Genomic DNA, 288,358 nt, shown 5'->3' with positions numbered 1-288,358 from the left:
TAAATATGAGGTAAGAACGCATTTATTGGGATCGACACCCCAAGCAAACATGCTGCTATTTCTTTTTCGTAATTTGGTATCTAAAAAAATTGGGGGAACCTCTCGCTTGTTCTTACATAATGTGCGAACTAACGTTATACGGTGGTTGTGTACCAAGTCATTACCCAAAGATACAGATGTAAAGTAATTGTCCATAGTAACATTTCTTCCAGTAGCACTACAATATCTTAAAAGTCTTGTTATAACACTATGGGCATCGTTCTTTAGCTGATATGGACCAGTTGGTTGTTTACCTGCTTATTAATTTTATGTGTATAAAACATTCGAGAATCTACAACAGCGTAGATTTTTATGCCATATTTCGCAGGTTTATTTGCAATATACTGGCGGAACCTGCATCTCCCTCTGAAATCCTTAAGCATCACATCCACTGTTATGTAACTACCCACCGAGTAATGCTGTAAACACTTTCCAACAAAGTTATCCAAAACTTATCGCACAGGCGCAAAATAATCTACTTGAAATCTTTTTACTCTAGATTCAATATCATCAAACCTAATAGCTTCTACCAAAGAGTGAAAACGGCGTTTTGACATAGTAGCAGCAAAGTATTCTGGGGCCATTCCGTCCGTGCTTCAAAGTTCTGAAGTATTTAAATGTTGAGCTCTTTTTACACCAGCAAGATATAAAAGCCTGACAAATTCAATCATTTTGTCAAAATCTTAATGTTTTGCGTTTCTGGTAAGTCTAATGTTTTGAAGTTTCTCGTTGGTACAATCTGTAATAATATATTAAATGATTTTATGCGAGAAAAAAAGTTTTCAACAATCCAATATTGTTTTGGCTTCTTTTGCAACACATTTTACACCTGGTATCTATGTAACAATATTTTGAGGGCTGGTTTTTCCAACTTTGTTTTGATTTTGGTGCACTAACAATTTAGTACTATCTTTACCAGTATAACAGGGACCACTTCTTTTAGATCTTTCTAAATTTGATTGTGTAGAGGCAGGGCCGTATACATTCTCGTTATCGATTTTATCACTTGAGAAAGCGGCCTCTAAAACATCTGTGTTCGATTGATCAACTTCATCTTGTTGCATATCATCTTCTATAGCCTCCCAAAGGGCTAGTAACCGTTGCTGTTCCCTCTCGTACGCCATCACAAACAACAACAAAGTCCAAATTTAGTATGAATTTTTGTTGATTTCAATCTAAATTAAACATGGGAGTGACTAGACAAAATATTGAGTGGGGCATAGCTGGCCGGAGATAAATATACGATGCGCGAAAGAAAAGTAATACAAAAAAAATTAAAAATGTTAGATAAATTCTAACAGCGGTACTGATCGCGAGTTAAAATTCAGGGCAACAGATTTTTGATTACACAACTCAGAATATATGCTATTGATTATGTACTTTAGAAAGGAACTACAACGTTAAAGGGATTTTATTGTTTCATATAGTCAATGGACCCCAAGTATGTAAAAACCGCGAAGCGCTACCATTTAAAGTGGTACATTTTTAAGAGATGAATTTTTCAAATCTTCCAATTGTCGTGATGTTCATGGCCGGATAACCTTGTTAGAAGAACTTATTCTCAGAAACTTGGTTTCCCATTTGGGAGTTTATTTTAGCAGGACTTTTAACTGGAAAACCAACATTCAAGACACCCTAGACAGAGTAAGAAAGAGGTAGGTTTTAACTCCTTTCAGCGCTGTCTGGTAAAATGGGCAGACGTCATCTAACACATTATTACACAACTACAAAGCATACAAGGCATGCGTCTACGCATCACTTAACAGCCGCCAAATTATCACCATCATGGCCACTGAAAGGAAAATCCTTAGATTCTATCTAAGGATTCATGCATGCAATCGCCGAGGATAAATACTCACCAGGGTTCCTAAAAGAAAAGTTCCATTTCCTTCAGCTAAACTTCTATATAACACTAGACACAATTTCCTGATAAGTATTTTAATATTTTAGAATCATTTCCCATCAAATATTGAAGCTACCAACTGCAAGCCAAAATCGCTGATTAAGATCCGTAACCAGTATGGCTGGTAACCCCTTGAAGTATCTCCTTCGACTTGTTTGTCCTTCTTCACCAACATTTCTTCTTGTGCGCTTCATCATATCGTCCATATCACACAGGCCACCTTCTGAACCCCAGTTTTAACCAATCCACCTCTACATCTTTACAAGCATTCGTCATCACGTTTACCACACCCCCCTCCTCCACAAAAAAGTAGTACCCCTCATTGAAGAGGCAAGGGCCTAACCTTCTACTACGGACGTGGTGCCCGCATGACCCCCGACTAAATTAAAATTACGCGCAATTTTTTATTTTTGTTGTTATAAGTTTGTGACCTTACAACCTTACAACTCGCAAGTTACAGTGACGTCGATCGCTTTACTTATTGGTAAGTTTTTCAGTACTGTTTATATATATATATATATATATATATATATATATATATAAAAATTTACGAAAATGGCAGGTTCATCCAAAACAGTACATTACGGTGATAAAAACTATGAAGAAACTCTGTTAGCATGGCATGACGAAGTAGAAAGTGAGGTTAACGATATAGAAGAGTCAGGTGGCTCTTTAAATGACATTGAAACTAAGCATGATACAGATTCGGTAGTAGAAGATGGTAGAAGAAGTAGGAGTATTAAGATAGTGAGGGAGCTAGTGGTGACTTGTCTTTTATAATGAAACCAAAGGGGGCGTAGATGCCCTTAAAAAAAATGTGCAAATTATAGTTCAAGTAGACGTACTAGGCGTTGGCCTATGGCGGTATTTTATTCCATCATCTACATCGCAGGAGTTAATTCATATATATTACACCAAAGCTATCCAGAAGCAAATAACATACTACGGACAGTATTTGTGAAGCTACTCGCCAAAGAACTCATTTAATGACATTTGAATAGAAGAATTATCAATCAAAGACTTCCAAGAGAATTGAGAATGAACATCAGTAGAATACGGAACAAACCGATGATTGATGAAAACGTGCATCCCGATATGAACCAAAAACGAAAAAGATGTGGGCTCTGTCCACGAAAAAATGATAAAAAGACTAAGAATTCATGTGATGTTTGTAAGATATCAATGTGTGATAACTGTAGAGCTAATATTTGTAAAGAACGTACAAAGTAAGTTTTTATCTGAATTCCAACTTTGCTAAAGTTTGAGTGTTGTAGTTTTTTATATGGGGGGTTTATTTTGTTTTTTCATATACCGTATATTTGGTCTTTAATTTTCCATAACTATTTTATAAACATTTTAAGCAATAAAAAATTACAACATTTTTAGTAAACCGTTTCATTATTTAGGATATTTTGGCATGTAATTTGTAATATGTTTAATAACTAACAATTTGGCAAAATATTATAAAAAAAATGCATACACTAATGTAAAATATATTAAACATATTTTGTCATATTTTTAAAAAATGTTGGCAATACCAAATAAAATTTATATGGGGTCTACATGTCACCACATCCGTAGTTATGTTCCAGAAAGAACACGTCAGTGGTAGAAGGTAAACAAGGTAAAAACATTGGATCGAGAGGTGAATTTGTCCTATTACTAGGATAGATTTAGGTAAAATCTATGCACTTTTAGTACATATATATTTACATAAAAATTATTAAAAATAAAATTTTCTATCTAAATCTCACCTTTTAAAGTAAAAAATAATTTTTTTGGACAAAAATAATTCAAAAAAACCAAGCAAAAAGAAAACACGAAAATACGCGATTTTTCCTTTTTGCCGCATCACTTTCTTCCATGAAGGTATAGGTGTAGATCATGCTATACAGAAAAAAATTGTTTTCTTCTTTTTTAAAATGACATTTTATCTACATTATCCGAGATACGATTTTTCAAAGTTTGTCACTCACACCATTTTTGGGTAGTTTTTCTTATTTTTTCGCCAACATTGTTATATAACTTTTTTCTACGCGGTTTTAGGTATATACAGTGGTATACTATCAAAAAAAAAAATAAATAATTACCTTTAAAATGAATTACAGTAAAAGGCTCTAGACAATATTTTAAGCAAGATGTGGTTCTTTAAAGTTTTCTACTTTTAACGATTTTTGCTATTTACGACAATATGCAAAAACTGCGTACGAAAGCTGCACTTTTCATCTTTATATACTTGATACATCTTTATGCTTGATTTAAAAGCTATCGATTTTTTTTTTATTTTAATTTATTTTTACTGTCAATACAAATCGCCGGTCGCTTCAAGCGTTGTTTCTGAGAGTTCATTCTATATAAAAAGTGCTAATAAACATTTTTGTTCAAAATTATCTCAGCTACATGTCTGATTTAAAATAATTTTTTCTACGGCGTACGGATTCTTGGTAAATCGATGTTTTCCGTTTCTCTCCACCTACGAAGGTGAATTTTAAGGGGAAGTCCGGGGTTAGAAACTAAAAAAAAATTGCATCATTTTTGTTAATATATTTATGTCAAAAAAAATTATTCTTGACTTTAAAAGATGACATTTTAATAGAAAATTTAATTTTAAACAATTTTCTGTAGATTTATATGTACAAAAAGTGCATAAAATTTACCCAAATTTACCCTAATGTCTAGGGACAAATTTACCCCTTTAAACCTCTCAACACTAGTAGCACTCGCGGTTTTTTAAAATTTGCGGGTCTATTCACGATATGAACAATAAAACTCTTCTAAAGTTGTAGTTCCTTTTGGCCTATTTTTTTGAACATAATCAATGGCCTAATAACAATGTGTGACTTTTAAACTTCTTAATTGCATTAGGCACTAATAAATTAGTAAATTTGAGAGACCTACTTTGAAAAGGATAGATGAGTTATATATAGTCATAAAAGTCGGAAATATAGTAATAAAATTATAAAGTATAAAAGTATATTGAATAAGCTTTAATTTAAACTTTTATAAGTTGAATTTCGATTAACTCTTATTGCATAATTAGTGAGTCAAAGCGTTAAAGAAAAATAAAAAAAATATTAAACAAATTTTAGGCGGAAATTATCCTTACAAACAAAATATTATATAATTAGGTTTTGAAAGTTTTGATGTAGTTTGCATATCTAATTTTCTCCTTTGTAGATACTGCACTTGACTTGAATAATAATGATATGTATGCAAGGAATCTATTTTCGTAAGATAATTAATTTTCTAGTCATAATGAATATCTGTAATGAAATTATTTACAATTCCGCGAATGTCTTTATACCTTACATTTAAGTTGTGCTGTTGGTTTCTTTTGACTGTATACTTAATCCATTAGTTGTACATTTAAGTTGTTTAAATAAAAATTATTATGGAACTACGTAGAACTATTGACATAATAGTTTTACCGTTTGCTGTTTTTTTTTTGTGTAACTATTTGTCAAAAATATATATTGGGGTATTGTTTATGGTAGTCCTTGGTAAAATATAGAAATATTAGAACATATATAAAGTTTAAAAATTCCTTTACAAAAGGTATATTTACAAAGGAATTTCACTTTCGGCACCATCAGCAACCCATTCTTGAGCATTTGCCGCACTTATGTGAGAATCATTGGGTCCCCTTAACCTATTAAAAATCTGGACTAAAGACGCGTTTTCACGGAACTGCATTAGTCTGTTCTAATGTGTCTAATATGTTCTAATGTGTCTAAATTCTGAAAGTAATTATCGTTTACATGTATCATCAAGACTGAATTAGTCTGTTCACTTACAAATGGCGTTGAGTGAAGTTGAGAAATAGAAGATTAAAAAAAAGTGATGTTGGTGGGTAAGGCCGTGGATAAATCGACGCTACCAAAATAGGGGCGTCAACGTGGTTGTTAAAGGAATGGTCTACAAGAGATCAACTCATGTTAAAAAACATCTAAGAATGTCTGATGTGCAATTTGAACAGCTACTTGCCAAAGTCATACCGTTAATTCAAGAGCAAAGCACAACCATGAGAGTATCTCTTCATCCGAGGCTTAAATTGCAAATTGTACTAATATATCTTGCAGCTGGAGATTGCTTTTCAACACTCAAAGATTTGTATCGTGTACTTAAATGCTTCATTTCCTATTTTTTGCCGTTCACTAGTCACTGCCGATGAATCACAGCAATAAATGCATGTTTACATGGTTCACTTTGGATGATTCATCCGCGATGCATTCTCTAAAGTGAACAAAAGTAGAGCTAGGTTTAACTTCGTTCAATATTCATTTTGGATGATCATTTTCAATGATTAATAGTTTACACGATTCATTTACAACATCATCTTCTGGTTAATTATTATCAGTGAGAATTTTAGGGTGCAAAATCTTTTATGATTTGTTAATTAGATATGCCTTAATATCGGCCCAGCAATTAGCCAAAAGAAAAACAGTGTCCTCTAAAGATATTGATTTTAATGTATCGATGAGGTTATCAGAACATAATGCAAGACAGTTAACCAAAACTGATTTGCGGTAATTTAACTTCACATGTTGTATAATGTTCTGATCCATTAGTTGTGTACAGGCCGTGGTGTTAGCTAGCAGAAACATTGCAAAAATGTTGCCGTCTGCAGAGATAAGTTTGTCTGCTGATAGATACCCAGAAAAATAATCTAACAATAAAAGTGCCCAAAGAGGCAAATTAAGAAACAAAAGATGGCAACGGACCACGGGAACAGATTTCATTTTAAACCACTCAAGAAACAAGTCTTTCGCACTCCAAGCATTTATTTGTGCACGATAACAAACAGGAAGACTTCTTAATTTAAATGTCCGTGGGTTTTTTTATTTTCCGACAAGTAATTGAAGTTTATGGGTTCCAGTTGCATTTGCACAAGGCATGAATGTCACTCTCATCTTTATCATTTTTCTTCCGGAAGTCGACTTCTCATTGGCAGACGATAAAGTATGATCGGGCAATTATCGCCAGTACAAACTAGAGTCGTCAGCATTGTACACTTGTTCCGCTGTTAATTTCTATTTTTTAATAATTTTCTCTAATTCTAGTTGGAATGGTACGATAGCGGATTAATCATTGGATAGTTTTTAACCAGGCATTTTTAAACGTCTTATTCCGTGGCGTTTTTTAAATTTATCCAACCATCCCCGGCTTGCATTAAACTCGATATTGGAGTTTGTAATCTGGCGCTGAAAAACACGAGCTTTCTTACAAATCATATCACCACTTACAGAAACACCAAGACCACGTTCTGTGTGCTTACCAAACTTTAAGATTTTGTCTTTGTTTTTATTTATGTCGCTTACAGTTGACCTGCCTATACCAAACCTCCTAGCAATGATAGTGTAGCTGGCATATTTATCTAACATTTCTACAACCCTTAATTTATCTTTCATTGTTAATGTTGAATGTTTACGTGGCGGCACCATGATGTTAGTGAGCGTTCTAAATTGACACTACACTAACACAACAAGGCGATAAACAGAAGACTGATGTAATAATTTAGGATGGAAGCTAAGGGATGCTTAGCACTGTCTCCACTGAAATAACCCCTGTGTTTAACGGAGATTTAGCTGTCCGAGCGAATTTGAGGCATACTGGTCCACTAGTTCGAATGGGTCGCGATTTCGCCCTCGCGGATTTACAAGAGGGTAGGAAGACAAACAGGATAGGGGCTGAAGGGTACTCTGATGCAGGCCCTGTAAAGAGTCAGAGGCTATGGGCTTGAGTTAGAAGCCAGGAAGATGTACAAAGTAAAAATGTGTTCCCTTCTTGTCTCTATCTAACGGTAAAATAAAACAAGCCACTTTCAACTTACTGTATAATTAACAAATCGTAATTTTACAACTACTACACAAAACGTACAATGAGCTATTAGTGGTTATTATTGTTTGCGAAGAGAGACGAGAAGAGATTTTACTAAGGGAATTTAAAAAACGGACAACCTACTATTAATTGTTCCCAAAATGGTTAGTAAACATTGTTGTTACCTTACCGTACTTAGGCCCTAGCTAATGAATACGCCTTGTAGTCCAACTGGAACTCTGGAATAGTCTGGATGAATGCTGGAATTCACTGTACGTTATGGCGGTACTTCTACTTCTAGTAAACTTCTTAGTCAGCTCAATTCTTATCACTTGTTTAACAATTCGTACCTTGTACTATTTTCCAACAAGGTCTAAAGTGTCGTAATTTTTTTAAACATTCAGGCTTGTATTAAACTGGGTCAATTGTTTTGTTTTTAATTTGAAATGTATACGTTAAACTGTGTCGAATTTATTCTTTATTAATTTGGAATATATAATAATTACTTAATTAATTATTACTCTTTTCTAGGCTAACTTATTTTTTCCTTCTTTATTCCCTTGCTATGTTTACATTACACTGATGACAGGTTGGCTTACGGCAGCCGCCGCACCTACACACACGCACGAACCCTACTGTCCGGCCGGTTTACAGCGATCACTGAACAAGAAGGAGTCCGGATTAACGGGGTTCTAATATATGTATATATATATATATATATATATATATATATATATATATATATATATATATATATATATATATTTATATAATAATAAACTTAATATGTTTAACGGTAAGAACTTTACTCTACAATTCAACATATTGGTAATACATTTTTGCGTATGATATAATTATGGTTAACTGATATTTTCTTTTTTTCTTTAGCCCTGAAGAAGTGAATAAACATTTACGAAAACGTTAGGCCGTACTATTGATAGACATGGAGGTATATATATATATACATATATAAATTCTTTATATAATTATATAAAGTTATATTAATATTATTATTCGTTAATATTTTTGCTGTTTTAAATACCATTTTTATTTCATTTTACGAAACATATAGGTCTAACCAAACTTAGCATTGACAATGTCAAATCATAATTTCACGTTCTACTACAGCATTGTGACTACGCTGCTTATGACCAGTATAAATAAGTAATTTCGCAGTCTTCTTGAATTACAATTTTTTCCGATGACCATATATACCTGTATTATAAGAGGCATTTAATTTTAATATACAACATTAAATAAATTTCGCAAAGTTACACTACATCTTAAATTTCATAGTTATTTTATATTTTTAATTGGAAAATACATCCAGCTCGGCACAGCTTTATCAGTAACTTAAAACCACTAATTAGTAATTAATATTCTCAGCACAAATTACTGAATATTTCATTCTATTAGGCAAATTTAACTACGTTTAACTAAGTTGCAGAACTATGGCGTCCCTTGTTCGAGGCTTAATAATTAATATTGATGATAGTATGTAAGACCAGATAACGATAAAAAATGTCATCCAGCAGATTATCGGTAGCGGTAAACTACGGTTAGTAACTATTATATCATGAGTTACATAAGGATTATGTCATAAAATAGTTTTAATTCACAAAATACATTTCATTTATTATTATTTGTTCATTGAATTAATATAGGTAATATACTATTTTTTTTAATAAGCCACATTTTTACATTAAAATTATGTTTATTGGCGTTTTGCTTTCCACTTCAGAAATCCTTCTCAAAAAAAAATTTACCTCATCCTTACCCGTGCTTACATTATGTAAAATAACTTTTGTAAGTACTCTTGTTATTTTTAGTAATATTGTTAAATCCAAGATTACCGTAAGTACACAGTGTAATTTTTTTTATAATTCAGTAAAAAATGCAAGCACAGCAATTAACAAGTGATCACTTTTTTTTTAATGGCATAGACATTAGTCATTCAGCCAGTTGCAATTGATTTTCCAATCAGACAAATACACAACTCTATCCCTAATCGAAAACTAACGGATAATTAATAGAAGAATATACGACAAGGAAACTTACAGGGTCACTTGCTTCTCGTCTAGGGGCCCATCAAGACATTCTTAGTAGACAAACAAAACTGGACCACGGATAAGGTGTTATAACATTTAGGGTAAACAAAGGATACAAATCTAAATTTCCACACGATCATGAAAAATTCCATTCTCGCGTACAAATTCTATAGAACTGTGCATGTGTCTGACAAGAAATCTATAATGATATTATATACTTGTTGTGAGCCTGTAGCCAGTAGCGACTGGATATTGAATGGTGCATACATATTAAATTCAATTAATTTTTTGTAGAGAGAGTTTGAATGCTTTTGAAACTTAGGACATTCAAAAAAGATGTGATCAAGATCACCTAGTTTTCCGCAATGTTTGCAATTATCATCTTCAATCACATTTATTTTATATAAATGACTTGGATAACAAGCATGTCCAAAGCGTAGTCTATTTATGGTAGTTATATATTTACGTGAAGATTTAAAATTTTTAAACCAAGTAGTTTGTGAAATAACTGGTTGTAAAGTGGTGTATCTTGTTGGGTTTGTAAAGCAGTAAAGATTCCATTGATCTTTCCATGTCGATAGCTGATTTTTTTTTAAATCGTAATGGCATCTGATAAACATAAAGAATATGACCATAAAGTGCCTGATATTATACTGGTTTTAGCTAAGTAATCTACATATTCATTATCTTTGAGTCCAATATGTGCCTTAACCCAAATAAAATTTATATTAAAGCCAGAGTCTGCTAAGTGCTTTAATTGATCCTTTATTAAAAAAATATAAGGGTTACTAAATGTTTTGGACAAACAAGTATTTTTTATGTTCTGTAAAACTTAAAGACAATCTGAAAGAATTAACGATTTTTTAATATAAGAGTTATTAACATATTTTAAAGCTTCGAGTATGGCCAATGATTCAGCCGAGAAAATTGAGAACTCATTGGAAAGTTTGTACTTAAATTCAAAACCTCCTGAGGGTAGAAAATAGGCACAGCCAGTCCCTTCTATTGATTTAGATGCGTCCGTGTATATAACTGTGGCATCACTATAACAGTTCAAAACAGATCTCAGAATATTGTTACTCAATTTGATGTTGTCACTATATGTGGGTATTATATCTTCAGTTTTATGGAAGAAAGCAAAGAAGTCTAAATTTTTGTCCACTTTGGCCAAATTCTTTGAAAAAATAGAATTGTTCTGTAAAGCAGTGCACAAAGGTGGAGATGGCTTTTTAATCCAATATTTGTGAGTTAGGTCTGATTCGTTAACTTGACATATACTGGAAAATAATTTGGGATTTGTTGAGTGGGCTTTGAGTACCCATTTTTCGCTTAATAAATTTCTTCTAATTTCAAGAAGAAGTTCATAAGCTTCAACATGTAGTGGTTCTATAGGGGTAGATCTCATAGCACCTTAACAGACCCTTAAGGCAGAATTTTAAAAAATGTCAATTTTTCTTAGAAGATTTCTAGACGCGGAACCATAAAGAGTAGAACCATAATCTATAATGGATCGTATATAAGCTCTGTAAAACAATAAGGATGTTTCAACATCGCAACCCCACCACACTTAAGTTGTCATTCTAAGAAAATTAATACCTTTGTTGCATCTATCCAGCATATATTGTATGTGTTGTTTCCAAGTCAATTTTTTATCCAGTATAAGGCCCAGGTATTTGACATGGTTTTTAAATGTAAAAGATTGATTATCAAGAAGTATATTTTGATTTGGAGAAAGGTTGTGTCTTGTAAAGACAGATACTGCTGATTTGGCAATTGATAAATTTAAGCCGTTCTCTTAGTACCATGGGAAAAGAGAACTCCATACTCTGCTTAGGTTTTGCATACCGTTTTCATATATTTCTTACTTTCTGTATAGACACAAAAGTCATCTGCATATTGTATTATTTTAAATGGAATGTTGTTTATTTGCATATTATGTATGTCAGATATGTACATATTAAATAAAATTGGCGATAATACCGAACCTTGTGGTATGCCGTGATAGTTGTGTCGAGGTCCTATTAGTTTGTTATTATGGTCTCTGACGTAGATTATCCTGTCTGTATAGAAACCGATAATTGAGTTCACGAAAGAAATTGGTAAATGAAAGAAATTTACCATTTTGAATTTCAAGGTTGACAAACAAACTGATTCATATGCTCCTTCAATATCCAAGAATAGGGCTGTTACATAGTTATTCCTAGTTAAGTTATTCTGTATATCTACAACAAGTGTTGTTAAAGCGTCTAAAGTTCCCAAACCTCTTTTGTAGCCAAACTAGTTTACTGGTTTTAAATTCTCTTTTTGTATCCACCAATCCAATCTAAATTTTATAAGTCTTTCTAGGGTTTTGAATACGCAAGAAAGTAAGGATATTGGTCTATATGAACTCACGATATTTGAATCCTTTCCGGGTTTAAGGATAGGAACGACTAAGATATTTTTGAAGGAATCGATAACTTTGTTATTTTGGATGATATCATTGAAGATATGTAAAAGATGGTTTTTTGCAACCTCTGGTAGGTTGATTAAAATGGGGTATTTTACATGATCGATTCCAGGAGAAGCATCAAGAGAATAAAGCATCATTGAAGGGTTTTGTACTATTATGTGATTTTCGGTTCATTTTGTTAGCTTGCTACCGTATTTCTTTAGAAGAAGTATTTTTGCTTAAATTAGAACACCATTTGATCCAACTAGCTTTGGCTTTTTGTTTCAGCTGCTTTTTAGTATGAGCAACATTTTTCTGACATTTTAGATAATTATCAATGCTTGGTGAACGTTTATAAACTGCTAATGCTTCTTTTCTGTTATTAATTATCATATCACATTCTGGGTCCCACCATGGCGGAGAGGATCGATTTTTGAATTTAAAAATTTTGTATTGAGGAATAGATTTAATAGCAGCATCATTAATGCAATCTATTAGAAAGTTATAATTTTCATAAGTATTAAGGGAGCTACTTTTATTGGAAAACATGTTTTCAATTAAGGATGTATACAAGGACCAATTTGCTTTTTTGACATTCCATTTGCTTTTTGGATAAATTGTTTCCTGCGATGTGTTGGTTATTGAAAAATTCATAGCTAAAGCAAAATGATTGGAGCCTAAGGTGTCAGATAAAACTGACCAGGTGATTTTACTAGCTATATTAGCTGTGCAGAGCGAAATGTCAATCATCGATTTTTGCGTACCATATCTCGGAAGATAGGTAAGCTCTCCATTATTCAAAATTACAAGATCTAGATCCTCGACACTACTAAAAATTTTGGATTGGAGCTTGATTGGAGCCTAAGGTGTCAGATAAAACTGACCAGGTGATTTTACTAGCTATATTAGCTGTGCAGAGTGAAATGTCAATCATCGATTTTTGCGTACCATATCTCGGAAGATAGATAGGCTCTCCATTATTCAAAATTACAAGATCTAGATCCTCGACACTACTAAAAATTTGGTGATCAACTGCGTCATTTTGTAATGAGCCCCATAGTGAGTTATGAGCATTCATATCTCCTCCAATTATAAAAGGTGATTTGACTTGTAAGAAGATATTTATCCAATTCTTTTTTGGAAATACGAATTTTAGGTGGTCTATATATAGATAGAAAACTTAATTCTGTTGTATTAATTTTTACGATAGCACCGCAGACTAAAATTTCATCGTTAAAATTGTTTCTAATATTTATTTGACATAATGGTATGGTTGTTTTAATTAATATTGCAACACCTGCGTACCCGTCGTACCTATCTTGGCGAATTACATTATAACCTTTAAATATATAATTCTGATCTGGTTTGAACCAAGTTTCGCTTAATAGAGCAATGTAAATATTTTCAGTTATTAAAAAATGAAGTAAATTATTTTTATTCGAAACAACGGATCGAGGGTTCCATTGCAAAATTTTTAATGATTCAAGTTCTGTGAAGATGTTATTTATTGATAATATCCTCCAAAATCGTTTTTATTCCATGGTAAATACTATCTTGACTTATTGTTTTTATATCATCTACAGTTTGAATATTTGTGATTAAATTAAAAATGTAATTGGAAATAAGTGTTTGTAAAACTGTCTGATCTGGTTTATTTTGACAATTAGGGATGTTTAAATTAGCAGGAAGGGGTTTAGTGGGGTCAAAATTAAAAGGAAACATAGGTGCATTATGTGGGGACTGTGGGGTAGGAGAGATTAATTTTCGTTTTTTCGCTATACTATAGTGACTTGAGGAGGGTTGTGATGTATTATTTGATGATATGTTTTGATTTCTACGCGTGACTACTTGTGTGGCAGCAGAAGGGGTTGAATTTTTTGTGAATGGTGGCAGGGGAGGAAAACTATTTCCGATACTTTCTAGTGTGGAATATCTATTCTGAGTGAACAATCCCGAGAAGGATGATTCACAGTAAGTTTTTGCCTCGATGAAAGAAGTTTTTTGCTCAATCATTACGTTTTTGATCTTCTTCTGCAGTTCATATTTTGGACATTTCTTGGAAATGGATACATGATCCTTACTATAGCAATGGATGCACTGAATATCATTATCCTGGCACGCATGATCTTCATTTTTGGTTTTCCCGCATTTTATGCAATGTGTCTGTGTACTGCGACACTGCGTGGAGATATGTCCAAATCTCAAACAATTATAACACTGAGTGACCTTGCCAATATAGGTTTCCACAGGAAAAAATACACTATTTATTGCAATGTAGCTAGGTAAAATATTTCCCTCAAAGGTGACTATTACAGTCCTTTTCGGTACATAGTTAGTTTTTCCTTCCGTGTCAACCCGTCTAAAAGTTCGTTTAAAACCTAATATGGGGGAGGGAGATTCACTGTTATCTAACAAATAATTTTCATCGTATTGGGTATCAACATCTCTGATTAGACCTTTAATTTCTAGTAGATGATTAGGAATATAAGCTACCAAATTTTCATTTTTTAACTTTAAATTTTTAACCAAATTATTTGCATCAGAAATAGACCTGAACAGAACTTTAATTCTGTTTTTTTTTCAATGCCTTTAATTTCAATAATATTAGGAATATTCAACTTTTTATGCAAAATATGCGCGACAGTTAAGGAATGCAAACGGCCTATATTTTCATTGTTTGTTTTTTCTATATAAACATAAACATTATTAAAATTGTACTTATCTGATTTGACGTTGAAAAATTTTATCGCTACTGCTTTTTGTGTTATTTCTGGTTCTGGCAATGTTGTAGTACGGTCACTCGTTTTATTCGCAGTTTTTGCTGTCGAATCATCAAAATTCTTGATTAAACTGGATTCATTAACATGCATTTCATTATTATCACTAACACATGAAAAGTTTAAATCACCTATTGGCGTCTCTGGGGAAATCGCGTCCCCCATGGGGGGGTCGCTTATAGACTTATTTATTACACTGAATTAATGTCAAACTTTAAACCTGTACTAATTTAAAATCGAGTTAATTAGTGGCAAAAGACACTGGGCGCTTATTATTGTCGACCTATCGCTTCGGAAGTTCGAATAATACTGCAAGTGATCACTTAAGATACCTAGATATACATTTTCTTCTTTATCCGTATTTTCAGAGTCACTAGCATCATTCAATTCAATACTAAATTTATTTCCAACGTGAATATGAAAGTGCCCAATCTTCTTATCGTACTCTTCAACTTTGATCATTTTGGCGATTCTTTTCTGCTAGTTTTTCTTGGTAATATTAAATACTTCTTTCCTAATTATCTCAATTACCTTCTTATTAAATTTAGAAAATCAATTTATAGTACAATTCAATAACCTATGCAGGAGACGTAAACATTAGCAGGTATAGGTCTCTAACAGGGCTGCATTTAGGATTATCTTTTCGTTTTGCCAAAAGTATTATCTTGTAAAATACGAAATTTATATTTTAATTTTTCAAAAATATGAGACAAAGAACCCGTTTATTTTTAGTTACTATCCTACAATAGGAATCATTTGTACAGGGCGAAAAATAACAAGAAATTATTTTTGTATCTCAAAAACGTCCAACAAATTTTATATACAGGGTGTTTCCAAAAAATAGTTTTATTTATAATTTTTGTTGTAGTTTGTACGATTCCAAAAAGTGTAAATAATGCAGTACGAGTCTACATGAGGTTCTACTCAGGACCAACAACCTCATGTAGAGTTGTACGTTGCCATGTTATCAAATCCACTGGTAACTTTAAGATCTACATAAGATCGAATAATGTAATCCAAATTTAAACTAATAACATTTAACAGGTTTTTACCCAAATATTTAGTGGCTCAAAACATGTACACCTAGTAAGTAATAACCACATTTTGTATTAACTTTGGTCAAAATTAAAATTTTACGTTCTCTTTAATTAAAGTGGTTATATACTTTTGAGAAACACTGATGATGGAATACATATTCTGAAAACGTTTCGTGATATACCCCGATTGGGTATTTTCATATATACCTTTTATAAAGGATTTTAAATAAATTTATTTTTTTTTAATTAATATAGTTCCAAACACATCTAATGGCAAACACGCATAATGGCAAGCAAACCGCGGACCTTACGGTGATGACAAATTTGGCCGAGATGAGCGCTTTAAACGTGACGTATATCCCCTCCCGTCAGCTGCACAGAACGAATAACGTTAGGACGCGTTGTCAAGCGCTACTATACTGTTTGACTCCAGCATTCGGAAAGAGTTCCTTACTTTCTCCGCAATGTACAATAATTAGCCGGGATTCTTTATTTGCGGACATTTTTGATGTTACGTAGGATTAAACCATCTGCCCATCCTTTTTTAACTGCATTGTGGGTATCATACCAAGTTTCTTCTAAATAGTAAATTCACCTTCCTTCTTTTCTATATTTTGTAATTTCTAGGTTTATATTACATGGGTTGACTATTCTTTGGCTTGATGTTTACTTATTCTTTCAAATTTAAAGCCCATTTTCTTTTCAAAGTTTTAGAGATTTTTATTACCTCAGTTGATGTTGCGACCGGTTGTTTCCAATGCCCTTTTTATTATTTTTATTGTAGTTATTTTATTGTTTATGACGCAGTCTTATATTGTGGTTTTTAATAGTTTTATAAGTGAAGCATTTATTGGTCTTAAACATTTGTATTCATATCCGTTTTTGTGAGAATAGGGTTTTCTTTTTAACTATTTTGTATACAGTTAACATTGCAATTTTTGTTAAATCAAAAGTTGATTGTAGCAACAGATTTTCATCGTAGCCAAATTTCTTATGTAGATTTTTATACAAATTTTTATACATTTGAATGTGCTTTATTAGTAATTTTCTTAAGAATAAAATTCACACCGGCATTGGTGCTGGTACTTTCTACAAAATCAGTATTGTTATTGTATGCAATATTTTCAACCACACTGTCCCGCGGAAGCCACATCACTATTGACAATGATTAAATTTCAAGAAACAACAGCCTATAGTCCACTAAACAAACTGCTTCATAGTTTTCAACTACTAACGTAGTGCCCACATGACCCCCGACTAAGTTTAAATTACGTGCAGTTTTTTGTATTTTTGTTGATATAGGTTTGTGACTCCACCTACCTTTAAGTTACAGTGACGTCGATCGTTTTACTTATTGATTATTTCTTTAGCAGTGTAGTATTAAGTTTATAACTATTTAAAGTTTAAAAGGGTACATTTTGGGCACCACGTCAGTGTTTGTGAAAGTTCTACGAATGTAGCAGGTCCGTCCAAAACAGTACATCACGGTGATAAAACTATAAAGAAACTCTGTTAGCCCGGTCTGATGAGTTAGAAAGTGAGGTTAGCAATATGGAAGAATCAGGTGGCCCTTTAAATGATATTAAAAGTGAGCATGACACATATTCAGTATAAGAAGATGATAGTGAGGGAGCTAATGGTGACTTGCCTGACAAATCCGATTCTGAAATTGGTAAAGAAGTTAAAAATGAGAGGAATTATTATGGCAAAAATAAAGTGGTTTTTGTTGGACATATACTTAGCTAGTTCACAAGAGGAATTATTGAAGAAGTAACTTTTTGTACATTTTTGTAGCCGCTTCCTTTAGTGCTACGTACGCCTCTCGTGCTGCGTTTTCCGTTCTCCCAACAATATTGATATTATCAGCATGTCATCAAGTGCCACCAATCACGCACTTCGATGTTCATCGCCCTTCCTTCTGGAACGTATAATTAAATTTAATTGGTTGAGAAATGAAAAGGTTTCATATAAAAGTTAATTTATCTTTAAATATGGGACATTTTCGGATCTCAAGTCAGTAGTGATAGTAGTGTCTAACACATGGTTTTACCCGTGTAGGGTAGCTCCCTAGAGCACTTTGCTCGAAGGGCTCCGAATCTTTCTAAGACTCTGAAGCTGAGTTTTTTCTTCTTAGAAAGAATGTGTTTTATTTTAACCACCTAATAAAACCACAATGGCATTGTCTCTTCAAGATAATGCCACAATAAGAGCGTACCGGCCAACTACGCAATATTCCACCATACTGCGCAATAGTTGGACAAATTAATAAACATGGAAATTTGCACCAAGTTGCAATCAGTTTTTCATACGTTTATTAATTACACCGGAGACGACATGGCGCCCAACCTTCAACGAACTCTACCACGACTCCGAGATGTCAGAGTTTTCATGCTCCGCGATGGAAAATCGCAAAAAGTTCCAACACGATGCCTGCATCAAAACCACTCAAGAAAACAGCGGGGAGAAGCATCGGATGTTAGTATACCAAACTAACGTCCGATATCCACCTTCTGCAGCCCTGAAACCGTCGATGTGCCATATCTCCGACGAGCCAGCCTACTTGATGCTAAGTACCTGATGCAATGGATGTCTCCGCAGTAGCCAGTCACTGCCTGCCCTACCATTATGTGGTCCAGAGCACCACGGAGGCCCAGGAAAACTCGCCTACGACACACCGGCGACATGCAGATGGGAAATGTACAGCTAGAGAGGACGAAGCCGCCGTAGAACGAGAGCACGTCGTCGAGGATGGACCTGCAGATGCCATCAACAACACCGACCACCGCCTGTGAGTGTTTTTGTGCAGTGCAAGTGCGCGCTACGCGAGTGTACGCGAGTGTAGTGTGTGTTAGAGGACTTGTAAGTAATTTGACAATATAGACATATTCATTTTGATATATTTCATGTTATATTTGATATATTTTATGCATTTTTTTTTCTTTTCTATATGTGATTTGTAAAAAAAATTGTTTTCTTAAGTTTTTTTATAAAATCATCTTTTTTTACCAGCCTCAGAGTCTCCAAAGCAGGGGGGATGTCATCAAGTGCCACCAATCACGCACTTCGATGTTCATTGCCCTTCCTTCTGGAACGTAAAATTAAATTTAATTGGTTGAGAAATGAAAAGGTTTCATATAAATTTTAATTTATCTTTAAATATGGGACATTTTCGGATATCAAGTCAGTAGTGATAGTAGTGTCTAACACATGGTTTTACCCGTGTAGGGTAGCTCCCTAGAGCACTTTGCTCGAAGGGCTCCGAATCTTTTTAAGACTCTGAAGCTGAGGTTTTTTCTTCTTAGAAAGAATGTGTTTTATTTCAACCACCTAGTAAAACCACAATGGCATTGTCTCTTCAAGATAATGCCACAATAAGAGCGTACCGGCCAACCACGCAATATTCCACCATACTGCGCAATAGTTGGACAAATTAATAAACATGGAAACTTGCACCAAGTTACAATCAGTTTTTCATACGTTTATTAATTACACCGGAGACGACTAGCATAATTAATAAACGTATGAAATAGAGTTAGCATCTTGGTGCAAGTTTCCATGTTTATTAATTTTTCTAACTATTGCGCAATATGTTGCAATATTGCGTAGTTAGCCGGTACGCTCTTATTGTGGCATTGTCTTGAAAAAGACAATGCCTTTATGGTTTATTTACTTGGTGGAAATAAAACACAGGTTTTCTAAGAAGAAAAAAACTCAGCTTCAGAGTCTTAGAAAATTCGCAGAGCCCTTCGAGCAAAGTGCTCTAGGGAGCTGCCCTAGACGAGTAAAACCATACTATACACTACTATACTATACTGACCTGAGATCCGAAAATGTCCCATATTTAAAGACAAATTAACTTTTATATGAAACTTTTTTATTTCTCAACCAATTAAATTTAATTATAAGTTCCAGAAGGAAGGGCGATGAACATCGAGGTGCGTGATTGGTGGCACCTGATGACAAGCATATTCTAGGATTTGCACAGATTTGTTATATAATGAACCAGTAGTTGCGATTTATGACGTACGTATTACTTGTTCCAGAGCTAGATTAAATAGTATACAGGAGAGTGGGTCTCCCTAACGTAGCCCGTTATTTGTTTTAAAAAGTTCAGAGAGTTCCCCCTGGATTCGTACACTGCATTCAACTTTTTGAAGGGTTAGTTTGGTTAGACTTACCAACTGATTTGGTACTCCTAGGTCTAACATTGCTCTAAACAATTCTCGTCTATTTACAGAGTCGTAAGCTGCCTTGTAGTCTATAAATATGTGGTACGTATCTACACCATATTCCAGTGTTTTCTCTAGAATTTGTCTCAGGGTTGAGATCTGATGAATTGTTCACTTACCACCTCCGAAACCAGCCTGGTATTGTCCTATTCTTCGTTCTGCATATGGTGCCATACGATGGCATAGTATATTGGAGAATATTTTATACGCTGCATTTAGAAGCGTAATTCCTCGATGGTTAGAGCATTCAAAGATATCTCCTTTTTGTGTATGCTGCAAAGTATTCCAATATTCCAATCACTGGGAAGGGACTTCTGTATCCATATTTCTTTTATAAGCTGCTGTGGCACTATTATGATATCGTGGCCACCTTTTTTATATAATTCCGCTGGGAGATCTATTCCGGGTGATTTGTTTCTGGCTAGTTTGTTTACAGCGTCTTTAACTTCCAGGATCTGGAAGTTAAAGTTAATATTAAGTATCTGGAAATATTCCGTCCATCGGTTTAGTACATCTGTTCTTGTTGTTAATAGATCGCCATTCAAACTTCTACATAAATTTGTGTTTGCCTTGAATTCTTTTATGTTGATGTTAACTTTATTATAGAATGTTCTGAATTATTTCTCTCTGTTGAGGTTTTCTATATATTGAAGTTCCTTTTTTAGGTGGTTTCGTTTCTTCATTCTGTGTATTTTCTTTTCTTTTTTTCTCTTTGTCTGGTAATTCTCTATACTTGTTCTAGTTCGGCGGGTAAGCATTTTTGCATAGGCTTAATTTTTTTTCTGTGTTGCGTCTTTGCATTCATCGTCAAATCAGTGATTTTTTCGGGTACAAGTTTCTGTTTTTATTTCATCTTGTGCTGCTGACTCAATATCTTCCTTTATCCTGTTCCAGTAGGAGTCTATATCTCTCTGGTCTTCTTCGCTTAGACTTTGATTCCTTAACCTATTGGTAATATTTTCCCAGTACTGTTTTGCAACAGTTGCATCTCTCAGCTTCTGTACATTCCATTTCTTTCTATCTATTTTTTTTTCTTTGTTGGAATTTGAAATTTTAGCCCTTAGTGTTGAGATCACTAAACAATGGTCTGAGTCTATGTTTGCGCCTCTATAACTTCTGCAGTTTGTTATGTCCGTTCCGTGTCCTGAATCTATTAAGATGTGATCAATCTGACTAGTTGTACTTAGTCCAGGTTACCTTGTGTATATTCTTGTGTTCAAAATAGGTGCTAGCGACGGTCATGTTCAGTGCTTCTGCTAAGTTTATCATGAGCTAGTGGTGACTTGCCTGACAAATCCGATTCTGAAAGTGGTAAAGAAGTTAAAAATGGGAGGAATTGTTATGGCAAAAATAAAGTGGTTTGTGTTGGACAAATACCTAGCTAGTTCACAAGAGGAATTCTTGAAGAAGTGACTTAATAATCTTCTATTGCTGGCAGCTGATTTACCCCCATAAAAATTAAAATAGAAAAAAAGTCTGTTATTTGGGAAGTGTTTCATTTCAGTGATTATGAGGTTCATAATTTTTAAGTATCAGTCAAATCGGAGAGATTAGGGTCGACAGGAATAATACACGACATTTATATCTTCATACTCTTCTTATATAAAAGTAGGTAATTGATATTTCATTTAAATTTTACATAGTGGAATCTTATACTGAAAAAAAAAATTACTCAACTGACAATGTTGCCTAAAAGTTACATGATTTTTTTTCAAAAAAATAATATAATTACTTACCGTATACAGCAAAAAATAGCACATAATTACACTAAAACATCCTTTCTTTGTATACGAAATAAAAAGCTAACCTTAGAAGTCTCCTAACAAACGTTTGGAAATAAAAATTATGACACACCCACTTACACGTAGACCTCTACTAGTATCCTATGTAATCAAATCATTTTTTTCAAATATCTCTATTAACTAACAAGGCTTGTTGCTTACATTTATCATTCTCACATATCAGCTATATAAAGTAAAAACTGACTTAGTTACTTATAAAGACGATATTGCCTGAGAGCAACAAAACCAGATACCGGGTTAATTAATTAATTAGAGGCGCCTGTATTACTCTAACATTTAATAGAGTATTCTAAAATATGTATAATTTTTTAGGAATGGAGTATATAATACTTCTCTAATAAATGGTTTTTCTGTTCAAAGTTTTATCATGAAAGGTAATAAAAAAGTTTTCAAATCGCTCAACTTTTTATTCTCATTTGATTTTGATTATAAATAAATGTATTTCAATAACTTAGTTTTTATATTAGTTTGAAAAGTTTTTATATAGGTATCTCCGTTTTACGACTACATAATTGTAGACATGAAAAATGTACATGAGACAAAAATTGTATTAAAAAACTATATATTAAATTTTGGCAAAGTTTTGTGCCTAGAATTATGACCAAGTATTTTGAAAAAGTTTGATCGAGTATTTTGCATTGATCGTAAATTAATTAAGTTAAATGAAAGTACATTGTTTTATTACGAGTAAAAATGATACTTTTTGTGGCGAGGCTGTTAGTCCAGGAAACGAAGATTTTCACCTGGCAAAATTTTGGCAAAATTGATTTACTTGAAAATTTAAGAATAAGTAGTGGATAGTCAAATTATCAAAATCTTCATGATGCTGAAAGGCGCTTTTACCATGGGAGTATTGGTTTCCTAATCTCGGAGTTTAAAATTTTTTATTACATTTTGTTGGCAAAAATTAATTCTAACCAAAAAATGGTTATTAGATTTTTTTAATGAAATTAATAGTTTTCGATTTATTCTCTATCGAAAGTGTTAGTTTTGTATCTAAAAAATTAATGTTTTGGATTAGTTTTCTGCTAATAACTCAAAATTTATTCGTTTTACGAAAAAAAGTATACTTAACAAAAATGTACCTATTGAATAAATAAACAAAATCATTTGTTTAAACTTGTTCAGTTTTCTTTAGTTATGTATTATTAATACCTACAGTTTAGAAGAGTTACACTTACTTAAAATAATCAGTTTTAAAATAATTTAGTTTAAAGCCAATAACTAATTATTGTAGTTTGACAAAAAATGTATTTTTCTTCAAAATAGAAAGATTTGCATTAAAGTTGCGAAAAATTTTTTGTGCGGCAAAAATTGGATAAAATATTGACAATAATTAAAACTTGCACTCACATGCACAAACTTTCTTTACCAACCCTTTCAAAGTCACCCGTTTTTAAAGCAGAGGGTTAAAAAAGGATATAATATTAATAGTCCTGTAACTCTTGTAAAAACCTACAAAATTCTTTTTTACAGAACTTTTTAGGTGAAAAATGAAAAAGTTATGGTTAAAAAACCAATAAACTTATAGTTAGAGTATCAGACAATCATCTGAACAAAAGTACAGTATTGCCCAAAATAAACAGTACTGAAACTGAAACATAGATGTCTCTGTGCGCGCTGTCATATTCAAATTAACTAGTATAGACCTATCAAGTAATCCTTAAACAATTAATTATTAAGGCCTAATTGTTAAAAATGGTGTTAAGTACAGAGTAGAAAGTGTTTCTTGTGGAGCATTATTTTGGCTCATACGGAATCGGCCGACGTAATAGTGCAAGTCTGCAATACGTGTGTGATCAATTCACACAACGGTTTAATAAACGTTCTGCAAATAATGCTGTAATTTTGAAGGTTGTTGAAAAGTTAAGAAATACGGGTAATGTATTGTGTTAACGAAAAGGAAACTCAGGGCGTCCCAGGATAGTTAACAACAACGATAAGCATGAACGTGTTTTTAAGCGAATCTTGGAAAATCCGAAAGCCAGCCAGACAAGAATAGCGTTGCATCTTGGCTTAAAACGAACTTCCTTGCAAAGAATCCTGGAGGAGCTGGGTGCATTTTCGTATGTGATTCAGGTACATCAGGGATTATCACAGTAGAGTGGAATATTGTGCCAGAACTCTTGCATTACAGTATAAAAATCCTGAATTTTTGAAAAATGTATGGTTTTTAGACGAAGCACATTTTTATTTGTCAGGCCATGTAAATCGTCGCACAAATCGGTTTCTGGCCTTTGCCAAACCAGATGAAGTTCAAGAAGTTCCTTTACATAGCGCAAAAGTGAGTGTCTGGTGTGCAGTTTCGGAACACGGAATCATTGGTCCATACTTTATCGAAGAAAATGGTAGGCAAGTCACACTTAATCAACAGAGGTACATACAAATTTTACCACGCTTTATCCCTACGTCAGTTTTGTCGTGTACGTAATTTGGCATTTCGAGACCAATTTTTCCAGCAGGATGGAACAACTTGCCATACTGCTGTCACAGTTCGTCAATTTCTTCAGGGACATTTTCCAAACAAATTCATTTCACGATTTACTGAGGTCCCCTATCCTGCAAATTCTCCAAACTTAACATCTCCAGACGCATACATTTGGGTCATGAATAAAACTGCCGTTTTTAAACGGGCATCACAAACCATAAATGAGTTAAAGGATGCCGTTAAAGCCTTCTTCGCGGACTTGAGACAACCTTTATTTCATAACATTACGAGAAATCTGGAATATCGCTATGAAGTCTGTGTTGAGAGAGGAGTAGCTCTAACAATAAAATAATTACAAGTTCAGTACTGTTTATTTTGGGCTATACTTTATTTAATATTTATTGACTATTTAATTTATTTTAATCAAATTTCACTCTGTTAGCTTTGTTATAAATTTTGGCAGTAAGGGGTAGTTTTTACCCTTAAAAAATAAAAATTGCACCCGTCGGCACAACATAGATTTTGAAAATGAGGGTAAGTTAAACTTAATCCCAAGTTTTTATGCAAATTGCTTTTTTCTGAAAAATTTGCTAGGTTTTGTCTTATTTTAAATTTTTTTTCCTAGAGTATGTACGTTTGACGGACAAATGTAGCGAATCCGAGGCACAGAAAGTCATCTTTACTCCAAATAGAACATACTATTTTTTTCTAACGTCGAAAATATTTTTTGTTACTATGGTTACTTCTATTGCTAGTCACTTTTACAAATAGGAAAGATCACCGATTTTTTTGTTTTGCGAACGTTTGTGTTTATTGGCATCCAAAAGTATTATGTCTGATTCCAAAGATATCACGGCTTCGTGTATTTTCCTAGATATTTTATTTACTGCAAAAACTGTAACCGAAGGATTGTTGCTTAGCAAGTCTACTGCGTTTTACTAAGCTTTTGAGCTTTTGACTTAGGCTTTTGTGCCAAGGCGTAAAAGTAGGTACTTCACTTATATGTCTAGGCGTAGAGTAACATTTTTATATTGTAAATCACGACACAAAAATTAATACTTTCGTGACGTTTAAAAAAAATTCTTTTTCGGTCTACATTTTTGGCACTGCAACATAATAAATATTTATAATTTTTTAATTATACAAATATATACTTTACCTAATATAATAATACTTTACAAAATGTTTACTTAAAGTTGGGAATTTCTAAATATGTCTATCAGCTTAAACCTTTAATGTGTAAACTAGTGATTTGACCAGTCAACATGCGACAGGGGATCTAGTTAATTGCCAACTACAGTTACTCCACTTAATTGTGTCTGTCTTCCTCGTATTTCAGGCTAGGACGACAACAGAATAATATTTTATTCTGTTGGACAATTTTCATAAAAAATAAGTCACTTTTGGAGAATCGCTGAAACTTTTGCATAAAGTCGTCTTATAAAATCGATCTACGTATGAAACCAGCGTAATTCTAGTTTGGTAATTTATTTGTTGGGATATCTCGAGTTTTGTAATATATTTTTTATTTATCACTAAATTCGCAGCCATTAGGATCAACAAAATTTTCAAAAGAATTAAAAATTTAATTTTTAAAATAATTAACTTTTTGCATAAAACGGCTGGTCTCTCAACTCTAAATAAATATTGTCCTATCTGACAAATATTTATCTCGAGGATAGACATTTATTCATAAAATAAAATGTACTCATCTTTTCACGTCAAGTTATGTTGCGATTACTTTTCTGTAAGGTAAATGTAAAATTTCGGAACACACCAATATTTAATTAATTGTTAAAGAAATCACACTATTTTAATATCTCTTCTGGTTGTACAATTTGTGGTGGCTGGAATAAATTAAATAATGTAAAGAAAAATTTAATAACGAATAAAAAAGTGATACATGTATATTAATTATTCTTCTGAGGTTTCTCCATAACAATAAAATATTATATAAGGTTAGCTGAAACATCTTCAACTTCAAGTTTAATAATGTCTTTATCAAAATGTCATTTTCAAAATTGTCTTCATTTTGATAACTAGCTAGGTTATACTCGTAGATTTATGCTATAGATTATAACATTTAAATCTTTTTAACCTTACCACCTAGAATACAGAATTATTAAGACGTTATTAACCTTATTAAGAAAACAGAAATATTTATTCCTAACTGGTATGTATCTACAAAAACATATCCAAGAAGTATTATGAAATTGTCAGAATTTAACCCTCCATCACTCGCACCTCAAAAAATTACACCATCACTCACATGTTAGATTTTATCTAACATATAGGTATAGGTCAAATAAATCAGTCATTAGTACATATTGGTTAAGTTTATTGGCTATTAATTCACAAAAAATGATAAACTTACATTTAAATGCAAAGATTTATTACCCTAGAAAAAAACAAATAAGGGGATTTATTCCAAAAAAAATTTTCGCATTACGCATAAAATTAGATTTCTTCCTCTTCCATTTATTTCTCTTCCAGGCAGTGGTGGCAAGTACAATTTGTTAAACCAGTGTGCTCTTTACATATCGGCAATTTACAGTTAGTACAATAATGTTAAGTAAACCTGTTCTTCCTTACAGGGCAAAAAAAACATCCTCGTTTTATAGTTGGAGTTGTCCCTTGAAAACCTGATGGCTTTTCTCCGGTATATTTCAGATCCTAAGTCTCAACTGAAAAGGCACATTTGGGATATTGGAACGTCGTTGAAGATGGGACATTAAAAGTTGCTTGCCAAGCTCCGCAATGTAGCTTCTTCGAGATGGTACAATATTAGTGTTATTGTTGTAAATTATTTGGCTGTTTATAGTTGAAATATTTAGTAGGCTGTAAAAAACAGTAAACGGCCAGCGAAACCATCGCTGTGTAGCGTTGAAAGTAGTAGTACATTCTTATTTTTTTTTGGCACATATGATACAAGTACACACTTGTTTCCATCGTCACCATATGCAAACATACTACTACATAAAGGTCTTGCTTTTACGTTTGTCAACTCAGGGGGAATTTGTTGTTTGTTTTTACGCAAAGTACCTATCGTTATCAAGCAATGATCGTTCAATAAAAATTGGCTGAGGGTACAGAGGAAAAATAATTATCCGTAGTTACATTTCGACCGGTTTCACTTATGGATCGTATAAGTCTTTTTACTTCACTAGGTGTATCGAAGGGTAGTTGATATGGTCGTTCTGGTTGTTTGCATGGGTAAATTTCGAGATTTTGTGTGAAAAATGTTCTAGCATCCACCAAGGTATAAATCTTGATTCCGTATTTCGCTGGCTTATTAGCTATATATTGCCTAAATTTGCATCGAGCACGGAACGGTTCCAACATTTCATCTATGGCCACATAGAATCCAGGAGTGTATGCAAATAAACAGTTGTGACAAACATTTAATACATTTCTCTAATGGGTGCAAGATTATCAACTGCTAAATTTTTTGGCTCTTAGTGGCGTCGTCAAATCTTACAGCTTAAATTGTTTGGTGAAATCTTTTTTTGGACATAGTAGCTGCAAAAATATCTGGAGCTGTGCCATTTAATATCCAAAGTTCATCAGCATTTACATGTTGCGCTCTCTTTACCCCAGCAAGGAATCAAAGACATGGTTGAATTGCCTCGTAGACAACAGCAGGACAATCTCTAGGGCGAGTATAAAACACCCTCATCATATCCAGTTTTTAATTAGTATATTTTACAATACTATTGATCATAGTACCAAGAGAAACAATTTTCAGCATTCTAATATGGTTTTGGCGCCTTTTGCTTTTGCTTTTACCCCAGGTAAGTTCGTAACAATATTACAAGCTTTGGTCTTACCTTTGGGAATGTGTTTCTTATGTTTCAACCATGGTATTTTATCTTTGCCATAAAATCTTGGATAACCATCATCTTGGCCGTTTTCTTCCATGGCATCTTCAGGATCACTGGGTAGATCTTGTGTGGACTGCTCAGAATCTGTATTGTGGATACTGTGTTCAGAACGAACATCCCTTAAGTCCTTATCAGAATCTAGTGGTTCCACATCACTGTCTATCTCTTCATACCATTTTTGTAACTGATTTTCCATTTTCTTATCCATATTTACCTGCAATTAATAAAATAGCGCTTATAATAACGGATGTTCAACAATCTATAGGTATTTCACTAAAAATCTTACCTTTTATGATAATATTATAACTTTTTTTAAGTGATCTCTAAAAATCAGCACACGCCAACACTCGCATAGTTAGATTTTTTCTAACGCTCCGACGAACGCGATCGCTCGCATGTTAGATTGGAACTAACAACTGCTGTCGGCTATAAGATAATAGGTACTCCCACCATTATTTAACATAGTCTTATACGATTCTTCATAGGAGTATTCCTGGTTGCAGAACCCAAAAGAAGCAATATTTCGAAAATTATGGCGAAATATTTAAAAAAGTTAGATTTTTTTCTAACGGTCCGAGTGATGGAGGGTTAAAATTAATATTCCGTATATTATATAGAAGATTTTTTGAAAGATTTGTAAATGTCCTACTAAACTCTGGATAATTTGTATACTTACCTTGAGTCTTTTTTATATATAATTGAATGTATTTTATAAATATTAAAAGATTCTGACAACCTAGGTATTATATGCATATTTTTCATTTTGGAATCCTATACTGCTATTATTTAATTAATAGCACCAGTACCTTGATCTATCAGAAAAAAATAATCCATTTTTTTAATTATCATGATTATGAAAACATTTAATGCCTAAACAAAGTAAAGATAAAGATGTATAAACCTACTTGTATACTCATTTATTAACAACTATTTACAATATTTTCTTAGAATACCTATAGATCACTGTCGGTTTACTTAATCTAACTTTTTAAAAAATCTTTATCATTACAAAAGTTAAAATATTCGATTCTGCTTTAAATATTATATTCTCGTACTAAATTTATAAACATCATACTGATCATACTCTCCGATTTCATTAAATCTTCTAATACGGTATTCCTGTCTCTCACCCACAATAAACAACAATATTTTTGTTATATTTTTTATTTCGCTATAACGTACAACATAACGAACTACAATAAACACAATTTATTCTCCAAATAACTTTTTATTCAGTACTTTATTTGGTAAACAAATATTTTACATTGTATATGTCAAATAATTTTAATTTATTTTATGTGTCAGTTGCTAGTTCAGGTTTTTTTCCTGAGTTTCGCTAGGCGTTTAAATCTAAACTAACAAAGCTTTTAATTATTGTGTTCATTAAATCTTATTATAAAATTACTGCAACCAATATTTTTGGTAATTTTGCAAAATTATTTGTATTATTAATTATATTAAAACGTCAGATGTTGGTAGCTCAAATTTATTTCCTAGGTGGCTTAGTTACCTTCCTTTACAAACGGTGTGACTTGTCGTCTTAGCCGTTAATATAGACAGTTTTATGGAATATTAAAAGCGACAAACATAAATTCCTGTTACAGGTAGATTATATTTATTTTTCCGTCGACCGTCCATTTATGATCAATTTTAACACCCTTAAAATCATTGATTAATGACCCCTATTAATGAATGATTTTCTATTAATGAACGATTTTATTATAGGTAACACAACATACTCGTACATTGCTTGCATAAATTAATTAAACGCTCTGTGATTGGCAGTGACCTGTGGTGTAAGCAACCAAACATATACCTGTTTATATTCCCACTAAAAAATTAATTTAAAATGAAGTAGCCGCTGTTAGTACTATCTGTCATTAGTGTCATTGTATGTCATTATTTACTTTATTGTTAAAAATTCTGTGTATTTGAAAAATCAAAGGATGGATATTGACGAAGAGTTTAATTTAACTCAACCAGAATTTCTTCTTCTATCACAGAATTTACAGAGGTCCAAGAAGACTTAAATATAAATTTGTCAAAAGGCTATACAGCAGATAATCATTTATCAATATCTTCCTTTAATTTCAGTTATTGCACCATTTCGAATATTAATGTTTACTATAATAAAACTACCACTAAGGACACTTTGAATAAAGTCAATGAAAGCTGAAAAAATTGTTGTTTATCGTTAAGTAAATAAATACTTAAACTAAGATATCTTTATTTCTGAAAAGTACGGTCGACGGAAAAGTGTTGTAACGAACTCGTGAATTAAAATGGCGATTAACAATCTCGAGCATTAACGCGCTCGCTTTGCTCACGCGTTAAAATATCTCAATTGTTAATCGCCCTTATTAATACACTTGTTGGTTAAATAACTATCAATACACAATTTTCAAAATATATTTCTCTACGGAAAACTAAATGTGTTAAAAAATTTTATGCTAATGCTGGTTCGCTAAATTGATATACTTAATTTTAATTTCATCTGTAATTCAAGTTGGTTCCCACGTTAACCAAAAAAATCAACATAAAAATAAACAGAATCATGCAGTTAGGAATAGTCATAGTTACGAACTGTCAATGTTATGAAATGTAGCCATTATGAATTGACGGCCTTACAAATTGTCCGTTATCATTTTTGATTACGAAATAGTTGGAAGAAATCGCATCTTCCATTACATTTTTCTCGAACCTTATATATGTATATATATATATATATATATATATATATATATATATATATATATATATATATATATATATATATATATATATATCTATATCTATAATATCTATAATCTCTAATTGGAAAATAAAAAGCTTCAAGAAGTGGTGATGAAGTATTTTCCATCGTTTATATTAATTTTTCCTGTACTTTTAATTTTTCGTTAAAAATATATTTCTTATACTAATTGTAAGTGTCTTATATCCATAATAATCTTAAAGGTGAACATAAATAGTGTTTTTTGTCTAGCAGAGTCTAGTTTGCATCATATACATTCTGATTAGTATATATTATACTACTGTCAGACTAACTATTACACTAACTACAACTCACCTGAAATAAGGGAGCCATGTACCATTTTCAGTAAATACCTTTTGTTAATAAAGAGATATGGCGAAAGGTAGAGTAACAGAGAGATCCAGGGGCGCAAAGAGAAATACGGACAAGTACAAAATGGTCTTTCAAAGCGGGAATCCGTTTTCATACCAGTTTTAATGAACGCTATTCATCATCGCGTTGACGTACTCATCCTTCTATTGTTGTTGTTACTATTATTTAGATGATATCCCCGATAAAATGAAAATAGACCGGAAACTGAATGTGGGTGTATTAGGCGGTAATATTGCTCCGGAAGAATAATTATCTAGATGTTAAAATTAAAAATAGATTTAGTCCACCACTAACGAGCGTAATATTGGAAGTATCATATTCGAGTAAAACAAACAATATAGTAACATAAATTTATGTTTACCGTTGAAAAGCGAAAATTAAAAATGTAAATGTTGGTCGTTTTAATTTATAATTATTTAATTCCAACTGCATCAACTACTAATGGTTATTAGTAAAGATCGGATAAAATGCAAAAGAAATTTTTAAAAAATGCCAATTTTAATGCACATATTTTTGTAAAAAAAATACAAGATTATGCTTAAAATATGCAAATCATGTTTAAAATATGCAGATAGCATAAATTATTTGTTTTAATATTTAAACCATATATAGAATATTTAAAGACTAAAACTACTTTTTGAGGATTTAAAATTCTATTTATTTACGAGTATTATAAAGAATCAATTACTACAATACAAAAGGATATTGAAACTTAAAAATTTAAAAAATGCTTATATAATTTTACTATACTGTGCTCAATTACTCAAACAGTAGAAAAGAACAAAGGTTTAAAGAAAATGATGAGAAAACTCACAAAAAGTAAAAAAGAAATATACAGGCTGAGAAATAAAGACGGAAAGACCACAACAGATAAACAAAACATTCTGAAAATAACCAGAGAGTTTTATAAAGACCTTTATACCAGCCAAAGACAACAAGACAATTTCCCGACACGAGTAAAGACTCTCATAAATCAGGGATCGGAAATACTTTTACCCATTACTGTGTCAAAAGTAAGAGCAGCTTTAAAGGAAATGAAGAACCATCGATCGCCTGGTGATGATGGACCCCTTATTGAGGTAATAAAAGCAGGAGGAGAAATTCTATTAAAATCAGTAAGCGAACTGTTTATTAAATGCTTACATGCGGGTACAATTCCAAAAGACTGGAACAATGCAGTGATTGTCTTGTTACATAAAAAAGGCGATATTACTAAATTAGAAAATTATAGTCACATGAAAAACTTAACAAAGAGACTAACACCTAAACTTGATTTCTGTCAGCCCAAGGAGCAGGCAGGCTTCAGGGCAATATATGGCACAAATGACCATTTGCATATCATAAAGATCTTAATAGAAAAGTGCATCTAGTACAACATACCACTGATTCTTGCATTTTTCTTCTTCTTAACTTCTTCTTAACTAGTCATAACAAGTGAAGTAATACTGACAGATGACGTTACAGCGCCACTGTGACAGATAATTTTAAATAGGATCTTATGGCAAGGGATAACTCGTTTGAAAGGAACTAAAAATACTTTTACGTCAACGTCAAATTTTTTGACAATTAACCACAGGTGAACGTTAGAATATTTACTAATTAAATACGAAACTACTATTACTTTAATATACCTATTCAATCATACTAATTTTGTTTAAATTTAAGATATTTTTGATAAATAAATTAAATAAATACTAAAATTTGGCATTTAATTAATAAAAATTTTAACGTCCGCCTTTGGTTATTTGTCAAAAAAGTTGACGTTTGTCAATTCTCTAGTTGTTTTTAGTTTGCAAAAGTGTTTATAACTCAATACTTAGTTTCTGTTTCTGCTTAGTTTAGACAATTCAAGTTTAGTTAAGTTGTTTTTAGTTAGTTTTTCTTATTTAATATTTAGTTTAATTATTGTTTAACGGGACGTTTAAATTTTTACAAAGGCAGAATTGTACGTATTGTAGCCGACAAAGTAGCAGCTGTGTTATTAATTGGTGAATGTGGAAATAATTTTCATAATAATGTGGAATGCGGCGGAACGTCTTTTTAATAAGAGGTACCCCGATCGGCCTACATCAAGAGCTTATTTGAGGAAGCTTCTTCGGAAGTTTAAACAAACAGGTAGTGTTCAAGATGTCAAACGATCAAGTCGACCAACAATTAGTGATGATAAAAAAATTGACATAATTTCAGCAATGGTAGTGAACCCTACTTTTCTACAGCCCAAGTTGCATCTATCTATGGAATCAGTCAAAAGACAGTACACCGAGTGTTCATACAAATTAAAAATTGTTCACCAACTTTCAGATGATGAACCCGACCGAAGACTAGAATTATGTGAAAATATGTCCTATAAAATTAAACCAACAGCCCGATTACATAAAAACAATTTGTTTTAGTCACGGAAGTGCTTTTTCTCTCAACGGAAATGTTAACACACACAATGTGAGGTATTGGAGTGACACAAATTCTTACGTTTTTCGGGAAACACATACTCAATCTCCAAAAAAAAAAATTAATGTTGGGCAAGTATTTTAGGAAACCACATAGTTGGGTCTCCATTACTCAATACTAACTTAACCGATGAAGTGTATCCGGAGATGTTACAAAATGCAATTGAACCGTTAATACTTGAAATTCTGGAGGAATTCAGCAACTTGGAAATAACGTTTCAACAAGATGGTGCTCCTGCACACCATTATGGTGTAATAAGACCTTACCTAGTAGTTCTAAAAAATACTAGTAGACAACAAAAAATTTAATTCCTCTCCTAAAAAGTAATGTAGTGCCTATAAGCGCCATTTTTTTAAGTTTTATGTCTGTTTTGTCCTGTTAATTGTGTTCTGTTTGTCCCTAATTGTGTTTTAGTGTTATAATTTTAACAATTGACATTACAATTCTCTGCCTAACAGAAATTAAATGCTTTTATTCAAAAATTGATAATTACAAGTCAAAATAAATTGCACACCCACAAAATAGTACAAGTACTTTCATTCATTTTCATATAACTGTCCTCTTTCTGTATAAAATTTTCAATAATTTTCTCTTTTCTTTTTCTTTCAACAAACAATAACATATACCTTACTCCTATATCATCTGTACACATCCCTCCCCTCAAGAAACTTCCTCCTAAATTGTCAGACAGTTAAAACATTGACCGAAGATCACCCATTATTAGCAATACGGGATAGTTTGAAGTATGTATCACCAATCACTACATAAAAACTCTTGTACAGGCATGTAAGTAGTATTTTGTTTATTTCTAATTTATTACAATTCAACAGATTTTTTCTCTTACCAATTTGTGGCTTGTTACTTTGTGTGTAATAGGTTTATACACCAGACTATGTAACACGCTTTTTTATCGAGAAAAATAAGGTTATAATATACAAAAACTATTAAATTCTTAATTCTTACGTTCCTAAAACGGGACGCCATCTAGAGTGTAAAATGAAAATCATAACTAGAAACGAAAGTTAAAATCATAACTAAAAAAAAATTCAATGTTTGCAACTATAGACCTATTTCCTTACTACCGGTCCAATTCAAAATTATTGAGAGACTTATAAAATTCCGACTTATGTCCTTTTTTGAAGAAAACAACATTTCATCACAAAGTCAGTTCGGCTTTTTATCTAATAAATGTACCAGCGGTGCTATGTGTTTTGTACTACATGAAGTCTATCAAGCACTAAACAAGAATATTTATACTCCCACTGTTTTTTGTGACTATGTCAAGCATTTGGTTGTGTGAATCAAGACATTCTAATAAAAAACTAAATTTCTATAGAATTCGAGGTATTTCTTTGAACTGCTTCCAATCTTACTTGAGGAACAGAAAATAACTAGTTAAAGCAAATGATACCGAGTCTAGCTACAAAAACATTATATGTGGAGTACCTGAAGGTTTAATACTGGGTCCTCTACTTTTCCTTATCTTTATAAATGACATCGATGGAAAATTTTCTTTTTGCTGATGATACCATTATTACCTGGAGGTACTCTAACACTTCAACTTTTAATGCAAGTATAACTTCTGATCTACCTTATATAAAAATCTGGTCTGACTCAAATTTACTCTCTTTAAACGTGGATAAAATACTAGCATTATCCTGTAAATGAGCTGTTCACCCCTTGCTTCTTACTAACAACCAGATCAGTATCGTTGATTCTGTAAAATTTCTTGGTATTTTTATAGACAGCAACCTTAAATGGTCCCTTTATATTTATTTGTTAAGTAAGAGACTAGCCTCAGCTTTCTATACAATAAGATCTGTTTCGAAGGGAATCAATTTAGCATCTTTCAAAATAACATATTTTTCTTTGTTTAACTCTCATCTTAGATATGGCCTTCCTTTTTGGGGTTCTAGTAAAGCTGTCCAATCTGATGTTATTTTATGTTGCTGCCCAGTCTGATGTTATACAAAAAAGAGCAATACGGTATCTTTTTGGCTTCATTAGAATAACACATTGCCGAAGCTACTTCAAAAATCACGGAATTTTAACTCTTCTCTCTTTATATATCTAGAAACTGTTTTCTTAATTCGTAAACACCTACATGTTTTTCCAGTAAGACTTGATGTGTATTTGCCGATTCCGTCTACTGAGTTAGTAAAGAAATCTATATTATATTCGGCAAAAAAATTATACAACCATCTTCCTTTGCAACTTTAATCTACAACTTCTTTCCCTAAGTTCCGTAAATTGACAAAATCCTATCTATCTAAAAGACCATATTATTCAGTGGAAGAGTTTATTAACGAATAACTAAGAACTTACAGTACGTTTAGGTATAAACAACTAAAGTATTATATTTGGGTATCACATGCAGCAGCTTAAACTTATTCGTAAACTAGTTCGTAAGGTTTTGTTATGCAATTTGCAATTTAGTTAAATTTTGCAATGGATTGTATATTTTATTATCTTTTATTTTGTGATATTGACGATTTATGTAATTTTGCTTTGTCCATAATTCTCAGTGACAATAAAGCACATTTCTAATTTTTGTACCTGCAATAGAAAATGATTAATGAGTTTTTCCTTGATTCCGAAAAATACATCTTTTTTGAGTTGTATTATAACATACTATTTTATTATTAGTGTGATATATAAAGCAAAAGAAGCTAAAAGTATGTAAATTTTTTCTTAACGCCCTAAATATAAAGTGGTCTAATAAACCGGAAGTAAAACAAAAAGGTTGCTGAAATTGACTTTAAATTTATAAATTTAGCTACCTAAATAACTTAAGAGTACACTTTGAGCATTATGGTTCTAAACTTTTAGCGGATTCTACTTGGCATTCCACAAACACACAAGTTTCCAGACTCATCACTAATTCATACGAGAGAGCTCTCTAGAACGCTCTAAGAATAAAAGCATCTACTGTACTAGTCACTTCAACGCCTCCACAAAAATTCATTAAATGTCTACGATGCATTTTCTGTGAAACACAAATACAGTCGACATATTTTACTTTCTAAGTGGTTTATGAGATGTGATAAAATTTAAAAGAATCTGCATTGTTTTTAGTTTACAAAGGTTATATTTTACAAATTTAAATGAACATTATTATAGAATTTAAAAATAAATTCCACATAATCGTTGCACGGTTAAAGAATATTAATTAAATATAGGATTGAAGGTATCCTTACTTGCCTGAAGTACATTATTTTACAAAATATATCAATACAAATTACAGTTTTAAAAAATTTGCAATGCACTTATTTAGACATAAACCAGGCTTTTTTTAATTGCAACTAAGTAATTTGGAACTGGAATTTTATAATTGTGATGACATAAAATTGGTCAATCGTTTAAGGCTTATTGACGTAGACTAGTGACTTCACATATATAACTACAGAAAATAGTCTAGCGGTGTCAAATCGTACTTGGAGGCCAATACACAAGTCCGAAACGTGAAACTATGCGGAAACCAAACGTTTCAATAAATTAATTTTGATATGAGCTATGTGGCATGGTGCGCCCTCTTGTTAAAACCACATTTCCTGCACATCATGGTTGTTCAATTATTGAGATATAAGAAAGTCAGTAATTATGGTCCTATAAAGATCACCATTGACTGTGACGTTCTGGCCAACATTATTTTCGAAGAAGTACGGACCAATGATTTCACCAGCCGATAAAGCACACCAAACAGTCAGTTTTTTCAATTAGGCCTTAATTTTCACCCTTCTATTACTAACCCCTATTTTTTAATAGTCACATTAGTGACACAGAGTTGTGATCTATTTTTCATATTTCTAAGAGTTAAGCGTGGTCCATCCCAAACAATTTTTTTAATTTTTATTTTTGGAAAATTTTTATTTTAATTTTTTATATTGTACTTTAAAACAATACATACAACCCTTAATTTTTACCCCTTTTTCACCAACCGCTATTTTTTAATATCAAAATTAGTGTGACAATGTTATGTGCCACAAAGTTAATTGTCACACTCCTTCGAAACGGCTTGACCGATTTTTATGAAATTTTATATGTATATTCAATTGAATATAGTAGTACTCTGTATTACCTTCCAGGAAAGTGGATTTTATTTAAATCAGTTGACAAATTAGAAATCAGAATAAAGTAGTCAATTATTCTCTAGAGTTTTTGAATTTATTGGAATTGCCTGGATTCTCATCTGACAGTTTAAAATTAAAAGTATCAGTTGTCATTATGCTGCTTAACATTAATCATTATTCTGAAGCTATTTTCTTGTGGCATATTAAAGTAATCACTATTTAAATGAAAATCAGCCACAATTAAAGGTTAAAGTAAGTTTATTGACGTTTCAATTTCCACTTTGGAAATCGTTCTCAAAATAAAACGTCAATAAACTTACTTTGCGCACTTGATGCGCATCGTCTTGCTCATCTCGACTTGGAAATTGTGTCTAAATATTTGCACAATTTTTAAATCAGGATCAGTTTAGTATGGCCTTACCTAGAGCATTGTATGCTCTAGGGGTTAACTGTCGGGGCTCTGCCCTATACTACACTTTTCTAGACTCTGTAGCTGGTTTTGCTACTTTAAACTATTGTTTATATTTCTACAACTTCTACATTTTATTTTCATGTAAGGAATTTTGTATCAAGTCTTTATCAAGTCGTTATCAAGGCTTGATAGAATTCAACAGTATCCGAAGATAAATTTGATAAGTGTTTTATACATGAAGCCACTAAGCAGAGCGTAGAGCGGAGTAGACAATTTAAGAGGTCTACTCTATCTAAGACGACAGAAGTTTGTGGAATTAACTTAGAGTTGGATTAAAGAATTGGTATCTGACATCTGACGGAGAGGTGAGCGCTTTTTCAATATGAAGAAGTTCACTTTGCAGATGCTGTGGTTCACAAGTTCTCTTCGCCCTCTCCGCCAGAGTTTTGATGATACATTGTTTTTGGCCTGGATGATGATTTGAGTTTCTGTTTAGGTATCTGTCCGTGTGTGTAGATTTTCGATACACTTTATGTCCTAAGTAACCTTCCTTTTAATTTACTAATACATCTAGGAACGCTAGTTGTTGATCTTTCTCCGTTTCCATCGTAAATTGAATATTTGGATGTAGTGTGTGTGTGGCTTGTATGCTGACTCCATCGCCCTCTTCTCCGGATGCTCCATGACTTCTAATGGTTAACCAGAGAAGAAATACATAAAGCGATTAACAACGTTTTTAAAAGAGAGGACGAAGAAACAGTATGTATAGGCAAAGCGTTCTTGCCCTATATAACTGGGGTAACAGACATAATTGGGTGAATACTTAAAAAAGCCAATGTAAAGACCATTTTCATGCCTACAAATAAAATGACGGACTGTTTAAGATCGGTAAAGGACAAACGCGACCCCTTAGCAACGGCCGGAGTATATCGAATACCATGCACATGTGGAATGGTATATGTGGAAACCACGAAAAGATACACAAACACAAGGATAAACGAACATAAAATCCATTGTCGTTTAGAACATATTGACAAATCTGCCGTTGCCGAACACGCTTTGGGAAGCGGAGAACATCGGATATTCTTTGAAGAAACTCAGATGCTTAATAAAACATCACAGTACTACCCACGGTTATATCGGGAAGCGGTGGAAATATATAAGCATCCAAATAATTTTAATCGGATAGAAGGAGGACTAAAAATTAACAAAACATGGATACTAATATGAAAATCCACAAACATCATTTCCGCAAAACACGGAAAAAGAATAGCTACGAACGACGACACGTCCCTTCGAGCCGAAACCAGTGGAGGTGAGGCAGAAAATATAAATATGGCCTCCGTAGTACGTCGCAGCGTCAGTTTCAGCTTACAAGCGAAGCAGTAACATCTCCAGAAGATGTCAACCCCTGTGTTGGCGAAACGTCGAGAACTAATCTCAGAAGACAACGGCCTAACAGCCCGAACAAACAGCTCAATAAAATCAGTTTTCTTTTAGTTTCAAAGATGGTATAAATAAAAATACATAAGAGCAGATATTTTTACGGAGAAGAGAGATCAACGAAATCACTTCAAGTTAAACCTGTTTAAATATATTTCTGATTCACTAGTCTGTCATTCTTCAGCTGTACTGTGAGTTTGTTCTACTAATATTATTTTATATCCATTATTACGTAACATTGTTATTTTTGCTTAATTTTTAAAGATAGATCCAAATATTTTTAATATTGGATCATTGAACATTTTTAATGAATACTACTTACTTTGAGTATCCAAATATCTTAAATATTTATTAAAATATTATACAACCAATTAAATGGCTTTGTCGTAAATATATAAAAGAAAAAAAGGAAGACTTATTCCTAACTGATTTTATTGTACCTTATACTACTGCTTTGGGTTCTACAATTTCCAGGACATCGTAAGGTTCCCGCTGAGGTAACTTATACCGATGCAAGGAAAGTGGTACCAAGTAAGTTTATCTACTGTCACTTTTAATATGTCAGGACAATGTTGGACAATATTTGGTTCTTCTTCTTTAGGTACCATCTCCGCTACGGAGGTTGGCAATCATCATAGCTATTTTAATTTTTGAGGCAGTAGCTCTAAAAAGTTGTTTTAAGCTGCATCCAAACCATTCTCTCAGGTTCTGGGAACTTCTGGGAATTAGAAGAAGTAAATCAGGACACAAGTTTCTCAGTGGAAGAACAAGAATGTGAAGAACTGTATCGACAGACTGTAAAAAGGAATGAAAAAGGAAGATACGAAGTGAAAATTCCGTTTAGGGAAGACGTCGCAAAGTTAGGAGAATCTAAACAGCAAGCATTCGCCAGATTGATGCAACTAGAAAGGAAGTTTGCAAAAGACAAACAGTTAGAAGCGAATTACAGACAATTCATGGAAGATTATGAAAACCAAAAGTCATATAGTAATAGCAGAAAACCAGGGAGATGGGTACTACTTACCTTATCATCCAGTAAGAAAAGAGGACAGTACTACAACGAAAATAAGAGCCATGTTTGATGCATCAAGCAAAAGCTCATCGGCGGTAAGCCTGAATGATATTATGCACACAGGGTCGAAATTACAACAAGATTTGACAAATATACTATTACGATGGAGATCCAATAAGATAGCATACTCAGCGGATCTGGAAAAAATGTTTAGACAAATCAGAATGGCAGAAGAAGACCAAAAATATCAAAAAATTTTGTGGAGAAAGAACACAAAGTACCCCATACAAGAGTATAACTTAACGACGGTGACATACGGCACGGCCGCAGCACCCTTTTTAGCGTTAAGAACAATACAACAATTACAAGAAGACGAAGGAGCGAGGTTCCCGTTGGCATCGAAAATTGTAAAAGAAAACATGTATGTAGACGATATACTAGGAGGAGCTGAGACAGTGCAGGAAGCAGAAACAGCCCAAAAGGAATTAATACAACTGTTCAGAAAAGGAGGTTTTATTCTTAGAAAATGGTTGAGCAACGAAGAAAAAATAATGGAGAACGTACCGGAGGATATGAGGAACGTAGACTCCAAGGCATTCAAACAAGAAGAAGTACGGAAAACGTTAGGAATACACTGGTCCCCTAAAGAGGATATAATCACATTTAAAATAGGGATAACGACGGCAAAGAAAATAACGAAAAGACACGTACTGTCAGAAGTAGCAAAACTATACGACCCACTGGGATGGATAGCACCTGTAGTAATTCAGGCGAAAATGTTCATACAGGAATTATGGGAGCAAAAGAACAGTTGGGATAAAGAATTAACTAGCAACCAACAAAGCAGGTGGAATACATACCAGGCGCAATTAGTAAATCTGGAGAAAATAACATTGCCCAGGTGGAACAACTTAAGCAAGATAAACAGAGTAGAACTACATAGATTTGCAGATGCGTCTATGAAAGGATATGGAGCGGTAATCTACTCAAGGGTATTAGGCCCAGAAATCAAAACGAATCTAATGATAGCAAAATCGAAAGTCGCACCATTGAAAGGGAAAACGACGTTACCGAGGCTCGAGCTGTGTGCCGCGGTACTACTAGCAAATTTAATGAAGAAAACCCTACAAGCATTGAACAGGGAAAACATTAAGGTATATGCATGGTCGGACTCAACGATAACCCTGGCTTGGATAAGGGGATCATCAAAAAGGTGGAAAATGTTCGTCGTCAACAGAGTAGAGGAAATAAGAGGCGTTATAGGACCGAAAAATTGGCATAAGGTAGATACAAAGGAAAATCCAGCAGACATCCTCTCACGTGAAAGTACCGCATCAGAATTATTAGAAGCAGAGCTATGGTGGAAGGGACCAACTTGGCTGACTAGTAACAAAACTTTAACCAGGAATCAGAAGAAATACCAGAGACAAATGAGGAGGAAGTCAAAACGAAAATAACGGTGCACACGACAACGATAAAGGAGGACATATGCGAGAGATTCTCAAATTTAGAAAGAATGAGAAGAGTACTTTCATACTGTAGGAGATTTGCAGACAAATGCAGAAAAAAGAAGGACAATGGACAAAGTCAGCTTACAGTCCAAGAATTAGAGGAAACGCTATTAAAGGTGATAAAGCACACACAGCACGCACGCAAGTGGAGGATGCGAAGTCGAGATCCGTCAACGCATCACAATGGCCAGATCGGCAACAGCCAAAGTCACAAAAATTTGAAAGAACACTGACATCACAAAAAAGTTCACAATTGTTCGAGCATTGATATTTTCTATCGCCACCTATGCTTCAGAAACTTGTACAATAAAAATAGCGGATTCAAAGCGTATAATAGCATTTGAAATGTGGGTCTACCGTAGAACGTTGCGCATACCATGGACCGCCCATCGTACTAACAACTCAATTCTAGCAGAACTTAACATAAAAACTAGACTCATCACAACGATCAACCAAAATATACTGAGATATTTTGGACATATAACTAGCATGAGAGAAGGCATGGAGCGAATGATAGTTGAAGGTAACGTAGCGGATAAAAGATATTGAGGAAAATCTCCAGTACGATGGTCGTACCAAATAAAGGACATGACTGGTTACTCATTTTTCGAAGCAAAAACAACACGCACAGAAGAAAGATAATTAAACAGAAATGGTCAAACAAATTACATGACGTCATTACATCCTTATGAATGAGAAAGGATAGAGGATGAGGAGGCTGTTAAAGGTAGTTTCCTTCTTCCATTTTTTCATTTCATAGCTTCTTCTCACCCTTACGTCTGTATCCAGCTCCTCTCTATCTTTTATACTAATAATTGATTGTTCGTTGCTTGATACGACTTCTCTTGTGATTTTATGTATCTTTTTGTGTTGGAAATGTATATACATGATCATCATAACTAATTATATATAAAGTTTATAAATAAAATAAAAATATTAGTACGGAAATCACAGCTGTCTTAATTTATACCAAAATAAATTTAAAATTAAATATTATACTATTTTTAATAATAATTTACTTCAAAAATTTTGCTGTGTTAACTGTCAGAATCTTACACGGCAAACATAAAAAAGTTAAAATATAATAAAAATGTAAATTACCTTCTTTACCATTTTCATATGATCGTATTCAATGTTTGTTGTTTTTAAAGAACTGCTCTAATGTAACTACTAAAAATACATTTTTGTTTATTTTGAAAATGCATGGGTATATACAAGCATACAAAATACATATTTACGTTTCATGGGAAAACAAAGGTCGCGATTCCTATTTTAAATTTTACATTAGATATTTACTGTCAGAAAGAGTGGCTGTGAGGTGTTTTCCTTAATTTAATAGAGGAGTATCACAATAACATTATGCAAATATTTGTCACTAGCTTGGTAGCTTGGATAAATAAATGTATTACAAAATAAATAAAAACCAGTGTAGTTATTATATTAAATAAATGAAAATGAAAAACTATCACTGAATTATATTCTAAGAAAAGGTTTTTTTAATGGTAAATAAAACTTCTTTTTCCCCACTTTTTTCTTATTCATTATTCTCTAGCCTGAGCAAATTAATTTTATTTTTAGTCATTAAATTCCATTATAAATTTTACATTATGCCAAACTCGAACTTTACATTAACTCGAAAAAATTTTTTGTAGAGAACAAATGTTCCAAACGCAGTAGGATAAATAAGAATGAAAAATAAATAAAGTTTAAAAAATAATAAAAGAAGTGCAAAACTAGGGAATGGAAGAGACCAAACGAAATACAATAATATGATACGCATAAGTTGGTAAAATGATCTATAGACAACATTTATTCAATAAGTATTGTTAAAAATTTTAATGATAGTTAATCAATAACAGGTTGTAATCTGTGTAATTTGTCATTGGCTGCATCAATGTGATTGTTAATAAAATGTAAATTAGAGCGAATTTTTTCAAATGACTTTTGACTTATAATATTTTGGACTATTGCTTATCCAATAGTATTATTCCAATACATTCTTATATTAGGTATTGAAACTACAAAAGTAATTATACAAATGCCCAAATATTTTTTCAAGTTATTTTTAGTAATTTTAAAAGGTTTAGCTGGATTTTTCTGAACGCTGTATCTACTACATTCTTCAACGATTTTTTGTATGAGATCGTCATCGAAGAAATATTTAAAAAATTGGTATGGTGTCTGTACATCTAAAACTACATCTGGTAAAGTCGTATTCTCTGTAAATGTTGATGGTATCTGACCAATTTTTTTTTCTCCATAGCAACTCCTTACATTTTACTACTTCAGATTTAGAAACACCATTGGTAAAAGTCTTATTGTTGGATTTAGTGGCAATTTCTTCCACTTCATGTCCACTGTCATCTGAGTTATCCATGTTACTATATTCACTTGATTGATTATGTTCGACACCAGCCACGTTCGATGCCACGCTGATTTAAATATTTATCCCGCAGATCCGCAGAAATAGGTACAGGTATATTTATAGACTGTCCAGTTTCATTCTCGTCGTCGTAAAATCGTATAATTCATCTTCACTGCCACTGGGTATGTTTACTAATAAATCAAGTAAACCATCGTTGTCTAATTCACCAACCGAATTGTTTTATGTTCATGTAATGTCTATGTAATGAAATTATCATTTTTGCCAACGCATCATATAATATTCCAACTTTTATTTTTTATGTGCAATTAGGTATATATCCGAAAGCGCAGTGAGTCAAATATGAATCGATTGTTAATTGGTTCTAATTACAAAAAAAGTAAATATGTTCTTCAATTCTTGTATCAACCAACACTATTTTATTAAATTTACAAATAGCTCAGTAATTTATTTGTACTCACCCTGGTAAAAATTAACAAGTTATTAGCAAAATAAAACACCACTTTACACATAAATATACCACATAAATAAAATAAACCACACATAATAACTAAGATTAGTGTGCCGTCCATGATATTCTAGGTCTGTTTGCCAGGTTAGTACATAATGGAATGAAGTCGTCTTCTAAGCTTAACATTTATTACAAGGTACCGTGGAACATATATCGCTGCGCATTGTAGGCTGATCAATTATAAATTGATAGGCTTATAAATTATTAACAACATCAGATACGCCGATAACACCGCAATAATGGCAGAGAGTCTAGAAGATCTTCAAACCCTGTTGAATGCTGTAAACAACGAATGCACTGAAAAGGGCTTAACAATCAACGCAAAAAAAAAACAAAATGGATGGTGGTCGGAAAAATTAATATCGAAGACTTAGTGCTAAGATTAGATAACAAAATCCTGGAAAGGGTGAAACACTTTAGATATCTGGTTAGCTGGATTGACTGCAGGGTTGAAAGTGACGAGGAAATTTCGACTAGAATAGAACTCGCACGGAAAAACTTTATTAACTGGCGTTCTGTATTATGCAGTAGAAATCTGTCGTTGACCACACGTCTAAGAGTATTGAAGTGCTACATCTGGTCCACTTTGTTCTATGGATGTGAAACCTGGACAACAAAAATAAAAAATCTCAACAAATTAGAAGCGTTTGAGTTATGTTGTTACCGTCGCATGCTCAGAATCCCGTGGACAGCACACATATCTAACGAACGCGTGCTAGAGACCGTGCACAAAGAGCGAGAATTGATCAACATCATCAAAATGAGAAAGGTCCAATACTTCGGTCATATAATGAGAGGACCTAAATATCGCTTACTCCGGTTAATCATTCAGGGAAAAATCGAAGGAAAACGTTGGGTCGGAAGAACACAACTGTCCTGGCTGCGTAACATTAGACAATGGACAGGTCGAACGGTCGAGGAACTGTTTCATCTAGCTGCCGAACAAGAATCATTTCATCAACTTGTCAATATGACGATAGCCAACGCTTGAATACAAGCACGGCACACAAAGAAGAAGATTTTAGGCTTACATGTGCTATCAGTTTGGCCGATGAAGTTTTTGAGCCGTCGCCACATTTATGTTTGTATACACCAGCGTGTAAATGATTTTTCTTTTGGATCTTGTTTTTCTTAATATATTCACCTAAGTTTTTTGTTCTGCAGGCTAGTGTTGTTTATTTTAATGTATTTGACTATTTTTGTTGATATTTTGCCTGTGTAATCAAGCACAAGGTACTTGGTTTGTTTTCTGGTGGTAAAAATACGAATTTAAGGCGTTTCGTGTGTAGTTCTTGATTTAAAATTTTATTTATTCTTTGTTCGTTGTATCCATTGTTGTGTCTATCTCGAAGTTATTTTTTTATATAGGAATTTCTATTAATCTATGTAACATGTTTTGGTAGGCTGCCAATTTAAGTTGCGTAGAATAGAAATTGTGTATAGTCGTGTTAATAGGGGTAGGTTTATGAAATATGGAGAACTTATGTTTGTTTTTAAGCCAAAAGAAAAAGCACTTACACAGTGGAGTGTATACAAACTTAAATGTGGCGATGTGTCAAAAATGGATCACTTGAGAAAGGCACTCTGTCGAAACAGCTGTAGTGATAATAGATTATAATAAATTTTGTGGTTTTAAAAACAAAATTTTTTGGGGTTTTATTATTAGAATGAGAAATAAGGGTATCAAGGAAGAATAATGTGTCGAAATGAGGTCATATAATTATGATTTAGTAGGAAGTACACTGTGGTACTATATTATCTAGATTTACTTTGAATTCTTCTTCAGGTTCCTTCTCCTATCGGACGTTGGAAATCATCATCGCTATTTTAATTTTATTGGCCGCGCTTCTGAATAATTCTAATGAGCTGCAACCGAACCACTCTCTCAAATTTCTTAGCCAGGATATTTTGCGTCGTCCTGAGTTTCTCTTCCCTTGTATCTTCCCTTGCATAATTAATCTAAGTAATACGTACGCCTCTCATTATATGACCCAGATATTGAATCTTTCTAATTTTAATAGTTTTTATGAGTTAACATTCTTTCTTCATTCTTTGTAACACCTCTATATTAGTTACTTTTTCAGTCCACAATATTCTGTGGATTGTCCTGTAGCACCACATCTCAAAGGAGTTTAATTTTTTAATTTCAGACTGTTTTATTGTCCACGCTTCCATGCCGTATAGTAAAGTAGAAAAAACGTAACCACGTAGCATTCTTGTGCGGATCTCTAGATTAAAGTTACGGTTGCAAAGTAAGATCTTCAATTGTATGAACGTGTTTCTTGCCATCTCTATTCTAGATCCAATTTCTTTTGTTTGATCTGCATCTTCGGATAGCCACGTTCCTAAATACTTATATGTTGTTACTCTTTCGGTCGTTGTATTATTGATGATTAGGTTATCTACATTTTGTGGTTTTTTTGAGAATATCATTGATTTTGTATACATGTTGTATTATGTACTGTAGATCTTCCATGTCACTTGCAAATATGACCGTATCGTCCGCATATCTAATATTATTAATGCTATTTCCGTTGACCAAAATACCTTCCACAATATCCAATAAAGCTTCTTGAAATATCACTTCACAGTAGACGTTGAATAAGAGTGGTGAAAGTATGCACCCTTGTCGAACTTCTCTAAGTATACTTACTTCCTAAGTCAGTTCTCCTTCGACCCTTATTCTTGTTTTCTGATTTTGATACAGATTCGATATAATTTTTGTAGATCTCTACTATCTATGTTTTCGGTCTTAAGAATACTTAGAAACTTTTTATGTTGAACTCTGTCAAAAGCTTTTTTAAAGTGTATGAAGCAAGCATATATGTCCTGATTCATATCCAGACATCGTTGTGTCAGAACATTGACTCCGAATAATGCTTCGCTAGTTCCTAGACCCTTTCTAAAACCCATCTGTGAATCACTTATTTCTTGTTCTAATTTTATGTGTATTCTGTTATGTATGATTTTAAGGAAGGCTTTCAATGTGTGGCTCATTAATGCAATTGTCCGATAGTCATTGCAATCTTTAGCATTTGTGAATTTTGAAATCGTTACAAAAGTTGAGGGAAGCCATTCTTTGGGTACTTTAATTTAAAAGGACTTATTATAAATACCGTTAACAAAAGACATATTAACCCTAAGTTAGGCGCGTGCTTATTACTGACTCGATTAGGCGCGTGGACTACAATTTATTAATGAATTTTAATTGGTTGATTTATCTCAATTTAAGTAAAAAAATTTAAAAATGAATAGCTTTATATTGGAATTGGACGATAATATGAAAATAATATAAAATAAACACTGAAAACTTCTAAAAAAATTTAAATAATATATTTTAATTCATTTATGCGTACAATTTTGCACCAATGTACACAAATTGCATACTAACCTTTTGTTCTGTATTAAAAAAATATATATAAGAACACTTAATAATACAACATGCATTACATAGTAATCCTAGGATAAAACAAAAACATAAAGATTAACTTTAAGTTGAAATTTTTAATGCAAAATAACCTAAATTTGCTGCATACTCTCTACACAGATCTCCCTCAAATGTTCTTTGCAGGCATATTTTTAGGTATATTTTTCACATTATTTTTGCGTTGAACTATCGCGTTTTCGATCACAAAATATACAACGTCTTACTGTATTACGACTTGTCTGAGGGAGCGGTGTTGCCACATCTGTAATGATTAACAGAACACGGGAGCGCCGACGAAGTTCCGAAGGGACTTGGGGAATCTTAGATCTAAATTCAATTAGAGGTCTAATTAATTCTCATGCCAGTTCTTCTATAAAATCCGACCTTGCAACCTTTTTGTTGAAATGGTTAGATTTATAAATACATAAAGAATTTATTGCTGCTATATTCAAAAGGTCATAAAAATCACCATTGGATATCGACGAGTGTTTCTCGACACATTATATTTTTCACACAATTGGTCTAATTGGTCAACAGCAAATTAGGTCTTATTATTATACCTTGTAATTATTTTAGGTTTTTTAGCGTCTCCTGTTTCATGATCGATTTCATCGTCATGGTGCATGCTTGAAATTAGGACCACAGATTTGTTTTTTTTTTTGGCAATATGATACCAGTGCGCAATCTTCTTTATATACAAAAATGGAAGAGTTTATTATGTTGTTTTTATTTGGCAAAAATTCTTTTGCCAAATCTTGTTTTTTTTTTCTTGTACCGATATAAGTTAGCTTTTCATCACTAAATAATTTTTTAACCAATTTCACACTATTGAACCAGTTATCGCCTGTTATATTGCGGTTAGTATTTGCTACTGGTTCTGCTACTCTAAGAACAAGGTCTTCTCCTGAATTTTAATATTTATATGGCCCTTCAGGCTGAGTACCTACATAGGTTTCCAGATTAAATGTATAACCAGTTTTAACATCCACCAAAGCAAAAACTTTGACTCCATATCGACCCGGTTTGCTTGGTATATATTGTTTGAATGCGCAACGTCCGCGAAACGCCAATAGTTGCTAATCCACAGTCAAATATTCACTTGCTATAAAATATCTTTGAAAATTGACTAAAAATTGTTCAAAAAATCTCCTTAATAAGAGCCAGTTAATAAATATCTCTGTCTTCTCTGTCTCTTCTTTGAACTCTGTCTCTAAAGTCATCGAAACGTAGGCGTAAACACCTCAAAAGAAATCTAAAATATTTTTTACTCATGGCCAAATAATATCTACACCACTTCCTTTTGAGTTGTCCCAAAGTTTGTGTAAGTTTTTTCAAGAAGATCTTAATACACCGATTATATAAAGAATCCCAATAAATACCCTTATCTCTCTTTCGTCTGTGTTTCTTGCATCTCGCTCTCGTTCAAATCAATCTCTGATATTTTGAATATAAATATTAGTACAAGTAGTAATCGATTGTATAATGGACTTATCAAGTAGAAGATAAAAACACTCAATAACTGATTTTGCATTTTTAGTAAGTCCCTTTGAACAAGGTAAATGGGTTACTACGTTATGAGCTCTTGTTCTGACGTTAACATTAGGTGTTTCTTTTCTCCATTTCATTTTTTTGTCCTTTCCCACAATTTTATTTATTATTTGTTTAATGTCACTCTCATCATCTGTGATGTCACTATACTCTTGTTCCGATACAGAATCATGATCGCTTCCATTTATATTTTCTTCTTCAGGATTGTACGTTTCATCTTCACTATCCACTGCCTCATTATCTTCACTTTCGAGTTCGTCATATCACTGCACCCAAACAGATGGATCCGTGGATACTTCAACACGCTTCCTCTGTTCTTGGGACATTATAATACTTAAATTTTCTGCAAAAGATAGATTCGAATAGAAAATCAAAAATTATAACTTGAAATAAAAAATACATACAATTTAGTAGAGGTACTCCTTGAAAATTTTAAAACCAAAATTGCTTTTCCTGTTTTTCAATATTACTTTTCCTATTTTTCTGTAAAAAAACAAATTTTATGGTAATAGAGAAATCACCTGAATATAAAAAATACTTACGGGATTAGGCGAACGGGCTACAATTTTAGCCCAGACGTAAAAATTCACTAATATCTTTGAAACGCACGTGCGTATCTAATAAACTCTCAGCAAGTATTGATTATCGATGGCTAACAGGCAGCTGTACAACAATTTAAAATGCGCTGGGCTACGTATGTAGCCCACGCGTCTAATGTAGGGTTAACAATTAATTTCATATCATCAATAATATGCTTTATACAGAGCCATAATTTACAAAACTTTTAAAAATATGTGGTTTGTCGTTTTCTATATTAGGTACGTACAATATCCACTTTTATTTGGAAGTAGATTCTACGGATGTTCAGTAATTACTTCAGAAAATTTGGAGGCTGGCTGTCGAACATTTGTGTTGACCAATAACATGGTTGTTTTTTTTTGCAATGTCGTTTTTCCTCTTGATTAGGCCTTTGCCTTATTTTTGACCCATATTAAGGCTATTGTCGTATTTGTAATGTTGACTTTTTCGCCATTTTTTAAATCATTTTTCTTGGTGGTCTCCTGTCTGTTAGTCTTAAAACTCTTGCTATTCGGGTTAGTCTCGCACTATCCATAATGTGCTGATTTCATTATTGTCTTGTGTTCTCCATACAATATCCTATATTTTACGGACATATCCTTATTGGTTATTTGATATTCTGTCTTAATGTTTTTCTTACAATTATTCTTAAGGCTTTAACTTCTGACGATCTAAGTATTTTTTTGTCGTGCTATATCTACTCTTATTGAGACATATATAACGTTATGTCTCCTGTTATTGGTACTTTGATTTAAAATGATTATGGTATCCATTTTAGTTCTTTTATACTACATATACTCGTATATTTTTAATGACCAAATACAGAAATTCATTAATTGTATAAGGTAGGATTTTTTAGCGTAGTTATATTGTTTTTAAAATAATAATTATATAAGTTTTAAATATTTATAGGCTTTATTTTAAATTGGTCTTAAGAATCAAACTCAAATATGATTAGACGAATGAAACCATAGGAAAAAGAATATTTGGTGGTCCCTTATTCGACGATAATCAAATACCCAAAAAAATTTTTATATTGAAATGCAGTGAAATGCGCATAAAAATTAGATTTTCCAGACAATAAGTTTTGCATAAATAATGGATATATTGACGTATTTCTTCTTATTTGTCCGTTTACAGAAGATACATAAAATATGTTGTCGAAAAACCTCTACACCTAAAGATTTATTATATGTTCCCCTCTGCTATATATCAAGTGATATATAGATATGTAAATAACAAAATGAACCAGATTTGGAAAAGCGTAAAATATATCTCTCCGACATATGGATCAAAATCGATAACCAGCCAGCTATTACTTTTTGTTAGCGTTGATGACGCGTAGTCGAATATAAAGCATTAGATGGTGTAATCGAGATAAAAAGCAGAATAAACTTTAACAAGAAAAAACATTCTTAAACATAGAAAAAAATTAATAATGAAATTGATTTTATTATTAAATTATTGTCTGGGTTCGTCAATCGATTGTAAACAAAACGCTTGATTATTCCTTAAACGTGTCAGCTATAAGCCATTTTTAATAAGCATTTATAAACATTACATAATACACTTTATATTTATGTCTGCACTATTTTTCCAGTTTTCGATGGAATGTAGTGATATTTGGTAAGGTTTTTTCGCAAACCGTACTCTTTTCAAATCCTGTACTCTGAAAGTATTCATTTGTATAATTTTATACTTATTTGTATTTATAAAACAGTTTTTTAGATTATTTTGTTTCAATTTTATTATTTAAAAATTTAAAATTATTTTGACAGTGATTTGAATTTCACGCGCGCATACTACTTGCCGTTTCCGACACGTCGGAGGCACAGAATAGGAAACAGTTGTTACCTATTCTGTGTCAGAGGACAGGGCAAACACCAGACACGAGTCAACATCCAAAGTGACAACATTTTTTAAAGGGAATACTTCTGGAACTAATGAAAAAAAATTGGCAGTTATGTAGGGTACTTTCGCTTTTCACACAATAATTCATAATCAAAGTTTTCGCAGCATGGACTGCACTACTAGATTATTAAAAAAAATTTGTGACGAAAAATTTTCTTGTGCGTGAACAAAATGTGAGTCTATCGTAACCAACGTATTTAATAAATATTGTAAGAAAATGCTATCAGAAGATCTGGATTCTGTATCATATATATATATATATATATATATATATATATATATATATATATATATATATATATATATATATATATATATATATATATATATATATATAAACTAAGGTACACTCGAAGAGTGGTGGGTTTTTCGGTCAAAGTGGAGAAATAAAAGACAAAGAAGGTGGCTACTTCATCTATTTATTGAAGACGTTTCGCTTTCTGCTCAGAAAGCATCATCAGTTCATCTAAAAAGAACAATATGAAACCAAACATCCATAGAGAAGTTACAACAAAAGTGTGTTACCTTACAAAGACATGTAGTAGTCAATGATGTTAAAAATATGAAAAAACTTACGAAACTGGACATTCAGAGTTAACGTTGTATAAAATAATTAATTGAAACTAGGTATAGTTTGCAATTTAACAAAATTAGCACAGCAAAAGAACATGTGATAAAAATACATGTATTAAAAAGTTATTATAAAAACTTAAGTAAAAAACATTAAGGTTTATTTTAAAGTGTAAAGAACTAACAAGATCATACGAATGCACTTCCAACAAATTTATTTAATAAATTAGATTTTAATTTTAACTTTAGGTAACATTATAAGTTATTTAGAATAATAGTAATAAGATAAAATGAAGTTACCAGTCTTTAGCTTACTGAGACTCGCCGATAAATGAATTTACAAGTTTAACACCCACGAAAACACGTGAAAATAGGTGGCCTTGAGGTCAGAGTGACATAAACAGCAAGGCAACCTACCAACTTCTATATATAAGGCGGTATATTCAAAATTTGTGATAAATTTGGTTGACAACTTGTCGTTAAAAAACCAAACAATGAAAGGAAAAGGTGGTTAAAATCACCACTCACCCCAACAGTGATTGATCTGTCAACAAAGAACAAAGCATGCGAAGTCAATCCAAAATATCATATATTAATATTATGACGTCACTAGTTAGCCAGCTAACAGGTGAAGATTAATACAACTTCCACAGTCCAAAGGTTCAAACATTTAGGACCGTAATGAGAAAGATTCTATGAATCAATTTCAGTTTAATTTTATCAAACAAGTTTATTAAAAAGAACAATTACTTAATTATGTAAAAGTGATATTGACAAATATTAATAAAATATAAGTTGATAAAACTAAGTTAAGGAAGGAATAATTTATTTTAATTTGTTTTTATTTAAATTTATTATATGAAAATATAATAACAAAACCCCAATGTGGGACAAAATTTAAGTAAACAACATATCAAGCCTAATTCTGTAAAATTAATGCATGATAAATTTGACTCAAATTACTAATGTCGGTTCTCTTATTAAGGGTATTAGGATGTTTTAATATTGAACACATTTCTAAAAACTGTCTTTTTACGAGATTGCGTTCAGTGCCAAGAATTTTAACTTCATTAAAGTTTACTTCGTGCTTAGTGTTGATAGCATGTTGGGCAAGAGCACAAGTATGCTTAGATAAATTAATATCACTGCGGTGAGTCGTGAGACGCCCTCTCAGTGATCTCCCTGTCTGACCGATGTAACATGAGTCACACTCAGCACACGGTATATGATATATTACATTAACTTGTTCCAGAAGGGACAGAGGTGTTTTAGTTTTAGAAAACAAATTCCTGACAGTCTTAGCATTCTTAATAGCAATTTTAACCGGTACGTTGTTATGTTTGTACAGTTTAACGAGTTTCTCAGTAACTTGAGGAAAATAAGGTAAAGATGAGTAATGGGTAGTTTAGTCATTTAAAGAAGAACCATAACTTTGAGTATAAAGGTATTTATTAATAAGGGAGGATGGATAGGAATTCTCAATCAGAATATTTTTAAGTAATTGAAAGGATTTCCTTCGATTAATCGGATGTATCAGTCTATTTAGCCTGCAGCTTAAAGCTTTAATAAGGTTTAATTTATATTTAACATCATTGACTGCATCATTGACTGCATTATGTTTAACATCATTGACTGCTACATGTCTTTGTAAGGTAACACACTTTTGTTGTAACTTCTCTATGGATGTTTGGTTTCATATTGTTCTTTTTAGATGAACTGATGATGCTTTCTGAGCAGAAAGCGAAACGTCTTCAATAAATAGATGAAGTAGCCACCTTCTTTGTCTTTTATTTCTCCACTTTGACCGAAAAACCCACCACTCTTCGAGTGTACCTTAGTTTATTTTGGATTGACGGTCGTACTCCTTTTCTCGATATATATATATATATATATATATATATATATATATATATATATATATATATATATATATATATCTATTTTATCAGAGGCATTGAATCACAATGAAATACCTATATAACTATATCCAATTTAGTAAGGTATTTCGATATTAAGGACGGTACTCAAATAAAGATTTTAAATTTGGAATCAATCGAAGAGGAAACATCAGACGTTTTGTCTAGTCACTTATTTCGAGTTATAACAGACAACAATTTAAATAAGAAAATGTTGGCGCTCTCGGCTTTTAACACAAATACTAATTTTTGAGGACAAACGCGTAAAGGTGTCAATAATGTGTACACAAAATTACAAGATCTTCTGAAACGAAATATTTTGGGAATTGGTTGTAATACTTACATTATATCAAATGCCATCAATGCAGAATCAAGTTCAATTTCAATAGATGTGGAAGTAATTATTACAAATACATATTTATATTTCAATCGGTTTACAGTACGGGTAGCAAGTTTGAAAGAATTTTGTGAAGAGGCTGGTGTTCAATATAAAAAACTGCTTGGTTATTCAAAGGTCAGATGGCTTGCTTTAACTCCAGCATTAGAACGCGTTTTGCAGTTATATGATCCACTACGTATATATTTTTAAGCCTTGATAAATGTCCTACAATTTTGAAAAAATTCTTTCAAAACGATATGTGAGAACCTATACTTTATTTTATTTAGTCAGGCGTCGTTGTTTCATGTTTGCTAAGCTTCTGCTGGTGCTACTGCAGTTCTTGCAGGAACCTAGTATTTAAAAGCTGATCCTGGGTGAGCATGGTCTATGGGTACAGCAGGAGGTGCATGACCCAATCGACTGAAACATCTACACCCCATAATCTTAAAATAGCCAAATCATCATGATGGACTTGTCTAAATCTACTGCTCATAGTGATATCTCTCTCCCCTATTGTGTCTAATGCTTGATGATTGTTTGATTTACAGAGATCCTCCATAAATTTCATGAACCCACGCTCCTTGTCTGTCCACTGAGCTCTCATACGAGTCACAAGGTCGTTTGCTGTAATAAGTTTGGTTCCAATAGGTAGGTTTCTAGCTCTGTGTGGCCAAGCTATTCGCATTGTTCTTTGCCTTGCTATCTCCGCATCAGAATTAACAGCAGCTGCCGCAGGTTCACCAGCTGGGATCTCTGGAGCATTGGGCACCTCAAATAGCATGCCATCTGTCACAATGAAAGTCTTATCCTCTTAATAAGATCTGCCAACCGCTGCTTAAGAGAAAGCTTGATCAACAGCTTTTAATGATTGACTATTTATGATATGAGCTATCCTAATGAGTTCATCTTTAGTTTTGGTAGCCCTGGACAAGGGATCACCACGGTAATCGATAGTTTTCTGGGGTCACCTCCTTGCAAAGTCAATAGAACTCCCAAATATCCTAAGTCTGCGTAATCTGCCATTATCACTGGGGGAGTGATTGTGCAGCAGAATCTGCCCCGCTTGAGATGCCCAGTTAACTCTAGATATTAATTTTCTGAATTGACCTTCTGGCAAGAGTTTCATTAATAAGGATAGAGGGAAGAATGTTAATTTACAGCAAACCTTGGCAAAAGCAACAAATTACTCTATAAATTGAAGGAGATAAAATTTCAGCAGCAGAAGTTTATATTATATTAAACGATTCCCTACTGCAATTTAAATCAAGATTTAATGATGAATTTCTACCACTAATTCTAAAGAATATACTGACCAAATCATGAATGTGTTGCTTGTGTGAGTCCATTTTAGAAAAGAGGTAAAAGAAATAAATTAGACTTACTCACAATCAATTTAATTTTACTACCCAAGACGACCGGTTTCGCTTTCTAAAATTTGCAAAGCATCATCATATCAGTGGTAATTTACTTTGTACCATTATATTAAACTCACAGACTCTCTAAGTTCCGTACAGTCAATCCAATATGTCTACCCAACTAATCCTTTAGTCATCAAGATAAAAGAGGAAATCCACACCGCTCAACTGAATGGAAAAAACATTATGTTATTCTGGATACCATCCCATATTGGAATTCCAGGAAATGAGGAGGCAGACAATGCTGCAAAAGAAGCTGCAAGTAGTGATAGTGCGGAGTGTACTAAAACATTTACGAGTGCGGACGTAAAAGCGGCGGTTTAATATAAAGTGCGATATATGTAGGATATAAGTTAAAAAATCGATTAAACCCTGGCTCACATTACCAACAAGTCGAAAAGACCAGGTAATATTAACGCGACTCCGACTGGGTCATGTGCGATTAACTAATAGCTACGTGTTCTCCAACAAACAAGAACCAAGATGTGACAACTGTGATAATAAATTAACAATTAAACATAATGTATTAGAGAAATGTCCAGCATTAACGCCAAAGCGCATGTTGTACAATATACCAAACAAACTTAGCGATATTTTAGGTCTACAGTACAATATTTCAAACATAAAAAGTTTCCTAACCCCAATTAACGTATTAAATGATATCTAAACTAACATTATAAATGTAATACAAATAATTGTTCGCTATCATTGTTTCGCTAATAGCCAATTTGGCTGATGCGATTTTGTTAATAAAAAAAATACCATATCAAGGATACGTCATTTATGTTTTTAAATAACGTACATATAAAATCAGAGTTTGGTGTTTATTGAGAGTAAACTAAATATATGACCAAATACTTAACATGTCGGGATATAATTATGAGGTTTTTTCCTGTTTTTTTTTCTCATGATTTACTATGGAATCACTAACAGGTGAATTTTACTGTCCTAATTGCAAGTGGTTGTCTATTTAAAAACGAATCACATGCTATGATTTTTCTGATGGATATTCTCAAGTTAAAGTTGATTTTATGTATTCAAATTAACTATCTTACAGTAAAGTCGTCCTGGAAACGCAACTTTACGCAACAAGTCTACTTTAAAATGTATAATATATATATATATATATATATATATCTGAATTTTTTAATATGAATGAGTCAGATAAAATTAGTCTATAAGAAGAATTTTTTATCAAGTAACAAAAAACAAAATTTGTAATGTTTTGTATTTTAAGAATGATTTCCGAAGTGAAAATCGAAACGTCACAAAAACTTGTAGCGTATTTCCAATAAAAACAGTAATTGCATTAACAGCCATAAGAAAATAAGCATAATGTTATTTCCTATACCCAATTTTAAATTTGTAAAGACATTTTTAAATTTGGATAAATCTTCGTCGTGAGTTAATGTTTTATCTCATTTGTATCTGTCTATTGGGCTGCAAATAAATACGCATTGTTCGTAACGCGTTGTGTGTAAATAAAATGTGCCCCAAATAATTAAATAAACGCTAACAGCAACGCAAATGCTCGCATGGCTATAACGACAAGAGATCAAGGCCAGCCAAGAATCCTGCAGACCAAAAACTGTGGGTCAAGGATGACAGTGGATATAATCTATTTCGTTCTTCTGGCTGGCAGCCACATTTATTAAAAGCAGATGTTTATAAACTTTAATTTCTAATTTATTTACATTATGTGTAGCCATGATTTTAACTTGATTTGGCATTAAGAAAACTATAATTTTAATTGGTTATTTTAAAAAAAGGTGACATTATAATATATACGTATATCCTCTGTTGCAAGATATAAAAGCAAAATGCTTTTAAATGGAAAATATTAACACGCTGCACCAATTAATAGTGGCAAAGAAATGGTACCCTTTGGTGAATGTATTTGAAGTTTTTAGATCTAAATACATTAAACGGTAACAGTTTATTTTGAACTCTTTTTTAAGTTTGGTTGTGAAGTATTCTTGAGAAAAATGTTCAGCCACTTTAACGATTTTTTTAATGAAGGTAGAATAATTTTTTAAGATATTAAGAAATTATTAAACTACATCATATTAAAAGCTTTTTTCCGGTAAGCCGAATCTTAGGAGTTCCTCATTTGGTATTGCCATGTTAATATTAAATTTTCAAAGATATTGGCGTTACACAACCATTGTTATGGATAGTTATTAGCGTTGAATATATTATAATTGTCGACTGACATTACTAGTGGTGATACCCCGGTATATTCTCAATTTTGAAATTACCGCCTTAATTATTGGAGTCAAATGTCATGTCACTTTTTGATTTCTTGTAAGTAAAAAAGTTCGTTTAATAACTTTTAAACAACTTCACTCTTTTTGGACTCTCTTCTTGGCCAGCCTTAGGAGTGGCAACTACATTGCATTGACGGTAACCTTTTTTACTTTAATTCTTAAAACAATATGGACGTAATATGTAACTTCCCTGATTACAAATTTGGTCTTATTTTTAATATTAACTAGCATTGTTGTTGCATTTAAGTTTAATATATGGCCTGTGTTTATGACATGTTGTACTAGTGATAACGCCCTCGTGTAATAGTCATTGATAACAAAATGACAAAACAACAAAATCAAACTGAGCTGAAACTTGTTACATAACAAAAACCAAACTAAATGTAATAGCTAATATGGAGGTACTAACACTATGCACAAATAATACTTATTTTTAACTTTATACTGATTCTTATAAGCAAAACTTTAGATTAGCCGTGGATTCATCCTTATCTCTATTATTAGTAGATATATTCATAGAGGATTTTGAACATAACATTTCACGCAAACTAGACAAATAACCCACAATATGGTGGAGATACGTAGATTAAGTGTTCTCCATTTGGCCTTATGGAGCCTATGGACTTATGGACCAGCAGTATTGAATAAATTTCTGATGGACATCAACAATAAAGAAGAATTTATAAAATTTACCGTATAAAAAAAACAATAATTCACTTCTTTTTCTGGAAGTGTTAGTCATAAAAGAGGATAGAGGATATGCAGCCAAAGTTTTTAAAAAACCAACCTACACCAACAGATATGTAAACTACCACTCAACCTGATCAATGAAAAAAATTTTCAAGAAGAGAATAACCTGCTAACAAAGGTTCGAACAAAAAATGACTATTGTTATTGTTATTTATAAACAAGGAATTCTAACAGATAGAAAAAAGGATACAACAAAACACAACAGACAATTCAGAAACATTTACCCAGAAGAACACAAGCATGACAACAATACCATACGTAAAGGGCTTATTAGAAAATTTAAAAGTATAGGAAACAAGTACATCATAACAACATTTAACACAACCAGTACACTCAGATCTATCCTGTCCAAAACCAAACCTAACATTACACAAGAAAAATCAAAGAACTGCATCTATAAAATACCCTGTAAATGCAACAAATTCTATGTGGAAGAAACTGCAAGACCAGTAAGTTTGGGGATCAACACACATATTTTGACAGATCACATATATGCTCACATGTTTGGAACAATGAACATAGAGTACAATGGAAAGATGCAACAATAGTCATAAAAAAACAAACATGAAAAAGAGCAAAATCAAAAAAGCAGCCCTCATCCTACTCAATGAAGAAAACTATCTAGTAAACCCATCAGTAAAATGTAGCAGGCTTTGGTTATCAATACTAAAAGAAGAAGCCACCAACACGAATATACCAATAAAAGTGGAATAAGAAACCCTGCATGCAAATCATTCTCTATTTTACACAGTACATTTGCAACACACAACACACGTTCACTCTACATGAACTCTCTACACATAATATACAAACGTTTGCAGCACATAGACATACAAAACAATACCGAACTATTCAAATATACAGAATTTGTAATTTTCATGGAGCAAAACTTTCCCAATTACACTTTTTCAGCCCAATATATAAATAAACAAATAAAAAATTATAAAAAATTATAAAAAGTTTTAAAAAATTAAATGAAAATAAAATAAAAGATTATACAAAATAATAAAAAATTACAAATAAATTAAATAATTAAATGAAATAACATAAAATGAAATAAAATAATACAAAATAAAATGAAATAAAATGAAATAAAATGAAATAAAATGAAATAAAATGAAATAAAATAAAATAAAATGAAATAAAATGAAATAAAATGAAATTTAATGAAATAAAATGAAATAAAATGAAATAAAATGAAATAAAATGAAATAAAATGAAATATAATGAAATATAATGAAATAAAATGAAATAAAATGAAATAAAATGATATAAAATGAAATAAAATGAAATAAAATGAAATAAAATGAAATAAAATGAAATAAAATGAAATAAAATGAAATAAAATGAAATAAAATGAAATAAAATGAAATAAAATGAAATAAAATACAATAAAATGAAATAATATGAAATAAAATGAAATAAAATGAAATAAAATGAAATAAAATGAAATAAAATGAAATAAAATGAAATAATATGAAATAAAATGAAATAAAATGAAACAAAATAAAATAAAATAAATGAAATAAAATGAAATAAAATGAAACAAAATAAAATAAAATAAATGAAATAAAATGAAATAAAATAAAATAAAGAGAAATAAAATGAAATAAAATTAGCTAAAATTAGATGAAATTAAATAATATTAAATAAAACTAAATAGAATTATTTAAAATAAACAAAAATATATTTTAAAAATTTTATAGTCGATTATAAATAAGTATTTATAAATGGAAAATTCTAAATAAAAATTAATTGCCGAATTTATTTGCCGTTTTTACATATAACATTTATTAAATAAAAGGCAAATATCAAGTACAGTTTTTTAATCAATCTTACCCAAGTACTTTCGCTCTTAAGGCATCTTCAGGGGCATCTGAAATAAGCCAAGAAACGTTTTTTCAACTAGAGGAAAATTAATGAACTTCAAAAAAAATCGAAGTTGATGGTTGATAAAAAATTTTTTTAATATAACGTTTTAGATTTACTTCATCAAAATAAGTATATCCAAGAATTTGGTAAATGTCATAAACATTAAATAATACATTTACACAACACGAAACAAAGGACAAACATTTTAACAATTTTATGAATTTAAAGAAGCTACGTAGTAGGTGAAAGCAGGAGAGAGAATGGCTCCTAGTCTTAACGGAAATGTTAAAGTGACATCTGAAATATGACAACTTGGATGGGCAGTGACAATCATGGTGATTTGATTTGCACATTTTAAAATTCTATGAAACTGAACATTGACCAAAGATCCAACTAACACTACTATAGGAAGTCAACTGATGAAATATGAAATTATATAGATTACTTTATGTAAATTACATAATCTAGATCTTACACTCAAACCTGTCAGTAATAATTTAGGTGTTAGTTTGGGGGCAACTTAAGTGGACATAGAGTGTAAATGTAAGAAATAGACTAAACAATCTATTAGATAGTGGGTGGTTGACCACAATAAAAAGCTCTACGATCACAATAAAAAGGTCTACCAAGCACTACCAATACTGTAGAAAAAAAGAAATGGAACTATGAGAATAAAAAAAGTGTATAGATGGGGTGTAATAGGTACCAATAGTTCAGTTAAACCCACAGTCAATGGGAGAACCATAAAATTGACCAACTGACCAACAGTGGGAGATGTTGAAATATACAACTGTGGAGATGGTACATCTAAATTACGAAGAGATATGGAGAGTGCAATTAACGCCAACTATAGATCAATTGATCATAAACAAGCTTGTTTCGTTAGTTATTTATAAATTTTTTCGAAGTTAATCAATTTTCCTTCAGTTGAAAAAACGTTTCTTGGTCGATTTCAGATGCCCCTGAAGCTTCTCTAGGAGCGAAAGTACTTGGGTAAGATTTAATAAAAAACTGTGTTCGATATCTGCCTTTTATTTGATCAATGTTCATTTAATCTTCAATTTAATCTTTAATCGATAAAGATTAAATTGAAGATTTATGGTTGCTGATTTTTATCGATAGATAATTAATACATAGTTGATAATTATATTAAAAATGCTTAGAATATTTAGCATTTTTTACCTTTAAAGTTTCACATTTTTATATAAAAATAAATAAGTCACAATTTTCTCGTTTAAACATATATAATAAAAAGGTTGTATATATCTTTTTATTTTCTTCTCTAATTAAAAACATGTTTAATTACTTAATGTTGGACGTTGTCTTTTCATCCGTCCATTTCATCCATCCATTTTACATGACAATTTTATAGAAATAAACTATATTTCCTTGTTTAATCCAGATACTGAAAAGTACGAGAACAAAGAATTGCTTTTAAGCATCATGCTTGTATATCAATAAAAATAAAGTCCAAAATAATAGTTTATTTTAAATAATCTCCAATAATAATTCTATCTAATATTTATCGACAATTCCTTTTTTTTTGTCAAACATAAACTATTGGTGTTTATATACCTTAATTCCAAAATTGTAGCAATTTATCAAACCCGATGTAGACACCGACTAGAACTTTTTTAAGCTCTCATAAATCTTCGAGTATGACGTCATTAATCACCGCTACGAAACAGTTTTCGCGTTTTTGGAACGGATTAACAGGTTCCCTTGGATAGTTTCCCAGATGGCCAACAATTTTTAAAGTAATACAGCTATTATATTTTTATATATAAAGATACCTTCCTTTAGAATAAAAAGTAAAATGTTAATTAAAAACTTTAGTTGAGTTGATAATTATTATTTTACAAAAAAACACAACTAAATGCTTTTGGAATAAATAATATATTTTTGTAATATTTTTTTACCATACTCTTCATAAAAAAATTGCAAAAGTATTTATTTATACAAGTTTTTCAAATCAGAAGAAATAAAGGGTGATTTTTTAGAGGTATAGAACTTAGAAAATTAAATAAAATAAAGATGATTCTTTTAAATTGACATGAAATTGACTTTATTTAAAAGATATTTTATTATATATATATATATATATATATATATAATATATAATATATATATATATATATATATATATATATTTATATATATTTATATATATTTATATATATTTATATATCTTTAAGGAATATGAACCCAGTGAACATTGGGCAAAACGTCTTCAATAAATAGATAAACTAGCACAACTCATGTCTTTTTATCTCCAAATTGACCGAAAATATCCCTTTCACTTACGAGTGCACATTTATATATATATATATATATATATATATATATATATATATATATATATATATATATATATATATATATAATTTGGAGTTTGGGTTTAGCAGCCAAAGCGAACACACGTGCAGACAACGACATCGACGAAAATAAATTCGCATATCGGACCTTTTCACGGTGTCGGAAGTCAAATAATAAATACAAGTGATTAAAGTAAAATATAGATAATAAGTGTTTATAAAAAAGAACTTTCGATTCGTCTACATTGAAAAAAAAACGTAATTTAATTAAAATAGTGAAAGTAGCATTGATAAATAAATTAGGTTTCGGCAAAGAGTGACAAAAAGATAAGAAATATTTATCGGTTGGTTTTTAAGATCATTACCCAGATAATTAAGTAAACAATACAACAGGATATCGTAAGTAAGCAGAATTTTAGTTTTAATAGTAATAATATAGCTTTGATACAAACAATATAAACATATAGTCAGGGCCGGATTCTGAGTTTTAGGAATAAAAGTGTTGGAGTATTGGACGCAGCCAGCGCGGGTGTGGGCGGAAATTTGAATTGAGTAGAGTTTTCGCACAACTGCACCCGTGACGCAGTGACTAATAACTAGACTTCGGCAAATATGCAAATAAAAATGTAGAAAATATGCGCATAAATATGCACGTGTTTACCCGAAAATATGCAAATATTTTACAAAATATGCATACAAATAAATAAAAAAATCGTAAAATAGTAACAATTTTATTTAAAAAAAAAGTGTACATAACTAAATATTTCCTACTATTCATTAAGATTTACATTTATTTTAAGTAACTACATCATTTTTAAGTATGGATAAACTTATTTAGAATTATGGTAACAATAAATGACCAAGTGGTGTTCAAAATTTTCTAACAAAAACTTGTGGCTTCTGTCTGAGTACATATATTTATATATGGAAAAACTTCGTTCAACATCAACTGATGTAACGGGAGCATTTTTCAAACTAACCAAAACATTTGGTTCTAAATTAATTGTTTCCGAAATATTTCCAGCTAGAACACTGACTACTTCAGAAAGAATATGGTAACCTCCACATTTGTTCTGGCTAATTGGCTTAGTTCCAGTGCCATAAAACAAAACACACACACACACACACACACACATGGTAACCTTTATTTTTTTCCATAGTAGCTTCAAATTTTTTTAAAATATCTTTTCCAATATTACCTCTAACGTTCCGACAACATGACGCAAATTCTTTTATTAATGCTGTACTTTCGAACGATGACAGTTTTGGTGATTCTAACTGAGTAATTGTTTTTTGAACAAAACTAAAATTTGATTTTATAAATGAAAGTTCTTGTTGAAGCAAGTTACTCTGAAAAGTTTGTTTAGAATCCAAAAGAGATTGGGAACTTTTATCTGTTAACGTATCAATTATGTTCTTTATTTTAACAAAATGATCTGCATAAAAATTAGCTGCTTCTAACCATGTTCCCCATCGCGTTAAAATAAGTTGTGGTGGAAGAGGAATGTTAGGTAGCATTTCTTTATAAAGTTGAATTCTTATAGGAGATTTAAGAAATACTTTTTTGACACTGGATATCATGGTATTTACAAGAGGAAACTTTTTTCGTATTTCCTCTGCAACTCTGTTTAATCCATGCGCTACACAAGTAACATGTATTAAATCTGGGAAAAATATTTTTAAATTTTGTCCTGCTTTCACCATATAAGGAGCAGCATCCGATAAAATAAGCAGTAATTTATTAGAAGGAATAGTTGTCGGAAGAAAAAAAGTTGCTAATGTTTCTTGTATAAAACGCGAAATTGTTAAAGCATTTGTTTTCTCAAGTTGCTGTCATGAAATAAGATGAGATTTTGGTAAGGTATTTTCTTTAAGAACACCAATCAATAATTGAGCAATATACTTTCCTGAGGAATCAGTGGTTTCGTCTACAGATATGTAAAAATAATTATCTGCAATTTCTTCCTTAATTTTAATTAACACCGACGAGTATAGCCCGTTCACATTATTTCTTCTTAGAGACCGATCACTTGGAACATTAAGTTTGCAATATTTTTTAGAAACGAACTAAAATTTACATTTGCTAATTTTGAAAGCGGTATGTTTGCAGACACTAATGCGCGACACAAGTCTTCATTAAAAGTTTCTTGCTCATCTAATTTTTTTGAAGTAGATTGGAAACATTTAGCCATTGAAGTTTGATGTTTTCCTCCTATTTTTCCTTTTTTTGCAATGTGTGAAGCAGTTCTCACATGTTGGTCTATCTGAAATTTCTTCTCACATGCTGTCTATAAATAAAAATAAAAACCTTTATTTTAACCCAATCTTTAAAATATAAAAATATACAAGGTGTTTTTGGTTAATTGGTTAATCAAATAACTGGTTTGGAAAAAAAACACTCGCTAAGTGTTTTAAATGCAGTATTAATCCACAAATTAGTTTTTGTTACTAACCATTAGTACATCATATAACTTATTTTAAAATTCAACAAAAGTTTTTTTTTTGTTAATTCAATTACAATAAAAATAATTGTGTTTTAGAATAGCTGACTTCATAAAAAAAAGTAAAGGTGAAAAATTTTTCTAAATACACACCATTGTATTGTACCATGGACAATTTTTTCTCACTAAAGGAAGCTATTTTTCATTTAAAAACAACCTACGAGTACTAAATTTCAATTAAATACGTTTATTGGTTTTAAAGTTATTGTTGTTATTAACTAAAAGAATTTAATTTTTTTTAATTTTAACACCCTGTATCTCAAAAAGTAAATAAGTTTGACCCCTCATTAACTATATCGTATTGTTCAATTTTTCGAGAAGTATCTACAGTCAAACGTTGTAAGTGTCATTTGGAAACACCCTGTATGTATGAAATATTAGATATTTAATAGAAAATATTAGATACTTACAATTTTGCCACAGACTGAACAGTAGATTTTTCCCATATCCATAGACAGCTCTTTATAAGGTTTAATCCAAGTTGAAGCACTGGTTGTTTTAGGCATTATAAAATCACAATCTTCCTTTTTGTTACGCACAACGAGTGTTTACGCTTTGAATATCAAAACAAAAATGATTTACAAATCTGAGCATCGAATTAGAAATGTTTAGGTACCTAATTCAATAAACTGGGAGATTTTGGAAAATCCCTAAATTAGGAACAAAACTATTAGCCGTTTACCTGCTGTTAAGATACAATAAATTGTAGATAGATTTGGGGATTAGATCATAAAATGCAAATGAGCGAACCCTTAGCGATTATCCAATAACTGAATGCCTCAGTGACCGAGACTTTCTAAGAATGTTGAGGGCTACTTAAATTGATCTTCTTTGAAATTGTAAATGTTTTGTACCTGTAGAGATTACGTACTTAGATCATTTCTTGATTAAAATGACTACAAAATTTTATACAAGAATTGAAATAAATTGGTATGTTTAAAAATTTTCAAATACAGTATAAAAATCTGAACTTTTATGCACTTTATGCAAACTTTTATACAAATATGCCAAAATATGAAATATTTGCATAAAATATGCACAATATGCAAAATATGCAATATGCATATTTGCCGAAGTCTACTAATAACCCTAGCACAGAAAATTACTATAAATAAAGAACAATGAATTCAGATGAGGAGTTAACTGATGAAGGAAAAAGGAGGAGAGAAGATGATGAATATTACTCCAGGAGATCAAAAAAAACACCGAGAACCCCACAAAAAAGAGAAGAAGAAAACACAAGTGGAATCGACCAAATGATGAAAATGATGAAAGAATTAGCAATGGATGTAAAAAACATAAAAAAAGAACAATATAGATCACGAGACGAAATTACGCAACTAAAGAGGGAAATTACAGAACTAAAAGATCAACAAAGCGACTACAAAAATGAAATAAGAAAGATGCGAGAAACAAACGAAAAAGCTATTAAACAAATAGGCCAATTAGAGAAAGAAATTACCGCAGCAAACGAAAAAATAGAGAAACTGGAGAGAGAAAAAAAGAGGAAAAATGTAGTAATACAAGGACTAAACATTGACACAAATGATCAAAAACTATTGCGAGAGGCCGTAGAGAACTTTCTAGAAAAAGAACTACAAGTGTCAGTAGATGTAAATGGAGCGAGAAAAATAGGAGAAAATACTACCTTAGTAGAACTTAACAGCGTGAAGAACAAAATTGAAGTAATGAAAAATAAAAATAAACTAAAAAACAAAACAAACGAGCGAATCTACATAAATGATGATATGTCAAAGGAGGAAAGAATTATCCAGAAAGAAATTAGAAGTAAGGCTATGGCAGGGAGATATAATGGAAAAAATGTAAAAATAGGATTCCAGAAGCTAATCATAGATGGAGAAATATGGACATGGAATAACAGCCAACGACAATTAGTAAAAGATAAAAATGTAAAACCAAAAAACTAACAGCAAAATTTAAACAGGCTAAAATAACGAAGACGACTTGGCAAGATAAAGGTACAAGAGATGAACAAAATGTAGAGATCATTACTGGAAACATAGTAATAAACGAATGCATATTAGTAGGGACATGGAATGTAAGAGGAACGTACGAGGAAGGAAAACTAAAACACATAATCGACGAATGCAAAAACTACAAGTTCGAAATAGTAGCACTACAAGAAACAAAACAATTAGGGCAAAACTCAATGGAAATAAACGACTATTTATTTTTCAATAGCGGGGGAGAAAATAGATTGTTAGGCACAGGCTTTGTGGTAAATAAAAAGCTGAAAGATCTAATCGTTGACTTCAAACCAATTTCAGAGAGAATATGTGTATTAAGAATAAGAGGAAAATACCAAAAAATAACATTTATAAATATACATGCACCAACTGAAGACAAAAGTAAAAAAATAAAAGAAGACTTTTATAATCAAATAGATACAGTATTCGAAAATATCCCCAAATACGATGTAAAAATAGTGCTAGGTGATAGTAATGCAAAAATAGGAAAAGAAGAAATATATGTACCCACCATAGGAAAATACAGCTTGCATGAAACAACGAACGAAAATGGTCACTTCCTAATTGATTTCGCGAAAGAAAGAAATATGCATTATGAGCACATACTTCCAACACAAAAGAATACACCAAGGAACGTGGAGATCACCGGATGGGAAAACCATAAACCAAATTGATCATGTGCTTGTCGAAAAAGATATGCAAAAATGTATAAAGAACATAAGAACATACAGAGGTCCAGATGCAGATTCAGATCACTTTATAGTTGGAATACAAATGAAACAACTTATTCCAGTGCTTAGAAACCAGCGGAAGAAAAAGTATAAAGCAACTAAACCTGTGAGACTACTGACAGAAGAGGAACAAAATAAATATGAAAGAATAGTCAGTAGAGGATTAGATAATATTGCAGAAAGTGGGGATATTGAACAAACATGGATGCAAATAAAAGTATGTATGTCCAAAGCAGCTCAGGCCAGTTATAGAAATATAAAACACGAATACAAAGAATGGTTCGACGATGAATGTAAAATGGAACTAGATGAACGAAATAAATTAAGAACGAAAATGATGCAAGAAAAAACAACAGAGATAGAGAGAAAATACAATAAACAAAGGAAAAGAGCCAAAAGAATAATAAGATCTAAGAAAAGAAAATACAATGAAGATAAATTAAAATGTATAGAACAGAGCTATAAAAATAGAGAAATTAGAAACTTATATCAAGGGGTGAAAAATGAGAAAAAGGGGTACCAAGGAAAACCTGTAAACTACAAAAACAAAAATAGAAGAAATTTAGTAAGTGACAAAGAAATATTGAGCAGATGGAAAGAATACTTTGAAGAACTTTTAAATGAAATTCCCACAACAGAATATGAAGAGGAAGAAGAAGTGTATGAAAATGTCGATCAAGAACGAATAGAGGAAAAACCACCTAACGAAAAAGAAATAAAAGAAATAATAGAGAAACTAAAGAATAATAAGAGCCCAGGAAGAGATGAAGTAACAGCTGAAATGTTTAAATATGGAGGAGCAGTACTAATTAAGCATTTGGAAAAGTTGCTAAAAGACATATGGGAACAAGAAAAATTACCGAAGGAATGGACCGAAGCGACACTGTGCCCTTTTCACAAAAAAGGCGACAAAAGTTTATGCCTACTTGCAGTATATATAAAAGACAAGCTATCTCAAAATATAGATAATGACATAGGGGAATATCAATGTGGATTCAGAAGAGGGCGCAGCACAGTGGATCAAATTTTCCTACTGCGCGAAATACAAGCAGAAAGCCACGAATATGTGAAAGATACAATGGCCCTATTCATCGACTTTAAACAAGCGTTCGATAGGATAAAGCGCAAAGAAATATACAAAGCACTACGTGAAATGGGAATTAGTGAAAAACTGATAAGAATGGTAAAAATGACACTCCAAAAAACAGAGAATAGGGTTAAAATAAATGGCGAAGAAACAGATAAGTTTGAGGTTAGTGAGGGGGTGCGACAAGGAGACCCACTGTCATCGCTGTTGTTCAGTATCGTCCTCGAAGTTACCATCAGAGAAGCTGGAATCAACAGGTCAGGACTTATATATCAAAGAAAACACCAATGCTTAGTATTCGCTGACGACATTGTACTGATAGCCAGAAGTAAGCAAGAATTAAAAGAAATAATAAAAAGATTAGAAATGAAAGCGAGAAAGAAAGGGATGTACATAAATGAAGAAAAGACCAAATATATGGAATAGACAGAAAGAGATTACCTACAAGAACAATATCTGACAGTAATAACAGATGAAAAAACATATAAATTCGAAGAAGTAGAAATATTCCAGTATTTAGGAGCGACATTCACGAGAAGACCAAATGTGAAGGAAGAAATCCAAGCGAGAATTATGGCCGGTAACCGTTGTATTTTTGCACTAAACAATTTATTAAGAAGCAAAAACATATCTAGAAGGGCTAAGATAAGAATATATAAGACAGTAATAAGACCTATTGTATTATATGCCAGTGAAACATGGACAATGAACAAATCCGAGCAAGTCTTGCTGCAAGTATGGGAAAGAAAAGTCCTCAGGAAAATATTTGGAGGTAAATTATGGAATGGTATATGGATAAAAAGACCAAATATGGAATTAGAGGAGATGTATGGAGAGCCGAATATCGTAGGGATCATAAAGTCACAAAGACTGAGATGGTTGCGACACATCCAAAGGATGGAAAACACGAGACTGCCAAAAAGAATGCTAATGGGAGGAATAGGAGGGAAAAGGAAGAAAGGCAGACCGAAAACCAGGTGGAAGAAGGATGTTGAAAAAGACATAGAAAAACTTAAAATACCAAACTGGAAAAATAAAGCAACAAACAGAAAAGAATGGAAAAGAATAGTAACCCAAGCCATGGGCCTTCTAGGCCTGGAGAGCTAAATTATATATATATATATATATATATATATATATATATATATATATATATATATATATATATATATATATATATATATATATATATATATATATATATATATATGTTTGTTTTGAGGTTTCCGCGGGAGCTATATGTGCTGTCACTATTTTTCCGGGTTTGACTCCGCGTTGTAAAATGCTGGTTTTCTTGAAAACCATTGTTTTGGCGACGTTTCGGCAAGGTCTCACTTGCCATTCTCAAGCCTGGTGGAACTACTTCTCGTCGTTACTCGATTAGTACTGGTCTAGTAGACCAGTACTAATCGATGTAATAATAATAAATATGGAATAGCTAATCAGCACTTCTTATGCCTGTCCATTCCCGAATATTTTGAAATCATGATTGTTGTTTTCTTCCAATTCCCGCCGGTCTTTGATTTTATCCATAAGTAGCAGCTGTAGGAAGTGGTAATTTTCTTCTCTCTGTACGTGCCCCAGATACGCTTATTTTCTGCACTCTATTGTGGTCAATAATGTTCTCTTAGTATTAGCCCTTTTAAGAAAATATGTGTTATATACATGTTGTATCCATGAGATGCAAAGCATTGTTCCGTCTAGCCTCATCTCGGATGTCACAAGACGACTAATACTTTTTCTTTATCTAAGTTGAAATGAAAGATTATCATCACATAAAAATGATATTTTTATGTGAATATTTTGTTGAATGTGGCTCTCGCCATTTCAATTCTACTTTAAATCTCAGAGTCTGACTATAGGTCTTGCGTAAAAATGCTTTCTACGTATTTAAATCTTTCAACATTTTCTATTTATGCTCCGTTTTCTTGCAGCGTGATGTTATTTTATCTTACTGGACTAAATATCATAAACTTACCTAGACTTAGACTTAGACCTACATTTATGTTCATCTTAAATCTTTCTCCTTGTGTACTAATACTATTTAAAAGCTCTTGATGCCCCTCAATAGTGTCAGATAATATGACCGTATCTGATTTTATAAATTTAATTATATAATAATTGTTATCTACAGTACAATAATTAAAATACAAATAAGCATGCCAGGAGAACTGCCGTCCTCATAGAAATAGTTACTTCTCCTACTCCGTTTATGTATCTTTCTGACACTTCTGCTTCACAGCTTTACACAATTTAAAATTTTGACATTGGTACGGCTTTTACCGCACGAGTTCAAATAATACTGCTTTTTATCGATATTTGTACAAAACTAACAATTGAAAGTTAAGCAAAATATTCAAGCTATTTCTTAATTAGTTTATTTTCGTTTGTAAGTAATTTTTCATTTTCATCGCTTACAAACTTCGGTGTCCTTAGATACGAATTTTTTTGTTTTCTCACCACTCTGTAAAATATGTTTTATTATTTTTATGCTATTGGAGGAGTCGTAAAATTCCTTTTATTATAATGCTTTATATTAATGCGTCTTCGATCGTCAAGTAAACTAAGAATAGAGATAAATTTACCCATTTACAACTCATTCTTGTGATAGGGATTTTTTCATTAAACGGTTTAAACTAGTTCAATCATCTCGAGTGTCACGCATAGACTACAGCACTAATGACTTCTTCATGTGTAGTGTTTTAGCCAATCCATCTTATTTCCTAAATGGTTGTCACATGATATTACAGTTCTTCTAGTTTTTGTATCGCTCTCGTGGCAAGTTGATATTAAGTAACCACTTTCGATATCCCTTACAGTAGATTCTTTGTCTGTGGCTTTTGTTGCTTGTTTGGATAACAATTCTTGTGGTAACGATCTCGTTGTTTGTTTGTTTATCACCCGTTAGGCGCACGTTATACTTCGTGAATGTGAGGATAGGGACTAAGTAGATACTACGTATCACTACTCTTTTAAACTTATGGAGTAAGCAGTTCAAGATTCTGCAGCATTGTGATTCTTTCATACTGACATTAGAGTTTCAACGCGGTTTCCTTTTCTTTTAAATAGAACGGACAAGTATTCTCTTCTGTCCATACGTCTCGAATGTTTATTGAGCCTATGGTGTCCAGTTATCAGCTCCACCATTATTTCTGGACAGTTTATCATGAAAATTTTATTTATGCATATCCTGGAACCGAGGCTAGTGTCAATTTATTCTGACTTGGGATCATTTTACACAAGTTTTGAATCAATCTGCATAGAACTATTTGCTATATATATTTTGGACTATTGAAGTAGATCATGATTTATTCTCCATTTGCTGACATATTAGTTTTATAGCACACTTTTTTATGTGGGAAACTTTTGCCTGAGCGTGTTTCTAAGCATAACCAGATTTTCGTCCTTGGTCTTGTGCTATATATGCCACCCCTGTACCTTCATGAGTTTTGGAGCTGGCTATATACCAACGTAAGTTTGCAGTTACTGGCAAACCCGTTTTCTAATCTTCTCACTTTGGTACTATATTGCGGTACCTTTGATAAACATTTCGATCTACAGGTATACTCAGAATGTGCATGAAACGGTAGCCTTTGTGTGCCACCAAGCAGCAGAATAATTTCTCTCACCTGTTGCGTCCTAGTCCACCTACGACTATAGCGCAATGTCATGCCACCGTAAGTTATTATGGCAGTCGCAGTCGTCTAAATCTGCCAAAGGCCATTGTAGCCTTCTATGTGACATATTTAATTTGTGTATTTCACGTCATGTTCTGGTTAAATAGTACACCTAAGTAATTGGGCTGACTTACAAATAGAGTCTCCACTCCCTTGAGCACCGGTCGTTCTCCTTGTAGTACCCTTTTTTCGGTAAAAATAAAAACTGCTGTTTTTTGGGGGTTAGTCATTAGTCCTGTAGCTTTACACCGGTTATCCACCTCTTTTATAGCAATTTGCGTTTGTGGAAAGAAGACGAATATCTTGATTAAAAAACCTAAGAGAATGTTATGGTAGTGCAGATGTTTCGAAAGTTAGAGTGATCATGATGAATTATTGTATACAGATAACGACATTGTTTTGTTGACCATAGGAATTAGGATTTGCAATCCCATCTCTCGAGTATATTTATGATAATGCTTTAAAACTAATTTTTTGGTTATTTTTTAAACTTAATAGCCATACAATTTAATAAGTAAGTAAATACGTAATATGCTTTATTGTCACTGAAAATTGTACAAACTTTACGGACAATGTTTATAACAATAAGACAAAAAAAAATCAGAATAAGAATCGTTTGGACTTTTAAATAAAAAAAAACAATAAAATTCTTCCAAACTTAAACACAAAAAATACTACCTAATTAAGAACCTACAAACTTTGTAAAACATACCTAACAAAAAATAAAAATTAGGAAAGCAGATTAATGAATTAAGGGCTCAAATATACCACCTCCTTGTGCCAAACAGTAACCAAATCTGTCATACAGATTTCTCCTCATATTTTGGAGTAGGGCTGGTGTAATGCTTGCAGAGAAATGAAGTATTTTTGCCCTTAATTCGACTAGGTTTATGGCCCTTTCAAACTGATGCCAATAAATGTTTCCTTTGAGAAAACCCCAAAAAAAAAAGAAATCGTTAGGCGCTAAGTCATAGGGTCTAGCGGGCCATTTAATTGTACCACGTGTACTCAGTCGATCAGTGATTGAGGAAGTCAATAGTTGCTCTAGAGTTGTGAGCCGAACACCAATCCTGTTGGAAATAAACCCCCTGAAAATGAACAGGAAGAAGTCGAACTGCCGGAATGATCTCATTCTGTAAAAGTTGTAAATATTTGGACCTGTTTAGGTTTCCATCGATAAAAAATGGACCGACAATATGGTCGCCTAACATCCCAATCCAAACATTAAACTTTTGCGGATGCTGCGTTCGCACTGCAACACTGAGGTGCTTATTTTTCTGATAATAATGCCTTGCAATGGATGGATTGTGTTTTTATGTAATGAAAATGAAGATTCGTCAGAAAATAAAATATTTTTTTAAAAGTGAACATTTTCATTCTGTTTATCTAGTATAAATTAATATTTATTCTCTTTAAAAACTCGCTGGACAGTTCGAGCATTCACGTTAATTTCCCTAGCAATTTGTACACTATTGCTGGGTTCACTAGCTTCCACAAAAGCACAAATATATCAATATCCTTGTTTTGACGCTCCTCATCGATAGGTCTAACACGTGGTTAATTACCTTTATGACACTTTTTACAACTGTTTACACATTCGGAAGTTTTGTGGTATTTTTAACTGTTGTAACACTTAGTGAGGTTCTATTTTCGAAGGCAACAATAAATAAATCAATTACTTCGCGTATCGAATGACTCTGAAAGTACTATGTTACAAGTTGCACTTTTTCTTGGAATTTATACAACGTAATAGGCATTTTATGAATTATTTGTTTATTCTTTCAGAACTTCGTTTGAAATTTTTAATGTCAATGTGACAATTAAGACAATTCGTACCTACTGTGAAATGAATATAGAGGTGAAAACTTGTAACATGTCACAGCGATTGCCATTGTGTTGTATGATCAATAAAACAATGTCGTGATATATATATATATATATATATATATATATATATATATATATATATATATATATATATATATATATATATATATATATATATATATTGCTGTCTCTCCCAATGCTGAGATATTTGGTTTTTCCTGTTTGGTATTTGAGAAATATTATCTTTTTGGTATTGTTACGCTAACTGTCTTGTCATATATTTCATATCTTACTTATGGGGTAAATAATGTACGTAGATGACCATGCTGTGGGAATAATCATAAACTCTCTTACAAGTAATATCATATATCCATCACAAAAAATCGTGAAATTTTATTACATTACTGGCAAGTAGCTCTCCTATATATGTTACAAAAATGTATAAGAGGATTTAAACTTGTTTCAGACTACCATATTTTCTTTAAAAATGTGTTTTATATAAATCAGATGAACAGGTATACAGATAATTTGGTTTGTGGGAGTCAAAAATTCGTTACAAGAAAGGCAAATCCAAGGCTTGCTTTAGTTATGGTTTTTTTATGGCTTGTTAAAAAGACACACAGGCTCTCGTAAACATAGAAAATGAATTATCAATAAGCATCAAATTAATTAAAGACTTAATGGTTGTTGTTGTTGTATATCGCCACTACTTTCCAAAATATACGTGGAACAATCAATAAAAAGGTAGAAAAAGAAATACGATCGAATGGACATCCGTCGAAACAACCCTAAAACCCCGTGTACATTTTGTAGTTGAACATAAGAATATGAAGCATGTGGATACTGGGAAGAAAATACAGTGTTTTTGTAGTTTATATGAAAAAAAAACATTTTTAGGGAAAAAATACATTTTGTCTACGACTGAGGCAAACTTTAAAACTATCAAAGGAGATGTGATAGACTCGTAAGAATTTTCGTATATCAATTAACTGAAAATAACTAAAGACAGTTACAGCAGTGTTCAGAATGACCAATTCGTATATAAACTAACTTAACCCGTTTCGAACATAAGCAGAATATTTGTGTAAACACTTTTACCCTAAATCAATTTATAAATAAATGTAGGTACCTAATGTATTAAATAATAATTATTACATAAATTAAATTAAAGGTTATTGATTTAATTAATTTAAATAAGCAAACAAATCCTGTTTTATTTGATTATGTTTAATATTTATTAATTAACAAATAATATGTAATTACAAAATAGTTGCAAACGTTATGTAGGCATTTATTAATTTACAATAATATTTTCCATATACTTTTTGTGACAAATAGAAAATTAATAACAAAAATCAATAATATTTTGGTTTATTTATTATAGTTATATATTAGTAATGTAATTAATAAATTTTGTTAATATTAAACAATTGCTCATTAACTTCAGCTACTCATTTTGTTATGCGATTCGTTAAAAGAATACAGGTTACTGTCACGAGTACCACCTCTGGAATACAGTCACGTATCTTTTTAGGTCATAAAACATATCAATGTGAACTGGCTATATGGGCTATTTGCCTAGAGCAATGGTGGTGAACCTATGACATGCGTTTAAATGCTTACACGCATGCTTAGTTTTGCATTTTTAGAGATAAACATTTTCATAATTCAAATATGTGTCTCTTATAAGGGTCACAGTTGGTTATTAAGAATAATATTTTTACTTACGTTAATAATAATTAACAAGAAAATATGCAAGGACTTTTTTTTAATTGCCGTATTGCCAGATTCAAGTAATAGCCTAAGAAGGTATCCATCGAATTCTGGCAGGCCAAGGTTGGGGAAATCTTTTTCAGACATCTAACGTTAGCGAGCAAAACACCCCAGGGTAGCGCCGGATTAACTGTGTTCTGGCTAAAACCTTAACCACCGTTCCAGAGTAGTGATCTTGCCATTCAATTAAGAAGTAAAATCCTTATATTAACCGTTACTTTAAAAGAAGAGTAACTATATTATATTGTAACGAATATATTTTGCCTACCATAGGGTAAGATTATGGGGGTATAAAATTGGGGACAGAAATTATGGGGGCGAAGATAGGGCAAGCAAAATAAACGCTACTATGCGAACGGCACTCAGAGGGTTGCTGGAGAGCTGGGGTCGTGGATAAGTAAAAAATATCAAGGGGTTTGGATTGGGGCAACTACAGAAAAATGAAATAAAGGGTCATGAATCTCTTGGAACAAATAAAAACAAAACAAAACAGGGAATACCTCTAGTAATTTATAAAGAGCGCCACTTCAAGGTGCCTAATTATAACCATTACAACCGCTAGTTGTAACTAGGGAAATAATTATCAGAAATGCAAAACATATCTTTTTCTTATTAAACTCAAAAAAGGGTTAGATAAAAAAATAAACAAATGTTAAGAAACAAAATTTAACATTTATTTTTGTGTCACCACAAACAGGTACAAAAATAAGACAATACACAAATATAATAACAATAGCTGCAAAATACAAAAACACAAAAAAACTTACATTTGTCATCTGTTTACAAATTCCAGAAGTTGTGTATACTACAAAAACTTACAAAAGTTACATGTAAATTATCCTTTCTTTTAAAGAAAACAAAACAAATCAATATCAAAAATGCTAAAACGGGCTGTCATAAATTAAATTTAAAACAAAACTGAACAAATACAATGACAGCTAAAAACAAACCATAAAATTTACTACTTTAAATATTACTATTTTTAAATTTTAACGAAAGCAATTATTGTTAAAAAAAAGTCTGTCTTTACTTTAAAATTTAAACACAAATAAGAGTTACCTGGATTTCACAAAAAATACACTTTAAATTCCTGAGGCCAGAAATTGGAGTTGGAGACTCTGGACACGAACAAACGAACAAAAGGAACTGGATCTTACACTGTGAATTGGATCGACCATTTGAGGCCGAAGCCGGCACTGGACACAAAACTTATTACTCTGCCTTTTAAAAATCGGGAACAGGTAAAATTAGACGGCATACACATTATTAACTGCTACTAAAAATTGTTTTACATAACGTAAAACGAAGATTTCCCTGAAAAGGGACAAAAACAGGAAACTGCAAATTCGAATTCGACGAGAATTTGGACATAACGCTGGAAACCATAATCACTCTTGACTTGACCGCAGCTCCAGCGAGAGTGGCGAAATTATCTTTAAAAATTGATCGCCTAAGTTGGAATAAACAAAGCACTTAGGGTATAAACAAAACACAACGGAAATTAAGACGTAGATTATTAATTTGAAAACGCAATATCGGGCGATTTGAACAAAAAAATATCGAAGAATTTGCGCCTGTGACATAAACAAACAATAAATGAAAAAGACAGAAAAGATTTGATTTCACGTTCAAAGCGTCTATGTATCTATTGATACGTATTTCGACTTAATAAGTCTCATCAGAATAGTTATTCATAGCCGTTCTTAACGTGAAAAATAATCTTCTTTTTCTTATTAGAAGCAACAATAACATGGCTTCGTTATGGACGCAATAGCGACATCTGATAGAAAAATCGGTAAGATAGTTTCGAAACAAATTCAGATTTCTGCTTTAATCTGGACCCTAAAAATTGCAAGGAATGACCAGACGATGATAAAGATGTTAAAATATAAAATATAAAAGATATAAATGATTTATTATCGACGGCGGCGACGTAAAAAGAACAAAAGATTATTTGGGTTTTAAATTGAAAGATACGAACTAAGAAACATTGAAAAAAATTCTTCGTTATTATAAAGCATTTAGAAGGGGATTTCAATTTAACACATATACGAGGAGATTTCAAGAAATTTACAAATGCTACAATATTAAGGAAAAACTATAACCATACCTATTACCGTAAATCAGAAAAAAAATTATTAAAGAATTGCCTATTACCAAAAGAAATAAAAAGAACATAAATATTTCTGCGAGGCCATGAACTTGAAACAATTTTTGTTTTCCTACAACGTTGGGTGTCACTTATAACAATATATATTTGCTTATAGGGAGTTGAAAGGGGGAACTGAACAATTACTGAGCTAGAAATAGGATAAGAAAATAGATTAAAACGTTTGCTAACGGCTACTCGAGTTTTGTTTGAAGAGCTAGGTCGTGGATAAATGTTTCTTTATTTGAGAGAATGGAAAAACTAACTACAAAAAACGAAATAAAAAAAAATACTTACAGAGATTTCCTGGGCAACAATATACAAGAAGATTCCTAAACTATTTAAAATGCACGCTGTTTAAAAAAATCATCTTGCTGCTAGAAAGAAAGGCTTTTCTTTCCTTGGAATTGATACAAAAAAAAACACACTGACCCACACAATTTTCAAATGATCTGGATTTGACCCATATGAGATGGAAACTAAACAAGTGTTGGGAAGTACTTGAAGAATAACATTGAATTGTACTTCAGGTTATCCTGGCGATAACAATATGTATTCTTTAAAACTCTTCAAATCTTGTCAAATCTCTTCGCACGGAATACAACATTTAACAAACCGGTGATGCCAAATAGCATTTTGAGAATAAATTGACCTCCTTCTCACTCACGGAATTAAACAAAAATTTTGTCGGTTTTTTGGAACTATCCCTTTTCTCGGTTCTCCCTGTCTAGTTTCTAACTGTCAGCCGATCGAAACTCTTTTTACTCACGCTTTTGATTCGATAATGGACTTTAAGGGCTTTCAAAATTTTGTGGGAATTTATTTAATTAAAACGCAACTAGGCTCTACGTAGTTATTATTTTCTTAGATGTCTCGAATAAACCCCTGGGCGAACAAAACTTCAGATTATTATTATGTATCACCAAGGGGCGTATTAAATAAATTTTTATACGTTAAATATTCGATAGGTATAAGGAAATTTTTATGCTACAAACTAATTTTGGTACTTATCGGTTCAGATCCTGGTTCAATTTCCTTCTTTGTCCTCATGCTCCTTCTTCTACATCGCCCCAGAAATCAAACAGTGTAATTCTCTCCATTCTTTCTCTCCTATTATTACGTTTACCATGTTTCTTGCATCCAGCCTGAAACCCATTTGCCTCTCGAAGTCTCTCCTCCCGTTTGCCCATCTCTGGCAGTTACAAGCGGAAGCGTCCGGTACCCCACAAACAGTACAGTGTGCCGAGGCAGATTTGCCTATTCTATTTGTTCAGTTGTCAAAACTACCATGTCTGGTCAAAAACTGCGTCAGAAAGTAGTATAGTTTGCTGAAATTACATTTCCACCACATGGCCTCAGATCGGAAGTAAGCTCCTTCGTCCACCTTAACTTTTCGCTGTTATTCGCCCATCCTCTTTGCCACTCCTCTATCGTTCTCTCTCTCATTCTCATCTATGTTTCCATCTATCCTCATCGCAAACACACTCGCTCGCTCTTTGTACAACAAAACGATTGGTTTCGCAGCTCCAACGACATACAGATCTTCATTTAAAACTGTCCTATATGCGCCAGATACCCTGAAAAGCGTTTGCCTTTGCGAAGTCTTCATCAGCTTGGCGTATTTCGCAGTGTTCAGTGCGCTGCACCACATGGGGGCACCGTAGGTTACCACCGAGTGGAAAACATTAAGCACCCTTCTTTTGGTGCTACCTGGGACTCCAATGTTTGGTATCAGTCGTATTAATGCGTTCAGAGACTGCTTTACGTCAGTTTTTCTGTCGCACTGGGGGGACGTGACTGTGTTGTAAAGTTTATTCGTTTACCAAATTCCCATCAGTAAACATAAGCACGTGTTGATATTCGCCGTCTCATTCGTCAAGAGGCTATAAAATATAATTTATTACCGTAAGCGAGGCAGATTCTCATGTTACAGATCCCAACTTGCCATCGTTTTAAATTCTAATTGTATCGTGTTGATTTTTAAGTTAATATATTGTGTTATATTTATGTTATAGTTATTGTTAAGTTATTTACTGGTCGTGTTATTTTTTAGAGTTTAGTTTAATTGTGATATAATGATTAAATTTCAAGAAATTCTTACACTAACAGTTTCAAAAGTAAATATTTTTAAAAATCATATGATACATAGGTCGTACATCAGTAGGACCCTGTTTGGCTTACACGTGGTTCTATTGACGAGTGGGAATTTGTAGAATGAATAGGGTTTAGTACTCAGTCTATTTGTATTATATGTCTATGGTTTTTGAACAAAATTATTTCATAAACTTTTTTGAGAACGATTTCCAAAGTGGAAATCGAGACGTCAAATGTTTTAGGTAAAATGTAATTATATATAAAAATGTTTGCCTGATTCGCCCCGACAAGAAATAAACGATTTTTTTTCTGCATGTTGTCACGAGGAGCATCACATTAAAATTTTCATATAAAGTACTTGACAAGTGTTTGTGTAAAAATGACCCCAGTATCAATTATGGTTGGCTGCAAATGTATAATAAAGCTAAGCTTCGATATCCCGGCAACCAAAAAAACCGAATACATTGTTTTTTGTTCTTTTTAGTACTTTAAGTTTTTAAAGTTCTAAATGTACAAATTTTGAAAATATTATGTGTAAAAGTTATTTTATTTACTTATAAGCCCAAAAATTGCTTATAACTTTAAAAAATTTACTAGGCTCTCCTAGTTAACCAATTTTAATAATTTTACAAAATGCGTTTGAAAACTTGAGCCTTTCTTTATATGTTTCGCCCATTTAGAGTGCCTATTTAGGTCCTGCATAATTTTGAAAATTTTCTTTTTTTGCTTACCCTTTATTGCAAAATTATTATGCAAAATCTATTAAACCGATTCTAATTAAATTTAGCCTACGTTTCAGTCACATCATGTTGTTCTTCTAGGCGTCATATAAATGCTGTATGCTATATTAAAAAAAATTTAAAGGAAAAACACCATTTTTGCACTTTTCTTCCAATTACTGCTATTTTTTAAACAATAAACATTATTTAATTTATAGCTAGGCAAATATTATGTAAAATTATGTAAAATGTAAAATTAAAAAACTAAACTTTGACCATCTACAATTTTTTTTGTAAGAGCAATATCTCTCTAGGTATAGGCAAAAATTAGGTCGAACAAAGTGAAATTTTTGATTTTTTGTTGTTAAATAAAAAATTAAGCACAAAGTTTGTGAGTGGCGCATATCGTGATTATTGATGAAAGGTACATTTTGAATTGATTTCAGCAACAAAATAGACTCCTATGGAAATATACAATTCAAACCAAATTACGCCTGGACTAAGCATGGTCTCAAAGGTAGTTCAAACAAAAGTCTGCGTGATTTTGCAATACTCAAATACTCCAACAAAATTTATTCCAAGCAAATACTTTGTAATTTAAATTGTACCAAAAATATGTCTAGCCAATGCTATTTTTATATTAAATGAAACGCTACATTTTTTAATTTTATGGAACTAAAACTGTATCCCAAAAATTTCCAGGAAAATTTTAAATTAATCCTCGTACAAGGTCATTGACTACCTTAGCGTGCGAATTCTCTACAAGAAAAATATATCTCGCAATTTCTATTTTTAGCCGGCGTATTTAAACAAAAAAAGGGTCTTTTAATTTAGAGCACCGCAAACGTTAGTTGTGGTCTCTAATTACCGTCCAGATTACCGGTCTGATTACCGGTAAAACCGGCCGAGATTGTTTCCGACAGTTTGGCTATTTTAAGGAAACTCACTGCGCAATTACGGCAATCTTGTTGCCTTTACCACGCCTTTTGCGATAGCGAACGACGTAATAATAAATATCAACATGTTAAATGAGGTCTTTTCTCTATAATTTCACTTCATAAAAAGAATAAGCTACGTTTGTTAATTAAACTTGAGTTTAGATTTTGTATAGAATGTTAAGATTTTATTTTTATAAGGTGCAATTTGCAACTTAATAAAAATTTTAACCATTATTTATTTTTTTTTTGAGCGTATATGTATATATATAATATATATATATATATATATATATATATATATATATATATATATATATAAAGTAGAAAATTATAACAGTTATTTCAGGTAACTCTACTTCGTCAGCCGTTCGAGCTAATTCCGATTCAAAACCAAAAAGTTCATCTAATGTCCCCAAAATCTTACCACTTTCAGTGGTTAGAGCACAAAGTTGCCACCTGCTTTGGTGGTGAAATGGTAGACAATTAAATAAGTTGTTTTCTGTCCTCTGGGCTGTCGAAGTGTGAAAAGTTTGTCTAATTTGTTCTCCAATACCATAATATATGGTTTTTATTTCATCAGAGCAATAGCAAGCTTTTGGTAAAAGCTACGTATATATTTTTTTTAATACATTGAAGAGATGTATAAATCGACAGATGAACTGGTCCTAATGCAATTTTTTTAGCTTCAACTTATCAGTCTTCAGTTTTTAATTAATGTGACTTGAACCTTCTTCTCGTGGAAAATATATAGAAGAAAAAATAATGTTTAAGCAAAATCAATTTTTATACGAGAAGTTAGAGAACAAATGCGGAATTATTTATAATTTCATTAATTTTTCTGTTTTAATGCTTCCTCTCTATATCCGTCTACATATAAGTAACATCTAATTTGTCTAATAAGAATAGTCTTTCGGGAAAAATTTCTTTGGTGGGAAACGATGCTTTTGTTTGTCAGTTCCTTATTTAAGAAATTAAATATGAAAATGAATGTAACTTACGATTTTGGAACAGGCCTTGCAAAATACTTTGTCTTCACTTAGCTTTAACTTAAGAAAACACTTCATTCAAGATCTTTTTTGCATGGTAGACATATTTAAATTTATGATGGATTCAACACAAAATGTATTATATTATCTTATCACTACAGATGTTTCGACAGAGTGCCTTTCTGAAGTGATCTATTGTTAGTTTATTGTCTCGGTGAGCTTTGCTTTTGGTTGGATTTTCTCTTTGTTTGTGATTTGTTGTCCTTTTTAGATTTTTGATCTCTTCAGGACGTGGTTTGTTTTTTTGTTGGGTTGGCTTTTGTCGCTGCATTACGTCAACTGGTGGTTCGCTTCGTTGGATGTGTCCGGCGGATGAAGATCCTGTGCAATCAGAGGTGAAAAGGTTGTTGAGCTAAAACGGTCCTTTTCAGAATTTTAATTAGTGAAAAATATGGTTATAAATTGACTGAATTTAATAAGTATATAATTTAATTTAATTAATAATTATATAATTGTGAATGGCGTAAGGGCAGTTGTGGCTCTATCCTTTGCAATAGACAGGTATCATTGTTCAATGGGATCGGGAAACCACAAACAACCGATCCCTCCCTATATAGCAAGCTCGAAGTGAGTATTTACTGATTATTACGGCGACAAAAGAGAGTAGTTTCCTCCAGGGTGTCAATGTATTCATCAGGGAGTTCATTGCTGGCAAGAGCCAGTAATTTAGTGGATAGGAAAGGGAGTTTGAGTTTTATTTCGTCTTTTGAATACATTGCCGATGGATGAGCAGGTATTTTTAAAATATCTTGGGCTCTGAAATTTTGGCCACGGATGGTTTTGATTGTGTAACTCCTGCTCGGAGAGGAGAGCCTCTCATTGATGGACTGGATGTTTGACAGTTAATGAATGAGGGCGGAGGGGTAGTCACGTCGTTTTTTATTTACTCTACGCAGGATTCCCCGATCAAATCCCAGCAGTTTCTGTGTGAGGTGGCGGTTGATCAAAATATAGAGATTCAATCTATACTCAATCACCAACCTGATAAATGTTTTGTGAGTATGTATGAGTGTACGTAGGTGTGTCCGTCCGAACTTACCATAGAGGGCATTGAGTAGACCGACTCCGCTCCTAACCTTGTTACAGGCTAGATCGGTCCTCCAGTTTAGTTTCTGAATAAACACCACACTGAGGTACTAGAGTAAGGTTGTTTCTTTCAGCTATATTGTATAAAGTGAATCTACTGAGACGGGGGTATCTAAAGAGAATTATCTGAGTTTTATTAGGGTTAGGTGTTACTCTTGAGCAAACCTAAGTAGCGCATTTATATCTCGTGCTGTTGTTACGAGGCCGGTATCGTCTGCGTAGAGCAAAGTGAGGGTATTAGTGTAACGTGGGTTTGGAAAGTCGCTATTGTATATAGTGTATAGTATAGGTACCAACACTGAACCTTGTGGAACTTCTGCTGTAGGAGTAAAAGAATCTGAGAAATGACCTTGCATTTTTATCTTTAAAGGCTTTTTGAACATCGAGGAAAATGCCTAGAGAGAGTTTGCCGTCGTTTGGACTTGCCAATGCCGTTGGAGTGGAGTGACCTTCTCTAAAGCCGAATTGAAATGTTGGGATGATGTTGTGTTCTGTGGTAAAGTCAACGAGTCTCTCCTTAAGAATCCTCTCGAAGACCTGAGCCAAGACATTTAGTAGAGAAATATATAAGCCTATAAGAGTGCAGATCGGTCCGGGGTTTGCCCTTTTTTAGGAGCGTAATTGTATTGGCTTCTTTCCATGAAGATGGAAAGTAGCAGAGTCTAAGAGTGGCATTGTACAATGTTCGTCAAGTAGAGTGTGACGCTTGGTGGGATATTTTTCACGCAGTTCCTGTTAATTTTTTCAGGTCCCGGTAAATTTGATTTATCGTTTGACAAAAATGTTCGAAGGTTTGTTGATCCACAGATGCCATGACAGGATGATCATATGGCTCCTGTGGATTATAGTGGGTGTCGAATCATCTTGTTATGTCTCTCTCAATCATTGCACAGACCTAGTGGTCAAATCTAGGGTTATCGGGGGTGATTAGGGTGTTTTGTAAATGTATTTTGAAGAAGTTGGCCTTCTATTGATCTGAATTAATAATTTGTTTGTTCACCATATGGCGAGAAGCGTTGTTGGTTTTCTGTTTAGTTCAAATTTAAGTTTGGACCAGAACGCGCCGCCGTTACGATAAGACCAGAGGTAGCTGCTTGTCATTGATTGGCTTGCAGGTTATTAACCTGTAGTTTGATCACCGCAGACAGGCGGTTGTATTTTGTTTTGACTAGGGGGTTGCGGGTACGTTGAAACATACGGAGAATTTATCTCTTTTATTTGATTTTATTGATGATGTATTGAGGTAGAGGTGGTTTACTAGGATTTATGACCCTATAAGGGACTGATATGTCAATCGTTTGATTTATCATCTATTATTAATATGTGTTTACACTTTATAGTATTTAACTAAATAGGTTGAAGAGTGGAGAACTGTTTATCTCAAGTTGGTCATTCAGAATTATGTCTGTATTTTTTAATTTATTAATTTCCATGGATTTTAATAAATATAGCTTAAGGCCTTTATTTTGAATGTGAATAATTTGAAATTCGTTATTAGAAGAATGATTATGGTGTAGAAGGTGGAGTGCGTACGTATAATCTGTTTTCTTATTATTGAAAGCCCTTTTATATTTTGCTTTACCTTTGTTAAAAGTTCTATCAGTTTGACCGATGTAAGTTTTTGGGCAGTCGCCACATTTTAGTTTGTATACATTCCATTGTGAAAGTGCTTTTTCTTTTGGCTCTTGTTGTTCTTAATATATTTGCCAAAGCCAACAAAATATCAAAAATAATGAATAAAAAATAAAAATCAAACTGTAGTGGTAATAAATTATAAACAAATTTTTGGAAGTTTTGAAAACAAAGTTTTTAGTGTTTTATTTTTATATTTCATTTTAATATATACCAAACACTTCAAAACCACTAAACACTATACAACGTTTACTTTAAATAAATGTTCGCCGGAGACTGACAAAATCATTAGACCCTTAAAAGCAGATACCTACGACTTGTTAAGCTAATAAAAAGGGAAAAGTCCAGATAGATAATGACGATAGATAACGAGCACGTTCATATCGAAGTTATAAAATTTTAACTAAGAAAGAAAAATTTTAAACTTTTATATAAATTAATTTTAAAATATACAAAAAAAACATGTTTAGCTTAAATATGCAATGTTGTTTAAAATGAACAAAAATATGCAATACACGCATCTATAGTGTAGGTAAAATTTTATGGTCGATATGGACCTTACGTGAGATGGAGTGAATAACACCTGTTTAAAAAGAGAGGTATATTAGGTCCGCCCTTTAAATATCGCCGAAATACATGAGTGGAAACAATAAAAAAGGGGAAATTCAACGTTGCCAAACTTACTGGTTTTATTTAACCTGTTGTCTTTTTAGCATTTGAACAATGTTCTAAGATAATAAAATTTGGGCGAAATGGATTTAAATGGCAGCTTACTGTTTTTTATTGGGAATATGCCACAATTTTACTTTACAATAAGTGTTATTTAACATTTTGATTTCCACTTCGGAAATCGTTTTATATAAATAAAATTTATTAATGTTTCGTATTTTAAGTACGATTTCCGAACTAAAAATCTAAACATCAAAATAAGCTTATTTTAAAGTCACATTGTGCCTTATTTACAATAAAAATAATAAACTGCATTATAACGCCAACAATAAAAAAGTTTCATACAAAATTATTTGGCAACGTCGCGTTGCAGCAGCAATACCATTTCAGCAACAGCTGAACCGGTATTCGACAGGCGATAACTAAGAAACTAGAGGTGGGACGTTGACATTTTTATCGTTAACGAAACTGAATCGTTTTTCGTAAACAAGTAACTAGTTTATTATTTCCATTAGTTTCAAATAAGCGAGTACATAAACAAACATGGATATTATCGTTTATGTGTATATTTATTGAAGTGAAAGAAACTAATGAAGGATATATTTATTATAACTTGAAAAATAAACTAAACAATACAAATAGTAAATCGTACATTTACATTACACGTTATTATTAAATCGTAAATCGTCGAAATTGACATTTAAAAACATAAGTTTTTCTACTTTACTTCTTGTTAACCGTGTTCTTCTTTTATTTAAAAGTAAATCAAATTTTGAACATGTGTTCACATTTACAATATTCTATGAATATAGTGGTTAAGTTAGGATATACATGGCGATGGTTCTTCCACCATTGTAATGGACTCTCGATGCAGGTGTACGTTGAGATGAGTCATGTATAATTAATTGATCAAAAATACTTTAGTCATCTTTATCGGTTACTTTTTCTTGTACTGGTTGATTTTCAATAGTACAATCTTCTTGTTCTTTAATTATAGAAGTAACCAGCTTCTTAACTCTTTCTTTTATTTTTTTAGCTTCATTTTTATCAGAAAATCCCTGCACTTCAAATCGTGAATCCATAAATGTACATAATGACAATGTGCCACTCTGTTCTATCCCTCTAAATCTTTTTGTTAAACCCGATATTAGTAATTGTACTACGTCGGAAACTATGGATGTAAGGTTACCGTTTGCTAAAATTTTATTGCAAGATTCTTGCGGGCAGCGTACCATAACAATCACTGAACTACCCTTCAAGTATTTTTGGCCACTCATTGTACTTGTTATTTCTTTAAAATGCCATAAAATTTGGGAAAGTTGAGAAAAAATCTGGTCTAGGTCTAAAGTCTGACTTAACTAATACCAATGTGAAACAGATTGCCTCTTCTAACTTGGTCATTCTTTTTACCATGTAATAGGTGAAGTTGTACCTAGTTTCCACGTCTTGGATTGGCCGTTTGGAAACTTTGTTATGTTGTAATTGATATTTAAAAGCCTTTCTGAAGATAAAGTACGTTTTTTGAAATGTGTTTTTTGCCCAATTGTCGAAAAAAGACTTTTTATTTTATCTATTTGTACACGACAGCATTTAAATGTGTCCTCCACCAATAAATTTAACGTATGAGCAAAACAATTTAAATGTTTTCATTCCAAAATATATTTAATTGCCTTGACCATATTTGAGGCATTATTAGTTACTGCAAAATGTACTTTTCGTTTTAGACCCCACTGATTAATAATTTCACTAATTTCAAAAGCGATGTTTTCTGAATTCTGAATAATGGCAGCAGCCTAATAAAACCGTGTTAAATTCTAAATTTTCAGTTAAATATTGTCCTGTTAATACGATGTAACTCTCAGTTACTCCAGATGTCCAGAGGTCAGTAGTAATACAGATATTTTCTGCTTCTTTAACAACTTGTGTTCTAATAATTTGCTCAGTTTTGATATAACATTCCTAAAGGAATGAACCTGACAAAGTTTTTCTTGTTGGCGGTTTATATCCAGGAATCCACCCTGCAAACTTTTTAAAAGCTTGTTCTTCAACTATGGAAAACGGATGAAACGAGTCTTTGCATAGGTTTAGTAAATCTATATCTATTTGTTTCTTTTGTTCTAAACTAATATTTTTATTAATGGAAGTATCCATCACCTTCGAAAATGCAGATCAATCGTAAATCGAAACTCATTCATTAATCAGAATACCTAGTTATTTTATTTTCAACGATAACCGATAGCCCGACTATCCACTGTCCCGAAAGAGTTATTTTTAGTTTTGTAGTAGTCTCTCAGATCAACTAATTGTCCTCGTCGACGTAAAGTGTTCGTTGCTCCTCTGTTTACGTCTACACCAAACGTAGTTTTTTTGAATCAACCATCTACTAGTTAGCTTACCAATGAGAAACCGTAGATTAGTAAATGACAAATAATGATTTAAAATGCAGGGGTTTTCTAATAAAAATGAAGGTAAAAAAAATAAAAGAAAGAGTTAGGAAGCTGGTTACTTCTATAAAAAAAGAAAAAGAAGATTGTACTATTGAAAATCAACCAGTACAAAAAAAACTGATAAAGATGACTTAAGTCAATGGTGCATTTTTGATGAATTGGACATGACTCATCTAAACATACACTTGTATCGAAAGATATAAAAGAAGTCGACATGTATTTGTCTGATGATATATTACCCACAAAAAAATTCGAACGGAGATTGGAACTGTCCATTAAAGTGGTAGAAAAACCATCGCCATGTGTATCCTAACTTAACCACTATATTCATAAAATATTGTAGTATTGTAACAAAATCTGTTCCTTGTGAACACATGTTTAAAATCTGGTTTAATTTTAAATAAAAGAAGAACACGGTTAACAAGAAAAGTGAAAAAAATATTATTTTAAATGTCAATTTAGACGATTCGAGATTTAATAATGTGTAATGTAAATGTAAGTACTATTTGTATATTTAAAATGTCAACGACCCACCTCTACTTTCTTATATAAGGATCGGAACCAGAGATATGTAAAATATCTCTGATCGGAACTAATCGTCTCACTAATGGGCAATGGGCGTCAATAAGAAATATGGAGGGGAGAAATATGATTGTTATCTTTGTCTATTTGCTGAAAATATGATTTTATATCTGTGTTAGATATCCTGTTAAATTCCGCTCTCTAATCATAAGACAAAATGCATACAAATTTTACTAAAGAAGAAACTGTTTACGAAAATAAAAACAAAGAACTAAAGAACTAAAAAAAAAAGTTATCTTAGTGTAACCTTAGCAAAAAAACATCCTTCTACATAAAAAATATACTAACAATTTTTCACCAATAATTTAATATTCTACTCTTGAAATTAAGCGATTAGTTAACCTCGTGTTTATCGTTTGGTTCTAGTTTTTTTTTGTGTTAACAAATCAACAAAACTTTTTAGACGGAAGAATACAATCTCGTTACTAATCCTAAACGACTTTTCTAAAAATACTCACGCAAAAAACCACTCGATAAAAATCTTAGTCTGGAAAATAAAATCGACCTATTTCGTTATAAAGTTACTCCTCTTATTACTGTGATGCCTATCTGCCAACTTTCCCGGAATACTGCTTTTATCGGAGTCAGCTTTCAAGTTTGGAAAGAAGATCGTTCACTTTTGGTTTTGTTTTATCGCATGCAGGAGTTTAAATAACAGCATTATATCTCTAAAACGTGAAACTTGCGAAACTGATTTCGGGTAAGTTTTAAACGAATAAATTCATTATTATTATTAGTTATTAGTTCACATGACGGCGAAAGCTGATAACGAGAAGATTATTATATCAGACAATGGGTCGCAGATATATTAATTTTATTAAAGTTATGAAGAGAAATTTATTATCAATGCTGTTTTCTTAAGTTATTTATCATATCTCATCGATTAAAGTAACAATTTGGTGAATAAGATTATTGAATTATTTTATACATTTACTATATTTGTACAAGGAATTTCAATGATAAACGACGTCGTCAATGTAAATTTAAATGTTTAAAGCTGAAAGATGTGGTTTTTCTATTTACAATAGAATAGAATAGATACAAAAATTCATCTATTTACAACAATACGTAAAGGCTTACTACAAATTAACACAAAATTGACTGTCATTTCAGTCGTTGTCGGCTTCATTTGTTAAAATAACAGATCATAAATTACTACCGCCAATTTAACTCACTGTCAATTTTTTTACTAACTAAAAAACATACAACAAAAAACGATCTCAAATTTCAAATAGATTGACCAAAAAGTTTATAAATTATTTGATTTATTCATACCAGAGAGGATATATTTAAACAACTGTGCTTTTCCAAACAGTCACTCTAGGGGTATTTTATAAATCGTAATCGATTCTTTAAGGACTAATTTATTAGGTTTATTAAAAAGACCTTAACATTTTATTAAATTTGTTATTAAAAAACAGTTTAAAAAAGGCTGATTTATTAGGTTCTAAATAAATTTGCATATCACACACATTTTTTATGTTTATTTTGTATGTTGTAAGTAGGCTTAATGAAAAGCTGGTAAAAAGCACACTTCCAAAAAAAAACAGAATCTTCTATGAGCAATAACAAGAAACAAGTTGAAATATTGCAGCGGACAATTCTTCCCCCCACTTTTCAGTGGCGATTTTTTACCAGTAAAGTCCACTTACCAGTGGCGAGTACCATCATTTTACCGGGTTATAACTTTTTAATTTTTCACTGTGCATACCATAATATATCACTTGGATCATAAAATTTAGAGTTTCTTTTACAATTTGTTTAAATGTTATTAAATAATGGAAATGTGGTTTAAAATCAAAAGGTTTAAAAGTGGTCTAAGTGGTTTAAAATCGTAAAATCAAAAGTAACCTGTCCATTTAGATATAAAATAACACATAATCAAACAAATTGTCAACCCCAACAAGAAGAAACTTTGGAAAAAAGAAGTTATAATTTGGATAGTTTGACCCAAGAGAGTACAAGAATACTATAACTAATGAATATAACTGAAACATCAACAGTAGAGGAGGTATATAAAAACGTAGTCGTTTGCGTTAAAGAAGCTGCAGAAGAAGCACTCGGCTCTAACACTCAAAGACAAAGTGAAAAACTATGGTGGAACAAAGAAATCGAAGCACTCGTAGAACAGAAAAAGCAAGCGTATATCAGATGGCTGAGCAGTAAACAACAAAAATATAGAGATGAATACCTGGAACTCAAAAGAATAACAAAGAAGAACAACAGTAAAAGCAAAAAGAGAAATGTGACATAAGAAGTGCCAGGAAATTAATACCTACCTGGGAAGCAGAAAATGTACAGAAACATGGAAGTTCCTCAGTAAAATAAGAACTAACGAAAGGAAGAGCACAAACATTCAATTAATATCCACACAAAAATGGAAAAAGTATTATGGGGAACGACTGACAGAAAATAGAGACGAATACTTAACTCAATCACCAACAGAGGTTAATATTGAAGGAGAAGATATAACAATACAAGTGACAGAAATTAGAAAAGCTAGAACTGAAAAACGGTAGGTCTTCAGGACCAGGGGATATCTCAGCCGAACTAATAAAATGTATACCCACGAGTGAAAAATTGCTTATATTTCGTCGATGCATAAGAAAGGAGATAAACTTAAATGTGAAAACTATAGAGGTATATCAGTCACTAGTACATTTAGCCGTTTGTATGGACGAATAATTAGAGACCGCATTGAGAAGGAATACAAAGACCAAGAGGAAGAAGAACAATCCGGTTTTCGAACAGGAAGAAGCTGTACTGATAATATATTCTGCCTCAAACCTTCTGCCTTTTCGGCCTTTTCAAATAGAAAAAAAATTAAGCACAAATCAAGAAACCCACCTCATGTTTATTGACTTGCAGAAGGCGTACTATACAGTTCCTGTAAACAAACTCTGGAACGTGTTACGACAGACGAATATTAGTGTCACCTTAATAAAAGCCTTAAGAAATTTGTATGAAGGGTCAACATCACAAATAAAAAATGGAAACAGACTATCGCAAAGCTTCGTGGTTAATAAAGGTCTACGTCAAATATATGTTGCAAAAGCATTAAAAGAGTGAAAACGAAAATATAGAGGCATGGGCGTAGACCTTGGAGACATTTGCCTGTATACATTGCAGTTTGCTGATGACCAGGTTGTTATAGCAAACGATAAAGATAATCTGGAATACGTGGCAAGGAAATTACAAGAAGAATATAGAAATTGGGGACTAGAAATTATTACAGAAAAAACAAAATACCTACCAATAGGTACCGAACTATCGAACATCACATTAGAAAATAACAAAATCATCATGCCCTCCGACCATTACACATACCTAGGAATCGTTTTTGACACAACGGGGAAAGATGTTGAAGAAATAAAGAGAAGAATAACATAATCCAGAAAAACAATAGGTTGTCTAAACAGCGTACTGTGGAGTCATGAAATAGGACAAAGAAGAAAACACAATATCTACGAATCTCTTATTAAAAGCAGTATATTGTACGGAGCGGAAACTTGGCGAATAACCGAAAACAACAGAAGAAAACTGGAGGCAGTAGAAATGGACGCTTTTAGAAGATCAGTAGGAGTGTCACGCAGAGAGAGAATACGTAATGATGAGATAAGACAGTGAATGGGGGTTGACGGACTATAACAACAGACATAGAAAGAAAACAGCTGATAATATAGTACGGACACGTCCAGAGGATGGATAACTCAAGACTCCCAAAAATAATTATGCAATGGATACCACCAAACCGCAGAAAGAGAGGAAGACCCAAGAAATCTTGGAGAGAGGGAGTAACGAAGGGAGTAATTTTAAAACCGATTAATATATATATATATATATATACGTATATATATATATATATATATATATATATATATATATATAAATGTGGTTTAAAAAAAATGGTATGTGATTTTCTATTGGTCATAGAAAGTTCTGTTTTTTTTAAGTTTGTTTTTTTACCAGCTTTTCATTGAGCTCACATCGAAGTATATGACATAAAAAATGTTAATAATATTGATTCCTAAGTTATTTATAGTTATCGTATGGAAAAAGGATATTGGCTTTGCCTGTTTCTGATAAAATTTGGCATCACTATTGGTCATAAGAACCTGTACTGTAAAGTCAAGGTGGGACAGACTATAGAAACGAATTGATCGAGAGTAGGGAATCGATGTCAAGGATCGCTATTCTATGACGCTACCCGTGACTACCCGCTTTCTTGTGGCGCTAGTTCCGTGACGATCGCCTAGCAGTTTACAGAAAAAAAATAATATAACGCGAGTATAAAGGCTTCGCATCAGAAAACAAGTTAAATCACTATTATTAGAGTTTGTTCTTGTAAATGCATATGTACATTAATCTTCGTGAAGAAGATTTTAAAAATTAATAGTCTCTAAAAGATTTTTGTTTCAGCTTTATCCGCAAAATATAAAAGAGAGCTACACAAAACACAACATTGCTTTTGGATTAAACAAAATATTATTCGGTGTAAATTAAAAAATAGTGTTGTGTTTTATGCTATATTATGGAACTAACTTATTCGCCTCCACGGCCTTCAGATCGAAAGCTATACAGTATAAAAAGATAAAATTACGTAAGATAAATTTGATATTCAATTCAATTCTTCTCGACCTACTTTAAGACATATTTATCATTTGATCAATATTTTTATTTTTAAGCTTTAATTGATCATTAAAAATATTCGTTCGGTTTGAAAAATTCAGGCGCAAAAGGTCATTTGCATTATTTGAGAACCATTTGGAAAACACATTAATTCAAAATGAGTTGTTATAAAGCTGACGAAAAATCGAACTGAGATTTGGGTTTGTATGACGATAGTAGAAAATAATATAATATTCTAAAGACATTATTTTATAATACTCTCTCTAATACATCAATTCTAAATTAGTTAAAATTTAGGCAAATAACAGTTATTTATGTAACAAGGGTATTAAATAGATCAGATAGGCCTCTGGCCCGAAGCCTACCAACTGAAGCTGAGTATAAATATTGTTGTGTTTCATTTTATCAATCAAAGACAGCAGAAAAATTTTATTTTGTTATAGAACGCGGGCACATAAATTTGCAACGCCCTGTACATCGATTTGTAAATATTTGTTATAAGTTGGTTTTAAGCAGTGGGTTTATCCATAATAAGTTTTACCCTAAAGGACTGAAAAACATTAGTATATACTTAAATATGAATAGACAATTTGTTTCCCGGTATTTATAGATATTATATTTTAAAAGCCTTTGGTTTTGTTTCTCGGAAAAGGCCAAAGCCACCAGGTAGTTATTGTATTTAGAAAGTACCTATATGATAAAACCCATATCATTTTCAAAGAATGTTGTTTAGAAGCGATGCTTGGGTCTTTCTGATGTAAAATAAGAAGAGGGATATAGGAATTTTCTGATTGGTTAGCGATTTTGGAATGGGGATGAAAGAGAGTGAATGTTTTCAAAGTTTGCAGTAGAAAAGATTATTATGTGATGGTGATAAGAAGCGGTAGGAGTTTTGTGTAGTCAGTTAAGAAGCAAGTGCCAGTGGTGTTAATTGTTAGAAGTGGGTGGCTGAAAGGTGGAACTAGAGATAGGTCAAAGTTGAGAAGTCGAATACTTCCTTGATTCTATAAAGTCCAAGTGAGTAAGTCACAAGAACTATAACTATTAAAAATATTTGCGACACCAAGTAAAAAAAATACTTGGGTCTCAGGAGATTGTTAGTATATGAAAGAGAGGAGAGAATTTTGGAGTTTGTTGAACGAGTACTGGTAAAAGAGGCCTGCTCGTGTTTTGGAGAAAGAGTTGCTGGTATGTTGATCGGTTGATACTTAGAACGACGAAGGCTTTGATTGGTAGTCTACCAAATCAACAAGGGGGAGCTGTTTTGGTCGAAAAGAAACATCGTCGTGTGTGAGTTAAAAGGTCAGTCAATAATTTTGGGGCAAATTTTTTTTATATGTTTTAAATAAAAGACTCTTTACCATCAGAAGATCAAAAATTATCGCTATTTTAAAATACCAAATTTTATTATAAAAGTTTTTTTGTAAGAAAAATTAATTAGAGTTCTCTGATTTACATTGCAAATATCATATAGTTTTTTTAACGTGAAAGGGTAATTAATAATATTGCTTAATAAATTTAAAAAGTTTCCTTTTAAAATATTCTGAATTTTATTTTTGTTTGTACATAAACATATGAACAAAGATTCCAATATTTCTAAATTTTTATAGAAAGTGTAATTATTTTACGAATATCCAAATTTCTTGTTTATGTTGTTTTATCAATGTTATAAAAAACAAACCGATAAATATTTGATAAATTAAAATTATTTTATTTGCTACAATTTTCATTGGGACAGTTAAGCCCATGGAATTTATTTGATAAAGTTTCATATTATTTCTTTTGACAATAAAAGATATTTGTATTTGTTTATTTATGTTATTTCTATTTATTTCCTTTTCCTAATTTACTCAGATAAGGAACAACTAAGAGATATTGGAAGCCACGAAAAGAGATAAGTATAACCTAAGCTGATTTATTTTTTTTTTTGTATAATAAAATGGCACCCTGAGATTATTTTTTTTATGTATGATTTGCGACACTTAGATAATTAATTAAATAATTAATTAAAGTAATTAAATAAATAAAAAGTAAAAGTAAGAAAAATCAGATCATAGTAATATATATATTTTTTTATATAAAATCTTCAGATATTTATCAGACTTCAAGCAAAGAATTTTGTCCTTTAATATTTTGAGTGTTGGAATAATTCTAGTTTAAATTTTATATCGTATTTCGCCAAAATATGATATCTAGTAATAGCATTATATTATATGTATATTTATAACGGTCTGCTATAAATATGTTCCCTTAATGTCTAAAATAAACATTTTACTATATAGCTACATTTTTATTGGGGTGTAAAAGTTCAGGTCAATATTTCCCATTCAATGTGCCGATGACGCGTCGATAACACTTTTCTATTTTTAGCCACTTGATAAAGAAAGTGGAACATAATACTGTAGACTGAAGTTGAATATCAAAGTAGAATTAAATTTTTTGTTTTCTTATAGGGGTCGGTATACGGTTAAAATAGTTTGCAAAGCGGTGTACATTTTTAAAACAAGAATACCTACTTAATACAATTTACTACTTTTATTTGGAATAAATCACAATTTTACTTTAAAATAAGTAAATAAGTTTAAAAAACATTAACAATTTTACCACATGACGCTTTTACAACCAAAAATGCATCTTTGCACAGATTCAGTCAATTTAACTAAAGCACTTTTCTTCTTCTTTAGGTGCCGTCTTCTTAGCGAAGGTTGGCGATGACCTCTGCAGTCTTCCCTATTATGGGCTTTTCTTATTAAACTTTGAAAGTCTAATCCTGTTCAATCTTTGATGTTGCGCAGCCAGGTCATTTGTCGTCTACCCGGGCCGCGTCTGCCTTCTATTTTACCTTCTATAATAAGCTGAAGGAAGTTATACCTTAGTTATACCTTAAAAGTTAAGCACTTTTACATAAGTAAATAAAAACTCACCAGAAATATTTGCAAGAATACGATAACCAATGAGGTTAAGAGTGGCAACTTGTGTCACTTTTAGGGAGAAAATTTTTAATATTTTTTGTAGCTGTGCTCCTATTTAAAATTATATTAGTGGTATAGTCCTACAAGAGATCTAAGAGAAATATTATCGATAAGTGTCTACCGCAAGGCAGGAAAATGATATACATTATGAAGATAATTATTTTAAAAATCAATTACTTAAAACTTTAAAATCATTTTCCATCAGAAAATAATATTATTGCCACAGTTTGGCGGAAGAAATGGGTCATACAGTATTAAAACTTCCTCCTTACTATTGCATATTCAATCCGATTGAACACATATGGCATGAGTTAAAAGCATCTGTAAGGAGAAGTAATAATTCGCCAACCTTTTATTTCTTTAAAATAATTGAGTCTATTACCCGTATGCTGGCCAATGAAGAATATAAATTTTCGAATGGAATGTCAAAAAATTCGCAAAAACTCTTAAAACGCATCAAATTTTATTTGCATATCTTTCAGGATGATATGCATATTAAGTTTCAGGATTATAAATAAAGCGTTAGTTCTCGGAAAAGGAAGCTTTGCGAGCATACGTTTATATAGCAAACCGTAATTATTTTTTATGTAAAATCAGTTCGTATTTACTAAAATTATTATATTCTACGAAGACGTATTATTCAAAATAGTAAAAACCGATAATTTTAACCTCTGTACCTTAAAAACAATTGATTTCGGGGTCTTGGTGCAATAATAACTTTTGATCAGCAGGATTAAAGTTCTGACAGTCTGAAAGTTTTAGACAATTTAACTGAAACCACTTTTACATAACAAAACTGCCGAGGTACTTTCTTCTGGTAATATTTTCCTTGTTTGTTCTTTACCTTTCTCGTTGCCGAATCCAATTCCTTAATACATTCTAACTGGCTTACACAGTTTTAATTTCTAGGTTTTTCCATCTATTATAATTTTCCTAAACCCGATCGTAACCTTTTTCTTTTCGCGTACTTCTTAAGCTATTCTTCTTAAATGTCTTTGTGTTACCTGTTCTTGTTCGGTTAAAACGTTATTTATTAAGATTCTTTCATTCGGTATATCTTTAAATTTATGTCTACTTTCCATAATCAGTTTTTTGTCATCCATATTTTCAAGTTCTATTAAATACGTATTTTTCTCTAGTATCATTGCGTAATTCACTTTTACTTGTATATGTAAATGTTTATTGAAAAAAGTTCTCATTGTTTCACTTAATGTGTTAGTGTCGCATGTATCGAATTTTAAATCCTGCACTATGACTATACTCTATTATATACTACTTATATTTAAGAATAATTTATAATTATTCGAAGTAAAGATGTACAAAAATAAATAGTCACACCAAATAATTCGTAAAAGGTCTAAAGAGAAAACTAACTACTATAAGTATAGAAAAGACAGTCAAAATTTGATTTCACATAGTGCCTCTACAATTCGCTTTTATGTATTTTGTCTTAGCAGGATTCATCAGAGCGACTGGGTAGAAGCTTTGAAAATTTTAGAAAGCACAGAGATAGACAAAAATCTGCATTTTGGTTTAGAACACCTAGAAATCTTCAGGTTTCTACCTTTTGTTTTATTCTCAGATGGCGCCTTCTTCGTCTATATGATGTTATTTTATTATTACTTCCTTTGACGGAAAATATTGGATTTCACGTTTAGTGCTTCTATAAAGTCGCTCTGATGAGTCTTTGGATAAAACACATATAAGCGAATTGTAGAGGCATTATACGTGAAATCAAATCATAACTGTTTTTCTCTACCTTTCCTTACTCGTATTTTGAGTATAAGAAACCAGTTCACAGAAGGTTCTTGTCTAGATCAATTGATATGTCATAAAATACAATTTATCGCTTGATTGCTTTGACAATTAAAGAAGACATAGATTGAGGTAAAAATGTGAATTTTGGTTTCGAACACCTAGAAATTTTGGAATTTTCACTTTTCGTTTTACTACAGTACGTTAAATTTGGATAAGATATTACACACTACATACAGCGTTAACGACAACATTTCCTTTCCGATCTACTTAATTGAAATTATCCGATCCCATCCGACACCTAGACAGAAAAAGAGAAAACCAAAACCATTTAGTAAAACATAACGATGCGTGGGATATACACCTCCGTCCGTCGATTTTTGTTTTCATACGTATGCCCGGTTAATTTCTTATAACATAAACATGATAAAAATACACTGAGCTTTATAAAGCGGTGCATTTGTATTGGTTTTTAATATTGTGAACAATTTTTTATGGTTATATTAAAAACAAAAGCACATTTCTTTAAAAAGATAAAATAAAAAATACACTCTTATTGAAAATAATAATAATAAAATAAGAAAAAATTCTTTATGCATTACAGAAATGATTCAAATATTTGATCTTCTATGGCTGAACAGTATCACAATCTGTCATAAAACTTCTGCGGACAGGCGAACAAGTTTCTGCTGTAACAGTATTGGAGACTTTTCTTATTCGGTTTTTTAATCCATCCAAATTTTGGGCTCGTTCCCTAGGATGATTGTAGACGATGCTTTTTAAATGTCATCAAAAAAGAAGCCATAGGTGTAAGATCTGAAGATCGCGTAGGAGACTTAATATCGCCTGTTCTACTGATAAATCGATTCGGGAAAGTATTGTAAGTATATTCGTATAAGATTCGGATAAGTACTTATAACATTATAAACGTCACATCTCTATTAATTCATATTTAAATAATTATTTCATTTTAATTTCTTTATTAATTTATTAATTTCTTTATCTTCAGTTTAATTTTTACTATTTTTTATTTAAAAAGTAGTTTTCGCCCTCTGTTTTTCTTTTCTTCCTCTGTCTTTATTTTCTCTCTCTTTCTATCCCGTAGAATAAATATTCGCCCTCTCTCTTTTTGTCCAGCTGACTATTCTGTTCACAAACAAGCTAGTTTCATGATATCTATAGCAATATTATATGACATCTGTGCTAACTTCATTTAGGCTCCCACTTTCTGTCAAAACAACTTTTCTAAGGTGGTGGGATTATGTTTTGCCTCTTTTTGAAATTTATAAAAGAAGGCAAAAATTACTATAAGACTCTTTTTATGGTCTACAAATTCTCTTGGGGTAAGTACTTTCATTGTGATATTTATTCTATAATTCTGACCGCATTTCCAATCTTTGTAACTTTACTTTCTTTTGAAAGCACATTTTTTTTCTGATATATGCATTAGGACTCTTTAACAGAATTTAACTTAAGTAGTAATAATCATATGTCATTTTATCCTTGCCATACGCTATTTGTTTAATTGTAATTTTGTAAGATGACAAGGAAGTTAAACTTTTCTTTTTGATGTGTCTCAAATGCAAGCCGTTCATTTTATTTTAGTTTGTTGGCATATCGACAACCTTATTGGCTTTATTGGCTTTATTGGACTTAAAAATATTGACAACTTTATTGGATTTAACAACCTAATCAGGACATTCAACTACATGTGACTGCAGCTCTCCAGAAACCACAACTTTTAGTTGGAGGACCTAGAACAGCTAGAACACACAAGCAGCCCATCGAAGCAATTAGAAGCACTTATTAACTGTTAAGCTTTGGCAGGGTTAATTATTGTTTTTTTTATTCTTTTTAATAATTATGTTTGGTTAAAATTTGTCTTATTTGCTATCAACTAAGAACTCAGGTTCAATCCCTAGTTTAAGACAAGACGGACTCACCCTTGAGATACTGAGCTAGGCAAGGTATAGACGATAAGCTCTTATGGTTGATTGAGGTAATATTTTTAGAATAGTACTTCAATTCTCTTTGGTAGTCTTATCGTTACATACTTTCTAATTCTTCGAGCGTTGTGAACTGAACAGCTGTCTTAATGAAACCAAACATTCTTCAAATTTACATCAAGAAGATTAAGAATATCGAAAAGAACATGATTTTGTAACAAATCGAGGTATATTCATTAAAGTTGCCCTCAATAAAAAATGGACCTATTATGTGGTCTTCTAAAATGCCAGTGCAGACGTTAACTTTTTGAGGACGATGAATTCGGTAACCAACACTTCTGTGCTGATTTTCCAGCGCCCAATACCTAGTAATGGAAGGATTGTGTCTTTCTACTAACAAAACAGAAGACTTATCAGTGACTAAAATGTTTTTAATAACATTTGGTTCATCATTAGCCTTCGTTATTAGAGTTTCACAAAACTCCATTCTTCGAAAGTAGTCGTCTGGATAAAGGTGCTGCCTTTTCGAATATTTAAAATTCTTGTAACCGTGCTTTTTCCATACTTCCGTTACAGTAACATTGCTAACATCTAACTCTAGCAACGCTTCTACTTACACGTGGTGAATCTATCTTTATTGTTGCACAAATTTGTGTATCCTGGTATTCTCTTTCCTCAAATTTTTCTAGTGATACTGCTTGATCGTGACATTTTCTGCAATGTTTGAGGCAATAATAACTCTAAAATTTTTAACAATATTATAAATTGACTGCACGCAAGAAATTGGTCTACTTTTAAAAAATACAGAAAACAAATCTACACACTGTTGTCCAGACTTACCACCTTAAAACCATTTTTATTATTTAAGCCTTTTCTAAAGCCGTATAAACAGATATGTTGTTTACAAAAATAAATTAAAAATCTAGGCTGTTATTTCTTTAAACAACCACATTATAATGACAGATACCTTGAAAATTCTGTTAAAAATTATCCACGCCAAAATTCACACTAAACTGGAGCTGGATATACACAATATGGCTTCCGCAATGGTATGGGTACCAGAGAGGCACTATTCTCCTTCAACGTGCTGACGCAGAGATGTTTGGATGTTAATTGTCCTCTTTACGTCTCTTTTATAGACTACAATAAAGCGTTTGATAAAGTAAAACATGACCGACTCATGGAAATTTAAAAAAAAAATAAAAACCTAGATGAAAGAGATTTAAGGCTAATAACAAACCTTTATTAAAATCAGCGAACAATAGTAAGAATTGAAAAAGAGACATCTGAAGAAATGGAAATTAAGAGAGGAGTCAGGCAAGGCTGCATACCTCTATTATTTAACGCTTATTCTGAAGAGGTAATTCGAGAAACTCTGAAAGATGAAACAGTCGGCATAGGAGTAAATGGAGTCTTAGTTAACAACAGTTACAGTTACAAGAGTAAAAAAGTACACTCACCTAGGAACACTTATAACAGAAAATAATGACTACACTGCAGAAATCAAAGTCAGAATCGAAAAAGCACGTTCTAATTTTATGAAAATGAAAAAGGTCCTATGTGGCAAAGATTTAACATTAGCTCTTAAAGTACGCCTAACAAAATGTTACGTATACAGTGTACTATACTATGTAGTGGAATCATGGACGTTAAATCTAGACACAATGAGACGACTTAACGCCTTTGAAATGTGGACCTATAGAAGAATTATGAGGGTTTCCTGGGTAGATAGAGTTACGAACAATGAAGTACTGAGAAGAATAGGTAAAGAGAAGGAAGTTGAACTTACAATTAAAGAAAGAAAGCTACAGTATCTCGGACATGTGATGCGGGGCGAGAAGTATGGCATCCTGCGACTCATAATGCAAGGAAAGATAGATGGCAGAAGAAGCATCGGAAGAAGACGAATTTCATGGCTCAAGAACCTGAGAGAATGGTTTGGATGCAGCTCAAAACAACTATTTAGAGCTACTGATTCAAAAATTAAAATAGCTATAATGATTGCCAACCTCCGTAGCGGAGATGGCACCTGAAGAAGAAGAAGAATTATAATGACAAATTCTTGGCGACGCGACGGGTCAACAGGGATTCGCGGAAAGTCGACGGCGTACAGTGTTACCATTTATAGGCTGTATTTCTAATTTAAAACTTAACGTACTGTATAAGTATCTTTCACAAATTATATTTTTGATTAAAAAATGGTTATTATTATAGTATAATAAAAAATACAAATTAGGTTTTAATTTATTAAAATAACATAAATATATATACATTTAAATATTTTTAAGTCATTCAAATATACCATTTCCAACATTTATAAGAATCGAAGTTATTGAAATGTTATGAATTATTCAAAGCCGTTTTTGTATCAGACAGAAGGTTATGAATCTCTAAAATTTCCAGACGGTAAACCCTTTACGAAGATTGATATTTTTTCTTAATATCAATTGAAGTTTTTTGCCGCTTTAGTTTATTTAAAAAAAATTGATTTTTGCATATTTTTTTTGAGTAGCACTAGAGATATATATGCAAACGTGTTATTTTTGCCTTCTGCTAGTTATTCTTCTTATATTTTGTATATGGCCATTACTTGTATTAAGTAAAGTTGCCTTCATCTATCGTCCGTCGGCAAATTAACACTAATACCAACTTTACTCCAGAATTTTATCCTTAAAAGTAGAAAAATGTTTGATTTCTCTTGCTTAATATTTATCGTCTAATAATTTTAACTGTACTAATATGCAAGTGTTTACTTTAGGTTTTAAAACGACTAATTTACAATAAGTAATGCCATTGTTAAAATACTTATTTTTTAAATGATATAAATTTTTCGTTTAGAGCAATCGAAATTGCGGTTCTTACAATTTATTTCATAGAAGTACCATTGTCCGGTTGGGTTGACGCTAACGTGGCGCTGCCAACGAGACGACATTAGCGCTCATATAACAGCGTCTTTAGTTGACATCTTTGCAACGAGGCTGTTTAATAGATTTGCATTGCTCCAATTTTGAGTTGTGTTGAAATGATGTTGTTTGGAGCTGGTCGTTATAATTTTGTCTCTCTGTGTATACAGAAAATGTTTAGACCATGAGAAAAATCACCTACAGTTTTTCGTCCATGAGTGCAAAAGAACCCAAGTAGTGTAAGAGAAAGGATAATAGTCAACAATCATTTAAGAGATATAAAAAACAATGACACTGAGACTTGAACTGTAGAAATTGACTGTAGAAGGATTGGACTGATGGTTTAGTTAGGTGCCAGCTGAAAAGAGTACCTCCGAATAAAGGTTCTCGAATCATTTTTATCTACTGTGGATCTCCAAATGGTTATGACTCAGTTAAATCAATCATATACCGTAGCGGTACGTGTGTCGTAAGTAGCCTAATATAGTGATTTGAGAATAGTTGGACGGTCCAGCGGATGTAACTAATATTACTTTACAGAATCTTGAAATTAGTAAAAAAGCGGCATAAGGGACCGATATCGCGCCCGCCGGAATGTTAAATAATTATATATTGGCCTCCATATTTCTCCACACTCTCTACGGAGTAGTATTCAACATAATGATGTTCTGTACCTACTTTTTAAAGATCTCCACTGTCGGAGTTCGACAGGGTTACATACTGTCTCCAGCACTATTTAATATATACTGTAAAAATATTTTAAGAGAAGCGTTGGACGAGTCAAAAGGTGGTAATACATTAAGTGGCCAAATTATAAAAAAAATAGTAGATATGCAAACCATTCGGTATTGCTGCTAGATAGTGAAAAGGGGCTCCAAGGGATGATGGATAATTTTTAAGAGACACTATAAAAATACGGCCTAAAACTAAATTGTAAGAAGACAACAATAATGATCATTAGGTGGAACAACAATGTAATCGGTCAAATTACAATAAACGTTACAACGTTAGAAAGAGTGAAGAAAAGATTGAGGATAACTGGGATCATACCTACGAATAAAAACTCGTATTGAAAAAGTCAGAAACTTTTTCAAAAACATTAGGAAAATTCTCGGTGACTTATCTTTAAGTTTTAATATACGCGTAAGAATTCTTAAATAATAATACTTTAATGTCCTCCTCTACGAAGTAGAAAGCTGGAGTCTTACATAAGATGTCATAAAATGGTTAGAATCATTTTGAAATGTGGTGGTACTGACGTATGTTAAAGATATAATAAAGATAAAGATAAATATATATACCACACAACTAATATAACCATTCTCCAGGAAAACAAAGAAATTATTACAATACGATTGTAATATTATATTAATATAACTTTAATTCATAAATATTTAAGTTGCTTATTATTTTCATAACATGTTCTACTAACAATAATAATAACAGAAAAGTAAAATTTTGCAAATTAAAAAAATCAATAATTTTTGTTAATTAGAACCGAAGATATGGCGAATTTTGTAAATTTTAATTATTGAATTAATTTTCAAAATAGTAAAATCACTTCGCTCTTAAACACTTTACCTTTTGTGCATCATGGCATCATGGACGGTTTATATTTAAAGGACTTGTTTTTTTTGTCTACAGTTATACTCTTAATCGTACTTATAATAAGTAAATTAAAAAAAGGCTAACTTGGGATTTAATGGACGTAGAACGTCCATTTTTTTAAATTTTTGTAATAATCAAGAGAAACTTCTTAAAATTTTTAAAGCTCAATACTTGTAATATTTTCCTTATTTTCACGGGATCACGGGAAATTAAAGTTTTTTGTGTAATTTTGAAAAAGTTATTATTGATTTTTAAAAAATTGCCTTTTTAAACTATATCTGAAATAATAAATCAAGAAATTCACAAAAATAACTCTTTTTTCAAACATTAGAAAAGTATTAATTTTTGTGGCGTGATTGACAATATAAAAATGTTACTTTTACACTTAGATATATAAGTCTCTGGTAAAAGTCAAAAGCTCAGAAGCTTCGTATACCGCAGTGGACTTGTAGACAACAATCATTCGGTAACAGTCTTTGCAGTAAACAAAACATCTGGAGGAATACGCGATGCCGTGAAATCTTCGAAACCAGAAATATTACTATTTTGTACTTTTGGGCGACAGTAAGCACAATCGTTCACAAAACATAAAGAGTAGCGTAAAAATCGGTAATTTTTCTTATTTGCCAAAATGACAATACACAAAATCAACCACAGTAACATAAAAATTATTTGCGACGTTTGAAAAAAAGAATAGTAGGTTGTTCTTGGAGTAAAAATGACTTTTTGTGCCTCGGGTTAATGTCAAACGTCCAGCCTGGCCAGAAAAAGTATCATCTTTACTCCTAATAAAACAATATACTATTACACTCTCATTTTAAAATATTTTCCATGCTTTTTCAGTAAAATTGTGTCACATTTTCATATAATTTACCGGTCTTCACCTTTAGTATATAAAATGCATACATATAGTATTTTTCATATAAAAATGCGTGCACGTCACAATTTATATAAAGTGACGTCACTTATATTTAAAATTTCCGGAACGTCAACCTTAGAGTTCAAATTTTCGTAACACAGCTAATAATACGAAACCCATAGGGAACTGCTCGATCTTTCATAGGCTTCAACATGGTATAATAATCATAAAAATGTAATCATCATTATACTGGGAATTTTAGAATTATATTGATTAAATAACCAAAAATATTTGTTATTTTTATTAATATAAATTTTATGAAATAACTCTTTAAGTCTAATATTCCACAAAATAATAATTTTAATTAAATAATATTAGACAATTGTACGCAACTGATATGGGAATACTTCAAATTTTTTTACAGTTCAGCTTGTGGTAAAATTGTTTAAAGTGTTGCCGCTTTTTTAGAGTAAGAATTTTGTTTGTTTTGATTTCTTACACAATTTGATTATAATATATTATATATTAATAAATTGTATTTATAAATACATATTAAATTTAGATTAATAGCTTTAAAAACTAATTATTGTTGTGTATTGTGATTGTGCTATGCCAAAACAACTAAATAGTCTGTAGAAAGCTAATAAGCTTTCATATAACATAGATTATTTTGAACACGAAATAATGGCAGGACGTTTTTATTATTAATGCTCTAAAAGTGGTAAGTTTCAAATTTAGAATATTTAATTTTGTATTAAAATATTTTTTTATGTATTTTAGTGTGTTGCAGTATTCTAAGTGTATTTACTGTTAATATAATAGTTTGACAAATAGTTGACATTTTAAAAATCCCTCACTTACTAACTATTCTGATGTTTTGGCAACGCTGTGGGGTTCTGACGTCGTAAATCTTGAATGACATGCACGCATTTTTATATGAAAAATACTATACATTATAACCCTGTGATGTATTACTGATAAATAATAGCTGTTTACACTGTTATTACTTCGTTTAGCATATTTTAAACGAAATTATGGATTTAAGTACTTAAGTATGGGGGCATTAATATGGGCGTATTATATATAAGGGCATATTAAGTACTAAAATTTTAAATAAAAAACTCTGTTTAATATACATTTTGTTTACGCCTTAACAGGTTATTTGAATTAAAAAAGTATGTCTATAAAAAATTTTTGTATAAATATAGAAATCAAAAGATACATTACATTACTTTTTAATAAAGATCAAATAGAGAAGCTTATCCTTATTTAAAATTTTTTTTGTTGCAGGTAAGGAGACTTAAAAACATTATCTACCCTTCAGTAAGTAGCCGTGTTTCTAACCTGATAAGAACATTTTAGAAAATCAGTAGTCTAAAAAAGTTTTCCGTCTACAGTAAAGAATTCACATAGTAAATCATTACAGGATTATTTTAATTTACATACAATATTAATTTATATACACAGTGTGTCACGATCAGCTTACACTACCTATATATTGGAAACTACTTACACGATATTTATGAAAATTGGTTTATGGGGATTTCAAGTCAGAACGAAATTTAAAAAAATATTTTGACAGACATGTCACTTCCGATTTTACTGGAAGTGAACAGCAACTTTGTTATTTTAAATGGATCACCCTGTATATAAAAACTAACTAACAAAATGTATTAATTAAATAAGAAGTAAAAAATTAAAATAATACCTGTCACTAAATGATTCGATTGTTAACGACTGTCAAAATTTAATAAAAGTCATAAATGTCATCCGATTAATAAAACATTAAACCATCCGTTTAAATTTTAATTAATTAAATTATTACTTGGTCTAAATTTGACAGGTTTGTCATAAGTAAACAAATATAAAATATAAGTAAATAATAAAATTACTTTACTTAATTTAAAATATATTAATTAAACTTTAAAAATACAGAAAACATAGTATGAAGCTTCCCGCTAATCCACAGTACCGCCTACTGTTCCACCTTTTTCAATATAATAATAATACTAATAATAATTTATTCATCCTGAAAGATCATTTACATGATATAGGATAAGTCGAATGAAAAATATAAATACTTATAAAACATCACAAATTTCAGAAATAAAAGATAAAAAGTACATAAGTAGGATTAATTATTTACATCACCCAGATATTCACTTACACTGTAGAAACAATTTTGTAATAGAAAAGATTTTAATTTACCTCGAAATTTATTTAAATTCGTTTCAGATTTAATACTGTTGGGAAGATGATTGAAAAGTCGTATACCCATATAATACTGGGATTTTTCAAATCGTGCTGTATTATGTTTTGGTACTCTGATGAAGATATTTTGCCTAGTTGAGTTAGTACTGGTGATAATCAGAGTTTAAATGAAAAGTAGTTATATTGGCTTTTTATATAGTATACAATTAAAAATATATATAGAAGGTACTGTTAAAATGTTGTATTTTTTAAAATATTGTCGTTATGAATGCCTATATGGTAAATTAAAAATTAACCGAATTATCATTTTCTGAGAGACAAACACTCTTGCAGCATTCACAGCACTACCCCAAAGATTTATATTGAAGGCGAAGTGAGAATAAACATTCAATAATTGTTCCATTTTAAGAAAACTTTTTAATTACAATATTGCGTAATAACTACTATTTATTTTTTTGCAAACATGATTAATTTGAGATTCCCAGCTTATGTTACTATCAAGATACAAACCTAAAAGTTTGGTGGAAGTTTTAGAATGAACTAGGCTCTCATTTACTTTTATAGAAAACTGGTAACTTAAATTTGATCTATAGTAGAATTGCATGCTTATGGCTTTTTTAGCATTAACAATTAAAGCATTTTTTTACACCACTCTGTAAAATCTTCTGATATAACATTCAGTTGAACAGTTAATTCCTCGACACTTAAAGCAGATGTAACACAAGTTGTGTCATCTGCACACATAAATATGTTATTTGAACTGACAGATCTGGGCATATCATTAATATAGCATAGGAATATTTATGGCCCCAATATTGAACCCTGAGGAACCCCAATATCAATATTACCATAATCTAATCGTGAGTAACTAAGTTTAACGAGGATCTTCCTTGAAGGTAAATAAGATGACAGCCATAATGAGAACTGACCCCTAAAACCAAGATTTTTTAACTTCTCCATAGCAACTCTTACGTTTATGGTATCAAATGCTTTTGAGAGATCAAAGAAAAGTGCCCCCACAAAATCTCCCCGATCCAGTGCGATGTAAATGAAACTAAGCAATTCAGTGGTAGCAATCTCTGTTGATCTTCCAGGTAGAAATCTGTGTTGATTGGAACATAGTATATTGTATTTACTAAGGAAACTATACATTCTTTTGTATAGGTACACATTTTTCATAAATTTTGCTCAAAATAGTAGGGACTGTAACTGGCCTGTAATTATCTAAAACTGAATTATCTCCACTCTTGAATATTGGAGTTACAACTCCTACCTTCAAGCTATGTGGAAAAACACCCTGTTCTACTGATAAATTTATTAAGTTTGCAGGGGGTTGCGCTATATATTCACTAATACACTTTATTAGTTTAGTTGCTATGCAATCAATACCTACTGAGGTAACATTTTTCAAGGAGCCAATAACCTCTCTAACATCATACTCATCTACAGGAAAAAAATAAAAGGATTTATCTACATGTTGTGTGGTATAATGATCAAAATTGGTATTTTTAAAAATATTTATGATTTTATTTTTAGGACAAGTCTCATATTTATTAGTAATAATTTTATCAGCAAGTTGGATTTTATCACAATTATTATGTTTTACCGTCTTACCTATTTTTTTATTAACCGTACGCCATATAAACTTCTGCTTTTGCTGTATAGTATTCTTACATTCTAAACTATTTTGAAAGAAAATTTCGTCGATTAGTTTGACATATTGCTTCTTTTTTTCTTTATATTTTAAATGAATGTCTATATTTTTAAAATTATTTGATAGCCAAAAAAGATTTCTCAAATCATTTCCCTCGTGTATTATATCACTTGTTACCCAACCTTGTTGTGTGAAAAATCTGTTTTGTAAATTTAATAAATTCGATTGAGAAATATTTCTAAATGTTACGTTTTGACTTATTATTGTACTTTTTTTGGTGTAGCCTCTAATAACAAAAACTCCAAACCAAAATGATCTCCCAAAATAAAGTCTTTGGTATTTTCTGCATATTGATGTGACTAGTTTATAAGAAAATAATCTAATTTAGTTTTAAAAGTTTTTTAATTTTTATCTGTAAATATTCGTGAATGTTCTTTATTTTGACACTTTAAATTAAAACTTTGTATAAAATCAGTAAGTAAAACTTTTTCCTTGGAGTCTTTAAGATAATCTATATTAAAATCGCCGCATAAAATAGTGGTTTTAAAATGTTTAAAACAATAATTTAGACACGTGTAAAAGTTTTTTTACAAATATCTCAATATCGCCAGAAGGGGCTCTGTAAATATTAATAATACAACACATACTATCTCTTACGCTAAAAGTAACACAACAACATTCAAAATGTATTTCTTCCGCCATATTATTTAAAAAGTTTTACTAAGAAAAAACACCCGGTATAATGACTTTTATGATGTTCCTGTTCAATATTTTTACTATTATTGCCCTGAAGTCTCATTTTTTAACAACGACTACTTAATATTTTTGTGATTCTCTCCGATAGTTTGGTTTTCTTGCAGACTTTACATTTAAGAATATCTTGTTTTCTTTTTAAAAAATAGGAAGTGAATTTGTTTACTTTTATTTGTGATAAGATAACTTTTATTATTTTGAAACAAGATGTTAACAATCGCTATTTATCTAATGCTGTTGCTAATTACAGATTATCATCTCCAGCTTCATTTCTAGTTCCAATACCTAGTCCTAGTCATCTCCTCTAAAGGAATATTACTCAGTACGTCTTTTAATTGTTTTATTATACGTTCTTACAACTTCTAACGTTATATTTTATATCTCGATCAGTAATTATATCATTTTTGCTTTTAGTATTACTTCTTTCTACATACCACAATTTATATCCTTTACCTGGTTATTTCGCTCTTTGTTCTTTTCACCCAGTCCCTTGAAGGGAAACAATTTGTAATCTCCTTCATTTTAGCGTATTTGTTAACTCCACACTCTTACCTGTAATACTTTCTACTACGGCATATTTCACTTCACTAGCAGCAATTGTAACATTTTTGTTCCAAATGTTACTTTTCCCTACATATTACAGTGTGTATATTTTACCCAGTTCTTTCGCCCTCTGCCCTTCTTACCTCGTCTTTTGAACGCAAACAATTTGGACTCTGCTTCTTTTCAGCACATTTACTATCTCCGCATTCTCATCTACAAGACTTTCTACTACGGTATTTTTTATTTCACTTCCTATTTCACTAGCAATTATACCATTATTGTTCTCAGAGTTACTTTTCCCTACATATCTCAATTTGTATCGTTTACTCAGTTCTTTCGCCCTTTGACCTTTCCACCTCGTCTTTTAAACGCAAGTGATTTGGACTTGGAATTTTAAGTGCATCTACCAACTCCATACCTACTCTTACCTGTGAGACTTCCGAGATTCCAAAATATCTTTTAATTTTAATACCAATCTAATTTTTCTGTAAGAAATTTTGGTGCGTTTGAAACTAACATCCAACGTAATTCAAAATTGCTCAAGAGATATTGGTATTATAAATCTAGTATTCTTCGTATTTAAAATATAATTAATTGTGTTGTTTTCCATCCCAACAAGAATATTCATTCGTTTTTCTGGAGCACCAAAACGCCGTCTGTTAAATGATGCATTAAATATGTAATATCGTTCTGCTCCAGTTTTTACATAAAATGGCAACTTTCAGCAAAGAAAAAGGGTAATGTGATCTTATGGACGAAAATTTATAAATGCTTATTATTAGACACAAAAATTTATGAGTAAAATCCTTAAATAATTATATATAAATAAATATGGAAGTGTAGTTTTAGACATATATAATTAGTATTTTTCGGAAATCGTGTGTTTGGTAATATATTGTAAAACTCAGGACACCGTAACGATATTTGCAATAACGTTGATTTTTTTAAGAGGTTTCTTTTACAGTGCAATATGATCAGAAACATCAATGAACAGTTGTGGTGTGTCGTCTTAAATTAATAAATCTTAAATCTATAGTTACATTGAATAATGTTTTTACAGGGTCTTTTTAACTTACAGAAACTATTTACACAAGCACTCTTGTACACTAAGCCGCACTATACTCTGCTTTTGAACTAATCACTATTTACCCTCTTCAGTCTTCTTACTAACTCTGTATGATCCAGGAGTATGAGATACTTGATATTCATATGTTAATTCAGTCTTTCCTTATAATTGTTGACACAATTCCTTATCTATTTAACAGTCTTCATCTTTAAGTCTCGGTAAATGTAGTTGTTATTATCGTACCAAGTGGTATCGATTTCTTTAAAATATTGTTTTTGCTGGTACAACCAAGAGCTGTGCACCATATGACTATACCGGTCTGGATATTTGTTTATAGATCAAAAGTTTATAATCTATGGAGAGCTTTGAGTTTTTTCCAAGCAACCAGTACAGTTTTTTCTATTTCAGTTCAAGTTCCTCTCATTTTTTCTTTATACAGACCTTCTAACAAAGCCTCGAATCAAGATGCATATCCAGGTATTTTGCAGTATTTGTAACAGGTATATGGGTGCCATTTATTTCAATTGCGACATATTGCTTTTTCTTATTAGTGAAATTCACATGCATTGATTTGATTTCATTTGATTTTATCCTCCATTTTTTGGTATAATCATCGATCTGGTTAAAAGAAGATTGTAGATTTCTTGCAGCTTCTTCACGACTATTTATCATTGCCAAAACAGCTTTGTCATCTGTAAATGTTGCTATTGTTCCCTTTTCGAGTTAAGGGATATTGGTAGTATATAACAAATAGAGAACTGGGCCGAGCCGAGTTCCCTGCGGTACTCTTGCCTTAATTTCCTTTAACTCTATGTAGATATTCTCCTACTTTATTCTGAAGTGTCTTTCAGTTAAGTACGACTCTAATAATTGTGAATACTGCCTCAATAGTGCTCTATTAAATTTATGGATAAGCCCTTTATGTCATACCTTATCGCAGGTTTGGGCCACATTCGAAAAGATAGCTGAACAGATTTGTTCTTCCTCTAGCGCCTTTTCAATAATGTTGGTGATTCTATGTACCTAATTTATCGTTGAATGTTGAATGACGAATATATTGTATGTGGGCGGAAGAAATGTTAAGTCGAAAAGTAAATTTTTTTTTAAATATTGTATTTCTGACTAATAGACATTTTACCGCAATAGGTTCATAAACAGGTATAATTATCATTATTGCTCCGATGAAAATCTTTACTTATTTCGAGTTACGTCCCAGAACAGGTGGTCGTTATATATTTGGAGAGCCATTGTTGGATTATATGTTAATGGAGTTTACTTTTTCATATGGTTACTGGCAATGAATATCATAGGTTTTTAACAGACAAGTTGACTGGCTTGTTAGAGGATGGTTACTTGCGAATTATACGAAACATATGGTTTTAACATGACGGATCACCACTGCATCGTTTAATAAATGTTAAACGTGTGCTAAATAATAACTAAAGCCACAGTTAAATCGGATACAGTAAAGCAGACTACTTTTTAGGGTATCAAAAATATAATATGTGACGACGAGCCCATACATAACCCACGATAATATAAAAAATCGTGTACAATATGTATTTGACAGTGTTGGACTTTAAAATAGTATAAGGCGTTTAGTACCTACTCCTTTATCAACCCTATACGACTGTGTGTTAAACATATTGGCCAACTGTTTCAAAACTTTTATTAACATAGTTAGTATGCATTTATTAACATAGCTTATCGATTAGGTAAATATTATATTGTAACATAATAAGTTATTACATTTAAAAAAAATTAATAGCATATAATTTTTGTTTGTCATATTTCAGTAGAAACACAAAACTTATTCATAAAAAATCTGACTTCGTCAATCATAACCTCCATCAATTAAGTAATATGTCTACAATTAACCAATGCACACTTTTTCATCTCAAACTTCCAATTTAGATTCAAAGCTAAACACTCCACTCACAATGCAGTGCAATGTTTCATATCATAATCCATAAACGAATTTCAAAGCCATATGCCATAAGCATTTTTATAGACGTCCAGAAGTCCTTTGATAAAGTTTGTCTTGCACGCTTGATTAAAAAACTCCATATTGGTCGCCAAGGGACCCTAAGACACTCGTCTGTATTCGATATAGCACAAAACCAATTTAACAAAATTGTAAGGTGGTGTAATAAAGGGAGATTTTACACTCACCTCCTCTAATTCAGATTATCTTATTCAGATCTGTACATTGTTTTTTTTTTAGCAATATTCGTATTTACGATTTCGAGAGGAACTGAAGACAAAATCTAAAGAAAAGAAGAATGTCTTTACAATACAAAACACAACAAAATCGACAGGTATACAACCACTATAAACGAATTAAAAATGAAACAAATATTTTAGACAAATAAAACAGGAACACTGGCACAGTTTCTCAAAACAGCTGGAACACGACTTCAACGGAACATAAAAAAAATATGAAGTGGACAGAATATCGAACGAACTTCTTATGTATGGAGGACTACTACTAAAACTAATCCAAAACATAATAGAATAAAACAGAATTCCTCAACAATGGAAATCAAGCATCCTAGTACCTCTCTTCAAAAAGGGAGACAAATCGGATCCAAAAAATTACAGCGGAATTAATTTATTAAACACAACACTAAAATTAACAACCAAAGTGATAACAAATAAACTGACTGAAAATATAGCACTAGCAGAAGAACAATATATGGTTTTAGGTCGGAAAGATCAATCATCGACGTTATATTTATAATGAGGCAAGTACAAGAGCAATCGTTAGAATACAACAAAATTGACATACCTATGTATCTATGTTTCGTGGACCTTAAGAAGACATTTGATCAGGTCAAATTAGAGGACGTTATCCACTTTCTGTATGAAAGAGAGATATCTTTAGGAATAATCAAAACGATGAAAAATATCTACCAAAACAACACAATGAAAGTTAAAGTAGGATCCGGCCCTGAATGTCAGGCATGAAAGTCGACTTAATTTTAAGCTCCACAACTTTTATAGTTTTTAATAGAAAAAGTATAAATTTAAATAATTAAAAGTGATATATCAAAGAAGTTTACAGTGATTTGTTAAGTGCCGTAAGAATTTCTTTCCAGTTAATCATAGTTTGATTAGAAATATCACTTTTAAGCATCAATAACATATTCTCATCAATAATTATTGTAGTTACAAATTAACCAAAAAACTAGTTGTACTCTTATCATTATTCAGCTAATTTGGTAATTACCAGCCGATCAACTAGTTTTAAAATAAACAGAGTCGGACTTTATTTGATTTAATCTATATATAAAATAAAGTCCTGTTAAAATCGCATATAGAGGATTCATCATGTCCGTAACATCAGATGGAAGTTCCAATGTAATTAACTCTGTACCACAACATACCAACACAGTTAAATCCTACTCAAAAGTTCTAAGCCAACATACATATCCTAGTCCTGAACAAGCGATTGTTTTCTCTTCAAAGGATGGATTACGCCTACAGGACTACCTCATACCACTAGGAGCACTTACACAGCCCAAAAACATCTTATTTTCTTCAAGGCTGTCCAATAATCGAGTATGCATGTATCTAGCGAGCAAAGAAATTGTAGATAACTTTATGCAGGTATATGATGGTATAATACTAATAAATGATGAACCAGTTCAAGCTAGAAAATATATTACTCCAGCGGATAGGTTAGTTCTATCGAATGTATGCCCCTCAATTTCCCATGATATTCTCATTCACGAATTAGAAAACCTAGGTCTCAAGCCAATGTCATCAATGACCTTTCTTCGTATTAGCTCTACCTTACCGGAATTCAATCATATTTACAGTTTTAGAAGACAAATTTTTATCAACCCTGTTATAAATCCTTTACCAGAATCTTTTTTGATTAATTACGATAACAAATCTTATCGAATTTTCTTATCGCAAGATAATCAGTTATGCTTTAACTGCAAACAGCAAGGACATAATGCTAATAATTGTAAAAATCACACAAACTCTCAACAAACACCCAAACCTCAAACTATTTCAACATCGTTAAATACTCCTTCACAAATGGACACCATACAAAAACTTCCCAATCAGCAATCTATTTCCTTAACAAACAGTACAAATCCTGAACATGTCGAACCAAAAGCATCCTTAGTTACCAATACCATTACATCTCCAGAAAATAACAGCGCTATATCACTAGATATTACTCAACAGACAAGCCGTAAGCGTGACGTAGATGAAATTCTATCACCTTCACCAACATATACACCAGCTCTGTCAGAAAAAGATAAACAAACAGAAATAAATTTTAGGAAACCTACACAAAAACCCAACAAAAAACCCAAGAAAAGTTCTGATACTGACCTAAAAACAATAATAAATGAACATTCACCACCATATATCCTTAATCACGACCAATTTATAGATCTGTTAGAAAACGCACCAGGTTCTCCAAATATTATCACCACTATAACTAATTATACACATGATTTTACTGGATTACTAGGAATGATTAGTAACTTATATGCCCACATAACAGATAGATCTCTTAAAATCAAATGTACCAAACTTAGAAAAAAAATCACAAAACACCTAAATGACGAACTTTCTTCTACCGACAACGAAAATGACATTTTACTTGAAACAGACCCAGAGTCTTAATAAAATTAAAACTTTTTTATAACTAGAAAGTAAAAATGGCGTCGTTTAATTCAATTATTCAGTGGAATATAAACGGATACTATAATAACTTACCGATGTTAAAAATTCTACAATCAGAGTATCTACCAGATATTATTTGTCTTCAAGAAACTAATCTTAAGAGCAACCAAGAATCTTGTTTACATAATTATCAAAGTTTTTCAAAAAATAGAAATCAGCATCGAAATCAGTACTTAAAAAGCTCGATACTATTCATAACACAGCACTCAGAATATGCCTGGGAGCCTTTTGTACAACACCGATTGAAAGTTTACTTTGCGAAGCAAATGAATTCTCGTTAAATGATAGAAGAGCTTACCTTAGTCTAACATATGCAACAAAAATTAAAGATAATGCAAAAAATCCTGTCTATAGAAATACTTTTACCGATAATTACCCAAACCTTAATGCAAATCACCGTTCTAATAAACCTTTCTATAAAAGAATAAAAGACCATTTGCATCTGTTTGATATTGTCATACCTGAATGTCTTCCATACACATATGATCATAATCCACCTTGGATTCAAAACATACCATCATGTAACTTAGAACTTACGTCATTTGATAAAAACTCCACTAATCCTGATCTAATTATTTCCCATTTTAGAAAAATCATTAGTCGTTATAAAAATCATACCCAGATATACACTGATGGTTCAAAATCATCCGAAGGTATGGGAGCGTCTGTAGTAACTCCAGAGAAGGTCCTTAAATTCAAACTATCTAATGTTAGTACTATCTATACAGCTGAGCTGTATGCTCTCTATCGCGCCATAGAACTAATCAATCTGACAACAAACTCCAAATATATTATCTTAACAGACTCACTTAGTGCCATACAAAGCATCCGACAACTGTATCCAAAAAACCCGCTTTAAAAAAAAAATTAAAACAGTTCTTCTTTAGGCTTATATCAATCATAATGAGATAAATTTCATCTGGATCCCATCCCATATAGGAATAAAAGGCAACGAAACTGCTGACCATAGTGCGAAAGACGCGATAGTGAGTGACGTTTCCGAGATCGTAAATACATCAGTATCAACGGATATAAAAGCTTATATAAAAAAATCAATCTTAAGTGCGTGGAAAAATAAATGGAATGTGTCGAATTCAAAATTAAAACAAGTGAAACCCAGCATAGAGGCATGGAATGTGTTACCTAAGTCAAGAAGCCAAGAAATAATAGTAACGCGCCTCAGACTCGGACATACTAGGTTAATGCATGATTACTTAATTAAAAAGTGCGAACCGCCGCGATGTGAAACGTGTAATACGACACTAACAATAATGCACCTACTATGTGAATGTCCCCTCTACAATCAACAACGAAGCAATAACAAGATAACAGGAACACTTATAGAAGCTCTAGGTGCAGACTGTAACTTTAACAATACTCTGAATTTCTTGAAAGACCACAATATTTAATAAACCAAATTGTATTGAAGTAATTGTAACTAATGTAATCCACTAATTTTTCGCTAATGGCCATTTGGTCGATGCGATTTTCTAAATAAAAAAAAAAAAAGTTAAAGTACAAGTAAAAATAAACTGACCATATTGAAGCGGGCAAAGGGTAAGACAAGGAGATTCCATAAGTCCTCTTTTATTTAACCTGATTATAGATGAAATAATAAAAAAAGTAAAAACTAAAAAAGATGCTGTAGAATGGGTATACTTTGATCATATTTTTTGTTTAAAAGTGAATATCTATTTTGTTGTTGAAAGTAAAAATTTGAAAAAAAATACACTATATCGGTTTTTGGTGTTTTATTCATGAACAAAGTATGAATTAAGAGAACTCAAAAGTTTTTATAAAAAAAATAAAAACTGCGTGATCAAAGATATACTTAAAATGGGGATACTTTGATCACGCATGTTTTGTAAGTGGGTTATGAAAGTATCCTCACACTAAAAAGTACTGTGTTTTTAAAAAATACATTACCACTCATATTTACATTTTTATAAGCAAATAGAACCTTGGGAATATAATGAAAAAACCAAATTTTACAAAATATTGTTTTAATAAATGCCTTAGTCTACTGTAACATTTGTTGTAAAATATTTTTTTCAGCTTAACTTATTTTTGTTTCACATTTACAGCTAATTCAAGTACTGCAATACTTTTACTGAACGAGTATATGATGTTTTCATCTTCGTCTAATCCTTCTGAAGGTTGAGGTAAAATCTCTACGATTCCTTCTTTTTTAATTTCCGAGATGTCGTTAAGAACTCTTCTGAATTTTATTTTATCTTTATCGACTGATTTAAGCCCTACAACAGTGATATCATCTTGGTCTAACTCAACTATCTCGCAAACATATTTGTAGGTTTTTTTCCACGTTTAGATGAAAAATTGGCCAAGACAAATTGACCCACAAGCAAATTTCTTGTATTATGGATTTTTTCGCCCTCTTTTCTGTTATAGACCTGGACGACCTCAACTGCCTGCTGTTTATTTTCATCTTCATTGTTATCCAAATCTAATAATTTGTCGTTCATTTCATTTGCGTTATATGTAGAGACACTGCAACCTGCTGGAACATTGAGTCTTTTCTTTCTCCTTTCAGGACGGTTAGGTCCTCCAAATCGCTGTTCACTAAGCAAAGTTGTTAATGCTGATTCTACAGCTTAGTCAGTACTCCTTTATGAACCATATACGACTGTGTGTTAAACATATTGGACAACTGTTTCAAAAGTTTTATTATTTATGAACATAGCTTACCGATTAGGTAAATATTATATTTACCTAACATAATAAGTTATTACATTTGAAAACAATTTAATAGCATCTAATTTTTGTTTGTCATATTTATTTATTTGAAAAAGACAGCAAAGATTTGATTTCACGTACAAAGCGTCTATGTATCTGTTGATACGTATTTCGACTTATGGACGCAATAGCGACATCTGATAGAAAAATCGGTAAGATAGTTTCGAAACAAATTCAGATTTGTGCTTTAATCTGAACCTTTTATAAATGCAAGGTATAACAGACGTTGATAAAGATGTTAATAGAGACATGGGGAATCTAAAATTTGCATTCCACGACATGTCTATCAACTAAGCAGAAATCTTTAACGAATTTGTTTCTTGTACTCATACAGAGTAGATCCGAATAAAATGAAAAAGACAGCAAAGATTTGATTTCATGTACAAAGCGTCTATGTATCTGTTGATACGTATTTCGACTTAATAAGTCTCATCAGAACAGTTATTCATAGCCGTTCTTAACGTGAAAAATAATCTCTGTCTTTTAGGAGGCAACAATAAAATACATACATGGCTCAATACATGGAGTAAATATAGTAATAATTGTAAAAAACGTAAGTACATAATTCAAAAATACAAACATAAGATTATATAAAAACGAACATAGACAAAATACAGATAAAATACAAGATAATACAAACAGATAAGGTTATATCTTTAAGTCAAGTTGAGCTATCCATTCAAGGCTTGCAGGCGTAGTTTTGAAAAAGTCTTTTGGGTCCCCTCGATATGCCCTCAATTTACATGTCTCCACTATGTGTTGGATGGTGTGATCTGGAGCTTCACAGTCGCAACTGGAGATAGGCTGTTTTCCCCATTAATGTAGGTTGTGTGCGCATACTGCATGTCCCGTTCTAATTCGGTTTAGGCTCTTCCATATGTTTCGTGGCTGGTCGAAGCCATCAGGCTTTTGGACTGAGTCGATATTTTGGGACATTTTATGACAAACAGTCACTGGGACTGTTTGTCATATTTTAGTAGAAACACAAAACTTATTTATAAAAAATCTGCAAAATCATAAAATATATAGTTCTTCTCCAAATATCTACAAAACGAAGCATGCCTAATAAAGCCTAATACCAAAACAAAGGTTATAGTATTTTATATAAAATACAATACTAATATACAGGTTGTTCCATTAAAAAAAAAAAAATTTAATTTTGTGTTTAAAAATAGTAATTACACTTTATATTGTATGGGTCGATTTCGAAGACATTAAAGTGTGTTCCTTTAAGGATATTTTTTCAGAGTTCTCTGTGTTTACACAAAGCATTAATATAATTAATATAATTTCTACATAACAATTTATTTTTTGTACACACAGTTATATCACGTTCTCCCCCATTTTCTTTCTTAAATAAATCGTAATACTTTAGCATCTTGTATGGAGGCGTGTAGCGTTTTTCAACTTATTTATTGACGTTCAGATAACGCATAGCTTTGATCCTCTGAATTGTAGAAAATTTTCAGAGATTTATAATTTTGTTATTGTACCTAACTTTAAAATTTATTCGATGACTAAAACCGTTTCAGAAACTTAAACAGGGTGGTTCACGATCAGCAGAAAACAAAGGGGTTAGAAAGTAATAAAATTTAACAGTTATGGGTATTGTTTGTTTTCTTCGATGCGTCCGAATTATATAAAAAACGCCAATACGGTAACCGAAAGCTGTAAGTTACAAAAACCAAAACAAACAAAAACTAAAATGTGTAACGTGCTAAACCCCTTCTCGAAATTAGTAAATTTCATAATTTATGCTTGACTTCTGGGAAACACTTTCCTTTTGTAAACGTGGACTATAATAAGTGATTTTTAGATAAGTTTGTCTCAATTTTTAGTAAGGCATTGCCTTTAATTATAATTAAGCCAAAACATTACAAACCCTGGACTACCAAAGCTATCCGCTTATCAGCCAAAAATATGTGTTAACTAGTGTTCATCAATAAATTTACTACCAACGTCTCTGTTACCAAATATATTACCAAGTACAGAGTAACATATCTAAAAAGTTGCGAGATATAGCTTTAACAATTAAGATTGGAACACAGAAGACTGGAATAAAGGTGTACCCATACAAGCTGCTGCTACCTGGTACACGGGTGGCTCAAAAACATCGGAGGGTGTGGGAGCCGGCATAGTAGGGACAAATCAAGGGATAGATTTCCCGGTAAGTCTATCTAAGGATGTGACAGTTTTCCAGGCGGAAATAACTGCAATCTATCACTGCGTGAAAGAAATAGAAAGGCAGGAAAGAACGTTCTGTTCAGTTGCCATCTTCACAGATAGTCAGGCAGCGCTTAAGGCACTCAATTCTGTAGAGGTAAATTCTAAGCTAGTATGGGATTGCGTGTGTGCCCTAAATAAACTAGGAGACCGTAGCAAGGTTACGGTAGCCTGGGTACCGGGGCACGAGGGTCATAAGGGCAATGAAAAAGCAGATGAAATGACCAAACAAGGCTCATCATTGCCATTCATTGGAACGGAACCCTTCTGCGGAGTTGCTAAATCAGTAACAAGAACGGCTACAAGGAAGTGGGTAGCTCACAAGTCTCTGGAATGGTGGAGGAATTCACCAGGACAAAGACAGGCGAAACAGTTCATTACAGAACAGTCGCCAAAATTTACGTCAGACCTAATAAGCAAAGACAGGAAAACAGTCAAGGTCATAGTAGGTCTTCTAACAGGGCACTGTAAGCTGAATAGGCACTTGAAGTTGATGGGATTATTAGATGATGACCTGTGCAGATTCTGTCACCTCGAAGAAGACACAGCAGAGCACATTTTATATCAGTGTGACAGTCTGGCAAATGTGCGGTTCTTTGCATTAGGAGAAGAAAATCCACCAGCAAATAGCTACATGGAAGGTACAGTCTCGAAGCTACTAGACTTTATAAAAAGGGTCAGGCTAGAGAATGTTATCTAGAATTAGAGGACCACAATAGATCTGAAAAGGTCGCAGTAGAATAGGCCGAAAGGCCACCTCTCTTAATCTAATCTAATCTAACCTATCTAAAACTTTTCAAAGCAGCTAAAAAAAGCGTACTATCAAAGTCGTCTGGGAAGCTCTAGAAGTGTTGCAAAAGAAGCTTGGTCAATAATAAACAGTCTTCGAAATTAAACTTACATAGCTCAAACATTTTTTATTCCAAATCCTAAAAATCTAAATGAATTCTTCGTTAGGTGAGTAAAAATATAACATCAACTATTTTGCGAAAACAGGATCCCATCTTCTATCTCGCCAGTTCAAAAACGGTCTCGAATTCATTCTGCATAAGACAATCAATAATATAAAAAGCAAATCTTTCTGTAGTACTGATGAACTATCTATAAAAAAATTTTTAATGGCCCAATAAATGTGTTGGGTTGAAAGTCCAGGTATCACTAATTAATGATTCCTTTCAAAGATACATTTCCAGAGTGCTTAAAGATAGCCATTATTATTCCTCTTTTTAAGGGTGGTGAAAAATCTAATACATGGAACTATAGACCTATTGCGTTACTACCGGTATTAGTCAAAATTATTGAGAGACTTATAAAACCCCGACTTATGGCCTCTCTCGTTGAAAACATTTTATTACACAGTCTAATATCTTATATTAATAAGCACTAAACAATAATCTTTACACTGCCACTGTTTTTTGTGACTATGTCAAAGCTTTTGATTGTGTAAATCACGACATTGTGATAAAAAAAACTAAATTTCAATATAATTCGAGATATTTCTTTAAATTGGTTCCAGTCTTATTTGGAAAATAAAAAACAACTTGTTAGCTTAGTATGAAACTTAGCTGAGCTTAGTATGGAGTCCTCTACTTTTCCTTCTCTATATAAAAGATATCAATAATTTAAAAATCAATGAAATTTTTTTTTGCTGATGATACCAGTATTACCTGGAGCAACTCTTCATGCAACTATAACTTATGATCTACTTACAATAAAAACATGGTCCGACTCTAATTTACTCCGTTTAAACATAAATAAGACCGTAGTATTATCTTATAAAAAAGCTCTTAAACTCTTACTTCTTAACAGCCAGATCGGTATCGTTGATACTGTAAAATTTCTTGGTATTTCTATAGAGAGTAACCTTTAATGGCCCCTTCATATCGATTCTTCAAGTTAGAAATTAGCCTCAGTCTGCTATGCAATAAGATCTGCTTTGGAGAAAATCAATTTAGCATCTTCCAAAATAACATATTTTTTTTTGTTTAAGTCTTATCTGCAATATGGTCTTTTTTGGGCCTCTAGTACAGCTGCCAATTGATTTGACAGAATAATTCGTTGCAGAATGTACTTCAAAAATCACGGGATTTTAACGCATTTTAGAAACACTCTTTATACATTTTAGAAACTGCTTAATTCGTAAACACCTACATGTTTTTCCAGAGAGACATAATCATTACTACTTCACCAAAAATTCAACCTTGATGTTTATTTACCGATCCTATCCACTGAGTTAGGAAAGAAATCTACATATAAACAAATTGGGGTAAACAATCGCAATCAATTGCCATCTACAGTCACTCATAAAATTTTTAAAATAATAAACTTATTGCATGTAAAACAAGTAAATATAAAGTATGATCTATTGCATCATGTTTTTTTACTATATTCTATTAGTTTCGAAAGCTTGACAGAGTAAATCAAAGAGTTTCCTTTGTCTTGTAGGCCAAATAGACTTCATCCTCAAGAAAAACCACTTAATATTTAAATCAACAATCAACAATATCACCATTGATATACAATGGTGATATACCATTGATATACCATGATAAACCAAAATACAGAAATCCTCGAAATTAAATTCATGTTTTAACGTTAATGCATGTTCTGTGAGCGCACATGCGTTTATTTTTTTAGTTTTTATGTCGCTGCGATGTGAAATCACTCTACTGTGAAAATTACGAGATGATTCTCCGATATACACGTTTTTACAATTGGCACACGGTATAGAGTAAACAACATTCGATGACTCCTGTATTGTAAAAGGATCCTTTGTCTTTGTGTACAACTTCGATACCGTTTTCACATTCTTAGTTGCAATTTTTAAGCCACTAATTTTTGAAAATGTTTATTAGCTTAGGTGTAATAACTGGAATATAGGGTAGGCAACCATGCGTTACTAAATGACACAAAAATAGTTTACTAAATGACACAAAAAGTTACATCAAACTTAAGAACAGTCCGGTGTGCACCCTCCAACAAAAGGCGAACAAGCTGGTTTCGGATTTAGCTTCTTAACTTAACTTAAATCTTCCTTAAGTTCCGCAAAATGACAAAAACCTATCTATCTGAAAGAGCATTTATTTAGTAGAAAAGTTTCTTATTGATTAACTACTGAAATTATAGTATCTTTATGTCCAAGTAACTGTATATGCTTGTGGGTAAGGAAAGCATGTCTTATTCGGAGTCGGCTGATGATGACTTGGTCTTTTCTTTTACTTGGTAAGATGAGTTTGGACAGAGAGTCCACTTCCTCATTACCACTTATTCCCATAATATGGGAAGGTGCCCAGAAGAAATAAATATTTTTTTGTTGAGTCTGTAAATAAGATAACTCTTCTTTGATCTTAAGAAGTATGGCGTAATATAGCTATTTATGGTTGTATATAGCTATTTATTCCAAGTATTGGGCTTATTGAATAGGTGACGATAACAAAATTTGCTTTCATTGATACAACCACATTTTTTCATGGCCTGGTGAATTGCCGTAAGTTTTCCGGTATATATACAACAATTTGTTGGGATTCGTATGGTAGACTTGACGTTTTCGTAGATGTAGGCATGTCCTTCATCACATTTGGAAGCATTTGATGGGTTGTTAGGTATTTGGATATTACATTTTTATAAACTTGCTGTATAAGGAAAGGATGTGTGAAATGTTTCTGGAGTTCTTTTAGAGACGTGTCTATTTTTGGAGATTTAATCATCCACCCAAAATTTTGTCGAGTGTATAGCGGGCGTATACGCCCAGCAGGGCATATTTAAAAAATTACGAAGCGGGCATATACGCCCGCCGTGGCAATCAAAATGTGAAGTAAGTTTGGAAAAGGACACATATTTCACAAAATCAATTTTGATGTATAATCTATTAGATGTATATTGTTGTGAGAAATTATCCTAAAAATATTTTCATTTTTGTAGAGTTCCATTATAGTTTGAAACAGTGATTTGTGTCTGATGTACAATTTGGTTTTCTGTTGATGTCCCCTTTTCCAAATAACCGATCTAATTATATTGCTGTATTATAGTCTTTATTAAATAAATTGCTGTTGGTTAAAAGCTTTGGTAAAAATTTAAATTTTATTTCTAATTCTCATGAATTTGAACGTAAGTATAACAAAAGAAAATAAAGCAACAAAGATTTTTTTTTAAAGAATAAAAGTCATTGTCAAACATTTATAACTAAATCTTCTTCCTTTTAATATTTGTGCACGTTAATTATGTTTTGCTTTCACCGGTTTACCGAAAATCAATAAATTAATTGATACCACATTAAAAATGGATAAATCCATTCAAACTTTTTAAGCTTCTGCGAACGGAATGTTTTTAAATCTTGGCTTTATTAAATTTCTGTCCATTACAAAAAATGTATTCTGCTTTTAAAAGTGAAAATAAAACGTCATGTTATTTTTGCTTAAAAAGGGAAACATGAGATGAGGATCAAAAGATTTGTTTAATTAAAAAATCTCAACAAACCCTTTTTACTCTTGGACATAGAATTAAATTGAGAAACACGTTTTTTTTTAGAAAATATTTGTTTGTTTTTAAAAAATGGTCTATCTCCCTAAACTTGATGGGAAACAAAAGGATTAAACTTTCGTTCACAAAAAATTTATAAAGTTCTAAAGCAGAAGAAAATTGTGCTTTATCAATTATTTAATACAATATTCGTTGTCAGTAATGTAAAAACATGATTTAGAATAAAAAATCATTCTAAAAAATATTTAATTATTTATTTGCTTCATAGGCCTGTTTAATAGGGTTCTTTAGGATAAATATAACCATCAGATTTTTTTGTATATTCGCTTTCATGAGATATCCCAAAATAAAGTTCAAGAGGTCGCCCAGGCAAATAGTTTTTCAAATTTTTTTAAACAATTTTTATTTAAACCAATTGTAACAATCTATTTTTTTGGCCCGGAGAATTTTTTTTTGATCTTTCTAATCAAAATAATATTTTTTGTAAACTTGATCGTTTTTGAAGTATAAATTATTTAAAACTGAGAAAAACGCAAAATTATGATTTTCAGGGCTTAAAAACACAAGTAAAAAACATTGTTTTTAAATTCTCTAAAGACCAAAATTCAAGTTCAAATCTTGTTTTACCATTTACCGATAAGTATTTTGTGTCCATTTAATTTTAAAACATTGTTTTTTAAATAGGTAAAAAGAAATAAAATAAGACTTACTCACAATTAATTTAATTTTCCCACCAAAACTACCGGTTTCGCTTACTACACTTTGCTAAGCATCTTCAGGTCTAACAGTACCAGGTAAATTAAATGCTGAAATTACAGAGCCCATATTAGGATGCTGTCTTATAAAGATAACAATTATTGTAATTGTGCCAATATTACATGTCTGTGATTATTAATATGAATAAAATTTATGAAGCAGACAAAGTAAAAGAATTAAAATAAATTAGTAAATAAACAAAATACTACTTATTGCCGGTACAAGAATTATTAATTAATGATTCGGAAAACATAGTTCAAACTATCCTGGATTGCTGGTGATGGGTAATCATCGGTTTTATTTTAACTGTTTTGAAATTTGAAATGAATGGGAAAGTTCTTGAGGGGAGAGATATTAACAAATGAAATAGGAAGTAGGTATTATGTAATTGATTGTTAAATGAAAGTGATGTTTTATATTATTTAAATTATTAACAGTAATTTACCTTTATTCCATAGATATATTTTAGAAATGTGTGTTAATTTATTGAATTTTTATAAAGGATAGTTGTATGACAATAAATGATTTCAGATAGAGAGAGCAACATAATCCAGCTAGAGGGCCCCTGGTCCGAATTCAAATTTTGAAGTATTTTTAAGATTTTTCATATGTGCCAACACAAGACAAATTTAGTTTACTCAATAATTTTACAGGTATAAAAAACCTGTCAAAACAGAGGTACACGTCATAAGAAGGTATTGTATTAGCTAGTTTTTTCATGACATGTTTGCCTAAAGTACCAGCAACAGTTTTAACCTCTTTACCAAAGTGAGTGTTGAGGTCATATATGTGTCCGGTAAAACAGTTAGACCTCTGCCATATTTTGATTTCTCTTTGTATTAGTTTTAGTGGAATACGCTGTTTTAAAGAACACTTTTCCTTGAATTTGGTCATAGTTTCATCAATAGACTGAGAAGAACTCTTTATTCTGGCTTTTTCAAAAGTAAGCTTTAAAAATGAAACCATTTCATTCAAGTAATGTATCTTATGTGAATTATTAGGCTTTTCACAATCATTATAATCAAATATTACCTTTTTATGCTGAGTTGCCAAGGGATTTATTATTTGACCAATAGTCTTTTATGCTCGGTAATTTGTTGTTGCACATAATTATGATACAACCAAGAACAATCATTATTTCGTAGTGATTATTTTCTTTGTTCTTTTTAGTCTTTTGGTTTGGTGTTCTGCATTATGGAAGGCTTAGACTAGTGCAGCGAGCGATATGGGTAAATAAAGACCGCGGAAACAACTTAAGAAACACATCCAACCTACTCGAACCTCGTCCAACCGAGACCAGACTGGTTGTCATGATAATGACGTCGTCATCCTCTTCTTCTTCAGAATCTATCCTTTCGAGGTCTCTTTTAAAATCTTTCTCTTGCTAAGGATGTTCTTGTTGATCTAAACCTTTATGAGAGTCTCCGTTACTGGGTACATATTCGTCAGAATTTGAACCAGGTTGCTATCAACAAGTCCTCATAGACACCTCGTCTAAGGGCCAGCAACTTAAGTGTTGTAGTCCTACGTTGTCATGAAGTAAATTTTATTCATACCTTAAATAACCTAAAATTTTATTAGCAAAAATGTAACTTTAAATTAATTTCTTCTTCTGATTTTAGTGCCTACTCGTTTCGGATGTTGGTGACCATCATGGCAATCTGTATTTTGCAAGGTGCTGCTTTGAAAAGATTTGTGGTTGTTGTGTTGAACTACGTACGTAGATTTTTCAGCCAGGAAAACCTTCGCCTTTCGCGTTTTCTTCTACTTATCCTTCTAGAATTAATTGCAGCAACACATATCTTTCTCTGTTTCTCATAATGTGACCAAAGTATTCAATTTTTGGTTGTTTTTATTGTGGTTAACAACCATTTTCCTTTTTGCATTCTTAATAAAACGTCCTGGTTAGTAAAGTGGTCGGTATAGGATCTTTAGGTTTCGACGATTTTACAAAAATTTGTTTAACTATATAATATAAAGAAATTTTACCGATGTATGTAGTGGCTTCAGACCTGTAAACCTAAAATAGCACTGGCGATGGAATAGTCACATCGAAAATATTCTGTGATGTAGCCCGATAGGGTTTTTATATATTAATATAAGTACCTTTTATAAAGGATTTTTTAAATAAAAGTCTTCTATATTATTTTACATTTTTCGAGTAAAAGTATTTAATTATTTCTCATCTTCCACGTTTGTAGGTTACCTTTAATTTAATTATTTTCTTGTCAGTTTTTGTTCTTATGAAATTCTATCTAGAATCTAGATTGGATACATATATTTCTAAACTATGGTAACCATAATTGCTATATATTGTGTATTATAACTCAACTTACGTTAAACTGGGATATCCGATCGGTTAAAGAAAGACGCTGAAAATCAATGGTGCTCTGCACGCAAAGTCTATAATTCTATATAGAGCTTAATATTTTTTAGTTGGTATTTTATAATGGTATATTATGTTTAGACTTTATAGTCCGTAGTCCAGAATTATTTGTAAGTGATATTTCGTATGTAACCACAAATGACATTATACTATCATGACACACGTAACCGTGTCTGTCGCTTTTTCAGGTAAAACGTTAAGAACAAACAATTCTAGAACACTATAAACTCTAAAAACAACAATGGTACTAACCAGAGTAATTTTAGAAACGTTTTCACGAGAGTATAAATTTTTAGGAAAAAGTTAACATATTTACTTTTACTTTTAAAAAGTTAAATTTCTTCTGTTTTTAAGTTACTAATCAATAACGTATTTGATTTTCCTTTCTAAATACTTGTAACTTGTAACTTGTAAATTTTTGTTGCTCTGTCCTCGACTTTTGTTTTGGATCTTACCCAGTCGTTCCTCTTTTTATCTAACAGTCGTATTCCTAACATTGCTCTTTCCATTGTTCTTCCTGTTGTGGCTAGTTTATTCATGTTTGCCCTAGTTGGGGTCTAGGTTTGACATCCATATGTCATTATAGGAAGGATGCATTGGTTGAACACTTTGCTCCTCAAGTATTGGGGTATTTTGCGGTTCTTAAGTATCTTACTAAGTTTTCCAAATCCTGCCCATGCTAGTCTTGCTCTTCTAGTAATTTCCGCACTTTGGTTCTCTTTGTCAAATCTCAGGATTTGGCCTAGGTAGATATATTCCTGGATTTGTTCTATCTCACTGCCATTTATAGTTATACGTCTGGGGTCATCTGTGTTTGTCATTATTTTTGTTTTTTTTTTTTTCATATTCATTTTTAGGCCGACGTATTGGGAGCTGGCTGCTAGTTCCCCCATCATAATTTGCAGTTCCTCGAATGTGCTCGCTATAATCACTATGTCGGCAGCAAATCTGAGGTGGTTTAACTTGTTGCCATTAACGTTAATGCCATAGGTTGACCAATTTGTAGTTTTGCAGACGTCTTCTAGGGCTAGGTTGAAAAGCTTTGGCGATATTACGTCTCATTGTCTCACTCCTCTCTTAATGGGGATGGGATTTGTATTTTCGTCTAGTTGTACTGGGATATCTTAAGTTTCAATATTGGTTCACCAGGTATTTAAAGGTGAATTTTAGTCTTATTATTATTATATTATCACCGACTTCACGTGGCAACGAATTATTATTATTTTTATATTCCGAATGTTAACAGTACAACTCGTACTATGCAGAATCAATTTTATTTAATGCAATAAGTAATCATAAACTAACTATTGTAAAACGAATTTATTTTTTACTTTGATACCACACTGTATTTAAACAATATATGATTCTAACAACTTACTCATTATCTGTATAGAATTTAAATAGTATTAAAACTAGTATACCATACTATATATGACTAATATTTTTATAATTCTCACTACCTACTAGTAAAATATTTTATTGTGCATAAAATTGTATCACCGAAAATGATATTACATGATCCCTGTAGATATGTGAAGCGTGAAACGGAGACACCATCCGGTTTTGTGAATGGAGATGTAAACGAATTGGAGTCATGTTATTGTGAGAGAGAGTTGTAAGTTGAGAGAGTTGAAAGTTGAGAGGATTGAAGCAGTAGCATCCAGATAGCTATGTCGTAAGATGCGCGATAATACTGAGTATTGATCGAGCGTGGGCCGAAACGGCTCACCTCACGGGCGCCACTGGTCATGGGCGGCCGATAAACATGGTTTATATTACACCTATATGATGGAATTAAGTTTTATTTTGGTACTTTGTGGCAACTGCCATTAAGAATTGATAACGTATTTATATGGATTGGTCAATTTCATTTTTAAATGAAACAAAAAAAACATTTTAAATAGTAGACATTGTAACAAGAATGTTTTTTAATTTTAACCCAGTGGAAAATACACCGTTTTTTAGTTTAGGTCTTTTTCTTCTTCTTACTGCGCCTATGTATTTCGGATGTTAGCGATCAGCATGGCTATCCTAACTTTGTTTGCAGCTATTCGGAATAATCTGATTGTATACGTATCGACCCACTTTTCCAGGTTTTGAAGCCACGATATTCTTTTTTTCCCTGGTCCTGTCTTTCCAAATATATTATCCTAAGGAATACGTTGCAACAAGCCATATCTTTGTTCATTTCGTACAACATGGACAAGATATTCAAATTGGCTCTCTTTGATTGTGTTAATAATCGCGCATTCATTGCCCATTATAGGTAGAACCTCCAACATTGGTCACACTATCCACCCATGAAAGTCTTAAGATGCGTCTGTATCACTACATCTAGGAGGTCTCGAGCCTTCTACAAGAAATTTCAGAAAGTGTCCAAGCCGTTACTCTGTATAACAACGTAGAAAACATAACATTTCATGATAGAGATTTTGGTACCAAATTGTAAATTGTGACTTCTAAAAATAACTTTGCGCCGATCGGGTATGTATAGCTATTTAACCGTTTAATCGGCTCTTGGTTAACCAAAAACCGGGTATTTCGCGCTTATTGACTACTATGTCCTTTGTTTTTTTCTTATTAAGACGCAGTACAGATCATTGAGATACAGATTAATTATTGTTTATAAATCATTGTCCGTAGGCTTATTTTATATTTAGACACACTCCGTTGACTAATACGCCTTCCTGTAGTTGTCCCAGTGCTTGATCGAAGATATGTCAGAGTACATGCTATATAACACCGAGGTCAGAATGCATCCTTGTCTCACTCCTCTATCTATAGAGATTTCCTCTGTCAACTGGTCATACACTTTAATGTTGGTAGTTTGGTTGTAATATAAATTATATATTATTATTATTTTGTTTAGATGATAGTCCTATCATCTAAGCAATCTTCTTTCATATCACAGTTGCCTACACCTCTGCATAAGCACTTATACAACCAATAGAGCCTCTCCGGTGCCTAGGACATCGTGGAATCCAAATTGTGTCCATGACACTTGTTCTCCTCATTTTATATATTTTCTGCTGTACAGTACTTTTAAAAATGTTGTAAAAAATTGGCTTACTAAGCTAATTATTCTGTAGTCTTGGCACTTTTTTGCATTATTTTTTTTTGGCATTAGTTACAATAGTCGACTTTAACTAGCTTTGAGGGATTTTTTCAGTTACATAATATCGTGACAAAAGTGGTAAATGAGCTTTAAATTCTATAAGAGAAACACTCACTCATAATTGTTTATTTAGGTGCTGGCATAATTTTAATATGAAAATAAGTTATATGTAAATTTATCAATTAATATAAATACTGTGTGTATGCAATCAAATTACGGTACCTGTGATGTTGATGTAAAACTTCTTCTTCTTCCTCAGTGCACTGGGTTGACTCGGGAACAGAATCTTCTCAAAAGGTCACGTGGTCAGGTTACACAAAAATACTGAAGTGTTTGTCGCGCTGATTTATACAAGACTATATCTAAGATTGAAGTGCGTGTCGCCCCGTAGCGTTGCTCCCTTAAGACTTTTAGACATAGGGGGGGCGGACTGTACAGGTCCGTATTAATTCACGATTGACAAAACATACACACACGTTAATTAAAGAATTAAATATAAAAATAAAATAATAAAAATTATTAATAAAAAACTAAAAATATATGTGGAGGGACGTAACAAGTGGTAAAGTAGCGAATGTGCAAAATTGAGTATCTGAGCTTATACACTAAACAGCTGTGGCTTGTTAAGATGTATAGGTATTCCAGTTAAACAGTGAATGTGCAGGTCCAAAATTTAAGTTATTATTTCCACCTAGTTCACTATTCACAACGCTAAATAGTCGAATATAAATATTCTATAGGTAAACAAGCGAATGTACCACATTCGCACTTTTACCAAAGTGTATTACAACTATTAGAGATCGTCAATACATCGAAAGTGGCATATTCGTCAGTTTACCTGTTTGCATTTTTGCAGTGCTAAAAGGAAGTAAATAAAGAATGTTTCTTGAAATACCGACTAGAAGCAGGGATCCCAGTGATAGGCCTACTATAAATGATAACCCAAGAGACTAAAACGTCTTGAATATTCGACTGCAAAAGGAAAATTAGTTAATGCAAGGCCCCTAAAACAACCAAGATGCTCTGGCCGAGTCAAGCATAAATGTTTAACTAATATACCTGAGCCTTAGAGAAAAAATCTATAATGGTTTCCATAAATTGCATCTTTATTAGAACAACGGTAGTTTCTTTTAAAACACGTTACTGTGCAATCAAAATCAAGACAAGTGACAAAAGCAGTGGAATCACAAACATTTTACACCAAAAAATACACTTTTTTCACTGAAAATGGCAGAGTTGATGTGTGTAGAGAATTTTTTCTCGACACTTTAAATATTTCAGAGTCACTTATAAGAGGAGCTCTTAAAAAGGTTAACTCTAGTGGAATTCTCCCATCTGACCTACGAGGGAAAAAAATCCACCAAATAGAGTAAACCCTATAAATGAAAAATTCATAAGAGATTACATTTTATCGTTCCCAAATGGAATTACACCATGCAAGGAAGAAATCAAAACACCAATATTTAGCCAGTGAGTTAAATGTAACAATTATGCACAACTTGTATAAAGAAAAGTGCATTGAAGAAAACAAAAATCGAGTATCTTTAGAAAAGTACAGACGAATTTTTCGTGAGTACAAACTGAAATTTCACAAACCTTTTATAGATCGTTGTAAAAAATGTATTGCTGATAAAGAACAAAAAGGAGGTACAAACTATGATGATACTCTCCATACTGAGAATATTAAAGAAGGAAGTAGCACGACAAATTAGAGATCAAGACAAAGGGGACACAAGGGACCAAGAAAGTGTTTTGGCAATACAATCAGATCTCCAAGCCATTCTGAACACACCAAAGGGAGCTAGTGGACCATTCTTCTATGTCAGAAAGTTGGCTGTACACAACCTTATTATTTACAATCTTAAAGATGCCAGTATTACCTGTTGTGTCTGGGACGAACCAGAAGGAATCTGGTGCAGTATAGAGATATCGACATGCATTTATACTTATTTGATCGGTCAATCCAATACAGAATTTGTCAGAATGATGTCGGATAGCCTGAGGAGGGCAGCAAGAAAATTCCAAATTTATTACAATGTGTATGAATGTTGTTAAGGAGCACTTCTTGATCAAACAAATTGGTCACAGGTGTTTTAAACCTATTCGTAGCCAAATGGAGTGTGACTCCATTCATGCCAAAATAAAGCAGCAAAGTAAAAATGTCCCAATTTTTACTCCGGAAGGGTGGTGCTAAATAATTTGCACTGTTAGAAGTCAACACCATTTTAAGTAATGCCTTTGTGCCATGATGACTTTATTGATTTCTGTACTGATAAGATCGCTTTGCTCCAACTCTCTAAAAAAATCGTACAAATCGAGGTTCCCAATTGCTACCAAACAATTAAAAGATCTTCAAAAGCTTTGTAAGGATCTTTAAATACCACGTGATTACACATGATTTCTACACAAATCTTCCCTCTGAGAACGGTGTGCCAGATTCCCTTCCAGAGCCAGATGCCTATGAAGAATCTGAGAGCGAATTATAACATCTAAACCAAGAATCTTCTAAATTTTAAAGCAAAATTATAAAATAGTTTAGCATTTCAATAAATTTTGTTCAATCTTAAAGTTCCCTATTCTGTTCACCCACCTCATGAAAAAACCAATCAGTAGGTGATACATAAGTACATTCTCCTTTAACACAAATGCAGATTCGCTATTTTTTATAGCCTAAAATTCTTACAATAGTCACTTAGGTAAAATAACGAATGTGACTTTTTTAGTAACTATGGTTACTTAGCCTATTTTCATTATTACCTCTTTTTTTATTCATTTTTTTAAGGTTTTCAGATCAGGTGTGTAGAGACAAATAACATTACAAACCGAATTTTAGTCGATGCCCATTGTTTTTTAACTCTCCAGAAAAGTAGCGAATATCCACATTTGCTACTATACCAATTTGGTCACGATATATTATGTTAAATATAGTTGTTGTTGTTATTCATTTTATTTCCTATTTATCTGTGATTCTTAGGAATTCTGAATAAAATTTGTTAGCCTCCACAGCTTTATCATCTTTAGTTTTTCTAATAGCTGACCTGACGCCTTTGATGGTAACCGGAGGTCCTGTTTGGCATTCCGTGTCTTCAATGGTTTTGTGCCTTTCATCTGCAAAAGTTACTTCCCCATATATCTTCCAAGTATTTAGTCTTTCTCTTACAGTTAATAGTGGTTTGCATTGGGTGTCGGCCACCTCAACTCTTTTATGCTTGTATAAACCTAAATCTTCTTTAACTTTAGTTTACGTAACTTTTCTTAATTTTTATCTTGCACATAACCGCCTATTTTAAAAATGTACCATGGACGTTATTTCATGTACTTTTTGTTAATGGATATGACCGTATATCTACACATGCAAATATGCACGTGTTAGTAACAAACTAATAAGTAAGCAATCACAAATCTAACCACGCAGGCCATTAGATTTCTTTAAAGAGATAGATTATATATGAGAATAACAAATTTAAAGATTTTTATTCTTTAAACACTGTCTTTGTTTCAAAGGTTGACCATCATCAAGACAATGCGTACTTTCGAGACTTCTCTTCGAAACGATATTACCAATCTTAAGCGTGAGTAAACTTTTACGGCGTGAAGGTGGTCGGGCATAAATATAAGCGACATAGGATGAGCGCGACTCATGGTAATTCGTGATTGGACACTCCTTTATATATTGTATCAAGTGCGGTGCTTTACGCTACGGAACTATTCTCAATAATGTCAGTAATTGTACGATGTCATACAATTACGCATATTTAAAGTTCGACAGGTTACATGTCGATTTTCATTGTCGCGTTGTTGGAATAAAATAGACAGAGAAAATTGAAAAGGATTTGAAATAAATCTTTCTAATGAAAGATTATAATTTCTTAAGCATAAAAAGGCAAAAAGTTTTGTGTGAGTAAATTTTAAATTAATATTGTTTGAAGTTCAGTTAGTCAAAATTTTGCACGGTGTATTTACGGCGGGACAGTAAGTTTCTTAAAACTTAAATATTCTCTTGAATATGTTCCTGTTACAAGCAAAACATAATGCCATCCTTTCTTACAACAATTTACAATTTAATCGCTGTCAGCTTCAAGAAAGTAAGAAATTATTAAACGAAAATTAAATTTTATTGTAAAAGATCTTTATCCACCGAAAATTACAGGTCATTTGAATTTATCTTTTTTATAACCTAATTTTAAATTTTTTAGGTAAGTGTTTCATAAAATATGTGCAAGAGTTAATCAATTTCAAAGCATATTAACTTTTAGAAAACATTTAGCAAGCACAGGTTAACCAGTAAAAAACGATAAAATAAAAATTAATTTATAATCACTAAAGCTCGGATTATAGGCAAAATGCCTTTTTTGCCTATTTTGCCTATTATAATTGTTTTTTGCACTTTTTGCATTTTTTCGTAAATTCCGCCTATTTGTGCCTTTTTTTAAATTTCATGGTAGTACCTATTATATTATTCTATTACTAAACCATTCTATAATAAAATTTTGGGTCAATAATAAAATATTACATTTGTTTATATAACAGATTTCTAGGAAAATATACCTGATCGAGACTTGAGGGTTAACTATTTGAAAATCCCTAAGCTTTATTAGTTTATTATCAGTTGTACAATCGGTTACTGTAGCAGAGTTTAGTCACAAATTGCTATATCCTAGTTTAGTTTTGTTGCGTATACCGAAAAGCAAAGAACACGTTTTAAAACGTTTTAGACATTTTTGTGAAAAGATGACATCTAAATTAAGGCTATGGATCGCACCTTATTCGGAACTTTCTCTAGAAGGAGATGGAGCATTTTGTAAACCATGCGGCAAATCGGTAAATTTTATTTTTTCTCTTTTTTTCTCGTCCCACAACATAACTTAATTCTAAAGCGGTTTTAGAATTCTAATTATTTTTTTTTAATTCTCAGATTTCAAGTAGAAAAAAGTACTTTATTGACCAGCATTGTGGAACCCCACTTAATAAACGTAATTTGGAAAAATGAAAGTCCTCTAAGTTAGCCCAAATGTCTCTGCGGGATAGTTTAAGCAGTTCAAAAAAAAGGAGGAAGACGCATTTAAATTTGATTTATGCCAGATGATGATTGCGTCCAACATTCCTCTATATAAACCTCTATTAATAACCCTAGTTTTAAATGCTTTTTCGAAAAATATCTTAATAAATCCTTACCGGACGAGAGTGCATTGAGAAAACTTACTGTGGAAAAATGTTATGTGGAATGTATTTCAAAAATTAAGCGTGAGTTAGAGGGCAATTTTTTGTATATTATCGTGGATGAAACGACAGATGTATGCAGCAGGTATATAGCTAATTTGATGATTGGAAGTTTGAACGAAAACTTTGCGAGAAAACCTTATTTAGTTGCCGTTAAAGAATCGAAAAAAACAAACAATTTAACAATAAGTCGATTTATACAAGATAGTTTAACAAACCTCTTTTTACCCAACGCTATACCAGTGAATAAAATAGTTTTAATACTTTCAGATGCTGCGGCATATATGTTAAAAGCTGCTGTTAATTTAAAGATTTTTTATCCTAATTTAATTCATTGCACTTGTGTTGCCCACGCGGTAAATAGAATTGCTGAAGAAATAAGAAATCTGTTTCCGTTGGTAAATAATTTTATAAATTTTATGAAAAAAGTTTTTGTAAAGGCTCCGTTGAGGGTGCAAATATATAAAGAAAGACTTCCCGGTGTCCCTTTGCCACCTAAACCAGTAATTACAAGGTGGGGAAACCTGGCTCGATGCAGTTTTTTGAAGTTATACTTCTATACGCGCGATCCACGTTGGAAATTTGTGTGGGAGTGAATCTGTGAAATCATTACATATGTAAGGTAATGAGTAAGAGAGAGACAGAAGATATATGTTCTCTCTCTTCCTCTCTCGAATATAAAAATGTTCCTTTTGTATATATAATTTAATATTATATATATTGTATAAAGATATATATACATATAATATTATATATATATATATATAATAAAATATTTATTAATATTATTATTTATGTGATATATTATTTTGTATTATTTATTAAATGTTCATAATTATAATAGTCTTTTGTATTTCAAAATAATAATCTCAATAAATCATTTTATGATTCAGAACTGTCAATTTTGAAATACATTTTTGTCATGTCCTCGGTAGTATAGTAGTCAGTATCCCTGCCTGTCACGTAGGAGACCGGGGTTCGATTTCCAGTCGGGGAGGACTTTTTTTATTAATATTATTACATGGTAAATGTATAATGGTAAAACATATATGCGTCAGTAGAAAAGTTATGTATATTATTGTCATTTTTAAATACTTATGAATATTGAATTTTAATTTGTATTGTATTATTATATTAATAACAAAATAAACAATGAATTTTACTGTAGAGTATGTGTAAAATGTTTTTGCATTCAACTCCTTTCATACATATTATGAAAATAAAAATATACATTTTTTCAAAATATTGATTTAATCCTTCATTTACTTATTACAGGTCAAAAGTTGTTTATTTATTGTTAGTAAGTTGGTATTAATTCTGTTTCTCTTTCTGCTATGTCTTACCTATAGCATTACATATGTAATGATTGTGCAGACTGACTCCCAAATAAATTTGTAACGGCGAATGCGTGTATAGAAGTGTAACTTCCACCGGCAGTCCCACTGGACTGCCACACTAGTTTTTTTACTTTGAACACTGCAATAAAATAGAATTATTTATGTCAGAATTTGATGATGATATTTCCGAAGCCATTCAAACAGCAAAAAAAATATTAAAAAATCCCAAATTAAAACAGGAACTCGCTTATATCAATGACAATTATAAATCAATAGTTACCACAATTACCTTATAAAAAAACAAGAGATAAATTTATGTGAGTCAGTTAAATTAATAGATAATTTATAGACGAAAATTAAATCGGCACCTGGAAGTAACGGTCAATTAATTAAAAAAAAAATGAATTATGTTTTCGACAAGAATGAAGGTTTTTCGTTTTTATCTAATGTTGCTAAAGTTTTGAATGGGACATTTTCCGAGGAATTTCAAATTATGCCAGATTTATTACCAGCTCTGAAATATGCTCCAATTACATCTGTCGATGTCGAACGTTCGTTTTCAATGTACAAATTAATTTTAAGTGATCAAAGACATAGTTTTAAGACCGAAAATATTGAAAAACATTTAGTTGTTTCTATTAATGATACAATTTTAAGTGGTTACAATGTTTAATTATTAATTTACAGTTATTTAGTTACTAGTTTATTTATACTAATGTTATGATTATGATGTGTAAATATACATGCCTTAAGTTAATATTACGTTAATTCATTTTGTACAATAAATAATAAGATATATTCCTTTATTGCCTATATTTTGCCTAAATGTTAATATTCCTGCCTTTTTTAATAAAAATCTTTGCCTATATAGGCGCCTTTTTCTTCAATTTTTTTTGCCTATAAATCCGAGCTTTATCGATCAGTTTGAAATTTAGCATACTTTAATACCTTATTAACTGCCCTAATTTTTAATAGTTAGTTATATTACATCTCACTATGCAAAAAACAAAGTTAGTAACATTTATAAATAACTGCAAAAATACGGGTTTTTTGATATTATTAATTGTTCAATACTCAGCTCTTAAGTAAATAATGGAAATATAATTTTTCTTGATTAATCTTAATTAATCTTGATTCCTATTGGTCATAGGTTTTTTTTGTTTTGAAATGTTTATTTTTTCACCAGATTTTCATTTATCCTACTGACAAGCGTGTGACATAAAAAATGTCAGTTATTATAATTGTGTATAAGCTAAAAACTCTTTTTTATAAAAGTACTTTAATTAATTAAAAAAGTACTTTTTTATACGGTTTTTTAATAACAAATTTATTAATATGTTAATTTTTTTTAATGTAACCTTATATAATTAATTTCGATTTACATCATACCTCTACAATGAGTATGTAGGCAAGAACAGTAGTTGTTTAAATTATCACTCACCGGGATAAATAAATTAAATAGCTCATAAACTAATCGGTTGATCTATTTGAAATTTAGTACACTTTAATAACTGATCAACTTATACAATTCAAGTACTTATATTACGTGCCATTATGCAAAAAACAAAGTTATTAACATTTAAATATTACTGCAAAAATAAGAGTTTTTTTAATCTTGGTAATTTTTTTATATATTTTAATTTAGAAACTCTTAAATTGAAGAAAATTTCAAGATCTACAATTTTTATTGAAAACATTTTTCTCTAAACTACGTAGAAAACATTTTATGGCCAAACAAATATAATTTTTTCACTTTTGTTAAGATTGTTTAAAACAAAAACAAAGCAAAATCAACTGTACGTCTTCACTTTTTTTTACGGATTTTTCATCAGCTACGCTTACATACGTTTTAGAAACTTCAAATATCTGTATAAGATTTTTACGTGAAATCAATGATTTTTCTCAGATAGACTGGTGTATAAGCAATGAATAGGAGTTAATTAAACGTTCAATCATAACAGATATTTGTGCTGTACATTTATTTATTTTAGATTCAATCCTGTATACTCGATGAAGTAAGTGAAAAAATATTTATTGTTTAATTTTAAAATACACTCATATTTAACTTAATTGCTAATGAACAAAAAGCATTTAATTTTTTGCTTGATTTTCAGTCACCAACATACTAAGGTTTGATTAGCTGTTTTGAAAAGCATGAATCGCGCCATGCAGACTTTTTGCCATAATTTCCCTCGAGATTTGGGGGCGTATACTTCAGAGCCCTTCCTACTTGAGGATTAATTAAACGATAAGGATTAATGTTTTTATGGCAAAAATTGTCGGAAACTTTTCCAATTTTCGTAAATTTAAAATTCCTTTATTATGTACCATAATGATCAAATAATTTTTGGATATTGAAGTAACACCTTTACTACGAAAAAGTTAATAATTTTTTATTGGATGGAATATTACTTCCATTATACTAATAATTTTAATAAAATTAAGAAGGAAAACGAAACGGTTTATTATAATGTTGTTAAAAATAAACTTATTTAATCTAAATATCCACGTAAGGCAAGTATGTGCCAATGTCTGTACGTCATATTGGCGGGAAACGATTATACTAGTTGCCGTATTAGTCCTTAGAAGTGATGAATTCAGTCTGCATGTATGTTTATGCTCCTCATTTTTAAGAAATTAAGAAATGTAGACATTTAAAAATATATGTGTATAACATAATTTACAATTTTATATAAATTGGTGTTGCTCCCGACGCAAGTGAAAATTTATCTGTTGATAATCGCCCAGACGTAGTACTACCCATAGCAAAACGCAACAAAAAAGCTCATTATTTGTGTAAATCTGTTTCTAGACATCATCTCTTGAAAAAATGTTGTACCCCATGTACCAGACTACAGCATCGTTATGCTTACATATCGTGCTGTATAAGCTCCCCTAGCATACAATAAGGATATAAATGCTTCGATCTCTTTAATCGAAATTTGTCAATTTTTATCTTTGAGATGCCTTCTACCCTGAGCAACAGAACATAATTTTATGTTACGAAGTATTTTTCTTCTTGATGTGCCTATCCGTTACGAATGTTGGCAATCATCATGGCAATCTTTATCTTATCTGCAGCAGCGCGGAAAAGCTGCACAGATGTTGTGTTGAACCAGATTCTGAGGTTCTTTAACCAAGATGTTCTTCTTTCTAGACCTCGTTTTCCAAATATTTTTCCTTGCAGAATGGTTTGAAGCAGAGCATATCTGGATTTATTTCGGATAATATATCCGAAGAATTGTAACTTTAAAGATTTGATGGTGGTCAGTACCTCTCGGTTCTTATTTAGTCGTCTGAGGTCCTCCTCATTTGTGACTCGGTCAGTCCACGGGATCTTAAGTATTCTCCGATATAGCCGCATCTCAAATGCTTTTAGTTTTATGCACATATCTTCGTTCAAGGTCCACGATTCAACACCATCAAAAAGGACAGAGAAGACGTAGCATCGCAGCATTCTGAATTTTGTATCAAGAGAAAGGTTATAACTCTTAAAGAAGGCCCCCATCCGATGGAAGGTAGATCTAGCTTTTCCTGTGTGCTCTAATCTCCTGGTTGTTGGTCCATTCTTCATTTATTATGGTGCCGAGGTAGTTGTACCGTGTCACTCTTTCTACAGGGGATTGGTTGACGTAGAGTTGACCTTCTGTTATCCTTTTCTTGTTAATTATCATAAGCTTTGTCTTCTTAATGTTTAAATTAAGTCCATATTGTTCACTGTAATACGTGATTTTATTCATAAGAACTTGTAGGTCTTCTAGGTTGTCCGCAAATACTATAGTGTCATCTGCATATTTGATGTTATTTAGCCGGTAACCATTTAGTAGAATACCTTTTTCAGTTTCGTGCAAAGCTTCGATAAATATTCTTTCAGAGTACAGATTGAAGATTAAAGGAGACAAAATACAGCCTTGCCTCACTCCGCGTATGATTTGTACATAGTCAGTGTGTTCACCTTCAACTCTGAGATTTGCTGTCTGATTCTAGAAAGATTTAGATTCTAGTAAAGATTTTTTATTATTTTTAGATCTTAGTTATTAATTTCTGTTTCTTTTAGTATTTACATCATCTTGGCGTGCTGTATTCGATCAAACTTTTTCTCGTAATCAACCAAACACGCATATACGTCGCTGTTGACGTCTCTTCATCTCTGGAATAAGACTTGTACTGAGAACAAAGCCTCTCTAGTGCCAACAGCATTTGTGAACCCGAACTGGTTAGGGGAAATTTGACTTTTACACAGTTTGTAGATTCTCTTATAAATTATCTTTAGGAACAATTTTAGGAGATGATTCATAAGGCTTATAGTTCGGTAATCTTCGCATTTTTTGACTCCTGGTTTTTTTGGAAGTGCAATAAACTCAGATTTTAGCCATTCTGTTTGTATTTCTTCAGAGTATATGTATATGTTGTTGAATATCTTTGCGATTATTGCTATTGATTCGTTGTCCATTAGTTTAAGTAGTTCTGCTTGTATATTACCAGGGCCTGCCACTTTGCCATCCTTTAACTGTGTTATTGCGAAATAAACTTTCTGCTGTAATATTCTTGTTCCATCATTTACTTCTTCTTCTAGCTCAAAAGTGTTATCTCGTTGGTCTTTAAATAGTTTTCATAGATATTCTTTCCACGTTCTTATTTTACTCTGTTTGTCCAAGATAATGTTTCCGTCAGAATCAGTTATATTTTCTTTCTGCCTTCATCTTAGTCCCCCTGTGAGTTCTTTAACTTCTCTATGCACATTGTGACTATCGTACTTTGACTGCAGAGTCTCAATTTCTTCGCATCTTTCCCTTGATTTTTTTCTTTTGCTTTTCTGATTTTTGTTCTTATTAATATTTTTATGGTTTTATATTTGTCTAGATCATTTTTGGCTTCTCTTCTTTCGCCCATTAGTTTTAGGATCTCCTATATCATCCATGTTTTTTTCTTCATTAATCTATCTGTCTTTAAGTGTTTATCCTTTACATTTTGCACTATTTCTGTAATATGTTCCATCGTTTGTTCTTAGATCGATTCATCTCTAATTGCAGTCACTTGCTAATTTAACGTGGCTTGAACTCTCATGCTCGTACCAAGGTCTTTCAGCATACGTAAGTCGTATGATTGTGCTTTCCTTTTCTGCAATATTTTGAGTTTACTCGAAATACTCCCACCAGTGGAACGGTCTGCCTTTAAGTCTACTCCAGGGTAAGTCGTGATAGATGTAAAGCTGTTTCGGAATCTTTTATTTACTAAAATGTAGTATATTTGATATATATATAATAATATAATAACGGATTTATTACGGCTGTCGCCGCTTCTCCGCCCCCAATTTCCATCTTTTTCTGTCATATGCAGTTGCCTCTTCTAAGTCTCTTGCCGCCATTGCTTCATCAATATCGTTGCGCCAACTTCTCCGTGGTCGTCCTCTCTTTCTTCTTTCAGGAGGGATCCATTCCAGTACTCTCCTAGGCCATCTGTACTCTGGCATTCTTTTAACATGTCCGAACCAGATTAATTGTTTTCTTTCTATGTCATCATTGATATTTCTCTCCATTTTCATTTCGTTTCTTATTTGTTCGTTTTTAACTCTCTCCAGTTTCGATCTACCGCAGCTTCGTCTCAGATAATCCATTTCTGTCGTCAAAAGTTTGTTTCTATTAGCTTTGGTGACGTCCCATACTTCCGAACCGTAAAGTGTAATACTTTGGACTATACTACCGTAAATGTGTTTTTTGGTTTCTCGTCGAATTGTTTTTTGCCAGAGAAGAGAGTTTAAGGCACGGGTCGCTGCTCTGCCCTTGTTTATTCTTTCCCTGATTTCATCTGCGCTATTTCCCTTCTTGTTGAAAATGACCCCCAAATATTTGCAGGATTGCACGCCTTTGATTTTGTCGTCTTCAAAGACTAGGTCACATATTTCATCTGTTCCCACTGAGAGATATTCACATTTTGTCATATTCATGTTTAGACCTGCCACCTCATATTCTTCTTGCAGTTTTCTTACCATATAGCTAAGATCGTAGCTGTCTTCGGCAATTACTACCTGGTCATCCGCAAAGAAAAGTGTATATAGCTTGTTTTCTTGCACCGTTATTCCCATGTTTCTACATTTTTTTACCCATTTCACTAAGGATCTGTCCAAATAGATTTTAAATAAGGTGGGTGACAGACAGCAGCCTTGTCTTAGTCCTTTTGTTGTTTGAAAAGGAGAGGTGATTTCTTGTCCCATTTTAATTCTTGCAAAGTTTTGTTCGTAATATTTTTGAGTGGCGTTAATAAGAATTGGGTTTATTTTCAAGTTACCCATTTCTATCCATAGTTGGGAGATCGGTACACTGTCATATGCTTTTTCCAAATCTATTAAAGCTATATGAGTTTCTCTATTTCTCTGCACTCGTTTTTCCATTGCAATTTTTAATGTGAAGATATTATCCATAGTGGAGCGTCCGGCCCTAAATCCCGCTTGTTCTTCGGGTTGTTTGTCTTTGATATCATTTTCTATCAGGTTTCGTAGTACTTTTGAGTATAGTCGGCCTATAGTAGCAATCACTGCGATCCCTCTATAGTTTTTAGGATCCATCTTTGTGCCTTTCTTGTGTATTGGAGAGATATACGATTGTCTCCATTCTTCTGGAACTTCTTCTCCGTTTAAGCATCTTTCGAATAATTTTCGGATCATCTCAAACAGTTTTGATGATCCATACCTAATCAACTCTGGATGTATTCCGCCTGGGCCTGGAGATTTTTTTAATTTCATTCCCTTAACTGCTTCATTCACTTGTTCTATTGATATTTCGATTCTTCCTTCTACTTCCACTTGTTCATTTGTCTGTTTAAACCTTTCTCTTCTCTCTGTTAATAAGTTCTCAAAATGCTCTACCCATGTGTTCTCTGGTATTCTATTTATTATGACTTGGTTTTTTGTCGTTGTTCTCATCGTTTTTATAGTTCTCCAGGCTTCAGAGCTCTTTGTCCCTCCTATATGGTTGTCTAGGTATTGGCATTTTTGTTCCCATGTACTATTTTTCTTTTTAACCACTTCTCGTTTGACTTCTTTATTCAAGTTTTTATATTGTTGTTTTGTATGTTCGTCTCCCTGTTGTAATAACTGTAGATATACTTCCTTCTTTCTTTTTATCTTTTCTTCCACTTCTTTATCCCACCAATATGGTTTATCTACTCTTCGTACCTGTGGCCCTAAGGCTTCTAGCGCTGCGTCTTTCATGCAGTTTTTTATATGTTCGTATTCATCCGTCGTTGATCTGTGTGATTCCTGTAGTTTTTGTGTTAGTCTCCAGGAGTAAAGTAACTGTGTGCTCTCGTTATCTAGATTATCTAAGGTGTACGTAGTTCTCTCTATTTTTTCTCTGTGTTCTTTGTTGATGTCTGTGTGGTTCCTGTCTACGAATGGTGTATATATTTTTCCTATTATCAGGCAGTGGTCCGAGCCGCACTCTGCTCCTCTATTCACCTTTACGTCCTGTACTCTTAACTTAGTTTGTTGTCTTGTTATGAAATAATCTATTATCGATTTTAGACCTCTTGTGTGCTGATACCAGGTGTATTTATGTATGTTCTTGTGGGCGAAAAAACCATTCAAAATCTTTAACTCATATTGTTGGCATATATTTATGAGTCTTTCTCCGTTGTTGTTAACAGTTTCTTCTCCATGCATGCCTACCACTTTACTTTGAACTTGTTTTCCTACTCTGGCATTCAGGTCTCCTCCGCATATAATCTCATGGCTGTTAGGAATTTCGTTCAGGATTTTTCTAAAGTCTTCTTCAAAAGCTTCCTTTTCTTGCACTGAGTAGTCATCATTTACGGCATATACCCCCAGAATTGTTATTTGTGTTCCTCTTAGGAGAACCGTCACTTTAATAAAACGTTCGTTGTATGCTTCCCAAGATTTAATATATTTTTCAAATTTCTTGTGTACAAATATTGATATCCCTGTTCTTGCTCTTTGATCCTTTCCCACTCCTGAGAAGAAATGTAGATAGTCTTTTAATTTTTCGCTTCCATTTCCTTTTTTCTTGGTCTCAGAGAGAATGGCTATATCTAATTTTCGATTTACAAATTCCTGCATAATTTCTTGTTGTTTGTTCCGGATTCCCTGTATATTCCAGATTCCGTAATTCATGGTCCATTTTCGTTGCTGTTTTCGTCTACTGTAATTTCCGTCCGGTAACCGAGGCTCATTGGGTATTTTAGCACTGTAGAATTTTCACAAGTGTAAGGTCGCTGGCCTTACGACTTAACCCCCATCCTTGGAGGACCGAATTTTCTGTTGGGGTTTATTCCCCTAGCCGATATGTTCCAGTTTTTTAGGCGCCAGAAACTCGCCTTTTACCCTCTCTCGTCTGCTACATAACGTACTCCCATTGTACGCCATGCACCCAGTGGTTACGCGACATGGTATGTCTTCGTGGACGTGAGAGTAGGATTTGCTGGCAGAGCTGAGTTTTATTCCTAAAACCTCCAACTCATTCGTTGGAAAACAGTGGGCATTTCTTAGCGTTTTGTTACGACAAAAGCATCGGCGGCTTCATGTCGCCCCCAAGACCCCTTACCAGCCTTTAACCACTAAGTATATTTGATTCCTAGTAATTCTCCCGGGTCTGTCTTGAGGAGATTTCCACGTGTACAGCTTGCGAGGTGGTAATTGTAAGAATGTGTTAGTGACAACTAGTTCTGAGTCTTCTGCGAATTTTTCGCGAAGAGGAGGTCTCCTCTCTCGTTTTTGACTCCAAGTCCATGTGCTCCAATGTACTGTGTCATCTCCAGCTCCAATCTTGGCATTAAAATCGCCCATGATGATGAGAACTTCCTGTCGAGGAATTTTCTGTATGATACTGTTGATGTTCTGATAAAACTCAATTGCTTCTTCCTCCTCTTTATCTGCAGTGGGAGCATAGACTTGGATGATGTTTATATTAATAGGGTTGGCTTCTACTTGTAGTAACATCACTTTCTCTGATATTGGTGTAAAGTTAGTAACGCATTTGGTAACCTTGGGTGATACGATTATTCCGACTCTATATTCATGTGATCCATCACTTTTTTCTGAGTATTATACCTTGTGATCTTCCATTTGTATTTCTCCAGAATCTGGCCATCTCATTTCTACTATTCACATGATTTTAATATGCAATCTCTTCATCTCCTGTATTGAATTGTGCATTTTTTCTGCTTTGTATAAAGTTTTGACATTCCATGTGCAGTTCTTGATATTCTTTCTGCACTTAAATTTTTTATCTTTTGGTAAACTCAAAACTGTCTTCCCCGAAGATCCGATCGAAGAACTTACTCCGGAATTTATTTTAGTATTGAGCATTGCTATGATTGATTGACTAGGGCGTATCGCTGTGGATCTTTAATGAAGTATTTGCCCTGCTTGTGCTTCCTCATACTTATGCTATTGATCAAGTCTTTGGTTAATCGGCCTTCGAGGCCGATTTCACAACTTCAGGACAAAAGGGTGCCCTACTAGTTACCAAGTTATCCGCCCGAAGCCTTTCGTCAGTAAGTGGAGGATTGCTTATACCGGTAATCGCTCGGTGAATGACTCGTCACACTGAATGACATGCCACACTGAACAGTATGAGGTAGAACGAAATAATATAGTGACCCGTCTGTCCTCGAAAACCTAATAGCCATTCGGGGTCGAAAGAAACAAGAGTTATTTTTTTACGCCATGTATCCCTTTCAGTCTCCTGAAAAGAGGCTCCGTGGCAAAATCAAGCAGAGCATAATGTTGCACAGAATGTAGTATACATGCTGCAACAAATAAATGAGAGCAGCCAACTTTTAAGTCGCAAGAAACTTAACAAAATCAAGTCAATTCGAGAAAATAGTTCGATAAAAACTTATGATGCCTACATACAATCGTTGATTTATTCAAAATGTTCCATTTACACTAAATTCGATCCTCTCTGGAATCAATAATGACGAAAATCTTCCCAATGTTACATGTCCAACTTTACATAGGCTTTTACATGATTTTTGGCTTTGAGCAAGCAAAAACCATTTTGCTTGAACAAGAGGACATAATAATATAAAAACATACATATTTATTAAACATAAAAAGATACAGAGATTAAGGTAGCCAAGTTTATTGTTTTTATTTTATATTTGTATGCTCGTTGTAATAATGGTTTTATAGAAAACCAACTGAGCATACTTTCCTCTGTAAGAAAAATATGGCAGATATTCATCATGAAATATATACAGATGCTTAAAAAAATTGATTTGTAAAACAGTTATTGCCCAACATTCCACAAAATTCAGTCATCATCCTTGATAATACGCCATATCATACCAGAAACATTGAAAAAATTCCCACATGTTAGCGAAAACATCACATTATCAATTGGGTAGCACTTTTAAATTCCTCAGTATGTATTGAAATTCCCTCGTATATGTATGAAAACACCGAATTCTTTCAATTCATCTTAGCGTCACCGAGGTCGAAAATAAAGTGTTTGTTTAGTGTTTTAGTGTTTTGTTTATACCAAGTTAAGTAAATAAATTTACAAGATAATTGCTCACTCTCGCTGAGGCTTGGTCAAGAGCGGTAGGCTTCAGCATTAAGTCCGAATTTTCTTCAGATTCGTAAATGCCTTTTTTAGTGTTCCTTTGTTATGTAAAATAAGTAATTTTGTAGCAGTTCAATACGTAGTTGCAGTTTAAGTAAAATTTTTGAAAATAACCACATGTTGCCATTGTGTTCAGTTGTACCTGTTCCATTCTTTTAAATAGACGAGTTTTCCAAAGTTTGTGTTCTAGTCCTAGCTTCCACCCTCATTTTCTTATCATTGGTCGTTATCCCAGTCTATAGAAACACCTTTTTGCGTGACAGTGAATCTCCAGTTCCAACCTCAGAAATGTAGAAAATAAAAGTAAAGAAATTTAGTGAAAATCAAGGTAACTTTCATAGGACTTTGTAAAGATAAATTTTTATTTGCAATAATTTATTTCTGCCACAGTTTATAGCCCAGTAACAATAGTGTTTCTCTTTGTTATTTTTGAGTATTTTTGTGTTGTCTATTATTGAGTATTTTTGTATTGTCTATTTTTGTAACAGTTTGTGGTGAGACGACATTAAATGTTTGATTTATTTCTCTAAACTATTTTTTTATTCAGTAAAAAAAAGTTTATAACATCTTTTTTTAGTTTCATTTAAAAAAATATATTTTGTTTTTCTAATAATTATTTAAATAGTTACAACTGGGCGCGCTGCTAACAAAGTCGCAGTGGCCATGATGATTTCCAATCTCCGCTAGGAGTGGCACGAGAAGAAGAAGAACTAGTTGTTGTAATCGTTATAATTTGACACCTCGAAGAGGCGTGCATGTTTAATCGCTAGAGGTCTTTCTTGTGTTTTATTTTGTTTGTTCCAAGAGACTTTGGTAAGCACCCCTTTGTTTCATTTTTTGTAGTTGCCCCAATCCAGCCCCCTTGCTATTCAACTTATCCATGACCTAGCTACTCTAAATTACCCTGAGTGCCGTTCGCATATGTATCGTTTATTTTGCTTGCCCTATCTCCACCCCCAGTAACTTCTGTCCCAATTCTCAAGCCCTTATAGCAATACCCTATGTGGTAGGCAAAATATTACGTTACAATTGGATGATCCACAATGAGGTACCATACATATATAATATTATTGTTCTGAAGCTATTTTCTTGTGGCATTTTAAATTAATTACTATTTAACTGGGAATAAGCCACAATTAAAGGTTAAAATACGTTTATTGACGTTTCAATTTCCACTTCGGAAATCGTTCTCAAAATACAAACATTAGTAAATTAAACAAATTTTGTTTTTTGTTACTTAGTGAAAAATTCTTCTATTAATTTAATTTTATCTGACTTATCTATATTGACAATTCAGACATACATTATACATTTTAAAGTAGACGACTTTAAAATGATATTGCCAATATTGTTGAGTTGCGTTCCTGGGACGACTTTACTTATAAGATAGTTCATTCGATTACATGAAATCAACTTTAACTTGAGAATATCCGTCAGAAAAGATCATAACATGTAATTCGTCTTTAAAAAGACAAATACATGCCATGATGACAGTAAAATTCTCCTGTTAGTGATTCCATAGTAAATTATGAGGGAAAAACCAGGAAAAAAACCTCATAATACTATCCCGACATGGTAAGTATTTGATCTTGCATTTATTTTACCTTCAATAAATACCAAATTCCGATTTTATATGTTTGTTATTTAAAAAATATAAATGATGTATTCTCTATATGTTACTGACTTACCAATACTGGTATTTTCTTTTTAATAACTTCCTCTTTCAATATGGGTAACCAGATCCTACTACATTCTGCCGAGGAATTCGCGACACAATTGGTCTCATTTAGCATAATTAAAGCCGCTTCTTTGATTTTTCTCTTTTTACCATCCGTTTCTTTTAGGACTATATTTGAATCATTCCATTGAACCCTATGTTCATTATCCCATGCATGTTTACATATTTGAGATCTATCAAATTCTCTATTTTTAATATAGGATTGATGTTCACTTATTCTAACATTTAATGGCCTTGATGTTTCACCTAAATAAAACTGATTGCATTCACAAGGTATTTTATAAATGCAATTCTTTGTCCTTTCTTGTTCATTGTAAGGTTTGGTTTTGGACAAAATAGATCTCAACGTGTTTGTTGTTTTGAATGTTGTTGAAATGTTGAATTTATTTCCTATCCTTTTAAGCTTTTCCGATAATCCTTTTATATATGGTATTGTTATTTTCCTCGTATTATCCCTTGTATATGTTGTAGGATCTCGTTCTAAGTTGTTTTGTTCTATTCGATCTATTGTTGAAAATTCCTTATTTATAAACGATAAAGGATAATCATTTTTTAATAAAACAGATGTTAACAAATGTTTCTCCTCCAAGAACGAATTTTGGTTCGAACAAGTAATTTTGGCTCTATCGTATAAGGATTTAATGATTCCCTTTTTAATATTAATATTGTGATTTGATTTGAAATTTAAATATCTGTTGGTGTGTGTTGGTTTTCTATACACCTGAGTTTCGTATCCAGTATCGTTCTTAGAGATTAAAACATCCAGAAAAGGTAATGTGTTATTATATTCCTTTTCCATGGTAAATGTTATTGTCTCTTCTTTATCGTTTATATCATTTAGGAATGTGTCCAACAACTCTGATCCATGAGGCCATATTGAGAATACATCATCTACATATCTCCACCATACTGAGGGTTTTAAATTTTGTTTAGAAATATTAAAAAGGGAATCATTAAATCCTTATACGATAGAGCCAAAATTACTTGTTCTAACCAAAATTCGTTCTTGGAGGAGAAACATTTGTTAACATCTGTTTTATTAAAAAATGATTATCCTTTATCGTTTATAAATAAGGAATTTTCAACAATAGATCGAATAGAACAAAACAACTTAGAACGAGATCCTACAACATATACAAGGGATAATACGAGGAAAATAACAATACCATATATAAAAGGATTATCGGAAAAGCTTAAAAGGATAGGAAATAAATTCAACATTTCAACAACATTCAAAACAACAAACACGTTGAGATCTATTTTGTCCAAAACCAAACCTTACAATGAACAAGAAAGGACAAAGAATTGCATTTATAAAATACCTTGTGAATGCAATCAGTTTTATTTAGGTGAAACATCAAGGCCATTAAATGTTAGAATAAGTGAACATCAATCCTATATTAAAAATAGAGAATTTGATAGATCTCAAATATGTAAACATGCATGGGATAATGAACATAGGGTTCAATGGAATGATTCAAATATAGTCCTAAAAGAAACGGATGGTAAAAAGAGAAAAATCAAAGAAGCGGCTTTAATTATGCTAAATGAGACCAATTGTGTCGCGAATTCCTCGGCAGAATGTAGTAGGATCTGGTTACCCATATTGAAAGAGGAAGTTATTAAAAAGAAAATACCAGTATTGGTAAGTCAGTAACATATAGAGAATACATCATTTATATTTTTTAAATAACAAACATATAAAATCGGAATTTGGTATTTATTGAAGGTAAAATAAATGCAAGATCAAATACTTACCATGTCGGGATAGTATTATGAGGTTTTTTTCCTGGTTTTTCCCTCATAATTTACTATGGAATCACTAACAGGAGAATTTTACTGTCATCATGGCATGTATTTGTCTTTTTAAAGACGAATTACATGTTATGATCTTTTCTGACGGATATTCTCAAGTTAAAGTTGATTTCATGTAATCGAATGAACTATCTTATAAGTAAAGTCGTCCCAGGAACGCAACTCAACAATATTGGCAATATGATTTTAAAGTCGTCTACTTTAAAATGTATAATGTATGTCTGAATTGTCAATATAGATGAGTCAGATAAAATTAAATTAATAGAAGAATTTTTCACTAAGTAACAAAAAACAAAATTTGTTTAATTTACTAATGTTTGTATTTTGAGAACGATTTCCGAAGTGGAAATTGAAACGTCAATAAACGTATTTTAACCTTTAATTGTGGCTTATTCCCAGTTAAATAGTAATTAATTTACATATATAATATGTTAAAAAAGATTATTAACTAATTTTTATATATCCCTCTATGTTATTTCCTCGATACCGTAAGGTTTTTATCGCATTGAAAAATATTTATATAAGTAATCCAAATAAAACAAGGCAAAATAACTTGTGAAAGTTTTATTTTGTTTAAATTAAATTACTAATTATTATGTGAATATTATTTTTTTATAATTCATAATTTCCTTTTTAATTATTGCTTAATCCTTTTTCCTAAACATGTCTTAAATATGTATGTAATTATTCATTTATGGGATTCCATTACCTGATTAGAATCAAACAGTGTTGATACAAATACAAAACAATTTCAATTACATCGCATATATTTTAAAGAACAGAATTTTTTTAAAGGTGCCAAAGTTGGATAAAAAATATCAATCAGGCAAGCTATAGTGTGATAGTGGATCTTGTTGAAGGAGTTCTTGTATATAAAATATTACTCATATCTTCTTCTTCTTTTTTTAGTACCCTGTCCGATTATCGAACGTTGGCGATCATATTGGCAATAATAACTTTGTTTACGGCGGCTCTAAATAAATTAGCGGTGGTCTCTTGATACCATTCCCGGAGATTTCGGAGCCAGAATGTTCTTCGTCGGCCTGGTCCTCTCCTTCCAGCGATCTTAACCTGTATTATGAGGTGTAGAAGGTTATACCTCTCTGGATGTCTCATTACATGACCGAAATATTGTAACTTTTTGTTATTTCTGTGCTCTTTTTCATTCGATGTAAAACTATTTCATTTCTTATTCGATCAACCCAACTTATCCGCAATACTCGTCGATAAATCCACATCTCAAAGGCCTCTAATTTTTTCAATAATGTCTGTGTAAGAGTCCAGCTCTCCATACCATACAGCAATGTGGAGAATATGTAGCAGCGTATTAATCTGACTTTGAGGTTTAACGTAATATCTCTATTAAATAAAATTTTCTTTAATTTATAGAAGGCGGCTCTGGCTTTTTCAATGAGTATTCTTATTTCTTTATTTATATCCCAGTTATCGTTAACGTTTGCACCCAAGTAGGTAATATTATGGACTCTTTCTAACTCTATTCCATACGCTCTGATGCTCGTTGGTTGTAACTCCGTTTTGCTGACAACCATAAGTTTTGTCTTAGAAGTATTAAATTTTAGCCCATATTCATTACATGCTTCGGTTACCCTGTTTATAAGTCGTTGCAGGTTTTCTTCATTGGAGGCAATAAGTACCGTGTCGTCTGCATATCTGAGATTGTTGACATTAATTTCGTTAATTTTAATGCCTGTATCGTCAACTAAGGCTTCTTTGAAAATAAGTTCGGAGTAGATATTAAAAAGTAAAGGCGATAGAAGGCCTTGCCTCACTCCACGTCGTATTTCCACTGCTTCCGTCGTGTTGTGTCCAGCTCGTATGTTTGCATATTAATGCCAATACAAATTTTTGAAAATACGGAGGTCTCGGTCATCAATTCCCACCTGTTGTAAGACACCTATAAGTTTGTCATGATTTACTCGGTCAAAGGCCTTTTCGAAGTCGATAAAACACATATATACTGGTTGCTCTATATCCCTACATCTTTGAACCATGACCTGCAAACTGAAGAGTGCTTCTCTGGTTCCGAGGTTGTTTCTGAAACCAAATTGTGTTTTACTTAGTTGTACTTCTATTTTGTTGTAAATTCTCGAGTGCAGTATTCTTAGGAAAATTTTCAGTACATGACTCATCAGACTGATAGTGCGATGATCTTTACACTGTTTGGCATTTATTTTTTACGGTATCATTATAAATGTTGACAGTAGCCAGTCTGTTGGTATATGTCCTGTTTTGTATATTTTATTAAACAGGCTTAGAAGAGAATGTTTGCCCTTATAGTCGAGCAGTTTGATTATTTCGCTTGGAATTCCATCTGGACCGGTTGATTTCCTATTCATTGATAGCTTTATAGCTCTTTCCATTTCATTGAATGTTATATTTGGAGCAGTCGATATGTTTTTGATTCGATACTTGATTACTCATATACCACTTATTACTTCAAACTTAATTATATCACACTTCCTTGGAGGTCGGACTAAAGATTAATATGAACAAGGCGCAAATAATGACTAATCTGGTGCTAAATCAAAATATTGCTGTTGATGGAAGGAATATTGTGCAGACTACATCGTATAAGTACCTAGAACATGAAAATAGGTTGGGCAGAGTTAAGCAGACATGTGAGCTGCCACGTCGCATAGGATTAGCCTGGGCAGCGTTTGGTAAATTAAACTATGTATTTAAATCGGATCTATCCATATGCCTCAAAAGGAAAATCTTCGACCAATGTATGCACCTGTACTCACTTATGGAGCGGAAACATTGACACTCACAAAAAAGGTAGTTAATAAGATTCGCGTGACTCAGAGGGCTATTGAGCGCTAGATCTTGAGTGTCTCTCTGAGAGACCGAATCCCAAACGAAGAAATACTTCGTAAAACAAAAACAACAGACGCTATCGAAAAACTCGCGTCGTTAAAATGGAATTGGGCAGAACACATTGCCGTATTATCAGACAACCGATGGACAAAACGTATTTTAGAGTGGAGACCAAGGCAAGAAGCAATACGCAGCAGAGGACGTCCACCAAGGCAAGAAGCAATACGGAGGAGAGGACGCCCACCAACTAGATGAACTGACAACCTGAAGCGTGTTAGCAATAACTGAATGCAAGCCGCACGCGACATAGACAAACGGAAAGAGTTAAGGGAGACATATGTCCAGCAGTGGACGCATATAGATTAATGATGATAAATTCAAACTCGGGAACAATTCAGGACATTATACAGTACCCTTTAACAATTTTCACATACCAAATGTATCAAAAATGTCTGAATAAATTGTTAAAAAAATTAAGTTTATTATTCTAGGCAAATCACAAAATTGATTCTAGATTGATACATTTAATTTCTATACACCATTACATATTCAAGCGATGAAAGTAATTTTAGCTTCGCTGTATGAGTTTAATGAGACCGAATAAATTTAAAATGTAAAATTTAAATAGGGTATTGGTATTAGATTTCACAAAACAAAAAATGTAGGAGAGACCGATATTAGTTGACTTATTTTATCAAGTAAAAATTTTTAGTGATTTATTTTTTGCATAATGTTAAATTAAAGTATGTCAGCTGGTTCTATACTCGTTCAGGTATTATACATATATTTTCAATTTATTCGAATTCTCTGTAGAAAAAATTTTCAAGCATATTTTGACTGCCTTGCAAAAGAAGTCAACTAGCCCCGGGTGCGGGTTTAGTTGACTAACGGCCTGGTGTTAGTTGGCTTAATATTTTCTTAGCGATATCATAAGGGGTATAATAGTGACATAATCCAAAGACAAATGCAGATTCAATTTTTTACGTTTATTTTGACCAGTGGCATTAAGAAAATCTAATAATTAAAAACGAAACTCACAAATCATAATGTGAATCATAATTGATGCACATGAAAAAAGTGATATTACTTTTGTTTGTGCATTTGACCTAAGCCCATCTGCTGCAATCCTATTCTTCACATCTAGTGCTATTTCGATAGGGTTCTTTACATACTCAGCACACAGTTTCACTCTATATGTAGATGGAATCGGGCTTTCTTCCGGGAAAAAAAAACCAGTTTGTTTTTTTTCCGTGATTTTTTCAAATTTCGTTGAAGACCTGCTTTTGAAAACGGCTTTACTTTTTCAGTGAAAGAAAATATCGAACTTGCACGTTCTATTTTTGTCGATGCGACTGTGTTTGCATAAAAATTTTCGTTAACATCTAGGAAAGTTCTAGAATTTTAGCTTGCTTCACTGTTGAAATATTTCTGTTGTTTTCGGTAGCGTTTCCTTCTTTACTGCTGTAGATCTGTCTTCCACATATGATAAGAAGAAGTCAATTTTTGTAAAAATACCCTCATTCAGAGGACATATCCTTGTTTTACTGAACCCAACCGTTGGCGTAGCAGCTAGAGACAGACTCAATTTTACAATGTCAGTAACATCATGTATATGATGTTACTGACATTGGATTGTTCGGCGGATTGTTTACCATCCAGTTATCGATGGCTAAATTGTAGTATTTCTTTTAGGGGTCCGTAAACACACCTATTTAGAAGCTGCAATTTATGCGAGCAATGCAGAGGGAAAGATACTGTTACTCCGTTTTCCTTACAAATATGTAACGTCCTATGGAAAAATAGGATTCATGGTTGTCGAGCAGCAAAACTATAAAACTCTCCTTAGAACATCTTACGTGAAACACAAAATTCTTGATAAATTTCACAAAATTTTGTTCTTTCATCCATCCTGATGGATTGTTGATCCTTCAAAAATTTGGAGAAACATATGCAATATAACATTTGCGAATAGTTTCTAAATGCCTCAATGTCACTATCAACTGATTTTTTGTAAAATGCTAACTTAGTTCACAAATTCTGAAATTTGAGTACTTGATGGGGTTTGTCGACTAAGTCAACAGACCCCGGCACGGCTTAGTCGACAAGACCCATGCGCCACCCTGTCATTCCGAGAGCCGTATAATAGACATACGTTAACGTCTCTCTCTTGTCGTTTCCTCATTGCTGAGGATCGTGATTTCCTACAATGCGGGCTGTCAATTCTTATAATAAATTACTCAAATCACGGTCAATGTATGTTAATTTTCAAAAATATTCAGTGGAATTTGTGACGAACTATTTTATAGGCAACAATACGAAAATGTTAAGAATCACAGTAATTACTTAACAAGGATGATTTTAGATTTCTCGCTCTCACCGACACAAAACACAAGCGACCATAACAGCGATATTGTAAAATGGAGGCGCAAGCGTGGGCAGTTCAGATATCTTGTGTACAGGCAACATCTATTACATATTAAATGAACTAGAGACAATTAGTCAACTTACCCCTTTATTCAACTAGCCCCGGTCTTCCCTAAATATAACCTATAATTGCGTTGACACACTAGGACTTTTCATCAAAAAATAGTGTCGGCATTTTGTCGAAGACATTTTGTCAACAAACAGGTTAGGTTAGTAATATAAATAATATAGATTATTAATATAAATATTACCAAAGAAAGTCTTGTTATTGAAAAAAATTAAGTGCCGGAATTAGCAAATCAATTTTTTTTAATCGATTATTATTTTGATACTAGTACCAAAAGGAACAACGAAGTGGTGTTGTTATGGAGTAGGTATATAATATATCACATATATTATTTTATAAATTTCCTAAAGCCTTTATTTCTTTATTAAATAAAAAATCGGTTGCCTGTAAAGTCGGTTTTACGGGCGAAGATTTTACGTGACAACGTCTTTTTCTCGGTAGAATATTTATTGATATGAATATTATTAAATTGCACAATAGGAACAAGGAATTGAATGAAAATAAGAATTGCACAAATTTTAACTATAGAAATATATTTTGTTTACTAAGACATTGTACATGTAAACTTAAACTTAACTAATTTCTATTTGAGTGATTTTGTTGAGGATAGGACGATGATAGGAGAAATATGAAATGAAAGGAAGTGTTTCTGCTGTAATGTGTCTTGAACGCCAAGAACGCTCGAGAAAGACAGAGACACAAGCACGCACCGATTCAACGCGCCTAATTCTCTAGTGCTGCGCGCGCAGCGGACCGATCATGTTTGAGTGGGAGAGAGACGCAAGGCATTCGCCGGTCTGGCGGGCCTCTCTCTCGTTCGGTGACTCATCGTAACAGACGTGAGCGGGCGTTACACTTTTTCATGAATGACTCCGAGCCACAACCTAATTTAAGACGTTGTCACGTCAAAAATATTTATTTAATAAATATTTCTTTATAAATTTATAAACGTATGACGTATAATATATATTATATGTCATTGTCAAATCTGTCTGTACGAAAAACGTGGCAGCTGATGAAAATATATATTTACTTATGAGATTGGCAGGTGCATTATGCATATCTTGTCATGAAATACAAATCATGTTTCTTACACATATATGAAAAATACGAGCTTAGTGATGAAATCAGTTTTAAAGTAGTTATTTTCTTTGTAAAAGTTAATTTGTATTAAGTGTCAAATATTTGTACAACCAACATTTGTAAAATTTACATTGATGTCTGGTCTATCCTAACTAGGTTTAGGTTATGTTGTTTACTGTAGAAAGTAAATATAGCTCAGGGCACCATTATTAATAAGTTAGTATGTATGCGCTTTCAACAAAACCTGTAATGTGTAAATTATGTATTATGGAAATTAATTTAGCGTGTACATTAAAATGCAAAGTAAACAGAGTTAGCAACTCTCCACTTATCAGTGAAATATACCGCAAAAACATTAATTTAGGAAGGTAACAAATTAATTAAAATGTTACAAGGTTGCATCTATATTTTAATTTAGCTTTTGATCGATAGTATAAAGTATAAAATTAAAAAGTTAGCTTAATGTTAACGAACAAAAATTTATTTTTGCTTATTTGTTTTAATAACTACATGGATAATACGGGGCGAATAGAATAAATAAAAAGATATAGGCGATCAGATGTAATAGTTACTTTTGGGAATAAAAATAGACTAGAATAAACAACATGATTATCAGCTCATTTTAAATCCATTGCAGGTCGTATACTTTCCTCGTTTATATCCAGAATGTACGATCTTAACCAGTATGGATAGAATCTTTCGCAGATTATCTATCGTATATGATCTTTCTCTGTTTTATTCATATATTCTTGGTCTTCATTCTGTTAACATGCGTATCCACCTTCCATCCTTCATTCTCGCCACGTGTTCAGCCATCTCCATGTTAATCTGCAAGTGCTCTCCACAACATATGAAACTCTGGTTCTGTTTTGTTAGTATTTTTTCTGATCTTTTCTTTCATTGTTACTCCTATCATTAAAGGATCCATCCTTCTTTATACTATTCTCAGTTTTGAGACAATTTTTTATTGTTAGTTACAGTGTTTCCGCACCGTTAGTCATTACTGGCAGAACGCACTGATCGAAAGCTTTCCGCGCCAGAATAATCGATATGTTACAGTCTTTAGATATATATATATATATATATATATATATATATATTTATCAACGATTTCTATTTCTTCTTTATAAATTTTTAAGTTGTTACTCGACACGAGATTGCTCATATATTTTGTTTTGGAGATACGTATTTATGTGTGGACGAGAACGCAAGCAAAATCGGCTCAGCAAACTGGAAACGGTTGACGTTGGACATAAATAATTGGCAAAATAGACTGGGATGGGGAAGTTTGAGGCTCAACTAGGGCTAGAGGCTATAGTACCACTGATGCTGATTAGGATATTGATTTTAAAAAAGATTTCTCTACATGCTCTTTACCGTTCTTTCAATATGGTATTAATTTTGCCTAGGTTATCTCCTATCAAATCTATGTCATGAACATAACTCAGATGGTGCTGTTTTTCTACATCGTCACTTATTCCTTTGTGATATCAACTAACGGTTTGAAATCACGTTCTAGGGCAGTTATAAACGATAGTGTGTCACTCTGCCTAATACCTCTTTGAATGTTTATTTTGTTACTGTTTTCGTGTAACTTTATTTTGTTTATCGCATTTCTATAAATATTAAATACTTATCGGAAACAGCTGGTAGCAATGTGACTTCAATTAGACTATTTAGTTCTACCGAGTCAAACGCTTTGAGTAAATCCATACATACTAATACCAGATGTCTGGTAGTAGAGGATAGTTAAAGCATTTATTTTTTTATTTACTTACCTTGGCTTTAATATTTATTGTGTCACCCACATCATAAACTGTTCTCAAAAAACTTTCCATTAATTCAAGCGTAAACCAAATTGGCTGAAAAACCTCATCAGCACCCGCTCCAGATTTAATTGATACTTTTTACTGTTTTATAAGCGGTCGAAATGTTGCTGTTCTTTTTACTGTTTTATAAGCGGTCGAAATGTTGCTGTTAGTTAATTTTTTTTTCGATTTCAGTTCTACTATTAAGGTATTTTCTAAATTTATGCTGATATTTTTCCACGCATCGTGTACTTTGTGCTTTTTTTGATGTCTATGTGAAGAATCCCACAACAATCGCACACTATCATATAGCACTAAAAACTTCAGCACTTGGTCATTGTATCACTCAACCATGGTTAACGAAAAATTTACCAAACAATAATCAAAGAAGCCGTGCACCAGTCACTGTCACTCGCACTGCAAGCCCTTTGAGTTCTGTTAAAAAAACCGCTAACAAATGGAACGTAGGACAGCCTTAGTGGCGTGAGTAATGGCAGCGCTAGCGTCGTATTTATGTACTCAAGCTGCCAACTAATCATCATTTTGGCTTTACAACCCTGTGTGGGTCCTAGCCTCCCCAAGAATTTTTCTCCAGTCGTCCCTATCCATCGCCTTCCTCCGCCAAGCTGCCAACTTCCCTGCTCAATTTCCTGCTCACTGCCGTGGAAGTGAGCTGCATGTAAAGAGCGTCTAAACTCTTCATGAGCCTTTGCCGTGTTTAATATTGCCTTTCATTATTGTGGGTACTTTGCCACTATTTTCCATTGTCTCACTCCCACTCTCTCTAGATCCTCTTACTTCATCTTTTCCACTTTTACGCGTTCGTTTTTACAGTGTTTATGTTTGTATTTGTATAAATTTTTGCCTAATAAATTTTACTAAAAATTAATTAATTTGACTTACTAAAAATCAGATAAAACTAAGTAAATAATGAGAAATAAATTAATATAATATATACTAATGTATTTTTTTACAATTTTTATAAGGCTATTTACTGTCAAATCTATATAACTGATTTCAATTTTACTTCATATAATTTGCAAAAGGTGACGAAAAGAAATTGATGGAAAAATTTAACATAATTAAATCAACAGTAAAAAAGTAAAAGGTACATGCTACGAATAATCAGATTACTTTTTAATAGATTTCAGTAAGGGAAAGCCCAGGAGGGAGCCACCTTTTAAAATCAAGTAAGAAAAAGCAATAAGAACACTTGAGACTACATTGGAGACGCCGAAATATAAAAGGAAAGACAAAATATAGGCCAGTCTTAAATTTCAGATAAAAGGAGAGACAATTTGTTAAACCGATTATCAAAGCTTTCCTTACTAATTGATTTTTCTCTAAAATGGATAAACATTTAATTGTAATTCAAACCTACTGAAATATTGTGAAATGTTCTTAAAGTTTTAATCAGTGTTAAATTTAGCAAAACAATTAATTTTATATAAATCCTATCCTTTTGTTGAATGCACAACTTTCTACTAAATAAAAATTGTTACAGTCTCCGTTTATCCGTTTAAATAATCATATATATATTATACATATATATATATATATATATATATATATATATATATATATATATATATATATATATTAATTGTAATATTTAATTTATAATAACCCATCCAAAACAGTTATATATATATATATATATATATATATATATATATATATATATATATATATATATATATATAATATATATATTGTGATGATGTATTATTTGTGAATGATTTTTTAATGAGCAATGAGTGTTTTTCAATAATATATTTATATAGGGTTTTTATCGCGGTTCTCAAAAAAATTAGTTTTTAAGCACTTTTTGGAATTATCTTTATTATATCTATTATGAAGCACACATATATATTTAACATAGCCAATGTTAATTTAAAATAAACTATCTTTAATTTGAAATTCTTATGAAACTAATTAAATTATATAGACAATGTAAATTTTAAACAAACTATCTTTAAATTTGAAATTGTTATGACACTAACTAAATTATATTAACAAAATTTTGTACCTTTCTGTCACTGAATGCCTAAATGAAACTGTTCTCCAATATATATAGATTTTAATCACCACTCAATATCTTCGTTCTCAGCTTCGGTTACCTTGTTTTTGTGAAATTACTTTTTCTAATTATCAGCTTCCACCAATTTAAAATATTTTTCTTCTTAATAGCATTTATATTTATTCTTCTTTTTAATACACCAATATCCAATCACCAAATATATTATATAAATTAAATTTTCAATTAATACTTTCTTCCATTATCCAATCACCATTTATATATAACATAATTTTTAATCTTCAATAATATTCTTCTAATATACTTTCCAACACTATCAAATTTTAATACTAAATCACTGATTATTGCATACTTTATACTTTCTTCCTAATTCTGACTGACTTTATACTGACTTCATAGTAACTGTCTTCTGTCTTACTGACTGACTGGCTCTGTTCCATGTTCCAGAATCATCTGGCAAGAAATCATATTCGAATTGTACTATTTTCTAAATATATGAATTTTCTGGAATAGTCTTTCTCGCAAACAGGGTTAGCTCTCGTGTTCTAGAGAATTCTTTTCTTTTCTATCGAGAATTTTGTTGACATTTAGGCTTTTCAGATCAGAATATAAACTTATATGTAATTTAAACAACCTAAATTAATAAACTACACTACTTCAAATCCGTAACTATATATAAACTAAACATTTTAAATTAATAAATAACCCCACTTTATATTCGCAACCATCACTTGAATGTCATTTTCATAGTATTTTTGGTTGCCTATGCACATGGCTCACTTAAATATATTTACAATATTATAATTATTAAAAAAAAACTTTTTACACTTATTATATGCTAATTTCTTAAGAATACCCTCATATAAATAATTTTTATAGTATATAACTTACTAAAATAACCAAATACTTTTTATATATAACATTATCTAGTGTGTAACTTATAAATTATTTTTAATCACTATTTTTCTTTCTCCTATATTCTATATCATTTCAATATATATATATATATATATATATATATATATATATATATATATATATATATTAGTAGATTTTCTTGGGCTTGGGTTCATAAAAAAGATTGTCATGACTGTATGATTGTCATGATACTAGGACATTTTTATTTACTTTTTTCTATAATTAATATTATATTAATATTAATATTGACTAAAAAACATTTTATCAAAGACACTATAAGGTTTAAAAGAGAAATTTTTGACTTACCAAGCATGTAAATGTCCATTGCTAACAAGTATACATTGAACGTCACAATTAAAATAATAATAGAAGCATAGGACAGTCTCGCTAAGTCACTACATGTAAAATGTATTTTAAAATTTAATATGTTTAACATCATAGGCAAGAATATCTTTTTGTGTGTTTTTAAATTAAATTTAAATATAGCTTGTTAAATGGTTGACATCTTTTTTATCATTTATTGCATTATTATTCTTTTTGATTTGTATAGACTCTAGAAGCTCCCTCTTCTTCCTGTTATGTTCACTTTTTAGGATCTTTCTTTTTCGTTTTCATGTTTTGTAAAGGAGGTTAAGTTTTTTTTTGTCATATTTCTGAGAACGTATTCTTGAGTTAAGTAGCTGACTGGTTTGTCCAATGTATTCTATATCATATCGACTCGAAACCTTTGACCGTGGGGGAATGCCGTCTTTGAGTTCTTGTTCTTCTCCGAAGAAGGTACTGATGCTACATTTTTAGAACACTTTTGGGCTACAACAAATGCAGGTTTATTATTTACTTGGAGTCCCCTTTCGTTCATGTTAAATTAATCCCGGGCATCTCTAACTTATTTTCTAGAATACCTTTCTCTAACAAATTATAGTAATCGCTAACATCATTTTTGTTTATGCCTTGACTTCTTGCTAAGAATATCCTATCTATGTTCTTATACTTAAGTCAGGGCTTTGTTTTTAGAATGATTGTAACCAGTCAAAACGTGCTAGTTTTTTTTCTCGCCAAAAGTAGTTTCAATATTTAATTCTTCTGCTAATCTGAAAGCCATTATATGTTTGACTGAGTGATCTCACCCGACGAGCCATCTCTTTCGGTCTTACCCTAAATAAAAAATATATTAAAGTAACAAAGAAATGCACATAATTTAAAAGTAAAAGCATTTTTTGATGTAGTAAAAAAAGGTCTGAGAGAAAAAAGCATCAAAGTAAAATTGGAATGTGGGAACACCTATAAATGGATATTGTCAAGAAATATAGTCTTTCATTAAGCGCTTCCTAATCTTAAATTTAAATTAAATAAAGTACGTGAAGATATCATGGAAATTTTTTATTCGTTTTAAAGGCCACTTAATGAAAGTATGCATGGAATATAACATCGTTTAAAAGTCCGCTGTGGTTTTGATTTTTGGCACGTATCCGAAATGCCCAATTTTCTATGACTTTGGCACACAAATTAGGTTGAATTTGATCGCAGGCATGAATTATATTGGCTTTAAGGGCGGCTGCGGTGTGGCATATTTACGTAGACTCGCAATTTAAGAAAACTCTATAAGTATTAAGTTAACGGGGTCAAATCGCACAATCTCGGTGACCAGTTCACACCACATCCACGTAAGATAACTCTGTCCTCAAATCCATTGTGCATAATATCCAATGTCATAGCCCCGTCATGTCAAAACCACATATTATTGATGTCCATATATCATCCAATTAAGGCCACAGGTCGTTCTCAAAGAAATATGGATGGATGACGCCACCAGCTCAAAAATCACACCAAATAGTGAGTTTTTCCTTTCCCTTGTCCCATTCAGCGAACACCAGTCGTCTAAGGCCGTTTACCTTCAGCTCTTATGTCATTGTCAAACATGGATCTTAACTAAGGGAAATATAAAAAAACTAGACAACATACTACTAAACAAAAGGACCAATATTGGAGACCAAATAAAGGTAGACGATTAAGGGAAAGACCACAGAATATATATATATATATATATATATATATATATATATATATATATATATATATATATATATATATATATATATAGAGGCCTATGTCTACAAATGGACTATAAAAAGATAAGAACAAAAAGGAGAAGGTGAAATATTTGATATGTTTTATAGATTAGTATCGCGTTGATCAACGGTTGAACAATACAGGTTCATTCGTGAGAATACTAGACAAGCTGGGAAAGGCACATATTGTCATCGACTTAAGATCGTTTGTTAGGGGTTTATGCGTTAAGACAATGATTTAAAATAATCTGCAATCTGAGCTGCAAAACACAAGTGGCAGCGTTCAAATAAGCTCAAAACAGTCCGACAACGTCTTTTAGAACTTGGTTGCTACCCGAGGTCCAGCGTTACCTGGAGATCATCATAAAGCACGGTTTAATTTTGGCAGGGCGTATGTAATTTAGTTAGAAGCTGATTAAAAACGGGTTCTGTAGACAGATGAGCCACGCTTTTGCTTGATATATATATATATATATATATATATATATATATATATATATATATATATATATATATATATATATATATATATATATATATATATATATATATATATATATATATATATATTTATTAAAAAGCGTTGGTGACATATTTGTTGATCTCTCTATCTCCTCTCTGATGTATCTCTCCACCCGCTCAAAATATACAGCCGCTTTGTCAAATCTACAATCTGTGTTATTATGTTTTAAAAATAAATGGTAAGGAAGACTTTAACTAACTCTTGTTAACCTGAGAACATGGTACAGAAAGACCTTAACACAGCTATTCCGTATAGAAACCAACAAAGTCATCATGGTCAAAATAATTGCCAAAGTTTGAAACGGACGTAGGAACGGTAAGAAGAAGAAGACTTTAGGTTTAAACGCGAGTATAAATATCGTGAAATAAGTATTCGTACCATTAGAAGCAAACGTCAATCAAAAAAATTTATAAGCTATATATGTAAATATTCATAACTATTTAAAGGACAGTTTATAGAAAACCAAAACAATTTTGTATAAAATGAAAGCCAAAGGTTATATATATCTCCTACTTTATTCCATCTACTGTTGCCGAACTATCTCCTATAACCGGATTTCATGGATCCCTGAATATCACTTACCCCTGACAAAAAATTCATATATTTTTATATCTTTTTTCTTGAGTCGTTTTCCTTTAGTTCAGTTCACGTGACAATCTGACCTTATTTTGAATAAGAGAAGGAACAGCTTTGTTTGCATTTAAACCATTTTTCAACCGAAATTTTACTATCTGTCTGTTGGATTGCATTGAATGCAGATATGATTTTTATGAATAATGGAAAAGCCTTCTCGGGCCAGTTTAAGAATAGATTGTGCGGATTTAAATCGAAAATATAAAAATATATGGGACACTAAATTTTTCTATTATCTGTACACCATTTCTGCTATATTTGTAAATAATAAAACTAAATGTTTATTCGAATGTATATAAAGATTTAGTTATAATCACTCTTTTTTACTTACATATTTGCAGATTTAATTTTAATTCTAAATTACTAATGTCACCGATCACTTACGTAACCGCTAACAACTGTTCTGACAGGCTCCTAAAAACTAATATATTTTTTAGAAGATACTTATTCTGTAATTAATGTTGTGATGTATACGAGTATATCTTATAGACCGTCGGATTTCATTATGAAATTCAACGACGATTTTATCCCTTGCTTTTTCGTGTATTGAAAATGTCATATCAAATAAGCAAAAATAACAGGAAATTTAGAGTTGAACTGGGTTCGATTTTCTGAAAATCTAATTTTCCTTATTTCCCGCAACTCTTTCAAAGTAAAAGTTTTCACGACCTACCGTTATGTCCTTTTTGCAGGTTCCTTATCTTGAAAACTAACTAACTTTCAAGTGACATGAAGCAAAAAATCACGGACACTATTAACAATACATGTTTAAGTCATAATTAACACCCTTAGGGCACCAGTAGCCCTAATTCCAAAATTGTTAAAAATAGAATCAATACTCCTTTATTCTTTCGTAAAATGGCGTAGGGGGGAAAATCGTCGCAGCGATTTTCTTTACAAAAGAGAATTTAATTTTCACGCAGATTTTTCTAGGAAACCTTACAGTTTTTACATATTTTACTCACCTTAAATTTACCTTTCAGTACCTTCAAAGGCATAAGGGATAAAGTCATGGATGAACTTTTATTGAAATTCGACAGCCTATTAGTATAATACATTGAATATCGGAAATTTAATATTACACTTTTTTAGAATTTAATGCTAAGTTAATTTTATTGACCAAGAATTTAATAATGTTTGTATTCGCAGAACGATTTCCGAAGTGGAAGTTGAAACATTTCAGTTATATTTCCTGTATTTGACTTCAGTCCGCTCTATGTCATAGACATGGAACATATAAATTGCTATGCCTCACTCCTATGGACAATAGGGTGTCCCGTCTTTGCATAAAAAATTTTTTTTGAGCTACACTATCGTAAGAGGTATCCAAATTTGCGTAATTTTCTAGAAATTATAAAAAATGTAAAATAAATACGATAGCGTGTCACCTTCAGGGCTCTACTAGACTTACAATTTGAACTTATTTTTGTGTTCCAAATTTGGCATTTCTGCCCGAGACTCCAACCTGATTCTGATAAAGCTATCTCTAGAAGTAGCATCAATTACATTCTGCTAGGCCTCTGTAATCAGTTTAACACATCTTTTCACAGATTGTGTGTGGCAGGAGAAGTCAAAAATATCCAAGCTTTTATCTTTTACCATGATATGAAGGTGTGTGTGTGTTTTGTATTCTTCGCCATGCCAGCTTCCTAATGTGATCTCTATCATCAAACAACATACTCACAAGTAAGTTTTCTGGGCGGGCAAAAAAGGAATTTCTTTTAATAACGGTATCCACAACAGATTTTCGGGTATAAATCGAGAGTACATAATTAGTTGAGAAATATGCTTCGCTCCATCCTTAAAAGACGCTTTTTATTTAATTCTGAACCACATTGGAGCATATACTTTAACAACATAGTTTACAAGCAATTGTAAATCTTCTGATGGATTAAGATTAAGCTTAAGCGTACTTAAGCATCTGGAGTGCGCCATTTTTTCAGGTTGACGGTTTGCCAATTCAAGAGTACAGAAACCGGTTAATACTGCTTGACATATTTCATATAGATATTTTTGATCTGTACTTAATTCATTGACCACATTTTTTGGCAAGTCAGGCAAATTACCATTCACAGCAGAAAAAGTCACGGTGGGTTTATTTTCATAAGCAACTAACTGTTTTCCAATAGGTCCAGAGTATTCTCTAGAACCCGAAGTAGAACCATCTATGATCAGGAGCAAGTGACGAAACGGTAACTCATTGGCATGAAGCAAACAAACGCACCATTGCAACGATCTCTCCAAAATACTCCTCTAAATGTTGAATCACACTACCCTTCCAGCCAATATTAGTTGCAGTTTCATAACATCCAATGCAAATTACATCATCTAAATTCAAACTTTGGCCCTTAAAAAAAGTTGTGATCGAAGTAAAAATTGCATTTAGTGCCACGACTTGGCGTTGTATGTCCCAAATAAATTGATCCTAGTTCTGTTAACAATGGGATGTGTTCTTCCAATTTTTTGCGATGGTAACTATTCCGTATTTTCTCATTTATCAGCGTCTTGTCCTTTCGTCCATCAAAGTAAATGCTGTTTACAATAATACCTGCAACATCTTTTGAAGCATTTCTTCGGGCTTTACATACAGCTCTGTGGATTTTGTTTTTATCAATAACCAGTTTCAGATCTTCGGTAGAGACCAAACCCACGTCAACCAAAACGGCAGAAGCAACAGCAGCAGCAGATCGCATCGATAAACCGTATCTATCACTGACTTTAGCAACTGTTGGCAACCGCAGCGTATTTCTATTAAACATGGAAGTAGACGGTGTCTCTGTTGAGAAAGAGTCAGGCACTGCTTCTTTATCACAATTTGCTGATATAGAATCGGTCGTTTGAGTAGCACACAATTTTTTGTTGCCCTCATTAATTCTTCTATTTTTCTCTGCTGTCGTTTCATGAATCTGGCAGTTTCTTTCCTGTCAGGAACCATTTTCCTGTCATTTCTTTGATTTAACAGAAAGTCTCTATCATTGATGGGAACTTTTTTATTTTTTAAACATGAACAAGATTCAATAGAAACACATTTACAAGCAGCAACGTCGAAAAGCTTTTCAGCTGACTCTTTCGTTTGCTTTTGGGATGTCTTTTCAAACTAAGGTACTTTTCGAAATAATATTTTAGTAACTGAATAATCCGTCTCTTAGTTACTATTGGAACCAAAGCTTTTGTCTAAATATTAATAACTTCTTCAGAAACAATGGCATATATTTCTAAATTGGATGAGTCCTTTGCATTATACTTTAATTTTAGATCGTTCTTAACAAATAAAATACATTTCATAACATATCTTATAGTTGGTAGCTGTCGATCGTCAAGTTCTTTGTAAGGTCCCATTATAGAACAAGTAGTGTCACTACACCTAGAACTCATGATTTAAAACTCACAAAATCAGCTTTTGATACTAGAACAAACGTAACTGTAATGATGTTGAACGTCGAATGACGTGTCGACCACCCCGAGCCACCTTCTCCTTCTACTCGTCTTTCTCCTACCATCAAATCGGATCTGCTGACGTAACCAAAGTTCACAGTATTCTCTAAACTTTAACGGAACGTATAATACGACGCAGTGTTATTGTATATTCGTTTAGCAAATTCCCATCAGTAAACATGAGCACGTGTTGATATTCGCCGTCTCATTCGTCAAGAGGCTATAAAAATTAATTTATTACCGTAAGCGAGACATATTCTCATGTTATAGATCCTAACTTGCCATCATTTTAAATTCAAATTGTATCGTGTTGATTTTTAAGTTAATTATATTGTGTTATATTTATGATATAGTTATTGTTAAGTTATTTACTGGTCGTGTTATTTTTTAGAGTTTAGTTTAATTGTGATATAATGATTAAATTTCTTACTTAAAATAAGAAATTCTTACACTAACAGTTTCTAAAGTAAATATTTTTAAAAATCATATGATACATAGGTCGTACATCAGTACGACCCTGTTTGGCTTACACGTGGTTATGTTGACGATTGGGAATTTGTAGAATGAATAGGGTTTATACAGTAGTACAGTACAATCTCAATTTATTTTAGTTCAGGAGCCGTAAAAATATTATCACAAAAATGACAATTTTTACAAACTTTGAAGATCGGTAGAACCCTAAAGATATAATTTTATTTTATTTTTAAAAATACTGTGACAATCTATTGGCAATTACATAAATTTTAAGAGGTCTTCCATTAAATAATGTTTTATATTTAGTTCAGGATGCGAAATTATGTATAGAGAAATATTACCATAAAAATGACAATTTTTCAAAATTTTAAAGTTCGGTAGAATCCTAAAGATATATTGTTATAATTTTTTTTAAATTATTGTGATAATTTACGAGCAGTTATCCCAATTTCAAGAGGTCTTGTATTAAATAAAAACAAAAAGCTTTTTTTCGGGACACCCTAATGGACAGTGTGTTTGTTAGTTGACAACTTTGTTCTGTCATGTTATCAACTGTAGAGGTGTATTGTTATTTTTTATAGTGTATTTTGCTGATTTTTGCTGGATCTTCAGTTCACAATTCGTTTTGTATATTAAGTCTTTTCTGGGGTAAGTTATATTTAATATTTAACTAATATCTGCCTTTTTATAATCTGATTTCATTTTTTTATACATACATACATAACCTCCTCTGCATATGTTTTTTTTTTAACTTATAATTCGTTCAATAAATGGATTATCTGAGACGAAGCTGCGGTAGATCGAAACTGGAGAGAGTTAGAAACGAACAAATAAGAAACGAAATGAAAATGGAGAGAAATATCAATGATGACATAGAAAGAAAACAATTAATCTGGTTCGGACATGTTAAAAGAATGCCAGAGTACAGATGGCCTAGGAGAGTACTGGAATGGATCCCTCCTGAAAGAAGAAAGAGAGGACGACCACGGAGAAGTTGGCGCAACGAGATTGATGAAGCAATGGCGGCAAGAGACTTAGAAGAGGCAACTGCATATGACAGAAAAAGATGGAAATTGGGGGCGGAGAAGCGGCGACAGCCGTAATAAATCCGTTATTATATATATATATAATTCGTTCAATATGCAGTTAATAGCTTGAATATAATTTACCTAATTCATCTAATATTGATTATATTTATTTTATCGTTGCCAATTTGGTATTTGTTATTTAACCCCTTCGTTACCATGTATCCACATGTGGATACATGAGAGTAGCACTCCCACATACCAGTGTATCCATATGTGGGTACAAAATTTATTTTGTGTTGAGAATCTGGTATTATTTTATTATCTGGTATGGTTTAAAAAGTGGGCAAAATGTAACACAGTACCCCTACTACCGCCAAAACTGCGTGAGTCGTTTAACAAACGATCGAAACGAGTGAAGCCAATTAGTTGAGATTTTGCTGTTGTTTTCGGCGGTTGCACGTAGTCTTTCGGGTTCGTAAACGTGAGTCGGCCAGAAATAGACAAAAATTAGTGATACTTCAAGTACAGATGAACCATTTCAAGGCTCGGGGCTTGGGGTCGATGTACCTACCTTCCGATGACGATTCATTAGATGAAAATGATAGCTGGAGCAGTATCTCTGACGATGAAGAACAGCAACTAGTTACCATGGGAGACTAGAGGGGGGAGATTAGAGAGATTTAGAAAGATTGTATTAGACCCTTTTAAGGTAAATACTCGGCAAATTATATTTTATACTCGGCAAATATATAAATTATACTCGGCAAATACACAACCACAACAACGACGTACTGAACGAACAATAATTAACACTGGCTCAGAAGAAATACCGGGCATAACCGACTATGAAATAAGAATGGCCCTAAATCAACTAAAAACGAGTAAATGTCCGGGAGAGGATAAAATTACAGTCGAAATGTTGAAAATCGGTGGAAGAAAAATAGAACAGGTATTAAATATTTTATTTAATAAAGTAATTGATGAAGGAAAGATTCCTTAAGAATGGTACAACTCTGAAGTCATTTTACTATTCAAGAAAGGAGACAAAGCAAACATCGAGAATTACCGACCAATATCCTTGCTACCACATCTGTATAAATTACCAACTAAAATCATAACCAACCGCCTAACACATAAGCTCGATTTCTATCAATCTATCGAGCAGGCTGGATTCAGAAAACATTTTAGTACCATAGACCACCTGCACACCGTAAGAACACTGATAGAAAAATGCACTGAGTATAATGTTACAATTCATATGGCGTTCGTCGATTTCCATAAAGCATTCGATTCCATCGAAATATGGGAGTGCTTGAATCTCTAGAAAATGCACGTATCGATTCAAGATACACTAACATAATTAAAAACATATATGAAAATGCCACCATGCAGATAAAGCTGGACGAAAGCACAAAAACTAATCCCATAAGATTACAACGGGGAGTAAGACAAGGAGACCATCTCTCCCAAACTATTTACCCTTGCTCTCAAAGACATTTTTAAGAAACTAGAATGGAACAATAAGGGTATCAACGTCGACGGATCATACTGAAACCACTTGCGATTCGCAGATGACATAGTTTTAATAGCCGATAATATCCAAGAACTAAATGATATGTTACAACAATTAAATGCAGTTTCAGGAGCGGTAGGCTTAAAAATAAACTACAGCAAAACAAAAATACTGAGCCGAGACCAGACAAATATAACAATACAAAATCATACCATAGAAAATGTTGAACATTATGTATATCTAGGTCATGTTATCAAACTAAGAAATAACAATCAAGATGCTGAAATTAAAAGAAGAACACAACTGGCATGGGGCGCTTTCGGCAAATTAGCATATATCTTGAAAAACACCTCCATTCCTGTAAACTTAAAGAAAAAGGTGTATAACACATGCATACTACCAGTTTGTACTTACGGCTTGGAGACAGTAGCCCTTACCAAAAAATCTGCTAAAAAATTAGAAACAACGCAGAGAGCAATGGAACGAATCATGCTTGGAATATCACTAAGAGACAAGATTAGAAACACCGAGATAAGACGTAGAACGAAGATTAGGGATATTGTGTAAGAAATTGCAAAAATAAAATGGCGCTGGGCAGGTCACGTAGCCCGATATAATGACAACAGGTGGACTCGGAGAATTCTAGAATGGAGACCAAGGACGACAACAAGAAGCATGGGAAGACCTCAAAAAGATGGGTAGATGACATAAGAACAGTGGCAGGCAAACAATGGATTAGATTGGCGCAAGATGGAGAAAGATGGAAGCAATTGGGAGAGACCTACATTCAGGAGTGGATGGAAAATGGTTAAAAAAGAAGAAGAAGGTAAATACTTTTAAATTATTTAAATATCTTTGTCATTTTTTTACCTTTTAGAACTACAAAACCTTAAATTTTATACCTCCGAAATTACCTGTACTTTTTTCACTCTATTATTCGTCCATATCAGAAGGAGTTAGAATAATTCAGGTGTGTACTAATACTAAAAAGTATTAACACCTTATTCCAAAATATCTACTTTTAATAATTACTTAAGAAAATGATCTGGATAATAAATTTAACTAATGTGGATGGAATATCCATAATACAACTTCCAAATAACTAAAGACAAACAATTAAAGCGTACACGAGCTGTTAACACGTTGCCTGCCGTCTCGGTCTATGTAACCAAGAAAAAAATTGCTCTGTACCCAGCGAGGTCTATTTGACCGAGAATTTAACGTGACTGAGGTGCCGTGTCGGTCAATTTTACCGAGACAGACCGACATTACAGGCTATATAAAGGTACCTCTGCGCACCGTGGCGTGAGTGGTAATTTTTTCGACCATATAGCAGAAACTGCATTGGCTTGAACGGAAAGTATTACAAATTACTCTAAGGCAGGCAACGTGTTAAAAATAAAAAAATTTTCAGGTTAAAAGATAGGCCACTAGTGCACACGAGAAACCGTTTGTCAACAAATCATAATACGCCAAAGTAACCTTGATCATTCCTCCACCGGCATTTTAATCAAATCGATGTAGGCCCCTATTGCACACGATAGATTAATATAAATACTAACGCTTGGTGTTATTAACTCATATATCTTTTTTTTTTGTTAGTGCACTTGCACAATGCGCCTCATGTGGGAGCAGTGGATGTCATAGATCAAGATATTGAGCCCTACGATAATACTAGAAAAAGTTAGACGTGGTTCAAAAAAGTTGGTTTTCATATGATCCTAACGTATGGTCCAAATGCAAAAACGTTTTATACAATTGCGCATAACAAACAAATTAGTTTTGTGAATTTTGAGAAACATTTAGTGAATGACTTACCTCAAAAACATTCACCGTCTTACCAAAAACTGAAAATGGCTTCTCACGTTATGGCTTCTCAGTCAAAAGATGAAGGAACAAGACGAAAGAGAAAGTGTTACTGTTATTACTGTTGTGAAAGTGAAACTGCTTCTTTGAAGGAGTTACACCAGAAAAATGGAATAGTGCCATTATGATAATATTGCACAAAAAAGGAGATGTAACAGAAATTGGAAACTACAGACCTATCAGCCTGTTATCTCATTTATATAAGCTCTTTATGAGACTAATTACTAACAGACTGGAACCTAAGCTGGATTTTCACCAACCATTAGAGCAGGCCAGATTTAGGAGTGGCTTTGGAACGAATGACCACCTACAAGTAATAAAATCCTTAATAGAGAAAGTTATAGAATACAACAAGCCATTTTTGCGAATACAACAAGCGTTTGACTCAGTCCAGCATAGCTCCACCTTAAGAGCTCTTCCAGAGTGCAGTATTGATCATAGGTACACAACTCTTCTTCGGGATATATATATATATATATATATATATATATATATATATATATATATATATATATCTTCTTCAAGTGCCATCTCCGCGGCGGAGGTCGGCAATCATCATAGCTATTCGAACTTTTGAGACGGCTGCTCTGAAAAGTTCATTTGATGTACATCCGTACCACTCTCTCAGATTGCGCAGCCATGACATTCTACGCCTCCATATGCTTCTTTTTCCTTGGATCTTTCCCTGCATGATCAGTTGGAGCAAGGTGTATTTCTCTCCACGTGTAATATGTCCGAGATATTCCAATTTTTTTGTTTTTATTGAATTTAAAATTTCCATTTCTTTGTTCATCCTTCTCAGAACCTCTTTGTTTGTGACGTGTTCTGTCCATGATATTTTCAGAATTCTTCTGTACACCCACATATATATATATATATATATATATATATATATATATATATATATATATATATATATATATATATATATATATATATATATATATATGTATATATGTATACCCACATGTATATATATATGGCATGTATGTACCCACATGTATATATATATACATATATATATATATATATATATATATATATATATATATATATATATATATATATATATATATATAATAGTGCAACAGCTGCAGTTAGAATGTATTATGGCAACACAAATATATTTCCCTTCGAGAGGGGTATTAGGCAAGGAGATACCATCTCTCCTAAGCTATTCACCGCTTTGTTGCAAAGTGCTTATGAGAAACAATAATTGGGAGAATATTGGACTCAACATAAATGGAGACTTTCTTAACAACTTGAGATTTGCAGACGACATAGTCCTTATTGCAGACCGGGTAGATCATGCCTGCCAGCTTCTTCAAGACCTTTAGAGCTCGTGTACACGAGTTGAACTTAAAATTAATTTCTTCAAAACACAATACATGACCAACCTAGTACTGGCGAAAAACATCTCCACTAACGGCACGCAAATTGAACAGGTGTTTAGCTATAAATATCTGGGCCACGAGATTAAATTAGGAAGAGATAATCAAACAACGGAGCTAAACAGAAGAATAATACTGGCATGGGCGGCTTACGGAAAACTGAGAGAAGTCTTTAGATCAGATATTCCCATGTGCTTAAAAAGGAAGGTGTTTGATCAATGTGTACTCCCAGTTCTAACGTATGGAGCAGAAACATTAACCATTACCAGAAAAGTAATCAATAAAATACACAGTGGCACAGATGGAGAGGTCAATGCTGAATATATCCCTCAGAGACAGAGTATCAAATACAATAATTAGGAGAAAAACTGGTGTTACTGACACAGTTCAAAGTATTACAACATTGAAATGGAACTGGGCCGGACATGTTGCCAGATTAAAAGATGGAAGGTGAAGGAAGGTGGACAAAGAAAATTCTGGAATGGAGACCTAGACACGATGATTATCGTAATCGAGAACGTCCTCCAACAAGGTGGTCAGATGACATCAAGTGCATTCAGCATAACTGGATTCCGGGTCTTCAAGATATAATGCATTGGAATTATTTATGGGAGGCCTATGTCCAGCAGTGGACTCAAAACGGCTGATGATGATATACCCTAAAAAAACATGCTATCAGGTCAAAAGTGCCTTTATATTTACTTGGATTATATGCAAAAAGGTTATCTTAAAAATTTAATGACTGGCTGTAGATAACAATTAATTGCATTCCCTTCGCATGCGACGAAAAATTTACTAGTCTTTGATAAAAACAGAATTACATATTGTGTTTCATGTTAAGAAGTAGGCTTGTCGTAAGTATCTATTTATTTTTTTGTATTCTCGACTACAAAACTAAATAAAATTATTACCAACCGCCACTGTACGTTAGTACGATAAAATGACATTAGATAAAATCTTAACTCGACGCTTGATATTGCAAAAGACAAGTTTTTCTTCTATGAAACATTCTTTAATGTTTCGAAATAAAATGTTACTTCCTTCAACTAGTATATAAATAGAATGTTTTCTACTTGTTGCATTCAAACTCACCTTTTTATAGCCGTGTTAAAATTAGTTTCTATCGATCTGTACATAAAAGTCACCTTATTTATTCTAGAATATTTATTAGTTCCTTTTAAATCGACTGAAAAACCATTCAAAGTAAAAGGCAATTTCTGACAATTATTGATCTAAATTTATTCGTCTGTAATATTTCCCGGCTAAATTCAGAAATGTTTGACTCGCTATGTAAATGATTTATTTAACGGTGCTGTTTCGGAATGAGTGCAAAATCAATAGTTGCCAAGCTATTTTTAGAGTAAGGAAATTATAGATTTTCCAATTTCGAGACTCGATCTAATTTAAAATTATTGTATTATTAAGCTTATTGAAGAAGAAAATAAAAGTTGCTATTTTCCATTTTGTTTATGGTTTCTGATTTATACAGAATAGTTTTATTTATATGAACAACGGTAAATTTAATTAAATCTGCGGATATCCAGAGACCTAATAAGGCCTTTGATTTTTTTTACTTAACTGCGCGTCTACCCTTTTAAAGAATTTAACACATATTCTGAGACTTCATTACGAGTATTATTTGTTCTCCTAATGGCACCAGATTGTAGGAACGATTTGTAGATGGACTGTTCCCTCCATAAGCTTTAATTTCTCACATGTTCAAAAATTACTTTGTTTCTATAAATTCTATTATATATTTTGATATAATAATATCGAAAATTGTTATTATAAAAAGATAAAAGTTGTTTGTAGTTAAAAACTGTTACAATATGCAATTTCACCCTTTTAATTAAAAAAAACTTTTTTATAAATATTTTACCGATACCAAACATCATTTTTATTTCCTACACATATGATAATTCTTTTATTACTAATTTTAAGAAATAAAGGTATTTCACATAAAAAGTTTCTTCTTCGTCTTCTACGGTACTACAGCCTAAATTGAGCCTGGGCCTCGTTTATTTTTGTTTACTGTTTCTTTCCAGCGCTTTCTTGGCTTTCCAACCGGTCTCTTTCGCTGCATTCTAGCATTCAGTGCTCTTTTTGGTAGCCTATCCTCCCCCATTTTATCACATGTCCGGCCCATTGCAATCTTTGTATTCTAATGAAGTCGGACAGTGGTGCTTCCTTAACAAGTTGATAAATCTGGTTGTTGTATCGACTTCTGAAGATTCTGTTTTCTCTCATCGGTCCTAGTATTCTCCTCGGTACTTTCCCTTCGAATGTATCGAGTTTGCTTTTGTATGTTTCTTTCAGGACCCATGCTTCACTGCCATAGCATGCAATTGGTCGAATTAAGGTTTTATAGATTCTCGTATGTATATTTCGGTGGACATTTTTAGACCGAAATATATGGGAGATGGTAAAGTAAGCACTGTTTGCCTACGTTATTCTCCTTCGTATTTTCCCATCTTCTGATCTGTCGGCATATATTTCTACTCTCAAGTATGTAATCTTTCCAACCGTTTCAATCATCTTTATGTATAATGTTTTGTGGGACTATATTTCTTCTCGTCTGTATAATTACTTTTGTTTTTTCTGTGTTAATTTCCAGACCTAGCATTTTTATTTGCGTATTTAATTCTGCGTATGTTTCCTGTGCTTCTGTTGATGTTCTACTTAAGATAATATTAATATCGTCGGCATAGGCGGCCAGTTGAACCGTTCGGTTGGTCAGTAGGTTTCTTCGTACAGTTTGAATTTGCCTAAACGCATACTCCAGTGTCAGGTTAAACAAAGTTGGGGCCAGTCCATCTCTGGATTGATTTCGCATATGTACGAAGAATTGTAACTTTCAAGATTTGATGGTGGTCAGTACCTCTCGGTTCTTATTCATTCTTCTGAGGACCTCCCCATTTATGACTCGGTCAGTCCATGGGATCTTAAGTGTTCTCCGATATAGCCACATCTCAAGTGCTTCCAGTTTTTTGCACATATCTTCGTTCAAGGTCCACGATTCAACACCATAAAAAAGGACAGAGAAGACGTAGCATAGCAGCATTCTTACTTTTGTATCAAGAGAGAGGTTGTGACTTTTAAAGAAGGCCTCCATCCGATTGAAGGTGAATCTAGCTTTTCCGATGCGTGCTCTAATCTCCTGGTTGTTGGCCAATTCTTCATTTATTATGGTGCCGAAGTAGTTGTAGTGTGTCACACTTTCTACAGGGGATTGGTCAACGTAGAGTTATATAGTCATGGTATAGATAAGTATATAATAACTACAAGAGAAATCATATGATTTATATGGCGGTATATGCCACTGCTCTGATGAGATCTAAAGATGTCGAAATATGTACAAGCGGCTTCCGCTGCCCTGTATCGAAACAAAAATATAATACCATCATTATGTTATATAATAACTGTTTGATTAGAAAATTACTATGCTTTTACTATTTTTCTTACAATTTCATCATATTTTCTCAAGTTTAAGCAAAACAAAAAAGTAAATAAAGTCGAAGTTTGTTCTGTTGTAACTGTTTGATTTGTTCTGTTGTAACTGATTTATTATAAAAAAGCAGTTATAAACACCTAAAATGACGTTTGTAAAACATCATTTTATGATATTTTATAACTACTTGGATCAAATGAACTAAAATTATAGAGGAATAGTCGTATAGATTTTTAAAATTGAAGAACTCTGTTGTGACGTTCGACCCATCTCGTCTGCCACAAACCACTAAACTGATATTTTTAAGAGTTGCATTGCGTTTTGACAAAGCCTTAAAAAATAAATTAATTCTTTCGTCATTTTAATTGCATTTCTCACAGATTAAACTGATAAAGATTTACCAATTGAAAGATTTAAAATATGATTAAGGCACGGTGAATAAACAGCATTAATAGTTTCATTTTTAAAGGTATTGTAGTATTTCTAATAATTTTATTTTATCTATTATTTATTTATTAAAAGGTTCTTATTTTAATTTATTAAAAAGCACGATAATTTATATCAGTTTATTTAACCACTAATAATACATAATTTTTTATTTTATACGAACGCTACAATTAAAATCGCGGGCGAGGGTCGTCAGATATTAACTAACTGTTCCTTTCATGAAAGCTCCGTTATTATATAAAAATACAGCCGGTCGAGAATTCAGCCTGATTATACTAGAAGGTCAATCCGGGTCATCGTTTCGACCGTTTTCTGGAAGGTTCCGTTCAGGTAGATTTCTGCCAGCTAATCGAAGGGTCTCGTAAAATCTAAAACATATAAGTGAATAAACAAGATGTTTACAGGTTTTTAATATGACTCACATTTTTACGTAACAGTATTTATCACACTAACAGTTTCAGAAATTATTACAAAGGAGCCATCTGTAGTCAAGCCTACGCAATACTTAACATCTAAAGTTACTTTTTTCAAAGTTTCTAATACAACTTGAGCTATTTAAAAAAAAATTAAATAACTTGGTTTAAGAAGAGGGAACGATCGCCCTCATCGCTCCTTGGATCCGCCTATTTGAATAATCAAAGTTTATGTTGCATTATGTAAAGTTTCGAAACATTTTGCATTATCTGTTTAAACTTTTTACTTAAGTTGAATATCACATGTAGCTTAAAAATAAAAAGGTAATCTTTTCCCGTCTTTCTAAGAATCTGCAAAGAAATTTTTCGCTTAATAAAAGCTTTCTTTTCTGGCTTCTGTTATCTGTAAACTTCTGTACAGAGCTGAATAGACAATATTTTAAATTTGGGTCACCTTTGCGGACAATATCTAAAGTAAACATATTGCTTATAAAAAATTCCTTTAAGCACGTCTTCGGAAACACACTCCAAAAGAAAAAGAAAAACCTAATTGGATAAAAGAAAATAAGGCTAGACCGTACCACCGGTATAGCGAAAACTTTTTCACAACCCCTGAGAAAATCATTGAGGATCTGTCAGGACTATAATATTATTCAAGAGAATTTGTTTTTTATGTTTTGTAGTTTAAGCTAAAAATAGACCAAGCGGTAGCATCGATCGTTTGGGCGAAATCAATGGTAGCGCCTCATTCATGAAAAGCACGATGGGTAGGGAGCCAGAGAATAAGACGTACGAGAATGTTCCGATTAAGGTCATTCGCTTACAAACTATCATTGATGCGAATATATTAAAATTAAATCATATTGGGTATTACGCTTTATCCAATAAGATTACCTCTTACTGGGTAAAACCCAGTAAAGTAATTAAATTATTAAAAGTTACATGCCTAAGAACGTAATTAAATCATAAATCATGAATGTGTTGCTTGTGTGAGTCCATTTCAAAAGGTAAAAGAAATAATAAATTAGACTTACTCACAATCAATTTAATTTAACTATCAGACGACCGGTTTCGCTTTCTACAATATGCAAAACATCTTCAGGTCACGATACAAATTAAATTAATGCTGAAAATAATAAACCCATATTAGGGTGTTGTCTAATAAAGGTAAAACAAAGATAGGTGATATAAATTATATAAATTACAGTAATTATGCCAATATTACATGTCTGTGGTTTTTAAAAACGAATAAAATGTTTAAGCAGACAAGGTAAGACCCACAAATTGATAAAATAGTCTATTAAACTGTAATGAAATATTAAATAAACAAATAATTAAAACATTACTTAAATGCTGGTACTCTATTAATTGATGGTTGGAAGAACATGGTTCAAACTATCTTGTATTGTTGATTGGAGAACTCAAGTTAACTATTGTAATTGTTTAACAGTAAACGGGGAAGTTCTTAAGGAGACAGATTTTATCCAATGAAGTAGAGATAGGTAAATGTAATTGTTTGTTTGATGAAAGTAATGTTCTATACCATTAAGTTCTTTAAAGTTATTTATATTTATTCTGGAGATATATTTATGAAATGTGTGTTATTTATTGAGATTTTAATTTTGTTTTGGAAGGTGACAGTTGTAAGACAATGAATAAGAATAGATGTACAAAATGTGTGGGTGTGCAATTTTATCAGCTTGTAATTATCAAATTTCTTTGATAAAGTGATGTTACATTATGTGGCAAATTGTTGTAAAGTCCAATATTTAAAGTTAAAAATTAAAATTGAGACACTTTAAGACACACAGAAAACACTTAAAAAAACGGGGGGACAAAACAGACATTAAATTTAAAAAGGGAGGATTTTAAAAGAACTACATCTCTTACTTGGAGACAATGAGTTTTCTATGTGTTATATATCAGATTTTAGAGGTAAACTTGACAAATGTAGGTTAAAGTGTGACAGTTCTTCTTCTATTTTAAATGGTGTAAGTTAGGCTGTAAGTTAAGTTATCTAGTTTTATGAAATAAGCTGATATTAATAAATGTCTGGAAATTTTTTAATTTTAAATTTAGATATATATATTTAGGGATTCTACAGTATTCACTGCCTTCCCTCGCTCAACCGTTTCCATCTCTCTCTGTTGTTCCATTCTCCATCGTTTAGTCCTCTCTTACTCATGGCGTCGTCTACTTCGTTCCTCCAGGATTTTCGGGGTCGTCCTCTTTTCCTCCTTCCTATGGGGCTCCATTCGGTTATTCTTTTTATCCATCTGCCGTCGCTAGCTCTTCTTACATGTCCATACCACTTTAGTCTTTTTTGTTCTATATATGTTAGTATGTCTGTTTCTATTGATGTTCTTTGCTTTATTTCGTCATTACTTCTCCTATCCATTCTTGTTACTCTGCAGCATCTTCGCAGGCATTCCATCTCTGTTGCTATTATCTTACTAAATTTAGATATCAAAGTTATTTGATGTGTTAATATTGGCATACTTTAACAAACTTTAAATAATTAGATTAAAATGTAACAATATAAATAATTGTAATACATCTTCTATGATAACTAACTCAGCTTAGTCAAAGTTACAGAACAAGTTTAAGTGATTATTTGGTAATTAAATTAAATTAAATATGTACATTTGTAATCAAAATGTATAACAAAATTACAAACTTTCTTTGAAATAATTGTCGGTGTGAGTTATCTGTCATGGTGTGTATAAATATTTTCAAATATTTATTTCAGTTCTGATATGTTAATAAGGAACTTAAATAATAAGCAAATAAACTATTGATACGACATAGTACTTTACACTGATGCCTCAAAGAATGATATACAGGAGTAGGCTATTTAGCATATTTCAGGCTTTCAAATCCATTTCTTCACCTGATAAACAAGTTGCAATATGCACAGACTCACTAGCCTCAATACAATCTATCCAAAATATATTCACTGATCATCCTATTGTCCAAAAGATCCTTGATTGTTACCAACTAATCGCTTCCCAAAAAATAACAGTTACATTAATCTGGCTACCATCCCATATTGGTATCACAGGCAACGAACTTGCAGACAGCCTTGCAAAACTTGCCTCAACATCATCTGATAATACGGTTAATATACAAATTAGTAAAGATTTAAAATCTCACATTAAGAAACGAGCAAGAACCCGATGGCAACAACACTGGGACACCAATAACTCAGCATTCCATCATATCCAACAGTTAGTCGATAGCCCCCTTGATTTGATCTCTGCCAGTATGTCCAGACGAGATGCTATTATAACAAGAAGACTACGAATAGGACATACAAGATTAACACACGGATACCTGATGTCATCCAGCAACCGACCCACTTGTGAGACCTGTCAATCACATCTAACAGTTAACCATATTCTCACCGAATGTCATCAATATTCAGTAAAAAGACTATTTTATTGCATTAAAAGTGATTTAAAAGACATACTCAATAACTTGGATCAAATAACCTCAAGTCTAAAATTCCTCAGAGACGTTCAGTTATATTATAAAATATAATTTTGATTGTATTCTAACAATATGTACTCTATAACATATTCTTGTAATTTATTGTAACAGTTTTACATTTGTAACCGTTTTCGTGTAAGTGGCCTTTGTTGCCGAGCACGTTAATTTTCAATAAAAAAAAATTATTGATGATAACATTATTGATAAATTAAAGAAAATTTACTGAATTATTAAGCATTCAATAGTTAGTTGGTAATTTTAATATCTGACAGTTGGGACCGGAAATTGGTTATACCAACAGGTAAAAGTTCTCTATTTAAACCGGTGTAAAGTAAAATTATTCTTATTTAAATTTTCCTGTACCATGAGCAGAAATATCATCAAACCGACATGAACAATGGTGAGTTTGTATAATAATTTCTGTAACACTTTAACAATTTCAAATTTATAGGTTTATAGTTAAAATATAATATTTCTATTTGAAAATGTGCAAATATGTGCAAATATGCAAATCAACATTTTCAAATAGAAATATTATATTTTAACTATAAACCGCTATAGATTTGAAATTGTTAAAGTGTTACAGAAATTATTATACAAACTCACCATTGTTCATGTCGGTTTGATGATATTTCTGCTCATGGTACAGGAAAATTGAAATAAGAATAATTTTATAATTCAGAAAATTACCAACTAACTATTGAATGCTTAATAATTTAGTCAATTTTCTTTAATTTATCAATAATTTTATCATCAATAGTTTATTTGCTTGTTATTTAAGTTCCATATTAACATATCAGAACTGGAATAAATATTTGAAAATATTTATACACACCATGACAGATAACTCACACCGACAATTATTTCAAAGAAAGTTTGTAATTTTGTAATCGATTGCTGTATATAGCATGATAAACTTTTGAAAGAGATTTCCAAACCCTCTATTTAAACGATAAGCCGGGTACACACATGCCAGTAAATTGGAAAAGTAGCTGGCATGCCAGTTGCTGGCATAGATCAGTAACTGGCAAGCGCAATACACATTTGCTAGTAATTGGCATACCAGTAGCTCGCTTGTCTATACTGGCAAGGCGAAAAAGCAGGGTAGATTTTTACACATGTCAGTACTAGTAAACAATCGAGTGGTTTTCATCTGAAACTAAATTACTTGTTTGTAATTAAAAGTTTTTGACTTTCCAACAGAAAAAGGGGGTCCATTTAAGGTATTCGGAATCAATTTAACAAGCAAATGTTGCTAACGACCACAGATATTGTTCGAAATTTAATACTGAATCCGACGCAGAACTCAAAAGAGAGAAAAATTTGGGTGAGACATTGGATTGGTAGGCGAGAAAATTTTTTATTTTGGCCTTTATCTCCTTTATATTAATACCTTCACCCATTTCCTGTTGAATTTTTGAGTAAGCATTGTCACGGGCTAATTTATTTTTATATAGAGATGATTTATAATTCAAAGCCCACTCCAGTTCTATATATAGCAATATATAGAACTTCTTAATTATCAAAACGTTCACAAAATTTATTGTAATATCTTATTTCAGCTATTTCGGCAGAGTGCCTTTCTCATGTGAACTATTTTTGGTATGTATTTACACTTTGTAGTCTTTAACTGAATGGGTTGAGGAGGGGAGAACTGTTTGTCTTAAATTGGTCATTTAGAATTATGCCTGTATTTTTTAATGTGTTAATTTTCATAGATTCTAATAAACATAACTTAAGACCTGTTTTTTGGTTGTGAAGAATGTGAAATTCGTCATTAAAAAAATGGTTATGATCTAGAAGGTAAAGTGCGTAAGTATGTAGAATGTGTTATTCTATTATTAAAGGTCCGTTTATGTTCTGCTATACGTTTGTTAAAAGTTCTACCAGTTTGACCGATGTAAGTTTTTGGGCAGAATGTTAACTTATACTACGCCGATGATAAAAGCATATCGCTTATTGAAATAATCTCCCGTTGTAATTCTTTACAAGTTTTACCGAAGATGTGCTTAAAATCTGTGTGTGATCTTTTTGTAAATGCTCTGTACGAACCAATTCATTGAATCTTCTTACAAGTATACCGATCTTGTTACTAACTTGTCGTCGGTCTGTTTGTCTGCAAAATTTGAAAGATAATCCCTAAATAATAATAATCTCTAATATTTCCTAAAATAAATTTATTTCCCAATGAAGAGTACGAGGTAGTCGATGGTGTTATATGTTCAGATCCCCAACAAAGGGGAAGTCTAGTATTTCTTTTTTTTTTATTTTTTTTTTTCTCTTCGGCCATTTTTGACTTTGTATTTCCTTATTTAATTAGGGTTCCAGGTAATTCTTTATATTGTAGATCACCTTAGCATAGTACAGACTAGCAGAAACAGACATACAGATAGAATATATCTAACTTCAAGGAATTTAGTCTTTCGTGGCCGGTGTTTTGTAGTTATACACTACATTTAGGGTTTATAGACCATATTTTAGAATTATTTTTTCTGGTGTTTTGTCTGCAACTACGCAGATATTGTCAAAAGCCTTTTACTTTTAGACCACATTGTATGCATTTTTCAGTTAAATGTGTTATCCATCGTGATTTTTTGAACAAAAAAGTGACAAGGTAGTTTTTTCATTGATTTTTAATTATGGATTTACCCTGTCCTAAAATGGAGTCCTTCGATCTACACTATAGTATTTTTGGTATATATCAAATATTTAATTTTCTAGACATAGTTATAATCAGAACCGACCCCAGGAAGTAGGCCGCCCGCGTGAAAAGACCTAATGTGCCGTCCTGTCTAGAGAATGTTTCATATTTTGATTAGTACACAACGATGACATTAACTCATCTACCCATTTTATAAATACAAAATAATAGTAGTACACCAATACTGCCCTGTTAAGAATAGAAGTCGTAACTGACAAAATCCCTATTTTGAGATATTCGATGTTTTAGATTTGATTAATTGCCATCAACTGTAATGATTCATTAAAAATCTTGTTACAACATCGCAATATATTTTTTGAGTACAAATTTAATGAGTGCGTGCAATTTTCTTTCAGAGTATTTGAAATTAGACTTTTGATAGATACGACATTTAATCCTAACAAATCATAAAAATAAGGTAAAGTAAAACGTCTTATCTTAATTAAAGTTATAGTTTATTAAGATAAACAAAATAACATAAAGTCATAATCAGTTTTTTTAATCATCAAAAGCTCCAGGTTCCATTGAAGTTGGTAAATTATTCCAAAACGTTTGTCTGCTCTTAGGCATGTGTCCACACAGTTTGGATATAATTAGTTGTTTTCTTTCAGTCGTTATGCCTCTAGGAATGGACTTGGGTGAAGATTTTGTCATTTTCTGTTTTGCAATATTTGCACTTAGAATGTTTACTTTAGTTTCTGTCTCTGAGGTGAAGCTGGTTTTGTGCGAAAAAGTATATTTACCTCCAGAAAAATTTACTTGAACCATTTGATTTAGGTATGGCCTGGGATTAATTTTATTCAGTTTATATGCAGAAGTACCATATTGCCATTCAAAAAAGTCAGCTAATTCCATAACAATTACTTTAGCATTACTTGCTGCATTTGCATCCGAAAAGTATTTAAAATCCATTTGCTTCATAGAGCGTTCCACTTGGTAATGGAATGAGTCCCCAGCCATGAAGGTATGGCCAGGCTTAAAATACTTAATACTAAATTTTTCAAGTTCGATATCCTCAGAATTTACAATAAACGTAAAGAAAGTAAACAAAGCCCAGTTTTTATTTTGAGCAGAGCAATTGTCAAGCCACGTCAAGTATTATAATATTTTTAGCGTCTCGGTGAGACAAAAAAAATTTATAGAATGTGCTGGCAATATCCAACTTACTCCGTCCGGCTATTCCTTCGTGCCATAAAATTGCAGTTGGTACTGTTGGCTTTTTAGCAGTGACGACAAAACTTTCATTAAAAGCAATTATTCTAGGTGTAAAAATAATCTTCTTAAACATATCCATTCTCGGAAGTATTATGACCTAGAACAGCGATTCTCAACCTTTTAGCACTGGTGCCCCCTTTGAACACTGAAGATAGCTCACGCCTCCCCTTCAGTCAATTATTGGTTGGTTTAAGTAAAAATAGTGAAACTGTGAAATTGACGATGCTAACTCTACGTTAGCAAAAGCTGGGATGCAAAATAAAAATCTAGATATATTTAAATACGAAAGTTTATTAAACTTAATACAAAAGTTTCATTAAACTTAACATTGTTAAGTTTAATTGTTGTAAATGTTGTATTTATTTGAGAAAAAGAATATTCAAAAAATTAAATACGCATATAAAGTTGAAAGTCTTATATGAGTGTTTTTGCACTTTCAATAAGAGGGTTGGCATTGTCTGTTCTTGACAAGTTTTTCGATATTCGGTTGAAACTGTGTCAGAGCACACCTCAAGTCACTTTCAACGTCCAGCCTTGAACGGTATTTTGATTTTATATACGCCAATGCAGAAAAACCAGACTCGGAAAGATATGTGGATGAAAACTGGACTAATAACTTTGCAGATACTAAACCTACTTCTGGGTAAACAGTTTCAAAATTATTGTACATATTTTATAGTATTATAATATTGTATTTAGTCTCATTAGTCTTAAGAGTAAAAGCTATAAGCAACATTAAAGATTCAAAACCAAATTAAAAAAATATATTTGTTGTTAAATATAAAGCAATTTTTTAAATTAAACTGTTTAATAATTTTTATTTGTTTGAGAATTGTATGAACAATATTATTGTATTTTTTATACTCCTCCATAAACATATGTTGCTTGGAGTTAATAAACCAACAAATAAATATTTTTTTTAAAAGTTTACACTTGCAACTGGCTCAAGTACAAAATTTGATTGATATCACAGATCCAAATTTATCTTTCACCATCTCTATTCATTATTTTATTTTCACAAGAATAAATGTTAAACCCTCTTACTAACACCAATAAAGTATTTTATGAGTAATACCAGTGGCGTACCCAGGGGGGGTTTTGGGGGTTAAAACCCCCCCCAGGACCCTATTCCGACACTGTTACTCACTCATTTTAAGACTCAAAATGGAGGTAACGTCATAAAAAAAATTTCGGTGACCAACCAAACCCCCCCCCCCAGAGGCAAATTCTAGGTGCGCTACTGAGTAATACTCCTCAACTTCTTTAATAAGAGGGTATTAAAAATTTGTTAAAGCAGCACATAACTGAAATATCACCGTTATTTGAGTCATGTAAAAATTTGGAATTTGCTGCAATATATTGTAACACTTTATTCTTCGGATCGCCCTCTCAACATGTATTCTAGCTTTTGCTATGGGGTCTGTTTCATACATCTGTGCCTCGGTAAACTGAGGGGTATTTAGGGAAGGAGGAATATTTAAGTGTACCCCTCAGGCAATAAATCTGTAATTAAGAAACCTTTATCCGCTAGAATAACATCACCAAAGCTCAGTTGGTCTAGAATGCCACAGTTTTACACAATTTTTTTTTCAACACAAGTTGATCCAGGATAGGCACTGCTGACATATGTGATGACACCGTTTGGTGTTACTTCTACAAGAACCTTCCAGGTGTTATGATGTTTATAAGAACTTTGTTTTTCCATAATGGTAGGAGTAACTGAGTACACTTCTGTACAATCTAAAATGATTCTATAATTTGAAACAAAATTTGAAAAATTGGGATATTTGCACCATATGAATCATTATGATTTATATAACATATCCACATAGAGAAAAACCCATATTTTACATTTCTAAATATTTTATGAAAGAAAATAGTTTCCCCGTAAACGCCAAAAATGACTATTTTGCTTAATATAAACCTGGCATTTAACGCTTCGTAGTAAGAACCTGGTATATACTCAGCAGATACGGGTTTTTAACGTAGGATCAAACGATATGCGAGGTTTTTTCTAAGGAATAGAGCAACACCGCTAATAGTTTCCACCACCAAGTGGAACTATCGTTAAAGAAAAAGAAGAAAGTTTATGATTATCATGATTTCGTCGAGGCCGTTAAAACGTGTAATTTGAATCGTGTGGTGGTGAAAGATTTGAAAAAAGTTAACTACGATACTACACACTCTACCCTAAATGATTTTGTGTTATTATTGTACCAGAAACACAATGAATTAAACAAAAATCTTAAATCGCGTTTTTCTTAAAACTCGCTATAGTGGAGATACGGGGTTCTTTTTTAATAGGGCAGCATAAGTGTCACTAGCAGTTGGTCAATTTTGGGTAAAATTTTTACTTGCCAGTTTGCGTAATAAGTTAACTCAAAACCTTCCATAGTTTCAAATAATGTTAAGTACAGAGCACAGGTTGGTATTCCTGTGTACATTAAAATATGAACATCATTATTTTTAATTTGTTCAAAACTAAACCAACATGAGAGATTTTTTAATTTTTTAGTTAGTTGATTTACGTCTTCTTTAGGAAAGTAATTTTCTGCCCCTAAAAATGCATTACTTCTTTCTGGTAGAGATACAGCCACTTTGTGTGTGCATTGATGTGGATGGACCTGGTTTAGGACAGAAGAACAAATGCTTTCTCTTTATGTTATTCTTGAAAATTGTAGCTCCATTTTTTCTATCTTGGTCCACAAAATGACAACTACAAACTAACGAGTACTTAGGTGATTCTCTATTTGCCTCCTAAAAACAGACAAAAATAAAGTTATTAATTTTAGCCTAACATACAAAGGGCACAATTACATTTTAAATTATCTTTAAAAATCATGACAGATAAGTAGTATAAATCTGAAAAGACAATCACAGAATATCTAAAATATAAGCAATATTAAAACAAACTATTAACTTCTTTTACCTCATGAGATTTATTCACTTCTGCTTTTCTGAAATTTTGGAAGGAAATACATGTTTTTTGCTCACTGTAATGTTTACAATTTGGAGCAAAGCACATAACCATTTTATTAATAATATGATGGATGTAATAATAAAATAACAGTCCTTAAACGAATATCTTTAGTACTTTCATGGGATAAAATTACTGGCACCTAAAAAAGAATAAAACATAAATTTAAATATTTTGCAACTTCGTAAATAAATGAAATGATTTATTGATTAATCTTGAAATAATCTAATATAAAAACAACAACAAAATACGTTAAAATAATCAAAGTTTTAATCTAATACAATATAACCTCAAAATATGAACTTTGACAAAAAATATCTTAATGTTTTGATACTCTTACCTCACAAATTCACGAACTACAAATAAAACGAATCGCACAGAATGGATATTCAGAACCAAAAGTCCTTATTTATTCTTTAAAATATTTAAAAAACCAACATTTCCAACTTCTTATGGGAGAAATACATGTAGAGTAGATTTTTTTACAAAGGTTTTCAAAATCCCCACCCATTGTGACGTTAGAGCTTAATTAGTCCATTTTCGCACGGTTATAACTCGTCTACGATGAATATATGCTACATGTTCTAGCGTTGTCTCTATTAATATTTCTGAATTTCCTTTGCAGTAAATACGCATTTTAAGCAGAAATATACTCAATACATTCTTATGAATGTTTATATCTATTGAAGATTATATTCATTTGAAATTTGTTAAGCCAAGTCTAAATTTACTCGTGTAAAATTATTCATTTTGAAAATGTAATTCGGAAACTTTGTAACCCCCGCTAAAGTTAAACGTTTTCTTTCTTTCCTAAGCTTTTAGTCCATGTAACAAACAATTTGGAATTACTTGAGGCATTACTTGGAACGATATGTAAATAGGCTGATTTACATGGATAATAAAGATAAATTATTCACATTTAAAATTGTAGAAAAAATTATTCTAGAAGTTTAAATAATTTGAACTATGGAAATTGTAAAAACTCCTTAAGTTTACTGACAGTACCAGTAAATTTATTAATAATGATAATTAAGTAATTTACTATACTCTGATAATAAATTGGGGTGACTCATAAAGGTAATATAGGTAATATACTAATTGTACAAGGTGCAAATCAATTACGCCGTTTACTATCGGTCCACAACATTCTGATAGCTCTCCGTACATTGTAATGGACAATATCGATGACTTAATCCGCAAAAAAGCCAACTCCATTTGTTTGACCTAAAACTTTCTTTTGCGCCATAAAAGGAGTTAGCTTTTTTACATATTCAGTAAGAAATAGAAAAAAAGGAGTTAGCCTGTTTTTTTAACATCTTTTAAAACAAATTAATATAAAGAACTAAAATTCAAAAGTATCAAGAAAAAATAAAATATTACAGTATAAAAAACTTAGATTGTTAAAAAACTAGATTATTATAAATAGTAGGAATGATAATCAGTTAGGATGGAGGTTTTTAGATCTTGAAGATCCTGGAACTTTCTGATGGTTAATAGCAATCTATCAGAATGGAAGTTCGACAGCTGAGCAAACTCCTTTGGATTAGACATTTTTTAACTCCGTTAAGGAAGTAACTTCCATTCTTCTTCAAAATTTACTGTATAAAATACATATATTTCAGGGCTCTGATTTCATTAACCTTAAAAAGAAAAATTAAAAATATTTACTACCTTGCCTGTCAAAGGTAAAGAAAAAAACTTACCTCGAGATTCCCCTTCATTTTTCTAGGTCGAATGGATTTAAGAAATTTGACATCATTAACCGACTTAAAGAATAAATGTGCTAAATATTCAAAGCAGTATGATTTTGGATTTTTGCGAGCACTTCGGCAAATACCAATGTACTCAGCAGGTACATTAATAATTTTATTTCAAAGTTTTTTTTCGATGGAGGCATGCATAGAATCTACCTCCATCTATGTGCGACCTACTTCAAGTAACTTCTGTTCAATAACGATGTTCCTGGTCATCGCCACATTTATCAAAGCATTTTAGGCCGTAACGTTTCGATTTTAAGCTGTGCATCCATCGCTGTAAATTACTACTTTTTTGTCTGTGGTGTCCAAGATTTGTGGTAGAACTTTATCTATAAGAAAGTATGAAATGACAGAAGCAAATTCTTCAGCGGAAACTCCACCTTCTGTCTCATTCCATAAAAAGCAGTATGCTTCCTTAGTTTTTAAATCCAATGTACAAAAATTATGCACATTAAGTTTAGATTTGTAATACAGTGATGATACATTAGATTTTGGTGCTGTAGCAGAGCATGAACAATAACTGCAAATACATAATCTTCTCAGTTTTTATGCTTTTCTTTTTTAGCACGAGCCTGCTCTTTTCTTGTTGTGTGTTTCTTGTATTCATCTTCAGATACAAAACCCAATTTATATGACGTGCATTTTTCGCAGGCGTCTTTTTAAGTATGAAATAAAGATATCTAAAGTTTACCGTATCTAAGGTGTTATTCAATTTTGCCACGAATACGTTGTTTGTAGAACACCAGCCCGAAACATAATAATCATAAAGCGACTGTTTTGATAACAACCGTATGGGTATGATTCCACGTTTAAACTACTTTCTAACGGTTGGTGCAAGATGGAGTTGGCGCTTTTACCGTAGTGGGGGTCTTATGCATGGAGGTAGCTTGTTTTTGGGCAGGCTATTTGAAAGGCTTACGATAAAAATTACGAGTTAGCGGCTTGTGAACTTATATTTAGCTGGGTAAAGAAAGCAATACACAAATAAAACGATATTAGGAAAAAAGTGGAGTTAGCTTGTTTGCAGATTAAGCCATCGATATGCGATCCTTACAGTAGGCTAGTTGTAAGAACAGACGGCGATACGTTTTAGCAAATAAAAATTTTTGGTGAGCACAATGTTTTCGAATTTTTAATTATTTACTCTCTATCAGTGGTGTTTCATGAATGCATCTAAAAAGTATTATCTATATCGAAATTTTAATTTATTTGAGACATTTATTATAAAAAATAGAAATATTTAGAGAGCATCGATTTTTAAATAATTTGTTTAGATAAGTAATTACCAAATAACAAATACATTTAACAATTTTAATTATATTTTTGTGCTTTAATTATTTTTTTTAACTCCACCAATAGGGATCTCTGGAGTGAGCAACACCAAGCCACAAATCCCTATCTCTTGTACAGCTAATCCATAGCCATATTCGACACACCAGCATATTTTAGTCTAAGTAGCAGACTATTTAGACTTTATACTATTACATAACCCCTTTTTGTTTCTGACCAGAACCATTGATCGACTAGTAGTTACTAAACATTTTATGTATTTTTGAAAGATTCCCCTTATAATGATTTAAAGACAACATAAATAACTGCCGTTATATATTCGTAATAATAATACATAAGAACATTACAATGGACTACTAAAAATTAAATGTCATATCTATCTATAGCCCCGAGGACTGCAAACCTAAGAAGGAACGAGAGGCGTTCTACGAACAATTGTAAACCATCCTGGATGAAATACCTCATAAATACCTTAATTTGTATGGGTGACTTAAATGCACGAATCGGAAATGAAATAGTTCAAGGAGTAAAACAAAGATCTAATGAAAACCATGTCAACGCAAAATGGAGAACTCATGGCTAATCTCTGTGCTTTTAATGAACTGAGAATCAATAATACATTTTTTGACCATAAGCTCCAGTATAAATATACATTTGAAAACTTCAGGGGTATAAATCTATGATTTACTTTATAGTCACTAATAGAAAAATCCACCCAAAGCAAATTCTAGATATCCGAACTTTAAACTCAGCAGAGGCAAAGAGTGAACACAAACTGATACTAGCCAAGATAAGAATGAAAATAACACCAAAACATTTTCTACAGGAAATCATTAAGGAAACATTTAATGTAGAATCACTGTGGAACGACTCTACAAGAGAAATCTACCAAAGGAGGCTAGTACAGAAGATACAGCTGAAACAAATAGACGACATCAAAGTTATAAACGCGAGCTGGGAGAAAATTAAAAACTACATTAAAGAAGCAGCAACAAAAGCTCTAGGAAAACGCAAAGTCATACTGAACAAAAGAAACAATAACAATACACCATGGTTCAGAAAAAAAAAATAAAAAAAATTTAAAGGGAAACGAGAGGCCTACACGAAGTACAAAACATTAAATACCCCAGAATCCCGAGACACCTATAGAAGAATATGAAAGGACTCTAAGCAGTTGGTGAAAAGAACAAAAAATGAACACTGGGAACAGCGACTTCTACGGTACACAAAACAAATATAGAGATTTATAAGAAACAAACGGAAAGAAATGGCAGAATTGAAAGAATACAATAACATACCAGCAAACGAATTGGAAATAGACCTGACGGAACTGTTTAAAGCAAAGGAAAATAATAATCAACACAACATACCTAAATTAAGACACGAAATTAAAATCAGTTTTTAGGAAGTAGAAATAGCCATAAATTAACTCAAAAATAGAAAGTCACTAGGACCAGATGGAATAACCAACGAGCTTCTAAAACACAGAGGAGAACGTATAACTCTAGAGATGACAAAACTTATACAAAAACTAATATTGCACTGCAAGATACCAGATGCATGGAGAAACAGCATAATGATACCAATGTTTAAGAAAAGAGATAAGGAAGACCCCAACAATTATAGAGGTATAAATGACAAAGGTTTTCGATTGTATCCAAGTGGAAGACGTCTTACACCTACTGTATAAAAGAAACATACCAATCAATATTGTACAAACCACCGAAAACATCTACTTCCATAATCGAATACAGGCAAAGGTAAATAAAAAACTAACACAGTGTATACCAGTACAAAGCGGAGTCAGGCAGGGTGACTCGTTAAGTCTACTTCTCTTTAATATAATAATGGACGAAATAATACACTCAGTACGTAAAATTTATGGCTACAGAATAGGGAACAAAAAAATCCAAATAATATCTTATGTAGACGACGCTACAATAATCGCCGAGACAGAAGACGAACTCCAAAGATTAACACACATGTTCAATACAACAACCAAGAAATACAATATGATAATATCAGCAAAAAAAACCAAATGTATGACAACATCTTAATACCCACTACGTTGTAAAATCGAAATTGATGAGAAGATAATAAAGCAGGAAGCAAAGTTTAGATATCTGGGAATAGATATAACTAGTTACGGAGATGTTGAAGAAGAAGTACGACAACAAAGCTTAAAAGCAAGTAAAGCGGCGGGATCTCTTAATGACACAATCTGGAAGAACAAACACCTAAGACAAGACAAAAAAAAAACAAGGTTCTATAAGGTAGCAATTAGACCTATATGAACATACACGGCGAAGACAAGACTTGACACATCTAAAAGGAGAAGACTATTAGAAACAATAGAGATGAAAATACTCCAACGAATATCAGTGAAAAGTCTATTGGATAGAGAGAGAAGCGAAAACATAAGAAGGGCATGCAATATAGAAGACACAAATGAATGGGAAAAAAATCGAAACAGGAATGGAACGAACACATTAGTAGAACACAATAAAATGGCAGAGGATAGGATAGTACGAATAGCACGAGATAAGTCACCAAATGAAGGAAGAAGTATTGGCCGACCAAGGAAAAGATGATGCGACAATTTAAACAATTTAGGAGGCTAATATTGAAGAAGAAACATGCTTTAAAGCCTACATACAAGAAGGAAGAAGAAGAAAAAGCATATTTACCTTCAAATATATTTCTTTTAGACTGGTATATATAGCTTTACAAACTTTAGGTACAAACCTAGAAGTGTTACTTTCATGTATATGAGTTGAATACAATATTGATCTAAACATTTGCCCAGATGCCAAAAATCTTAATGTAGATTCCAACCTAAACAAATAAACAAGACATCAAATTTATACATCTACCTAAATACAGTGTGCATATTGCTGCAATACTTTCTCTTAATTGCGTATCCCGTTTTTTATCTTATTCTCAACTAGTCCTAACAATGTTTTAGACAAATTATTATTTAACGTCAAAGGGTCTTCTACTAATAACTCTTCATTCAACATATTTAATATTCCATTGCCTAACCCTCTTCTCTCGATCCATTTTTTCTCCATAGACGTTTTTTTAAAGTGTATGATTTTTTTCTTAATTGATAGCATCATTATTACAATTAAAGCTACTGTATACAATTTTAGCTTCTTTTTTACCACCATTATTTACCTGTTTGTTTTGTTTACTCTAATCATAAAACAAACTTTCGATAGGTTAGGTTATCAATACAAAATTGGTAGAGCGCATGCCTACATGCTAATTAAAATTAAGATAGTTGCAAACTCAATCCCACATTTTTCATAGTAAGTTGACTCGAGAAAATAACTAATATTTTTAGTACTGAAATCAGTACCTACTGAAATTAGCATAATGACAAACGGACCTTCTTCTTCTTCTTCATGTGCCATCTCCTCTAAGAAGGTTGGCAACCATAATGGCAATTCGCACTTTCGATACCGCTGCTCTAAAGAGGTCAGCAGAAGTGCAGTTAAACCAAGCTCTTAAATTGTTTAACCAGGAGATACGTCTTCTTCCGCGACTCCTTCTACCCTGTATTCTTCCTTGTATTATTAATTGCAGCAAGTTATAACGCTCACCCCTCATGACATGTCCCAGATATTGCAGTTTTCTAACTTTAATTGTATTTAAAACCACTTTATCTTTTCCCATTCTTCTCAACACCTCGACATTCGTGACTCTATCCACCCTTATTCAACTTATTCTTAATATCCTTCTGTAGGCCCACACCTCTTAGGCTTCTAATCTGTCCGAAACATCTTTCTTTAATGTCCAAGCCCTCAACCCATAAAATAATACGGAGAACACGTAGCATCTTAGAAGTCTTATCTTTAAAGAAATTGAAATGTTTCTGCTGCAGGGTACTTTTTTCAGTTTGTTGAAAGAATTTATTGCCTGTCCTATTCTTGCCTTAATCTTTTCTGTGTACTCATTATTTTCGTTAATTATTGTACCCAGATATTTATATTTTTCAACTTTTTTAATTTGTTCTCCATGTATTGTTATGTTTTCTTGGCGCTGTTGGGCTTTTGTAATTACCATAAATTGTGTCTTTTTTGTGTTTAGGGACAGTCCGTTTTCTTCACTGACTTCTACCACTCTATCAACCATTTGTTGTAAATCCTCAAGACATTCTGCTAATTAAATAGTGTCGTCGGCAAACCGTATATTATTGATTGGTCAGCCATTTACTTTTATTCCCATAGTTAGTTCTTCTAGTGCTTCCTGGATTATTTCCTCTGAATACAAATTAAACAAAGTAGGAGACAGGACAGCCCTGCCTGACGCCCCTCTCAATCTGTATTTTATTAGAAAAGACATTGTTCTCTTTTACCACAGTAATCTGATTATTATAGATAGCGCTAATGATCCTAATGTCGGACCTTATATATGATAAATTATAGATAGCAAATACATCGTTTTGTCAAACCTTTCTTTTACAAAAGTTTTATACCTCTTTATGTATTCCCTGCATAACGTAACTTTTTTTGTATATGTTTATATGTGTGTATATATATATATATATATATATATATATATATATATATATATATATATATATATAAAGGCAAGAAGCAATACGCAGCAGAGGACACCCACCAAGGCAAGAAGCAATACGGAGCAGAGGACGCCCACCAACTAGATGTACCGACGACCTGAAGCGTATTAGCAATAACTGGATGCCGCACAAGACAGAGACAGATGGAAAGAGCTGAGGTAGACCAATGTCCAACAGTGGATGCATACAGGTTGATGAATATTATGATGATATATACAGTAAAACCTCCCTTAACCGAAACCTTTTTAATCGAAACATCGTTTAAAAGAAACGGCTGACAGTTTCAATAATTTCGTCAATAAAAAGTAAATGTTTATCGCAAAACGTAAACAATTCTATTATTTCACTCACCGATTGATGTCTATGTGTGTTGAGAAACCACAAAAATCAAGAGCTCTAAAAGATATTTCCGAAAAAGCACTTTCAGTTATAGAAGCCAAAAAAGGTGATGGATGTCGACCACTTTATTTTCAGAATGGTTCGAAAATAAATTCGTCTCAAGTGTAAAATCCTTTTTAAAATCAAAAACCTTCCCATCCATGCATTGTCCCTTGTTGATAATGCGCAACTCACCCTCAAAATCTACAAAATGGTAATAATTGTCAAATTTTTGCCACCGAATGTCACAAGCTTAATTCAGCCGTTAGACCAGGGAGTCATAGAGACATTTAAAAGACATTATAGAGGAGCATTCTTAAGACATCTGTTATTACAGCTGACGAATTAATCCAAAAGTATTCCCGAAATTCGCAAATCTTTAACAATGAAACATGTTTATTGGTGAGCTGAGTCGTGGGCCAAGATCAAATCTTCAACTTTGGAGAAATGCTGGAACAAAATTTTTGATGGGATTTTGATTAACGATCCTGAAGAAGAAAATGGTAAGGAAACGACAGAAGAAATTAAACCTTCTATAAAAAATTTGCTGGGATATGACAATATTAACCAAGAAGAGATACGTGAGTGGTTAGCAGCTGATGACATGGAAAGTGAATTAATCAGGACATCATTGATATGGTTCTTTATCCAGATAACCTGAGCATATCAGACGACGAAGATGACGACCCAAGAGGCAACAGGCAGCACGAGACCGCCGACGAGATTTTCAACGACTTAGAGCTAAGAATTTTATACAGTAGGCCTAATTAGTTAATGACACGACTAGGTTCTTAATTTTTGTTGTCATTGCATAAGTTTTGTCCTTTTCAGATTGCTTTCGTTTCGTCGAACAATCGAATGAGGCAAACTCATGACGTTCTGCAAATGAACGATGGAGAGAGAGAAAAACATCGTTGTCAAACGAAAACGCAAAAGAAAATAAAAGATTTCTTTAAAAAAGCATCTTAAACTTGTTCATTTTCCTTAATTTTATTACTTTATTCTGGATTTACTTATTCAAAAATATTACGAAATCAACTCATAGTATTTTTTAATTACCAATACTTTGATCAAGAAAATTATAAAAAACAATGTTATTTTTAACCGAAATTCTTGTTATCCGAAACGGCCTCCCCACCCCCCAATTATTTCGGTTAACGGAGGTTTTACTGTATAAATAAATTTACCTGGTAAACAATATATTTCGAAGCAAGTCTACTAGCCTTTTAAACCAAGGAAGTGATAGTTTTAAGTTTAATTTCTTATTAAAATGCTAATAATTATTTTTTATTTTACCCATATATTGTTTTTTATTAACCACATTAGCTACTGCGAATTATTAGCTTAAGGACAAATTAGAATAAGCGTCTCAATGAGAACCTATACAATTAAAGTTAATTAGGTAAAATTTTAGTTAGTCGGTAGGAATGTTAATTAAAAATTAAAGTTTTATAATATTAGGATAACTGATTTATAATTTGTTGTTGAATATAATGTTTCTTAGATAGTTAAATATGTTTTTAAAATTACATTTAGGTCCTAAAACTTATGATAAATTGTCAGGTCTAGAGTGTTCATGTGTGAAAATAAAATATTTAGGACAATCTACCTTAACAAGAGCTACGAATCTATCACACAGACAATATTTACATAAAGGTTGATTTAGTTTAGGGAAAACGTAACCATGAAATTATTCTGCTGTACCTTAGACGCAAGTGAGTCTCTTGCTTATAACTCATCATCATCATCACCATAATCATCATAATCATCATCATCATCATTATCATCATCATTATCAACCTGTATGCGTCCACTGCTGGATATAGGTCTTCCTTAGCTCTTTTCATCTGTCTCTGTCTTGTGCGGCTTGCAACCAGTTATTGCTAACACGCTTCAGGTCGTCAGCCTATCTAGTTGGTGGGCGTCCTCTGCTCCGTATTGCTTCTTGCCTTGGTCTCCACTCTAAAACACGTTTTGTCCATCATCGGTTATATGATAATCTAGCGACGTGTCCTTTCCAATTCCATTTTAACGACGCGATTTTTTCAATGGGGTCTGTTGTTTTTGTTCCACGACGTATTTCTTCATTTTGGATTCGATCTCTCAGAGAGACACTCAACATCTGGCGCTCCATGGTCATCTTGTAACGATATTATTTTGCCTACCATATGGGGTATTACTATTAGGGGTAGAAAATTGGGGACAGAAACTATGGGGTGGAGATACGGTAAGCAAAATAAACGCTACGTGTGCGAACGGCACTCAGGGTTTGTTAGGACAGCTGGGGTCGTGGGTAATTAAATGGCAAAGGGGTCGGATTGGGGCAACTACAAAAATATGAAACAAAAGGTCATGAATCTCTTGGGACAAACAAAACAAAAAGAAACAGGAAACACCTCTAGTAATTTTTTAAAAAGGGCGCCATTTCGAGGTGCCTAATTATAACCATTACAACAACTAGTTATAACTAGGGAAATAATTATCAGAAAAGCAAAACATATCTTTTTCAAATGAAACTCAAAAAAGGTTAGATTAAAAAAAATAAACAAATGTTAAGAAACAAAATTTAACATTTATTGTTGTGTCACCACAAACAGTTACAAAATAGACAATGCAAAAATAATAAATGAATAGTTACAATTTAAAAAATACAGAAAAAACTTACATGTCATCCGTTTACCAGGAGCTGGAGATACTACAAAAACTTACAAATGTTACCGCACAGAGATTAACCTTTTTTTAAAATAAACAAAACAAATAAACATAGAAAATAATAAAGCTAGCTGTCATATGTTAACATTAAATTTAAAAAAACTGAACAAATAAATTGACAGCTAAAGTCGAACCCTAAAATTTTACAATTTATTAATTATTACAAATCCGCTTAAATTTTAATGAAAGCAATTATTAAAAAAAATGTCTGTCTTTACTTTAAATTGGACACAAAAAAAGTTACCTGAATTTCACAAAAACACTTTAAGTTCCTGGAAACTGGAGTTAAATTCTCTGGACACGAACATACGAACAAAAGGACTGCATCTCACACGAATTGGAACGACCATATAAGGCCGAAGCCGGCACTGGACACAAAACTTATGACTCTGCCTCTTAAAAAAACAGGAACAGGTAGAATCAGACTGCATTAATTAATTAACTGCTACTAAAATTGTTTTCCATAACGTAAGACGAAGATTTCCCTGAAAAGGGAAAAAGCAAAAAAACAGAAAACTACAAATTCGACGTGAATTTGGACATAACGCTGAAGCCCATCACTCTTGACTTGACCGCGGCTTCAGCGAGAGTGACGAAATTATCTTTAAAAATTGATCGCATAAGTTGGAATCATTATTAGAAAACACAATATCAAGCAGTTCGAATAAAACATTAAAAGAAATACCGAGGAAGTAACATCTGTAAAATATAAACAAACTATAAAATGGTTTATATTAACTCGAGCCGACCTAACATATTGCATTGGTCAAAGATTTTCCTTTTGAGGCATATGGGTAGATCCGACTTATAACTAACGGACAATAAATCATGAATCTATAGCACTTATAGTGTACAAAACGATTGTGACTGGTGCCATTCTGGTGCCATTAATTGTTCCATATACATAACAATTTTTCTTAACAAAATATTTAAAATCAGATATTGATACTGTATTTACTAACCGCCATATTTTTTGTGTTTTAGGTAAGGCTAATAAATTGTTAACGTAGCTCCATTTTGGTAAGTAACCGTTTTACATACTTAAATAAGTAATTACTAAAGAGCGGATTAAATGCAAAGAAAATCTTTAAAAGTGTACATTTTAATGAACACATATTTGTAAAAAAATGCAAGATTATGCTTAAAATATGCAGATGATGCAAACTGTTTGTTTTAATATGTGAACCATATTTAGAATATTTAACCAATAAAACTACTTTTTGGGGATTTAAAATTCTATTTATTACAAACAATAAATTATTACAACAAAAAAAGAGAAAAACTTAAAAATAAAGAGAAACTTAAAATATAGAATATGCTTACATAATTTTACTATACAGTGCTAGTCAAAAGTTCGTTCCTCCCTTCGTATCTTTTGAACGGTTATTGTTTTAATAGTGAAATTTTGAGGTAATAAACAGACGTAGGCTTCACAACTAGTCATAACACAGGTGACGTAGTAGTGACAGATGACGTTACAGTTTCACAGTGACAGACAATTTTAAATGGGACCTTATGGCAAGTAATACTTCGTTTGAAAAGTATTAAAAATACCTATTCAGTCATAATAATTTTGTTTGAGTTTAAGCTCATTTTATGAATAAATTAAATACTAAAATTATAGCTTCTCATTTCATTAATTAGTAGTAGTAAAATTAAAGTATTTAACAACCAGTTCTTATAGTAAGTGTTCAAAATGTGCTCCATCTACTTCCTGAGAGTAATGCATCCCATTTCTAAAGTCTTGCCGTACTCGTTAAAATGTGTCCGGAGAAATTGCCCTACATTCTTCAACAATTCGTTGTTTCAAACTATCAATATTGTGGGATACTGTAGCGTAAATTTTAGATTTCACGTATTCCCACAGAAAAAAATCTAATGGTGTGAGATCCGGTGACCGAGCTTATCATTCTATCGTACTTCGTTATCCAATCCATCTACCACGATATTTCCCATCTAGGTAACGTCTTACTGCACCATAATGGTGTGCAGGAACACCATCTTGTTGAATTTTCAAGTTACCGAATTTATGTGGATTATCCTCCAGAATTTCAAGTATTAACGGTTCAATTGCATTTTGTAACATCTTCAGATACACTACACCGGTTAAAAAAGTATTGAGAAAAACAGGCCCAACTATGTGGTTTCCCAAAATACATGCTAAAACATTTACGTTTTTTGGAAATTGAGTATGTGTTTCACGAAAGACGTAAGGATTTGTGTCACTCCAATACCTCACATCGTGTGTGCTAACATTTCCATTAAGAGAAAAAGTACTTTTGTCACTAAAACAAATTGTTTTTATGTAAATTTTCACAGAATTCTAGTCTTCGGTCGGGGTCATCATCTGAAAGTTGGTGCACAATTTTTAATTTGTATGGATGAAATTTGTTTTCAGCCAACACTCGGTGTATTGTCTTTTTACTGATTTTATAGATAGATGCAACTTGGGCTGTAGAAGATCGAAGTACCTCTCATTAAAAAGACGTTCTACTGCATGGAAATTATTTCCACATTCCCCAATTATTAACACAGCTGCTACTTTGTCGGCTACAGTAGGTACCACTCTTCCTTTGTAAAAATTTAAACGTCTCGTTAAACAATAATTAATCCAAATATTAACTAAGAATAACTAACTGAAAACAATTTGACTAAACTTGAATTGACTAAACTAAGCCGAAGCAGAAAGTAAACATTAACACAGCTGCTACTTTGTCGGCTACAGTAGGTACCACTCTTCCTTTGTAAAAATTTAAACGCCTAGTTAAACAATAATTAATCCAAATATTAAATAAGAATAACTAACTAAAAACAATTTGACTAAACTTGAATTGACTAAACTAAGCCGAAGCAGAAAGTAAACATTAACACAGCTGCTACTTTGTCGGCTACAGTAGGTACCACTCTTCCTTTGTAAAAATTTAAACGTCTCGTTAAACAATAATTAATCCAAATATTAACTAAGAATAACTAACTGAAAACAACTTGACTAAACTTGAATTGACTAAACTAAGCCAAAGTAGAAAGTAAACATTAAGGTATAAACGCGTTTTCAAACTAAAAATAACTAGAGAATTTAATAAACTAAGCAGAAACAAAAACTAAGTATTGAGCTATAAACGTTTTTGCAAACTAAAAACAACTAGAGAATTAACAAACGTCAACTTTTTTGACAAATAACTAAGGGTGGTCGTTAGAATTTTTATTAAATAAATGCCAAACTAGAATGTTAGTATTTATTCATCAAAACCATCTTAAATCCAAACAAAATTAGTATAATTGAATAAGTATATTAAAATATTTATAGTTTCACATTTAATTAATAAATATTATAACGTTCGCCTCTGGGTAATGGTCAAAAAAGTTGACGTTGACGTAAAAATAATTAGGAGAATTTAAAAACGTCAAGTTTGGACAACACTATTTATTTAATTTACTCATCAAAATGAGCTTAAACTTAGTTAGTATGGTTGAATAGGTATTTTCAATACCTTTCAAATGAGGTATCACATGCCATAAGGTCCTATTTAAAATTATCTGTCACAGTGGCACTGTAACTTCATCTGTCACTATTACGTCACTTGGTATAACTAATTAAGAAGCTTATTTTCTCTTTTTACTATCCGTTTCTTTTAGGAAACGATTCTATATTTGAATCATTCCATTGAATCCTATGTTCGTTATCCCATGCGTGTTTACATATTTGAGATCTATCAAATTCTCTATTTTTAATATAAGATTGATGTTCACTTATTCTAACATTTAATGGCCTTGATGTTTCACCTAAATAAAATGATCGCATTCACAAGGTATTTTAATGCAATTCTTTGTCATTTCTTGTTCATTGTTAGGTTTGGTTTTGGACAAAATAGATCTCAAGATATTCTATGGATATTCTCAAGAAGTTGATTTCATGTAATCGAATGAACTATCTTATAAGTAAAGTCGTCCCAGAAGCGCAACTCAACAATATTGACAATATCATTTTAAAGTCGTCTACTTTAAAATGTATAATGTATGTCTGAATTGTCAATATAAATGAGTCAGATAAAGTTAAATTATTAGAAGAATTTTTCACTAAGTAACAGAAAAACAAAAATTTGTTTAATTTACTAATGTTTGTATTTTGAGAACGATTTCATTGTGGCTTATTCCCATTTAAATATTAGTTACTTTAAAATGCCATAGGAAAATATCTTCAGAACAATATGTAAAAAATAAAAAAAACAGTTTCGTACACACAATGCAAATAAAATGTTCTCCTTCTAATCTCACTTCTAATAACCGTTTCAAAATTGTGAGATTTATCTCTTAATTAATAAATATATTTCTTTGTTTCACGCTTTTCGTTTTAGCCTCTTTTTATTTAAATTTGACATTATCACTAGCAGATACTGAGCTCTTAAATCCAACCAAAAGTTTTCAGAAGCTCTGTCAAATTTTAATTAACTATATACATACAACTACCTAAAATGTATTTAATATCAATAGGGCGTCCAAAGTGTATATATAACAGATCTACCATGACTAAATATTTGTTTATAATTAAGGTTAGCATTTAATTAACTTATTATAGGTTATATTAAATTATTTTCTAAAATAACAAATATTGTTTCACATTATGAAATACTATAACAATACATGTACATTTACATTTAATATATAGGACAGTAGAAATTTATATACGTACGTATACAGAACGCGGCTAAATATGATTGAACAAATTTATTATTTTGCAAATACATAATTTAGTTTAGCCAAAAATTTATTTTAGATTCTTTTAATAACGTAGGAAAATAATGACGTCACCAGTTTTGACACTGTGACATAATCATTGAATATGTCTTTTTTTTAAGATAAAGTTTATTAAATACCTTACGTAAAATAATAAACTGCATCAGCTTACTTTAGATTTTTTTCAACAGTACCTAGTAGCGAATTCACAAACTGAAAAATAAAATAAATTTTTATTTACTCCGTAGAAATAATAATTGACCAACTATGCTATTAGTTTGTGCATTTATTTGTTTTCGTTGTTTTTCACCTCTATTCGTGATCAGTCATTCATATTATGTTATCAGTCCATCTGGTTTGTAGTCTGTATCTACTTCTCTTATTTGCTTTTGGTCGCCATTCAACAATTCGCTCCGTCCGCCGGTTGTCTTCCATTCTTTCTGTTTGTCTTGCCTAGTTCCATTTTAACCCATTTTAATATGGCAATCTTTTGGATTACATCTGTTACTTTTGATCGTCTTCTTATTTCCTTATTGGATTTGAGATCGCTTAGTTTATGTTGAGAATTCTATATTCCATAGCTCTCCGTTGTATTTATATACAATAGTATTTCCTGTAATTCTTATTTTTCTATTTGCTATTAACAAAAGATCTTAAAGATCTATCCAAAATTTATCACAATTTAATTAATTGAGTTGTTTTTTAAATGCACCATTGGCAGATGTTTACAATTCCACCCTGAACCAGTTGTTTTATAGTCAGATACCACTTTTCGTTTCACGCGTTTCATGTTAAACCATCAAAAAGTGCAGACAGAAAATTTAATTTTGTATTATGTAATTTTTAAATAATTAAAGCTTATTAAAACGGCATTGACGTCCCATTGTCAGTGCATACAACTGCACTACACAACCATTGGTCAAGTATTTAGGCTCTAGGCAAGTATCGGGATAAATCTTTTCTATTTGCTTTCAATGTGTTTATGGTGTAAATAACATACCGAGTTAGTACTTGCAATATTTATCATATTGTAGAAGATACACAAAGGCCGTCTCCTCATTTTACGACCCGTATCTGGTCAAATGTATCCACTCCACCTTTCGTTCCATTATAATCAGTTAATATAGTAAGTTTAACATTTATTTTGGAAACATCAGCGCCTTCGTGAAGTGTTAAAAGAAGTAAAAATAATTAAAAGTAAAACTGGAACAAAACCATGAAGTGGAGATATCCAGGATGGGCTAGTATACCTGTAGATTACAAAGCATGTGGTGTTCGTGTGTATCAAGGTATAAAAAATGCTTATTAAAAGCTTAAAACTTTTATTTTAAAGAAGATCTTTTCGGAATTGAATCATTCCATCATCAGTTTACTAAAAGAGAGATTAAAAATACCAATATTAAAAACACGTAAGTTGAAATTTAAATGTATAGAAAGAACACGTTGGTTTTTTACTACTTACATAAAAAGTTGTTAAAAAAACATTGTTTGGCCTCAGAAAAACACTGGAAGGACATCAGTAACAAAAACAATCCAATTCCAATTCCAATATCCAATTTCCCATTATCTCAAATAATCTTCATCCTAACTAATCACACAGGTTTTCTTATAAATACTCACATTACATCTATCATTTTCTTATCACAGTCAATTTCAGTACTCCAGCTTACATCTTCACGTTCATATCTCCTAGTTCTTTTTCCTCGATTCATCTTCCATAATTTTTAAATCAACTTTTATCTCTACTTACTTCATACAATGAAATAATTAGGTAATAACATCCTTTTTTCACTTCTGATAATGATTTAATTTTCAATCATCTAACTTAAATTTTCTCTTACCCTGGTACACCAAATTTAATTTACATCACAGACACTCATTGTTTGACATTCTCGCCCCTTTTTAACATACCAAAAATTGCTATTGATCCTACTACACATTAAACACAATTCTTCGGCCTATTCATAAACGGAAGTACAATGACTTTTGCTCCTACTACGTCCACTTGACGTTGACGGGTATTGACTGATTTTTCATACCATCTTTCTATCAGTTAACACCAGACTCCAGTATAGATCAGAGGTAATGTAAGTCGTCAAAATCTCACCAGCTCCGGGGGGTCATGTTAGATGCCCCCATTTTCAGTTTTTATTCATTAGCGAAGTTAACGGTCTATTGCATTTACCTTTGTAAATTCCATGAGGATTGTTTTTGTTACTGATGTCCTTTCAGTGTTTATCTGTGTCCAAACAATGTTTTTTTAACAAGTTTTTATGTAAGTATTAAAAAACCAACGTGTTCTTTCTATACATTTAAATTTCAACTAACGTGTTTTAAATATTGGTATTTTTACTCTCTCTTTTAGTAAACTGATGATGGAATGATTTAATTCCGAAAAGATCTTCTTTAAAATAAAAGTTTTAAGCTTTTAATAAGCATTTATTATACCTTGATACACACGAGCACCACATGCTTTGTAAGTAAAAATAGCTTATTTTTCTTCGGCATATATATGATACCAATGTCTTGCTTTTATCAAAGCAAAACATTGATGTAGTGGGGCCTCTGTTCTTTACGTTTAACAATTCCTGTGGAATTTTTCTTTTCTCTTCTTGCGAAGAGTTCCGATAACTGTCAGTTTGTACTGATCTTTTAATAACTCCTCTGTTAAGCAAACTGATGTAAACCAGTTTCCCATGGTAATATTTCTGTTACTACCATGAACAGATTTTGTAAGTTTCTTTACAAAATATGTATCCAACGCAAACCATTTTTATTGGTTTTCTTGCCTAAATAAGAAATAGCATGCATTGATCATATATTTTGAAGAACTATCTCACATCATAACGATTTTAAGACCATATGAATTAGGTTTATCAGGAAAATATATTCGAAAAGGGCAACGTCCTCGAAATCCTACTAACTGTTCATCAATAGTCAGATACGATAAAGGTGTATATGATTATCTGTAGATAGTAATAAAAATATCCCATATTTATATATGCGCAAAAGGGTTATCTTGCTGCCTTTCTTTTCGTGTTTCCTTTTCATCAAACCTAAGACAGTTTATAACATATTTGAAACGCTGACCACTTATGCAGGACTGATAAAATTTTCCTAATATATTACTATTAAACATTTATTTCATAGATAGATGTCTTCATTTGCTGCAGACATCATCAAAATTGCCAATAAAGCTTTAAGTTCATTTTTACTTATGTTAGAAATATTAGCACGACTGGCATATTTTTTAGATTGCCTTGTAATTTCAGTATTTGAGTGTAACAGAGAACAACATAATATATCATCTGAACAAAAATACAAGAAATATTCTTTATCTTTTGTGTAGTTTTTGGCATTTTCTTTGGGACCAGCTATAAAATGAATAATATTTCTAGTTGTTGTTTTTTTTTTTGACAATAAAGGTATTTTCTTGGACCACTTATGCCTGTTTTTATATTTTATAGCCTTTCCCGTATTTACAATTAACTGAGAAACAGTAGGGTGATCTAACCTGATGTTCCAGGTATTTCCTCTGTATATTTTTCACTTTCCAACAATATTGCTTTTATATCTGGATCCATTAAATTTACAGATGAACTGGTTATACTGAATGGCTAAAAAATTTCTGGATTTCCACTTTTTAAAAGTGATCTTTATCTAAATCGTCCGATTCAAACTAGAAAGCATCTTCTTCTAACTCCCAGTAACTTCCACTATCTTCAATAGGTCCCTGTTTACTATCCTCACAATTAATTATACGCTGTATTTCATCGTTTATTTCATTTGCCGTTAAAAGTTTTCATGATGACATAGTGCTACAATTAATTAAAATAATATTTACTACAAATATAAAAAAGAATTAGACTATTAATGACTTACCAAAAACGTCACCGGCGTCCAAACAAACGCGAGAGAAAAAATTTAACGTAGAAAGTGGACTTTCGTAAAATTGGCAACGTATCATCAAAAAATCTAATATATAATTTATTAATAAAGTTTATTCGTTTACCAAATTCCCATCAGTAAACATGAGCACGTGTTGATAGTCGCCGTCTCATTCGTCAAGAGGCTATAAAAATTAATTTATTACCGTAAGCGAGACATATTCTCATGTTACAGATCCTAACTTGCCATCATTTTAAATTCAAATTGTATCGTGTTGATTTTTAAGTTAATATATTGTGTTATATTTATGTTATAGTTATTGTTAAGTTATTTACTGGTCGTGTTATTTTTTAGAGTTTAGTTTAATTGTGATATAATGATTAAATTTCAAGAAATTCTTACACTAACAGTTTCAAAAGTAAATATTTTTAAAAATTATATGATACATAGGTCGTACATCTACTAAGAAACAGCTACTAAGCAGTGTATAGGCATAGGTTATGCGATTGCATCGGAACTGCGACGAAAACCGAGGAGCGTCGTCAAATTTACGATAGTGCACCTTTCTAGGGTTAATTATTGCAAGTTTGTTCACTGCATTTTGTTGGGCTTTAGAAAATATTTAAGAAATTGTTAATTCATCTTCAAATTCATTTCTTATTCGCAGTCTGTAATTTCCGACAGTGTTATCACATCTTTCCTTGCCTACCTTACCGTTTTTAAAGTCCCCTAGAAGAAAAGTGATTTCACTTTTCTTGGCGTTGGACATTAGTTATTTTAGTTCGGCGTAAGCTATAAGAATAAATTTTCCACTTCTAGTTTATCAGCGGTTACAGCATACTTAAATAATATTTAAGATCTTTGGTATTGCTTTCAGCTGTATCCCATATTCATATTCAGCTTTCGTGATATGTCATATAGTGGTACGGAGTTAAGGTCCCAACAAACTGCGTTAGGGTCTAACATAATACCAACAGCATTAGGACATTTTCAATCGGAATTTACAGAGTAATTACTATTTTAAGGGAATAATACACAATTGAAGTTTAAAATAATTCTATTGACGTTTCAATTTCCTCTTCGAAAATCGTTCTCAAAATACAAACATTAATAAATTAACCAAATTAAAACCAAATGCCACAAAAAAGCTTCAGAACATTATTACAGAGTAATAAAAAGAATAGCTATTCACTTGGACTTTTCCGCTGGACTTGGTTTGGGCTATCTTGTTTCACTTATTCCAAGAATATTTATTTTCAGCCTGCTTATATTTTGATTTAGGTTATGTAATTGTCGCTGCATATACAAGCTTTCATGCACCGTCAGAAGACAAAGAAAACGAAATAAAAGATCTTTAATATGAACAGCTAAATGATGAATACGAGCGTCTACCTAAACGTGATGTAAAAATAATAATGGGTGATTGTAATGCTAAAGTGGGAAAAGAACCTCCGTACACTGCAGTAACTGGTAACTACAGTAAACACGAAGTAACAAACGATAATGGTCAAAGACTTATTGGATTTGCCATGGAGAAAAACATGGTGGTGGGAAGCACACAACTAAACGAAAAGAAATATACAAAGGTACGTGGGTCTCCCCAGATGGAAGGACGGTGAATCAAATAGATCATGTTATGATTGAAAGTAAATATATGAATATCGTTCAGAAGGTAAGAAGTATAAGAAGAGCTGAAATCGACTCGGACCATTACCTCGTTAAAGTCACATGTGGGAGGAGGCTGGAACAAAAAGAGAAATCGAACAACAAAACGAAGAGAAAGTACAATATTGAAAAACTTAAGGAAGTAGAAATAAAAAATATATATGAAGAAGAAATAAATAAAATTCTACAACAATGTGACCAAAATTTACAGACAGGTGAAGCCTGGGAGCAAATTAAATCTGCCGTAGGAGAAGCTAGCGAGAAAATAGTTAAGTGCGACTCCAAGAGAAGTACAAACAAAGATTGGTTTGACGAAGAGTGTCAGGCGATAGCAAAGGAAAAGAATAAGATCAGACAACAAATATTAACAGATAATAGAGAGTGTAAAAAACAAGAATATAGAATAATACGAAGAAGATTGAAAGCTCTTTGTAGAAGGAAAAAGAGATACCACAATGAGTTGAAATTAAAAGAGGTAGATGGTAAGTTTAAAAACAAAGAGGTGAGGTCGTTCTATCACGAAGTTAAAAAGATGGGAAAAGGTTACTAAAGCCACTGTAGTTATATGAAAGGTAAAGACGGAAATTTAGTTAGCGATCCAGAAGAAATAATGACGGAATGGAAAAAACATTTTGAAGAATTATTAAATGGTGAGGTGGACCACGAAGCAGTAGACAACTGGACGGTTGGAGAAGATGCGATAGTTGAAAGGCAGCCTACAAAGGAAGAGGTGGTGACAGCAATACAAGAAATGAAAAATAACAGAAGTCCTGGTAAAAATGACATATAAATAGAAATGATCAAGTTTGGTGGAAAACAACTACAAAGAAAAATATATCAGCTACTAGTACAAGTATGGGAAAAGGAAATAACGCCATCGGAGTGGTATGAGGCCCGCATATGCCCTCTGCATAAAAAAGGAGACAAACTGAAATGTGACAACTATAGAGGTATAGCCTTACTAGACACGGTATACAAAATCTTGGCAAGAATATTGAGAAATAAACTAAATTGCTACACGGAAAGAATCCTACATGAGTATCAGGCCGGCTTTAGAAAGGACAGATCTACTGTAGACCAAATCTTCTCATTAAAGGAGATACAAACGATTTATTATGAAGGTAAAGTTCTTCTGCATGTTTTGTTTGTGAAAAATGAGCACCAGTGCTTGGCATTTGCTGACGATCTAACGATCCTAGCAAAAACCGAGAAAGAATTAAGAAGAGTTGTGAAGAAAATCATTGAAAAAGCACAGAAATTCGGATTGGAACTAAATGAAGACAAAACTAAATATATGATCATGGGAGGGACAGAAGGGAAAAAAGAAGACTTTAGTGTAAGGTCTGTAAGTGGTAAAAGCTATAGTTTTAAAAGGGTGGACAAATTTGAATACCTGGGTGTAGTTTTCGATGAAAATGGAAAAGAGCAATGGGAGCTCGAAGCCAGAATAGCAAAAGGGAATAAAAAATTAGGTAGTTTAAGAGGCCTACTGAACTCAAAATACGTTTCTAGATAAGGTAAACTCAGAATATATAAAACACTAATTCGACCCACAGTAACATATGCCGGTGAGACATGGACATTAAATAAGAAGGAAGAGGATACTCTGGAAAGATGGGAAAGGAAAATATTGAGATGCATATTCGGAGGACGAAAGACAGAAGATGGTTGGGAGAGAAGAATCAACAATGAATTAATGACTTTATACAAAGAACCTACCATTACCGAGTTCGTCAAGGCACAAAGAATCAGATGGTTGAGACATGTGGAAAGAATGGCAACAAACAGAATGCCTAAACTAGTAATAACCAGAAAATTAATCGGCCCCAAAAGAAGAGGTAGACCCAGAACGAGGTGGATTAGTAAAGTGGAGGAAGACCTTAAACACGTGAAGGTGAGGGACTCGAAAATAAAAGCACAAAATAGAAGCGAATGGAGAAATATTGTACACCAGGTCCTTCAGAGTAGCTAAGAATATTGTATATCCATATTTAAGTTAAAGTTTTGTTTAAAATAATTGTAATTGATTCTGTTTAAAAAAAAAATGCCCTAGTCCTTAACGGCCTGTTGTGCGTAAAAATAAATAAATATACAAGCTTTTATCATTCCATGTGTCAATTTTCACAACAGTTATTTGATGTTATTTTTGTATAAATAAATGTTTGCATAGGTAGTTTAAAACATCCACAGTAAATTTTTTAACTTCCAATAACATTTTTTCATACATCATTTTTTATTTGAAACCTTTTGGACAATTAATTTATTTGGTAAAAAAAACTAATCAGTTGTTAATGTAATAATGTCTAAATAATTGGACTTTCCCGGTGATAATACAATAGTTATATTGACATAATAGCAAATTTAGCTATGCAATTACCAATTAATTCTGCATTACTATATTCCAGAGCTATAGAAATTTTAGGTATATGCCATAAATATCCAATTAAATAATTGCCAAATAGCAAAACTTCAATAAGTAGGGAAGTAAAAATGTTTTTATTTGTTTTTAGTTTTTAAGTTCGTTGTTAGCTTTTAATTAATATAAAGGATATTCTCTTGTAGAATCGTAAGTTTTAGGTTAAAATCATCTAAGGTTGAATAGTCTAAATGATCTATCTGAACCTTGACTTGGCAAGATATTTTGCACGTTAACTTCATCGAGTTAACCTTTAAATTTCCAGTACAAGACTCTTTTATTAAGAAGAATAAAATGAAGAACTTGTACAAATATATTTTATAGCGTAATATTTATTGTAAATCTCTTAAGAGGTATTATTTTACAAAGAAAAAAATTAAAAATATACATCATGAAATAACAAAAAGGAAGATTGATATAAGCAAAATTTCTATAAAATTGTATTCACATTTTTCTTTATTTTTCTTTGTTGTTTTCATCATTTTTATTATCTTCGTCATCAAATTGTCCAGGTATTTTTCTTTGATATTTCTCATGTAAATGATCCATAGAATAGTATACTAAGCATCCCAGGGCTAATGCTTAAATAAATAAAATCTGGTTAATATACTTAGTAGTGATTTTGGAAATGTAAACTAAAGATAATTGCAATTATATATGGTAAGGCTTAGATTTTATTCACAAACTAAAAAAAAATTCATTATTCATTCCCATAGAGAGCATTGTGATCTTGTCGTGGTTACTATCAACACTTCTATAAAATGAGTACAATCGAGTTGAAGCTAAGTGTCTATTTATTCTCTAAGCTAAAGGCTAGAAACCTAGATGTACTGTATACAAAAGTTGCTGTTTGGGTCGTAGTGTGGAAAGGTCTACAAGGACAAACCACTCTATTATTTACAAATCTACATGGATCATGTGGCGTGAGTACGATGATGAACTAGATACGTCTCCTTAAATTATGTGTGGTGTCCTCAAATTATGAGTTATGACATAAAACTGACGATATTTTACATGTACGTACATATAAAATATACAGTGCTAGTCAAAAGTCCGTTCCCCCCTCGTATCTTTTGACCGGTTATACTTATATACTATTTTTCATATAAAAATGCGTGCACGTCATTCAATATTTACGACGTCAGAACCCCACAGCGTTGCCAAAACATCAGAATAGTTAGTAAGTGAGGATTTTTAAAATGTCAACTATTTGTCAAACTATTATATTAACAGTAAATAGACTTAGTTTTAAGATTACTGCAACACACTTAAATACATAAGAAAACATTTTAATACAAAATTATATATTCTAAATTTTAAACCTACCACTCTTAGAGCATTAATAATAAAAACGTTCCGCCATTATTTTTTGTTCAAAATAATCTATCTTATATGGAAGCCTATCAGCTTTCTACAGACTATTTAGTTGTTTTGGCATAGCACAATCACAATACACAACAATAATTAGTTTTTAACGCTATTAATCTAAATTTAATATTTATTTATAAATACAATTTATTAATATTTAATATTATGATCAAATTTTGTAAGAAATTAAAACATAAACAAAATTCTTACTCTAAAAAAACGCGGCAACACTTTAAACAATTTTACCACACGCTGCACTGTCAAAAAATTTAAAGTATTTTCGTACCAGTTGCGTAAAATTGTCTAATATATTTAATTAAAATTATTATTTTGTGGAATATTAGACTTAAAGAGTTATTTCATAAAATTTATATTATTAATAATAACAAATGTTTTTGGTTATTTAATCAATATAATTCTAAAATTCCCAATATAATGATGATTACATTTTCATATGGGTTTCGTATTATTAGCTGTGTTAGGAAAATTTGAACTCTAACGTTGACGTTCTGGAAATTTTAAATATAAGTGACGTCACTTTATATAAATTGTGACATGCACGCATTTTTATATGAAAAATACTATAATAGTAAAATTTGAAGGGAGTTAATAAACAGGCGTAGGCTTCTTAACTAGTCATAACAAGTGACGTAATAGTGACCGATGACGTTACAGCACCACTGTGACAAATAATTTTGAATAGGTCCTTATGGCAAGTGATACCTGTTTGAAAGGTATTGAAAATACCTATTCTACCATAATAATTTTATTTAAGTTTAAGCTCATTTTGATGAATAAATTTAAAAAATACTAAAATTGTAGTTTTGAATTTAATTAATGAATTTATTAAAACCTCCGCCTCTGGTTACTTGTCAAAAAGTTGACGTTTTACAATTTTCTAATTGTTTTTACGTCGACGTCAAATTGTTTGACAATTAACCAGAGGCAGAATATTTATTATCTAAGTGCGAAACTACTATTATTTTAATATACATATTCAATCATACCAATTGTGTTTGAATTTATGATGATTTTGAAGAATAAATGAAATAAATACTAAATTCTAGTTTGGCATTTAATTAATAAAAATTCTAACCTTTGGTCATTGGTCAAAAAAGTTGACGTTTGTCAATTCTCTAGTTATTTTCAGTTTGCAAAAGCGTTTATATAGACCAGGGAAATAGGCAAAAAAAAGTACCCTGTTTGTGACACTCGTAGAGCCAGGCAACCGACAGTTGTTTTGAGTAGTATGGACCTCCAGAAAAAGAACCCATATGTTTTATGCAGTCGATTTTTTGGACTTAATTAATTATTAACAAATTAAGGTCAAAAAACGGTAAATTTTTCATCTTTTTTCGTCTATCAGCAAAAAGTAAAGCGTTTGAAACAAATTTTGGAACAGAAGAAACTTATGTCATATAAAAATCTTCAAAATGGCGTTTTCTAAACGTTCCTATCCTTATTTGTTACTTAGAAAGTTGCAAAATAAGTCAAAAATTTCGGTTTTTACAAATGTTATAACCTTTATACTAGCGGACCAACTCGACATCGAGTTTTTTAAATGAAATTTTTATTTTGCGAGAAAAATATACAATATATACAATGACCGGAAGTAAAAATATTTTGATCAATAACTCAAAAACTATAAATGATAATTTCGTGAACTTCCATTTTTGAACTCTACGTTGAATTCTCTATTGATTTGACTAATAAAAACGAAACCGGAAGTCGACCTCAAAACCGAAATGCAATTTTTAGTTCATCAAATGTCGACATGGATATCATTTAGCAGTTAATTTTGCATGCTGATCACGAATCCGGTGTCAGATTTGCTCTATCTTGACGTTTTATGCGCGTTTCGGGTCACTTTCGGTATAGGATCGCAACCGGAAGTACATATTTAGATTCGTCTCGACGAGACCTTTCGATCCATATATACATTGTGGGGTCTAAAACTTAAAGTGAATTTTAACTTCCGGTCATCTCAAAACCGGAAGTGAATTTTTGTACCAAAAGTATATCTTGACAATCTCATACGTAATACTAATATTCCGAAAAAATATTTTAATTATCTAATATGGTTTTTGAGTAAAGTGGTGGACAAGAAAAGGGCTTAGCGTTTTAGTACATAAGATTACACACAATGTTGAATCTTGTGATGCTTAAAATAAGATCAAAATTTCAAGTCGATCGTTTAAAGAGTTTAAAAGTTATTTAATTTGTTTATCCCAAATTAAATTTTTTTGCAACAATATAAGTCAGAAAATTAAATAGGTATGTTAAATATACGGATAGATTCTAAAAGAAGAAGGTTTATTCTAATATTATTATTTAAAAAAAAATGAGAAAAAATAATTTTAAATATTGCAAAATAATTTGGCAAAAACATCAATTTTTTGCTTATTTTGACAGCCTGAATTTTTTTACAAATTTAAAAGGAAACAATTAAGAGACCTTATTAGGGTCATCTGAAAGAACATACTTTAAGGTTTTAACGTGAAAAATTCGAAAAAGATTGGATTTTATTGGAATCGTTCACAAAGCTTCAAAATTGTTGTCCTCAAAATTGGTCTGCTTTGAAACTAGCGAGAGCGCAGAATGGGGAAGGAGCTGTTAACTGTATCTATGTTTCTTGTTTATACATTTCAACGTTTCTTTTTTTAATTTGTATGTACTTTTTGCATACATTACGAATACGTATTATTTAAATAAATAGGTTCTTAAATAAACCATCTAATTTGTTTAAACGATTTTTTTAGGAATAAATATAAAGATAAGAATAAATCACAATTTTATTTTAAAATACGTTACATTTGACATTTAGATTAAATATAACATTTAATATAAATATGAGTGGCCATTAACCTTAACCTTCTTTTGCCATGAGTGGCCATAAATTATATAGCTTCCTCTTGGACAAAAAGTGAACAAAAAGATGAACAAAGCATTGCATTTGACATAAAAAGGAGAAACAAAAGTATCAATGGAGTCATATCGTTGATTGCTCTCGTGTTTACTCGTTATAATATACTTGAGGTTGTTTTCTCGAAAACATTTCCCTCAAAATCTCACTGTGAAGTGAAAGAAAGCAAATGTGAACCATAGTAGGAAGTATGAAACACAAAGAAGATTTTTCCGTAGTATTTTTAATTATCTTTTTAGCACACAATAGAGTTATACTAGCTCTTATTTAATAATTAGCGCAAACTAAATAAAATTTCATAAAACTCCTGGATCATAACGTCAACCTATTTTATTTATTTTCTTAAAATTTGTTTGTTATTATAAAAAACTCTTATTTTTACCAAATTATAAGTTTTTACTAAAATAGAATAAACTTTAAACAAGCACTTTAAAATTAATTTGTTAGGATAACAACACAATATATGTGCAGAAGTTTTAATTAACAATGTATTTATACGTTCTTCATTAGTAAAAGTTGAATTCTACTTCTAACTTAATCTGCAAACTTAACCAAAGTTAAATCTGAATCAAGAAGTTTTGAAAAATTCTAACAAAGTATTTTATTTTTATGTTGAAAACAAAATTGTTTTAATACTTTAATTTTAACTGCCTGACAATTTTAAAGATTTGATTAAAAAATATATTTTCAGTGTTTTTGAGGTGCATTTCTGGTACGACTTTATTGGAAGATAATTGATTTAATTACATGAAACTCACTTTTTTTGATATGGTTTCTCAATATGGTCATTTACCTTTCTTACTAGTATTACCTGATATTCTACACATAACATTATTTTGGTGTTAGGTATTTTTTCGTGTTAGTTTCCTAACTTTTTTTCTAGCGGTGCAAAAGTGCTGGAATAATCACATACGTGATTGTTGTGTTCTCAGAATTCCAAAAAGGTAATGCATCGTTAGAAAAGATCGTTAGTTTCCCAACTTTTTCTGTCTGTTCCGTAGAATTGAAAGGGCGGAAGTCAATTTCACTTTATTTTGCAGTAGATCAAAATTAGTGCTCTTAATTTGTACACCATATATTATAATGTCTTTAAAATCATTAAGTTAATGATGTTGTAACTTTGTTTTTAAAGAAAGTGGTAAAACATGCTTTGTATTTTATTTTCCAGTAACATAATCGGCGTTAAGTTGTTTTGCATTGAAATATTAAATAATTTATGACTACAACCTTTTTTGTTCTGTGGTATTATATTAAAAAAAAGCAGAACCGCTCTTTTGGTATGAAAAAGAACCTTATATTTAAAACTTAACATTATAAAAATAATATAAAACTTAAATTAAAAAGCAGTTAATCATCTTCGGAATGTGAAGAGTTGTCTTCGTCAATGACAACTTTATTCTTTGTTGTTTTTAAAGATTTATAGAAAGAACCGTAAACAGAAGGTACCCATTCTAGCAATTCTATTAGGTGGTTATATTTTAAACTATCAATTGGAATTAATTTTGGTAGGAGACCATCGAGAGAACTTCTTATTTTCCTTTTAAAATTTACAGTTTTAAAATTTTCCTACGAAAATATTGTTTTATAAAACATAATGCCAGGGTGGTCCCTTTCGACTTTCAAGTGCACAATTTAAGGGGATAGAAAGGGTTCATTGTCTGTGTTCCGTTTCCTATTAATAAACGGACTTGTCGATTCTTTTCCCATTTTTTCAAAGTTAAAAAAGTCGCTTGTTTTCAGCTCATTAATAATAAGCGGTTTTAAAAAACTGCGGGTCCTTATAAATTGGGCCCATTCATGGGGTACAGATACACTCATAGTAGGCAGTTTTTTCTTCTTCCTCTCAATCAGTGCATGTATTGTGTCTGCTTCGTTGTGTGTATGTCCCTTGAGTAAATATTTATGATAAATTCTAATGACTGAGGTGTTATGGATAGCCCACGTATACATACAAAATAAAAAAAATTGGTTCTGGCCAGAGCAGTTGTCTCACCAAAATGTTACCACTTCTGTTGTAGAAGGTAAATTTTTTAACCACATTATTACAGCGGAAGCTATCTCGTTGCCACTCCTTTTTGCAATAGACTCGTAACACATAAAGCACGAACTTACGACAGTACTATCATTATAGACGGTAAAATTAAAGGACCATAACTGCTTTAAATAAAACGATTTTCCATTAGTTAACATAGGTGTAGGAAGGCACTGTTGCAAATCCATTATTGCTCTAACTTATTTTAAATTATACCTGTATCTTAACTTATCTTGCATTTTTAACTTGTACTTTTTTTGCGTCATTCAAATGATCTGCCTTTTTCTTTAAAATATCTTCAACTCCATTACCTCTACCTATTTTCGCTAATTTTTAAAACTGTCACAGGTATCACATGTATCAATGTTAGGGGGCTTGAAATGAAGGTTGAACTCGGTAGAAAAAATTTTCCGGCACATATCTTTCTTTACACCAAATTCTTTTTCATCCTGTTTCTCATTAATTCACTCTAAATATAATTTAAACATTATTCTTATGTTTAGTTTTGGATTTAAATATCCTCTTCCAGACCTATTAAGACAATAATGACTTTCAATTTTTGGAAAACAATTTATGTGTTCTCTAACCAACTAATTTTGGTGGATGTTATCAAATATGTGTCAATTTCTTCATTCACGAAGTAATTTTCATTGGGAACGTCAGAATATTTACTACAGGAAGGTTTACCAAATTTGTTTTGACTCTCAGTTTTTTCATCTAGGGAGAAATTTCCATGGTCAACATCAATAAACATAACAGGTTTTAATTGACAGTAGGTTTTATGGTTCATATGAACAGAAATATGGTTTTGTTTATTATGTGAATCAGATTCAGGTACATAAATAGAGTGGTCATCAGGAATTTCTAAAAAATAGCAATGCTTCAATTATTGCGATACTCCTTAGTTTTATTAAAAATTAAGCTCTTGGTAATAAGCATGTAAAAGTAGATTAAACTCTGCAAGATATTACACTTCACAACAATTGTGTACCTACTTTATGTTAGTAATGTGTAGAAAGGCTAGGTACAAAATTTTGAAGATTTTCACAGTGGACAGAAAAAAGTTCACTTACCTTCATTGTTTTGTTGTAAGCACATATTTACCAGATGATGAAATATGGTGGAAAACTGCTAAATAATTGGATATACAAGATCATAGGAGATATGGATAAAAGAACGAATACCAGAAGATTGGAAGGAAGCCATTATTTGCCCATTACACAAAAAAGGAGACAAAACAGAATGCAGTAATTACAGATGAGTAGCGTTACTAAATACCGTATATAAAATACTATCAAAACCCATAAAAGATAAGCTAGAAAAAGAAGTTGAAAATATAATAGGCGAATAACAGTGCGGATTTAGACGAGGGAGAAGCACAACGGACCAAGTATTCATAATCAGAGAATTACAAGCAGAAAGCTATGAACACAACTTACCAACCATAGCGCTATTCATCGACTTCCAGCAAGCATACGATAGAATAAAAAGGAAGAAATTAAAAGAGACCCTTGAGGAACTGGGAGTTAGCAGAAAGTTGCGTAACATGATACATCTTACTTTAGAGAATACAGAAAACAGAGTCAAAGTAAACAATCATGTATCGGACAAATTTATATTAAACGAAGGATAAAACAAAATGTATGCAGTGGACAGATGATCAGTTTAGGGATGGACAAAAGTTTAAAGTAGAAGTAGAAGAAAGATTATCATACGAATTCGAAATGGTAGAAAGCACTACGGACCAAGTATTCATAATCAGAGAATTACAAGCAGAAAGCTATGAACACAACTTACCAACCATAGCGCTATTCATCGACTTTCAGCAAGCATACGATAGAATAAAAAGGAAGAAATTAAAGGAGACCCTTGAGGAACTGAGAGTTAGCAGAAAGTTGCGTAACATGATACATCTTACTTTAGAGAATACAGAAAACAGAGTCAAAGTAAACCATCATGTATCGGACAAATTTATAGTAAACGAAGGATTAAGGCAGGGCGATCCTTCGTCATCATTACTCTTCAATTTATGCCTAGAAAAAATAATTCGAGAAGCGAAAATCAATAGAGAAGGACTCCTATATCATAAAAGACACCAAGTTTTGGCATTTGCGGATGATATAGTGTTGCTGGCAAGAGGAAAAAAGAGCTACAGGAGATAGTACAGAGAATAGTAAAAGCAGCAAAGAAAATGGGACTTTACATAAATGAAACTAAAACAAAATGTATGCAGTGGACAGATGATCAGTTCAGGGATAGACAAAAGTTTAAAGTAGAAGTAGAAGAAAGATTATCATACGAATTCGAAATGGTAGAAAGATTTACATACCTAGGTACAATAATATCACGCAAACCTAACATTAAAGAAGAAATACAAGCTAGAATAATGGTAGGCAATAGAAGTGTACATGCTCTTAGTGGAATGGTGAAAAGCAAGTTTTTATCAAGAAAGGCAAAAATACAGTTATACAAAACAACTATACAACCAATAGTAACGTACTGCAGTGAGACATGGACAATGACAAAAAATGAACAAAATTTACTGGAGATATGGGAAAGGAAAATCCTGAGGAAGATATATGGAGGAATAATAAGGGACGGTTTATGGATAAGAAGATCAAATCATGAGTTAAAGAAATTATATAATCAACCTAACATAATAGGAGTCATAAAGGCACAGAGACTAAGATGGCGAGGTCACCTAGAAAGGATGCCGAACACGAGGACTCCAAAAAGGGTACTGAACTACACTATAACTTTAAAAAAGAGAAAAGGAAGGCCAAAAATAGATGGAATCAGGAGGTAGAAAAAGATATGTAAGAAATTGGACTAGAAGGCCAGAAAAGAAAAATGAGTAACAAGAAAGAATGGAGAAAAATCACATATCCAGCCAGAGAAGATCTCAGTACATAAAGGAAAGCGAAAATGAAGAAAGAACAAACTTTTTAAGCCATGGGCCTCTAAGGCCTTTAGTGCTATTGTATATATATATATATATATATATATATATATATATATATATATATATATATATATATATATATATATATACATATTTACCATCTTCATCGCTCTTGATTCAGACATTTCTGGTTGTTTTTTATTATCACAATAATCTCGATAAAGCAAAAAGTTACTTTTATCTATAAACCACACAAAAACATTATCTTATAACCTTAATTTTTACACAGCTAACTGGCGATTGTCCTTGTAGATTGGACTACCGTCTTTTTAAGAATCAGTATGCCATGCAAAAAAGGTCGATGTACCACATAGGTCTATTTGCAACAAATATCATAGTGGACATCCGACTTGCAATTTTAGTAACATTGGACAACAACTAATTTTAAACACTATTCGAAAGTTAATACCTTTTAGTGTATTATTGGCTGCATTTATTGTGAAAATAGACTTCCGCTCTTTCAATTCTAACGACCAGCAATGCACTTGTCATTTATAATTCAGCTACTTATATTGAGATGATTAGAATTTACAGATAGGTGTATAAATTTAATACAGTAAAAAATTTATATTGTATTAAATAAATAATCTGAAATTTGTAATGTTGTGACTATTAAATATTTATTCTTCTTTTTCTTTGTCAACCATTTTCCATCCACTCCTGAATGTAGGTCTCTCCCAATTGCTTCCATCTTTCTCTATCTTGCGCCAATCTAATCCACTGTTTGCCTGCCACTGTTCTTATGTCATCTACCCATCTTTTTTGAGGTCTTCCCGTGCTTCTTGTTGTCGTCCTTGGTCTCCATTCTAAAATTCTCCGTGTCCACCTGTTGTCATTTTATCGGGCTACGTGACCTGCCCAGCGCCATTTCATATTTGCAATTTCTTCCACAATATCCCTAATCTTCGTTCTACGTCTTATCTCGGTGTTTCTAATCATGTCTCTTAGTGATATTCCAAGCATGATTCGTTCCATTGCTCTTTGCGTTGTTTCTAATTTTTTAGCAGATTTTTTGGTAAGGGCTACTGTCTTCAAGCCGTAAGTACAAACTGGTAGTATGCATGTGTTATACACCTTTTTCTTTGAGTTTACAGGAATGGAGGTGTTTTTCAAGATATATGCTAATTTGCCGAAAGCGCCCCATGCCAGTTGTGTTCTTCTTTTAATTTCAGCATCTTGATTTGGTTTTCCTAGTTTGATAACATGACCTAGATATACATAATGTTCAACATTTTCTATGGTATGATTTTGTATTGTTATATTTGTCTGGTCTCGGCTCAGTATTTTTGTTTTGCTGTAGTTCATTTTTAAGCCTACCGCTCCTGAAACTGCATTTAATTGTTGTAACATATCATTTAGTTCTTGGATATTATCGGCTATTAAAACTATGTCATCTGCGAATCGCAAGTGGTTTAAGTATGATCCGTCGACGTTGATACCCTTATTGTTCCATTCTAGTTTCTTAAAAATGTCTTCTAGAGCAAGAGTAAATAGTTTGGGAGAGATGGTGTCTCCTTGTCTTACTCCCCGTTGTAGTCTTATGGGATTATTTTTTGTGCTTTCGTCCAGCTTTATCTGCATGGTGGCATTTTCATATATGTTTTTAATTATGTTAGTGTATCTTAAATCTATACGTGCATTTTCTAGAGATTCCAGCACTGCCCATAATTCGATGGAATCGAATGCTTTATGGAAATCGACGAACGCCATATGAATTGGAACATTATACTCGGTGCATTTTTCTATCAGTGTTCTTACGGTGTGCATGTGGTCTATGGTACTAAAATGTTTTCTGAATCCAGCCTGCTCGATAGGTTGATAGAAATCGAGCTTATGTGTTAGGCGGTTGGTTATGATTTTAGTTAGTAATTTATACAGATGTGAGAGCAAGGATATTGGTCGGTAATTCTCGATGTTTGCTTTGTCTCCTTTCTTGAATAGTAAAATGACTTCGGAGTTGTACCATTCTTGAGGAATATTTCCTTCATCAATTACTTTATTAAATAAAATATTTAATACCTGTTCTATTTTTCTTCCACCGATTTTCAACATTTCGACTGTAATTTTATCCTCTCCCGGACTATTATTCGTTTTTAGTTGATTTAGGGCCATTCTTATTTCATAGTCGGTTATGTCCGGTATTTCTTCTGAGCCGGTATTAATTATTGTTCGTTCAGTACGTCGTTTTTGTGGTTGTGTATTTGCTGAGTATAATTTAGTGTAGAATTTTTCAATGGCCTCGCTTATTTCCTTTCTGTCTCGGACGGTGACGTTTTTCTCATTTTTTATTTCTATGATTTTTCTTGTACCGTTTGAGTTTTTTGCTTTGAGCACTTTCATATTGCAGTTATCTTGTATTATATTTTTTATTAGATTGTTAGTATAGTTTCTATGATCGTTCCTAATTTCTTTTTTCACGTTTTTGTTTAAACTTTTGAAGCTGTCCGAAGTTCGATCTGTTCTGTTTCGTCTTTCTTTTAGTAATTTAATTGTATTAGGTTGAAGTTTAGATGTTTTGGCTGTTTTCGTGTTTGAGCATACTGTCTCTACTGATTTTAGTCTTGTGCTTAGCTCTTTTTGGTATTCCGTTTGTTTTTGAAATAGGACATCGGTGGTTGGGTATCGTTCTCGTTTAATAAGTTTGTTTCGTTCTACTCTCGTCTGTATTTTAATATTCGCTCTAACCAATCTATGGTCACTTCCGGTATAGAATTTGTTTAGTACTGTTACGTCGGTTCTTAGTTTTCTTGTCTGGGCTGATCCATGTCCATTTACGTTGTTTAGATTTTTTAAAGAAAGTGTTGAGACAAAATAAATTTTCGTTGTTTAAGTAGTTGTACAACATCTCACCCCTTTCGTTCCTGTTGTCCAGCCCAAAGCGACCGATATATTGTGTGTCGCCCTCTTCTTTTGTTCCAATTTTTGCATTAAAATCTCCTGTGATTATTACGAAGTGTGATTTTTCTCGGTTCCTTGCTGTTGTTAGATCCTCGTAAAATGATTTAGCTTCCTCGTCTGTTGAGTTTCCTGTCGGTGCATATCCATGTATTATCTGTAAGCTGTATCTGCTGTTCAAAGCGATGACAAGATATATGACTCTGTTTGATACTGCACAGAACTTCGTTACTTTATAGGGAGCTCGTTTGTTTATCAGGAACGCTACACCGCCTATGTGATGATTTTCTACGGAGTTTTTCTGGTATAGGTGGTGACCAGATTTTAAGATGGTACATACTTCTCCTGGTAAGCGAGTTTCACACAGTCCAATTATATCCCATTTGATATTTGAGAGCTCTTGTTTTAGTTCGTCAAGGTGTTTTTGGGTCCTCATAGTTCTTATTTATTAAATTGGCAATATAGCATTTACATTAAATTACTAAATATAAAACTAGATATCACCATACATAATAAGATTTGTTGTAAATTTTGCAGTCCTCCGAATTTAATGTTAATTTCTAAAAAAAAATTGTCTTGTGTTTATTTCGTTTTTCTTGGCTTTGTTGAAAGTCCTATTAATGTTTCATTGTCAGTTTACATTGCATGTATTTTTCATTTTATTATTAATATGATTTTGATTTTAAGAATATTAAGATTTGATGAGTTTTTGTTCTACTCGGTTTGACTTTTATGTTATATTAAGTTTTTGAGAAAATTTTTAACACCTTATTGTAGATAAATAAAGGCAGAGAAGAAGAAGAAGAAAAGCTATCTATTGTATACAAAAAAAAATTTTATTTTGTTATACGTTAAAGTAGTTTTTTAAAAAATATTTGTTTCTTAAGTCATTAAAATAAACTGGTCCACTATATTAAAATGAGAAAACTTACGTGGTACTATCCACGGCGCTTCATAGAATATTCTTCGTATAGTATTTTTAATCCGAAAACTAGGAAACAATCTTACGTGATAAGGTGACATTTTGTAGAATACGATATTTCTAAGATAAAAAAGGTTTCCAAATTGTGGATGATCACCGGTCATTTTCTAGAAGCAACTCTTGACTTTTGTATGTAGCTGTTTGACAATTTCCCCTAAAAAACAATTTTATATAGTCTGTTTAGATAACTGTTGTTAAGCTACCAATATAATACTTGAAGTTAATATTTAATCAATAAAATAAATATAGGGTATGGTGCAAATGAAAGGAATAAATTCGTTATTTCGTAAACCGGCGACTTTAAGGAAAAATTCTAAAACCCGTCAATTTTTATTTTTAAATAGGCTATTCGAAAGAATACCTTTTTATTTTTGAAGTCATCCATGTGAGCGTGATGCTAAAATTTTTAAATAGAAAAGTAGTTGTTGTAATATCATATTTCAAAGGCCTCTTAAATACCTATTTAGCCATATTAATGTATCTGTATTTGATGTATGTCTTTGTAATTTGTTTAACAAATTAATAAATTTTTATTACTACAATAAATATTTATTATAATTATATTATTAATTAAATACAACGAAACTTAAATAATTAATTGCTTAATTTGTTTACCTTCAGCTAAAATAGAAAGAGAAAGACGTGCCGCGAACATTTATCGAACCTTCCCTATAACTTCCGAAGTTATTTGTGCTATCTCAATACGTATCCTTACCTTAAGTTTATTGATACTTTGTTATCTATTTTGCTATTTTGGTTTTTCTTTTCAAGTATCCCTATATAAAGAAATTAAGAGGAATCAAATCAGGTGTCCTAGGCGGCTCACCATCTCTCTGCAGCTATAATTCATTTCTGTTTAAAAACAACCGGTTCAATTTGGGGAGCATAAAGTTTTCAAGAAATTCTAAATATTGGGGACCTGTTAAGGTTTCTTCGACATAGTATGACCCAATTATCCATTGTTGAGCGTTCCTATTCTTACAAATAGCCTGCTTAGAAATAAAAATCGACCGGTTTTTGGTGTTTTCCTTAAAGTGGTCAGTTTATGAAGTAATAAATGTATTCCTTTCATTTGCGCCATACTGTATCTATCTATATAAAACGCTATAATGACAAGCCACACTGTTTGTCCAAATACGGTTGATTTATTGCTAACTCATTCTAAAAATTGATGATTCAAATATTGCTAAAAATATAAGTTACTACAGGGGGAGATTGGTTTTTTGCGGTTTCCCAATCTCACTACTCAACGATACCTGTCCGTCCCTGAGAAAATAGCCGCAACTATTTTCTCACCCGAATCGACAGCCGCCGAAACCGTCTATCGAACTCCGACGAGGCCTGGCCGTTAGCGGGGGCAACTGATAACAGAATTATAGTGCAATACACTAGTTCTGAAGTCGATTGCAAATGCAAAAACGGCTGCAGGAACAATGATTACTAGAGAACACGGTTTCGATTTCTGTCGAATCGGACTCTTACACATTCACACTACATACAACTCGCACACACACACACACACACACACACACACACACACACACACACACACACAAATCCAACAGTGAAAGGGGTCCTCTTTCTGCTACCGATACATCCTCATCACCGGGACCTCCGACCATCTTCAGCCCCCGTTACTTATATGGGAACTGTGGATGACCGGAGTAAATCTAAGTGATTCGACGGATTCTGTAACAACGAAATGGTAGCGTCCATCACTGTTGGATTTACATGCACACACATTCACACTGAGCGAAATGCGACAGGTCGACTCTCGAAAGTCGAGGCGCCTCCACTCACGAGCACACTCGGTCACAAAATTACAGTGCAATAAACTGGTTTTGGGGCCGAGGTAAGCTCGAGACTGCACAGGACCAATGGTCACTAGAGACCCGGCCTCGTCGTATCTAGCTCTAAAAACACACACAAACACACATCAAACTGGAAAGAACACCGATCCAGTCAAACTTTCACCCCTGGATCCCTGGCTCGAGAGTGGCTCCACACAATCCCCAGGAGAAGAAGAGAAGAAGAATGCTACACACACCGGTGGTTTTTGGGTCTGTTTGCTATTGTACTCCAACTAATAATATCCAACTCAAGCCTAAAGAGGGTCAACCGACCCTAAACGGGTACAAATGTTTATCTCATCCTCATGAAATAAAGCTCCCTTACCTATCCCTAGAGAATGAACATTGACTGACTGACTGACATTCTGCCTATTTTTTCAGCGTTTTGTGGTAGGGGTAGTATGATTCTACATGAAGCTGCTGGTCTTGAGACGAAGTGTCTACGAGGACTTGATGATGGTCTTCATACATTGCCATGTTATCATATCCACTGGTAACTTTAACATCCTAATATATAAGAATAAATAATGTAAACCAAATTGTAACATATAACTTTTAACGGGTTTTTACCCAGATATTTAGTGGCTCAAAACATGTACACCTAGACACTGATGATGGAATATGGATTCCGAAAACGTTTTGTCGTCATGACATAGCCCGTTTGGGTTTTTTTAATTTTATACATCTTTAATAAAGGATTTTAACAAAAAATTTTTGTGATACATGGTATACAGCCAGCTACAGAAACTTAGTTTCCTTGTGGACTTTATATTTAGTTGGATTATAGGCAAAAAGTTTATTACTTTAAAAATTTAATGACTGACTGTAGATGGCAATTGATTGAATCCCCCGTCGCATGCGACGGTCAAAGTTACTAGTAATATTATACAGAAGGATATTGAATTTAACCAGTGCATGGCTCTTCTATTTTTGAGTTTTGTTGGGGTATATTTTGAGATTGTGTTAAATTTCTTTTAATATATTGTGGAATTTTTCGATATTTTTCATATATATATTGAGATGTTATTTTAAGAGTATCCCGATGATTCCGCATTAGATGCGATGTTCTTATATCTATATTGACGTTTGTAATAAGTAAAGCTATATCCGATATTTTCGGCTTAGTCTGGTGCTAAATTAGCAAAACTTTTTTACACTATTCTCTTTTGCTTCATTATTATGCTATCATTTTTGTTACCATAATCTTTTAAATTTTTTTGCTGAATGTGCTCTTTATGTCTTTGAATGAACTCCTCCTCATAAAATACAAATTGGTTCACTTATTTTTCTCATGTATTCGTTTTATGATTTTCTCCGCAGCGCCTGCGTCGTAGAGTTTCTTTACATTGATTCATTATAATGTCCGTATCTAAAACATTTATTGCGTGTTGAATGATTCTTATTAAACGTTATACGAGTACATCAACTTTTCTATTACTACCTGATTTAGAGTGATTTGACCTCTAAAGGTCAAAAATTCATTATCTTACTTTCTAAGAATTTTTTTAACATTTATTATTTCCTAATTGTTCATATGTCGAGGTTTCAATACTTTTAATAATTTATTTTTCTGATAGCTCATGGTTAACCAGCTTATTGACACCTTTCCGTGTGGGTGAATAAAGTTGGTATATAAGCTTCATATCTTTTTTCATTTAATATTTTTAAATTAACTACAATATTCGCGCTTTCTGAAGAGTTTAACTCTATCATAACCTTATTTTTCTCTATAACTGTTATATTAATAATATTTTTTTAATTTGTGGAGATATCAAAATGGAGCTTTTAAAATTAAACGAGCAGTACCTATTTTATGTAGCTTACCCATATTACCTTCTAGGCTTTTTATAAACATTTACCAGTGCTTTTAGATTTTAATTTTCTATTAGTTTTAGTCTTTCATTGATAATATTTTTTAACTAAATATTTCTTATACTGTAGTAACTTATACTAAAATTAATTTATTTTAGAGATAATTACGTGTTTTATAATCCTCGAATTTCAGTGTCCGTAAAAACTTGTACCACGATAAGTAGATAGCAACTCTTACTACACAAGAAGTAAAGCTTGGACTTTAAAAAGATCTAACATCAAAAGAAAGGAATCTTTTGAAATATGGAAATGTAGGTTCTTGTTGCAGATTTCTTTGACTAAACGTTAAATGAATCAGCAAGTATTAACCTTTTGCAGAGATCACATAAACTAACCCTCCAGAACAAAAAATTATAATATATTGGTTGTATAATATGAGGGGAAAGATATACCCTACTCCAGCTGATCCTGCGGAATAAAATAGAGGAAAAGAGATCGAGAAGAAGACGAATAGTCTCATGGTTAAACAACCTCAGTTCGTTTACCTGTAGCTCCATTAAGCTATTCAAGGCAACAGTATCAAAGATAAGAACCTTACATAGGTTACTGCAAACTGAAAACCTAATACGTTACAGTTTATTTGATGTGCTTTTTAGTATTCTATGATCGTCTTTTAGTATCTTCGTATATTTGCAGTAAACCTCATGCGCCACTATTTATTTGGTAAGATTGAATATCTTAAGAAATAAAAAAAAGAAGGAGTAGATAGTAGTAAAAGAATATGATTTTATAAACGTTATATTAGAAAGCTGTGATAAAAGATTACTTGTTACAAATTAGTTGTTACAATTTAACTTTAATATCAGTAAAACTTTGTACAACTTGAAAGTTAAGCTAATAGGTTAAAATTAAGGTAGCGTTTAATTAGTATCGTGGAGTTTTATCCTTAAGCTGAAATAAAACCTTAACAGCATTCTCGCATACGGAAAAGCTTTCTAAAAATAACAACAAATATTAAACATTATGATTCGAATAGAGATATTTATAGTTAGGACATGATTGAAACCTTTATATTTAAATGTATATCAAGAACAATAAGTTCGCTGCCACATTTGCTGACAAATGTCATGAATTTAAGTCATCCCTCTTTAGTCCAGTCGGGATAGCATTTAACATTGAATGGCGAGCTGCCCCAAAATTCTAACCTTCGGTTAGTCAGTAGTGGTGTAAATTTAAAATCGTGACTGAATTCCGCCGTTACGTTAAGAAAATAAAGAAAATTATAGTTTATACAACTTTGATCTCGTTAATTTTTTTGCTAAAATCAATACTTAAGGCCGTAGGTTCGTTCCTTTTAACGGATTTCTGCTGATGACGTCACTGGTTACGGTTAGTTAGGACTCAAATATTGATTGTAGTACAAAAAATCAAAGAAATCAAAATAGTATACAATATAATTTCCCCCCTTTTTGTTATTGTACATTTATGTCTTCAAGTTAATAATAAACGACATAGGTAATTCAATAGATATACTTATTTACTATTTTTCCCTTAACTCAGAAAATATCGACCTTACGAAAAATTTGCAAAGAAAAAATTATAGGAAATCGCAATTACAACAATTTAAGTGCTTATTATTATGTTGAAAAGTTTGCTATATCTGCAGGAAGTTCTCACTAAGCTGCCTTACTATTATACTGATGGTTCGCCTGCAGGATTCTGATTAAAACGCTTTAACCCTCTAACAGGCAAGATCGTAAAAATTATCTGTTGAAGTGGATATTTCTTTTTAAGTAAATATAGGCAAAAGTAACTTATTTTTAAATTCACTGCTAAAAAACTTGTCTAGAATGAGTAATAGGTGACAAGTTTGGTAGATGTTCATTATAAAACAAGTTATATTGAGAGAAATGAGTATAGGACATGTTATTTTTGATGGTAGAAATCCCAAAAACAATTTTTATATACTGTACCGTATAGGTGGAGGTCATATTTAAAACAGAAAAGCTGCGTATCAGATTTTTTACACAGCTTATGCCTCTTCTTGACTTTTCTATATACCCAGACTGGAAAATGGTTTTCACCATCAAAACGTGCATCAGCAACTTGATGAACTGTTCTTTTTTGAACACCAGGTAAACTAGTTTTAACAGAGGAATCAGCTTTACCACAGCTATATCACAGACCGTATCAAATCGGTCGTATACGACCGCTGTGGCGTGCAGCACTTATTGAACTGTCGGTCGTATACGACCGCCTGGCAGTCAACCTGTTAATATTGTTGGTATTAATTTCCCACTTTGCAAAATGCAAAAACCTACCAATCCACAAAAATTTCCCGTTACTCTTTTTAATTTACAATTAATATATTTAAACATATAGAAAATAACAAAATAACTATCCACAGTAAAAAAAGTAGTAGCAACATATCCTACAGATTTTTTAAATCAATAAAAACTTGATTATCTCAGTTTGTCAATATTGAGGGTTGGTAGCTTTCTGCATAATGCTGTCCAAATGTTAAAATGTTTATATAAATTTATAACAAAATTAGAATTTCAAATGTTTAAATTAGTTTAATTACCCTTTTTAGTATATTGAATTGCAGAACTTGAAACTGTTTATACTTTAAGACATATTTAAAATGATAATCTGATACTTTAGGTGCGTCTGTTTACATTCTAATAGGTAACTAGAGACGCCGAGGGATTTGTGTTTATTTTTAGAATAAACCAGGAGTTTTCTCATTAAAATTTTCTTTTCTGTCAGAAAGTACATTAAACAACTCCACAAAATTTAATTTGTTTTTTTTTTCTAGCAAGATTTATATAAAAAATTAGATTAATTCTTACTGCCATAGATTTAGATTCATAATAATACTTAATATTAATTCCATCTTTTCACTTTTGTTTGCCATCATTATCAATATTTTTCTTTTATCTTTTAAGAAGGGGAGTAGAATGGTGAGGAAATTAACACCCGGTTAGCCATCTACATAAATAAATAAAAAAATGTTACTCTTATCTTTTTATATATCAAGCACTAACAACTATATACTGGGCCAAACTAAGACACGTGCATAATTCAGATTGTTGAGAGTTTATTTCTTCTAATAAGGTTTTTTTATTGTAATACCATGTAATTAGTTAATTAATAATAATAAGGTTCAATCAGTAAACACAAAATAAAATATACTCACTCTAACAGAACTAATTGATAATAAAAATTCAACGTAATAATTTAATAAATTTTAATGTTAATCTACGTTATTCACAGAAAAATCTTAATTTTCAGTATAAACATTGTGACCCTCAACATCTTTAGTTATATTGGCACCCTGCAAATTTTGATAAAAAGGCATCGGCAGGAATAAGGTCATCATTTTCTTTAAATTTTGTAATTTCGTTTCAGCCATAGGATGTCCGTTAGGCCACAGTGGTATAACGGGACTTTTCTATTTTGATTGACCTAAGTCTTTAACCAATTAATTTTTTCTCTATCTTCTGTCACTTCTACGTGCATTTGGGTAACAAACAATGGTCTCTGCTTTCTGCAAGAACGCATTACCTCGATGTAGTCATTTGGGTGTACAATCTTTGCTGCCGTTTAAGAGCCGACTCAATATTACTGAAATCAGTGTCGTTGGGCAGAAAACTATGACCAGAACAGAGATATTTTACGGTAATGCTATATAGGTTTGTGCGTGTCCCATGCAAAATTGATTTAAGTATAACTATTAACTTAATATTTTGATTTTGGCCGCAGCAAGAATCACACCAAAGGGTAAAATGTTTGAATTCTGGAGTTAATTTACTTGTTACATGTTTTATAAGGCCTATTTCTTGGGCGCCCCTTCCAGCTGAACCTTCTAACTAAACATAGCAGTATCCTCTATTTTCTTTGGCACTATGTATTCCTGCATTAAACAACCACAACTGATGCTTATATTGTATTGCTGCAAAAAATCTGAAAAAATTCATGAAACCGTATTTTAATAATACAAAACTGCCTGATTTTTTTAGATTTTTAGCTTGAAAATTGAGCCCAGGAAAAATATTTGAAATTTTCAGTGATATTTTAGGTTATGTCGGAAATTTGTGGGCAATTTTAAAACAATGTTTTTTATGGGTTTTTCCCGTTCTTTCGAATGACATAGGTATTATCATTTTCAACGTGAAAATGCCTAAAAGTCGAAAAAACTGCTTTTGTTTTTAAGCTTTCGTTATATAACCTCTAAATTCAGTGTCTAAATGAATGGTAATTTATATTTTTACATGTATCTTTCCCTCTACAATCAAAATCAGCTATTAAAAGCATGTGAGTTTTATCTCACAGCATTCTCAAAAACCGAAAAACCCCATTTTCTCCATGTTTTTACTACATAACCTCAAAAGACTCTGAAAAATGAACCATATTTTCGATATCTTTTATTTAATTTTTACAGCTGATCGTACGCAGGAAAATAAAATATTTTTTTTAGAGGTAAAAAAATTTCATATATTTACTAATTAACAATATATATCATATTCTATTTAATCTAGTTACATTAAATGACAGAATAATTACATTTTATTATTCTTTCTCACTATCCTCGTCGATTACCGGATCAATCTCCGTTTAACCAAATATCTCTGAAAGAAATTTAGCTGGTCTAATAATGTCCGATTTGTACCTAGCATTGCTTAAATAATATATAATAGCAGCAACATGAGGAGGATCCAACAGTTCTCAATCCATTAGCACAATCGCACGAGTAACGTAAAATTGCATTGTAGCCAATATATTCTGGCTTATACTCAATGTAACATTTATAAATTTTTTTGTTGATATGTCTGGATTGTATCAAAACCTTGATAATATTCGGTTTCATTCGGATGTATTCTAAATTAATTTCGTTTCTATCGTTCAATAGTTCAACTAGGTAACGTACAGCTTGACCTAACTGCTACGTAAACGAAAAGAATATTTTGAGATCTCTCTCTGTCATCTCTGGAAAATCGAAAATTTCTCGCGATGTTATCTTGGTTGTCGTCGTACTTCGTCTAGACCACCTTGCTGTTTCAGCCTCTTTAGCCAATGTGTTATCCACTTTACTGGAAATCAACATTTTCTGTATTATTAATTTTTTCAATTCTTCATCTTCCTCTTCATCGCTATATAATCCTTTTCCATAACGGTTATTAAGGAAACATGCAATTCTGCAATATGCTCCAGCTTTTGGTAACAATTTATTATCCAATTGTTGATGGAGGAGCTTATATTTTTTTCCAAGAATACCGTGGACAGCTTCTACTACCCATCTTGGTTTCGTAACGTCAAGAGATTCATTAGCTTCAGCTGTGGATAAACTTGGTCTTTTTCCTTTTGATGCAGGCATCAGAACTTTAAAGCCAAGATCTTCTAAATAAGATAAGATGTCTCTAAAGCCCCTATCTACAATACAAACATCACCTTTTTTCATAAGTTACCTTATTCCATTTAGATCTTCCATAACCTTCTTCATGATGCTTGTATCATTTTCTGTAGCTAAGAATGGACCGGGTAGATCTACAACAAATCCGCCTGTTGTGCAGATGGTAAACGGCTTGCACAACGGTTTTTTGTCCCGAATATGATTTTCTTTGATACCAATTATTTCTGCTTTTTTGGTGAGCTAAATAAGTACCAACGAAAATTAATGTAAGCTGATCGTCCGTCAAATTAAATAACTTTATGGCATAAACAAAAGTATGGTTACGGATTAAGTCTTGTCTCACGAGACTTTTTGCTCCAAAATATTGTGGCAATACATCTCTCTCGAATGAATTAATTGCAGATTCACAAAAATCAGATACTTTGATCTCATTATCTATCCTGAAAACTGATGAAATAAAATTATTTGATGATCCAGTTCTTAATTTAAATAAGCATACAACTAAAGCTTGCATAACATCTCTTGAAGTTGAATTTCTCATCGAAACTAATAATTGCTGCAGATCTTCTAATTGATTTTTAATAAAACTTATAAAAGCCAATAACTGATTTTCATTGAAGTCGTTTGATTGAACTTTATCTAAAAATGTTGAAGAAGCTGAATTCGATAGTTGTGTGAAAAATAAACATATCTCATCCGTTGTTAAGAAACTGGAGTTACTGTGTATTTGTATCATATGTAAGTCGTCATCAAAAAATGTTTTTTTATTAAGTGTCGAGTACAAACTCGATTTCCACTAGAAATAAAAATATTTAATTTTTGGAAGCATTGCAGCCTGGCATCAATTGGTACTGAGGTTAAATTTTCTTTCATTTTACATACACAACAAATTATATGTGAAATAAATGTTCTATTTAATGGTAGTTCAACTGTAGGTTTCTTTTCTTTAGGTGGATTAACTACAACCTCAAAAACACTACCAGAACTTTGGGATGAAATAAGTGTGTCCGAACTTAACTGGCTCTCACTTGATTGACTGGCTGATGGTTGTGGTGTAGATATATGGTGCTCTGATCCAAAAAAAAAACGTGCCTTCTGCATGAATCGCAAAGCGCTGAACCCGACTTCAACATTAATATCTAATTGCTCTCGAACAGTCTCGCATTCAGATGGAGTATTAATATTTTTTATGCGAGCAGCGGATTTGTTGATTATCCGAAAACATTTGCAGCATTGAGTATTTGCATTAAAAGCAGCAAGGGAATCCATATTTGAGTTACTGCAAAAAAATGACATTGTTTATAACGAATAGTAAAGTAAATAGCTATTGGCTTCAAGTATTTGTTCATTTATCATTCAAGTATTTGTCCTAACATTTTTAGTTATAAGTTTAACATTAATATTTATATTTTCGAATTGGGAAAAATAATTATGTTAATTGAAATTATAATTATAACCCCTTTTAATTAATTCAAATATGTCATACGCCTGCCAAAATGCCTAAAAATTGTTTTTATGCTGTTTTGCCAGGTAGCAACAGGCATATTTATACAGAATTGACAGTTACTTTACAACCAGAACGCCGCAAATTATTTTTGCCACAAAGAAGATTTATTTCCTTATTAAATATGTTTGTAAAGCTGACAGTGGCACATGCTAAATAAAACATGGTATTGTAGTGAGTATTGCAGAGTAGCGAATAAAAAATGAAAGAGGAATTGTAAGGCACAGAAGGAGAAGGGCCCATACCGATAAAAAAATAAAATATATTCTATACAAAAACTCATATGACCCATATTGGAAAATCTTATAGCTCAAACGGTATTGAAATACAATTTATACAGCTATATATAAAATCATAATAATAATTATGCTATCATTAGGTTAATCAGGAAATACTCACTAAGATATTTTTGTTGATTGTTAATAATTTGAATGAATAAAAAAAATCAATGTTATTACAAAAATAAAGTACTATTGAATAAATAACCAATCTAACCAATAGTAACCAAAACAATATGTGTAGAACAGTTCATTTAAAATCAACTCCGAGTTTAACATAAAGACTTCAGTGAAAGAAAGTGATAATTAAGACCCAGATTAAGTTCACAATCTAATAAAACGTATCCATAAAAAAATTTATTTGTTAGTTGCCTAATTTTTTTTAACCATTGGACCTAGCTGAAAACGCGCTTTACCGGAGGTATCTACTACCACAGTAAACATTTTCACACAAAATTTTTAACACAAAAGAAAGAATTGCATAATTTCACCAACTTTATCACAGTTAAACCTGATCAAGCCAAAATTATTAACACGAAAAATTCAATATAAATGAAACTCTGAATCGAGCACTTGAACGGATACAAGATCTAGATCTAGATGTTCTATGTATGTTAGTATGTCTGTTTCTATTGACGTTCTTTGCTTTATTTACGACACAATTCTGCTGTCAAATTCAAAATCAATTCAAAATAAACACAAAAACAGAGAGCCATTGAACATTTGAGGAAAGGCCCCGCCGAAAAAATAAAGGCCCTAACACGCAAACTAACTAAGAGCGATACAGAGGATATGGCCCTACACACGCAAACGCACTAAGAGCGATATAGAATCTTTTGAGTGTACAAGTGCGTTCTAATTCACGATTCATTTTTCAGAGTCTTTTGAGGTTATGTAGTAAAAACATAAAGAAACGGTTTTTGAGAATGTTGTGAAATAAAACTAATAATGTTCTAAATAGCTGATTTTTATTGCAGAGGGAAAAATACATGTGAAAATGTAAATTACCATTCATTTAAACACTGAATTTAGAGGTTATAGCGAAAGCTTAAAAACAACGCCGAAAAAACGGGATTTTTCGGTTTTTGGAGCATGCTGTAGAAAAAAATAGTAGTTTTAATAGCTTATTTCGATTGTAAAGGTAAGAATACATATAAAAATATGTATTATCATTAATTTAGGTGTATGTTGTTGAGGTTATGGGACAAAAAGTTCAGAAAAATGCCAAAAAAAAGCAGTTTTTTCAATTGTTAGGCATTTTTCACGTTGAAAATGATAATAATATCTATGCCCTTTGAAAGAACGAAAAAAAAAACATGAAAAAAACATTGTTTTAAAGTTGGCCAAAAATTTCCGACGTAACCTAAAATATCACTGAAAATTTCAAATATTTTTCCTGGACTTAATTTTCAAGCTAAAAATCTGAAAAAAATCAGGCAGTTTTGTATTATTAAAATACGCTTTCATGAATTTTTTCTTTATTTTTTTTTTAATACGTTTTTTCTCATAGCGAACCCCCAGAGGCACCTAGGGACTTGAAAATTTAACTGAGTAAGTTTTGAATATGTCCTTTCGAACTGAATCAAGCATGGTGCAATTTTGGCCATCTTATCCCGCTATAGCCTTTTAATTATTTTTAAGTAAAATAAAATATATCATTATAAGTATTCCATTAAGTTATTACTTTTGTGTAAGTCTTTTTAATACTAATACAATTTTGATATTTTAATTAGTACCATAATGCACTATACTTATAGCAAGGGTATACGAATATATGAAATTAAATCCTTAACTTTGAAATAGATACAAAAATAATCTAGAAATTTATTCTAAAAATATATTTAGTTTAATAATAACCTGTCAGTTCGCTCCCCTAACCTAAGGACATTTAGGATTACCGTTACTGGACGGTCTCACTACAGGGGACCTCAAGGATCAACAGGATTGGAAACCCCCTACTTGGTGATCGTTATTTAGCTCAGCGGCGTAGTAGAAAATTGCAAGTACGAATTTTCATATTCCTTTATACACAATAAATGTACATATTTGTATTCTATATATATATATATATATATATATATATATATATATATATATATATATATATAAAGAGATTTGAACAGCTAACGCTGCATTCCCAGCCCTACTCGTCTAAATTTCTTGAAATTTTTCTTTTTCCTCTTACCCCATCTCCCTTTCGAAGGTGAGCGATCTAAATGGCAATTGTAGCTTTGGAAACTACTGCACGAGATTTCTGTGGAAATTCATTCTTAGTGTGTCTCTTTAACTTCGCTGTGATGTATTTCACCTAAATATTTTACTAAGCCATCTACTTTTTTCCATCCGTAGAAGATGTCTGAACGACTTGAGACTCTTCCTTTTTAGTCTGTCAGTTACTGTGTGTATTTAGTACCTTAAAATTAGCTTCAAAGTTTTATTTTGAGGTTACAGTCATTAGTTCAAAGTGCAGAATAAGGAAAACACTGTATTATTTATAGCTTTTACAAATTGATACTATATACCATTAGATATACACATATACACTACTCAACAATTGAAGTGGATAATTTTAAATTTCCTAAAATTAACATATAAACTATTTTTAAAATAATTGCCTGTACTATACTCTATATGCTATCTTTATTGCCAATATCTTTTGCATGTGTTTTTTTTTCTCTCTATTCTTATCGGCTCTTACCTCGTACAAAGAGAGACATGTTGTTCCAAACATAAATATATCATTCGTATAAAAGTGCTTGTATTGGCTTTACCAGTTAACAATAAGTCAAGAAATCTATTTATCACAAAAACATTATGCCTCAAAGACGTTTAGAACTAGTGCAGCTCGAGCAATTAGTTCGTTGGATCCAACAAGGCATAACTCAACAAGAGGTTGCTATGAGGCTAAATGTGTCGCAAAATGTGATAAGTCGTACATGGAATCGGTATGTAGCAACTGAATCTGCAACATACAGGCATGGAGGAAGAGGTCCAGATTTCGTTTGTATACGAATGATGGCCGAATATTGGTGTGAAGGGAAAGAGGACAGCGTTACAATGAAAATCTGAGAGTCCCAACCACTCTTTTTGGAGGTGGATCCGTTTGCCTGTGGGGAGGCATATGCTTTGACGGTAGCACGGACTTAGTCGTCTTAATTAATGAGACAATGACTGCTACACGATATCGAGACAGAATCATAGTACCTACCAATAGTTGTTTCATTTTTTGGTGCAATTGGCGAACTGTGCAAGAACCGAATTTGTTCTGATTGACGATAATGCTCGCCCTCACCGTGCGAGAATTGTCAACGAGTGTATAGAAGCTCATAGCATTACAAGAATAAAGTAGCCACCGTGTTCATCTGATATGAATTGCATTGAACATGTTTGGGCTGAAACGTCTAAGCAACAAAACAGACTCCTTCAACCGCCCCAAACCTTAGATCAGTTGGCCAATACATTACGCGCGATTTGGGAACGTATACCGCAGCAGTTTATCAATAATTTAATAAGAGGTGCTCTAAATAGAGTTAGAACACTAAGGCAACATAGAGGTGGACCCACACACTATTGATTTTTCTTTTCGGGATATTCGAAATTGAACAGGAATAGAAAGTTTAGGTTGTTTCTTTCTTTCGGTTCATCTGTATGAAAATACGAAGTAAAAATAAATCTTTATTTATATCACTCCATTTTTCTATTTGACCTTATGAACAAAAAATAAAATATACATTTTCATAATATCCTTTTCATAATATCTCATTCAATTGTTGATAACTGATGGTACATCCACATATAATGGTACATCCACATCCTCCTGAGATTAAGAATTAATATCATAATATATATGATAAATAAATAAATAAGTTAATTAAATAAATCACGCACACTCAACACAAATTAACAAATAATAATTCCACGTACATAAGTACACACACACACAGACAGATAAAACTTTGTAAACATAAGAAATACTGAATACAGACAAGGTTTGAAGAGAAATAATGTATATATAAAACTTAAAAAATAGAGTATAGATAGAATTAAATAAGATATATCTGCACACAATAATCAACACACTAATAATCAACACAAAAAATGGAATTATTATTTTGGACATGTATACATAGTTAAATATAATAGAACAGATAGGGAACATTTGTCCAAGCTCAGCTCTTCTAACAGACAGCTGAAGTTAATGACATTAGTTCTGACAAAGTATCCTGAACAAATGGGTGTGCTCTGAAATTTATATAAAAGTCACCCAATTGATGACACACTTAGATAATTTCTTGTATTGATACGTAAGTACCATTATATTTTTGTATTACATAATATGTATATATAAATAACTATGTAATATATACACCAGTTAAAATCGGACTAAAGCTGGTTCTTTAGAACACACTTTGTGCTAATTGATATTGGATATTGTTGACCACCTTTTATATTTTTTTATTTTTGGTATAACTAACTGTTGACTGGGTCCTATATATTCTTAGTACCACTTTTAATACATTTTTTGGTTCTATACATAGTTATTTGCTTACATATATCATCTATTTCATCCTTTAGTTTCTTGAGAGCCGGATTATGTTGTATAACTTGCAAATAGCGAAACCGGTCGCTCAATCGTTCATATATTTACTATAGATAAGGAATTTTCAACAATCGACCGACTGAAATAGAACAACTTAGCGAGATCCTACAGCGTAAACACGAAATAACATGAGAAAAATAACAATACCTAACAATGAACAACAAATAACAAAGAGTTGTATTTATAAAATATCTTTCGAATGCAATCACTTTTATTTGGGTAAAACATTAAGACCATTAAATGTTAGAATAAATGAACATCAATCCATCCCATCCAATGGCGCTACAGCCCAAATCGGGCCTTGGCCTCCTTCAACAGGCTTCTCCAACCATCTCTATTTACCGCTGTTCTTTTCCATGAACGCGTTCCCAGGCAGTTCCTGGCATCCTCATCGACTTCATCTTCCCATCTCTTTTTAGGTCTTCCAACAGGTCTTTTTCCCTGCATTCTTGCATTTAATAATTTTCTGGGGATTCTATTCTCATGCATGCGGACCACGTGCCCTGCCCATCGTAATCTCTGCAGTTTAGTATGTTGTGCTAGAGGTGGTTCGCTATATTGCTCGTATATTTCTCTATTGTACCTAATTCGCCAGTTGTTGTTTTCACTTATTGGGCCCAGGATCCTACGTAATATTTTTCTTTCAAACACATCTAATGCATTGGCAGATTTCTGTGTCACCACCCATGTTTCGCAACCATAACTTACTATGGGCCTGATTATTGTTTTATAGACCCGGAGTTTTGTTTTCCGGTGTACGTCTCGCGATTTGAATATGTGGCCCATCGCGAAATAGGCTTTATTTGCCAGCACAAGCCTTCTATTTATTTTCGGTTCTTCTTCATTGCTTGCGACCAGATCCATTCCTAGGTATGTGAATCTATTTACATGTTCTATATCGTCAATAAAGTGTTGTTGCACCGGTCTATTTGATCTGGTTTGTATGAGTAGTTTGGTTTTATTTGTATTTATTGCTAGCCCTACTGCTTCTGCACTCTGTTTCAACTCAACGTAGGTTTCTTCCGCTGCATTCATTGTTCTGCTCATTATGTTTATGTCATCTGCGTATGCTGCTAATTGGGTAGACTTGTTTGTAAGTATGTTATTTCCGCTCACCGTCAACCGTCTAATTACATATTCCAGAACAAGATTAAAGAGCGTTGGAGCTAGTCCGTCGCCTTGTTTCAGTCCTTGCGTTATCGTAAACGCATCAGTGATCTGTCCCTGAATACATACCTGTGCTTCTGTTTCTGTCATTGTCATTTGCACTAGTCGTATTAATTTTGATGGTATGCCAAATTCTTTCAGTATATTAGGTAGAATTGTTCTATCTATTGAATCATAGGCTTGTTTAAAATCTACAAAGAGATTGTAAACGTCCATGTCATATTCCCATGCTTTGGCTAGTATTTGTTTAACTGTAAATAGTTGGTCAATGGTAGATCTATTTTGCCTAAACCCTGCTTGATATTCCCCGATGATTTTTTCCGTGAGAGGTTGTAGTCTTCGATTAATGATGTTTGTGAGTATTTTGTATCTCGAACAAAGTAAAGAGATGCCTCTATAATTCTGACATAACAGTTTGTCTCCTTTTTTATGAATAGGGCAGATTATACTTTTCTTCCATCGTTGGGGAATTTCTTCTTCTATCCATATCTCTCGTATTAGCTGGTACATCTGTTGTGTTAAATTCCTTCCTCCTTGCTTGAGTAGTTCTGCCGGTATTTTATCTATTCCCGGTGCTTTATGGCTTTTTTGTATGTGGATTGCCGTTTGGACCTCCTCTAGCGTTGGGGGTCTAGTTAATTCATTTTCTTCTCCATCTTTCCCCAGTTCTTGTTGTTGTACCTCCTGTCGTGCCTGCTGCTGCCACTGTTGTTGTAATGGTAGTTGTGTCCCTTTGTTTAGTAATTCCTTAAAATTCCTTAAAATGAACATCAATATTATATTAAAAATAGAGAATTTGATAGATCTCAAATATGTAAACACGCAGGGGAAACTGAACATAGGGAATTCAATGGAACAATTCAAGTATAGTCCTAAAATAAACCGATGGTAAAAAGAGAAAAATCAAAGAAACTGTTTTTATTATGCTAAATGAAAACAATTGTGTGGCAATTTTCTCGACCGAATGCAGTAGGGGCTGGCTACCCATAATAAAAGAGGAAGTTCGAGCTCATATCCATAGTCTTATGAGGTGTTTTTTTACTAACTAACAGGAGAATTTTACTGTCATCATGGTATGTGGTTGTCTTTTTAAAGACAAATTACATGCTATGATTTTTCTATTCTTAAGTTAAAATTAATTTTCCTGTAATCGAATGAACTATCTTACAATAAAGTCGTCCCAGAAAAGGAAACTCACTACTGCAATATTGGCAATATCATTCGTCTACTTTAAAAGATATAATATATATATATATATATATATATATATATATATATATATATATATATATATATATATATCTGAATTGTCAATATGAATGAGTCAGATAAAACTAAATTATAAGTAACAAAAAAATAAAATTTGTTTAAATTTATTAATAACTTACCTATTCATCATCATCAATGGCGCTACAACTCTTCGTGAGTCTTTGCCGCGTTTACTATTGCCTTCCATGTTTGTCGGTCCTGTGCCAGTAATTCCCATTGCCGCACTCCCATTTTCTCTACATCTTCTTTGACTGCATCTTTCCACCTTTTTCTAGACTGCCCTACAAACCTTCTTCCCTCTGGCCTTTCCCAGAACACATTGTTTATAAGGCGATTGTCGTTACTCCGTATCACATGCCCTGCCTATCTGAGTCTATTGGCCTTTATATATCTGACTAGATTTTCTTTTCCGAATAGATACTCTAGCTCGTTATTGTATCTGCCCCTCCATTCGTTTGTCACGCTGTCTCTGCAAGGGCCATATATCATTGGGAGAATTTTAAGTTCCCACATCAAAAATTTTTTTTTTCTTTTTGTTAACGCCCATGTTTTGCTTCCATCCGCGACTGCTGGTCGTATTATGGTCTTATATATCCGGATTTTTGTATCTCGTGAAAGAAGTTTTGACTACATTAGATGTTGCATTGCAAAGAAAGATCTGCATCCTGCCATTATTCTCATTTCAACTTCTCGTTTTGCCTTATTCGCCGTCGTTCTTGTTTTGAGACGACCATGTATTTTGTTTTGTCTCCATTTATTTTTAGACCTATGTCTAATGCAGCTTCTTCAAAGCTCGAGAAAATATCCTTAATTTCTAATGTTGGTTGTGCTACTGCGTCTACGTCATCGGCAAAGGCGAGTATAATTTTTGCTCCCCGAGCAGTTATGTCTGGTATGATTTTTGGATATATTTTTCGCATGACATATTCTAAGGCCAGGTTAAACACCAATGGGGATAGTTTCTTGGGTACGCCGAGCTCGATCATTGCCTTCCATAATGTTGCACGATTAATTGAATCATAAGCCTGTTAGAAGTCTATAAAAATCTGATGCACGTCGTGATTATATTCCCAATACTGGTTAAGTATTTGTCTTATCAATAGTCAATAGTCGATCTGCCAGGCCTGAAACCACACTGGTAGTCACCAAGTATTTCTTCGGCGTAACTATTACTAAACTTATTTTAAGCTTAAATTGTCGTTTATTCCCAATATAAGTGGTAATAGTTTTATTATTGACAAAGGTAAAAATGTTGGCGTTTCAATAAATAAAATACAAAATATAACCTCAATTAGGATTACTTTGTTCTATCTGATGTTAAAATTATATTTAATCACCATGTATCCCTAAATAAATGTAAGTTAAACGACTCTGTTTGCGTAGGCTGCGCAATATTTATTTTGCAAGAAGTATTTGGGTCAAGCAGGAAGAGGTTTATTGTGTCGCTTTTGAGGTGAATTGGTAGAGGACGAATTATATTGTTCACCCAGGTGTCTTACTGATTTAAGAGAACACTTCACTTCATCGACAGCTAGCGTAACGTTGGCACTTTTCTAATTTTCCAGGTGGATTGTGAAAATAGAAAAGGTAAATTTTACAAATGTTGATTTTAATTTAGTTTTTTTTTTAAATTAAATTGCCACACGTCAAGGATCTGTTTGATTTTGTTAAAAAACAATTACTCTCGTCGCTTAGATGTTTTATATTGTTCATATATTTACTTATAATATAATACTTTAAATGTCTTGTTTAATATTTAGTTTTATTTAATTCTCCTTTAATGGAACCCTTAGTTAAAATACAAAAAATTCAAGCAGAATTCACAAAATCAGTAACAATGTTCGTAAATTTATAAGTACTGCAAGTGATACCCCGTCTTCTCATTCCCACGGGTTGCGCTGTTAGAATCTTTTTTATCATTTTTGATTCAGGGGCCGAGCTTTATGTCCTGCCTACTGCAGGCGGTTTCGCTTAATTATAGTGGTAATATCTTTACCACCAAACGTATGCTTGTAGATATTCTGCAGTTCGAAGTTATATCTATTCCTCCATATTCCGAATATCTTGCGTAGCACCTTTCTTTCAAAATTCGATAGAGCGGATTCATCTGTTTTAGTTAGCGTCCATGCCTCTGATCCATATGTGAGAACGGGGACTATCAGTGTTCTATACAGCCTTATACGAGTTTTTTGAGACAGACGTTTGTTAGCTTAGTACTTTAATAGACCATGATAACACCTGTTTGCAATTATTATTCGCCTTTTTATTTCCTCATATTTGTTATTATTGGGACTAACCGATGTCCCTAGATATATGAACTCTTTAACTGCTTCGAAGTTTTGGTCATTGATAATTAAATCTGCGTCAACATTTCCAGCTTTTGTGTTTGTGTTAGTCGCCATGAATTTGGTTTTATTTTGATTTATATCCCCATTTGTTCTGCTGCTGCTACTAGCTCGGTTAGGATTTCCGCAGTTCTCGCCCTGGTTCTTGTTATAATGTCCACGTCGTCTGCGTATGCTATAATTTGGACTGATCTATTAAACATTGTTCCCCTGCTATCTAAATTACCGTCTTGTACAACTTTTTCTAAGGCGACATTAAAAAGCTAACACGGCAGCGCATCTCCCTCCCTTAACCTCCTATGTATTTCAAATGGGGTTGACGAGTCGTTTTGAATTTTTACTGCTGATAGCATCTTCGTCATTGTCACTTTTATCAAACATATGAGTTTTTTTGAAATTCCTAACTCATTCATAGCGTTGTAAAGACTTGGTACATTGGTACTTGGTACATGGTACAAGTACTTGGACATATCTATGTTAAACTCTTTCTAACTAAATCCTGCCTGATATTCTCCTAGAAACGTTTCGGTATAAGGCTTCCAACTCTTTAAGATTATCCAAATAAAATTTTAGAGTGATCGGAACAAAGTTAATGGAGTTATAGGCATTTAAAGTGAGTGAGGCGAGTGAGTGAGATAAGTGAGGTAAGTAAGTGAAGTGAGTGATTAAGGTGAGTGAGGTGAGTAAGTGAGGTGAGTGAGATAAGTGAGTGATTGAGGTAAGTGAGTGAGTGAGGTCAGTAAATGAGGTGAGTGAGTGAGCTTGGTAAGTTAGTGAGATGAGTAAGTGAGGTAATTGAGAACTCACATGAAAATTGTAATAAGTACAGTGTCAAGTTTTCATAATTATGCACTCACGGAAAATAAAAATCGAATTAATATAGCGTATATAAGGGCTGCAGATCGCAATGAAAAAAGGCAGAATTCATCGAAAATAGGAACAGAAAAATGTTCTAGATATATTTAACATAAACACGTCGCCATATGGGCGTGGAATAGACGATGCTATGTGAGTATTTAAAAAATAGGCTGTTTTTTAAGCGTTTTTTTTTTCGAAATTTTTCAGGTCGGTGTTCTCTCTGTATCTGAAAAACTACTTAATCCATCCTAGTCAAATTTTCACAAAAATTTTTCAAAAATTTAAAAAATTCGCCATTTTTTACTTAAAAAATTTGAAAAATCAATAAAATAAACCATATCTTAGCGTTGCTACCTAGGAAAACTCATAAACTAACGAAATATTTTGGTTTTCTTTGTCTTAGAACTTTATTTTATCTTAGAAAATAAGCTGTCATTCATACTATAATATACCAATGTTATATATAAATGTATATGAAAGATTGCAAAATAAATATCGATTTTTTCCAATACATCTAAAACTGTTGAACAATTTTATTGAAAATGGACAAGAGGCTTTCTTATGGCAAAGATATTTTTAAAAAACAGTCAAATTTGTACACCTCATAAAAATTATATGGGGGTTTTGTTCCCTGAAACCCCCAAATGTTTATATATATTTCAATGAAATTATTATTGTCGTACAATTAGTTAAAAACAATGTTTATAAAACTTTTTTACTCCTTAGTACTTTTTCAATAACCTAGTTTTTATCGAGATGGGCATACTTTTTTATTATGTTTTAAAAATTCTTTACTCGGCTGTACACCACTTATTGCTATGGTTACTATGTATTAAATAGTAGCATCAACAATACATATTGTTAGTAATAATTAATATTCTAATTATTTGGCATTTGGGATTATTAAGAAAAACTAAATTTTCTATTACAATGGTTTTACACGTTTTAAGAAATGGCAAATATGCATTTAATTCTGGGTAAGCTGAGCAGGCTAAATTAGGGTTTTAGATAATTATTGGTAATTTGGTAATTACAGGTAGGTGAATGCCAAGGGAATGGTGCAGCAACTGCAGAAGGCGTTATGCAAAAAAATATCCAAATCAAAATACACCAAGCAGACTATTTCTTTCCATTTTAAGAGCAGACCAAAAGATAATACAAACGATGAAGAGATTTTTAAAGCAATTAAAGAAATCCCTGGAAGCAGTACCACAGTAGTAGCGGCTCAATTAGACGTTTCTCTTATGATGCTAGAAAAAAATTCAACAATCAGCAGTTTCATTCAAAAATGGTATATAAAGAAATTTTAAAGTGAATGTTTGAGCAGGAATTGTAGATAATAACCTAATAGGGCCAGTATTTCTTCCAAACAATTTAAACGGTGAAAATTATTAACACTTTCGACAAAACGTGTTACCAAAGTACTAAGACGAGGTCAATCTCGCAGTCAGTAAAAATATGTGGTTTTTACAGGATGGTGCTCCAGCGCATTACCATAATAAGAAAATATCTTTTCGATTAGTATTCTGGACATTGGATTGAAATGAGCCCTGATGCGCCTATTTCTTCTATTTCTTGGCCACTCAGAGGTGTAGACCTTAACCTAATTCACTTTTGCTTCTGGGGTTTTATAAAAAGGTACGTATATTTCGTACCAATTATGAACGAACAACAGCTAAGGAATAGAATCATGAAAGCTGCAAATCGATTTCGTCAAAAGCCCATGATTTCCCAAAATATTCGATTTTCCTTTTTAAAACGGTGTCGAATGTGTATTCAAGAAAAAGGAAGACATTTTGAACATTTGTAAAATATCACATATTTGTAAATGGTTAAGTAAGATTATAAAGTCCTGGTAATATTATGAAAACGTATTAAGAGAATGATTATCTCTCCTTTGAGAGTTTGTTTTGGGTTTAGAGCTTTGGGTAATAAATAAAAATGACGCATCCAAAATAAAAGCGGAAATGGAAATGAATTATTGAAGAAGATGTTGCCAACTCACTAGAAGAGATAGTGTAAGGAATACTGAAATCAGAGAGCGTATGGGCATAGACATTGACGTCCTTGAAACTATAGAATGCAAAAGGCTGAAATCGTATGGCCATGTAGAAAGGATATATGATCAACGATGGCCAAAGAGAATGTTACAGTGGATCCCCACCAACCGCAGGAAAAAAGGAAGACCAAGAAGATCGTGGAGACAAGAAGTAAAAGGTGAAATGGAAGATAGGGGTCTACAAGTAGATGACTGGAACGATCGCAAGCGTTGGAAGCTAGGTTGCGAGAAACGGCGGCAGCTGTAATAAACTCGTAATATATATATATATATAGGTATATATATATATATATATATATATATATATATATATATATATATATATATATATATTCTCTCTCCTGTTGCCGACCAGAATGTAGCTTCGACTTTTAAATAATTTTAAACTGTTAGTCCTTGTTTAGTGTATTGTCATGTTCAATTTTATGTTTAGTTTTATGTGTATGACATTCTGCAATTATTGGATAGCCCAAAATTGACGAAATGCCCCTGAAGGCAGCGAAAGTACTTTCGGGCAAGATTTAATTAATAAAACTGTGCTCGATATTTGTCTTAAATGTTTTAAAGTTTATTTATTCGAGCATTCAAACTTATATCAAAATATTAAGAATTGCTAAGTAAAACTATAGCATCCACGGATGTTATGTTCTTGCGGTGTTTTTTCTTTCTCGGTGTTAAAGAAAATATAATTATACAACGATATAAGTTTTTGAATAATTTATTAAAACTACATATTTAATAAAAAAAAATACATTTATTAGACCGGATAAATTGTTACAAAAAAAATTTAATACAAAAGAAAAAAATTTAATATAGAAAGAAATTTTTTTATTTATTAATCCTTATCTTCCTAAAGGTTTTGCCAAAATTGTAATGTATTTGAAGGCATTATGGTTTTGAGATTTTTAATAAGGGTTTCTTTTTTATTTTTTGATACTCCACATGAAGATGTCAATGCCTTAGGGCTGAGAAGTTTTTTATTTAAAACTTTATTTTGAAGAAAATTCATCCCAAACATACTATCGGAGTTATTTGTTGTATTACTTTAGAGAAAATAATCCCTGTTGGCAATAATTTTTCCTTTTTTCGCCAAGTAAGGATAAGGCTCTATTTTTTTAATTTTTGCTTGTGACACGAAATTTTGCCACTTTAAAAAACCTGTATACTGCATTATTTTTATTGTAACCTTTTTTGAATTTGCATTTCCAACAGCTGTCACATAATCGTTAAAATAGTAGATTTTCTTTTGTTTTTTAAAGATAATTTCACCTGGTGGGGGAATCTCATCGGCGGACATGAAGGTTTGTTCTGGTTCGTAATATTAAATAGAAATATCTTGAGCAGATATAGCGTCAGAATTTACAATATATACAAGGAAACATAAAAACTCCAATTTTTATTTTGACCTGAGCAGTTATCAACCCAAAGGAAAAAATATTCGACACTTATAATGTACTTATAATGTAAAAAGAAAGCTAATTTGAAATATAAGCTAATTATTTCTTTTTTTCCCCGTCCAGTAATACCGTCATACCATAGGCTTGCAAAAGTTTTTTGTTTTTTGCTTTTACCCAAAAGTACAAAGCTTTCATTGAATGTCGATATTCTTTGGTAACATTACGTCTTTTTGTAAGTCAACATAGACTTTCAATGGTGGTTGATGCATCTGGTTCATTTGTATCCAAACGGTATAATTCTCTTGAATCTCTGGCACATTGAATGAGTTCTTTTCAGCTATCATATTCACTACATGCTGGATTCAAGTTTTCAGAATTATGCTCTTTATTGTGTAGTTGGAATACTTTACACAGTTCGCACTCTTCATGGCCCAGATTTGTGAAAGACATGTTTTTATTTTTAAGATGCTTTCGATAAACCTTATACAAGCATTGATTAGGAGAGTAGGTTGCTAAATAACCTTGTGCATGACTTGTATGTTAAATCACTAGGCAGATATCTACAAGGCCGTGTTCACGCCTGAAATGGGATATACTGAGATTAAAACTTTCTATATGCTCACCAAGATGTAGAGTAAATATTTTGTTTTTACAAGCAGCCTTCACACGTTCATCTTTTTTAGAGCAGATAGGAATAAACGATTGAAACAAACTTTGTCTGACAAATGCTTTCGCTAATCGCACTAATTACGTATCAAAATTGTGTGTGCACGATTGTGTATTGCTTAGAATTAACACAGTAACTGCAGGCTCTGTCAAGTATATGCAGGGTTTTACCTAAATAATGTTGTAGTTGCGGGGTTCATCCATAGTTCCACGCATGTTTCATAGATGCTAGGTTTAGTATTTCTTTTAGAATATACATTTGGAATTGTAAATACTGTACTTTTCTTAAATAATCATGTATTATAAATTCTCTAGATCTAATGTTCGCGATCAACTAAATTTTTATAATTTTTGCATATGCGTGTTTTTTCTAAGGACCGTTGTAGTATTTTTGCAATCGCCAGGGAGCAATAAAATTGTAGAAGCATGTAGAAGAATGGCTGTACAGGTGCTTTGTAAATACTTAGAATGTTTCTTTGGTCTGCTTCTCTTTATAAGGTCTCAAATTTTCATGTTTTTTAAAAACTATAATAATTTTTAATTGTTTACATAAAAATAATCGATGCAGAATGAACTACAACTTCCGTTATATTGGCAATATCCCTAACTTACGCCGCGCAGTGTATTTTAGTTTTATTTTTATTGTTTTTTAATTACAGATACAAATAAAACTGATATTGATTCTAAACACTAAAACACCGCTAATACCATTAAAAAAACAACCACAGAAATACCAACAGTACAAGAATAACCAACTAAAATAGAAAAAATAAAAAGTACTTTGAAAAGCAGTTAAATTAGAAGTTTAATAATTTTATTTACTTAACTGAAGTTCTGTCAAAGAAACTTGTTTAGCAATTGTACCGACAAACCGCATTCTCATCCCTCTGCCTATTAACTACATTGGCGAAATTATATTAAAGTTACCTGCGGTAATTTAATATTAGTTAAGAACTTAGAGAACTGTTTATTTTAATTAGTAGAAGAACATTTTGAATAATTAATTGCTTTAAATAATTTTCGTAGAGGTCTCGATTGGAAGAGTTTCTCAGGATCTTTGCAACGGATATATTTCAGATATTGTGTAGGCTGTGGGTAAAAAAAACATCTATTTCATGCACAAATTAGTGAATTTTTGGACTACTAATATTTTAAAGCAAATTTGATTGAATAATTTTTATTTACAGTAATTTGTTAACATCCACAAGGGTCGTACACTGTAGCGTACCCCTCCGGGCATATAAAGTAAAATATATATAAAGAATATGAGGAAAATGTAACTTATCTTTCATACGCAATAAACACATCCAAAAAGGCTAATTTAATAATATTTGCAGATTGCCAGTCGTATCGTCGGCTATATGCAATAGTGACTTAACTCAAAAATTGATAAAATTGAGTTAACATCGCCAGAAAAAAGCCTTATTTATGACGTGCAAAACTGGCTCAATAAAAATAGCAAAAATGTCCGCTAGACATCATTAGTGTCGCTATGACATGTCGGTTGAGATAAATTGTTTCTTGTAGTACTGACTATTTTTAAGTTGTGCAGTGGAAGTCGAACCGTGTCGATATCAAGTTTCTATGCAATACCGGAATTTTTTAGTTGTGCCACTATAGCAGACAATTTTAGATATTTTTAAACTGTATACGTGAGAATTTTGGAGTTGTGTCTCGTTAAATAAAAGAAAAAAATTTATTGTTTAAAAAATGTCAAATCCAAAGGTTTGTCGGAAAAAGTGAATTAATCCTATCTCGAGCAGGAGTATCGTAAGTGGTATTATTATTTTTATTTTAATGTATAATTCCAAATGACCGATTTAGTAGAAAACTTTAGACGATTTTTATAAAGGCTATTCTATATCCATTATCAATGTAAGCATGCGGAAACAGGTAAAATATTAATAAAAAATGTACAAAATTAATTTTAGCACATACGAGATGCCCTACTTTAACGGTATATAAATATCTAGGTAAAATAATAATTTTTACTTAGATATTTAATTATGTAGGTATCAGAAAAGACTAGCCTCTGCACTATACCTTAAAGCAGAACTAACAAAAACCTACAAATCTGACCATTTTTGGCTTGTAGTTTACGTCCATCTTGCAATCTATGTAGATTGAAATGTAATGAAAAATTCACGCTACAAGAAAGAACACAGATCTTTGAGAAATATTGGTCAATGGGAAATATAAATAAACAACGAAGTTATATTCTGAGATCCATGTCTATAATTAAACAAACATATCGATATGCAGATAAAGGTAACATCAAGCTGTGGTTATAATCATGCATTTTATTTGGAAAATCATGATCAGAAAAAAATAAGAGTGTGCAAAAGATTTTTTATCCACCTTGGGAGTTACTAATAGATGTATTAGTAACAATCTGTTATTGGGAGGACGGAAACTGGTTTTATCAGCAACGATCAAAGAGGTAAACATAGCATGCATAAAACATTTTGTAACGAAACTATGAACAGGGTTCGTAAACACCTTTTTTTTTAATTCTAACAATAGAGAGCCACTATTGTCGAATTAGTACCTCAAAAAAATATACAGAAGGAAGTAAAACATTGACAGATCTGTACAATGATTATAAGGCTGATTACCAAAGAGACAATAATGAATTTGTAAAAATTGGTTTATATTGTAAACTTTTTAATTATGAATTTAACTATGCATTCTTTTTTGCCCAAAAAGATCAATGTCAGTATGATGAAAAATACAAAAATTCGAGCAGTGAACAAAAATGGCCCTAGAAAATGCTTATAATAACCGTCATAAGGAGAAAAACTTAAGCCGGGAGCTAAAGAAACTTGACAAAGAACGTAACTAACCTACAAAAACTTGTTTGTTTTGACCTACCGACACCAAAAATAAACGTTTCCGCTTTCTATTCTATATCTAAGCTGTCGACATAGCATTCCTCTTTATGTGAACAGAAAAAGGGACTGGGAAATGTGCACAGCTATGTTAGGCACGAAAGAGAAGGCAGTAAAGGCGTAACCATAGAAATTGGTTCATGTTGGCTTATGTATTTGGAACAAACATCTATTAAAATCGATTCTAACGATTTCAAATTCATATTTTACTCAGACAATTATTGTGGAGGCCAAGAAAAAAACAAGTACCCAATTTCAATGTATCAGTACACTTTAATTTATTTAAAAATTTTTTCTATAAATCATCGCTATTTAGTTGCTGGTCATACTCAAAATAAGCGTGACAGTTGCCATTCTTTAATAGAAAGAAATATTACTATAATAAAGCTTTAAAAGCAGGGTCTTTTTATCTACCGACTCATTACGCTATAGTAATTCGACCTGCTCATTGTAAACAACCATTCAAAGTACACGAATTATGTCGTAATGATTCTTTTGATCAGAAAAAGTTAAATACTAAAACAGCGACAATTTTCAATGAAGATGTCCAAAGAAATAGATTTTTTATTTTAATGATATTTGTAAAATTCATGTAAAGAAGGGTCTGGTACTCAATGCTATTTTAAAACTTCATTTGCACAAGAGGAGAACAGATCAGTTGATACCACCAAGAAAAAAAAACAAGAAAATGTTTAGAAAGCATGAATATAATAGAACTAGAAAAGGCTCACACTGGCAGCCTGTTAATAACTGAAACGAAGAAAAAACACCGTACTAGTCTTTGTGAAGACAAGAGTGTTCCATCAATTTCTACCGACATTTAAAACATTGGTAGTCATAACTTTTCCTATTATCATCAATATATACTCTTTTTATTTGGTACTTCTTATAGTTGTTAATAAACAAAATTTTTTCATTCAAGTAATAATGATTCTTTTGACCAGAAAAAGTTAAATACTAAAACAGCGACAATTTTCAATGAAGATGTCCAAAGAAATAGTTTTTTTATTTCAATGATATTTGTAAAATTCATGTAAAGAAGGGTCTGGTACTCAATGCTATTTTGAAACTTCATTTGCACAAGAGGAGAACAGATCAGTTGATACCACCAAGAAAAAAAACAAGAAAAGGTTTAGAAAGCATGAATATAATAGAACTAGAAAAGGCTCACACTGGCAGCCTGTTAATAACTGAAACGAAGAAAAAACACCGTACTAGTCTTTGTGAAGACAAGAGTGTTCCATCAATTTCTACCGACATTTAAAGCATTGGTAGTCATAACTTTTCCTATTATCATCAATATATACTCTTTTTATTTGGTACTTCTTATAGTTGTTAATAAACAAAATTTTTTCATTCAAGTAAAAATGATTTTTTTGACCAGATAAAGTTAAATACTAAAACAGCGACAATTTTCAATGAAGATGTCCAAAGAAATAGTTTTTTTATTTCAATGATATTTGTAAAATTCATGTAAAGAAGGGTCTGGTACTCAATGCTATTTTAAAACTTCATTTGCACAAGAGGAGAACAGATCAGTTGATACGACCAAGAAAAAAAAAACAAGACAATGTTTAGAAAGCATGAATATAATAGAACTAGAAAAGGCTTACACTGGCAGCCTGTTAATAACTGAAACGAAGAAAAAACACCGTACTAGTCTTTGTGAAGACAAGAGTGTTCCATCAATTTCTACCGACATTTAAAGCATTGGTAGTCATAACTTTTCCTATTATCATCAATATATACTCTTTTTATTTGGTACTTCTTATAGTTGTTAATAAACAAAATTTTTTCATTCAAGTGATAATGATTCTTTTGACCAGAAAAAGTTAAATACTAAAACAGCGACAATTTTTAATGAAGATGTCCAAAGAAATAGTTTTTTTATTTCAATGATATTTGTAAAATTCATGTAAAGAAGGGTCTGGTACTCAATGCTATTTTGAAACTTCATTTGCACAAGAGGAGAACAGATCAGTTGATACCACCAAGAAAAAAAACAAGAAAAGGTTTAGAAAGCATGGATATAATAGAACTAGAAAAGGCTTACACTGGCAGCCTGTTAATAACTGAAACGAAGGAAAAACACCGTACTAGTCTTTGTGAAGACAAGAGTGTTCCACCAATTTCTACCGACATTTGAAGCATTGTTAATCATAACTTTTCCTATTATCATCAATATATACTCTTTTTATTTCTTACTTCTTATAGTTGTTAATAAACAAAATTTTTTCATTCAAGTAATTTGTGTTAATCTTTCTTGAACCTTTATTTAGCCTTAATTAGTCTTGAAAAAGAAAAGTTGATGTGCAATAGTGGCACAACTCAAAATAAGGGTTGATTTTAAAAGTCTGTGTTACAATTCATTAAAGGCTACCTAACGCTCTCCTACTAAATACACCAAAATTTATTTTTTTCAAAAATCCAATCCATGTGTAGTAAAGCAAATAAGACAAAATTATTGGCACACAAACTTTAAACCCCTGTTTTGAAAAATTATCAGTTTTTGTGTTGTGCCACTATTGCATATAGCCGACGATATGTGCTGCGTTCTGAAAAACTGAGTAGGAATCTCCCTCAGGGCTTCGTCATCATGTTTATTTTATTTATTCAGTGTTTAATGTGGTTTTCAGAATTAATTAATGACTTTATTTTCACAAAATACATTAGTCTCCTGTTGATTGGTGCATTCAAGATCTAAGTGCTTTGAGTCACATAATTAATATTATTCATACAAAATAACTAAAACTGTAATACACATAATACGATTAGATGCAGGTTACATATGTTATCAACCTAAATTGAAAAAAATGTCCATGTAAAATTTAACACAACAAAATTTAAATAAAGAAGCCAATGTCGAATAAATTTATACATAAAAAACTTTTGATCTGGGTAAAAAAACAATTTATTTTAACTATTTATTTAAGCATCGTATCATTATAATCAGCGGTGCTACAGTCCCAGTTGAGCCTCGATCTTTCCCAGTCTATGTCGTCAGTCTTTTCTGTTCATTGCCAACCGTTGCCAGTTTGTTGCACCGATCTTCCTCGCGTCCTCGTCCACACCATCCCTCCAACATAGTCTTGGTCTACCTTTACTTATATTTCCTACTGGTGCCGCTACTCGGGTAATTTTCATTTGATCTTGACACATGTTCAGCCCATCTAAGCCTACCTATTTTTATGAAATTATTACATCTCTACTATTAGCTATTTCTTTATACTTCTCTTACAATTCAAAATTATATCGCCTTCTCCAAGTACCATTCTCACAGATTGCGCCCATTATTCTGCGCAGTATCTTCCTTTCGAAGGCGAGCAGACGATTTGCATCATCATTATCATTTGGCTCTACAACTCTGTGTGAGTCTTGGCCGCGTTTACTATTTTCCTCCATTGCTGTCAGTCCTGAGCAGCTATTTCCCACTGCTGTATTCCTATTTTGCCTAGATCACTGGCTACTGCGTCCTTCCATCTCTTTCTTGGGCGACCAACTGACCTTCTGTCATTGGGCCTTTCCCAGAATGTGGCGGTCAGGAGTCTAATGAACTTCAACGAATCAAATGAACTAACTAAAATTATGCGTTAGGCTTTCACAGTCATCGTCTAACTTGTTAAACTGTTTGTTCGGGGTGTTAGGCCGTTGTCTTCTGAGATTAGTTCTCGACGTTTCGCCAATACTATCTGGCATCTGGGTTAGCATCTTCTGGAGATGTTACTACTTCGCTTGTAAGCTGATACAGACGGCACGTTGTGCTGCGGAGGCCATATTTATATTTTCTACTCGCCTCCCCTCCATGGTTTTGGGCGTGACGGAGCGTGTCGTCGTTTGTAGTAGCTTTTCTTTCTTCGTGTTTTGCGGAAAGGGTTTTTGTGGATTTTAATATTGGTATCCACGTTTTGTTGATTTTTAGTCGTTCTATCTGATTAAAATTATTTGGGTGCTTATATATCTCCACCGCTTCCGTGGGTAGTACTGTGATGTTTTATCCAGCATCTGCATTTCTTCAAACACTATCTGATGTTCTCCGCTTCCCAAAGCGTGTTCGGCAACGGCAGATTTGTCGATATGTCCTAAACGACAATGGCTTTTATTTTCGTTTATTCTTGTGTTTGTGTGTCTTTTCGTGGTTTCCACATATACCATTCCACATGTGCATGGTATTCGGTATACTCCGGCCGATGCTAATGGGTCGCGTTTGTCCTTTGCCGATCTTAAACAGTCCTTGATTTTCTTTGTTGGCTTGAAAATAGTCTTTACATTGGCTTTTTTAAGTATTCGCCCAATTCTGTCCGTTACCCCCGATATATAGGGCAAACATCGCTTTATGTATTTCTCTTCTGGTATAACCATTAGAGGTGAGCGTTTTTTCAATATACAGAAGTACACTTTGAAGATGCTGTGGTTCACAAATTCTCTTCGTCCTCACCGCCAGAGTTTTGATGATACCTCGTTTTTGGCCTGGATGATGATTTGAGTTCCTGTTTAGGTATCTGATCATATGAATTTACGATGGAAACGGAGAAAGATCAACAACTGGCGTTCCTTGATGTATTAGTAAATCGAAAGGAAGGTTATTTAGGACATAAAGTGTATCGAAAACCTACACACACGGACAGACAAACCCTAGTGTGGCGAAACATCGAGAACTAATCTCAGAAGACAACGGCCTAACAGCCCGAACGAACAGTTTAAAAAGTTAAATAAAATTAATTTCAAGTTTAGAATTTTTACTAAATTTTAATGAGTGTTTAAACACATTAAAATGACATTGATTTCAGGTTCGAAATCAGTCGTTAAAGACTAATAAAAAAGTGCAATTAGGATTTAAATTTTCCAAATAAGCAATGAGTTACTCGATAAAATGTTATCAGTAATAATTATAAGCTTATTTGATATTCTTTGTTATAATTTAATTTAGGTGAACTGGCCATCAACAATTATATGTAATTTATTATTCTCAACTGTAGGGCAATATAAAACTTTACTTAAACTTAACTGACAATAATATTTTATATTTTTCTTGACATTACTTCAGAACTGTCTATAACGTCAATACATAAATTAACAACCATAGAACAACAGCCACTTTTAAAATGTTGGATATTCTAATATTCTTTAATAAAAAAAGGTTTAAACGTATATTGATTATAAAATTGCTGATTACTTTTCGAAAATGACTATCACTCACACAAAAATGTGTTAATTTAACATTTTTAGGGCCCTACATTTTTAGAACTCTGGTATCGCCACGCTAAAAACTCCCATAAGGATTGCAACTCCGTATGTTCGTGTACTGTAGAGTCAAGGAGGGATTTACTATATAAATTTTTTTAAACTAACAAAAATAAAGCTTTCTTTAAACACTTTTAAAAAGTTTTGATGAGTTTTCCCCGATAAGTGCTTTATTGTTTGGTTATTTTATGTTGACATTTTTGATTTGGAATTTGATCTAGTCCGAAGAACCTACTTTTTATGAGCTACAACTCTCTTTCTACTGGGTCTCCAGACTTTATAGGTCTTTTTGTATTTCTTAGGTATTTATTTAACAGTTAACTGGTATACTTCGTCTGAAAGACGGGTTTAAATTTAAAATACATCATAATTTACCTATCGGTTGTTTACGCCTCTAACCGTTTTCCCTACCTTTCTATAATGGACTTTTTGAGATTCTAAAAATAAAATAATAATACAGTAAAACCTCCGTTAACTGAAATAATTGGGGGGGAGGCCGTTTCGGATAACAAGAATTTCGGTTAAAAATAACATTGTTTTTTATAATATTCTTGATCAAAGTATTGGTATTAAAAAATACTATGAGTTGATTTCGTAATGTTTTCTAATAAGTAAATCCAAAATAAAGTACTAAAATTAAGGAAAATGAACAAGTTTAACATGCTTTTTTAAAGAAATCTGCTATTTTTTTGCGTTTTCGTTTGACAACGATGTTTCTCTCTCCCTCCATCGTTAATTTGCAGAACGTCATGAGTTTGCCTCATTCGATTGTTCGACGAAACGTAAAGCAATCTGAAAAGGGCAAAACTTTATGTAATGACAACAAAAATTAAGAATCTAGTCGTGTCCCTAACTAATTAGGCCTACTGTATAAAATTCTTTCCTCTAAAGCATTGAAAATCTCGTCGACGGTCTTGTGCTGCCTGTTGCCTCTTGGGTCGTCATCTTCGTCATCTGATATGCTCAAGTTGTCTTGATAAAGAACCATATCAATGATGTCCTGGTCGATGAATTCACGTTCTGAGTCATCAGCTGCTAACCAGTCACGTATCTCTTCTTAGTTAATTTCGTCATGTCCCGGCAAATTTTTAATGAAAGGTTTAATTTCTTCTGTCGTTTTCTTACCATTTTCTTCTTCAGGAGCGTCAATCAAAATCTTATCAAAAAGTTTGTTCCAGCATTTTTCCAAAGTTGAAGATTTGATCTTGGCCCACGACTCAGCTCACCAATAAAAATGTTTTATTGTTAAAGATTTAAGAATTTCGGGAACACTTTTAAATTAATTCGTCTCCTGTAATAACAGATGTCTTAAGAATGCTTCTCTATAATGTCTCTTGAATGTCTCTATGACTCCCTGGTCTAACGGCTGGATTAAGCTTGTGATATTCGGTGGCAAAAATCTGACAATTGTCACCATTTTGTAGATTTTGAGGGTGAGGGCGCATTGTCAACAAGCAACAATGCTTTGATGAGAAGGTTTTTTGATTTTAAAAAGGATTTTACACTTGAGACGAATTCATTTTCAAACCATTCTAAAAATAAAGTGGTAGACATCCATAAACTTTTTTGGCTTCTATACCTTAAAATGCCTTTTCGGAAATATCTTTTGGCGCTCTTGGTTTTTGTGATTTCCCAATACACATAGACATCAATTGGTGAGTGAAATTAACGGAATTGTTTACGTTTTGCGACAAACATTTACTTTTTATTGACGAAATTATTGAAACTGTCAGCCGTTTCGGTTAAACGATGTTTCGGTTAAAAAGATTTCGGTTAAGGGAGGTTTTACTGTACTGACACGTCAGTTCTTTCTGTAAATTTACAAATCTGTCGAAGCCGTCGCGCTGACGGAGTATACCATTTACGTTACTGTTCGAAAAAAGTGATTTTACATATTTTTTATGCAAGGTAATTATTTTATTTTATAATGAAAAACATTTGTATATGTAAACTGTTTGTTTTTACAGTATCTGTAGAATAATTGAATTTGGGCCGTCAAGAAAACGCATACGTTTTGATGATCCGAATTTTGAATCGGTTGCAGAGCAATGGCTGAAGGAATGTGATAGTGATAGCGATAAAGATTTAGACCACGTGAGTGAGAGTGAACATTTTAGTGACTCTGAACAATCAGCAGATAATGACGAATCCGATACTGATATAGGTAATGAAGACGATATACCTGCATCTGGAACATTTGTTGGAAAAAATGAATTTGAATGGTACAAGAACCAACCACTTAAAAACGTCCGCACAAGAAAGCATAATATTATTTTGCAATTACCTGGTTTACGTCAGAAAGCAAAAATACTTGGTGACAATCCGGAAGTAGTAGATGTATGGGAACTGCTATTTACCGAGGACATGATTGAAGAAATCGTCCAATGTACCAACGTCAAAATAGACTACGAAAAAAAAATTATACTAATAAAACTTTAGCAAGCTACCTTCAAGAAACCACTACTTTTGATATACACTCAAATTTTTAAATCAAATAATGAAAGTACCGAGAGTCTCTTTGCTACAGATGGTACAGGGCGAGATATATTTAGAACCACAATGTCACGGAAACGTTATCTTTTTCTCTTATCTTGTTTAAGATTTGATAACCCCGATGATCGTGATGAACGAAAAACTGAAAATGCATCAGCAGCTGTATCGGACATGTTTCAAAGGCTTGTTGAAAATTCTCAAGAACTCTTCACTCTTTGATCCTCTATGTGTATTGATGAGATGCTGGTGGCTTTCAGAGGTCGATGTTAATTTAGAATGTACATGCCAGCAAAACCATCAAAATATGGCATAAAGATTTTATGCATGACTGATGCGAGAAGTAATTATTTTTATGATGGATATATATATTGTGGAAAAGGAAATGAGGGTATGATGCTTTCCGAAAATGAAAAAAAAATACTCCATACCCGTACAATCAGTTCTTATAAACTCAATCTCAGGTTCAAACCGTAATGTGACAGCGGTTTAGTTCCATACCTTTAGTTCAGGAGCTAAAGAAAAGAGGCCTTACCTATGTGGGCACATTGAAGAAAAATTAAAGAGAAATTCTTATCGAATTTTTGCCAAACAGAAGACCACCAGAAAAATTTAGTATATATGGATTTACAAATGAAATGACTTTGCTCGCTTATGTCTCTACGGGTAAGCCTAAAATAATCACTTATTACAATACAACTAAAGGAGGTGTTGACAGCTTAGATCAAAAATGTGCTACTTACTCATGTGGCCAGCGCACAAGACGTTAGCCGATGGCTGTTTTCTTCGCAATTTTAAATATAAGTACTGTAAACGCTTATATATTATATAGGTGTTATAAGAACTCCCGTGATATAACCAGACTAAATTTCATGAAAATGTTGGCAAAATCTTTGACTGAACCGTTTATGCGAACCAGAATTGCAAACTTTTATTTACAAGATAATATTCAAAAGATTCTAACAAGATTGTTAGGCCTAATTTCTACAACAATGCGCAATATGGGAAACGACGTACTTGATAAACGAGCAACCTGTAAATTTTGTAGCTGGCAACTGAAAAGAAGAACAAAATGTTGTTGTTCCAGATGTGGCCAACCTGTTTGTTTACAATGCTCTAAAAAAATTTGCAATAAATGTATTCAAGAATAAACAGTCGTACAAGAATAAAAAGCAAACAAAATTTTAATGTATGCTTAAAAATAATATCCTTTATTTCTATTTTTTATCTTTTGTTTCAAATATAATGTTCGACTGTTAGTATAAATTACATGTATTAAATAAAAAAAGTATTTATTTATATGAATACATCCATAAAAAAAGTTAATCCTACATAATTCTCCAAATTGCGTTAACCCGTCTCCCAGACGGAGTATACCACTTACGTAGTTATTTATATGTATACATCTTAAGGGTTAAGCTATATTTTTGCTAAAAATATATTTTTTAAATAAATACTTACTTTTTGAGTTATTTGTGAAAAACCGTCGGAAATAGTGGTTTTCATTTTGAAAAATGATCATTTCCACTCGCAAATAACTCAAAAAGTGTTAACGTAGTGGAAAAACTCTACAAAATAAAAGTTGTGTAGAATTAGTCAATTTATCTATGTAAAGTCAAAGCAATCCTGGACTTAAGTTAAAAACTAAACCCAAATTTTCAAACAAATCCGTCGTGAACAGGAAAATTACACTGAAAACGATCATTTACTGGAGTATTAATATAATCGATAAAAATATCAGGAATTTTACAACAATTTTGTTATAAAAGATAACAAAATATAGCCTTAAACAGTTTCATCTTCATTCTCCCGTAAAGAACTACATAGACCATTTTTCTTGTGTAAACAAGCGGTTGTATCCTAACAAACAATAAGAAAAACAGTAATTTGGAAAGAACACAAGACCCTGTTTATTTTCGGATGACAAAATAACAAAACAAAAAACAACCTATACGAGCAAGTTGTCGTCAAACACTTGCTGGAATATTCATTGAATGTTCGCCCTTGAACCTCGTACTCTATTAACTTTTCAGCGATCCTATTCTAGGCTGCGAATTTGTAAATGTACCTTCAACCATATTCAACAAGTTGATGTGATGAGGTTTATTTAGGGCGAGCACTTCAATCAGGGCCGTACTCAACAGGTAAAAGTTGACCTATGAATAACAAGAATTTGCTATTGAAGTAAGGTTTAAAATTACGAAACAAACATTTTGAAAAGAGCTATTAATTGCGCTAATAACTTTTATAATTGATACGGTTAACTAAAACCAAAAAATTTAGTTGTTTTGTAGATTTTAATAAAGATAGAATTGAATATAATGGTATAATCTGCGTAAAACATTATAGTCGCAAAGTATAAGCATGAATGGTATTAAAAATATTAAAAAATACGAAAAATAAATGTACTAGTGTAAAATAAAGTAAACAAATACATTAACCAATAAACTAAAAATACTGGGATAACTGCTCAACAGGTTCGCAGCACAATTTTTATAGGCAACTCAAGTTATAAATAAAGAAGTACCGGTAAAATACGATTTCCGTTTGTGTAAAAGATTCTTAATATATTTATTACAGTAAGAATCTGTACTCATTCGAATGAATCTTAAAATTCAAGGAGCAAACACACATATGTTGGATACCAGTGATAAAGATACTCCTTTTGTAGAAAGTTGGAAATGTGGAGCAGAAAAATATGAAACAGAATAACTAGAAATGTTTGCAGATAGAATCAGTGTTCCAAAATATACAAGGAAGAAGAACATTATATAAAAGTAGTTTTTTTATTTGAGAATAGAAAGTCGTTTAGCCATATTGTCACAGAATTTTAAAAATGAATTTTTTGTTGACACATTGGTAACAAGTTACGAGTGGGTTAGGGATCCATTTAGAATTACCCTCGAAGTTCTCCCAACTGCATAAAAAGATATCTTAATAGACTTTACTGCAAGCGGCGAAATTTAGAGAAAATTTTGAAATAGAAATCTTTGAAATTTGGACAGAAGTTAATGATACATTTTCCTCGCTTTTCTGCGGTGGTTTTAAGGACTCGACAAAATATAGACTGAAAGTGGAAATTTGTAATTTGAAATAATAACAATAAAACACTGAAAACTTTGTTTTCAAAACTTCCACAAATTTTAGGAAAGTTTTCACAAAATTTGTGGAAGTTTTGAAAACAAAGTTTTCAGTGTTTTATTGTTACATAAAATGAATTTCTATCAAGTAACGGTCGAATCCATCAATTATTTGAAATAATAACCTTTTTCTTATATTTTGTTGTATATTCCAGTGCCAAGCGAGTCATCAGCATCATCATTCTGGCTTTACAACTCTGCGTGGGTCCTAGCCTCCTCAAGGTTTTCTCTCCAATCGTCCCTATCCATCGCCTTTCTCCGCCAAGCACGTATTCCCATATTTCTCATATCTTCATCGATGATATCATGAAACCTTGTTCTGGGTCTTCCTCTTCTTCTCTTACCAACGGGTCTATTTAGGAGCGTTTTTCTAGCTAGGTCATTTTGTTCCATCCGCATTACATGGCCTATCTACCTCGGACGTCCTATTTTAATATATTTTACGACATCAGGTTCCTTGTATATTATATAAAGTTCCGAAGTTGTATCGTCTTCTCCACACTCCATTGTTATTCACTGCTCCATAGATTCGCCTTAATACTTTTCTTTCGAAACATCCTAACATGTTTTTAATATTTTTTGTTAGAGTCCAGGTCTCTGAACCATATCGTCGGTGGAAAAGCACAACACTTGAAGCGCCATCTTTTAAATTTTACAGGAGAGCCAATTAAATATTATTCTGAAGCTATTTTCTTGTGGCATGTTAAAGTAATTACTATTTAAGTGGGAATAAGCCACAATTAAATTAAAGTTATAATTTTACGAAAAAAATTCATTAAAAATTCAATTTTACTCTTATCTCGATATTAAAAATAACGGTACGTCAGAATTTTTAAACTCTTTATCTACGGTCAGTTTAGAAACTCGAATGGTAGATATAAATAAAAATAAGTGGCGTTTGATGATTTTAGTCAGAATATAAAAAAAGGCAAAACAATTTAATGTACACACAGATACTTTATTTTAAGGAAAAACGCATTAACCACCATACTTACCAAATTATGAGATGCATAAAAACAATTCAACTGCATTGGTAAACTTTTATATCTGCTAGGCAGAACAAATTATATGACGCAATACTCTCTAAAATGCCTCGAGAAAAACAAGTTAAGTACTTTAACAAGTAATAAAAATTAGACAATGAATAAGTACCTACCTACTCTTGTACTAAATAAGTAAAGTAAAAAATAAAAAAAACTAAGATTTTTAAAAGAAATTTAATTGAAAACATTATTATTATAACTAAAATACAATAAACTGAAGAAGTAATTGTAACGACAAAGGCACATTATTACGAGTCATCTAATTCCTTATTAAACATAATTATTGCACTCTAGTTTTAATTCGACACTTACCTTTATCTAAGGTGACGATTATCAGAAATAAAATAACGTTTAGAAAATATAGCCCAGGGAAATAAGCATTTTTTCATGACACTCGTCCGGCCAGGCAAACGACAGTTGTTTTGAGTAGTATGGTCCTCTGTAACAAAAACCTATATGTTTCCTGCAGTCGATTTTTTGGACTTAATTAGTTATTAACAAATTAAGGTCAAAAAACGGAAAATTTTTGCTTTTTTCGTCTATCAGCAAAAAGTGAAGCATTTTAGACAAATTTTAGAAGAGAAGAAACTTATAAGTCGTATAAAAACCTTTAAAATGGCGTTTTCTAAATGTTTCTATCCTTATTTGTTGCTTGGGAAGTTGCAAAATAAGTCAAAAATTTCTGTTTTTTATAAATGTTAATAACTTTTTGGAAAATAAACTGATAATAGTTATATTTCATGGAATGCTGTGCCTTGTAGTACTTAAAATATGGTTAAAATTTCAAAGTGATAAGTCAAATAGTTTAAAAGTTATTTTATTTGTTTAAATACTTTATAGTTTTAACGTACCAAATTCTAAAAAGATTGCCCTTCAAAGAAATCGTCCACAAAGCTTCAAAATGTGGTCCTTAAAATCGGCTGAAACTCACGGAAGCCGAAGGGAGGGGGAAGGAGCTGTTAGCTGTATCTCTGGTTCTTATTTATGGATTTCAACGTTCCTTTTTTAATTTGTATGTACTGTTTGCGTACATTACGAATATGCATTATTTCAATAAATTGTTAAATAAACTATCTAATTTGCTTCAATTTTTTTTTTTATTTTTATTATAATACTTGAGATAATTTCTATTTAAAAACATAAATATTTATAATTAATTTATACCTCTTTAATAAAATTGTAAATAATTTATTTATAATAGATTTTATGAAAACAACAAATTGTCCTATTCAATTGTTTCTAAAAATAGTATTGCTTTGGAAATATTAATTAAAATAATTTTTCCAATGTCCATTCTATATTATTTTATTATTATTCTTTTTAAGTTAGAATTAATTTCATGTTATCGAATGAACTATCCTACAATAAAGTCGTCCCAAGAATGCAACTCAGTAATATTGGCAATATAATTTTAAAGTCATCTTTAAATATATATATATATATATATATATATATATACAGGGTGATTGATTAGTGTAAGGAAGCTCAGTAGATCTGTTATAGTAAAAATTACAAAAAAAAAGTATTATCAAAAATTGTAGGCAGCTTTAAACTTCAAATTTTAAAATTAGTTACAATCTTACGTAGTGTAAGTAGTGTAGTTCCGTAAGATGGTGGCAGACCAAACTTTTGTTTTTTTCTCCATCAGTTCCACATTACAACAATGTAAAGTTTTATTATGTTATACCGGGGATTAAAAAAGTTCTAACCAATATTACCTGAAAATCGTATCAAGTTTAACTCCCTGTATAATTAAAAAGGAGTACAGGAACATTCATATATTGCAACCATAGCTTTTTAATAATTGTTAAAAATTATAAAACATACTCGTTTTTATAATATTCGTTAAATCAAATACAGGGTAAGTCAAAATGCAAGTACCAAGTAATGCAAGTTGAAATATCTACCAAATTAATACTTTGATAGAAAAATAAAAATATCTAGGAAACTAATAACTTTAGGTATAGGGAGTACTTTATAAAATTTGAAGTACGATATTAGTACTTTTTGATAGTGATATAAAATACAGGGTGTTCCATTTAAAAAAACATAAGTTTGGTCTGCCACCATCTTATGGAACACCCTGTAAGATTGTAACTAATTTTAAAATGTGGAGTTTAAAGCTGCCTACAATTTTTGTTCACAACTTTTTTTTGTAATTCTTACTATAACAGATCTACTGAAATTTCTTAATTGGTATAAACAAAGCTGCTATGAATTAAATAAAAAATGAGGCTAACTTTGTCCCAAATTATTTTAGGACACATTTTTTTTCTTTTAAATTTGTAAAAAAAATTAGGCTTTTTAAATATAAAAAAATAATGTTCTTACAGACGATGGCTAAAAAGTTATTCTTATTGTTTATAAGCAAAGAATCGACATGTTTTTGCAAAATTATTTTGCAATATTTAAAATTAATTTTCTTAATTTTTTTTTAATGTTAATAATAGAACAAGTCTTCTTCTTCAAGAAACTATCATTACAATTACTAAAACTATATAATTTTCTGACTCATATTGTTGCAAAAAAAATTAATTTGGGATAAACAAATAAAATAACTTTTAAACTATTTGACTTATCACTTTGAAATTTTAACCATATTTTAAGCACTACAAGGCACAGCATTCCATGAAATATAACTGTTATCAGTTTATTTTCCAAAAAGTTATTAACATTTATAAAAAACAGAAATTTTTGACTTATTTTGCAACTTCCCAAGCAACAAATAAGGATAGAAACATTTAGAAAACGCCATTTTAAAGGTTTTTATATGACATAAGTTTCTTCTCTTCTAAAATTTGTCTAAAATGCTTCACTTTTTGCTGATAGACGAAAAAAGCAAAATTTTTCCGTTTTTTGACCTTAATTTGTTAATAACTAATTAAGTCCAAAAAATCGACTGCAGGAAACATATAGGTTTTTGTTACAGAGGTCCATACTACTAAAAACAACTGTCGTTTGCCTGGCCGGACGAGTGTCAAAAACAGGGTACTTTTTTTGCTTATTTCCCTGGCCTAATAATATTATATTATAATAAAGTATCAAAACAAAAACTCGTTCGTTATACAAGATAAATCTTATGTACAATAAGTTTGGGTATTAAACATATACGGCTAACTGATGTGAAATGAAAACAAAAATTAAATATCTAAAACAAAGTTTTACATAATGTCGTCTATGTCCGTTTCTGCGAGGGTATCAATTCCTGTAACTGAAGGTAAATTTGTATATTCCTTTTGGAACAATTTGGGGATCACCTGATCATCACAAAGTTTTTTTAAATCATTATATTTTGTTTTAGTTATGGGCAAAGATGTTTTGTACAATTGGTCCACGACCTTTGGATTTATTCCTCCCATGATGATAGGAATAATTTCTTCTTCTTCAGCGGATCTCATGCTATATTTGACTGACATCTGATTGATTTTAGACTTTTTAAAAATAGCAACTCTGATCTTGCTTATCTTTCCAGTTAAATTACCGCGAAAATATTTGTCACCAAAGCTTTCATAACCTTGTAAATCTGTATGATCCAAATAACTGACGTTATAAGGCTTTGGTTCTTTTCTAGCTAACTGACAAACTGTAGCCCATTTCGAAGGGGCCCATACAATAGTATTTTTTACAGCGCCTTCTATAACAGAGTGCATAGAATCAATAGACATCTGTATGTCCTGGGAGCAAGTAGTTCATTTGAATGCTTACAATATTTTCACAGTTTTTAAGCGCATTATGAATGGCTGACAAAATTCTTATTCTGTCCCGGACATGAATCGGAATACAGTATGAGGTGTTTCACTGAGATGCGTGCATCCGCTAGATCTATGTATTTCTAGATAATAGAAGCAATATTATTGCTTCCTCGTTTTCATTCAGTTTCTCCCCAGATGTAACAAAAGCCTTATCTGCTGCCATTTTCATAAAAACATAAGTTGTATACGGCATATTTCCTTGAATAATAGAGTAACATGCTTTCGCCATGGGAAGTGTTAAATACCTTTCGAAGATCAAAAGATGTACAAATTAAATCTGTGCGTTTCTGAGTCATTTCACGATGAAAACTGTACCTTTCCTTGCTAGCTTTCTTTTCCATAAGGTAGTCTTTCTTGTCTTCTTAGCTCTCTTCAGTGCTTGCTGCATCAAATTTAATACATTTGAGACATTTATCTTTCTTAGGAATATGAAAGCCTATATTAAATTTAGTATTAAATATGTTTAAAAACATTTTTTCACTGGCATAGTCTATTCCCTCGGATGTTTTCCCGCCTTTGTAAATACGGTACAAATTTTTTTGATTCTTAAATTCAACTGGTAAGTAAAGTTTAGTAGTATTCTTTCGACAGTAGTGAGAGGACAGTGCTAGGAACTTCTTGATGAAGTTTATAACACTTTGCCGTGTAGTTTCATTAGTTTTATTAGCAGGTATGATTTCACCTCTTAGATCATCTTTTGCAGATCCCTCAATGGAATTTGTTAGTGTATAATGCACATAAGTTTGTGTAATATCTAGGGGTACATACAAATGAAGCACCCAAAACGTTCGCAAGTTGAGCATTTCAGAGCCGTGTAATGATAACGTTTGCTATAGTCTATCGTCTACCGTTTTCTAAAATGATATTTAAAACTCAAATCATCATCTGTCTTTTATCAACTAGTTGAATCTTGCAAATTATTATTATTGAAAATAACAAATTCCAATACGAACCTACTCCTTCCAAAGTTGGTGGAGTCTCAGTATTATGGCCATCGGTATTATTGTTTTGCAAACGTTCTATTTGTGGGACATCGGTGTTTTTTGTGCATTTCTGAAATAAATTACTACAATTTATTTCTCAAACTATTGTATCCATTAGTACTTGTACAGAGAGAAGCTTTGTGTTCATAACATATCTCAAAAAAAATTTAGTCCAAACAGTAAACACTCGTCATTTACTTTAAATATAACAGGTAGGAGCCTACGTTTCAATCCCACCAATGCGTTTATTAGAAACAAAAGCCGCTTTTATCCTTATAAAGGCAGATGACAACACAGGCGAAAGTGGAGGGAAAATTATACAATGGTAAATATAGTGAATAAATAATTATTAAATATAATACATACCTGATTTACTTATTGACTGATGATTTTTATAAAATATTCTAGAAGATGAAACATAGTCACCCATATTTTCAATGCTTATCAAGGGTTGATTATTATCCAATAATGAAGTTAATTCCGAAGATTGTTGTTCCTGTGTAGGGTTTGATGCTATTTCGTCTTCGAAGGATAATTTACATTTACCACGTACCTGAGAGAATTCGGATATTACTTTTTTATAAAATTTCCTACGACCCATCACGTAACTGTAAAAAAGTTTTTGAATAAGGCAGGTAATGAATATGACAAATTTAATAGATAAACAACTATTTTATATTTAAAATAATACTATAGACTAATAATAAATTGGATACTTTTAAGATAATTAACAAACAAAAGGTAATAATTTACTTACTCGGTTCTACTATCACCCTTATCGACAAGTCTCAACAAACGTGATCTCTCCCGGTAACGGCTGATAACTTCTTACTGAAGCGACCTTTGATTGGCACTTCTATTTATAACTTCGTCACTTGCAAAAAATTCGTTAAAAAAAACGTTGAATTAAGCGACACGTTAATTAAATAATCAGAAAAATGTATATCTTAAACAACACTAAACATCATTTACAATTGAAGTCAAAACAACTTGGGCGCCATTTATAAAAATTGTAATGCTGTCGGTTAATTTAAAAACATTTGTTATAATTTTTTAAACGTTACATTAAGCGACACTTCGTATTTTATTAGACATCTTGCAAAACAAATTGAACGCCATTTAACCCATTCTGAAAATATGAGGAAAACACATTAAATACGCGATGTGCAATAAATGTTAGATAGGAAAAATAATTTAAGTCACCTACCACTAACTAGTATAAACACAGAAAAACACTTTAAGTATTATTAGTAACATAGTTCAGGGTAAGGAAAAACAATTTCACCAACTCTCGCTAGCTAAAAAGGGAAAGCATAAACGATTGGAATGCCAAATATATTAAATGGGTGTTAACTTAAGAGCAACCTATACGGAAATTGACAAAATTTTGTGTCAGTACAATTATCGGTGATAAAAAATGATCCACAAAACTGCAATACTTAAGCGACATCAAAGTCATATGACTGTAAAAGTCACTTTTGACCAAAATGTCGCTTCAAGTGTTTTGCTTTTCCACCGTCGATATGTTAGGACTGGGCGTATTATTGTTTTGTAGAGTTTTATTTTTCTATTTCTCGATATACTTGTGGATTTAAGGAGGAGATTGAGGCCAAAATAGCATCTGTTGGCCGTGAAAATTCTGCTGTTTATCTCTGCGGTAGTAATATTTTCGGTGTTAAGGAGCGCTCCCAGGTATACAAATTCGTTCACGGCTTCGTTGACGTCGTTTTCGATAATAAGTGGTCGTAGGATTTGTGGTTGCATGCTTATTTTCATATACTTCGTTTTGTTGGTATTTATTATTAAAACCCATTTTTACAGCTGATTCTTTTAATGCTATATACACCTCCCGTACAATGTTTTCCGTTCTCCCAACAATATTGATATCATCAGCATAGGCCAGGACTTGCACAGGATTTATTATATGTTGAACCAGTGGTTGTAATTTGTGAGATACGTATTACTTTTTCCAAAACCAGATTGAACAGTATATAGGGGGAACAGTATATATATATATATATATATATATATATATATATATATATATATATATATATATATATATATTTTCGGGGGGTTAGGTGGAAGAGCAGTTGTATGCAGCTGTTACACAGTGAAAATTTAATCTGTTGTTAATAAAGACATTTATTATTATTATTTTTATTATTATTATATCAGAGAGGGTCTGCCTGGCGCAGCCCGTTATTTGTTTTAAAAGGTTCAGACAATTCCCCCTGAATTCTTACTCTACATTCAACTTTTTTAAGTGTTAGTTTTGTTAAAGCCAAGAGAGTAACTAATAATATTATTACTGAATACTACTGTGATTTTTGTTATAAGTAATTATACTTTTTTCATTTAATATACTGGTACCCTCACGTAGAGTTATGGCGCCCTTAGGAGGGCGCCTCGCAAGTTGAGATACGTTTTGTCAGAGATATAGTCGTAAAAGTGGTAATTAAGATATCACAGGGACAAAAAGATTTCACATAGAACTTCAAATTAGATCATAAGCTATTGAGTAAGAGACCTGTCACCTAAAAGATGGTACAAGTTTAATCAGAAATAATTATAGCAGAGACAATTTCGAAGTATAATATAAAAAAAAAACAAGATGAAACCGGCTAATTGTGCAGATATAAAAAATGTATCTCTCTCTCTCTCTATCTCTCTCCAATGGTGCTACAGCTCAAACCTAGCCTTGGCCTCCTATAAACTATGCCTCCAGCCTTGCCGGTCCCACTAATCTTCTTCAGGTTCTTACGTCTAGCAAATTTTGTGAGTCCGCTGCCACTTCATCCTTCCACCTTTTCCGTGGCCTTCGTTTTGGTCTTTTATCATGCTTTTTACTATCTAGGACTCTTTTTGGCAATCTTTCGGTCTCCATTATATCTACATGAATAGTTCATCGAACTCTCTGAAGTTTAAAGAATTCTGAGATTGGTGCCTCTTTGAACAGTTGGTAGAGTTCATGGTTGTATCTGGATCTCCATAATTCGTTTTTGATAGTAGGTCCAAATACCTTCCTTAGGACTTCTTTCAAGACTTCCAGCTTTCATTTTGTGTCTTCTGTCATCCATGTCTCGCATCCATAACATACTATCTTATAATAATTTTTTAGACCTTGGTTTTCGATCTTCAGTGTGGTTTTTTGAGCAGAACCTATGGGCGAGTGATAAGTAAGCTTTGTTCCCCTTTACCATTCTTCTTTGAATGGCTTGTTCTTTTGTTCCATCCATGCTTAATGCAACTTTCAGATATGTGAAACTTTTTACAGTTTCAATATCATCCTCTAATTCAACTGTGCTTTTATTTTCCCTGGCTCTTGTCTGTGTTAGCTTTTTTGTCTTTTGACTATTTATTTCTAGTTTTCTTCCATTCTGGCGTTGTTTTTAATTGTGGGTATATTTATGCTGCCTATTTTGTTCTGCGAGATTTAATACTAATGTCATCAGCATAGGTGACAATCTGTATTGATTTATTTGGTAGGAGATTACCTCTTCTTATATTCAGCTATCTCATCACATATTCGAGGATTAGGTTAAATGGTGTCGATAACAGCCCTTCTCCTTACTTTTATCCCTTTACTATTGAAAAGTTTCCAGTGAGCTCATTTTGTATTCTGGCAGTTGCTATTGACGAGTCCATTGTTGCTTTTACTACTCGAATGTATTTTTGGGGGATGTTAAAGCTATGCAATATTTATTATAACTTATTGAGTTTATTATTAGTTTCATTTTAACATTGGACAGTACCTACTGATACAATTATATTTATAATAATAAAGTATATCAGTTTAAACGGCTCATGTGCTTACGTAATTATCTAAATTCAGATTAAATATCATCTTGCTTTTCTTTCTCTGACTGAATTTTTTTGTTATTAGTAATTATCGTCTTTTTTATTTTGATGTACTGGTGCCTCCCTCGTAGAGTTATAGCCCCCCCCCTAGGGGATGCCCGATAGGTTAATATACGCTTTGTTAGATGGATAAAACCGTATAAGTGATAATTAAGATATTACGGGGATGGAATGATTTCACATAAAACTTTAAACTTATCACTTAAAAGATTGTACAAGATTTAGACATCTACATCAAGTGCTCTATAGTAGAAATAATTATAGCAAAGACAATTTCTAACTAAAATAATTTAAAAAAACAATTAAATGAAACTGGGTAATTATGCGGATATTAAAAATTTATACAGCATTAAAATAACTGAAATGTATTTAGGAAAGTTAGTTTTCCTGGTAATTGCCGAATTCTTTGATTGATGAAAAAACTTATATAAGCTGATTACCTTATAAACGTTTTCCATTTCGTAAACATCAAGAAATATATAAGTTACAGAAACTTTATAAACTTATTAACGAGTAGACACCTACCAAAAAATGTTTGTGGTAAACCAGTAATACGATTTTAGGTTCAAGAACTTTGCTTCTACCCACTTAGTTTATATTTTCATGTTTTTGTTTCGACATTATTTTAGGGGGCGCCAATTAAAACATGATACTTGCCAGGCAGGGAGGTTCGTTTCTGTATATGCAGCATCGTTGTGTTCATTTAAGTTTAATTTTGTAACCAAAAATAACTGTGAGCCTTCATTTAGAATGTGTGGGATTTAAAATTTATTTAATTTATGTTTGGTATTAGCGAACTCCATACTGAAATAACTAGTTAGTCAAAAGTTTATAGAAAATATAATTTAATAAAAGTAGTAAATATGATGAAAATTTCATTATTTGGTAATAAACTAATAATATGATTATAATATGAAAGTAAAACAATTCAGACAGTAATTATGTATTTGCATCTAGATAATGAAATGAAATATCGATGCCCAATGACCCCTGCAACCAACTATTTGATTAATACATGAAGTTTTATAAAGACTACAATAAGAAATGTAAATTTCTGGTTAAAATTTTGATACAGATATACACATTTTTTTAATTTTCCAAGTAAAGATTTGTAATCCGTCCTGTTTGGATAATAATCAAATTTGATAATTCAAACAGAGAAATTAACATAAGCGAAGAATACCTGCCAGTGCTGGTACATTCCTTATTAAATTTAACTAGAATTAATATAAAAAAAATTTATATTCTAAAAAATTTACTTATGAACTTAATATGAAATTGTAACCTCGAAAACCTTTTTTGGATGGTGCTAGAAAGGTCACCAATGGAGACACTGTAGACGGCAGCCAGATGGTTGGTGGAGAGCAAGTCGTGGGTTCGAAACTAGCTTTTGGAACCGGGAATGGGTCCAACGGACGAAATAAGTAAAGATATGACAGGATAAGACGTATTAGAAAAGATACCGAAATAAACAAAAAGATAGATGGGTAAAATGACCAAAGATAAGATAAGATAGGAACAGGGCGCCACTTATTTTTTTGGGGTTTAAGGAGAAAATTAAGAAACCTTAGAAAAAAAAAGATAAGGAAAAATATTTTGGTTCTGAGACCAAATCCAAGGAAAGATACCAACAGTTAATTATTAAATAAATTTGGTCAATACACTATATAAACAAATAATAAATATATTAGGTGGACTCCGTCCACCTACTTACCTACGAAACTTAATCAGCCTGATCATTCTTCTGGTCGAAGGTATAATAATAATTTAATATATTAAGCAAATATTCAGAGTTATTATGTTATCAGGAAACTTTGTTAGGAGTCGACAAATAAAATTCATACATAAAAGAAAAACAATATATTCAACAACACAATGATGTAGGCGGCTGAATGTACACTCAAGTAATAAAAATACACCATCAGTTATTAAATGGTGATATACATATAAAAAATAAACCGTATTATGATTGATAAATACCTTTACGAATATAATATAATGAAATCATACACAAATTAAATTATCAGCGAAGAGAATCTGATGCTATATAAAATTATTCAACTAAAGTTGATTAAAGAAAGTCTCTCTTGGCTGTTTAGTGGGCATATCTCGAGATGCTGGGTATAGTAAATGAAAAAATGAATAACAAAGAACACAAAGTTAATTAAAGTTAAATTCAAAGAATACAAAAAGATTACAGAAATAAAAATTTAACCAACCCGCACTGGTTAAGTTAGTTATCTGTTCGCACTGTTGTTTAAGGATTAACGCGGAGGAGAACGTCCTTACGCAAAGACTGTCCCGCTAAAAGTAATGTTTCTCTCAAAATTTCACAAGCTTCCCCCAAAAATAAGGTGTGATATCCCCCACTTAAAAATGACAGGCAAGCTTGGATGGATTTCTAAGAAGGTAAAAAATTCTAATGATATCGAAAATAACGGTACTCTTCTAGCTACGAACATGATGAAAGATGGATCCTTTCTGATTAAGTTTTTATAGAAAATTACAATAAACGTGCTTTCAGTAAATTCCAATAAAATTTCCTAATGGTCAACACGACCAACCGCGTATATATTATTTGCATATTAATATTCTAATTATAAAAAAAAATGTTACAAAATCTATCTGGTAAGTCCAATTGTTTGTGTCTCTTAAGTCTTCTTACTTCCCTGCTGTTGTCCAGTAAGTTTACCGCACTAGAATTTGTGTGAATTTCTAACCGCTTTAAATGCCTATCACTACACTTTTTTATTTCTTCGCGCACAACACTCACTGAAAGATCACGATGTATGACTTCATTAGGGACGTAGTATGGTGCATTAACAATATGCTTAAGGACCTTCGATTGGACCCTCTGCAGGATTTCAATATTGGATTCGCTTGCACACCCTCACAGTTGAATGCCATAGGTCCAGATGGGTTTTAGAATTACTTAATATACTAATAATTTATTTTCTAGTGATAGTTCAGATCTTCTTCCAAATAGCCAGTAAAGTTGTCTTGTTGTTGTAAGTTGTTTTTGTTTTTTGAAGATGTGGTTTCTCTAAGTAAGTCGTCTATGGAGATGAATACCAAGGTATTTTGCACTATCGGATTGCGGTATATCTTGATTGTTTAGTTGTACAGGTGGATATGTCAGTCGTTGTCCTTGATTCGCAATTTTCTTAACCACATCTGAATGGTGTTTAAGTGGACTTGTAATCTTCTAGATGTTTTGATCGAATTTGTGTGCGACGAGAGGATGACGGTGTAATCAGGAAATTTTCCCAAGGAACACTGATCAAAAGTAGGTAGGTCAGTCGTGTATAAAAGATATAAGAGTGGACCAAGCACACTACCTTAAGGTACGCCAGAGTTTATAGGTCTCAGTGCTGTTACTAGCATACCGTATTTTATCAGGAAATATCTGTCTGTTATGTAGGATTTGAATATCCTATAGTGTTCAGATGGTAGCTGTTTAATTTTATTGTACATACTATTTTATTGGTAAAAAGCCACAATTGAAGGTTAAAATATGTTTATTGACGTTTTAATTTCCAATTGAAATTTAAACCAATTGAAATTTGAACGTCAATAAACTTATTTTAACCTTCAATTGTGGCTTACTCCTAATAAAATAGTATCTACTTTAAGATGCCACAAGAAAATAGCTTCAGAACAATGTTTAATTTAAATTTATATTGTCACGACTTTCCATACTCAATGTTTAATACGAAATTTTAAATTAAACGCAAACTGTATACTTTTTACAAAAGTAAAATAAAGACTGATGATATAAAAACCAGACAAAATAGCAATTAACATTTTTTTTTCTTAAACAGTAAGCTGTATTTACAAATTTCTTTTTAATATTTAGTCTAGCCTTAATATTCTTAAGGGTCAGAAAGAAATAATTTTAATTAATCAAATAGCATAGTATATGTTGTTGTGGTCGTAACAATTTTTATGGTAGCCTTCCAAGGGGTGTAATCTGTGACTGCTAATGGCGAAAAATCTCTCAGATATTTTGCAGTTGGTGTATTTTTTAGATCACTTAGTATTTTTTTCAGGTTTTTTGCTGCTTTGTTAAATGCAGCTTTATTGGTCGGTGTTCTATTGTTTTACCATGTCTTTTTAAGTTTTCTCCTTTCCCGAATTTTTTGTGTAATGGCCTCGGGATAGAACTCCTTGTTAGGTCTATTATTGGTTGGTCGGGTGGATTCCCAGCACGCTTTCTGTATATATATAGTGAGATGATCCATAGCAGTGTCTAGATCACTTTCTGTCTTTAGACATAAGTTTATTTTTAAGTTATTAGTAAGGGTTTTTTTAAATAAAGTTCAATTGGTTTTTGATAAATAAAGCGTAGGAGGTCTAGGTAAATAAATTATTTTAGAAGACAGGGTCAGAAATACTGGCGAGTGATCGGATGTTAAGTCGAAGCATGATTTAGTTGTTAGGTGATTATATGCTATACCTTTGGTTATATAGAAATCAAGGAGATTTGGAAGTTTTCTTCTGTCTGTTGGCAATTACGTAGGTTCACCCGTAGCATAACTTTTGAGCTTATTAATATTAATTGCCTGAAGTAGTTGTCTGCCACGTGGGTTCATCAATCTAAAGCCCAAAAAAGGATGTTTCGCGTTGTAATCACCACCGGCTAGGAACCTTGATCCAAGTGATTTAAAAAATTCAGAAAATAGATTTGTTTTTATTGTATGCTGTGGAGAGCAGTATAATGATAATATAGTAATTGGCCCACTCCAGGCTTTAATTACTATGTTTCTGGCCTGCAGTTGCGGCATTTTAGTTGCCTGTAGTTCGTAATGTTACTGCTTTTGATAATTGTGGCGGAACCTCCGTGTGCAGTATCATCATGTGGTATATAATTTATAGTTTGGCATTTTTCAGTCACTTTTAATTGTAAAGTACGTTTCGGAAATAAGCATTATATCAATTTTATTTGCAATTAAAAATATATTTAGCTCTTGGCTGTGTTGAGCCATACCGTTGGCGTTCCATATTGTTAGTTTAAGTATAACAGCCATTTAAATGATTCTGGATTCGAGTGCTGCCAGGCGGCTTGATAAATCGTCTAATCTATCTGCTAATCTAGTAATAATGTTTTATGATTTATTTATTATTGTGTATATATCAGTCTGATTATTTGACTGAATCTGCGTAGTTTAAATCTGCATGTTTTATGTTGTGGGTTGTTGAGATGCTGGTATTCTCTGAGTTACCTGTGTGTATGTTAAATTTGGTTGTCGTAGTTGGTGTTGACTATTGGCAATTGGTTGTTTTTCTCGTCGGGCTGGGGCTCCTAAAATTTGCGTTTTTGGGGCTCCTTGTAGACATTGCACCCCTTGTAATTTGCTGTATGACTTCCTTTACGTAGTGCGCAATTTGCTGGAGTTTGTCTATCTTTCATACAATCTTTAGAAAGATGACCCTGGCCACATCTGACACATCGAGGAAGTCTGTTACAAGAGGATTTTATGTGACCATAAAGTTGGCAACTCATACATTGTGGTAGGTTACGTTTGGAGTATGGAGCTTCAAACTGGACTGTCATTTTTTACAAAACTTTGATGTCATAAATATCCTTATTGTTTCAATTAGGTTCAAGATCAATGTAGAACATTGATAATAGTTTTTTGAAACTCTGTGTCTGATGTTTGTATTTTCTGATCTTAGAATTTTATGACTATGTCCTTCGATTTCAGCTGTTAGCGTAGGTATATCAATCGAATAGTGCACATTTTTTAGGACCACTATATAACTACGCTCTTGCTGTGTTGATAAGTGTGTAATTCAACTTTTTTCTTTGTTAATATTTTTATATTATGTTTGAATATTCGCTTTTTTCTTCGGTAAAACATCGGTAAAACAGTTGTACACATAGAAGACGAGAATCTTTTATGTCTAAAACTAAGAACTGATAAATCAGATAGATAAACTATAGATAATTTAAAAAATTTTGAAAACGATTTTCGGGTTAGAAGTCAAGATGTTAAAAAAATACAAAAATTTTTTACTATCAACTGTAATATAGTCTCATATAAAATAGTAACCAAAAACTTAATTCCTGTCATGCTACAAGAAATACTACAAATAGAACTGTGAAACGTGTGGTCTTTTTCTATTATTTTTTAAAAAATTTTAAACGAACATAAACGATTTTTAAATTTGGCTATAGCCCTTTTGGTTTTTGATTTATTGAATGGCCTTCTACAAGGGCAAGGTTACTTTACTTACACAAGCTTGCATAAGTACCTGTTTCCTATTTTTGCATGTCTTTGTCTGTTTTTACTGGAGGTTTAGCAAATCTGTTGACAGTTAAGGACCAAACAGCAAAAATAATTTTTTATTTGAGGAACTGGAAAAATTTAATGTATTAAAAATATAGTCCACGGTTTTTTTTCTGTGATTGTTTTAGTTAGCTGCATTACGATTGTAGATCCTGCACCAAACTTACTATATTCCTTACTTATCTTGGTAGTCGCTCGTTGGTAAATTATAAAGTCTTCCACTAAGATATTTTGTCCAGCAAAAATAAATATTGTTATTCGTGTCACAATTTGTGTGATGAAGTACTTTTGTCCTTGAAGTACGTTAAGGTTTACAAAAATATAACAAGTTTACAAGAACTCTAAGTGTACTTTCAAGAAAAAGTATAAATTACTAAGCTTCTACTTGCAATTAAACCAATTGTAAATATATTTCAGCTTCTAATTCTATTAATTTTTACGTATTTAGAAGGTTAGACAGTTCGATAGGTAGAGTTAATACACTGTCCTTCTACAGGAAACAAATTATTTCGGAATGTTAAATGACACTATTCGGCAATATGATGCTTAACAAGTTTGTGTCCTCGTAGGAGGACGCTCTGACTGAAATGGTTAAGCATGCCACAAGAAAACACTTTAGAACCTCTTTAAAAATATTTAAATGTTTAATTTTACAGATAGTATGCTTTTATTTAAATTTTTTATTAGAATTTCATGATATGTGTTATTTTATTTTAACCATATTTTTTGTTTCAGGTAAGGCTAGTTATTGAAATAACTCCGTTTTGGTAAGTTATGTACCTTTTTGTTTAATTTACAATTTTTTTTTACAATAATAAAAGTAATTTTAATTAACTTATACTTTGGATAACAAATTTATAAAATCATTTCTCTAGCGCAAACCACCAATTTATCGTTAAAGATGACAAATGGAAACCTAAACAAAATAAAAGATGGTATATCCAGAGGAACCGCAGAGTAATGAAATTTTGTTTTTAGCTTTCCTAGTTTAATAACGGGTGTCTTCATCATTAATTGGTATACTGTCGATGCGTTCTACTAATAAGCCTTGTGATGTATTAATAAACGTAGGTTTTATATTTTTATTAAATTTTATTTAAGAACTTTTACAATGAGCAGAAAAAGTGTTAACCAGATTAACCAAAGCACTTTATTGTAAATCCCTTTGTTCTAATGACTTTACTAGAGACGATAAAAGACTAAAATTAACTTTTATGAACATAAGTTGTATAGCAATTTGTACGTTACTTAAAAGTTCTTGACTTTCAGTTACACACTGTGAGTCATTTTGAATATCAAAGGCAACGTAGCATAATGCCATAAAAGCATTAAAAGGATTTGCGTAGAAAAGTTGCTTTCAAAAATACTTTTTTAATGTTTGAAATTAATTTATTGACTAAATCAAATTCACTTTAAGAACTTTTGCTACTTGGTTTATTCCATGTAGAAAACAAGTAACGGGTACCTTATTTGGATAAAACATTTTCAAATATTGTCCTATCTTTAATATATAGGGTGCGGAATCTAATAAAAATAGTAAAAAAAAATTTCACTTTTTATTTCTTTTGGCTAAAAGAAAGCAGAGAGTGTTTGCTTTCCGGGTTCATCCTCTTTCAAGCCGCCGATTATAAGATGCACCATATAGTGACCACATGCATCTGTACTTTCATCGACAATTAGATAAAAGTTTTTCTCGCTTAAAGAAACTTTAATTTTTTTAATAGCCCTTTCTTAGTGTTGCCTTGTAAGGAATACTGTATTTACAGTATTTTTGAAAAGTGTCCTAAAATGTGTCCTGAAAATTATAAAGATCCTGATCTTGAACATTTTGAAGAAGAAATCATTCCGCGGTTAGTTTAATGAAACCTAGAGCTAAGATTAATACTAATACAGGAATTAATCTCAGTCTTCCTAGTTGAACCGCGTATATATATATATATATATATATATATATATATATAGAAGACTAATTACATGTGGATCTAAATTACCTAAACTTGAAAAAACACCTTGTATAAAAGCTTTCATTTTGTATTAAAACTTCTTATATAACAAAAGAAGCAAAATATTTTAAATTAATTTTGTGAGTAGTGAGGGACCTTTCTACTGTAGACTGTATTCTTAAAACGGTTCTGTTCTTTAACCAAACAATCTTAGATACGTTTAATATTAAATGATTCATCCGAGACCATGTTTGCACATGAAATATAAATATGTTGTTTTGATAAGATGATTTAAAAACATATAATTATATGTACATACAAAATACTAAACAGCGTAAGTAAATAAAATCAGTTTATGCTTTCTAACGATTTTATTGAATAAGTTAAAAATAAAATCCACAAGGAATCTTAGTTCCTGTAGTTAGCTGTATACCATATATCACAAAAAATTTAATTAAAAATTCTTTATAAAAGGTATAGAATTTAAAAACCCAATCTGGCTATATCACAAAACGTTTTCGGAATCCATATTCTATCATCAGTGCACTAGGTGGGTATACATGTATTGAGCCACTAAATATGTTGGTAAAAACCAGTTAAAAATTGTTTGTTTAAATTTAGTTTACATTATATGGTATTAAAAATTATGATGTTAAAGTTAAAAGTGGATTTGGTAACATGGCGAACTTTAACATCATAATTCGTATTCCATAAACATAAGATACAACTTTATTGTCTAATGTAGTTTTTTGTTTTAATTTTTAGTATGTTTTGAGAAAGAGTTAAATAAACTCGAAAGCTTAACAAACCTTAAAGAGTTTTACTTAAAGGCCAGTATTTGACTACAAAGCCCAAAATATTCATATATATATATATATATATATATATATATATATATATATATATATATA

Source organism: Diabrotica undecimpunctata, chromosome 6 (genome assembly GCF_040954645.1).
Source record: "Diabrotica undecimpunctata isolate CICGRU chromosome 6, icDiaUnde3, whole genome shotgun sequence".
NCBI classification, from domain to species: Eukaryota; Metazoa; Arthropoda; class Insecta; order Coleoptera; family Chrysomelidae; genus Diabrotica; species Diabrotica undecimpunctata.
This window is presented reverse-complemented; position numbering follows the sequence as displayed.